Source organism: Aquarana catesbeiana, linkage group LG05 (assembly GCF_042186555.1).
Source record: "Aquarana catesbeiana isolate 2022-GZ linkage group LG05, ASM4218655v1, whole genome shotgun sequence".
Classification (NCBI taxonomy): Eukaryota; Metazoa; Chordata; class Amphibia; order Anura; family Ranidae; genus Aquarana; species Aquarana catesbeiana.
The window spans coordinates 588,521,679-588,810,036 of NC_133328.1; the positions used below are offsets into that span (position 1 = coordinate 588,521,679).

General features: G+C 43.0%; 1 protein-coding gene and 1 pseudogene across 1 annotated transcript; one reads left to right on the forward strand and one right to left on the reverse strand.

The window, feature by feature from the left end:
• Positions 1 to 24,471: 24,471 nt before the first annotated feature.
• On the reverse strand, positions 24,472 to 218,743 carry RSPO2 (R-spondin 2). Its single transcript, XM_073632151.1, has 6 exons — positions 217,966 to 218,743; positions 213,547 to 213,803; positions 99,565 to 99,753; positions 88,788 to 88,931; positions 88,454 to 88,642; positions 24,472 to 25,751 (listed from the first exon to the last, which is right to left on the reverse strand). The coding sequence occupies exons 2-6, from the start codon at positions 213,638 to 213,640 to the stop codon at positions 25,642 to 25,644; spliced, it is 726 nt and encodes a 241-aa protein (XP_073488252.1). The 5' UTR covers positions 213,641 to 213,803; positions 217,966 to 218,743; the 3' UTR covers positions 24,472 to 25,641.
• Positions 218,744 to 233,127: 14,384 nt separating this feature from the next.
• On the forward strand, positions 233,128 to 233,260 carry LOC141146436 (U2 spliceosomal RNA; annotated as a pseudogene).
• Positions 233,261 to 288,358: the final 55,098 nt, after the last annotated feature.

Below are 288,358 nucleotides of genomic sequence, written 5' to 3' on the forward strand. Positions count from 1 at the left end.
ACGCTTTCAACAACCAATTAGATCTGGAGAAAAAAGCAGAAACTTTGAAGCGCGTCATCACGCCCATACGTCACTTCCGGTTTACGGACTTCTCCGAGTGTGTTTCACGCTGGTGCGCACGCCTACAAGAAGGAACCAAGCTGGTCCTGTCCATTGCCCTGCCAAGCCATCTGCTGCAGCCCCCTGGGACGCCTCTCTGGATACAGCTCCGGACCCCATAGTGACCTCATAGAGACCACGGACACCTGTACTACATATGCTTGTTTCTCACCGATGTTGTGTGAGTAACCATTTAGCTTTGTTTTGAATAAATCGGTTCCAATATACTGCACTTAGTCTGGCGCACCTTGTTTTCCTTTTTACCCTGCCTTCCAGAGTTTGCTTCTACTCCCAAGGGAGGTGCCGCTGGTGCTTATTGTCAATCCTCATCATCATTTACTGGGACTTGTTGCTCACCTATTACTTTTTTATATTATAATAATTGTTATAATGTTTCTTCACCCATCTTATTTGTAATTATTTAGGCTGTGCATGTTTCGATTCTTGTGCCATCTTTCCTTTTCCTAATCTGCAAAAACAGTTGCAACTGACTTCAGTTTTCTTTCTTTGTTTCTTTTTTCAACTGTTTCTTGAAGCCAAAAGGTTGGAATGTTAAATGAAAAGAGTCTCGAGGCATGTCTGTAAGTAGTTTTTTTCTACACAATTAAACATTTGAATAAACATTTTTCAAGAGTGGTGATTCTATACTTTTTGCCAGGCGTTGTAGCTCGTTAACCACTTCAGTCCCGGAAGGATTTACCCCCTTCCTGACCAGAGCACTTTTTACAATTTGGCACTGCGTCGCTTTAACTGCTAATTGCGCGGTCATGCAATGCTGTACCCAAACGAAATTTGCGTCCTTTTCTTCCCACAAATAGAGCTTTCTTTTGATGGTATTTGATCACCTCTGCCATTTTTATTTTTTGCGCTATACACGGAAAAAGACCGAAAATTTTGAAAAAAAATGATATTTTCTACTTTTTGTTCTAAAAAAAATCTAATAAACTCAATTTTAGTCATACATTTAGGCCAAAATGTATTCGGCCACATGTCTTTGGTAAAAAAAATGTCAATAAGTGTATATTTATTGGTTTGCGCAAAAGTTATAGCGCCTACAAACTAGGGTACGTTGTCTGGAATTTACACAGCCTTTAATTTATGACTGCCTATGTCGTTTCTTGAGGTGCTAAAATGGCAGGGCAGTACAAAACCCCCACAAATGACCCCATTTTGGAAAGTAGACACCCCAAGGAAATTGCTGAGAGGCATGTTGAGCCCATTGAATATTCATTTTTTTTCTCCCAAGTGATTGAATAATGACAAAAAAAAATAAATTTACAAAACGTTGTCACTAAATGATATATTGCTCACACAGGCCATGGGCATATGTGGAATTGCACCCCAAATACATTTATCTGCTTCTCCTGAGTATGGGGATACCACATGTGTGGGACTCTTTGGGAGCCTAGCCGCGTACGGGGCCCCGAAAACCAATCACTGCCTTCAGGATTTCTAAGGGCGTACATTTTTGATTTTACTCCTCACTACCTATCACAGTTTTGAAGGCCATAAAATGCCCAGATGGCACAAACCCCCCCCAAATGACCCCATTTTGGAAAGTAGACACCCCAAGCTATTTGCTGAGAGGCATGGTGAGTATTTTGCAGCTCTCATTTGTTTTTTGCACAAAGTTGTCACTAAATGATATATTGCTCACACGGGCCATGGGCATATGTGGAATTGCACCCCAAAATACATTCTGCTGCTTCTCCTGAGTATGGGGATACCACATGTGTGAGACTTTTTAGGAGCCTAGCCGCGTACGGGGCCCCGAAAACCAATCACCGCCTTCAGGATTTCTAAGGGTGTACATTTTTTATTTCACTCTTCACTGCCTATCACAGTTTCGGAGGTCATGGAATGCCCAGGTGGCACAAACCCCCCCCCCAAATGACCCCATTTTGGAAAGTAGACACCCCAAGCTATTTGCTGAGAGGCATGGTGAGTATTTTGCAGCTCTCATTTGTTTTTGAAAATGAAGAAAGACAAGAAAAAAAATGTTTTTTTTCTTTTTTTAATTTTCAAAACTTTGTGACAAAAAGTGAGGTCTGCAAAATACTCACTATACCTCTCAGCAAATAGCTTTGGGTGTCTACTTTCCAAAATGGGGTCATTTGGGGGGGTTTTGTGCCACCTGGGCATTCCATGGCCTCCGAGACTGTGATAGGCAGTGAAGAGTGAAATCAAATATTTACGCCCTTAGAAAGCCTGAAGGCGGTGCTTGGTTTTCGGGGTCCCGTACGCGGCTAGGCTCCCAAAAAGTCTCACACATGTGGTATCCCCGTACTCAGGAGAAGCAACAGAATGTATTTTGGGGTGTAATTTCACATATTCCCATGGCATGTTTGAGCAATATATCATTTAGTGACAACTTTGTGCAAAAAAAAAAAAAAAAATTTGTCTCTTTCCCGCAACTTGTGTCACAATATAAAATATTCCATGGACTCGACATGCCTCTCAGCAAATAGCTTGGGGTGTCTACTTTCCAAAATGGGGTCATTTGGGGGGGTTTTGAACTGTCCTGGCATTTTATGCACAACATTTAGAAGCTTATGTCACACATCACCCACTCTTCTAACCACTTGAAGACAAAGCCCTTTCTGACACTTTTTGATTACATGAAAAAATTATTTTTTTTTGCAAGAAAATTACTTTGAACCCCCAAACATTATATATTTTTTTAAAGCAAATGCCCTACAGATTAAAATGGTGGGTGTTTCATTTTTTTTTTCACACAGTATTTGCGCAGCGATTTTTCAAACGCATTTTTTGGGGAAAAAACACACTTTTTTACATTTTAATGCACTAAAACACACTATATTGCCCAAATGTTTGATGAAATAAAAAAGATGATCTTAGGCCGAGTACATGGATACCAAACATGACATGCTTCACAATTGCGCACAAACGTGCAGTGGCAACAAAATAAATACATTTTTAAAAGCCTTTACAGGTTACCACTTTAGATTTACAGAGGAGGTCTACTGCTAAAATTACTGCCCTCGATCTGGCCGTCGCGGTGATACCTCACATGCATGGTGCAATTGCTGTTTACATTTGACGCCAGACTGACGCTTGCGTTCGCCTTAGCGCAAGAGCAGGGGGGACAGGGGTGCTTTTTTTTTTTTTTTTTTTTTTTCTTTATTATTTTTTTGCTTTTTTATCGTATTTTTAAACTGTTCCTTTCATTTTTTTTTTTTTTTTTTTTTTTTTTTAATCATTTTTATTGTTATCTCAGGGAATGTAAATATCCCCTATGATAGCAATAGGTAGTGACAGGTACTCTTTTTTTGAAAAAATTGGGGTCTATTAGACCCTAGATTTCTCCTCTGCCCTCAAAGCATCTGACCACACCAAGATCGGTGTGATAAAATGCTTCCCCAATTTCCCAATGGCGCTATTTACATCCGGCGAAATCTAAGTCATAAAATGCTTGTAGCTTCCGGTTTCTTAGGCCATAGAGATGTTTGGAGCCACTCTGGTCTCTGATCAGCTCTATGGTCAGCTGGCTGAATCACCGTCTGCATTCTCAGGTTCCCTGTTGAGACAGGAGAGCCAGAGAAAAACACGGAAGACGGTGGGGGGGGCATTCTCTCCCACTGCTTGTAAAAGCAGTCTAGAGGCTAATTAGCCGCTAGGATTGCTTTTACATGAAAGCCGACCGCTGGCTGAAAAGAATGATACCAAGATGATACCTAAACCTGCAAGCATCATTCTGGTATAACCACTCAAAGTCAAGAATGGCGTACCTGAAGACAAAAAAATGGTTAATAAAGCACAGTAAACGGTAAAGTATGAAAAATTGCATACCTGAAAAGCAAACATGATAAAACATAATAACAATAAAACATTGCAGAATAGAATACAGTAAAAAAGAGCAGAACAATAGAGAGAATAGAGAGAGAGAGAACAATAAAACGACAACTATTATTTTTTATTTTATATTTTTGTTTGTGTTTTTTTTTTTTTTTTTTACACTTTTTTTGTAACTGTAACTTTTATAACTGTAACCGGTTCCAGGTTCGGGTCTCTCAAAATGCGATGGCATCTTGGGAGACCCTGTGAAAGTGTGCCTAGTCTGTGCAATGCTGTACCCTACGCTAATACTCAACTAGTGAATGGTAGAGTTCAAAACATTCACCAATGCAAAGACCAGGATTGACAGGAGGGACAATAATAGCGGGTGTCACGCCTATATCCGTGCTTGCTGCAGACACAACATCTTTTTTGGGGGGGTTAGTTGGGTAGGGGTACTCGGGAGGACATAAAAATGCCTCTCATGCAGCCGACTGCATTTGGTTGGGGATGTGAATGGGGGAAGTACGGGCGCTGCAGAAGTGGTGGGTTCCCAATTAGGATTGGCGAATGCAGCAGGAAGGGCACTATGGGCACAACGGGCCTGTGTTTGTCTTTTTGGTGGCAGCGGGACACTACTTGTGCTTGCCACCTCACCAGCTTGAACTGCACTTATGGGACTCGCCACGTCACCAAGTGTTACTGCAGTGCTGGTTTGACTACGACCGGGGTGTACTAGGCCGCTGGCGCTTGCCAGTTCACCAAAACGCTACCAAAAAAACTGTTAGCGATCGCAGGGATCAGGCCTGACTCTGCGAACGCTGCAGTTATGCGTTAAGTGTTTTGTAAGTGACAGTGATCGATCGATACTGCACTTGGGTGGGCTGGGCTGGGCCGGGTGGAGGGGCAAAACGCAGGTGCTAGCAGGTATCTGGGCTGATCCCGCTAACACTGCGTTTTTGGGAACCCTAAACTGCTGAGGACGCCAGTATAGATCTGATCGGATCAGATATTGATCCGCTCAGATACTATACCACTAAGGGAGGCGTATGCTGCGTGTGTGGGTGTTAGCGGTACTGGCACTAACTTGACGCTGCCTGGGGCTGGTGCTTGCCAGTTCACCAAAGCGCTACCAAAAAAACTGTTATGCCGCGTACACACGGTCGGACTTTTCATCTACAAAAGTCCAACGGACGCCGACGGACTAAAGCTGGCTGGTAATCCGATCGTGTGTGGGCTTCTCCGGACTTTCAGCAGACTTTTTCAGCCTCAAATTCGACGGACTTTAGATTTGAAACATGCTTCAAATCTTTACGTCGTAACTACGACGGACCCCGAAATCTGCTCGTCTGTGTGCTAGTCCAACGGACAAAAACCCATGCTAGGGCAGCTATTGGCTACTGGCTATGAACTTCCTTATTTTAGTCCGGTGTACGTCATCACGTACGAATCCGTCGGACTTTTGTGTGGTCGTGTGTAGGCAAGTCCGTTCGTTAGAACGTCTGCTGCAAGTCCGCCGAAAGTCCGCCGGAAGTCTGTCGGACAGGCTGTCGGACTTTTGTAGACGAAAAGTCCGACCGTGTGTACGCGGCATTAGCGATCGCAGGGATCAGGCCTGACTCTGCGAACGCTGCAGTTATGCGTTTAGTGTTTTGTAAGTGACAGTGATCGATCGATACTGCACTTGGGTGGGCTGGACTGGGCCGGGCGGAGGGGCAAAACGCAGGTGCTAGCAGCTATCTGGGCTGATCCCGCTAACACTGCGTTTTTGGGAACCCTAAACTGCTGGGGACGCTAGTATAGATCTGATCGGATCAGATATTGATCCGTTCAGATACTATACCACTAAGGGAGGCGTATGCTGCATGCGTGGGTGTTAGCGGTACTGGCGCTAATCTGATGCTGCCTGGGGCGACGCATATCACCGCCAGGCGATCAGGGGGCTAAACCTTTATTCAGTAATAAACGGCGGGTGCCCTGACACTATAAAAAATAAACAAACTAACCAGCGTCACCCGTAACGGTTATACGGTGATCAGTGGTGAAAGGGTTAACTAGGGGGCAATCAAGGGGTTAAAACATTTATTAGGTAGTATATGGGGGTCCCTGTCGCTATAAAACGCTGACGGCGAACCTAAATATTTACGTCCCTAACTAGCGTCACCAGCGACACTAATACAGCGATCAGAAAAATGATCGCTTAGTGACACTGGTGACGGGGGGGTGATCAAGGGGTTAAAACTTTATTAGGGGGGGTTAGGGGGGTATCCTAGACCTAAAGGGGGCGAACAGTAACTGTCCTAACACTGTAACTGTCACAAACTGACACCAATGCAGTAATCAGGAAAAAAAAAAAAAAAAAAAAAACCTGCTTGGTGTCAGTTTGTGATGGGGGGGGGGTGATTGGGGGAGGATCGGGGGGCGATCGGGGGGGGATCGGGGTGTTTTGTGTGCCTGGCATGTTCTACTGTGTGTGTGTGTGTTGGTGCACTCTCATTACAGTCTTCTCTCCTCGGCCCGGAACGGAAAATACCGAGCCGAGGAGAGATGACATCATTTCCTCTGCCTCTGTGTACAATACAGAGGCAGGGAAATGATCCCATTGGCTGGGAGCGATCGCGAGGGGGGGGCCACGAATGGATGGCCTCCCCCTCACCACCAATCGCCGGGGGAGATTTGCCGACCGCCGCCCCCCACCCGCGGGCAGGCAAGGACGTACAGGTAAGCCCTTTTGCCTGCCCGTGCCGCTCTGTCGACGTACATCGTCGTGCGGCGGTCGGCAACTGGTTAAGGAGCGGACGGCCGCTGTGTCATTAACTATGACTCATCTGCGGTCAGCGGGCTTCCCTGCTGAAAGCAGCATGTAAAGAAGAGAAGTCGACATTAGAAAATTTTAAAAAATGGGTATTTTAAGGGGAATTCCATGCCCAAAAAATGGCGTGGGGTCCACCCCAAGATCCACACCGAACCCTTATCCGAGCATGCAGCCCGGCAGGTCAGGAAAGGGGAGTGGGGATGAGCTCGCTCCATCCGAATCATACCAGGCCACATGCCCTCCCCCCATACTCATGAGGACAAGGGCCCTTTACCAAAACCCTGACCCAGTGGTTGTGGAGGTCTGTGTGCAAGGGGCTTATCGGAAACTGGCCCCCAGATCCTGCTCCCCCACCCATATGAATCACCTATTCATTCACCAAAAAAATGTCAAAAGTAAATAAAAACCCAGAGACAGTTTAAAAAAAAAAAAAAAGCCCCCAAAGTCGATTCAACATCAATCACAATGAACGCCGACACTCACGAAAAAAATAACAAAAAATCTGCCACCTGCTGAATACGACATATCCCATGGAGAGACACTCGTTGAATGACAAGTAAACAGAGGTGGGGTCTTCCTGTGACTTTTTTTTTACTATGAACCCCACACTCAATCACATAGGGTCCTTTCACGCGGGGGCGTTGTCGGCGGTAAAGCGCCGCTATTGTAAGCGGCGCTTTACCGTCGGTATGCGGCCGCTAGCGGGGCGGTTTTACCCCCCTGCTAGCTGCCGAGAAAGGGTTAAAACCACCGCAAAGCGCCTCTACAGAGGCGCTTTGCTGGCGGTATAGCCACGCCATCCCATTGATTTCAATGGGCAGGAGTGGTAAAGGAGCTCCTTCACCGCTCCGAAGATGCTGCTGGCAGGACTTTTTTTACCGTCCTGCCAGCGCATCGCTCCAGTGTGAAAGCCCCAGGGGCTTTCACACTGGAATTAAAGCAGCGGCTGTTTCGGGTCGGTTTGCAGGCGCTATTATTAGCGCAATAGCGCCTGCAAACCGCCCCAGTGTGAAAGGACCCATAGGGGAGCTGTGACCTGGGGTCCCCCCTTGTTAAAAGGGGCTTCCAGGATCCGATAATCCCCCCCACCCACAGACCCCCACAATCACCACAGGAAATAGTTTGTTTGGGGCAGCTTGGCCAACAAGCTATTTAAAGTAACATAAAAACTGGAGTTAGGATTTAAAGTAGACGTTCAGCCTAAAACTAAGTTCTTCAAATCTACTGCAGCCACAATCTAATGCCGCGTACACACGAGTGGATTTCTCGTCGGAAAAAGATATGACGGCTTTTCCGACAGGACTCCGCTCAAGTTCGCCTTGCATACACACGGTCACGCAAAAGTTCACTGAAATTACGACTGTCTAGAACGTGGTGACGTACAACACTACGACGAGCCGAGAAAATGAAGTTCAATGCGTCCAAGCATGCGTCGAATTGTTTCCGAGCATGCATAGGGATTTTGCGCGTCGGAATTGCCACAGACGATCGCATTTTCGGATAGGAACTTTTCCCGACCGAAAAATTGAGAGCATGCTCTCAATCTTTTGCTGGCTGGAATTCCGCCAGCAAAAGACCGATGGAGCGTACACACGGTCGTATTTTCCGATGAAAAACTCTCAGCTGTCTTTTGCGGGCTCACAACACACACTATATAAGGCTGCTTACAGAGCAGCCGTGTGTAGTGTTGTTGGAGTGGACAGAGAGATAGCTTGAGTTAGATTAAGCAGGCAGGTTATTCAGTTAGTGGCAGTGTATTTGATTTCATATATATATATATATATATATATATATATATATATATATATATATATATATATACTATTAGACTGTATGTGTATATATATATATATATATATATATATATATATATATATATATATATATATATATATATATATATATATATATATATATATATACTAGATAGATTTTATATATATATATATATATATACTATATTATACATATACTAATATATACTATATTAATACACCGTCTGACGTCTATTAGAAACTGTACACACTGTATTAGATACTGTGTACACCGCCTGAAGTGGATTATAAACAGTACACCATGGAATGCACTGTAGATATAGGCTACACTGGATGCAGAGTGTATATATATATATATATATATATATATATATATATATATATCTATTATATATATCTATATCTATTATATATATCTATAATTATCTATTATGGCTACATAATATGGCTACATATACAGAGATATATATATATATATATATATATATATATATACACACATTTATTAATACACTGCCTGCACTGACTGAATATAGAGTAAACACTGAATATATAGCCTATGCTAAATATATATATATATGCTCTGCATTCAGTGTAGCCTATATATACAGTGCATTTGTGGTGTATACTTTCTAATACACTTCAGGCGGTGTACACAGTATCTAATACAGTCTGTACAGTTTCTACTATACTTCTGGTGGTGTACAGAGTATACAATACAGTGCAGCTGTTGTACACTTTCTAATACAGTGCAGGCGGTGTACACAGTATCTAATACAGTGTGTACATTTTCTACTACACTTCTGGTGGTGCACACAGTAAACAATACAGCGCAGCCGCTGTACAGTTGCTAATACAGTGCAGGCGGTGTACACAGTATCTAATACAGTGTGTACAGTTTCTACTACACTTCTGGTGGTGTACACAGTATACAATACAGTGCAACCGTTGTACACTTTCTAATACACTTCAAGCGGTGTACACGGTATCTAATACAGTGTAGTGTGGTGTTGTAAAACAAAAAATACATCATGTCCGGCAGGCCAACAAGGAGAGGCAGATGCTCACAGGCACTAAAAGAGGGATAGGCAGCCTCTGTGCCTACAGTCAAAAGTGGTGGTCGTGGACATGGTGCATCCTCTGCAGGTGGTGGGGCACGCTTGTCCTTTTTTGCTGCTGCTGGCCATGTTATTGAGCCACAACATGCAGAAGAGTTTGTGGAGTGTATAACGAAGCCGTCCTTATCCTCCTCATCCTCTGTCTCCCAGGCTCAGAGTAGTTTGCCTTCCAATGCAGCTGGCAAAGCGGCTCCTTGTCCACAGTCACTCCTTCTGTAGCCCCACCATCATGCACGGAGGAGTCCCCAGAATTATTCCACAGTGTCGGCTTTATGCTGTTGGAGGATGTGCAGCAATTTGAAGGCTCCGATGTTGGGTCACAGGTTAAAGAAGGGAGTAACAGGAACCTAGAGAGAGGGGGTGCCACAGAAGGACAAGAAATTGGCAGTCATGTTCCCCCAGGTGCAGCATACTGCCAAGTTTGTTCCAGTGACGGGGAGGGAGGGGATGATGAGGTCATTGACTGTACTTGGGTGCCTGAGAGAAGAGAGGAGGAAAGTGAGGAGGAGGAAAGTGAGGAGGAGGAGGAGGGGGAGGAGGCACAACTCCAAGGAGGCAGGATGTCCTCTACGGGGCAGCTTAAGGGCAGCCACCCTATTGCATCGCACCGCAGAGCTCTGCAGGTGCAGTGCGCTGCTGACTCCCTGCTGACTTTTAAAAGTTCCTTGCTGTGGGCCTTTTTCCACACATGTGCAACAGATCGCACCGTTGCTGTTTGCAACCTATGTCAGAAGCGGATCAAGCCTGGCCAGAACAGCAGCTGCTTGGGCACCACATGCTTGACCAGACATATGACGACCTGCCATTCAGTCCGTTGGCAACAGCACTTGAAAGAGCCACATCAAGGAAAAAGATGGACTTCTCCTTGCTCCTCATCTGGGATCTCCAACCCTACTATACCTCCAGTCCTCTCAAAAACCTGCACTGACAGGAATGAAGGTATAGCAAGGTGTCCCAAGTCCTTGCAGCCAATCTGCTAGCAGGACACCACCATCTGATTTTAGCAGGCAAATTTCCCTACCCCAGTTGCTGAACTGTAAAAGAAATTCGGTCCCAGCCATCCACATGCGCAGCGTCTAAATGCTAGATTGGCCAAATTGCTAGCACTGCAACTGCTGCCTTTTCAGCTGGTAGACTCTGCCCCCTTTCCGTGAATTTGTGGAATGTGCTGTACCTCAGTGGCAGATTCCAAAATGCCATTTCTTTTCACGAAAGGCCATTCCTGCTCTCCACCGGCATGTGGAAGGCAATGTTTTGGCCTCGTTATACAGGGCAGTCAGCAGTAAGGTTCATATTACCGCTGACTCTTGGTCCAGCAGGCATGGGCAAGGACATTACCTTTCCTTCACGGCGCACTGGATAACTCTGCTGGCAGCTGGGAAGGATGCAGGACAGGATTCGGTGTTGTTGGAGCTTGTTCTGCCACCACACCTCCAAAATGCTAGTGGTGATTCTGCCACAGCTCTCTCCTCCACTCCCTTCTCTTCTTCTTCCTCTATGGCCTCTTGTGCAAGATTTGTCCTCTAAACCAGCGATGCTCCGTAAGCGTTCAAGGGGCTACACAAGCAGTCAGGCTAAAAGATGCCATGCAGTGCTTGCGTTGGTCTGCCTAGGGGACAGGAGCCACACTGGGGCAGAGATTCTGTGAGCTCTACAGGGGCAGGCTCAGAGGTGGTTGACACCACGCCAGCTTCAGCCAGGGATGGTTGTATGCTACAATGGCACCAACATTCTCTCTGCTCTCCGACATGGACACTTGACCCTTGTTCCATGTTTGGCACACGTCCTGAATTTGGTGGTACAGTGGTTCTTGAGCAGGTACCCAGGCTTACAAGATCTCCTGAGGCAGGCCAGAAAAGTCTGTGATCATTACCGCCGGTCATACAATGCCAGTACTCGGCTGGCTGACATTCAAGGGGAAAGCAACCTGCCCACCAACCACCTCATTTGTGACATGCCCACCAGGTGGAACTCCAAGCTGGCAATGCTGCAGGGGCTGCAAACACAACAGAGGGTCATCAATGAGTACCTGTGAAAGTATGGCACCAGGACAGGGTCAAGTGAGCTTGGCTTCTTTTCGCTACTGATCAAGGATGCATGCACTGTTCTGTCACCATTTGAGGAGGCCACAAGGATGGTGAGCAGTGACACTACATGCATCAGTGACACTGTCCCTCTAGTCTTCCTGCTGGAGCACGCGGTTCGTGGAATCACAGACAGGGCACCTGAGGCAGAACAGCGGGAGGAAGAGAAGGACTTCCTTTCCTCTCAATGGCCCCTTTATCCATGGCCCGCCAAACACACAGGAAGAAGAGGAAGAGGAGGATTGTGTTAGCATGGATGTAGAGGATAACACTCAGCAGCAGTCTTCAAGGGATGGTTTCAGTCCCCAGAAACCCAAGGAGTTGTACGTGGCTGAGAGTAGGTAGTTACAGATCATGTGATCCTTAGTGACCCAGAGGACTCAGAATCTAATGTTTCTGCAAACTTCCGTTGCATGGCCTCCCTGATTCTGCAAAGCCTGCGAAAGAACCCTAGGATTCATGGTATCAAAGTGAGGGATCATTACTGGCTGACAACCCTTCTTGATCCACGTTACAAGGGTAAGGTTGCAGAACTCATCCTGCCTTCGCAGAGGGAGTAGAGGATGAAAAATCTTCAGGAGGTCTTGAAGAAAGGTTTGTGCAATGCATTTCCAGACCCTGGGAGGTTACCATTTCCTGGTGCTGGACAACGTGTTGCTGAGGCTTCATTCAGTCAGAGGAAGAGCGGTGGAGAAGGTGGCCGGTTCACCGATGCCTTTAACCACTTGCTGCCCGCCCACCGTCATATGATGGCGGGACGGTGCAGCTGTTATCCTGGGCTGCCGTCATATGACGTGACGGCCTTCCAGGCCTCCCCAGGGGGTGCGCACGCAGAGTATATAGGACAGGCCGTATAGTATATATACTGCTGTTCAGAGCATATAGTGCCTGGGGGCCCCCCACGCCATTTTTTTAAATAAAATTGGTGCGGGGTTCCCCTTAATATCCATACCAGACCTGAAGGATCTGGTATGGATTTTGGGGAGGACATCCACTGCATTTTTTTTTTGTGGTATTTTTATCTATTGCCAGGATCCAACAATACATTACAGCTGCGAGCAGTTTTAAATGACATTTTTTTTTGTTTCGTTTTAAGCATTATTAAAATCACTGCTCCCAAAAAAAAGTTTTTTTTGCATTGATATATGTCCCCTGGAGCGGGACTCGGGTCCTAAAACACTTTTTATGGCAATAACTTGCATATAAGCCTTTACCCACTTAAGCCCTGGACCATTTGGCTGGCCAAAGACCAGAGCACTTTTTGCGATTCGGCACTGCATCGCTTTAACTGACAATTGCGCGGTCGTGCGATGTGGCTCCCAAACAAAATTGACACACTTTTTTTCCCACAAATAGAGCTTTCTTTTGGTGGTATTTGATCCCCTCTGTGGTTTTTATTTTTTGTGCTATAAACAAAAAAATAGCGACAATTTTGAAAAAAAACGCATTATTTTTTACTTTTTGCTATAATATATAGTTCCAAAAAATATTCTAAAAAAAAAAATTTTTTTTTCCTCAGTTTAGGCCAATACGTATTCTTCTACATTAGGGATGCACCGAATTGGTTTTTTGGTGCTGAAACCGATACCGAAAATAAATCTTCCTTGATCCCGAAAACCGAAACCGATACCGAAACAACACTGATACCGAAAGTGACTGTTTTTAAAAATATTTTTATACAGGAGATGGTCAGCGACTGGGGACATGGTACAGGAGATGATCAGAGACTGCAGAGATGGTACAGGAGATGATCAGAGACTGCAGAGATGGTACAGGAGATGGTCAGAGACTGAGGAAATGGTACAGGAGATGGTCAGGGACTGAGGACATGGTACAGGAAATGATCGGAGACTGCAGACATGGTACAGGAGATGGTCAGTGACTGGGGACATGGTACAGAAGATGGTCAGAGACTGCAGACACAGTACAGGAGATGGTCATAGACTGGGGACAATGTACAGGAGATGGTCAGAGACTGGGGACATGGTACAGGAGATGGTCAGAGACTGCAGACATGGTACAAGAGATGGTCAGAGACTGCAGACATGGTACAGGAGATGGTCAGAGACTGCGGACATGGTACAGGAGATGGTCAGAGACTGAGGACATGGTACAGGAGATGGTCAGAGACTGGGGATATGGTCAGAGAGTCAGAGACTGCGGACATGGTACAGGAGATGGTCAGAGACTGGGGACATGGTCGGAGAGTCAGAGACTGCGAACATGATACAAGAGATCAATGCAGCCTCACCAGTGCCCGTCAGATGCAGCCAGCCTGTGTCCCCAGTAGTGCAGCCTGTGTCCCCAGTAGTGCAGCCCGTGTCCCCAGTAGTGCAGCCCGTGTCCCCAGTAGTGCAGCCCGTGTCCCCAGTAGTGCAGCCCGTGTCCCCAGTAGTGCAGCCCGTGTCCCCAGTAGTGCAGCCCGTGTCCCCATTGCAGCCAGTGAAGGGAGAAGAGAGCTGCCTGTTTGATTACAGCGCCGGGAACATCACAGCTTTCATTTCAATAGCAGTTTGTTCCCTGTTGCGCGCCGTCACATACAGACCCCCCCCTTGTCCGGGCACTTTGATAGACAGGTCACCTGTCCCAGGATTGGACGGGTGATCTGTCTATCAAAGTGCCGGACAAGGGGGAGGGGCTGTATGTGACGGCGCGCAGCAGGGAACACACAGCTATTTAAATGAATGCTGTGATGTTCCTGATGCTGTAATCAAACAGGCGGCGGCTCTCCTGTCTTCTACGATATAGGAAGCCCCCCTGATAAGCGGCACCAGGGACGGGAGCAGAGCCCCGCCCCATTTTCGGCGCCAGTATTGGCAAGAATTCTCTTTTGGCTTTTTGCCAAAAGGGCCATTTTCGGCTGATATGTTTCGGTGGCTGAAATTTCGGTGCATCCCTATTCTACATACTTTTGGTTAAAAAAAGAACGCAATAAGCGTTTATTGATTGGTTTGCGCAAAAGTTATATCGTTTACAAAGTAGGGGATATTTTTATGCCATTTTTATCAAAATTTTTTTTTACTAATAATGGCGGCAATCAGCGATTTTTATCATGACTGCGACATTATGGCAGACAGATCAGACACTTTTGGCGCGATTTTGGGACCATTCACATTGATACAGCGATCAGTGCAATTAAAAATGCATTGATTACTGTGTAAATGTGACTGGCAGTGAAGGAGTTAACCACTAGGTGGCGCTGTAGGGGTTAAGTGTGTCCTAGGGAGTGATAACTGTGGGGGGGAGGGGCTGTGTGTGACACAACACTGATCACCGCTCCCGCTACAGGTAGCTGTGATCAGTGACAGTGTCATTAGGCATAATGGGGGAAATGCTTGTTTGCACTAGCATTTCCCCATTCTTCCTCTCTGTGAGACGATCGCGGGTATCCCCGCGTACATCAAGTCCATGGGACTCGCGATCACGCGCACGGAGCTACCGGCGGCGTGCGCCTGCAAGCCTCCTCTTAAAGGGCAATGTACAGGTATGCGATTCTGCCTGTACGTGCCCTTCTGCTGCAGTATATGTGCGTGAGGCGGTCGGGAAGCGGTTAAAATTAGTACTTTTTCGCATTTGCGTCCCGTAGACTTTAACGGTGTTCATGTTTTCGCACAAATTTTTTGCCTGTTCAGCTGCAAATCGAACCAAGGGGTGTTCGGCTCATCCCTAGTATCTATTTCTGTAAAGTAAAAATCACTATACATACCTTTTCTGAAGCCGTTCCAGTCTGGTCCCATGCTGAGCTGTCAGTGGCAATTTCTCTGTGGAGGTAGGTGCTAAAGAGGCAGCCGACAAAAGAAGTCCCATAGTAACTATAGATTATGTCTCTTTCTTGGCATTTCCCAACCGTTGTTGGGAAATGCCAAGAAAGTGACATAATCTATAGTTACTATGGGACTATAGCACCTTGTCCTCATGTTGATGAGGACAAGGGCTTCTTCCCGACAACCCTGGCCGTTGGGTGTCGGGGTCTGCGGGCGGGGGGGTTTATCGGAATCCGGGAGCTCCCAAAGCACCCAACCCCCATGTTGAGGGCATGCGGCCTGGTACGGTTCGGGGGGGGGCGCTCGCTCGTCCCCACCCCCTTTCCTGACCGGCCGGGCTGCGTGCTCGGATAGGGGTCAGGTATGGATTTTGGGGGGACCCCATGCCGTTTTTTCGGCGTAGGGGGTTCCCCTTAAAATCCATACCAGACCTAAGGGCTCGCAAAGTGTCAATCTCGCCGATAAAAGCTGCGAGATTGACTTCCTTTTCTAGTCCCGTCGTATCCGAGTCACGTTCAAAATGAACGGACTTGTTCATGTGTGGGCAAGTCCGTTCATTCGGAAAGTCCGTCGGGAAGACCGGCGGACATAGTCTGCCGGAAAGTCCGGTCGTGTGTAGGCAAGTCCGTCTGTAGTCCGGTCGTGTGTAGGCAAGTTCGTTCGTAAAAAAAGTCAGTTGGAAGTCTGTCAAAAGTCTGTCGGACCAGTCCGGTCGGAAAGTCCGCCCGTGTGTACTCCCCATTAGAGATTTTAGTTTTAGGCTGAATTTCCACTTTAAGCAACACAACTAGGTCACCTCTCTGATCCCAGCCTGTGATTGGACAGGTTCAGCAGCAGACTCATGCAGGACTCCTGATTGGCCCCTAATGTTGCCCCTTCCTACATCAGCCACAGTCCTGCTGGAAATAAGAGACTAAAGTCAAATTCAAACATTTGTTATAGCTGCATTTTAAAAATGTAAGCATTGAGCATTTCTGGAGTTTTTCTTTAAAACTACACTGCATCTGAGCACAACAAACCAAACACTTTTTATTTAATCTCTAATGATCAAAAAAAACCTCCCCCATCCATCCATGTCTCCATGCTTTATTTTTTCTGAGAATTCACTTTGAAAAACACCCCCCCCCCCCCACCCAGCATTTATGACTGTGGCCATCTTGAGTAAGGGCAGATGATTCATGTAGCATTTAACTTCCTGGAATCCATCTGCCTCTAGTTCATGTATGCAGGCAGGAGGGTGTGCTTATCAGAGAAAGCCCCTCCGCCCAGGGTGCCCGGGACTGTCCCGCAATTGACATGTCTGTCCTGGGTCTCGGGCACCTTCATTCTGGGACAATACAGTGTCCCGGAATGAAATAGAGGACACAGCCCCCAAACTAACTACATTGCCAGAACTGATTGCTAAGGCCGCCCCCGCCTGGTGTCTAGTAATCAGCGATATCAAAGACTCTCAGAATGAGGCCGGGAGTGAGGCCCGCGACTAGTGCTGCACCTAGTCTCCACCCATCTCCTCCTTCTCCAGCGCATGGCGTGATGCAGACAGAGGGAGTGACTTGCACTTGCGGCAGGGACAGGTGTAATTGTATTCACTCTCGTCTCCACCCACCTCCTCCTTCTCTGACAGCTGCCGTCATGCAGAGGGAGTAACTTGGAGCAGTGACTGGTGTGATCGTGTGCTACTGCTGGCTCAGATCGATTCTACGGCCGCCCTACTTCTTCTCCTCCCGCCCGCGGCCTGACTGGGGGACCTCACGCACCAGAGGGGATAGAAGGTGAGGGAATGATAATGAAGAAGGTGACACAAGTGGGGGACAGTAATGAAGGTGACAAGTGAGGGGATATGAAGGGAACTGAGGGAATAGTAATGAAGAAGGTGACACAAGTGTGGGACATTATTGAAGGTGACAAGTGAGGGGATATGAAGGTGACACAGGGGAACAACTGAGGGAATAGTAATGAAGGTGACACAGAAAGTGGGGGGACAGTAATGAAGGTGACACAGAGAAGTGAGGGAATAGTAATGAAGGTGACACAGGGAATTGAGGGCTACACTAATAAAGGTGACACACAGGGAACTGAGGAGACATGAATGAAGTTGACACACAGGGAACTGAGGGGACAGTAATGAAGGTGTCCTTGAATGGCAGTTTGGAAATGTGGCCACCCTACCACCTCCCCTCTTGAAGACTCCTGGGATGTACATAGTTGCCAACATTGCAAAAAAAAAAAAAAAAAAAAAAATTGGGGGCACTTCTTGCATGTAGGCGGAGCCTTGCTATAATTAGGGGGCGTGGCATTCTTGTGTAGGTGGGGCATACTGTAACAGAAAAATGTGACGCGCAAAAAATGGGCGTGGTTTGAGCAGAATAGTGTGCGTGTCTTAAATGGTCGTTGCTCAGAAGGGGTGTGGTATGAGATGAATGAGAGATAGAGGGAGAAAGAAAGAAAGAAAGAAAAAGAAAGAGAAAGAAAAAAGAGAAAGAAAAAGAGAAAGAAAGAGGGATGGAGGGACAGCAGGCCCAGATCCTACACAACAGTAGAAATATGTGTATTCCAGATAGTTTAACAATCAGCAGATAAAGATACTCCAAATACCTGGTGTTAGCGTTTCAATCATCCCGGCACCAAGGTTGTTATGGTGTCAGGATGATTGAAGTGCATTATTTCTATTATTACATTGTAATATAGAATGAAATTATTTAACTCACCATAATGCAGAATCAGTGGGAACCCTGAGTGTGTCACCTGCCACCAGATGCCATAAGGTGTCCCCAGCGGAGTCCTCCCTTACATCAGGCATTTCCAGCTGACTCCTACCTTACATCAGACATTGCCAGCCGAGTCCCCCCTTACATCAGACATTGCAGCCGAGTCCCCCCTTACATCAGACATTGCCAGTGGAGTCCCCCCTTACATCAGACATTGCCAGTGGAGTCCCCCCTTACATCAGACATTGCCAGTGGAGTCCCCCCTTACATCAGACATTGCCAGTGGAGTCCCCCCTTACATCAGACATTGCCAGTGGAATCCCCCCTTACATCAGACATTGCCAGTGGAGTCCCCCCTTACATCAGACATTGCCAGTGGAGTCCCCCCTTACATCAGGCATTGCAGTGGAGTCCCCCCTTACATCAGGCATTGCAGTGGAGTCCCCCCTTACATCAGGCATTGTAGCGGAGTCCCCCCTTACATCAGGCATTGCAGCGGAGTCCCCCCCTTAAAGCAGTGGAGTCAAATAGCCGGGTGACTGCCAATAGCAATTGAGCTGCGGCGCCGCCCACCCCCGCCCCTTCCCACATCAGGTCACAGACAGACGGCAGCAGGGTGGAAAGTGGGCGATGCCACAGCTCAAATTCTATTGGCAGTCACCTGGCCATTAATAAATAGTAATTTGGCCTCCAGGAAAATGGCGGCCGGTGGAGACATTGTCTCCGTCGGCCACAGACCTCTAGCGGCGGCGAAAAAAAAAAAAAAAAAAATATCGGTAAAATAAGAATTTCCCGGGACATTTCCCGTGAATGGCTACATCCGGGAAAGGGGGCTAATTCCCGGGAATGTCCCGGGAAATTCGTGACAGTTGGCAAGTATGGATGTATGACAGCATTTGCATAGAGCTGGAAACCAGGAAGTAACTAAAGGAAATGTAAAAAAATATAAAACCACACACACGTAAATATTATATACTTTCCTATCTATTTACAAATAATAGCATCATAAGGATTACAATTATTAATGTTGATCAGAAGAGTGAAGTTACACTTTAGGCCCCTTTCACGCGATAAGCCAGCTCGGATCCACCTATCCATTTTTCTGAGGCGGATCCAAGCGGGCCACCCATTGACTCCTATGGGCAGGCGGATGTCGGCGGAGATGTGTCACCCGTCTGCTATCCGACCCGCTCAAAACAGACGTATGGCAATACGTGGATCGCATGGGATCTGATAAAAACAGACATGCTGTCGATTTTTGTTTGATCTCCCCATAGAAATCAGCGGGGCTCTGACGGGTCCCTCCCTGTTCAGTGAGCAGAGACGAACCTGTTACCCGCCAGCTCAGCGGAGATCAACGCAGCGATCTCCCGCTGAGTGGATCTGCCCCGTGTGAAAGGGGCCTTAATCTCTCTTTTTCAGCTTTAAAATACAACACTTTGTTTTTGTTTACAAAATTCACCCATTGGTGTCCACTCCTAAATAAGGCCTACAGAGCCAATTCCTCACCCAACTGTCTCTAGTAACGCTCAAGCTGCCTGCATCTGGCCTTTCCGAATAGTAAAGATTTTGGGGAAGGTTTGCTGCTTTCAATGAGAATTATGACCAAAATAAAATCTGTTCCATTGTGATTTCAGAGGCGGTCTTTCCCATAAAATGTTGATCTGTATGCCTTGGGTCATTTAAGCACGTCTGTTGCTCTGAAGGTATTATGTGCCTTTAAGGAGAACCATGAATAACATCTAAATAGAAACCACATCTATATTAAATAGGACCATAAACAAGGTTGCATAAAAAGGCTTTGAAATAGTCAAGAAAATGAAGATATCATTTCAATTTCAAGAAAGGGAAACTCATTGTGGCATTATGCGATATCAAATGTCACCTAAAAAGTCATTGATTAACAATATTATTAATCAAAAAAAGCAGCTAGTAAGAGCAGCTGATAGTAATCGTTAGCAGTGCAGTTGTGGGCATAAAAGGGGATTTCGGAAAACAATATGCGCAACATACAGTTTTATATTAGTAACAGATGCAGAAATGTGTGCGCACTACCATAGTGTGTGCATGAAGAATGCCTTCTCTCATCGTTTACTTGTGCCATATAATGATTCCCATACAGTGTGTCCTCATAAGGCATGGCCAAGTCCATGTAAATTAATCTGACCGTTAGAATCAGATTCCACAAGATTGGACAGCATTTTCAATGGGCGCCAGGGCTAAATAATACTGCAGAGAGCCCTTTACCTTTTCAAGATGTTCAAATAATTGTTCATAAATTCAAAGACATACCCAAACTATAAGGTCCTGTTCACACGATTACATTGTAGAAATGTGTGCGTTCTCCTGCATGCTACCACAACCACCATCACTGCACGCTACTTACAAGTGTAGCACCATTTAGCTAGTGTATATAGTTGGCTGATCATGTAGGTAAATTGGTTTGGCTGGGAGCCAGGCCTGGGTTGTATCTGGGTCAGGGTTGAGTGACTTAGGGAGGCTTGATGACTCAGCAAGCAGCATCTCTGGTGCCTCTGCCGGTTTTCTGGAACCGTGGAGAAGCTTCCAGATGTAGTGGGAGGAGCTGCTTGACATATTTATGAGGGCCCCAGCCAATTCCCATCAAATGGGCTGACAGGGCGGCAGGCCTCCTCATAAATAGGCGTAAGTCATGCCAGCAGGGGCAGTCAGCTGGCAGAGGGAATGAGGAGGCAGCTGTCGGAAGGTGCCCCCTGTCTGGAGGGACCCTCTACAACACATGGAGGAATCCTTTCCTGGAGGCAGAGGAGCAAGTGAGGATGACAGAGGGAGCAGATCAGCACATCCAGGAGATCTCCTGAGCAGTCAGCCGGGTGGGCTGGTGAGTATTAATGAATGCAGCCACCACATTTACAGTGGTTGTAAACCTCAGTCATGAAATCTGAGCAAAACACATATCTGTAGTGCTTACTTTTCTCTCTCCAAAGCGCTAAGTGTCTTTTCTCTCTGAGGCTTCATTCTTCTGTTATCAGCATGAGTCACTTCTGAGTAGTTTTCCCGACACAACATAAAAATTTGGGTCGGGGAGGGAGCTCAGCACACAGCCTGTCTATTTCCAACACAGTTCTTCTGCTGTGTGGAGGGGGTGTGTTCTTTTCTTCCAATTGGCTCTCACACACTAACTGCAGCCTCTCCAACCCCTTCCTCTGTGCTCCTGACAGATGAAGGATTTTACCATGATCCTGCCCTTTTCAAGGGGTGTAAAGAAGACTGCAGATAAACAGATAAAACCTATGTCTGAGGATATGTTTCATCTCTGTGCATCATCTGAGGCTGTTTACTTCACTGGGTATCTGTGAGGGTTTAGAACCACTTTAGGGATCATTAAGATGCAATTTTAAAAAGCCACGAAGACTGATGTACAGTATCTCACAAGAGTGAGTACACCCCTCACATTTTTGTAAATATTTTATCTTTTCATGTAACACTCAAGAAATTACACTCTGCTACAATGTAAAGTAGTGAGTGTACAGCTTGTATAACAGTGTAAATTTGCTGCCCCCTCAAAATAACTCAACACACAACCATTAATGTCTAAACCGCTGGCAACCAAAGTGAGAACACCCCTAAGAGAAAATGTCCAATTGGGCCCAAAGTGTCAATATTTTGTGTGGCCACCATTGTTTTCCAGCACTGCCTTAACCCTCTTGTGCATGGAGTTCATCAGAGCTTCACAGGTTGCCACTGGAGTCCTCTTCCACTCCTCCATGACGACTTTACGGAGCTGGTGGAGGTTAGAGACCTTGAATTCCTCGACTTTCCATTTGAGGATGCTCAATAGGGTTTAGGTCTGGAGACATGCTTGGCCAGTCCATCACCTTTACCCCTCAGCTTCTTTAGCAAGGTAGTGGTCGCCTTGGAGGTGTGTTTGGGGTCGTTATGTTGGAATACTGCCCTGCAGCCCAGTCTCTGAAGGGAGGGGATCATGCTCTGCTTCAGTATGTCACAGTATATGTTGGTATTCATGGTTCCCTCAATGAACTGTAGCTCCCCAGTGCCGGAAGCACTCATGCAGCCCCAGACCATGACACTCCCACCACCATGCTTGACTGTAGGCAAGACACACTTGTCTTTGTACTCCTCACCTGATTGCCACCACACACACACACGTGACACTATCTGAACCAAATAAGTTTATCTTGGTCTCAACAAACCACAGGACATGGTTCCAGTAATCCAGTCATGTCTTTAGTTTGCCTGTCTTCAGCAAACTGTTTGAGGGCTTTCCTGTGCATCATCTTTAGAAGAGGCTTCCTTCTGGGATGACAGCCATGCAGACCAATTTGATGCAGTGTGTGGCGTATGGTCTGAGCACTGACAGGCTGACCCCCATCCCATCAACCTCTGCAGCAATGCTGGTATCACTCATACGCCTATTTCCCAAAGACAACCTCTGGATATGACACTGAGCAAGTGCACTCAACTTCTTTGTTGGACCATGGCGAGGCCTGTTCTGAGTAGAACCTGTCCTGTTAAACCGCTGTATGGTCTTGGCAACCATGCTGCAGCTCAGTTTTAGGGTCTTGGCAATCTTCTTGTAGCCTAGGCCATATTTATGTAGAGCAACAATTATTTTTTTTCAGATTCTCACAGAGTTCTTGGCCAAGAGGTGCCATGTTTAACTTCCAATGACCAGTATGAGAGAGTAAGAGCGACAATACCACATTTAACACACCTGCTTCCCATTCACACCTGAGACCTTGTAACACTAAAGAGTCACATGACACCGGGGAGGGAAAATGGCTAACTGGGCCCAATTTGGACATTTTCACTTAGGGGTGTACCCACTTTTGTTGCCAGCGGTTTAGACATTAATGGGCATGTTGTATCATTTTGAGGGGACAGCAACTTTACACTGTTATACAAGCTGTACACTCACTATTTTACATTGTAGCAAAGTGTAATTTCTTCAGTGTTGTCACATGAAAAGATATAATAAAATATTTACAAAAATGTGAGGGGTGTACAAAAATGTGAGGGGTGTACTCACAGTTTGAACTATCCACAGCAACTGCCATCTGAAAGATTTTTGACTGATCAAGGAGGTGATCCACCTAAAACTGAACAACCATCTCTAACCAGGGGTGAGAGGCTGCGACACTATCCGTCACCCACATATCAAATACCATCATAACATCTCAACCCCAGCAATTCGACAATTTATACCTTCAGCCATAGAACTCGAGTGATTACACCTGTCTCAGAATTCAATGGCACAAGATGATGTATTGGATGTAATTAGAACATGGTGTCTTCACAAAATGTTTTGACCTCCCTGTGATGGGAGTCACTTTGGGCGGGGGGGCCCTTGGAACTCAGAGGTTGGAAAACCCTTGCTTCAGCTCCCCATGCACCTCCAAAAGTGTCCTGCCTTGTTCCTGGTTGTAATATGCGGCTAATGTCTAATATCTATATTCAGACTGGAGGAAGCGGCATATGACGGAAGCATTCACTCGGATTGTGGGAAGTGATTCCGTGACACTCCCATCTTGTTCTTGGACAATCCTCATCTGCCTTGACATGGGTGTTGGGAATAAAGTGTAATTATGGGTAACATTCAAAAGTACATATGATGCAGTTTGTCACTAGCACTAAAGTAAATTTAAACCCAAAAGCAAAATTGATTTAGATTGCAGCTTACTAATCCCTGAACATTGCTGCTCCATTAGTCATTTAGGCTTTTTTAGCTGGTGATCTGGATAGTAAATCTGATTTTTAAGCTTTTAACAGACCAAAGTAGTCCAGGAAAAGTGTTGCAGACAAACCATTTAACATTGATAGGGGTGCTTATGATCGTCAACTTTTGTTAATTTACAGTATGTAAAACCTTTATCCCAAAAGCAAAAAAAAAAATGGCTGTTGTAACTGCTAAAAGTGGCAGGAGTTTGCCTTTAATTTGTTAAAATTAGGTAAATGCACATACAGTATAATCTTATGGGAACATTTTTGTTGAAATTAATGGTCTGGCAACGGAGCCTGTTTAAAGTTGGATTCCAGGATTGGATGCTTTTGCACAGATACACTGGTCCAGCTTGGACAAATGTAATTATGCATAAGCCATACCTGTGGGACCCCCGTGGAAGCTTGAAATCACTGTCTGTAGTAACTGCCAGTCCTACAGTTATAGCTGCTTACTTCTGCTGGGTCCCATGTTGAAAGGCTGCTCTGCTGTATAGTGATCGGGGGGGGGGGGGGGGGGGGGTTGCCCAGTTGGTAAGGGCACCCGTTACAGAATGCCTTGCATTTTTCCCAATGAATTCAAGGCATCCTCTAATTGGAAGAGGTGGCAGATTATGATGTCACCGCCCTGCCTCTCTACCTCATCCAATAAGAGAATTCAGTTAGAGAAATACAAGACATTCTGTGACTGGAGCCAATGCAGAGTGGGCAACCCCCTATGGTCACTCTGCAGTAGGGCAGCTGTTTCTGGGACATAGGAGACAGAGGCCATCGCTGCGGGGCCTACAGCGATTTCCAGTTTTTGCAGGGATCCCCCAGGAATGAAATATGCATACTTAAATTCTCCCATGCTGGACCATTGTAACTATGCAATAAAATCCATATGTGAAAGTCAGCTTTATAGAACAAGCCCAGTTGAAGGGACTACATCCTGCTATACCAATGACCTGGATGAATGAAAACCTTTACAGATAGACTGAACAAATGGTTTCCCAACATATAACCTACCAGTACCTTTACTTCCAATTAACATAAGACGGTACTATATACACAGTAAATACGTTTATTACATGTAGCATCTCAGCGCTATGTACAAAGTATAACCGCTGCTGTATCCATAAGCAGTTACTGCCATGTTACTGTGTTATTAGCATCAACAGTTTTCTTACACAACTGTTTTTTTTCCCCATTAGAATAGGCACTCCGAGAACAAATATCAGCTAAACAAACATTTGAAATACTGTTTAAAATGTACAGTATGGAAACCATAAAAACGTAAAAAACCCAAATATGATTAAAAAAAAAAAAAAAAATCTACTTCCAATTTTTTTGTTTCGGCTCTTTTACACAGATATACACAAGTCCATTTTTTTTTCGTTTGCCAATGGCTGAGAATACAGGCAACAGTCCCATTCCTACACACTGGCAGTTTCCATCATAGGCACTGAATTAAAAAAAAAAATACAAAAGATAATAAAAAAACAAAATAAAAAAAAAAAAAGTCTTTGACACATCTTATGTCACTGATTTAACTCAGTATTTCCAACCTCCGGGATCCCCAAATCAGAGGAACAAAAGAAAAAAAAAAAAAAGTATAAATAACACAAATAGGTTTGTGATAATTTCACAAGATATTTGTAACCAATACTGTTAAAGCAGCCATTCTGCAGTTCATGTGTGTGCAAGAGCATGTAGCAGCCTTTGTGCACTTAGCAAATAGAAAAAAAAGGAGGGGGGGGGGGGGGCGGGGTGATGAACTGTCTCTTTATTGGCTGGTCCGATCCGTGGAGAGAAAAACGCTGTGTTGTTCCTGGGCCCTTTCAAGTAACTTCTTTTTCTTTTTGTTCTTTTTGTCCTTCTTCGTTGTTCTCTTCCCTAAAAAAAAGAAACCGGACAAATGTAAAATATATCATGCATAATATTTGGTATTTTTAAAGTTTTGGATTTTTAGAACACTAAGAAAAATATTTTAAGACAACCTATACAAAAATCTACGAAAAAATTAAAAATTCTTAAAGCTGAACTCCAAGCAGCCAAATATACACATCCAATACATATATAGAATCTGTTCCATCTGCTAAAGTATTTGTATCTCTAACCATCCACTCCTGAAATTTATACTGCTCTGCCACACAGCCCAGGCCTGTCTGGCATGGCCTGCTTGTTCTTTGCTGCAATTAGTTAATATTTGTAGGTCTTGCCCCTTGCCCGGCCTTTGACTGGATTGTGAAAAGAGGAGCAGTACACGGACAAGCTCCTTTGCTACTCTGATCTCTCCTCATAGCAGTGTGCCCCTTGTTAGCACAGAAGCATTTTATTGCAACTGATGGGCTTCTTGTGCTTCTGCTGCCTCTCTAGTCTGCATAGTGTATTGCAAGATGCTGATACCAAGTCAAATTCAGGTACTCACAGGACTTGCAATAAAGGAAAATGCATTTAATTTTTTTAAAGTTTAGAAAATTCCTCCTTGCAAATGGGCTGCTCCTGCCCTGCAGAGATTTACTGCTGGCTTCGGTCTAGAGGGAAGAGTAAAACAATTTTGCTTTTCCAATCCTACCCTCCAGCAGTGGACCGTTCCTTGGCTTCATCACACCCAAAGTAGCTCTATGAACCCTGCTTTTGTCTGGACGACTGCTGGAGCATCGGGGAGAAGAGGTTTTGGTGACTAGTCTAGAAGCGTACCCCCTTTTTTTCCCCATGACATAAATAAACAGTTAACACTTGTAATGTCAGCATAGCTCCAATGAGAGGAGGAGTTATCAATGTTCTTGAAGTTGGGCTTTCGTGATTATAGAGCTACAATTGTCTTTGACATCTGCCTAGAGTTCAACTTATAGTGGTTGTAAACCCCATTCATGGAATGTGAGCAAAGCACATATCTGTAGTGTTTCCTTATCTCTCTCCAAAGCTCTAAGTGCCGTTTCTCTCTGGTGCTTCATTCCTATGTTATCAGCCTGAGTCACTTTTGAGAAGTTCTCCGACACGCGAGATAACATGAGCAGAAAATTTGTCAGGGAGGGTGCTTAGAGAGGTAAATAAGCAGGGAGTTTGTCTATTCAGACTACAGCTCTGCATGTTCCTTCATTCCTCAGCCAATGTGGAGGGGGATGTGTCCCTTTCCTCCAATCAGCTCTCACACAGTGCAAACTCCCCACCCACCCCTATGTACTGCTGAAAGATGAAGAAAGATTTTTAACATGATCTGCCCTTTTCAAAGGGTGTAGAAAGGGGAAGACAGCAGATATACAAGTAAAACCTATGTAGGGAGATTTGTTTCATCTCTATGTATCATCTGAGGCTGTTCACTTCACTGGGTATACGTGAGGGTTTACATCCACTTTAACTGGTTCCCGATCAGCTCATGCAGATTTACTGTGGCACAATGGCTCTCCTGGGCGAAATCCTGTATATATGCCCTTTAAGAGCCACCAGAGGATGCGCGCGCCCGCTGCACGGCGGGGGAACCGATGCACGTGGCAGGCGGGCACGATCGCCGCCGGCCACGTGCGATTGCGTGCACGAGTGCCAGCATGGGGATTTGTGTGTGTAAACACACAAATCCCTGTGCTGTCAGGGCAGAGGAGACATATGGTTTGTTCCTACTAAGTGGGAATAACGATATGTCTCCTCGCCTTGTAAGTTAGAACACACATTTAACCCCTTGATCGCCTCCCAGTGTTAACCCCTTCCCTGCTAGTGACATTTACACTGTAATCAGTGCATATTTATAGCAAAAGCGTCTGATCTGTCCGCCGCAATACTGCTAAAAATCGCAGATCACCGCCATTACTAGTAAAAAAAAATAAAGATAAAACTGCCATAAATCTTTCCCATAGATTGTAGACGCTATAACTTTTGCGCAAACCAATCAATATACGCTTATTGCAATTGTTTTTACCAAAAATATGTAGAGGAATATATATCAGCCTAAGCTGATGAAGAAATTTGGGTTTAAAAAAAAAAAAATTGGGGGGGGGGATATTTATTATAGCAAAAAGTAAAAAATTTTTTTTCAAAATTGTTGCTCTTTTTTTGTTTATAGCTCAAAAAATAAAAAACGCACCTCCTGCACATCGACGTCATACATTGACGCCGCGTCTGAGGCGTCACTGACGTCTTTGACAGTCTCTTCCATCTTTGGCTGCGGACGAGGTGGGCGAGGACACACTGCTGATGGCTTAGCCGTGCGCAGGTGGGTACCTTCTCCTCGCTCCCCTCGTGTTGCTTGGCCAATTGAGCATGATGTGGACGGGGCCCCTCCCTGGACGGGAAGTATAAAGCGAGCTGGGATGGCTGGTGGTTCATTTGCTTGATTCAGTCACATGGAAGCACATGCAGAGCCGGCTGACACACATTATTCACAGACCAACATTGGGGCTAGTTCATTCCTCTATTCACATTCACTGGGAGTCTTGTCATCACTTTTTGGTATGTTTTTATCTGGGTTTAATTAAACATTCACTTTCTCATGTAGTCCCCTTGCGGGAACACTTAGAGATATCCTCGCATTTCCTTATCCTCACTAACCCATTTAATATTTATTACATATTTTCCATAGGACACTATGCACGTTATGTGCACATTTATCACACTGGATCATGCTATGACCACCTTGTCGTCTCATGGGTGCTCTCCTCGGTCTTTGGGGGGCCTCCCCGTCTCAACCCCGGGGGAGATATCATGCCCGGTATCCCCACTCTCCTGTGCAGACATCAGGCCCAGCTTTGAAGCCGTGCAGTAAGTTATCTAATTTTTCCCCATCTTGTTCAAAATATATATATTTCTTTGTTCCCCCTTCTTTAGTGGCCATCTTCAACAACCAATATTTATTTCCCTTTCTAGTACATTACATCATTACACTCCTGATGAATGGCTGAAATGCCAAGAAATGCGTTGAGTGCCACTAGATGTCAAAAGATACCTGGTTTCATTATGTATTCTTATCCTCTTAAGTATATTTTTTTCATATTGTATTGCATGCTATGAGCAGCATATTTTAGTGTAAGTCATGTGACTACCTATATATTTGATACATTTTTTTTTTTTTACGAATCTGGTATGAATTTTTGTAACAATAAACCATGTACTGTAATTTTATCTATTGATATTGTCTCCATTTTTGACATGGCGGGCCTCACTCAAAGTCCCAATTACCTCTTTTTTCTATAAACCAACATAGGGATGGAGGCACGCCATGTGTGTCAGGTCACATCCAATTCACTGAAAAAACACAGAGGTGATCAAATACCACCAAAAGAAAGCTCTATTTGTGGGAAAAAAAAAAAAGACACAAATTTTGTTTGGGTACAGCATTGCATGACTGCGCAGTTGTCAGTTATAGCAACGCAGTGCCAAATTGTAAAAAGTGCTCTGGCCAGGAAGGGGGTAAAATCTTCCGGGGCTGAAGTGGTTAAAGTAGAACTATAGCAAAAAAATCCCCCCCCCCCCATTTTTGATAGATTAAGGGAGAGTTAAAACCCCTGTTTATTTAAACAACTCACTAGTGTAACCAAAATGTAACCGCCTGCATTCAGGTGTGGTGCTCAGAATTGGAAAGAACTCTCCTCTTGGCTATTCCTGTGGGTGTAGCGCACAACTACCCTCTCAGGACTGTAGGTATCCTTAAGAGATTGTTTAACCCCGCTATAAATCCCCCCCATCTATATCCCATTGGGGAGACTTACCTCCACTTCCTGTCCCATAGCCAAAATAAGAAGGGAGAGGAAATCCCTTCTAAATTAAGGGAATCCCTTTGGGCCCCCCGGGTAACCAGAACTAGTGTTCCTATTGGAAGATTTCTGCTCTATTACTTTTCTAGGGACAACACAAAATTTTCTTTTACTTGCATTTTCAATATTAATGGTAAAACAGGACTATTAAAAAGAGGGGGAATCTCCCCAATGGGGGCACAGACAGCAATAAAAACCCAATAGGTGTTCTAATCTATCTACAATCTGTGCTTAAAAAAAAAAAAAAAAGTTTTGGCTTTAGTTCTACTTTAAGCAGTCGCTTTACCTTGCTGACCAACCTGGTCATAAAGTAGGACAATTAAATGGATCTTTGAAATCATCTAAATTAGTTTTCTTAAGTGAAACTCAAGGGTGTTTGTTTTTTGATACAATGGGTAAAGAATCAAACCTTGCTTAGGTTTTGTTTTATAAAAAATTGGTATATAACTTACCTTCCTTACTCAATTTCCAAAAGACCTCTAAATTAGTCACACCATATACCAAAAACTATAATATAAAAGGAGGTACCGAAGGAGACCTTCTTAAAATTAGAATCCTAAAATATCACTTTTAATAAATCCACTAAAATTTTTCAGTGACACGCAACTTAATCACTAAAAAATATCCTGGGGGCTCCAGCAATATTTACAATATTCTTCACACAGTAAAAGTGTCAATTCTCATATCCAGGAGACTTAATTATTATATTAACATTTGCATTGCACGCTGAGATTTTCCCTCATATAGAAACATGAACTCTTTGAAAGTAGATGTATATGGTGGTGAATTTAGCAGTTCTTAATAACCCCTGTTGTGTAATTCTGCCAGGTCAATGCAAATATAATGGATGTCAGATGCTGACAGCATGGTGTAGATATGAGAATTGACACTTTTACTGTATGAAGTATTCTGAAAATTTTAGATATTGCTTTTAGTAATTCAGCTGAATGTCACCAGATCTGATCTTCTTTGGTACATACATATATTTTTTTTTACTATCCGGCCCCCAAAATGTTACAAGTTGTCCCGAAAGCAGGTAAAGTAGTATTTTTCCAATGGTGACACCTGCCAAATATGGGATTTACTCTGACTTTGGGGAAATTTACTCTCGCTTCCAGCTAGGACTCTGGAATAGGTGGAATGGCAACAAGTGAAGTACAGTCAGTGCTAAGCGGCATTGTGCCTAAGCAATACCCTGAAAAATGTTGCATTGTGTCTGAGATTTCTCCTGAAAAACAGCAGTGCTCTTCTGGATATGCGAGGATGCCTAGGAACTCTTTGTGTTTACAGTCTAACTGTATATTGGCGGTGTGAGATCTAAGGCACTGCTGTATCTGATTCACCTCTCAGTAAATCTGCAGAGCGATTTGGTGATGCCACCCCTGTGCTGATCACCGTTTTGGTTGGAGGCTGTGACTTGAGGAATCAAAGTCCTGCCACTACCAAGATGGCCACCTGCCACAAGGCATGGTAAGTCAGTAATGTAGAATAGAACAGCTGCAGAGAGACCACAGACTATTTTTTTTTTTTTTTGGGGGGGGGGGGGACAGTTTTCACAGTTCAATTTCTCTTTAAAGCGGAGTTCCACACAAAAATGGAACTTCCGCTTTTCGGAACCCTCCCCCCCTCCGGTGTCACATTTGGCACCTTTCAGGGGGGAGGGGGGTGCAGATACCTGTCAAAGACAGGTATTTGCACCCACTTCCGGCATAGACTCCCATGGGAGTCTACGCCTCTTCCCGTCCCGACTGCGCTGTCTGCTGGGAACACACAGCTCCCAGCAGAGAGCGGGGACCACTAGGGACGCGCAGCGCGACTCGCGCATGCGCAGTAGGGAACCGGGAAGTGAAGCCGCAACGCTTCACTTCCTGATTCCCTCACCTAGGATGGCGGCGGCAGCTGCCGAGAACCGAGCGGTTTCTCGGCGTCCCCTGCCGACATCGCTGGACCCCGGGACAGGTAAGTGGCAATGTATTAAAAGTCAGCAGCTGCAGTATTTGTAGCTGCTGGCTTTTAATATTTTTTTTTTTTTGGCGGTGTGGGTGAACCCCCGCTTTAAGTGTACTTTTAAAAGAGAGGAATGGGAATATTTTTTATTTAATCATACTTACCTAGGTGGATGCAGCATTGGTCCGCTGTCTTCCGCCGGGTTTAACACTTAGAACCGAGAGATCAAACACTGCCAATCTCTCAGGTTTTCACAGCTTCCTGAGCACTTACTGGGCTGTGGAGGGGGCGGGAGCAGACAGTTCAGGCTCTAAGCGGCTCGCTGAAAGGCTGAACCAGGTGGACCAGCTCTGTGACGTCAGCCGACAGCGGGCTTCAACCTGCTGTCTTCTGAAAACAGATCACAAGAGTGCAGAACAAACTGTAGTTAACCTTATTCCTCATCCCATAGAGTTACGGGGGGCCTAAAACCCCTTACAGTGTGACCCTCTTGCTTCCCTCTCTTTGCATTTCTCAGAGCTGGGCTTTAAAGATGACCTAAAGGCAAACCCCTAAATACACAGTTGAATTCCATTCCATACATGTGAACTATCAGAACTGTCAAAGGATTTGTTATTCAATTTTGTCATTCCTATGGTGCCTCCAACATTGCACAGCGAAGAAGGTAACATTGCTATTTCTGATTTCAGCTTTTTAGCATCCTGTGTCACATCATTAGGAATTAATCTGATCTTCTGTTCAATGAGCAAGCAGGTGAGAAAGGAAGTGGTAAAACTGAAAACAGGTATGTGCGGTGTCACTTCTCTGGAGTGGCAAGAATGCATCAGTAAAAAGGATAGCTATACACAAGAACAGGGTCAATCTAACTGCAGTTCTACTAAATAGAAGAAATGTATTTCCCAAACCAGACCTTACTGCTTAAGAAGATTGCAGTTGATTCGTAGTGACTTTGTATATAATTATCCTGCTACAGAACAGTAGTTTACTACACTCAAATCTCTTAATATTCTGATCGCGGTCATGAAACACAAGCACTAATCATGGCTTTAACTGGAACATGTTACTATTGTGATCCCCAGTGGTTTGTAGTGCCGGCCAAAAATCTGGATGCACTTAATATCTTAATGAAGCCATGTTTTATTACATAATCTACTAAAACACAAACAATAGGCTGCAGCCCCAACCAGAAACACATGAAAGCGATTTGTTGTCAGTCAGATTCAGATTGATAGTCTACTCTTATCAGAATCTAAAAGTATAAAATAAAAATGGCTATTTGTTGATGGTTGCTGGCACTTAAATTGCAAAGGCTTTATGATGTCAGTTCGGTGGTCATTAGTGAAGTCACATCTGCAAAAAAAAAAAAAAAAAAAAATTTCTACGTAGATAAAGCTGCTACCATATAGGGCAGGAAGGTATCTGAGATACTTGGCTCAGCTGCTTCCAGGAAAACTAAGGTGCTGAATCGTGACAACTGAAAAACATTGGAGAGGTTGCCCAGCCAATCAGGACCTTTCGTTTTTGGTAGATGGTACAGAGTGAAACATCTTGACAGTCATATATACTATATGGCTAAACGATTATGGACATTTAATGAACACAAATGCATGCAGTTGTCAGACATAATTCAAAAATCTTAGGCATTAATATGGAATTACCCGTCCTCCCTCCTTTGGAGTTTTACAGCCTCCACGCTTCTGGGAATATTTTCTTACAAGATTTTGGAGGGTATTTGTGCCCATTTAGCCAAAAGAGCCTTTTATAGGTTCAGATGCTAATGATGCATGAAATGACCTGCCGTTCCAAATCATCCCAAAGGTGTTCAGTACGTTTAAAGTCAGGGCAATCTTTAGGCTATTTGAATTCCTCCACGCCAAACTCCTCATATGTTTATGGACCTGGCTTTGTGCACAGAAGTGGCACAGACGTGCTAGATCATAAAAGAGCCTTCGAAAGAAATTTTGGATAATGGACTTTGTAGGCATAACACAAAAGTTTAAAAAATTACAGTATTTATTACAAAAATAAAACTAGAGAACACATACATAGACTTACATACATTCACAGATAATACCTACGAGCATATTAATTACACCATCTACATGATCAAATTAGAGAATGAAAATATCCAATAACCGAGCAATTCACTCTTGTAAATAATATCAAATTCCGAAGAGACAGAATCATATGACTCGACTCAGCTTGCTCTACATGTTATGCGTTCAATAACGCTTCATCAGGAGATTTGGCATATTCTATGAACAAGAAAATATGCATAAGTTCATAACATTCTACATATATGACATACATTAATACATAACACTGTTGCGCCCGTGACCTTGGCAGTTAGGACCCAAGCCCCTGGCCGAAGCCTTAACCCCTACTACCATAGTTGCACAAACAGAAAACAGAGAAGGGCAGATTAGAAAACAAAAACAAAAAACAGAGAACAACAAATCAAAAAAGCATTGGTATGGAATGTGGGGGAAACTATGAGAACAGGTGTAGCATTCCAGATGTTTGAATGTTCATAGAATATGCCAAAGCTCCTGATGAAGCGTTATTGAACGCGTAACATGTAGAGTGAGCTGAGTCGAGTCATATATGATACACTGTCTCTTCGGAATTTGATATCATTTACAAGAGTGAATTGCTCGGTTATTGGATATTTTCATTATCTAATTTGATCATGTAGATGGTGTAATATGCTTATAGGTATTATCTGTGAAATGTATGTAAGTCTATGTATGTGTTCTCTAGTTTTATTTTTGTAATACTGTAATTTTTTGTAAACTTTTTTGTGTTATGCCTACAAAGTCGATTATCCAAAATGTATTTCAATGGCCTCAACTATCGGGACGTGGCATTATTTATTAGTGTGTCGTATCCACAGTACCACTCTGTGGTGATATGAAATTGCTTTAAATAAAAGAGCCTTCCCCAAACTGTTGCCACAATATTGGCAAGTGTAGAACATTTTACAAATATATCTGTGGTGTATGCTCTAGCTTAATCTTTCGCAAGAGCCCAAAAACTCAGTAATTTGATTGCTCAAAATACATTTGGTCTTAGAGCATCTCTCAGGAACTCTATTTGTGAAATCTCTGCAATTAAATTCTTAAAATTTGCACACCTGTTGTGACCATTATGAGGGGTTCCCAAACTGTCCGCTCCATTTTTTTAATTAATTGCTTAAGGTTTGGAAGATGAAAAGTGGAGAAAAACTCCGAAACACTTAAGCAGGCAAAAACAGAGTCAAGGATTTAGGCTGGAAAATCCTGCTTTTGGAGTATCCAAGACCAAACATCTATAAGAAGAAAGTGCTAACTACTAGGTCTAACCATTGATAAAATATAATTTTTATGTAGGATGGCCCTTTAATTTATTTTGTCTATGTCTTAAAGGGTTTACATTTTGCACAAATGGTTTTCCAGTTTTACTGATCAGCAGCTAAGTGTACTTAGTTTCTCTGAGTTATTTAGAAAATCAGCTGCGTCTCCTAATCCAAAGGCATATGCTCTATGATTAATCAGCTCCATTGGGTTAACTGAAATTTGTTTTTCTGCTATAGAAAGATCTGTAAAATATAATTGCGATTAGCAAATTAAAAAAAACACACCACTAAATCAGATTGTAACAGCTACTAGTTCTTTCCATTTGAAACAGGAAGATAGGGTGTTGGGCAGGAAAGAACTACTGTTAAGAATTTGAATTTAGGATGAGTTAATTTAAAGTGCTGTAGACAGTATGGCCAGCAGGCTAAAATACATAACACATTTTCTCTAGATTACTTTTAAAAAGTTTAAATTAAACAAATTGTAAAAACTGAAACTCCTGACTAAAGCATATTGGCTAACAATGATGGGGGGGGGGGGATGTTCTAAGGTTTAAAATTAGCAGTACAGAAACTGGAATATCTACTTCCCACAGTTAAAGAAATTATTTTCCTACAAGAAACATGGATCTGTATTTCTAGACTTCCTCTGGAACCATTAGTTGCCTGGCTGTCAAACTAGCCCTTCGATATAGTTACTGAGTGACTGACCTGGAACAGGTTTACAGATCCGAAAGGTCAGAGTACAATTAGAAGTACTTAACCACAGTCCTCAAGGCACCTCAAGGCGCCCCAACAGGTCATGTTTAAGGATTTCCCTCAAATGAAATGGCTGTGGTAATTACAAAGGCAGTGAAACTGATCAAATCACCTATGTAAAATAATGGCAAGCCTGAAAACATGACCTGTTGGGGAGCCTTGAAAACTGGAGTTGAGAAACACTGACGTATAACGGGCCAGTACACTCAAAGCATTCAAGGTAGAGGGTAAGCATGACAGCGATGACGGCCTCCATGTTTTTCGTAGTGATTATTTCCTTAAAATTCAGCCAAAGTCAGTACAAAGGCTTTAAAATTCAACGGAAGAGCCCAACAACTCTGGTAAGGTGTACGCCCAACAGAAGTTACACACACTTGAAATCTATGCACATCCTAGAAGACGACAATTATGGATTTTCCACTAGTATTCTATTTGTTCCAAAAGGAGAGGCATGGGTAAAGCTTTTTTGATCTCTAGGTCACAGTGGTACACTTACTTTTTCTCTCCTTCAATATTGTAGGGATCTACCCAGCTGCCTGACTGACAGCTGGCTCTGCCTCTCAGTGCCTGGTTGAGACCCAGAGCCAGCTGTGCCTGCCCACTCCCCAGCCCGATCCTCAAGTGAGCACTGGAGGGGCAGAGCGAAGACCAGTGACTAACAGTCACCACTTTCCATAACCCAAGAACTGAGCGGTCATTTGATTGCTCAGTTTCTGTTCTTAGAGCTGACGGGAGGTAGCTGCAGCATCACACTGATGCTGCAGTATAGAGGTATGCGTTTTAATATTTTTCTTTTAGAACTTCAAACCTATCTTTTAAGCTACCTACAAACAGTTAATGGAATGGGAAATTCATATTTATGTCTTCCTCAACCTTCGGCTGAGCCTTTTCAGGCAGGAAGTCAATTGTCAGGATGGTGTTCACCTGGCTGATTATTAGTGTTCCGTTTCACCAAAATAGACCGGTTCTATTAACCGAGCGCTACCCATCCACTCTCTATTGAAATGTACATGTTCACCCTATTCCAATATGCATGAATGTACATTGCTTACTGCACCACCAACTACCCAACCTCTGCATAATGTACTGTGGCCATTCTGTTGATGCCTGTAGGTACCATTAGAGTAAATGCATTGTCTTAAATTCCAGCTCCACCTCTCTGGATAATGCACTATAAGTCCGTAAATTTCTCAGCCTTGTAAATAGTATTTATCCATTTCTCTGCTTCCTTATGCTTGAGCAGGCTTTAAAAACACATTATCTACTAAGTTCTGGCTAAAATAACCACATAAATGCTTGTTTGGTTGGAACTATACTCATGAAATGCTTGGTATGTGTGCTGCATCAGATGGAGGGATATGCCTTTGGTTATGGCAAGAAGCACAGTTTAAACATTTCTCATTGGGCACCGTACATAATATCAGCCCGTAAAAACGCAAGGGATCAACAGTGGCAAAGTGCCCAAGTCCAGTGTGCCACATTTGCCTGCCTTTAGGTGGGAACTTAGATTCTCCCTATGCAATAGAAAACCAATGCAATGAAGAACAATAGTTCAAGTGAGGGCATGCTAAACCAAAACATGTTTTACTTTAAAATGTGCAATAAGGGCAATGTAAACATCTCAATGTTAAAATTACAATATTACGAACGTTTAACCCCATTTTGTAGCTTAACAATCCACAAGGGGGGCAGTGTATTGTCTTATTTAAATAAATGTAATTTTATATTCCTGGTTTTGTAATACAACTAATTTTAAATGCTATAAAAAGGAGGAATGTGCACAATATAACATAACATGTGTAAATGTATGCAACAATATAGCTTCTGAAAAAACATTAAAAAGGATAAGTCATGTGTCAAATGTATAGCAACATGAAATAATACCCATTATAACCATCTGTGTCGACTGTAGTAAGCAATATTTATGCTGGCCACAGAATATGCAATTTTTTTCCCCTTCAACCCTAGGTTGAAGGAATGCAAATCGCTGGATTCCCCCATCAACACAGTCCGTGTTGATGGGGGGAATACCTCCCACTGCACTATTGTATTCTGACAGCAGGAGGTTCTCCAGTCTTCAAAATGCAACGATCGCTGCTGGCAGCTATAGCCACAGGCAGTAATCGTATGTAAAAAAAAACAAAAAAAAAAAAACAAACAAACAGGCTGGTTGTATTGAAGTTGACCAATAGCATCAAAAGCATCACAGCTTGACTGTTCCTCAAGTTCCAGTACTGCAGAAATATTCAGTCTGGAATGCTGAAAGCCTTTTTTTAAACTCTTAAGCCGCGTACACACGAGCGGAATGTCCGACAGAAAAAGTCAGACGGAAGCTTTTCATCGTCTATTCCGATCGTGTTTAGGCCTCATCTGACTTTTTTTCAAAAATTCTGACAGACCTAGAAATGGAACATGTTCTAAATATCACAGGCGGAACCAATTCCGATCGGGAAAACCGCTCGTCTGTATGCTGTTCCGACTGACCAAAAACGACGCATGCTGTGAAGCAAGTACTAGACAGAAGCTATTGGCTACTGGTTATCGAACTTCCATTTTCTAGTCCCCGTACATGTTGAACGTCACCACGTTCTGGACGTTCGAACTTTGGTGTGATCATGTGTAAGCAAGACCGCTTGAATGGAATTCCGTCGGAGTTCCGTCAGAGAAACCTTTGGAGTTTATTCAGATGGCAAAACCGGTCGTGTATGTGGCATATTGCCCTGTACACACTATAGGATTTTCCGATAGAAAATGTGTGATAGGACCTTGTTGTCAGAAATTCCGACCGTGTGTAGGCTCCATCACACATTTTCTATAGGAATTTCCGACACACAAAGTTTGAGAGCTTGCTATAAAATTTTCCGACAACAAAATCCATTGTTGGAAATTCCGATCGTGTGTACACAAATTCGACACACAAAGTGCCACGCATGCTCAGAATAAATTAAGAGATGAAAGCTATTGGCTACTGCCCCGTTTATAGTCCTGACGTACGTGTTTTACATCACCACGTTCAGGACGATCGGATTTTCCGACAACTTTGTGTGACCGTGTGTATGCAAGACAAGTTTGAGCCAACATCTGTCGGAAAAAATCCATGGATTTTGTTGTCGGAATGTCCGATCAATGTCCGATCGTGTGTATGGGGCATAAGAGTACCTCAAATTACTGCTTAACCTTAACAAATTACTACTGATTACATGACAATAAGGGGGTCATTCTACTAAGCGTGCTTAAACAACTTGAGCTCCAAATCTTACACCCACAAAGCCTGATACATATGGACAAAACGTCTGCCCCTAATCTAGGAGTACAATGTTCTCAATGTTAGGATTTATGGACCTAAATTGTTAGAAATGTTATATACTGAAATAAATGTCAATTAATGGAGCAATAAAAGCTGACATTGAGCAGTTTGTTAACCAGGGTTTCTCCAGTGGTTAAAAGGGGTTCCTTGCACAGGGGCAGATTGATCGATATCCTGCCTGCACTTACCGTCAATGTAAATGGGCAATTTTCAACTGACAACATAAGAGGGGTATTTCTCAGCTAAGCACCAAGTGCAAGTGAACACCACAATGACCAACGTAGGGGGCAATCCTATACTATCCACTAACGTAAGAGGACACTACACCAACCGCCAATCTAAGAAGAAGAGCATTTTTACATTATCTAGTGATGTAAAAAAGGTCACAAGAGTGTTGAGTTTCTCCTAAAAGTTTCCTGTCTGGCCATTAATAGTATTGGTTTCATTTCAAAATTATTGCTGAAGATAATTTGTACAGTGGGGGATGTCCTTTGGTTGATGTGGTTATAACAAGGCCATGGCTGCAGCTGCAGTCATAACCTCAGTATCTTTTTTTTTCAGTCGGCGATGCTGAATAAAGTAAAATCGTTTAGAGGGGTTAAATAGCCGCTGGATCACCTTTAAATGTGGCCGAAAGGGTTCCCCCTCCCCCCCACTGCCTTCCACGGCTCCCCCACCCCCCCGGGAAGCCCAGGACTGAAGCCGGTGGAACTGTCTCACTGTCATCTCTATGGTCCAAGACAGCGTTTCTCAACTTCAGTCTTCAAGGCGCCCCAACAGGTCATGTTTTCAGGATTTCCCTCAGATGAAACAGCTGTGGCAATTACTAAGGCAGTGAAATCAAATCACCCATGCAAAATAATGGACAGCCTGAAAACCTGACCTGTTAGGGTGCCTTGAGGACAGGAGTTGAGAAACACTGGTCTAAGAAACCAGGAACGATGAGTATTTTGTCACTTTCGGTTTAACGTAAAGCATTTGATCAAACTGATCTTGGTTTGATTATGATGCTTTTAAGGGCAGAGGATAGATTAGAGACCCCTAACAGACCCCAGATGTTTCAGTAAAGAGAACCTATTACTGCCCATCCAGGGATGTTGTTCATTGCTTGTGATAGCAATAAAAAAGTGATAAAAAAAAAGTGTGAAAAAAACAATTATTAAATGCCCCCCTATCCCCCTGTACACACGCACAAAGGCAAACGTTTTTTCTTGAATAGGCATAGATGGGATTTTTAACTCAGAAGAGACATACTTTCGTTTTGCCATTTTAGTTTTCACTTTAAAGTGTTTATTCTGTTGCGATGTTCTAAAACCTCTACAGGAAGGTACATTAATTTGTAGAGGACCACTGTCCGAGATACGCATCCATAAAGGAAGAGAAGAAACTATTTCATGCTAATGTTCATTTGGGCTTGCCAATGAAACTTATTTGAGAGAGAGAGAGAGAGAGAGAGAGAGAGAGAGAGAGAGAGAGAGAGAGAGAGAGAGAGAGAGAGAGAGAGAGAGAGAGAGAGAGAGAGAGAGAGAGAGAGAGAGAGAGAGAGAGAGAGAGAGAGAGAGAGAGAGAGAGAGAGAGAGAGAGAGAGAGAGAGAGAGAGAGAGAGAGAGAGAGAGAGAGAGGGGGGGGGGGGGAGACACAGTCTTTAAAGAACCACCAATAGATTTAGAATACATTTCAAAAAGTAAAAAAACATGCCCTGAAGGCAAATTCTCAATGTTCCTATGAAAGTTATCACAATATCATTTACATTGCAGTTTTCCCCCCTGCTTATGAAAAATGCTTTTATGCATGGCCTAGTACCTGCGTTCGATATCCAATTTAACACTGAAATATATCCAAGAACATGTAGAAATCTCCCACATTGTTTCCTGGTTGTTTTGAAAAGACCACAGAAGTAAAGAAAAAAATAAAAATAAAGGCTTTCTTTCGTGACCCAACAGAAAAATAGAGTGTACACACAGATTCTGGCGCCAAGCAGATTTGATTTCAGTGTAAGAAATTAGATTATCTTCCATTAAGTCCGTGCATGCATTTAAGAGGTTGTAGCTAAGCTTATTTGTAACTTACTCTGCGAATCCTTCAATTGAATACATAGAAATTCCCTCAAATTCAGCATATGCCTAAAGTGGTTTCACCGATAAAGGTACTTCATCTTCCACTCAACGAGGATTGTTTACATAGCTGCAAAATTATAGAGGTTGTAGCTTGAATGGGGCCAAAGGAGGAAATGGGGGCATAGAGACGTGGGAGTGTTATTTGCACTGACCAATTACAGGACAGGCTTGATTTTCTGGAGATTACAAAATGAATGGCATTAACCAATTGGTTGGTAATGACATCAATCACCTTACTGGCTTATAAACCGATATAGTTCCAGGAATTATAAATTAATAATGGGTGTGCATTTAGTCGGTCCTTTGGGTTTTTTTAATGGTTGCTATGGGTTTTGGTTATTGACTGCATTCCCTCGTGGTATTTGGAAACTCACCAGTACTGACACAGATGGAGAAATACCAACTCAGTATCTTTTTTTTTATTCTCTCCACATATTATTGGAATATCTACTCTGCATGCTGCATTGTTTAAGTGAACTTCGCTAGATCTAAAATGTTATTAAGGTGTGGGCACCTTGAGACGTCTGCAAGCATCTGTATTAGGGCCTTGGGCTTGCAGTGATTGGTAAATGAAGGTTGCTTTCAGGTGCATTCAGCTTACATTTCCCATTAGTTTAAGATGCTTCTGACATCACAGGTCATTGGCAGGTGCATTTGACTTGCAGTTGACCTTCTTCTGCCCCAGAGTTTAACTTCTAAGCTGCATCAAGCCCTTGTAAACTTTTTTCAATCTCGTTGACTTGTATAGGAAAAGAAGTTGTTCTTGTGAACAAAAGTTCACCACCTCTGGCTGCCATAGTCTTCCAATTAATCCCTATGATCCTGTGGAACCACATGGATCCTAGATCTAGTCTTCAAATGAAGCTCAACTAATGCCCAAATCAAGATTAAGGTATGTGTAAAATTGGCAAAATATTTATGGTCTGCAGTGTTTAAAGTGGAACTAAAAAAAAAAGGCAAAAAAAATGTTGATTTTGGCTTGCGTAAGGAAGGTGATATCCCCTGTCAGTTTTTTCCCCCCACGATCTTTGTCCCATTGCAGAGATTTCCCATGACTTCCTGTCCCATAGCGAAACAGGAAGTGAGAGGAAATCCCTGAAAATGAAGGTGATTCCTTAGGAACCCCCAGGTCTTCATTGGAAGATTTTTCTTCATTTACTTTTCTGGGGACAACACAAAATTAGGGATTTTCGTTTACTTTTCACTTTCAATGAGAACTGTCACCAGGACAAATGGAGAGAGTGAATCTCCATAACTGGGGCACAGAGAGAAAAAAAAAAAAAACTGTCTCGTGTTGTAATCCTTCTGAACTCTATGCAAAAACTTAAAAAAAAAAAAAAGTTATATTTTAAGCAAAAAAAGTAATAGAGCTAGGAGTTAACATCTGCTTTAAACAATGACAGTTGGCCCCACCTCCTGTGATTCAACCGTTAATATCAGAGCTTCAGTGGACTGTAGATTCTCTGTCAGTGGACACTTGAACAATTGGAGGGATACATTTAAGTTGTGTAAAAGTTAAAAGCCTATGAAAAGCAATGGTCCAAGCCAGGATTTAAACACTCGGTCACAAGTGTAGTCACAAATAAAAAAAATAAAATAAAAAATAGCACAAGGGACATTAGTCAGTGGAATGGGTCCCCTGTGCTGCTGTCTTCTCTTAGCTGAAATCCCCCTGGATCAGTCCCCTACACACCTGTCCCTGTAATCTACAAATGGAGGCGGTGGAACGATCAATCATCCACCTGTCCCCCCATTCATAGTTCCGGGGTCATTCACAGAAGCTATAGTAAAGCTTCTATGAACGGAGGAGATAGACGGAAGGGGTGGGCATAGTCAAGCACATTTCATGAGTCCCTCTCACAGCTCCTTCCTCTCTATTAAACCCCTTCACACTGGAAGATTACAGCAGTAGCATTTCAGTTAAAACCGGAGACAGCAGCACAAGGGACATATCTTACTGACCGAGTCATATCTCTTGTGCTTCTTTCCCCCCCCATTTGTGACTAAACATGAGCTTTAAAAAATGGGGGCTCCATAGGTACACAAGTACCATTTGATCTTCAGAATGATCCCCAAGTTTGATTGTCATCTATAAATGTCAGATCCACTTTAAAGCGCAACTCCACTTTTGTTGAGAAAACCACACTCCCCTCTGGGCAATGTACATTACAAGGATTTAACAAACTTTGTTGCAGATTCCTACCTTTTGTTGTTCTGAAGAAATCACTGTGTTTGTCTGTGTCCATGTGCAAAAGTGAGTCTAATGGGAATGGGTAAGTCATGAAATTTAAAAAAAAAAAAAAAAAAGTTTCCAGAAGTGGAAAAAAAAAAGCAGACAATGCACTTACAACCTCTGTGGCTTCAGCATAGGATTAAATAACTGTAGGAAATTGGGGAGCCATCCAAAATAGAAGTTATGGAGTACAAATGCTGGAATAGGACGTGAGTGCTGGTATAAGAGAAGCATTAACATAATGGTCATTTGGCACTCAGCACAATATATTTATACGGTGGAGATACTTCAACGCACAACAAGAGTTTTCTTGTGTAACCACAATCCACCAATTTTAATTCTGGATTTACAGACAAGTTCATAATATAGACGTCCAACCTAAAACACACACACGCGCACGCACGCACACACAAATGCAGCCAATAATGATGAACTCTGAGCACATATAAAAAGACAGAAATTAATGCAGCTCAGTATTCATTAAGAAATCAATAAAAACGTAATTTTATGCAAGGTACATACTTCAATTGGACCGGGTATCAACCTTTTGCAACTCCATGTACAGCAGTCTTCTGGACTCTGCTATATGAAAGGGTCTCGCGGGAAACATCCCAACAGGTGAAGAAAGCATAGTAAACAATATTGATGACTTGGATACTATAGCCCACATATGATTCAATTTTATTTCCCTCTAGCATGGGTTGAAGGAAAGAAGATTGCTTGATTCCCCCATCCAGTCAGTATTGATTGGGGAATATTGTGTTCACAGGGCGGGGGGGGGGGGGGGGGGTGGGGGAGCATTCTTGGAGGGCAGAACACAATGATTACAGCTTGAGGCTACAGCCGTTCACAGTAATCGCATGCCAAAAATCATACAGGCTAAGGATGAGCTCCGGCGTGTTCGCATGCTGCACGTGCAGAGCCCGCTAGGAAGTCGGTGCGCTGCGCTAATCACAGGCAGTGAGACATTTTCCGATCTCTGCAGCCGCACATCGGGAAATGTCTCACTGCTTGCGATTAGTGCTGTGCAGTGCCGAGTTCCTGGCGGAATCTTTACGTGCAGCATGCGAACACGCCGGAGCGCATCCTCACTACAGGCTAGTTGTACCCAAGTCGAACGATAGCTCGACTTGGGTACAATCAGCCTGCCCATACATGGATCAAATCTTGGCTGGTCCCTGCTGAACCGGCTGAATTGCAAACCATATATGGCTGTATTTAGTTATTTAGCCAATTCTTCATTGTTGGGTGCCAATCAGGGGTGCTGCATTCAAATATGCGGATAAGGATCATGCTGATTGGAGGCGAGAGCAGAGCAACAACATCATCTGTCTCTTACTTCTCCTTCACTGTTCTATCAGCGAGCTGAAGTTGTAGGAGGTAATAAATATAGTATTCCTTATAGTCTATAGCATGGGTGCTCCACCTGTGGCCCCCCAGCTGTTGCTGAACTACATGTCCCATCATGCCTCAGCCTTTGGGAGTCATGCTTGTAACTGTCAGCCTTGCAATGCATCATGGGACTTTAAGTCCTGCAACAGCTGGAGGGCCACAGGCTGAGCACCCATGGTCTATAGTTTTTTTTTTGTTGCAAGCAGTAGGTAGATGAATCTGAATTGGTACTAGCCTCTTTACAACTATGTACAGACTAGTGAGGGAGAAGCTGCACAAGTACACAATCAATTGCACGGCCATGTAAGGAGCATGCTGACAGGAGAGGAAAGCGGAGTGGCCTAGATGAGCTCATCAGTCTGCTACTTCTACTTTCATGGTTTAATCAGAGTGGGGGAAGAGAAGGAGACTTGTGGCAGGTAAAACGTCTACCATATTTGCATTTCATGTGTGTCACAGTTTTCCTGGACTTTAAAAAGACCGGTGAGATATCATGCTAGGAATGTAGGTTTAGTTCATTGCAACCAATCAGCTGCTTCCCTTTACATTTCTGCAGAAAACTGGAAGAATGGAAGGGACATTCTAACTGGGTTCAGCTCGCATCAAGATAACCCTCACATTAGACATTCTCATTATGCAGCCATCCAGATCTTCACACCTACTGATGGACTATAAATCCCAGCATGGTCTGCTGCTGATGGAAGGCACCTGTGAAAACACTTGCCTCACTGCCAGAGCAAGAAAGGAGTATGACCTTAACGAGTATGAAAGGAATCTCTAGCGTGGTATGAAATCTGTCCATTATTAAGCATTTTATCATTTCAGCTAAATTCCACCTTTTCCAGTACGTAATGACTTTTACTTTTGTTATGTTAGCCAAGAGTTTAAATCATAGAGACTCGATGCCTTATAAAATTAGGTTGTCTTCCAAAAACAACTTTCTCTCAAAGAAAAGAAGGTCATAGCACTTGGTTATATTAGGGCTGTTCTTACACACAATACATGCATGCAGTTATGAGGACCACTCACCCAACACTGTGTGGGAGCTGGGTGGTCTTGCAGATCACATCACCATTATTTCCTGCATGCCACTGCCAGAACATAGCAATACATGAGGATAGTGTGCTGTCCATCGTACATAGCGGAGTCAGCAGGAGAGAGTCTTAAAGGATAAGTACACATTTAAACCAAATATGCTTATTTTTGATTTTCCCTCGCTATACTAATCCCATTTTCCACAGAGGCATACTTACCACACAATTCTGCCTTCTGCTGGCATCCGGTGTTCATATACATCACCCCCCCCCCCCCCAAAGAAATTTCCTCAGTGCGCAGAACGTGCCTGAGCAGTACTTTCCTGTAGGCATCCATGCTTCCATGCAGAGCAAAACGAGTGCATCCTCCCCTGATAAAAGAGGCTCATACCATGTCATTTGCTTGTATTTAAATTAAATACATTTAGATATACTGCAGAATAGGCATTGTGATGGGTTCCAGACTCTGAAAAGACCCTTTTGAATCCTAGCTGAACAAAAACCCACTGGGATATAGGCCAAACCAATGTAGAATGTTTCAATGTATCTTCAAGCATGAGACCCCCACACTAATCGCTCAGACAATATTTCACTTTTAAGTCTCATATTATGTTTTTTGAGAAGCTTACCGTGCAACAATATGATACTTTAGGTCACCAAACTGTGGCCCTTTGGCCAAATACAGCACTTTGCTTGCCTGGATGCAGCCCTTGGGCACTGTTCCTCACATTGATACCAACGATGGGGCACTGATCCTCCCACCGACACCAAAGATGGTCAAGGTTGGGAGCCATACATAAAATAACGGTTATAAATACCAAGCCATAGACACAGATTTAAAAAAGGACCTGTGAAGGTGAAATAAAAAAAAAAGCTTGACTTGTTGGGGGTACTTGAGAGCTGAGCTTAGCTTAAGATAAAATCAATGCAATCTAGAACCCCAGAATAGACCATTTCTTCCCCCCCCCCCATCTTCCACAGGGACCAGCTAATTTTTCTGTATGCCAAGCTGGGTATCACTACCCCCCCCATCTCCCTCCCTTTTACCTAGTATTTCTTCCCACTTCCAGGCTCTGCAACAATCCCAAGGGCTGATTCTCATCATCCTCTCCTCCATGTCCTTCTGTTAGTTCCTGAATTGACACCAGCTTATTCCCTCAGCTCCTCATATAGAGGCAACAGCCCCTCTTTGGAAAAGATTAATGCTGGCCATACACTATACGAAAAATCGGCCGAAAAATCGTTCGTATGGACACTTCGTTCGTTTTTCGGCAAGTTAGTGGGTACAAATCGATAATCGTTTGTGACGTTTTTGTGGAAAAAAAAACGAACGGCATGTTTGGAAAATTTCTGCCGAACGTACGATAAATTGCAAGGTTAATGTGTTTCCCGTCCGAACTGCCTGCACTAGGTATATGTAAAAAAACGAACACAAAATTATTTATTCATGTCCACTGAACAGATTATCGGACATTATATGATGGCACGATCGTTTGCGGTCACGGTCGAACGTTCGTTTTTCGAAAATGGGTTCGGCCGATTTTCTGTATAGTGTATGGCCAGCATAACTGTTTGGCTCATTGGATCTGCAACATTAGGGTATCCTATTGGACACCTAGGAGGAGGGTGGAGATGCACGGCGGGAGCTGCCGTGATGCAGAAGAGGAGGGAAGGACACAGGAGCCGTTGCCCGTGGGACACTGCAACCTAGATGGAGTAAGTACCGGGCTTGATGACCGACCAGCCGCCACTGCTTATAGCTCTGAAATCGGCAAAGCTCATGTTCCCTGTTTATTGCAGAGCTATATAGGTCTAAGGCTCCATTAACATTTTGGCCATCAAAGTCGCATGACAAGTCATACCCCATATTTTCCAATGATAACTATTCATATATGTATGACTTAAAGTCGAAGCGACTTCAAAAGTAGTTCATGCACTACTTTGGTTCGACTTTTGTGCAACTTGAGGGCCCTAGACTTCAATGCTAATCCTCAAAACTTGCATGAAAGTCATACCTGAATGTTACAGTGCAGCAGCTGTCCATTATCAGTTGTCCAAAAGGCCTGGTATGGACTGGGGGGGACCCCACGCCAATACATTACAGCTGCAACCACGTTTCAATTTTTTTTTTTCCTTTAGAAAGTTCAACATTGCTGTGACACCGTTCTACACAGCACACAGATATGCCACTTTACAGGCAGACTAAGGGGACCCCCAGTCACAATATTTAAAGGAATATTTCACTTTAAACATTAAAATCACTGCTCCTTTAAAAATTATAGTTTTAAAATCTTTTTTTGCATGGATACATGTCCCCCAGGGCAGTTCCCAGGTCTCCATAATATTTTTATTGCAATAACTTGTATAAGCCTTTAAAACTAGGACTTTTGATTTTTCATGTTCGTGTCCTATTAATAGGGTTCGCATGTTCGCTAGAACTTTTTGCCTGTTTAAGATGTTCTGGTGCAAACTGAACTGGGGTTTTTCAGCCTATCCCTAGTCAGGATCTTCTCCTCACTATACGGCTGCTTTCTAAAATAAATGAACTCTTATGCCCCGTACACACGAGCGGAAATTCCTCCAGCAAAAGTCAGAGGAGAGCTTTTGGTCCAAAAATGCGACCGTGTGTATGCTCAATCGGACTTTTGCTGGCGGATTTCCCACCAGTAAAAGATTGGGAGCAAGTTCTCAATTTTTCAGTCAGAAAAATTTCCGATCGTCTGTACCAATTCCAACACGCAAAATTCCTATGCATTGAACTTAATTTTCTCGGCTCGTCGTAGTGTTGTACATCACCACGTTCTTGACGGTCAAAAGTTCAGTGAACTTGTGTGACCGTGTGTATGCAAGCAAAGCTTGAGCTGAATTCCATCGGAAAAACCATACAAGATTTTTCCAACGGAAATTCCGCTAGTGTGTACGCGGCATAAGATTTGCACAGATTGGGTTTATTGCACCTGTAATGTAAGTAACGGACTTAAACTTAAAGTGGAATTGGGCTTTGGGTTTATTTCATTTCATTGGTGTTTTTTACAACCAACATTTTAAAAAGTACCCTCCCAATAAATTCCATCATTACAGTGAACATTTCTATTTTATAATAAATGTCCATTAAACCATAGGCAGTTATATTTTGGCAAAAGCCCTTTTTTTCCAACTCTTTAAAAAACAGCCCTTCTAATCGAGTTTCCATTAGACTGCCCACAGAGGAGAGCATCTGTAGGAACATACAGATCCGCCACCCTTATAAACTGCTTGATTTTAAAAGGTTGCTGACACATTTTGGACAGGTAACAAGTCGTAAGTGCTCTGCTTAGGAAGCATTTGCAGAGTAAAGATACAAATAGCCAGGTCATCAAAAAAAAAAAAAAAAAAAAAATCAGGTAGGATGCCAACAAGAATCTAAAAAAAAAAAAGATTCTCCATCACTTACAGGCAGTTTGACAATATATTACTCAAAGAATCAGGCCAAAAGAAACTGATATAATGAAGTAGAGTCAAAGGCCAAAAGGGAAAATGTACAAATATTTCAGGTTTTAGAACATGACAGCCACGCAGTAAAAATGCAATGAAGGGCCTGTGTTTTAACAGACTTCGAGTAGGTTACACAAGTCTATGAGAATAAAGAAACCTGATCAGAAAAAGGTGGACTGCAGGCCAGATTTACCTGTCAATGAATTTTGAACGATCTGAAGCATGTCAATCTGCTGTCATTGACACCAACCCAAAGCCCACCATCACAGGCCCTAAATCAGTTCATTAAAATTCCGTATTGCTCAAACATTGAGGACATATACACAAATGGTTTTAAAGGGTCAGTCCATCCAAAACTGATATTTCAATATTTGCTTACGTTTATTATGTTTTACCTACTGTGGTCATTACAAAAAAATCCCATTCATTTTATACAATAGTAAACTAAGCAGGATGAGTTGGAACAAACAATGGTGGGCAGGAACACCCCAGCCCTAGATCCAGCATGCTTAACCTGTGGCCCACGGGCCAAATGTGGCTAGTAGCCTCAAACCTATAGCATCTTACATATCCTCCTTCAGGTGCACGACGCTCTAATGAATGATTGCCAGTCCTCCAATATCATAGAGGCTGTCATTCATAAGTTGTATTGAGGCTGGCTACCCACTCTTTCTTTCCTGACACACAGACACAGGGAGAGGAACCTTTAGCCGAGTAGATTACATCTAGTGGCATCTATACAAGGGTTCTAAACAGTGGCGGCCTGTGCATTAAGGGCGCACAGGCGCCGCCCCCTCTCTCCAGCCACCCCCCTCTATGTATAATATATAGATTCATGCATAGCATGAATTTTCCATGGCCACCGCTGTCACCCCCTATTCGGGCATCTGACAACTTTTTCGACACCAGGTGTCTGAATTACAGAAGCGGGGGTGTTTTTTTTGAAGCACCTGATTAGAGCCATAGGCTCTAATAGGCTTCAAAAAAGGTGGACATGGAGCACAGAGCATTGCGTTCGCAGTCCACCCAGATGCGTTAGAAAAGCAAAATGAATATTTGCTTTTCTAACACTGAATCGCCTCTCTGCCAATCAGGAAGTGCGAGTATGTTACACAGTTCCCGATTGGCTGAAAGCTTAGGCAATCCTATTGGATGGCTAGGAGAAGCTGTCGTGGTCTCAGAGGAAGACGCCATCTTGCTGCAGCCTTTCTCCCCCTGCCCAATGATCCCCGCCAATCGGGTAAGTGCCGGTGGACCAGCAAACAGTGGGGGGTGAGGTGCCGCGGGGGTTGTTCGCCGCCCCCTCCTGGGGGGGGGGTTGTTTGGCGCCCCCCCAAACAAAAAAACATCAGCTGCCACTGGTTCTGAAGGCGAATTCTCACACTTGTGTGATGAGCTTGGTGTCATTCCGAGAACATGCGAGTGCATTATGTGTCATTTGTCATGCCCCTCTATTAGAAGCTGGCATAGCACACTATGTCAGTAGTTTTCAAAAACAAGCGCTCTAAATACCCAATTTGAGCTGTCTTCAGGCCGGTCACATTACTTGCGACCGTTTTACAGCTCCGATGGATTGCTTTTGTGGGAGGGGCCGTGATCTCCCTCTGTCAGCCGGTGGCCACTCGTCTCCTCTGCAGAAGCTCTGTATCGTAGCTGTAAAGCAGCCGCGAGTCACGTGACCGGTCTGAAGACAGCTCAAATTTGGTATTTAGAATGCTTGTTTTTGAAAACTACTGACAGTGTGCTATGTTAGCCTCTAATAGATATTCCATCGGAAAAACCATCCAAGATTTTTCCTACGGAAATTCCGCTATTTGTACGCGGCATAAGATTTGCACAGATTGGGTTTATTGCACCTGTAATGTATGTAACGGACTTAAACTTAAAGTGGAATCGGGCTTTAGGCTTATTTCATTAATAAAAAAATGAATAAAAGATGGATAAAAAAAAATTATTTTTTGTGATTGTGATTTAAAAAGTGGGTAAACATCCAATGGAGATTGGCCCCACTGAAAATGATGATTGTGGTTTAGAATCTTCATTACGTTATTCAAAATAAAAAATTCTGAACCATTTCATTGTGGCCCATGGCCGGTTACCAAATCACTTAAGTGGCCTGCACTCTTCTAAAGGCTGAGCACCTCTGTTCTAGGTGGAATTAAAAATTATGGCAGGGAGAGTTCACTTTCAGCATTTTGCAGAAATTTACATTCTCAGGGGCTGGCTTGGGCATTGCTGTTCCAACTATACCAAAAACACATTAACACACCTTTGTCAACTGAGATTTACTGCACTGCCATGCTCTGGAAAAAAAATAGTACAGATGTGTTTTTTGATGCATTAAAGGAGAAGTACAGCTTAAGCTTGTTTGGCTGGACTTCCCCTGCGGATCACAGTAGTGCAGTTAGTTATTCACTCCAGTGACCTGTTTTCAGCAGACAGTGGGCTGAAGCCCGCTTTCGGCTGATGTCCCAAGAGCCGGTCCATGGTGGGACAAAATCGTGACAATGAAGTCAGGATCCACCTACATGCTTGGACTGGCACTGGGCTAAGCCTCTTAGCAAGCCACTGGGAGCCTGGGCCGGCCTCTCCCGCCCACTCCACAGCCCAGCGCTCCAGTGATCGTACTGATGCTGCATCCACCTAGGCTAAGGTGGATACCCAAATATGATTCTGCAATAACAAAAAAAAAAAAAAAACACCTCTTTTTCAACCCCATAGACTTCAATGGCAGCCCACAAACAATGCATATACCATGCATTTTCATTAGTTTTATCACAGGACAAGCTTCGACCATCTAGCAACCTAAGCTCGGACTTTCAAAAGTCAAACAAAAGAAAAAAAAGTGTGCATTAAAATCCATGAAAAAACTATTACATGCAGCAAAAATGATGCATTACTGTGCACCTAGACTTAAAAAAAGTGGATACTCAACTTTTGTTGAGAGAAAAAAAAAAAAAAAAAAAACACAACATTCCCCTCTGGGTGATCTATATACATTGCAAGGATTTTAACAAACCTTGTTGCAGGTTCCTACCTCTTGTTATGCTGAAGAAATCCCTGTGTGTTCCTCTGGGTCCATGTGTTAAGTGAATCTAATGGTCGTGGTTTCATAATTATCAGTCAGCTGTGCACCTGCAAAGCTCTAACGAGGAAAGCTACTGGGCCTGCATCCCTTTAGCCGTGATTTCCTATTGGGAGTATCGCACCAAAAATGACCTTTTTGTTGCTGGGACGCCTGAAATTTGACTTGTATCTTAGTGCAGACTTCTGGGAAAATCAGTGAGTCAATCACACAAGCAGGAAATTATGTTTCTGGGGGGGCGATCTGTACACATTCTGTGTACAGAACACCCCCAGGTAGTCATGTTGCATTGAATTTTCAGAAATTACAGCGGCTGCAGATTGAAAAGGAACAGTAGTTTAACATTTAATTACAATACGACTTAAAGCGGAGTTCCATCCAAACATGGAACTTCCACTTTAAGGGAGGTGACCCCCTGACATGCCACATTTGGCATGTCATTTTTTGGGGGGGCAGCCACTACCCTCTTTTCAGAGGGTCCCAGCTCCCACTTCCTCCCGGCGCACCGCGGCACCGGAAGGGAGATCACCTCTCCCCACTCCCTCTCGGCAATCATCTGGGACACGTCACAGGTCCCAGATGATTGTCTGGCCAGTCACGACGCGGCTTGCACATGCGCAGTAGATGCCTGGCTGTGAAGCCACAGCCGGGCGCCCACAGTTGCAACCCCGGCGCCGCAGAGAGGAGGGGGAGACTAGCGAGGCTTTGTACGCCCGCATCGCTGGACCTTGGGACAGGTAAGTGTCCGATTATTAAAAGTCAGCAGCTGCAGTATTTGTAGCTGCTGACTTTTAATTTTTCTTTTTTTTTTTTTAAAGCAGAACTCCGCTTTAAGTCGCAATTGTATACACTATATTATTTATTTGCTTTTTTCCCCACAAAAGTGGAGTTCTCCTTTAATGCAAACACTCTGAAATTGCAAGTAAAAACAGCATATGCATATCTACTTGGAAAACAATGCGTCTTGTGGCTATTGCTATCTCAATAGAGAATGCCAGGTCATGCACAGCAGCTGGAAACCTATGACTTCTTAGTTTGATCTCTGCACGCTGCACAGTTCAAAGGTCATAGGATTTCCTAACCTCCCTCTATGTATGTCATTATGCTCCTTCATTTTGCATAGGGGGTTGAGCTCATCACTGCACATACTGAAGCTCCTCCCAATCCTGCCTGTCTTCTCTCTTCTTATTTGATTGACAGACACATTTAGTAAAAGCTCATCCCTAATAAAAGGGCAAGGGAGAGGGAATATTATGGTGGGGATAGATACTTCCTGTTACATGCACAGTTCCTTACAAATAATGACCCTAAGTTCACATTTGTCCTTATGTGTTTTCATGCATTTTTTCATGCACTCCCATTGAAGTCTAGGAGTACAAAAATGCTCATAGCTGCACTAGAAAAGCACTGTACATTTCCCAGGATGCACGGAAGAGAAACACGGGTGTGAATAAGCCACATAGAAAATCATGGTAATGCTCTTATTCTGCACAGTTGTGCATCGGTCAACGCACAGCAAAACGCACAGCTGTAAACAGGGACTGAAAGTAGTTTGAACAGAGAACTTTCTATGGAGGCAATGACTACACCATTTTCCTAAAATGATAGCGCAACGTTCGTCACTTCCCACTAATGTGGAGGAATGAAATGGAACAAGATGGTGGAGGGATAATAATATAACACTAACAAAGATGTGCAGTTTCAAAGTGTTTGCTTTAGAAATAGATACTTTAATTTCATTATGAATGTTCAGTTATTATAGATCTGAAATAGTGATGTGGTTTAGTTCAGACGTCACTGGTCTGGATAAAAAAAAAAGCAGCCATCTTTGACAAGTCTGGAGACTATAATGTGCTTTTTTGACCTAACTATACCTCCAAATCTGTGAGCCATTATAGAGGCTTTTCATCCTGATGTGTGATCAAGACATTTGATATAGATTAATTAAACCTTTCCCGGAAGCTGTCATTGTTGATTTGTCATTCTGCAGGCGTTGGTTTCCTAGCTGTCATGCTGACTCCCCGAACTAGTATGTGGCTAAAGGGTTCTGACTTTTCTGATCTGCATATGTATTTTCAGGGCTTTTTTTCAGTGGGAACGCGGGGAAACGCAGTTCCGGCACCTCCAGCACTGAATGTATGTAATAGCATGGGGCATGGGGTGTGCTGGAGGGTCTATTGATGTTGTCTGCTGGGGGATCTATTGTCACTAGTGGGGATCTGATTTTGTTTGAGGGTCTATTGTTGCTGCTGGGGAATCTATTGTTGCTGGGGGGGGTCTTATGGTGCTGGCTGCTGGGAGATCTGTTGTTGCTGCTGGGTGGGGGGGGGTCTAATGTTGCTCAGGTGGATTTTGTTACTGGGTGTGATATTTTGTTGTGGGTGGTTCACTGTTGCTGCAGGGAATCTGTTGTTGGGGTGGAGTCCATTGTTGCTGGGGGAGTCTATTGTTGTGTGGGGATCTATTGCTGGGATTCCCCACATTGTTGCTGGCTGCAGGGGATCTATTTTACTGCTTTTCTTTTTATCATTACCATGTTCCATACAAATGATTTAGCACCACAAAATTATACTTGGTTCTGTATTCTCTAAAAGGGGCAGTACTGGTAGGTGGGTAGGGGGTGGAATCAGGGGACGGTGGTCAGAGGTGGGTAGGGGGCAGAGACAAGGGGTGACTCAGATGGGGGAATTGTGGGGCACAGCAGGGGGGGATTGGTGCATCCCCGTTTACTGTTTCAGGTCCATATTTTTGTCTAAAATTGGACCTGAAATGGATTTAAAGATGCACAGGAACCTTCTGCAGTGTGCTCTGCGGCCGCCCCGAAGGTGTGTAGACCGACTTCATTGACAGCCGGTCAGTCTGTCATGCGATTTGGATGCTGGGAAACCCGCATCCAATTCGCATAAGTGTGAACCCAGCCTAAAGGTTTTTCATAATAGCCAGGCAATCAACATTTTCAGAGTTGGATCAATGGCAGCCCCTGGGCCTTTCTCAAAATTGACTTTAATGCAGAGACCAGTGAGTGTTGCCAACTTAATTTCTAGTATTTATCAAAGTTGCCAATTAAAACATTTGTGGCACGTGCATATTTCCCTCTGAAAATCTATCCAAGGCATTCAAAAGGCAATCTTGCTGCCTTCCAAAAAATATTTTTTTTCTATTTAATCCTAAAGGGGATTTTGTATTAAAATACTGCACCTCAACCATGAGCCAAGCGTTTGCGACACATAAGTCAAGACACATTAATTTCAATAGGTGCCGTCCATCTTAATGTAAAATTGGGCTGCATCAATCTGAATAGAACAACGCAGGCTCAACACTAGGGCTCCAAATGCGGCAAAAAGTCAGTTGCTCAGTGACGGATACAAATCGCTTAGAATTTCTGTGACACAGACCTTTCATTGACTGCAATTAAAAAAAAAACCCCAGGACAGAGGCGTAACTAAGGCCTCCAGGCCTAGATCCTTCAGGGCCCTGGTGCAAGAAACCAAAAAGCCCCTCCTTGACCGCCTGGGCCCTTTCCCCCTATTGCGGAGCCCTTTATAAGCCCCAGTTCACACTGCTGTGACTTATGCGACTTTCGATACACAAGTCAAAACACATTCATTTCGATGGGTGCTGTGCATCTTATTCAATCAATATGACTCAATGCTAAGACATAAGTTGCAAGGAAATTGCAAGCAAGTCGCCCGTCTTTGGGGGTTGAGCCTTACGGTCCTGCAGTAGGACCCTTTTTACATGTTCTGCAGTGGGGCCCCTTTTTGCAGTCTTGGGTTTCACCCACAGTGACAGAACACCAGGGCCTGGTTGCAAGCACGATCTTTGTGACCCTGGTAGTTCAGACACTTTGCTAAGGAGAGTAATTCTGTCGTTGGACCAAAGCACTGCTACAAAATCACCAGGGTGACATTGACCGCAGAATTCCGAGTGTGGGCTCTTGTATTTTCTAGGCTCAGAAAACAAGATTTACACAGTCCTGCCACACAGTACATCTGTCAGTGACTTTACTTTTTCCTCTAAAGGCTCCTCTTATGCACGAGCGAACGGAGTGGCGTAAATACTGACTGAGTTGTGGTTTTATCACTCCCCAGCTGCCCACCTATTTTCTAACATTACAATCACACATGGCTGTACACAACTGCAACAAACTCAATCTGCAGACTTGACAGGTTGCACCGCTTGTCATTTTTGCCCTTGGAAGTCAATTGAGAGCATTGCAACCACAAGCCAAACGCTTGCCTCACGGTTAAGGTGCAGTATTTTATTACAAAATCCCCTTTAGGTTTAAATAAAAAAAAAAAAAAAAAGTTTTCTAGGAGGCAGCAAGATTGCCTCTTCAATGCCTCAGATAGCTTTTCAGAGGGTAGTATGCATTGCCGCCCATGTTAAGCAGCCCTACTGCAGTTAATTATTACAGTTTGTTTACTATCCTGTCTCTTAACTGCATTAATCCCTTCCCAATCACAATCTGTATTCTATAGCACGAGGCTCCATGCAGGGAATAAGCTTCTTTCCTTTCAGAGCCACCAGCTGACACATTGTGCAGGTGGTGGCTCCTAGTCCTAATCCTGGCTGTCGCTGACCTCTCAGGTCTCCACTGACAATCGGAAACCAATCAGCTCGGTTCCTGCTCAAATGTGATCCCTTTGACAGCTATCAGAATGATAGGTAGATGCTGGACATAAATCTTTGGACGGTCACAGTGGTCAGTCTTCGTGTTTGGTTACTTGGGTTAGGAAGCTCCACATGAATCCAGGGGGGGTCCCTATAAAAACCAGGGTTGCCCAGACTGGGAGATCCAAGTGTATTTGAACCAATGAGAGAGTGTCGAACCAATGAGAGAGTGTCAAACCAATGTCCTAAGAGTCCAATGTTTTTAATAATTTAGCCAAAGCACAAAGACAAAAAGGCAGCCAATGCATTTCAGGGCCAAAAGGATACCCCCTATACTGGAGCGTTTGATGGACTCTAGAATGCTCCTGGGTGTACAAAATAAACCAGTCATCACTTCTGTTAACAGAATAGTAAAGTCTTTAATGGTTTGAATACACTATGTAAGCTAAGACATAGTGATCACATATACAAAGCTCTATGCTTCATTGCGAAAAATAACAGTCTCCGGCTTGCAGATGAACACAGGTGGCTGTGTTTATCTGCAGTGCTATATGTTTACAGCAGAATTCTAGGAATCCATTTTATTGCATATTTACACTGGTCCAGTTTGAACCAATGTAAGTGTGCATAGCTCATACCCAAGTGATCCCTGTTAAAGCTGCAAAATTACTGCAGTTGCCGCTACAACAGTGATAGCAGCAGTCAATTGGGTCTTGTGCTAAGGGACTACCCTTCTGCATAGTAGCCATAGGAGGTTGCCAGCTTGGCACAGACACCTTTCACAGAACGCCTTGCCTTTTTCTCAATTAACACAAGGTGTTCTTTGATTAGACAAAGGAGGGCAGCGATGTCACGATCTGAGCAAACTCCTGTAGTTACCATTCAAAATTGCAGATCCTTGGCCCTGGACTGCTTTATTGCTGTAATTAGATTACAGTATCAAAGATAAAATAGAAGTAACTTTTTTTTTACATTTGTCAGTCTAACAAAAAAAAAAAAAAAAATGGTTTTGTTAAAACAGAGTACCAAACAAATGCTTTATGTGTGCTTGAAAAGCATTATTTAGGTATACAAATTAGGCCCTATTCATATCTGAAGTACACAAGCTTCTCATCAGGCAGATTGGAGCATTTGTGGCCCCCCAGACTTCAAAGGGAGTGCCTACAAAATTGCGGCATGGCGTTTTACAAGCATTTTGTCACGCATTTTCTTGCCAAACAGCAGCTTTCTATCCCTAATCTTGTCCCCCTAGTGCTTCTGATTGGCTAAAACAAAAATACGTGACGCTTGCATACACATGTAAAAGGCTTGTAATATGCTTCTAAAACGCTTGTATACACTTGCAAAACTGTCAAATAAGAAAAGCCTGAAAATTGCTCTGCTCATGTGTAAATGCAACCTTGGTCAGAGAATTAGTGTAAGGTTAACCGATATGGATGATGCTAAATTTGACCTGGGCATCTAGGTATTTTTTATTTATTTTTTTGTCAAAAGGTCCAAACAGGAAATCCCAACTTCTGCCTACTAGTGTTTGCTTACAGCCCAATGAGGACCACATTGCTTTTTTTCTCCTTTCTTAATCCTAGGATATTTTAGGTTTACTGGCACAGTTGAAGGCATTATCAAATACAAGCTCATTCACACTAGATTCAATTAATGATGCATATATGGATTTGCAAGTAATTTAACATGCACTACCCTGCATTTTTACCTGTGTCGCAGTACAATTTGTAATTTCAAAAAGCTCTGGTCTTGAGGTCAGTGAGAACTTGCAAGCCAGCATTTCGAAAACTGCAGCATGCAATAGATTCTGAAGACACATTGCTTCGATGGGCAATGCTAAATCCCCTCTAAATTAATTATAAAAGGCGCTATGTAATTGGCTTGACTCCAAAAACACAGTAAACTGTCAGAAAAACATCTAGGTTGACAGAACGTCAACTTCCACATCTGGGTTGACTGAACCTCAACTTCCAAAATCAAGTCAACAAATAATGTTCTCACCACCAAAACACTTTTGTAAATTAGAACCTCTGTGTTTGTCGAAAAATGTGAGACTGAACTGGAGCCAAAAGTTTACTACTTAGGAGCTTGGAAGGTCAAACCTTTAACATGCTATCAGTTACTATTTAGCACAGACAAAATGTTATGACACTAAAGAGCAAGATCACTTTGCCACATGTCTAGGCTCTCGAAACATAAAAAAGGTCCCACAAGGTCACGACCTTTTCTTGAACTTCTCTAGCCAAGCCCTCAATTTCGTTGACACGGAATCAACCATTGGTCACATTACATTTCAACCTCAGCAGACTTGCTACAGGATATGTTCCTGTCTAGATGACATCCAACAGAGACCAGGTTCATGGGAGTCTGGAAAACTACCAGTCTTGTATTTCCAACAGCCGAGAAGTCTGTCAAAGGATCATGTAAGAGAAAACATCTGCAATGCTACACTGAAGGAACATAATGCTGACAAATTAACCTTTTTGAACCGGCTAGTCAGAGCAAGTTAGCAACAACAAACCGCTACATTAACAATGGGGTCATTTATCCAACTTTCAATTGTTTAAAAAGAGAAAAAAAACTAAAATTTTGTTAAGTCACGCCGCTAGTCTCATGCAAAATGCTTTATTCCTGGGAATTCAGTCAAATTTTGCTAATGTAAAGTGCAAGTCCCCATTTCAAAAAGTTCACAATTCAGCAAATATATCCAACTTAGAATATTTGCATAGGAATACTTATTACAAAAATGTTTACTATGAAAATAAAGGGAAGCGATTGCTCACATGATCAGACTACAATAAATTATAGCAATAAACCAAGAAAGAGTGCTGTCCATTTATTCTCCTAAAAGAGTGATTTATAGATCATAAAGGTTTTCTATATCATTAGGTGGACCTTCAATCCCAAACAGGGAGTTTGTTTCCTTTTGGCCTCCCCTCTTCTCACCCCCACAATCAGAACCCAATATTATAGGAAAGGAGTAAACATGGGGGAGTGAAGTTTCTCAATTTTTTTTCTTTTTTGTTAGGTAAAAATGGTATACTGCATATTAATGGTTTGTATATTAATTGTCAGCCAGCAGGTAGAGCTCTAGACATCCGTCACATGTTTTTAGCCTTTTTAGAGCGCTCAATCTCAAATTTGCACACAGTATTGAATGAGTAGGAGCAGTAACTTTTTCCACTCCCTCCTGTTGCATGCAAAATTTCAGTACCAAGCTAGATTTGCATCTGTGCGCGCGTTCCCAGCCCCCAATAAAGCGCAAGGGTGCCATTAAATCTTAATGAAACCGCCACACATCTGAAACCATGGCGAGTTTTCAGGTGTGCTAAACTGCAAGAAGCTACAGCACCATGTGACTCAGTGCATTGAGATTTAAAATAAAAGTCAGCGCCCTTTTTCCACAGGTTTCTGCGGGCAGGGCAGCCTACATATAAATGAAAGGGCTGCCTACATGCAGAACCACACAGATGTGAAGGGAGGAAGGGAGCCCAACAGGGTCTGAAACAGCTACTTCTCTGCAGTACATTTGCAAAAACAAATGTTAAATCAGTAAAAAATTTTTTTTAAAAATAAACGCATATTAAAAATGTAAAGTTGACCCAAACCACTCTATTTCTAGATTGTAAGCTCTAACGAGCAGGGCCCTCTGGTCCCTCCTGTATTGATTTGTATTGTAACTGTACTGTCTGCCCTCATTTTGTAAAGCTCTGTGCAAACTGTTGGCGCTATATAAATCATTATTATTATTATTATTATTATTATTATTCCCCCCCCCCCCCCCAAACCCTATCCTTACCCTGGAAGAGAACAGAGGGAATATGCAGAAGCCGAGTAGGGCTAAATAACCTTTATTTCCCCACATGAGGGGAGTGTCTTTTTTTGTGGTTTTTAAATACAGATATTGGATTTTATTTTTTTTCTTAAAAATGTTCTTAGCACCTTTAAAGAAGAAATACAGCTTTAATATCATTCAGGAGAAGCTTTGTATTTTTATTAATGAATACAAGGCTTTTCTAATTGGCCGAGGTGGAAGGCAGACATTACAATTTCACCTCAGCCAATCAGATGAAGCTTTGATTTCATCACAGTGGCTAAGTGTGCACTAGGGTTGCCAGTTTGAATCCCAACCATAGCACTACCCTGCCTCAAGTTGGCATGTTCTCCCTGTGCCTGTGTGGGTTTCCTCCGGGTACTCTAGTTTCCTCCCACACTCCAAAGACATGCTGGTAGGTTAATTGGATCCTAGTATGCGTATGTATGAATGTGAGTTTAGGGACCTTAGATTATAAGCTCTTTGAGGGCAGGGACTGACGTGAATGTACAATATTACAGCACACATTGCAGTCACATTCTGTAATGATTTTTTTTTTTTATTTAATTTGGGCCAGCTATTAGATGTGATCTAATCTATAGAGGCAAATCAAGCACATTTGCAGATGTAACCTTTCAGATTTTCATTTAGTCCTTTAGTACTTTGAACAGTCTATTGAAATCCTCAACCATACTTCCAACTGAAATGTTCTGTTTGATGACTGATAATTGTGATAAAACAATACATGTTGTAGATATTTTCAAACACATCATAATTTATAAAAAAAATTTTTTTTTAAAGTGTGCATCCCTGGACTCCCTCTATACATTAAAGAGGAGCTCTAAGCGCCTTCATAAAAAAAAAATTAAAAAGACAGCAACTACAAATACTGTAGCGGCTGAGTTTTAATATTATGACACTTGCCTGTCCACGAATCCAGCTGTGTCTTCACCCGAGCCGATTTTTCAATCGGCTCTCAGGTGCTGCCGCTGCCATCTCGGCTAAGGGAAACCACCAGTGAAGCCTGGTGGCTTCACACCTGGTTCCCTACTGAGCATGGCTTTGTGAATGGGCCGGCAGCGGGAGAGGACCTTGCATCTAAGTTCGCCATGGCAAGCTCAGCTGGAAGTTGGAGCGGGTACCTGTCAAAACCAGGTACTCGCTCCCCACCGAAAAGGTGCCAAATGTGGCAGCGGAGGGGGCAGGGAGGAGGGAAAGCGGAGCTTTCCCTTTTGGGTGGAGCTCTGCTTTATTATTCACAGCTCCTAATCTCCTGCAGGAATGAACAAAGAAAGAAAATCTGGAAGGATGCTGGGGATGCCCTTTATCAAAATAGAACTTTTCAGCATTTTCAGGTTTTTGGAATGCCCCATACACACGATCGGACATTCCAACAACAAAATCCATGGATTTTTTCCCGACGGATGTTGGCTCAAACTTGTCTTGCATACACACGGTCACACAACTCTTGTTGGAAATTCCGAATGTCAAGAACGCAGTGACGTACAACACGTACGACGAGCCGAGAAAATTGAAGTTCAATAGCCAGTGCGGCTCTTCTGCTTGATTCCGAGCATGCGTCAAGCTTTGTGCGGCGGAATTGTGTACACACGATCGGAATTTACGACAACGGATTTTGTTGTCGGAAAATTTGAGATCCAGATCTCAAATTTTGTGTGACAGAAATTCCATTGGAAAATGTCCGATGTAGCCTACACACGGTCGGAATTTCCAACAACAAGCTCACATCGAACATTTTCCGTCGGAAAATCCGACCATGTGTACGGGGCAGAACAGTTGCCTTTTAAAGAGGTAGGGCCAGCTTTTTTTGGCCCTACTTCTCTTGGGAATCACAGAAGTTCACTTCGATCTGCACTGCTGTGACCCGTACTCAGTCAACAGTGGGCTAAAGTCCGCTATTTGCTGATGTCAATCAGCCGGTCCCGACTTTAATGTTGTATCCACCCAGATGCCTGACCAGCAGCTGGCTCAGCCTCTTGGTGAGCCACTGAGAGCCTGAGTCATCTGCTCCAGCCCTTCCCCATCCTGGTGCTCCAGTGAGTGCTGGAGGAGCAGAGAAAAGAGCCGGTGACTAAAAGTCATTGGCTCTCTGCTCACCAAAGACCGAGAACTGAGTGATCAGCAGTCTTTGATCACTCAGTTCTCAGTCTTAACGACATCACCTAGGTGAGTATAAAAGTTTATTTTCTTAAACTCCTGAACGTCTTATTTGCCATTTACAGGAAAACAAAAAAATGATGATTTTATCATTGCAAAGTTCTCTAAAGGTTGTAACTGCATATTAGATGTAACCTAAATGTTAATTTTATTTTTCATCATGAAAGTTGCATTTATTCTTAGAACTTGCTCTATCGCTTATTGGGCAGTGGTAAATATTCAAACTTTGCTCATTGGAATACAGGCTATATTTAAATATTCAGCAGGGCACTGTAGATACAGGGAATACAGGAGTATATTTAAATATTCAATAGGGAACTGTAAATAACAGATTCTACAGCTCTTTCTTGGCAATAAGTACAATTAAGATACAGCCGATTGGAGGCAAGATTTGAAAATCTCATCAAAATAGGCAGGATAAGCAAAAAATATTTTTACAATGTGACTTTTTTCAGTTTTCTCCTGTTATGGTGGGCATTAAGGGTCTTTGGTTTCTAGCTACCTCTCTTACCCTGAACAGAGTGCCAGATTCATGGGTAGTGTGTCAAAAAGTCTTTACATCACTTACACTAAAAAGGCTTCCCGTAAAAGGTATACAACATAATACCAAAGGGTGCTTTAAGTGCCATGCGGGATGCCTATCATGGTGGTTTGTCACTTTGATAAAAAGGGTCCTGTGAAGCCAATGAAGTGTTCTGTCATGCAAGTAAAGTTCTATCTGCTGGCTACTTTGCCGGAAGCCAAGTCAGACCTTGTGCTCTCCAATCAGCAGGAAGTATCTTTGCCGATTTCACAGGTGGCATACCAGACCTTTGCAGAGAGACCACTGCTTTCCCATACAGATCAATGGTCCTTCTCTAATGCATGCTGGCAGGGGACAGGTTTTCTACTCAGGCTGCGGTTGCTTTCTAAAGAAAGCGAATTGCAAGACTTTGCACACCTTTTACATTAAATCAGTTAAATACACTCACCAGACACTTTATTAGGTACACCTTGCTAGTACTGGCTGGACCCCCCTTTGCCTTCAGAAATGCCTTAATTCTTTGTGGCATAGATTCAACAAGGTTTTGGTCTATATTGACATGGTAGCATCACGCAGTTGCTGCTGATTTGTCGGCTGCATATCCATGATACAAATCTCCCGTTCCACAACATCCCAAAGGTGCTCTATTGGATTGAGATCTGGTGGACAGCGGAGGCCATTTGAGTACAGTGACCTCATTGTCATGTTCAAGAAACCAGTGGTGAGATGATGTAAGCTTTGTGACATGGTGCATTATCCTGCTGGAAGTTGCCATCAGATGGGTACACTGTAGTCATAAAAAGGATGGACATGGTCAGCAACAATACTCAGTTAGGCTGATGCTCAATTGGTTCTAAAAAGCCCAAAGTGAGCCAAGAAAAATATGCCCCACACCATTACACCACCACCAGTCTGAACTGTTGATACAAGGCAGGATGGATCCATGCTTTCATGTTTACCCCAAATTCTGACCCTACTATCTGAACGTTGCAGTTGAAATTGAGACTCATCAGACCAGGCAACGTTTTTCCAATGTTCTATTGTCCAATTTTGGCGAGCCTGTGCGAATTCTAGCCTCGGTTTCCTGTTCTTAGCCAACAGGATTGGTACCCGGTGTGGTCTTGTGCTGCTGTAGCCCAACTGCTTCAAAGTTTGAAGTGTTCGGCGTTCAGAGATGGAATTCTGCATACCTTGGTTGTAGCGAGTGGTTGAGTTACTGTAGCCTTTCTATCATCTCAAACCAGTCTGCCTATTCTCCTCTGACATCCACAAGGCATTTTCATCTACACAACTGTCGCTCACTGGATATTTTCTCTTTTTTGGACCATTCTCTGTAAATCCCAGTAGATATAGTTTTAGAAATACTCAGACCAGCCCATCTGGCACCAACAACGATGCCACATTCAAACGCACTTAAATCCCCTTTCTTCCCCATTCTGAGGCTTCGTTTCAGCTTCAGCAAGTCATCTTCACGTCTAGATGCTTAAATGTGATTGGCTGATTAGCAATTAGTGTTACCAAGAAATTGAACGGGTGTACCTAATAAAATGGCCAGTGAGTGTGTATTCCAGGTGCCTCGAACTAAACGTTCATTTGGGCTTTAAAGCAAGGCGCAGACAGACATCAAATTATTCTGGGTGTCCATATTTGGGAAATCGGCTAGTTTGCACATCACCAGCCCCTTTCTCCAGAAGCTGTAACAGACAAATTATCAGTAGACATTTACAAAGCCCAGCCCTCGGAAACTATAGAAAAGTTTGTTTGGAAAAGTTTCTTGAAAGGATCAGGAAAAGTATTAAAAAAAAAAAAAAAAAAATAATAATGAACTGTCTCATCTTAAAACTAGACAAGGACTAACATCTCTATTGTGCAGTGCCTTTCAAGGATCATTTTCTCTTTTTCTAACCTAGCAGTGACCTTAAGTTTTTCTATAGATATTTCTAAGAATAGCACATCTGTTCTTCTTTACCGCTGTAACATGATATTTTATACCCAATATAAATGTGTAGGCCCCCTGCAGGTCCATGGACCTTTGCCAAATTCTTCAAAAAAGACTGTTTCAACAATGGTGGAGTCTACTCTACACCGGTCCTGGAGAGATCACACACACATTGAGGTATATATGTAATCTCTTAACCTGTAATCATTCCTTACCTTCTGCACATACTTTAAGAAGGCTATAGCCATTATATCACAAAAGAGCTCACTGGTCCAAATCAAAGAACTTTTTTTTTCTAAAATAATATTTTTGGCAATATAATGCTTTATCACCTTTAGTTTAAATATTTAAAGCATGTGCCAAGAGTAAAAAATAAAAATAAATCTGGAGAATCAAACTGCACATTTGTATTAAGAATAAAAATATATACCCAAAGTGGAGATTTCTCCAATTTGCTGAAAACGGCCCAATTCATCTGTGCGTCACAAATTAAATGATTTATGATGCTACATAAATATAAAACAAGTCAGTACTTCTTGTTTATTGAATTTAGAAATCAATACCCTCATCACCTCTAAACAGCAAATAAAATCAGTTAAATTTAAGGTTTTATATAGACCTCACCCCCACCCCATTGCAGCCAATTCAGTAAACTTTTTACAGTGCTACTGAATAGGACTGAAGCCTTTTGTCCTGCAATCCTGCAACTTACATTCCCCATCAAGCTAAAGTCAAATAAACATTTCTTTGCTCCTAAAGAACTACAACTAAGCCCAGTGTTATTAAAGTAAAGAAAAAAGCAAAACAAAAATAAAAAACTGAATGCTAGGTTTTTTCTGACAGAAGAGACTATTGGTCTCAACTTCCATAACTGCTTCTCTCTGCCTGTCAGTGTTATGCCCCGTACACACGGTCAGACTTTGTTCGGACATCCCGACAACAAAATCCTAGGATTTTTTCCGACGGATGTTGGCTCAAACTTGTCTTGCATACACACGGTCACACAAAGTTGTCGGAAAATCCGATCGTTCTGAACGCGGTGACGTAAAAACACGTACGTCGGGACTATAAACGGGGCATTGGCCAATAGCTTTCATCTCTTTATTTATTCTGAGCATGCGTGGCTCTTTGTCCGTCGGATTTGTGTACACACGATCGGAATTTCGGATTTTGTTGTCGGAAAATTTTATATCCTGCTCTCAAACTTTGTGTGTCGGAAAATCCGATGGAAAATGTGTGATGGAGCCTACACACGGTCGGAATTTCCGACAACAAGGTCCTATCACACATTTTCCGTCGGAAAATCCGACCGTGTGTACGGGGCATTAGTGTACATTGAGGCATGCATGACTCCCGTGTGCATGCAATTATTGCAGACCAGCCAGCCAAGCAGTCAAAAAGTCTGAAGCAGGAAGGAAGACTGGAAGATGAAGTGCCATGACAGCCAAGAGTGCCAATGAAGCACGGAAGCAGTGGTGTATTTTGGTTTTGTGCTGCCTTAGGCAAGACTAAAATCGTGCGCCCCATCTAAATTTTCCCCACCTCTTCCTGCTTAAGATCCACTCCATCTGTAAACTCCACCCCTCCCTCTTTAGGCTCCACCTCTTCCTATTAGAGTTCCACTTTAAGAGATGGTCAGAGACTGCAGACATGATCAGAGGCTGCGGACATGATACAGGAGGCGGTCAGACTACAAAAATGACTCCCCATGGTCATCATAGGGAATCAAAAGATCAAAAGTCTTCAGCCATTCATTCACTGTAATCCTCTTCTATGCTCCTTTTTCTATTCTATCTTTTCCCTGGCTGATATGAAGGAGGGGGAAGAAACATAGTAGGAGGCTGTGTTGGCCAGCGCCGCTCACTAGTACAGCAGTGCATGTGAGGAGGAGAGGGAGGGGAGAGGGAGAGGGAGGGGAGAGGGAGAGGGAGGGGAGAGGGAGAGGGAGGGGAGAAAGAAGTGCCCGCAGCTGCAATGGCGTCACTAGGGTTGGTGTCACCAGGTGTGGTATAACATGGTATCCCCCCCTTCCAACAACTTTAGTCGACCCTCAGTACAGACCCCCCTCCACTAAGTATAGACCCCCCTTTGTCAGTGCAGACCCCCCACTAAGTATAAACCCCTCCCTCAGTACAGACCCCCCTTCATCAGTAAAGACCCCCCAAGACAAATTACCCCCCCCCTCCATTAGTACAGACCCCCACCAGGACAAATCCCCCTCCATTAGTACAGATCCCCCAGGACAAAACCCCCCTCCGTTAGTACAGATCCCCCCAGGACAAACCCCCCTTAATTAGTACAGACCCCCCTAGGACAAATCCCCCCTCCATGACAAACCCCCTCCATGACAAACCCCCCTCCATTAGTACAGATCCCCCACCAGGACAACCCCCCTCCATTAGTACAGACCCCCAGGACAACCCCCTCCATTAGTACAGACCCCCCAGGACAACCCCCCTCTATTAGTACAGACCCCCAGGACAACCCTCCGCCATTAGTACAGACCCCCCAGGACAACCCCCCTCCATTAGTACAGACCCCCCCCCAGGACAAACCTCCCCTCCATTAGTACAGACCCCCCCAGGACAAACCCCCCTCCATTAGTACAGACCCCCACCAGGACAAACCCCCCCTCCATTAGTAGAGACCCCCCCAGGACAAACCCCCCTCTATTAGTAGAGACCCCCCCAGGACAAACCCCCGCTATTAGTAGAGACCCCCCCAGGACAAACCCCCCTCCATTAGTACAGACCCCCCCAGGACAAACCCCACCCCTCCATTAGTACAACCCCCCCAGGACAAATCCCCCTCCATTAGTACAGACCCCACAGGACAAACCCCCCCTCTATTAGTACAGACCCCCTCAGGACAAACCCCCCCTCTATTAGTACAGACCCCCCCAGGACAAACCCCCCTCTATTAGTAGAGACCCCCCTCCATTAGGGTACATAAAAACACCCGGGCGGCAGCTAGAGAGGAGAGGACAGTGTGCAGCCGTGCCGCCCGGGTGGAGAGCAGATCGAGACAGGCTTGGGCAGGAGTGAGAGACAGAGGAGGAGAACATGCGTCAGGCTGCAGGCACGGACCGCCCTCCCCCCCAGCGAAATCACTGCACGGCTGGTCTCTCTCCACACAGAGACCTGCCATTCCAATCTCCGGCGGCTGCTCTCCTCTGACAGGAGGAGGGAGGGGGACGGGCTCTAGCAGCGAAAAACACAGCGGCGGAGAGAGCCACCTCTGGACACAGAGAGGAGGAGGAGGAGGAGGAGGGAGGGGAGCACTCTGGCGCCCCCTCCTCTCTGGCGCCCAGTTGCACTGCACCCGCCTGGGATCGGCCCCGAGTTAGTGTGCTATATTGCTTCAATTGTCAGTGTAGAATATTAGTTTAGAGTCAGTCTAGGGATAGTGTGAGTGTAGTGAGGAGGACCATCATTCAGCTTTGCATAGTGTGCAGCTAGAGTAGGGACAGCTCAGATGGTCTCACTACACTACAGTGAAACTGTCAGTAATCTTTACATTAGTGTATAGTTAGAGTAGGGACAGCTCAGATAGCATCAGTGTAGTGACGGTTGAACACAGTCTATTTAATTGCGTTACTGCCAGTTTAACGCCATTTACTTCTGTGCATTACTGCCAGTTTAACGCCATATAGTTCTGTGCGTCACTGTATGTTTGCCGCATTATATTGCAGTATATTATAGTGTATACGTGGAGTGTGTCTGTGTAGTGCGAGTACTCAAATTAAAGTGCACCACACACACCTCTTCACATTGAATAAAGTGCATCTACATACAGATTTCAACTTCTTCTTTATATTTGCTTATAAGCACCGCACCCTCCCTCCCAATAATGTCTGGGAGGACAACAAGGAGAGGCAGACGTTCCCTTGGCACTGTAAGGGGGCCAGCAACAAATGTGTCCACAGGCAAATGTGGACGTGGTGGTCAGTCCTCAGGCAGGGCATAATTTCCTCTGTTTAGTGAGTTTGCCCGTGCTATCCAGCCACAGCATGCAGAGGAGGTGGTGGACTGGCTTACTAAACCTTCCTCATCCTCCTCATCCTCTGTCACGCAAGTAGACACAAGTGTGCAGTCCCCTGAAGTTGCCAGAGTGGATAAACCTGCCTCCTTGTCCACATCTATTCCTGCCATAGCCCCAACATCAGCCATTGAGGAGTCAGCTGAGTTATTTGACCACAGCGTCAGCCACTTGCTCCTTGATGCCCAGCCATTACTGGATTCAGATGTTGGTTCTGAGGTTGAGGATGACAGGAACATGAGCCTAGAGAGAGGAACACTGGTAGACAAATTGGCATTCATGTTCCTCAAGCCGCAGCGTATTAACAAGTTGTCTCCAGTGGTAATGATGAAGATGAAGAAGATGGAGGTCACTGATGTGACTTGGGTGCCAGATAGAGCAGAGGAGGAAACTGAAAGGTGAGGCGGCACAACCCCAAGGAGGCCGATATCAAGAAAGAGTAGAGAGCAGCCCCCCTATTCCATCACATTGTGCAGCTGTTATCTCCTGGCCCACTCCCCAAAGCTCAACTGTCTGGGCCTTTCAGCAGTTCTGCAGCAGATCGCACTGTTGCCATCTGCAAACTGTCTCAGGCACATCTAACATGGCAAAAACACCAACCATTTGGGTACCACATGTTTAACAAGGCATTTAACGTCCAACCACTCAGCCCATTCGCAAGAGCACCTAAAAGCCACACAAAAAGGGGCACAAATCTGTCCCTCCTTCTCCTCCTTACCCACTTCAGTCTGCCCCTGCGATACCGAGTCATTACCTCTCAGCAACCTCCACTGACAGGGATGAGGGTATAGTACAGGGTGTCCCAGGTCCTAGCGATACATCTGCCAGTAGCACACCACCAGCTGTAGACTGTAGCTGGCAAATTTCTCTGCCTCATCTGCTGCAGTGGAAAAAAAAAAATATACAGTCGCTGCCACCCACATTCCCAGCGTCTGAATGCAAGCTTGTCAAAGCTGTTGGCTCTCCAGCTGCACAAGGAGATAACAGCTGCACAATGTGATGGAATAGGGTGGCTGCTCTCTACTCTTTCTTGATATCGGCCTCCTTGGGGTTGTGCCGCCTCACCTTTCAGTTTCCTCCTCTGCTCTGGCACCCAAGTCGCACCAGTGACCTCCATCTTCTTCATCATTACCACTGGAGACAACTTGGCAACACGCTGCGGCTTGGGGAACATGCCTGGCACATGTCCTCAATTTGGTGGTGCAGCGTTTCTAAGTACATACCCAGGGTTGCAAGATGTACTAAAGCAGGCCAGAAGAGTCTGTAGCCATTTCAGGCGGTCATACACAGCCAGTGCTCGGTTGGCTGAAATTCAGCGGGAATTCCACCTGCCCGTAAACCGCCTGATTTGTGACATGCCCACCGGGTGGAACTCAACATTGGGAATGCTGCAGCTGCTATACATGCAGCAGAGGCTGTCAACGAGTACCTGTGCCAGTACGGCATGAGGATAAGCTTAAGCCACCTCAGCTTTTTTTTCCCCCACACCAATGGCTGATCATTAAGGATGCATGCACTCTATTGTCACCATTTGAGGCCACAAGGACATGCATTAGTGACACAATCCCTGCTGTGTTCCTGCTGGAGCAGACTCTGCATGGCATTATGGCCAGGGCACTGAAGGCAGAGCAACAGGAGGAAGAGGAGGACTTCCTTTCCTCTCAAGGCCCACTTTATCCAGACACCATCATTCCTATGTCACAGAATACACAGGAGGAGAGAGGGGAGGAGGAGGAGGATTCTGGCACTTTCATAGGCTTCGAAGAAGAGGAAGACATGCGTCAATCTGTAAGTGATGGTTTTCCAAACCCAGGACGCTTGGGAGTAGTACATGGCTGGGAGGAGGAAGTTCCAGATGCCGTCATCCTGAGTGACCCTGAGGAGTCTGCTTTTCAAGCCTCGGCAAATTTTAGGTGCATGGGCAACCTCATGCTTCAAAGCCTGCAAAAGGACCCAAGAATACATGGCATAAAGGAGAAGGATGATTACTGGTTGGCAACTCTCCATGACCACCGTTATAAGGGGAAGGTCTCAGAACTCATCCCGTCCCCATAGAGAGTGCAGAAGATAAAATCTCTTGAGGACATGTTAAAGAGGATTTTATTTTACTTTTTCCTGATTCCATTAGGTAACAGTGTCGTGGAAAACTTAGTTTTGAGTCTTCTGTTGGTCAAGAGAGGAGCATTGGAGAAGGCGTCCACTTAAGTGAGGCATTTTGGAATTTTTTTAGTCCTCGCCACCCAGGGCTGTCAGCTTCCACATCCCATTGGCAGTGTTTGCATCACATGGTGGACGATTACCTCTGGGCAAAACAGAGATGGAGAGCTTTCCAGCGGACAATCCACTGACTTACTGGTTCACGAGAATAGACCACTGGCCAGAACTTGCCCAGAATGGGCATTCAGTACTGCAGGAGGTTTTGTTACTGATCATCATAGAATGTGTCTGTCCACGGACTCCGTGGACCGTTTGACTTTTATAAAAATGAATCCGTCCTGGATTAACAGCTATGAAGGCCCTGATGCCAATGTCACTGATTAAGTCTTTTTGGGATGTGGAATCTCTGCAGGACTTCAAGGCTGCCTAGCTTTGAGGGTGTTCAATTATTTAATCTGTTTTGGTATAGGTTTCATGGGCACAATTAACACCCGAAGACCAATTTTTCTGCACCTGTTTGACAGGTGCATATCATTGCAATTTTTTTACAGCAAGGCCAATTCTTCCTTTCATCAAGTGTACCTCTATAGTGTTACGGTGGGAAGGCGCCACCGACACCCAGAAGACCAATTATTCTGCACCTGTTTGAAAGGTGCATATCATTGCAATTTTTTACAGCAAGGCCAATTCTTGCTTTAATCAAGATTACCTCTATAGGGTGGGAAGGCGCCGACGACACCCAAAGACCAATTTTTACGCACCTGTTACTTCTATACAAAGTCAAAGTGACACCAGAATGTATCCAAAAAATCTCTAATCTTGTTCCCAGTGCACTACATTGTGCACTCATCATACACACTGGCTCCCCAGCTGTTGCTGAGGAAAATAAAGGCAGCTTGCAGGGAAAATGTTATTTTCTTTGGCTTTATAAATGTAATTGTTGCTGCAGCAGATTCTAGACATGGTACAGATCTGCCACTTTACAGGCTGACTAAGGGGACCCCCCAGGCACTATATTGGAAGACATTTTTTATTTTTATGCTTTCACTTTAAAGAAATAAAAAAAAAAATACTGCTCATTTAAGAATTACGTTTTTCACAAACTTTTTTTTTATTGATACATGTCCCCCAGGGCAGGAACTGGATCCCTATAACCATTGTATGCCCAATTACTTGCATGAGCCTTCAAAATGGGCACTTTTGATTTTTGACGTTCGGATCCTATTGACTTTAATGGGGTTTGTTATTCGGGTCCGAACTTTCGCTGTGTTTGAAAGTGCTGGTGCGAACCAAACAGGGGTCCGTTCGGCCCATCCCTATACACCACTAGGCCCAGCACTGCTAGGTATTTCTCAGCTTACACCAACATACTAAACATAGTCTCTTGAGTTGACTTGTCAGCCAAATGCTGTGGCCATTGTTCTTGTTAAATTGCATTCTCACTATAAAAAGAAAATAAAAAAAGAAAAAATTGCAAGATGTTTTAGAATCACTATATATTATAGAAGTCACATCAATTTTTATGGCAACACAAAAATAAGTGGTTATCTGTATGTTGTGATTAGAATTTTCCATGTAGCGGGAAGCTTGGCTTTCAAATGGCAGATAATTAGACAACCTGTGAAGTATAATACAGAGCCAACCTTTTCAACACAAGATACCAAATCACAGCAAGTCTTGCATATAAAAACTAAGGAAACAGAAATGTTGCCCTCAGTAGCCAATCAAATTTGGAGGTTCCAAAAAGAATACCTTTTGATGAAGTCACATGATCAGTGATGCAACGTGTCAGGGAGGAGCCGGGTGACGTCACTTCTGGTCACAGCCGGGACCTGAAGTCCTTTTGTTTGTGACGCTGAACTAACGGAGTTACTTTTTAATAAATTTATTTGAATACTACACCATGGAGCCCTCTTTTATTGCATGTGAACTGCATATGATGGGAAAGAAGAGCCTGTAAAGGAATTTATAAACCGTTGTTATCCATCTGGCTGGGTGTCCCTGGAAAAAGGATTCAATCAACGTGGGAACCAGGGGTTTCATTTATACAGAGGCTTGACTCGACCGATAGGGGTCTCTGTTTAAGGTGAGAGGCTCGGGCAAACCACTGGCGCACATCAGATGGTGGAAGCATTCGGACATATTGGATCTTCCAGCCGTATTGCACAAGCACATTTATATGAACTTTATAATTAGGCACGTTCACATTGGTTCACTGTACTGTCACTTCGGAATTATTGCACTTTATTATCGAAGGAAAACTGTATCATATTTTATTATTGCTACTTGTACCGTAATGAAGGAAAAGTTTATCATTTTATCATTGTTATTTGCACCGTATTGTCTCTTAAGTATTGTTTTTGGATTATTGCACAGTATTGCGTAAGAAGGATTATTGATATTTTGTGTATTTGCTTACCTTTAGTATCTTAGGTGATACTATTTGTAGATTTATCACATTTTTTTTTGAGTAAGCGCCACATTATTCATTTTACTATTGGCAAATTTGAGGTGTGTCACTTTAGTGAAGGCCAGACAATTCCATCCTCTAATTTTCTATCAGGTGATCTCTGTATATATGTACAAAAGAGAAATGCTTCTGCTGCCATTTTATTGAAGGCATCAATCAACCTGGTCTCATTTTTTTCTTGCTCTGGACAGACTAAAAATGTCACAAAATGGAGTGGCCAGACAATATAGTCATTACATTAAAATTGGCCAAACAAATCTCAATGCGTGTGGCCTTCTATACATGAATGTCTTCCTGTGCAGGACTTAAAGCCAAATGACTTTAGACAATTCATTAAATCAAATCATGTGCCATTTCTCTCTCATGATCTACAGGCTACACTTTTCTTGTGGGAATAAATCATTCAAGAGAGTTTTCTGCATTCCATTAATATTTCCAATTCAAAAAAGGTAGATTGTGTAATAGTTCCTAACATTTCACTCTTATTAACATACACAGATAAGGCAAGTTATGTAAAAATAATAAAAGAAGTAAAATAAAAAACCCAAACTCCTTACACTTCATTGAAACCCTAAAGCATCATAAAACAATCTCCTTCCATGCATTGTTAGCATTTTCTGCACTCCTTTTAGAACTACCATTTAGTTATGTACTTTCATTTTGAATGAGAAAATTTAACAATCCTCGTTACACTCAAATGTTTGTAAAGAAAAAAAAAACCCTTTCCTACAAGGGTTAATAAGTTCATTTTGTAGATAGGAAAAATCAGTATTAATGACCTTATTTCTCGTTCCTTCAAGTTTTCTTACTGACCAAAGGATTGGTACCCCCTTCACCACTTGGCTTTCCAACATCACTACATACAATGCAGGACCAGCAGTCACAACTAGGGGGCATCAGAGCACAGCTCCAGATCATGTGAGCAAGGAATAACCTACCACTACCCTTAACTAAATGAAAATTTGATCCTAGCAGTGCACAGGGGGGCCCTGCAGGAGAATTTTTTTTTTTTTTTTTTTTACTAGTATTAAGATGGTTTTATAAAGTGGGCAATAAACTTTAGATGACTCTCCAAGGGGTACAGAATTTCCTTTTAAACGTCCTGTAACTTTTCTTGTGCTTAAAAGGCCCATAGTAGATTTGTGGGGCACACAAATATAAAGAGCACTAAATATATACTCCTAGATTGTAAGCTCTAACGAGCAGGGCCCTCTGATTCCTCCTGTATTGAATTGTATTGTACTTGTACTGTCTGCCCTAATGTTGTAAAGCGCTGCGTAAACTGTTGGCGCTATATAAATCCTGTATAATAATAATTATGTAAGCTAAACTACTCAAAATATACTAAAGAAAAAAAAAAAGAAACCCTATAAAGAAAGAAAGAAAAAAAAAAAATAAAGATTGTTTATGCCAATTTCCCTAAGCAGCTCAATGGGTAGAATTGAGTTTCCATTTCAGTGAAATGCGAACAATGGCAAAAATCAATAACCGTGCAGTAAAATCTATTTCTGCAAATTCACTCGTCATCCCTATTCGCATTTCAGTCTTATTTACATACACAATAAAACAAAGTAATTTTATATAAAAGTAAATAAAACTAATAAAGTATTACAAAACAAGGCTACAAACTAAAAAATTAGAACTCCTAAAGTTTTTTGGTAAAACAATTTACGGTCACAAAATATGACTCATTTTCGAAAGGCCGTTTTTCCTTCAAACAAAATTTTGTCATCCGTTTTCTTTTTTGCATTAAGGAATGCAGCTAGAACGCATTTCATGAGAAACAGTTGAAGTGGACACGAGTAAAAGTGATTGTATGTGAAATATGCAACATGCAAGGAGAAGGGGGATTAGCACAATTTGTAAGTTGACTGACTCCGAGAAAAAATCACCATGACGGCATTAGGCAAGTCTGGTTTGCATCTAGTTTTCCAAGCAAAGGGCTCTATTTTATTATGACACATTGGGTTATTTATCAAGAATATGTTTTTAAGTGGAAAAAAGGACTCCAGTATGTCCTCACTGTTATATGGGAAGGAATCTGGATTAAGGAAAACATATACATTTGCATGGCTATGCTATAAATTAAAAAAAAAAAAAAAAAAAAAAAAAAAAAACTGTCCCTATTAAAAGTTCTAAATGTGCAAAGGACTTTCCCTTTTAAATCTTTAAATCTTTTTTACCATAATAACAGTTGAGGGTGCATGAGTCTTGGAGCTTCTTCCAGGAGTGGTTTTGGCACTCCTAGCATCCTTGTTAGTCTTACAATACTTGGCATAAGAAGCATGTAAAAATATGAAATCCAACCCATGTACACCATTTTATGATCTAAGGAAACATATCAAGTCCTGGAGGTTTCAGCTTTTCAGCTATGTCTCCATTTAGTAAGAAAAAAATTTCCCTTGCATGTGATTGGGTATTCTTCGCAAAGTGAAGATTTACTTCATTTGCTAATCTCTGGAGCAACTTCAATTGCATAGTGCACAGTCTATTTGCCTTTAGTAAACCAACCCTATAGTACCTTTATGGACATTCATTCATCCCAATTTGTTAGATGCGCATGGTTGGTTGTGCGGCCCTGAATACAGACAAGTTTGTGTTGGGGGCCGCCAATCCTCCCCTGCATCCTCAAATTATTCCTACTTGGCCTGTGTTCTACTTGGCATTTAGGACTGTACCAATAAAATTAGAATGTCTTGAATATACTGCTTTTTTTTGGGTTACACATACATAACAATTCCACGCAAAAGAGTGGACCTTCCCACATCCACAACTGGAAATCTGGACTCACTAGTGGACCAGTCCTTGGCATAAGCGCCTCTTCCATTTACCATTCCAAATACAAAATTCCATTTCCATATAACTTGAGACTGTGCACTTGAAGGGACTTTATTAATCTGTATTAGAATATTTCATTGGCACTCTTTACCCGATTTGTCTGATGCATTTATCTATCTATATCTCCATTTCAAAAAAAGCCCACTCAGATCATTGTAATGAGAGTTTTACGTTATTTATGCATTTTCAAGACATGTTATGACTGAAGCCTAAAAATAGAAGTAATAAGCAGAATTATAACTGGAGGATATGAAGTGTCTGGGCTTCATTCCATGCTGTGGTTTCTTCCACTGACTCCCACGTCATCCCTACAGAACACAGCAGTGCCGAGAGGGCAAAAGATGGAACCACAGTGCACAGCAGGGGATGCATGCACCCAACATTCCCCGAACTATCACAGTCTGAAGGAAGCTGCAGAGCTGGAATGTAGGGGTGATAGGAGATACAGGCAGCCCAGAGAATGGAGTATATTACCCCTTATTACAGGGATAGGCTGTTAAGATTGTTTTTAGGGAAGAAAAAGTCCCTAACAACTGCAAGAAGGTCCAAGAATCAACTACACCATTTGGTAAGGGTGGCCAGACCACAAGACTGGCTGAACTGAATTAGAAACCCCCTCAGCAGATATATATTATTTATTTTTATTTTTTTAATGGAGTTTTTTTCCCCCCATTTGACTGGAGTATGGTTTTAAAGTGTTAGTTCACCTTTTCAGAAGAAAGTGAAAAAGTGAACCATCACTGTAGACCCTCAACCCCTTTGGTCCATCATGTACTTTCCTCCATGAGTGCTGAGCTGTAAGTGCCCATGCAACCTGTGTAAAGGATTTTAAATTCCCGCTCTCTTCTCTCTGCAGTGGTTCTGGGACAGATCAGAGCTATGCTTTGTGGTGACACTGACCAATCAGAATCACTTTGATCCATCCCTGAAGCACTGCACAGAGAATAGAGAGAGCCTCTACATGCTGTGTGGGCAATGACAGTTCAGCACCCATAGAGGCAAGTACAGCAGAGACTGGGAGTGGGGAGGGTGTACAGTTGTAGTTCATTTCATTTTCCTCTGTAAAGGTGAACTCACTCTTTAAAGCAGGGGTCTCCAAACCACCGGACCGCTGGTGTTTTTTCTCCGGCCCGCGGCTTACCCAGAATCTGCCAACATAGCATTGCTGATCTGCTGCCTTTTAAAAGCAGCAGATTGGCAGTATGACTGGTAGGTCCCACAAACAAAGCCACCCCCCCCCCCACACACACACACACACACCCTCCCATGCTGCCACGCTGTGAGGATTGGCTGCTGGGAGCGCTGATGTCCTAGCACCCAGTGACATCATCAGCGTGGCACCTCCTGACTTCCCGCCCTCTGTTTGTATTAGAGATCCGTATGTGTAGCGGTGGGCGTCGGGAGCTGCAGGAGAGCTGAAGTCTGCTCAAGGCAAGAAGCAAATGTACTAAAGATGTATGTACAGGACACTCTGCTGGGGACACCGATGACGGGGACACTGATCATGGGGAGACTGCTGGGGAAATACTGATCATGTGAACACTGATGATGGGGAGACACAGAGGTGCAAAAAGGCTCCAGTGGGGACACAGATGTGTGGAAGGGTCTGATGGGGACACAGATGTGTGGCTGATAGGCTCTGCTGAGATTATGTACATTTTAAATTTATAAATAATTTTTTTCGGCCCGTGAATATTTGTAAATTCTACAATGTGGCCCTTGGGCTAAAAAGTTTGGAGACCCCTGCTTTAGAGCAAAACAAAGATGAAAACACAGAAGAGAGTCTTCTACCTTGCTATGTTATAAAGGAATTCTGTACAGCTGCCTCTGCCAAAGCACCCATCCCAGCTCTGACCTTGCCTTGTTAACTGATCTGGGCTTCTTAGCAGTACCTGCCGCTGGTAAGCACATTATCTTATAATCTGTTGGGAAGTCTATGGAGCAGCCAGCATGTTTTCCTCAATGAAATTATATATATATATATATATATATATATATATATATATATATATATATATATATATATATATATATATATATATATATATATCTCTCAAATAAAATTACATGAAAATTTTGCAAACAGAAAAATATAGACATGGCAGTGGGAATAGAGAAATATGCTTAACTGTAAATGATGCTTATGATCTCATCATATAAGAAAACAAAATCTCTTCTGGTTTTGTACCCTAATGAAAGAATAATGAAACTGGATCTTAAAACTAGAAAGTGTTACTCCCCTTACTTATTCCGGTGACCATTGTCATTACGACAGAAAGTAAGGATAGCTCCAAAAATATACATTTGTTGCAGGAAATAAGAAGAAATCTTCGCTGTGGGTAAATCCCTTTGCAAGTGGCCATACATCAACCATTTTTTCGTTCAACTAGTGGGTTGAAAAAAAAATTAAAGTTACTTACCGGTAACGTCTTTTCCTGTAGTCTTTCAGAACAGCCACAATAGAGAGATAGTCTCCTCCCCTTCCTCTGGAAACACTGCGCCAGCCCATAAATTCTCTCCTCCCCTGCCGGACCTCAGTTCTTTCAAGAGTACCTCCGGCCAGCTGGGGAGACACAAGAACACATTAATAACATACCAATCAATATCAATACCATATTGCGTTCTGGTCTTTAATAAGACCCCCCCCAAGCTTAGGGTGGGTAACTAGGGCTGTCCTGAAAGACTACAGGAAAAGACGTTACCGGTACGTAACTTTAATTTTCCCTTTTCGTCATTTCAGGACAGCCACAATAGAGAGGATAATCGAGCACTTACCAATTAGGGTGGGACTACAGCTTGCAGAACTTTTCGCCCAAAAGCCTGCTCACCTGCCGCCACCAAGTCCACTCTGTAATGTCTAACGAAAGTGGAGTAGCTGGACCAGGTTGCTGCCTTGCATATTTGCTCTGGCGTTGCTCCAGCCTTCTCTGCCTGGGAAGTTGCCACTGCTCTGGTGGAGTGTGCCTTTATGCCTCTAGGGATCTCCTTCCCTGCTAAAGAATATGCCTGCCCAATAGCTAATCTAAGCCACCTGGCAATCGTGCGTCGGGACGCTCTGAGACCCTTTCTGGCCCCAGAAAACAAAATAAATAGAGAATCAGACTTCCTTATTGTTTTAGTCATCTCTAGGTATTGTAGGATACACCTCCTTACATCTAAAAAATGAAATTTTAGTTCCCTTTCACCTGAAGGATTGGGACAAAACGAGGGTAGGACTATTTCCTGGCTTCTGTGAAAGCCTGACGCCACTTTAGGCAAAAAAGCTGGATCAGTCTTAAGGACTATCCTGTCTGGCAAAATAACACAAAAAGGAGGTCTAATTGATAACGCCTCAATTTCGCTGACCCTCCTGGCAGTTGTCACTGCTACTAAAAATACTGTTTTTAGGGTAAGCTCCCTTAACAGGCACTTGTCCAATGGCTCAAAGGGATTTCCCATAAGGCTCTGTAAAACCAGAGATAGGTCCCACCCGGGAAAGGGAGGACCCCTGGTAGGCCTCTGTCTTGACAGTGCCTTAAAGAATCTGACCACCCATGGATTGGTAGCCAGAGACTTCTCCAGATAAGCACTGAGTGCTGAAACCTGACTTTTAAGGGTACCTACAGATAAACCCTTGTCCGCTCCACACTGCAGAAACTCCAACACAGCTACGGGACTCTGCACCCACCATTTGTTGAAAAGGAGCCAGACCTTTTTGTAGATCCTACGTGTCTCCTTTTTCCTACTGTTGAGGAGGGTAGAGATTAATCTCTCCGAAAACCCCTTGGATCTTAATATACCCTCCTCAGTAGCCAGGCCGCTAATTTCCACTGCTGCACCTGTGGGCAGAGGACTGGACCCTGCGACAGAAGATCCTTTCGAGGTGGAAGGAAAAGGGGCGGCTCCGCTGCTAACTGACTGAGGATTGAAAACCATGCCCTTTTCGGCCAATGTGGAGCTACTAGAATGAGAGAGGTGCTCTCTAGTTGAAACTTCCTCAGAACCGCCGGTAACAGCACCGGAGGAGGGAAGGCGTAGCATGTCCTGAAATGCCAATTCTGAGACAATGCGTCCACCCCCAGTGCTCCTTCCCCTGCATTTAGGGAGAAAAACCAGGGGGTTTTCGCGTTGTCTTTTGAAGCGAAAAGATCCACTTCCGGGGGTCCCCATTTCTTGGATATGAGATTGAAGACCTCCTGGTTGAGGGCCCAATCTCCTTCCTTTAGACTGCTCCGGCTGAGGAAATCTGCGATTATATTCCTCTCCCCTCTCAAAAAAACCGCTGAGAGTGAGAGGGTGTTGGACTCGGCCCAGCTTAGAATATCTTTTGCTAGGGCCAACAGACTTCCGCTCCTGGTGCCTCCCTGCTTGTTTATATAGGCCACGGTGGATGAGTTGTCCGACCGTACCTGTACATGGTGGCCCTGGAGTTCCTTTTTGAAAAATCTGAGGGCTAGGCCTACTGCCCTCAGCTCTTTCCAGTTGGAAGACCTTTGCAGTTCGTCGCCCTTCCATGTGCCCTGCGCTAGAAGGGATCCCAAATGTGCCCCCCAGCCTTTGCCACTTGCGTCCGTGGTTACGATCTGCGGGACTGGGATAAGCCACAGACGTCCCTGTGACAAGTTCACTTCCTTCCTCCACCACCAAAGAGATCTTTTTATTTGATGGGGAACCTGTACTAAGGTGTCTAGATCCCTCTGACTGTGGTCCCATACTCTTAGTACATATGACTGCAGGGGACGAAAATGTAATCCTGCCCACTGCACCGCTGGAAGAGTAGACGTTAGAAGGCCTAACGTTGACATTATGGACCTTTTTGACACCAGATGGTTGCACTGGAGGGAGAAAACTGCTCTGTCCAGCTTTAGAATCTTTTCCCTTGGAAGGAAAACTCTCAAAAGCGTAGTGTCCAGCAGGTATCCCAGGTACACAATGCGCTGTGAGGGAATGAGACTGGACTTTTCTAAGTTCAGCAGCCACCCCAACCCTGTTAGTACCCGCTTTGTAAGATTGAGGTCCTTGATCAACTGTTCTGGGGATACTGCAAATAGGAGCAGGTCGTCCAGATAGGCTATGACTGACACCCCCTGGAGTCGCAGGAAGGCCAACGCCTCTGCCAGTACCTTTGTGAATATGCGGGGCGAGGAGGATAGCCCGAAAGGCAGTGCTTGAAACTGTAGATGCAGTATTGTACCTTTCAGGTCTATTGCTTACCGGAGAAACTTTTGGGAGGTTTCTGCGATAGGGACGTGTAAATATGCGTCTGAGGTCCAGAGACACCATGTAACCGTTGTGTGGCAGCAGGGCCCTGACCGTAAAAATTGACTCCATGCGGAATCTTTTGTAGCAAATTGACCTGTTTAAGGGTTTTAAATTCAGAATCAACCTGAATTTCCCTGAGGGTTTTTTCACCACAAATACGTGGGAATAGAACCCCTCTCCTTCCTGCCCCTTTGGTACTCTGTGAACTACGTTCTGAATCTCCAGTTCCTTCAGGGCGTCTACCAAAGCTTCGGCCCTTGCTGTGCAGGTGGAAAGCTGCGTAACAAGGAACCTTTGCGGGGGGGGGCTTTGAGAATTCCAAGAGATACCCCCTTCTTATGACCCCCAGGATAAATCGATTGGGTGAGAGGGTCTCCCACTGTGGAAGGAAGGCCCCCAATCTTCCTCCCACCGTGCCTAGAGAGTCATTGATCTTTGCGGGCTTTCTCAGGAGGGCGAAAAATCGCCCCTCCTCTGCCCTTGCCTCTTTGGCCCCAAGTTTTCTTCCCTCGTTTGGGAGATTCCTTGCCTTTTTTCGCATGAAACCCCTTCCTTGCCTGAGCTGGGGCTTTCCGTTTAAGCGGAAAGGACTTCTTTTTGTCCGCTGTACGGTCTAAGACCGTCTCTAACCCAGGGCCAAAGAGTAGATCACCTGTCAGGGGTATCCCGCACAATTTGACTTTAGAGGCGGTGTCCCCCGGCCAAGTTTTCAGCCAGAGCGCTCTTCTGGCCGAATTTGCCAGCGCCGCTGATCTGGCCGACATACAAGGAGGAATCTGCAATGTATGCGATTCCTCGCAGAATCGTGGGGAACGAAGCTAGAATAGTTTCCTTGGCTGTGCCAGCTTCAATATGCTCCTGAATCTGGAAAAGCCAATGTTCTAAATTGCGGGCTACCACAGTAACAGCCATTTCTGGCTTTAAATTACCCACAGTTGAATCCCACGTCTTTTTTAGAAGTGAGTCTATCCTCTTGTCCATGACATCCGACAAGGCCCCCATATCCTCGAATGCCAGGTCTGTGTGTCTAGAGACCTGAGAGAAGGCAGCGTCCAATTTGGGATTTTTATTCCAAATGGATCCTGGATCCTCTGAAAATGGGAACCTTCTTTTAAGGGAGCTAGAAAAAAAAAGGGTTTCCTCTCAGGATCCTGCCACTCCTTTTTAATCGTTTCCACCAGAACTTCATGTACTGGAAAAACTTTTCTTTTTTGATCTCCCAAGCCCTTATACATAAGGTCATGGAGGGATAGGGGTTTCTTATCCTCGTGTATACCGAGGGTTGTATATATTGCCCCTAAGAGGTCTTCCACCTCATCCAGGGACAATTTATACCTGGAGATTTTTCTGGACTCCCCGTCCTGGTCTTCCCCTTCTGACTCCTCATGGGAGTCAGACGTGCCACTGTCCGGTTGCCTCAGCTCCACCCCGGAAGGGCCTGACATTTCCTCTGCCATAACTAAATTAGAAGATCTGGCAGGTGCAGAGCCCTGAGCATGAGGCGGGGTTGTATCCTGCTGAATGGGTTTAGAGGGAAGCTGAAACGTCTCAAAAAACGTTTTAAAGGATGAAAAGGTGGATGACAGCTCCTTCACAGAAGCTGCCAAACCAGACTGCTGTTCAGATTCCCTTTCCTTAACCAGGGAGTCTATGCATTCTTTACACAAAACCTTAGTCCATGCTTCCCCTAAACTGTCTACAAGAGGCACACTTCCTTTTAGAGACATGAGTGGACTTTGTTTTTTCTGTAGATTTCTGAAATTACATACAAAAACCATATATTACATTCAGCATGTTTAAGTGGAAACAACCCTGGGAGTGTACCAGAACCACCTTAAGGGAACTGCGCACCCCCCCCCACCCCCTGACCACCCAGGGGGTCTGCCCCCCCTCTAAGTAAGGAACCATACACGAGGAGGAGCAATCCTTAGATAGAGAGGACCCTTCCCCAGAGAACTCTTACCTTTGGAAGGCTGGAGATAGCGTCCGTATGAGTTGCAGCATCTGCCTCAGACATGACTGCAGGTGGTTGCCTGTGTAGAGTCTCACACTGTCTCCACGTGTAGCGACTCACTCCAGCCTGAGCCCGCCCCCCTATCAGCACCGAGACCCGGAAGCGGAAGTCGCGGGTCAAAGGGAAAGCGTCCGCCCCCCCACCGGAAATGACATCACCCGTCGTCCGGCCCGCTGGTTCCAAATTTTGCGGCCTGTACAGAGTACAGGGAGAGCGGACAGTCTCCATGCTGCGGCCCTGTGGACGCGATAGGGGTCCCCCACGACCTGATGCTCAGCAAGGAAGGGGTGGCTTCAGCTGCGGTAAGCACCGCCACTCTTTATCCTGGAAGCCCCTGCTTCCCTAGGGATGTTTCTTTAAAAAGAAAGGCCACAGTCTCCCTGACTGCACCCGGCCTGGTTCCTCTGCACAGTGTCTCCCCACCGGAGGAAACACTAATAACTGAGGTCCGGCAGGGGAGGAGAGAATTTATGGGCTGGCGCAGTGTTTCCAGAGGAAGGGGAGGAGACTATCTCTCTATTGTGGCTGTCCTGAAATGACGAAAAGGGAAAATTATCCAATTCCCCCATCCACACATTTGAGGTAAATGGGGGAATCCCAACACATTGATCAGTGTTTCCGGCTATAGCCGGCGCACTGATCAGTAGGATAAAACCCGACAGACTGGTTGTACAAAAGTCAACTGGTTCTGCACAACCAGCCTGGCCATACGTGGATTCAAACTTGTCTGGTCCCTGCCTAACTTTGATCCATGTATGGCCATCTTTAGACAGTTACCAGCAAAAACGGGTGTTCCCACTGGATGATTTCTGTAGAGCTTTTGTTTTATCTATGAGCCAGGAAGTAAAGGAAAATCTGCCTAACAGGAGCAGAAGCCGAATTTTAGATACATTAGTTCAGCTTATAGTAGAACATCCCATTGGAAATCCACCAAGCAGGTCTAGATCCATTCATATTTTAGATTCTACATTTTTCAAGTACTAAAGAAACAGATGTGAGAAGGATTTCATAACTGAAATGTGAAGATGACTGCAAAGCATAATAATTAGTCAATATCATTTAAAACCCAACCCTATCCTAGAGTACCTACATTGTCATTTATAAAGATCTAATAATTGGCTAAATTGCTCTGTGTGGTCACTAAAAACCAATATTGGAGAAGAATGACCAATCTTTGCTGGTTATAATGTTAAAATATTGGTAACCTATAAATAGAGGTAGGGAGAGTGATTTTGGCAAAAAAATTATTTTACCGTGAAATTGCAGATCTCTTCATCAGTAGAATTTTGCTGAAACGTAACTCTCAATTTTGCTCTTTGAGCTGCTTAGGCAAAATGTTCTTGGATCAAAAAGGATCTACTCTCTACCAACTCCAGGAAATCTGAAAATTCTCTATCGCAGTGTGGCTACAGGATTAATGGCTCATTTATTCTAGGGGAGTTTAAAAGTACTTTTACTTACTTGATCTTTTGCTTTCCCAGCAGAAGACCTTCCCCTATGCTCCAGAGTTGGGCTGTCTCTCAAGTGTCATCACAGCTAATGCAGGGCTATGAACCCTGATTGATCCTGAGGATGTTAGGACCTTAGACTGCTGGAGAAGGTTCTGCGGTGACTGGGGAAGGATTGAGTACATAAATCTCCTTTTCTCTGTCCCTGGATCTAAAGTGAAGACTTTCAATAAGGGTGCAGGCAAATTCAATGAAGAATCTTCAGGTTTCCTGGAGTTGGGCTTTAGGTTTGACATTTTCCTTGTCTCCAATTCATTTAAAAAAAAAAAAAAAAAAAAAAAAAAAAAAAAAATCACTATTACCTCCTGATTTTAACCAACATATTGGGGGAATACTCATCCTGACTAATGAATAAAAAATTGCTATTAAAATTGCTGTGCTAGATCCCATTCATAAAGGAAGGGGGTTGAGCTTGTAATCAACAACATTTTTCTGTCTTCCATTTTGAACAAACAGGGTCCACCACTCATAATTAAGGGCAGGCTATATGCACACCATGTGCATTTGCTTTCACCATGCATTTTTTTTAACATGCTGCTGTGCCTACCTCATCATTCTTTGGGTCACATACAGTATACGTACTTATTTTAAATGTTAAGTGCTTTAAGTGTAATTTTCTACCCATGTATTATTATCAATAAACTTTGTAATTTTTTGCCTTTTACACCTCTCTTTTTCGTGTATTTCTCCTTTATACCTTTTGACCCTAGCACCGTTATAATCCCCTGTCCATATATCCATTAGTCTTTTGATTATTTTGGGGATGAGGTGCCGCATCCTATGGTACCATCTAGCCACCCTTACGCTGTGCATTAATGTATAATGGCTACATTGAAAGCAATGTCATTTTTATTTTTATTGTGTTGCGCAATGTTGCCCAATAAAACCCAATGCACATGGTGTGAATGAGCCCTCAATAAAGCAGTTTTGCTAATCCAGCTCTGTATCCCTTTGTATCTACCAACATCTTGACAAGATGTGCAGAGGCAGACAAGCAACACTAAGACATAAAACAGGAGAACGCATTAAGGAAACCGCTGTTGCTTGGCTGGTGAGCAGAGAAAAAGCATCTAGTGATGGAGAATGAGTTGATGACAGCAGAGAAAACCCTTCAAAGTGATGGAGCATTTATGAGTACAGTTATGGTTTGAAGAGATTGCTGGCGCGTGTGTCAAAAGATTACGACTTTATAATTGTTGCCTTCTAGAAAGGCATAAATGCAAAATAAATGAACAATCCCACAGGGAGAGAGTTAAACTGCCTTCTTGGTGGCGCAAAAATTTCCTAAAGCTGGCCATAGTGGAGCAAATTCTGGGGGTTTCCTTATGAACTGGCCAAAATTAGCTCAGTGTGTCCCCTGATGGCATCTTCCCACAGGACATCCTTTAAAATTGATAAACAGCAGTCACCAGCACATCGGGCACGCTTCTTTGCTGGTAGGTAATGTCCCTGATACTGGTTAAAAAAAAAAAAAAAAAAAAAAAAAAAAAACTCACTAAAACTCCATTTATTTTAAATTTTTTTTACCAATATATTGTTTTCTGTTATCATCCTTTATTACATCCCCATGCTGCTGATCTCCTACAGCCTCCTGTGGGGTGTTTTTTTAAGGTGACCAACAGTGCACTATGCCTGCCTAATGTGTTTTGAAAGGCCCATGCAGTCTCCATTGAAAGCCTATGTGACAGGATGATAGCACAAGAGCCCACCGGGAGTCAGGGACTGCATGTTCTCATCCTATAGGAAGTACCCGGACAAGAACCTTCATGGCAGGATCACAGTATTTTTTTAATGAAAGCCACAGGTTTAAAAAAAAATAAATTAAAAAAAATACAATTTAAAATGATTTTCAACCTAGTGTTTAGGTTTACACACATTTAGCCATCATTTTACCCTGTACTGACCAACTTTCTACATTGAAGTTGAAGGCATCATACTTATTTTAAGAAGAATGATTTATGAAGTATCGATCATGATGGGTCACGCAATAGAAAACCATATAAAAACATCAAATTAAGACATAACCAAAAGCTTTTAAAAATATGTACATTAAAAGCTACAAAGAAAAATGAGAAGTTGTCTAAAAGGCAGCCATGTACACAATTGAGAGGTTTAAATGACTGCATTAACCCTGAAAAACGTACCGCAAGTCTGCCTATAAAAGATTTTTTATTTAAAAAAGGAAACTTTTAGTGGAGGACATACAGAGGCTGCTATTGACAATTCCCTTGTGAAAATACTTTGAGACACCGACCAGAAACAAGCAAGCAGGTCTGTAAAATCAGTCCAAATTCCCAATCTGTACCTTCACTTCAAGTCAGTCACTTATAAAACACCAAAGACTGGAACACCATGACAGGCAAAGAATTAGTATTGTCAAAAGGAACGGAGGCCAGCAATGGCAGTTTCCTTTAACTCTACCTCTAAAATGAGACACCTAAAAAAAAAAGTTGTCAGTCCAACTATACGGAATACTGAAACAAGCCACGGGTCTCTCTGCAGACGTCCGATATATTCCCTGCCAAGTCAGGCCTAGAACTCTCAAAGAGCACACGACCTGTTGATTGCAGAGATATGGGTCTGGTTCAGCAGGGGGCATGTAAGACCTCTGCAGAAAGAACTCTGCTTCCAGACAGGGAACAAGGGTCCTTCTTTATAGTATGCTTAACGCTGGTGAGGAGCATGCTTTCTATAGAAAAATCAACTTTGCACAGTGTGTTTTGATGCACCTGGAATATATAGAGCCAATTTAAACTCAGCGTTCATTTGGGGTTTAAATCTAGCAAAAGCAACCCATGTATTTGATTAAGCATGAGATTTTGTTCTTACCTCCTGGGCAGTGTCTTTGTGCCATTTTACATCTTCTAGACTCTGCAATGGTTGGGCAAGGAATGGTGTCTTTTGCTGGCTTCTTCACTATCTGCCGTGTCCTTGTCTCCAGGCCCCACTTGAACCCACATGTCTTGTTATTTCTACTACATGTTCCCCATTCACTCCAAGGGCCTACCTCACATCCATCTAGTAAATGGAGAGAAAAACATGGTGTCAGTTAACCATTGAACAAAAAACATGGTGTCAGTGACATTCAATATTCTTCCTAATCTTGCAAAGTAAAATGGACCAAAAAAATGAAACACACACATTGTAAACAGAATCCACTTACCTACACATTCCATAGTCTCATCCAAAGGCGCAAAGCCCTCTGGACATTCCTTAAAACAACGTCCTTTGTGAGAATAATAACCGTCTTTGCACTTTGTGCAAAAATCTCTACTGAAACAAGCATCACAATTCTCGATTCTGCACCCTGTAAAGAGAGGAGGGGGTGTGGGGGGAGAAAACGTATTTAATTAAAAATACTTTCAACTTTTTTTTTTTAATTGGTAAACCAAATACATTAGGAAGGTCCTAACACAGCATTTTTTCAACCAGGGTGCTTTCAGGTTTCTTCAGGTGTGCCTTGGCAAAAGGGCCAAAAAAATTGTATACAAGGCGGCGTGTGGATGAAGCCTGCCTTTTAGTTACACAAAGCCACAGGTTTTCACTGTGCACCATTACAACCTTCTAGCTGCTGGCATCCTAATGACCAATGGCATCAGTTGATAAGGAGGATGTCAGTCCCCTGCATAGCATCCTTGTTTGACCCTCCCCTGTCCCTCTCCATCAGCGTTGGGGTCACATTAGCTGAATGATGGTGAAAAACTGAGGGAGAAGAGAAACATTGGAATACTAGTCAGTACCAGTTTGCAAAAGTGTATTCGCTTTGGAAGAATAAATCACCTCTAACGTTGGGTGTCCTACGTGTGTGAATGTTGCTGCATTATATAAAAACTATTAGAATAGTTTCTACATTTTAGAATGGGGTGCCTCGAGACTGTCCATAATTTTTAAAGACTGCCTTAAATGAAAAAAGGTTACATATAGTTACATAGTTAGTCAGGTTGAAAAAAAAAAAGACACAAGTCCATCTAGTGCAACTAAAAAAAAAAATTTATATATATATATATATATATATATATATATATATATATATATATATATATATATATATATATATATATATATATATATATATATATATATATATAAAATATCATACAATCTAATATACACAATCCTTCACCCACAGTTTATCCAGAGGAAGGTGAAAAACCCTAGCAAAGCATATTACAATTTGCTGCCGCAATGGAAAAAAATCCTTCCTTATCCCCCGAGAGGGGATTTTCCCCGGATCAACTTTACCTATAAAATGTTAGTACCCAGTTATATTATGTACATTTAGGAAAGAATCCAGGCCTTTTTTTTTAAACTATCTACTGAGCTGGCCAATACCAGTTGAGAAACACTATCAACACTATAACACTAGAAACACTATGTTGCCCACAGACCCAAATAATAGTAAAGGGCAAGCCTCGCAGGCATATGAAGTAATTCCGCTGGTTCCTTAGTCCAGCTGGTTACTCCCAACCGTGCCTTCATTAACAGAGCTAAAAAGTTCAACTCTTGCTTCATAGATTCTCAAGTAAGTTAAAACTCTAAAGTCCTTTGTCAAAAGAACACCACCCCAACCCTGCCGTGTCCTAGCCCTGTAATTGGGAGCAAGGAATTGCTGGCTGTATCCAGGAGGGAACAAGAGCTTAATGTTTGGAACCAAAAAAAATACAGTATAAAGGAACGACAAGGATCAAATGCCAGATGAGAAAGTTGGCCTAGAAGTCAGAATTGTGTAAGAAATCCACAATAGCAATGGCATACTGAAACTGGAGAAACAGACAACTAGGAGTCATATCAACATGGTACAGAAGGCCAACAGCATGGCAAATCTATGATTTTAGTAAAACTAGAAAGTAAAACTCCCCCCCCCCCCCCCCCCCGTTTTGGGCAAATGAAGAGCTCTAACCTCTGTAGTTTTTTTTTTTTTGCCATCTGCGTCCCACAGCAGAGATTTCCCTTAACTTCCTGTCCCATAGCCAAAATAGGAAGCAAAAGGAAATCACTCCAAAGTGAGGGAATCCCTGGTTGTCACCAGAACTAGTGTCCCCATTTTTTTATGAATACATAACTATTTATTGACTTTAATAACTGTCTGGCGTTCTGCTTCAAGTTCATTAGGTGGCAGCAGGAGCCATGCTAGGCCTCCTAACACCATCATTGACTGCTCCTCTCGTTTGTCGTATTTGTCAAACACAGATCTTAAGTTTTGACTAGTCCCACTGTTTATGACATGCAGTGAACATAAACAGGTTTCCCCCCCCCCCCTCCCAAAAAAAAAAAAAAAAAAAAGGTTGTATTTCCAATACTGGTCTGTTATATGACCAGTTAAGTTATAAATAGGGCTTAGCCAAGTTCTTCCTTCAATAAAATATAGCCATATTATCCTCTTTTAGTAGACTGGAAATAGGTCAGGAAAAATAGAAAAGCTTTCTGCCACAACACATACTCTACCTGGAGGAACAATGGGCGCACACATTATAAATCAGGTACATTATGGGGAATTTGTGGCTCATTTCTGTAACACTATATTCAGCATCAATGCAAACTATCAGCAGACATATGGAGTTACAGCCGTGTGCATTTGGAACTCATTTCATACAGCGCAATCCTCGCACTTTTGGTCTATTGCATAAATCATTCTGGTCTCATTGTGTCTAAGAAATATAGAACTTCTGAAATAACCATTTGCAAACTCCCCAAGGCTTTTTCCAATTTTAGAGGATTTTTCTTCATACATACACATAAAATTATATTATATATATATATATATATATATATATATATATATATATATATATATATATATATATACACACACATACATATACATATACACACACACACACACATACATATACACACTTTTGAGCAGCAAAGAAGGCTTTGTTTAAAAATGTATTTATTTAGTACATCACATCAAGTCACTGGACAGAATGTGATACCAATGTTTTGTTCACACACACTGAAACCATGGTTCTTATGCATCAACATAGTATTACTCTGAATTGGAGATGATTCTCATCCGCTAATCAGCTTCAGACACAGCCTTAAACCTTGAATTTGGCTGGTGCCTGCGAAGAATCATTTAATGTCTTAGAACCTGTTGATGGTTAAGGCCCCAAAGCTGGCAATTTGACTGAACAATTGAAATTTGCAATTTCAACAAAAAAAAAAAAAAAAAAAAAAAGGCAAAGCAATGAAATCCATAAAATGGTGGTTTTGATCAGCTGGACCAAGAGGCAGGTCCTTTAAAGCTGTACATTCTTCCCTATGAGACAGCTTTTGTTGCACCTTCCCTTATATTAAAAAAAGCTTATCAAGTACTTGAGGTAGTATAATAGGGTAATGTAACCTCTTCAGATCTGCCTTGTATGGTTGTGAAGTTTACTGGTGACAACAAAAATAAAATAACTATTTTTTCAGCCTTATCCATGCTTTGTGGTCCTAACAATTTCCTTGGACTTTGACCAGTAGTCATCATCCTGTGAGGCTTTAGCTGTGCCCTCTGATATTACGAAAGCTCTGCACAGAATATTCAGTACATGTAATGATACAGAGGACTACCAGAGGCTGCAGACATGTATAGTAGACTGCCAGATTATACGCATGCTGCAGGTATGGCTGGAGACATGTTCCAGAAAAGAGACTGCTTGAGTGCACTACAGATATAGTTTCTTTACATAGCAATACTCCTACTACTGACTATAGGGGTCTTCGAAACAAATACCCCTTGGGCTGCAGGTTGGACCTCAGGGCTCTAGACAATTGTGTAGAAGTGGCATTGGGTGTCCAGCTCTGCATACAGTATTCCTTTGTAACATTTAGGGGAACAAAAATGTATAAAAACACGAATATACTTAAAAAGTTTAGAAACTCAAATGAAAATATCTAAAGCCAGAAGAAGGAACCCTGTGTGTTCTGAAGGCTTGCACCTTTAACAATTTAATTAGCCAATAAAGATTATCAACTAAACTTTCCACATTAAAATCGATGGCTAATGCAGTAGAAGATGCTACTAAATCCAGAGACCGCAGAATGTGGGATAGGTAAATGGTAATTAAAATATTCAATTTGGCGAGCCACTTTGCATTGCAGTTCTTTTTTTTTTTTTATTGCCCTTCTCATTTTTCAGCTCCACTGCAGCAAACCGAAAGACCGATGATTACGATTCAAGTTTGAATTTACAAACTTTGACACAAATAATCAGCAACAGTTTGTTCAAAGGTCAGACCAAATGATAACCTGAATTAAAATGCCTAAAAAATACAGACACTTTACAAGAAAATTACATAAATGATGTGCTGCGGCGCAATGCTCAACAAAGGCAGGATTAGTGAACTATGTCAGACTTGCAGTCACATCAAAGAGGATCGGTTAAGATGATTGAAGCAAAGTGACATAAAGACATTTTCTTATTACACTGTCTGGGAAATTTGGCAAAAGTCGACTAACACTTTTTAAAACCGTTTTAGAGTAGAACCGTATTTAGAGCATCAATGCTAAACTCTGGTCCTTAAGGGCCACCTTTACCCGATCTAAACTGAAGAAGTGCAACTGCACACATTAAAGTGACCCAATGCCTACCCTGCAAAATAAACCTGTAAATACTTACCTTCCCTGTTGCCTGTGCCGCTCTACACCCCTCTATTCTAGAGGACTAGTCCCCCAGGTCTTCTGGGAAACCAACACTTTTGGGAGTGATGATCTGAGTATTCAGTGGTTCCTTCTTCTGCCCTCTATATTGATAGAGTGACCTGTAAAGACATGTAGATGAACAGGTGGAACCGGTAAGGGCTGTGGAGGGGAACACAGAAGATTGACACTCTCAGAAATGTCAGCTTCCCAGTGAATTTTGAGGGACAATACTCTAGAACAGAGCAGTGATAAATAGGTAAGCATTGAATGGTAAATTTACAGGCTTTTTGCAAGGCATGCATTTGGGCAGCTGAAAAATCTGTTTCCAACCTCAATACTTTATCAAGAACTATTCAAGGGCCAATAAAGAGACCCTGTCAGCAAACCATTTATTTTATAAAATGATGCATGTTATTTACCTATAAAAACCTAATTTGTGTACACACCAGAAAGGTCTAAAATGGCTACTGGGTGCAGCCCCAGCAGATTTAGTGGTGTCACTCAAGAGACACCCTATAACAGGGGCCAGCAAATCAATCATTGCGATCTACCCATCAATCACAGCCACGTGACAAAGATTGCAACTCTGCCAGGCCACCCCTCTTTCACTGTATATTACAGATGGTTTAACGTAGCGAGGAAGGAGAGAACACTGCATCTAAAGTCTACTTTTATCCTGACCTTCTCCACCCCACCGCACCCCACCCCCTGCCATTTGCTGTAAACCAGGCCTGGTGCCACAGCAGTCCCAGCAGTAGAAAGAATATTCTCCAGCTCCAGATGTAAATTGTGGCCTTCTAATATAAAAAGGGGCTTCTAATGTGACTTAGGGACTTGATTTGAAGGAAGGGCTACTGGTGTATGGGGGGCTACTGGTGTGAAGAGAATTAATGGTGTAAAAGAGGTGACTTTGTTGTGAAGAAGAGGCTTTTGAGGTAAGGTCTCCTAGTGTAAAGGGAGATTCTCTGATGCAAGGGGGACCTTCTGATATAAAGGGGGGGGCTATGAAAAAGGGCTTTTGATATGAAGACTCTGATGTATAGTGGGGGCCTTTTGGGGTAAAGGAGGAAACTGAGTTGAAGGGTTGACTACTACAGTAACTGAAAGAAGGAACTATGCTTACCTCTTTCTTCCTCTACCTCCCCCTGTTGCTGTCCCTCCTTTCTTTTCCACCTCTACAGGGTTCTCTACTTGTGCTCTATAGTTCTAGGAAGGTGAGAATAGGGGTAGTGGAGCTTGGCCAGCACAGAGATTATATAGACTCTCCCAGAAGAGGAGAGGGCTAAAACATGCAAGGATAAAGAGGGCTACTGATGAATTACATTTTCTAGCAAGGTCAAAAGGCACATTGCAGTCAATAAATTTATGGACAGGAAAACCCTGCAAGTAAGCATTTAAAATACATGCTTTAAGGGTCTCTTTAATCAACATTGTACTCCGGAATGAGTAGCACGTTTCCACTCATAGCTGCCCAGGCAGACCAGAGATCAGAAGTTGATCAATTGTTCTTGATCATGTGATCACCAGCTAGGATATGAAAATCACATGGCTGTTTGTAAACAGTTGTTCCTGAGAGTCACAGCTGTCAGAGTATTTTTATTTTGTGTGCTCACCTTGCACTCAAGAAAAACAAAAACACTTTTCTTAAAAAAAAAAAAAAAAAAGTAAACTAAGCGTCTCCTTCACTTACCTGCCCATACACCAGATTTTTAAATCATAATGACAACAAACTACCCCAATGACCTTGATCAAAAGTTTATATACCCTGGTGATTTTGGCATGATAACATGCACACAAGTTGTTTGAATGGCTATTGAAAAGGTAACCATCCTCACCTGTGATCTGTTTGCTTGTAATTAGTGTGTGTATATAAAAGTTTCTGGACACCTGACAGACCCTTGCATCTTTCATCCAGTGCTGCACTGACGTTTCTGGATTCTGAGTCATGAGGAAAGCAAAAGAATTGTCAAAGGATCTGCGGGAAAAGATAGTTGAACTGTATAAAACATGAAAGGGATATAAAAAGATATCCAAGGAATTGAGAATGCCAATCAGCAGTGTTCAAACGCTAATCAAGAAGTGGAAAATGAGGGGTTCTGTTGAAACCAAATCACGGTCAGGTAGACCAACTAAAATTTCAGCCACAACTGCCAGGAAAATTGTTTGGGATGCAAAGAAAAACCCACAAATAACTTCAGGTGAAATACAGGACTCTCTGAAAACATGTGGTGTGGCTGTTTCAAGATGCACAATAAGGAGGCACTTGAAGAAAGATGGGCTGCATGGTTGAGTCGCCAGAAGAAAGCCATTACTACGCAAATGCCACAAAATATCCCACTTAAAATATGCCAAACAGAACAGAGACAAGGCGCAAACCTTCTGGCACAAAGTCATTTGGAGTGATGAGACCAAAATGTAGCTTTTTGGCCACAACCATAAATGCTACATTTGGAGAGGAGTCAACAAGGCCTATGATGAAAGGTACACCATTCCTACTGTGAAACACAGAGGTGGATCGCTGATGTTTTGGGGATGTGTGAGCTACAAAGGCACAGGAAATTTGGTCAAAATTGTTGGCAAGATGAATGCAGTATGTTATCAAACATACTGGAGGAACCTTTGCATTCATAAGCCAGGAAGCTGTGCATGGGACGTACTTGGACATTCCAACATAATGATCCAAAATACAAGGCCAAGTCGACCTGTCATTGGCTACAGCAGAATAAAGTGAAGGTTCTGGAGTGGCCATCTCTATTGAGGTCAGGTCTCCTGACCTCAATATAATTGAGCCACTCTGGGGAGATCTCAAATGGGCAGGTCATGCAAGACAGCCCAAAAATTTACAGGAACTGGAGGCTTTTTGCCAAGAGGAATGGGCAGCTATACCATCTGAGAAGATAAAGAGCCTCATCCACAAATACCACAAAATACTTCAAGCTGTCATTGCTGTTAAAAGGTGTCAATACACTGTATTAAGAACTGGGATATGTAAACTTTTGATCAGGGTCATTTGGATAGTTTCTGTTGCCATTATGATTAAAAAAAAAAAAAAAAAAAAAAAGAAGAGTAAACAGTTGATTGATAATAAATGGCTTCAGCCAAACACTAACCATGAGTAAAAGAAAAGTTTGTGTTATCATATTCTCTGATAAATGGCCAAGAAATCATAAATTCTGCCAGGGTATGTAAACTTATGAGCACAGATTATATTATATATATCTCTTTTTTTTTTTTTTAGTCCATTGTCAAATTATCGACACATTCTGATGCTGCTAAAATTGGTCTAGATATTTATGACAAATGGTCACAGAAGAATTAAGAAACGAAGGACATGAATAATCCAACAAACAAGGGAATTTTTAAAAGTGACATTCCAATGTGTTGGAATATAGATTTGAATAATGTGTCTGATTTATGTGGTAAAATTAGAGCTTTCCACAAAACATCACCCTGAAGTACCCCTTGTAATCATGCCATGTACTGTAAAACTGAGGGGTGGGGAGCCTTTTAAGAGCGGTAACATATATTAAAGAATAATAAAAGTTTTGTTAAAGCATCATAGAGAGAGGACTTTAGATTATCATAAAAGGAAAAATATTGTCTGTTAGGCTACCCATTGTATAGTCCCTAGTCTGTGTACCAATTGTTGATCATGTGACAAGTATCATCCTATGATGGTGGGAAAAATCCCAAAGATCATATAGTCTTTTATGTTATATAATCTATGAATAAGAAGGGGAATGATTAATGCGCTACCCAAAAAAACAAAAAACAGCTGCTACAAACCATGCGACAAAAAGGTAACAAATATAAAATGAAATAAATTGTAGCGCTAAAACACACATAAAGTTCAAAGTGCATGTAGACGTAATGTCCCAAGTAAAAAGGGGGGGAATGTGTGACCAAAAAAGGGGAATGTATAATCCAAATAGGACAACAGTCCGCAGTGAGGTTGAATAATCTGTGTATTGATCCTGTCTGCTTCCCAACCGTCCAATGGTATATCATCAACTTTAGCAAATAGATGGAATACGCTTACCAGAGAGGTTGGATTCTACTGCCATGAGCATAGAATCAATGGAGCTTGATGCCACCCTGGGCAAAGTGGTAGAGTGTTGGAGGCAAGGGTAGAGCCTCTACAGGGCCGGGACGTCCCCTCTGTGTCCACCAAAGCAGGGCCAAACTGGATTCCAAAAGGCAAAGTGGTTTCACAGTTCTCCAGGATACTTGGGACATTACGTCTACATGCACTTTGAACTTTATGTGTGTTTTAGCGCTACAATTTATTTCATTTTATATAATCTATGGAAACATATCCTCTCTATAGAAGCCCTTAAGCAGTAGGAGTGAATTTATCTTAGAATTTGATTGCATATCAAGGAACAAGGCCATGAGTCAACATGCACTGACTTTATTCTACATATTGTATGCTAGCTAGCAATGAATTTGGTGCATAAAATGTTCAAAGAGGCCCTGTCCATCTCTTTAAAAATCATAATGCAAATCTCTTGCGACAGAAATTTCAAAATTATAGGTACAAAATAAATTGTAGCAAGGGATATCCTTGTAATAACCAAATGCATTTTATGGGGAAGTTTCAATAATCGTAGCGGTTCCCAACCTTTGTGAGAATAGGACCTGGACCTTCAGGACCTTCAAAAAGCTTCCATTCCCAACAGTAAAAATATGATTTATACGCATTAATTCTAGGATTATGATAGAATATGATTATACAGAGCATACAGTGAAGGGCTATGTAATGTACAATATACTGCATACTGTGCAACAGTCAGAATGCATTGGTGAAAATTAAGTGCCCCCTGTGTTGGTGGTCAGTGTGCACTCAGCATGCCTTCTTATACAGATAGTAAATGCACAGTATGCCCCCTTACACTGGCAATCAGCATTCCCCCCATTCACCCATGGTCAATGTGTACTCCAATGGTGGTCAGTGCTCCACTTACATTGCGGGTCACTGTGTGCCCTTACACTGGTGACCATGTACCCCCCCCTTACATTGGTGGTCAGTGTGTTCCCCTACATGGTAGTCTGTGCGTTTCTTACATTGGTGGTGACTGTGTCCCCTTACATCCTTGCATGGTGGTCAGTGTGCCCACTTACACTCGGTGTCCTAAGTCACACCAAGCATCAGATGTGGAGCATGGAGGGTGCAGTACTTTGCGCCTCTTACCTCCCCCATGGGCAGCGTATCTCTCTTGTCCAAGCACTAACTGCTCCCCCACCATGGCTTGACAGCTACAGCTCAAGGTTTCTGCACCACCATGCTTTTTTCAAAAACTCGGTATAGCAAACTGTGAGGGAGGCACCCCCTTAAAAGTTGGGCACAGAGTTTGTAATCAAACAGCACAGCACTGCAGAGAATGTAACAGCTGTAGCTGTCAAGCCGACACAGAACTGGCACACTTAAAAAATATCAAGTTGAGACCCAGCAGGAGGAAGTTTGAAGCTTGGCAGCAGTCCATGGCAGGGCTATTGAGAAACATTGGTTTATAGCATTTGTGATAAAGTGTTTAGCACGCTCATTAATAAAGAAGTTATCTGCGTTACCAAGAGGAATGACCAGAGTGATTTAGCAAATTTTTTTCACTGAGAAATGACTGACTTCTTTTTTGGCAATATTTTATTTTGCAAAATTGGAAACTCAATGACTGATTTGCCTAGGTGAAATATGTTTGGGGAAAAAAAAAAAAAAAAAAGGAAAGGAAAGAAAAAAAAAATTGCTTGGATTCCCCCCCATCAACACATTCAGTGCTCTTAGGCAGAATGCCTCCCGCAGCGCCTTCTTGGCCGGCAGAACACAATGACTATAGCTGCTGGCAGTCATGGAATGCAAACAAAAATGGACAGGCTGGTATACCCAAGTACTCAAGATTCGGTACAAATCAGCTTGCCCATAGAGAGTTTGAATCTAGGCCAGTCCCTGCTGAACCAGCCGAAATTCAGTCCATCTATGGCCGACTTAAGTCAACAGGAACAGATTTGCCAGCAAAATCCTCCACAACAATTTTACAAGCCCTGAGATATGGTCAATGGGAGGTAATAAAAAGTCAATTGTGCGCTACAGTAGGTAAAATAAATAAAAACAATGCTTGGACATGCTTGAGGGATGGAATGGTTTTGGGGTAAATTTGGACATACACATTAAAGCTCAATCCATTCGACATCACAAGACTCTACCGCAGGACAAAATACCGCACACAGTAAACCTAAGGGTTTTGGACATCGGCATTCCAGTACGATTACATTTTAGGGTCAGATAGAATAGAATCATATATAATAGAGTGACTTACTGGAACATCTGTTCATGTCAGGTGCTCTTAGTCCGTAGTATCCGGGAGGACAGGAATGTAAACACTCTCCGTACTGTCTCATCCCTTCTCTTCGCAGAAAGAAAAACAGTTTGGGTTGGCAGCGGATGCAGCCATTGTCTCTTGAACATGACAGACAACCTTTGCAGATTGGATTTGTTCCATAGCTGGCTGTAAAATAAGATATCCACAAATCAGTTTACAAAGCCACACAAGAAGTTTACATTTCACAAACTAGAAAAATAAACCTCACACACTTCATTCTGTAAACATTTTACTACACCTAGTAAAAAAAAAAAAAAAAAAAAAAAAAAGAAGAATTTGCAAAGTTGTTAATAAAATTTACTTGCCAATTTTCCACCTTTTGGTACAATAATGGGATAAAGAGATTCTAAAGTTCCAAGATCCAGCCCCTAGCCACTGATTGGACACTGAATTAGCAACAGCACACTAAATCGGTCCCTCAGCTAGTGTAAAGGAAAAACAAAACAAAAAAAAACAAACAAAAAACAAACAATTGGCTCGTAGTCTTTGCACCCATTCTCCCAGTAAGAGAACTGTTGCGCAGGGGATTATAAGACGCTCAATAAAAGACAAATTTGTGTGTGCTAGTTTGATTAAGAAAAAACACATAAATAAATAACTAGATTCAATGGGATTTTCCTTTTATCCTGGGATTTCAGCTTTTATAAGGACCCTTTTTTTTTAAGCGGTCATTACACACTCCATGCAACACTATTGTTAATTATAAAGGTGCTGACACCTGGTACATTGTTTCTTGGACTCATGCACAGGGGCGCTTTTGGGCATACAACATAAATTGCAAGCATATTTCTGCATCCAGGTTACACAGCCTTCCACAAGTTGCTGTCCCTATTAATAGCTGTACACATTACAAGTTAGGCCCTTCCATGTAAGTGTCTCTCTGAAAGTAGCTCCGCTTTGTTCCTATGGGGCCCGATATCCTCGGCCACACGGATAAGACTCATCACCTGTTTTTTCACTGTCCAATGCATAGATGCCAACTGTCCTGGATTTGCCAATACGATCTCATATCTTGGCTCTCTGTGCCACCAATGCTGGGTCCCAGGATCACAGCATAAACCCTATTTGAGTTAATGCACATGTATGGTGTCCATGAAATTTTTGCTAAAATGTTAGCAACTATGACCTTGCAACCCACTCATATTCAATAGGGGACGGAGAATGCATTTTCTGATTAACAAATGTAATGAGACATCTTGTGGTGTCTGCTGTTAACACATGAGAGCAGTACCCCTTAGGCCATATGCACACTGGGCATTTAGCCCTGGTTCATGAGGCTCTGGTGTATAGGTACTACAGGTGGAAGGCACAGATACACCGTCCAACCCACTGCCGGCAGCCTGTTAAACTCAGGCCAGGAAAAGGGGGGGGGGGGTGGAGCGAGTGCTCGAGCATGCAGCATGCTTGGGTCTGGTATGGATTGGGGGGGGGGGGGGGACTCCATTTTTTATACATTTTGGCATGGGCCTCCCCCTCAAGATCCATACCAGACCAGAGGAGCTTGGTATGAATTGGGGGGGGGGGGGGGGGGGGACCTCACACTGTCTTTTATAAAATTTGGCTTGAGGTTTTATCCATACCAGAACCAAAGAAATTTTTTTGATTGGTCAAAGTCTCACTCATCTCAAGCTCGGATCCTATTAATTAAAGTCGCATGGAAGTCAGATTGAAAGTCACGTGACTTTCGTGTCGATTCAGTGTTAACAGGGCCCAAGAGTTTTACAGGCTTCTGACAGTGGGGTGGATGGTGCACCTATGCCTTCCGCCTGCACCTAAACACCGGAGGCTCATGCATCAAGGCTAAAATGTTAGGCATATAAAAGTATAGGAGGCAATACCACCTAGGGCAGTAATGGCGAACCTTGGCAACCCAGATGTTTTGGAACTACATTTCCCCATGATGCTCCTGCAGGGTAGTTGAGCATCATGGGAAATGTAGTTCCAAAACATCGGGGTGCCAAGGTTTGCCATCACTGACCTAGGACATGAGGCACATGGCAGCAATCACCTTCAAGCATATGACGAATGGGAACAATACCCCCTCAGTCATCCTTATTTAATGCATTGTCTAAAAGTCTTATTTACCTTCGCTGAAAGTTTTAAAATACTTAGCGACTATCACAAACATCTGAAAACTTGAAGTAAGATCTTTGGACATAAGGAATTCTTTAAATAACACAAAAGGCTGCAGCATAAGAGTAATAGAAGTTCCCGTATCAGATGAAAAACGTTCCGTCATCCAGGCCGTGTCCTGTGTTTATGTTCATGCTCCCTGTCGGGATTACACACTGCTGCACAGTGTCAACTGCCCTTTCATGTCAAGTGCTACTAGTTTGGTCTCAACCCATTGAGAAATGACAGCAACGTGGGACAATTATACCAAACTCCACATAAGAATGAAAATAAATTAAATGGCAATCATCCTTTAAATTTGAAGACGTCCGCTAAAAGGCTCATTATTCCTGCAGTGGTTGGTTTACATTTGCCTGTTATGTTTCCAAATACACTTAACACTCGGTAAGAGCGCACTTCACCGGAAAGAAAAGGCTTCTACTTATAAGAGGAACAGCTCACAAGGGGAGCTGTGTTCTTGTATATAAGGAACATTTGCTGTTCAGTCAAAAGTCAGTATTGGCAGTAAAAGCACAGACAAGAGTCAAAGGGTATACATGGAAATAAAAACATATTACTTTGAATTTAACAACGTTGAACTCTATAATCCTTGGATTTGTTTTTCTGTTTTTCTTGGCATTAACTTTTGCAGTATTTAATTACTCGGGCCTGAATTTACCATAATTTGGTATACTACAGAACTGGTTCATGTGAAGAAATACTAAGAGCCCATTTCTTAGTTTTATCAAAGACCACAGATACAGAATGGGTTGTTGAAGTGTTGCCCATATTTTTAGGCCCAACTCACATTCCTAAATGGTCTATGGTGCAGCAAAGTGTACTGTGGATACCAGCAGGCAAGATCCCAGGTGTTAGTATCAGCGGTAGTGCCTCTGCTTGTACAACTGAATGACAGGCTGAAAGGAGCCAGGGCTGTCTGCAGCTGTAAGGACACATTTACACCTGTGACCAAGTCCGGTGCAAATTGTAGCGGCAAGCATCTTGATTTCTGCTGTGGTTCTCAGCGGTTAAGTTCAGCCTTGGCCATGTTCACTGTAATAACAGGTCACTGGCAGCCACAGTTCTCTGCACAGCCAGCGATTACCTGTGGTGATTGCTGCTGGGCAAACACAACCTGCTTCAAGCAGTGATCATTGTTGCACTTAGCTGCTGTGTAAGTGACCCTACAATTTGCACTGACCTTAATCACCGGTGGGAATGTAGCCTAGGCATGCATCCTCACATCTAGTGACTCCACCGCCTGAAACTCCTCCTCTCAGCAGATCTGTAGTGTGGGGGTAGCAGGGATCTTCAAAGTAAATTTACAATCTTCAAGATTATTCAAATTAATAGGAGTAGGCTAGAAAAAATTGAAATATAATGTGGAACTGAACATATGGATTTTAACCTTTTGCTGACCATGTAATGCATATATATGTGGTGGCACAAATGGTGGGCTTTAAACACCCAGCCACCACAGACATGCATTCACAGCAGCAGGACGTTGTGTGCCAAGAGTGCTCTCATTGTGTGGTCCCAGCACATGGACCATAAAAGGAAAACTTGTGGTGCTGCGACTCCTAAATTTAATGCGCACTGGGACAGGCACAATAGTCTATACCAGGCTATACGCTGTACATACCAAAAGACAAACATCAGAGCGTTAGAAAATCTGGCAAAGACTTGAGTGATAAAATGGTTCAAGCTTTATTAAAATATCCATGAAGACAAAGTATCCATCATATAAAAGAATTGACGCGTTTCTGCTCCAACCTTAGAGCCTTAGTCGTAATGATATTGACCATGAGATCCATCAGGGCTCAGGAAATGACATGAATCTCCTATGTACTGCATAATTTGCTATATAAATAAATACAGAAAACAAAATGCCCAAGTATTGGAATACATAGAACCTTATTTATTAATGTGTCTCAAGGAAGAATATATTCAAATAGTGTGCTGCCCTTCATCACCATTTTCTTCCTTTACATCTTTTATGTTAACCAACCTCTCTCTCCCTTTCTCTCTTCCTTGGCAACTAGACTTTCCCTCTGCATCAGCAACCAGGCTCTCCCATGGCAACCGGGCTCATCCGTTCCATCTCCCCATGCCAGATTCCTAACCATGACACTGTGGGATACAGCTTAATGGTGTGATGCCCTTCACCACCACCATTATTCTTTCTATAGATCTTGCATGTTAACCAAGCTCTCCCTTTTCCTCTCGCACAGCAACCAGGCTCTCCCTTGTCCCATGGCAACCAGGCTCATCCTTTCCATCTCCCCATGCCAGATTTCTCACCATAGCACTATGGGAAGCAGATGTATGGGCTACATTCAGCTGTGCAAGTCCCAGTGGGGCTGCATTTTCCACACTATTGGTCAAGGACTTTTTTTCTCTTAGCCATCTGTCTGAATGGTGTAGAATAGATTGAACACACAGGAAGTTCAAACAGTACAGTTTGATTTGGTGGTACAATCTCAATAATGTCCAAAGCGCAGTAATGCAGAGAAACAAAATAATCTTTACGTAACTGCCGTCAGTGGAAAAACGACTGGATTAGTTAGCACTTTCTAATTTGCACATCTGTTTAATTAAGCTAAGGGATCAAGATTACCATTAATTGGAGCAGTGCTGGGGGTGTGTGTCAGCCCACTGGACAGTCAGACCGCTGCTTTGTCAGTGAGAGCAGCGGTCTGACTCTCCTTCTTGCCAGAGCAGGGTATTCAAATCCTTGCTGCAGCACTTGGTGCAAAAAGTGGAATAGCTCATATCATTGCATATGTGTGTGGGGTAACTTTTGCATGGAGAGCACTTATTAATGCCCGGGACCAGGCAGTGACTGCAGTCATGTGAAAAATCTAACATTAAGGCAATTCCCAGACTTAGAGATGAGACTTCACTGTGTGCAGTGAAAGTGCAGAATTCCTCTGAAAAGTGTCTTGCCCATGCCACTACACACTAACCTATATGTTGCATTAGGAGGCACATGCCGAGTCTGCACCCACTCCACCAGTCAAGCGTATCTCTGTTACCTCACAGAATGGAGTCCCACCATGCACCTAGCATGGACCTCATGCATGCTCTTAACTCCTTTTTTTCTGTATCTTGTGACAAGGCCATAGATCTCTAACGTGAGTTTGTATCCGGTTATTAGATGGAGACAGGGATGGATGGATGCCTGCTAGGGATAGAGACAGACAACGACCCCCTCTCTACCGGAGGACCCATCATCTTACCAGGTACCACGCCTAATGACTGGTTGCTTTGGGTCTTGAACTTGTACTTGGTTATGCTAAGCAACTACACTCCTCTTCCTTGTCTTGTAAGTTAACCATTTTGTAGTGGGGTTACTTCATACCCCGAAGTGCTTTACAGATTCAGGTTCCTTTGATACGCCAGAACCAACATGCACCCCTTTGAAGAACTTCAGAACAGCCTTAAAACAGTTAATGTAATCTTACTGAACAAATGTGGCATAACTGTTCAATATGAACAACGTCTTTCTCTCTAAACTAACTACTGTAGTGTGGCTGCCCAGGCATACCTCAATGAGGCAAGAGCCCATCTTAGCATTCTCCATGGCATGGATGTCTCTGAAAGTCCCAGTGCCTTTAGTGGACTGCAAGGCACAGGAGTCCCAATACCTCCAACCACGAGCAGGAACTGAACTAACCAAAATTTGCTACCAAGGGCACCTGGATCTTAGCCTTCTCCCTTTTTATAGCACAATTGGGCTAGCTAGGACTAAAAAAGCCCAGAAACAGATTACAATGGTTAACCCTTTCTACCAGCCCAGGTCAGCTGCTAACTAGCTAAAGCTAACATATTTCAACCTGCATACGTATATGCGAAATAATCACATTACAGCAATACATAGCAAGGGTTCAACAGAGCTCCAAGTAATCCAGTTTATGCAGGCTGAAGAAGATGCAAAAACACTTATGTTCCAGATGACATCAGACTAGCAATTCAAAGATATCCTGCAAACAGGGCAAATAGCAACAGTATTTAGTCACGTCCTCTTCACCCCTACTACTGTGGGACATACGAGTTCCCTTTTAAATCAGAGATTACATAACTGAGTAAGAGGCTGTAATGTAAAGCGCTTTAAATGAAGAGCCTAGAACCGTTCATCTTATATATTAAGTTTCATATCGCAATACATATGCAAACGCTCTCTAGCTGTCATCTATGGTGTCACATGATTATCCACAATACCCAGTTGTGCATATACATTTCCATGTTCAGAATTTCCAATAGGCATTGGTCACATAGGCAGCAAGCCCCTGGCGTTATTTGCTCTAAATGTATTTAAACCTATTATGATGACATCATGTATATACAAAGAAGAAATCCATTCTAGAAGATAGTTTCTCTGAATCTCCATACCAATAAAGATATTGATTTTTACTCCTATTCTACCTTCTGTGCTGCTGCAGAGACTAAAGAGATTACATTATAAGTATGTCCCTATATGTTTTTATTACCTACTCCTAATCGCACAAATTTAGGGCTTCAGTGCTGCATTCTTGAGTGAAGTTCAATAAATGTAAAATGCATGAAGAGCATTTTATTTAAAATTGCTTTACTCTACTCAATTACAGGCCAATTAGCTTTTTTTAATGTTAAACTGACCCACACGAGTTAAAATATACCAGAAATGTGCTTTAAAAAAAGGTGGTCCCCCTGTGTTTCAGATATGGATAAGCAAAATTGAGAACTCCTGCCCCAAGTTTCAGCAAAAAAAACGAGAGATTTTAGTGAAATGTCATCATTTTGCCAAAATGTTTTGGAGTCAATAGAGAAGGGGGAAGTCCAGAAGTCTTTGGTGGTTTTCAAGGCTGCATGGTCTTTAAATAGCCACTGAGGCACTTTAGGCTTTGTAGAATACTTTGCTCCCCTGCCAGCCACTGTGGTTCCCCCAACCTGCCTGTGCATCAGTACAGGACACATGAGTCAGTGGGAGGAACCAAAGAATCCGGCAGGGGAGCAAATATGCAATGCATCCAATAGTCAAATACAAACAAATTCAACTTGAGAACTTCCTGATGCAAGTAAGTTGGGACAGGCACATTTTTTTAAGTGTAGCTTCAGCCAAAAAAATATTTTTTACATTTTTTGGATAGCATAGAGAAGGGTTAACACCCCTGTATCATTTGTTTTGCCGTCTGTGCCCCCGCTCAGAAGATTTAACCTCACTTTCTGTCCCTATGACAATTGGATTTCGAAAGATTTGGGTTGTTGTGGAAACAAGGATTGGTGATATAACTTCAGTGGGGACACCTTTTTCCCCATGATAACTCTTACAGGATTGAATTTCCCTTATTAGGGTAGATTTCATCCCACTTCCTGTTGTCTCCCTCCGTTTGTAAGTAGGAGTTATTTGTAAGTTGGACATTTGTAACCCGGGGTCCGCCTGCACATGAACTAATAAAAAAAGATAAGTATACAGTGGCGGGCAGTGGTATTTTTTTTTGGGGGGGCGACTCTGGAGTACTTACCCCATCTATGGTGGGTAGCGCTTCTCCCGGGCTTCACCGGCAGCTTCCCCTACTCTCCACGGGCATCACGGCGGCGGCGGCTTCCGTTTCTTCCCTCCTCCTCGGCTGCCAATTGGGACTCTTCTCTTTTTTGGCCAATCGGAAAATGGGTCTCAGACCTGCTACTGATTGGCCGGATTGAGGATCAGCGGTTCAAGAGCGAATATTCATTCGCTGTTGTAACACCTGGGTGGGCTCGTAGCGCAATGCTCTGTGCCCGGAGCCCATCCTATTTTGAGCCTCTGTCTCTAATCAGGTGCTTCAAAAAAAAAAAAAAAACCCAGCTGCTGTAATTCATGCGCCTGGCGTCCTGAAAGCGGTCCAGCGCATGAATAGGGGGTGGCGGTCGTGGATAGAGGGGGCAGTGCCCCTAAGTGTATTCATGATTATTTTACAGGCGACCTATTGGGCAAAAAAAAAAAAAAAAAAGTATATTCACACTTCAGTCAACTTATTTGGTAACTGTATAAGTTGAGATACACCGAAACGTTGGTGGGCGAAACATAGCGGCCAAAAACGGTGTTATTGGCATTTTGCCGATAAGAGAAAAAAGGTGCCGATAACAGCGCTGAAAATGCACACGATTTTACTATGCTTGTGGTGTGTTTTTCATAGGTCATGGGACTCAAAAACCACTTTACAAACTTAAAACAGATAGGTTATTCATGCGTTCTCAATGCATTTTAAAATGGTTGTAAACCCACATGTAAAAAAAAAAAAAAAGAAAACCTGCAAGACAAAGGCATAATGAGTTAGTATTATGTAATACTCACCTGAGATCAAAGCCCCCGCTGTGGTGCCCGTACACAGCACCGGCCGGCGACATTTCTCCCCAGAGTTACTTCCGGGTATCATGGCTCCGGCGCTGTGATTGGCCGGAGCCGCGATGTCACTCCTGCGCGGGAGCCGCCGGTAACGGCATACTCACTGTAGCAAACGGCACGTACGTACTGTTTGCTTCAATGTGCATGTGCCGATGACGTCGGCACATGCAGATACAGGGGACATCTCCTAAACCATGCAAGTTTAGGAGATATCCGGGGTAGCTACAGGTAAGCCTTATTATAGGCTTACCTGTAGCAAAAAGTGGATTGTAAGGGTTTACAACCACTTTAACAAGGTGTGTTTTTGGTGCGTTTTTTTTAACTGACCAAAAATTCAGCAAGCAGGATTTTTAACACCACAACGGAACCTCAACGGACCAGTGTACAGAGATAGGGATACATTTTTCTTGAACTTTTCTTGCACTAAAAAACGCACCAATAATGGCTGACAAATTCATATTCATTCAAATTCATGATATTAGATAGTCAAATACAATACAATTCTATAGAAATATATATTAAAAAAAAAAAAAAAAGTCACTTTTGGTTATTGGACAAGAAGTGCATCCTGCATTCTCGGTACCAAAATTCCATTCGGTGCACCTCTAGTATAATTCATGCTTCTTATACAGATAGCCTATTGGCTAAAAATAACTGCATAGTGACAGTCACTTTAAAAGTAGAAGTAAACCTTGATTGACCTTTAGTTTGCTCCTCCATAGATACAGTGCAATCAGTGAGCATTTGCACCCTAGGACAGGAAGTGTGTTATTGGAAGGATCAGAGAGAAAATGAAGAAACAAAAAAAGCCTGGGGATAAAAGGAGTACAGCCAACACATCTTATGATTGGTACACTATAATAAACAAAAATCCAAAAAGGGGGAGAGCAGCCTACCAGATATAACCGAACAATTACTATGGGACGGGAGCAGAAAGCCAAAAAATGCAGAAACAAAAAAAAAAAAAAAAAAAAAAAAGTGGGGAAGGTTGACTTTGGCTCAACCTTCCCCACCGATCTCATTAATAATAAAATAAGGATTATAATTGACACATGTCCAAAAAAATGATTGAACCAATCCCTGACTCATATAAAAGATGGGTTCCCCTAAGCGGACTTTAACGGAACTTTTAAAAGGTTATAAGTAGTGAAAAAGTATAACAAAATTTTAAAAGTAGCAAATTTTTATTTGAAGACAAAATATATTAGAACATTGTATACATAGAATTCAACGAAACATTAGCATATTAGAAAAAATCATTATTGTCACCATACGGTGAGTTTATGCAGAAGCTCTTTTCACACCCAACGCGTTTCGGGATATAAAGTATTTTAGTCCTTCAGGGGTGTAGAAGAAAAGAGAGATTCATCTAGGGTAATTAAAATGTAGAATGATAAGTAAATTACCACAACATGTAGATATATACAGTAATCCACTTGAAGTTAAATAATCGACAGATCACTTACATAGTATTGGAAGATGGAGTACATTATTAGTATGTTTCGTTAAGTTGCTTTAAAAACTTGAAGTTGAGATAGCATTGGACATTAATGCTGGTAGGGTTGCTGTCCCTTTAACACCATAATTATCGTAGGATAATGTCACTTAATAGTAACCTTATTCAGGGGGTGTGTCTCCCCCCCCCCCCGGGAGCCTCTAATTGATATAGCAAAAATTGGAAATAAAAATAAAAATTATAAATATATAGTATGAAGCGTAAAATAAAATGAAAAATGTTATGTAAATACCGTATATCAAATGTAGATTGGGACGAGTATAGTAGAAGGTGATTACCAATCAGGTTGATAACTAAAAACAAAACAATATATAGGGTTGTATGGTGTTGTATTGCCAAGAATCATTTCTTTAGACTCATTTCAATTTTTTCTTTACTCGTAGGGATTCCTTTTTTTGCCTCAGTATACTACTCTGGCCGATACGCATCCGTGGAAAACGGGGGGGGGGGGGGGGGGGAGACACACCCCCCCTGAATAAGGTTACCATTAAGTGACATTATCCTACGATAATTATGGTGTTAAAGGGACAGCAACCCTACCAGCATTAATGTCCAATGCTATCTCAACTTCAAGTTTTTAAAGCAACTTAACGAAACATACAATAATGTACTCCACCTTCCAATACTATGTAAGTGATCTGTCGATTATTTAACTTCAAGTGGATTACTGTATATATCTACATGTTGTGGTAATTTACTTATCATTCTACATTTTAATTACCCTAGATGAATCTCTCTTTTCTTCTACATCCCTGAAGGACTAAAATACTTTATATCCCGAAACGCGTTGGGTGTGAAAAGAGCTTCTGCATAAACTCACCGTATGGTGACAATAATGAATTTTTCTAATATGCTAATGTTTCATTGAATTCTATGTATACAATGTTTTAATATATTTTGTCTTCAAATAAAAATTTGCTATTTTTAATATTTTGTTATACTTTTTCACTACTTATAACCTTTTAAAAGTGCTGTTAAAGTCCGCTTAGGGGAACCCTTCTTTATATGTATCTGTATATTGGATGTGGCACTGCCCTTTTAAACCTAGGGGGGCTGATCACCCCTTATTTTGTAACCAATCCCTGACTGGTATCTTTATTCATACTTATTATAAGCACATAACCAACAAATAACACAATTTAAAAAACTCCACCCGTCATATTCCCAATAATTCATCATACTATCAGAGTCAAAATATATTTATATAATGTAAACTTTATATATATCCAGAGCACAGAAAACCCATAAGGGTATACTATCAAACAGGGACTAATTAGGCTGCTATGGGAGCAGGTGTATTTCCATGTGGATGTCCCACTGTCAAGATACTCTCTCATTGCAATAATTAAAAATGGTACAAACCAATGAATGTAGTTTGTACCATTAAATGGAGCGCATTCGGCGCAGTACAAATCCCATATCAAATCAAAATCAAATACAATGATATTCCACTGTGGCAGTGATGTGGTCCAGAGGGGGAGTGTGGGCTGATTGACCTACACAGTCGATGATGCTTGTGCAAGACTCCACTCAAACTCCCTCACACTTGCCACTTGGAGAAGAGCCTCAAATACAGGGGGATTCCTTTATAATGCAGTGTAATGATCTATAGGCAATTTGAGAGTCCAATATTATAACATCTAGGCATCCAATCCCTGTGTTCTATAGACAATTCGAGAATCAATGTTCGAGCATATAGACATCCAGTTTGTGGTTCAAAGGAGGAGATATGGCCAATACAAGTATTCCACATTCTAGCAAGTCTACGGATAACTGCCATACAGTCCACTTAAGGCCTTAAGCATCCTCCCTTACACAGGTAGCAATGCATTTTCAAAAGACATACATAGGGCTACAAATCCTGTACGTATAGCAGTCCAAGGACACCTACTCAGGCAGAATATTCCATACATCCATAAATAGCCAGAACATAATCGGTATGTTCATAATATTAATATACTTATCAGTTCCCCATATCGGTGGTCTGGAATTCAGGGTGCATCACGGGCTTGCTATGCCTCATATATGCCTGTAATATATTACAGTTTGGTTCTGGTTTTAGGTTTAGATATATCAGAAAAGACTGTGCAGTTACAGCAGGTTGATTGCAACAGCATATAAAGCGTATCTACTTTTGGCTATCCTTTCATATACCTGTGGTTAGAAGCACGCATTAGACCAAAAGCAAATGCGGCAGACCTTTTTTTTTTTTTTTTTTTTTTTACAAATTTATTAACAAGGTGGCATACAACACTTCCAGGTAATATAAAAGTAGAAATACCCCATGGTACAGAGTGCGACCATAGACAACCAATAAGGAGGCTTACAGTACAACATAGTAACATGAAATCCAAAACATATGCAGGTTTGGTGGACCGATTATAAAAGAACAGAACTAAATGAAAGCCAGGATATGGATCCCATTGAATAAAGGTAATATAAAACATAACAGCAAAAAAAAAAAAGGAGCATATGTAAAACAAGGGAGCACCACCCAGGTTTTAGAATGTTAATAGAAAAAGAAGGGAAAGTAGAAAAAAATTGAAAGGAGTAGATATAGAAAAAGGAAAATGGGGGGATACCATTTTATACAAAGTTTTAGTAATATTGCAATCATTACAAATGCTATTCATCAAACAATTATTAAAATAAAGAAGTGTGATGCAACTATTCAGGGCTTTTTTCCCTCAAACAATAGGTGCTGGAACTCAACCACGACCTCCCAAAACCCCTCCCCTCACACACACCCTCCAAATCACATCAAATAGTGGGTGTTTTCACAAACAGTGGGAGGGTCTTAAAGGGGCATTAAATACCAGGATTGCATTACAGAGTGCAGAGTTCAGGGGGGTTACACACAGAGTGCAGAGCTGTCTGTAAACACAGAAACCAGACTTCTGTGTTTACAAGTGATTGTAGTGAGCAGGCACCAAAGGGTCTGAGCCAGAGGTGGTGAAACTGAGTTCCACCAAGTTCCCCCTGAAAAAAAGCCCTGCAAGTATTTATCCGCTCAGTTTCCTTGCACGGTTATCATTAATTCTGGTCTGTGATGGTAAATGTTTTGCAGCTCAATATCTGCATGGGGCTCGGTCCCGTTACTGACCCTGTGGGGTTCTCAGAACTGTTGTGGGTACGTAACCTCACGTGGAAAGAGTTGTGGGCAAAATTATTATAATGCCAGCCTGTGGCTAGGCATCATGGGAAATTTAGTCACAGAAAGAAAGAGGAAATTATGTAATGCTGCAGCCAAGTCCCTCCTCCAGGTATTCAAGTATACATTTGATTTTCTATTTCTCAGGCTGGTAAAATACTAAATTGAAATGCAATGGATGGGCAGGAGTACAATAGTGATTGTTAGGTCAGTAATCCCAGGGTCTAAACCAGGACCATTTTTAAAGCAGGGCAAAAGGGGCAGATGCCCTGGGCCCCATACCTGCCAACTATTCCAGTTTAAATTCCCTTATCCCTTGAAGTTTTAGTCCCGTGCTGTGTCCCAATATCTCAGTGTAAAGTTCTGTTGCTGCTGCCCAGCTCTGCCCTATTTCCATGTACAGATGACTCACCTACAGACCCTGTGTTTACATGTAAAATAACCTGTATTGATATGTAAATTGCAATAGTAATATGTAAATAGAGGCAGCATTCAAATGTATATCATGTTCCCCTAAAGTCATATCTACCATCACTTCTGCTGAATGCTGCCCACTGGGGAGGTAGAGGAGCATGCTTGAAAGTCCTGCCTACAACTGTAGTCATTAAGCCTAACATCAGCCTGTTCTGCAATGGTAAATTGGAGGTGGAACCCTTTTTCAAAAGAACATGGTACCACAGCACCCTGAATTTTGGTGCATGTGAATACGCACATCTCAGCTGATGCATGAGGGTGTAATGAACAATTAATGGCACTTCTGTGTATCCGCTAGGCAGCATGTTTCAGTGGTGTCAGGAAAGCGATTTTGCATGCGTTCCCAACACACACAAATGTGAACGCAGGCTAAATGTCTCAGTGTAAATCTTCTCATTACATTGGGGCTTGGTGTACAATCCTTTCATTCAAACTAGTGGCCAGTGTGAGGGTCCCCCTTACATTGGTTGTCAGTGTAAATCCCTCTTTAGATTGGTGGTTACTGTGAATGCTCCTATTACATTAGTGGTCAGTGTAAATCCCCATTATATTGGGGGCCAGTGTAGAAAATCTTTTATATTGGTAATCGTTAAAAAAAATCCAAACTTGTGTTTGTGGTCAGTTTTGAATCCTCCCTTACATTGGTGGTCCATGTAGAAGCCCCCTTTAAATTGGTGGTGAGTGTAAATCCCCCTTACATTGGTGGCCAGTGTAGAAATCCCCTTTTATTGGCTGATGATGTAAAATCCTCCATTAAATTGGCTGTCAGTGTAAATTCTTCATAACATTGGTTATCAGTGTACATTTCCCTTTACATTGGAGGCAAGTGCAGAATTGACCTTACACTGGTGGTCAGTGTAAATCTCCCCTAACATTGGTGATCAGTGTAGAGGTGTCACCTTACATTGGTGGCCAGTACAAATCTCCTCGACAATAGTTGTCAGTGTAAATTCCCCCTTACATGGAGGTCATTGTATATTCCCCCCTTACACTGATGGTTGGTGTAAATGCTCTTTGACACATTAGTGTCAGTGTAGAAATTCCCCTTCTATTGGTGGTTGGCATAAAATCCTGTTACATGGTGGTCAGTGCAAATTCCCCTTTACATTGATGGCCAGTGTAAATCCCCCCTCACATTGATGGTCATTGTAAAATTCCCCATTACATGCCAAAGATTTCCAGCTTTGCTCTACACGATTCTGAATTTGTCAAGTGTACTGCCTCCCAACTAATCCCGTCCCCCTACCATTGCCACTGATCCCATCAACCCCCCAGCATTGCCACTGATCCCAGGAGTTCTTGGATTCCTAGGAGTTTTCTGTCTATTGATGGGTCCCCTCACCTCCCCAGTCCATGGTGTGCAGGCAGTGAGGTGATTATCTGCTGTAACCTTTAGCAACCAGTGAGCAGTAATGCTGTGCACTAACCTCTTGCAACCAATCATTTAGCGGTAAGGATATGCAGTAACCTCTAGGAACCAATCAGTGAGTGGTATAGATGTACAGTAACCTCTAGCAATCAGTGAGCAGTATTGATGTACAGTATTCTCTAGCAACCAATCAACAAGCCGAAGTCATGTGCTGTAACCTCTAGAAAATAAACAGTGAGCCATAATATGTGCTGTAACCTCTAGCAGCCAGTCAGTGAGCGGTAATGATACACTGTAACCTCCGGTAACCAATCGCAATCGCTGCCTAAACTGATTCAGTAAACTGATTTTGAGTCTAGCTGCTATTTATTGTATGTCTCAAAGCATGTGGAGAGCAAAACTGCATGGAAAAGGGGCCCAAGAAAATGTTTGCCCAGGGTCCAGTCAATATTAAAGAAAGCCCTGGTCTAAACTAAGGCTAAAATTTACACCCACCTCCATTCTAAGACCATTCTATCTACCATGTAAAAGAAAAGATATCTATACATTAATGTGAAGCTGCTCCAGTCATGTGACCAGCTTCCAACTCCAGTGTAGAGAAGGCACAGCCAACAGGTGCCCCACAGTAAGCCTATGAGTGACGGAATCAACCAGGCTCTTTAGCCATTGTTGCTGCCTCTCCTCTACTCTAAATCCAGAGCTGGGAACCGATTATGTGACTGGACTGGAACAGCTTCAGAATAGGCAATTATAAGCATCTTTTCTTTTACTGGGTAGATAGAACAGTCTTAAAATGGAAGTGGTAGTAGGTTTTGCCTTAGTTAGAATGTGGCTGGAATTCCACTTTAAAAACCATCAGCCATTTATGTAGCAGATGTTACTGTAAACAGGACAACAGCTCATTTATCAAATGCCGACTTCTAGTGCCCACTTCAAAAACTCTCTTCTACCCCATGGAGGTGGCAAGAAAAACACAGCTATGTAAGAGAAAAGAAAAGCCAGTCCCACTGTATATCAAAGGGGCTTCAGAGCACAGTTGGAATCAAAAGGTAGATGGGAAAAAAATCCCAACCATGTGGCAATGGAAGTTAACAGGGCTAAGGTTTCTACAGGGAAAAAATGTAATTACATTGGCTGAACTTTATTGACCAAGGCCTGTTTTTGAACTTTGACAACAGCTTCTGTTACAGACTGTGAAAAAAAAAAAAAAATTACAGTAGTGTAACAGCAAATTGAACAAAGACAACATCAATATGCTTCCTGCCATTCCATCATCCATTAAAAATGCCTTTACTGGTCATTCTGCATTTATAAATGTATAGACACAAGTGATAAAAGTAATTTATCAGCGAAGGGAAGTCAAGAAGGTTTTCTGGTGATTTTTAGAAATTAGTAGGCACTTTGTGGCATTTCTTACTTTTAAATGCCTCACACATACATGTTTTTTTTTCTCCCCTGATCACCATGCTCCAGGGGAGGAAAAGCAGTGTTAAACGCGGCTTTAGGCAGGTTGTGTAATGCCGCGTACACAGGGGCGGACTTTGACGGACTAGGTCTGGCGGACTGACGGACTTTCCGAATGAACGGACTTGCCTACACACGATCAAAGTCCGACGGATTCGTACGTGATAACGTACGACCAGACTAAAACAAGGAAGTTGATAGCCAGTAGCCAATAGCTGCCCTAGCGTCAGTTTTTGTCTGTCGGACTAGCATACAGACGAGCGGACTTTTCGACCGGACTCGAGTCCGTTGGAAAGATTTGAAACATGTTTCATTTCTAGGTCCGTCAAACTTTTGGGGAAAAAAAAAGTCCGCTGGAGCCCACACACGATCGAATTATCCGACGGACTCCGGTCCTCCGGACCAAGTCTGCCGTAAAGTCCGCAGCATTAGGCACATCATGCGCTTGGGCAGTCATTCATTCCATTGGCCAGATTCTGGCTATTGGAATGCATGCATACTCAAGCACACAAAGGCCTGGTTCACACCAATTCATTTTTTAGTGAGTTTTCAGTTTTTCAGAAACAGACTACAATTCATTTAACATGGTTTCCTATGGATGTATTTCACATCTGTGCATTTTATGGAAAGGGCCAGGGACTTTTTGCTGGTTTTTGGTTCCATAGACGTCAATGGATCAAAAGCGTGTATTGAAAAAAAAAAAAAAAAAAAACACACGCAAAATGCACATGCAATATGCAAACTGCAACCTGCATAAGTGTGAATCAGGCCTAACCGCACCTAGCACTTCAGCACATTTAGATGTGCTTCGGTGTCTCAAGATGCGCTTGTGGTGAAATGCTACTTTCCTAAACAAGCTGGCCCTGGGCTTTATTTCTGCTTCTAGATACCCCTGTGAATGAACATATAGGCTAACAGAGGGGCATTTAGGCCTGGTTTAAAACTATGCATTTTTTAGTGTGTTTCCAGTTTTTCAGAAACACACTACAGTCCATTTAACATGGCTTCCTATGGGTCATGTTCACATCTGTGCATTTTATGGAAAGGGCTAGGGACTTTTCTGGTTTTTGGTTCTATAGACTTCAATGGATTAAAAAAGCAAAATGCACCTGGAATATGCAAACTGCAACCTGCATAGGCGTGAACCAGGCCCAAGAGGCAGAAAAAAAAAAAAAAAAAAAAACAACTCAAACACCCTTAAAAGTGGCATTTTTGATGCCCTTTCTGCATGAGGCATAGTATTTTAAAAATGGAGTAGAAGTTCACTTTAAATGAACCGGTCATCGAAAAGCCTACAGAGACAGTAATACACTCAAACATTAAAGAACCAACTGAAAACACAAGTAATGTTCCTGGTGCTTTCCCTTTGTTCTCCATGGCCCATCACTGGTCTTTTTCTGGCTTGAATGATACCCAGCAATATTCAACCCACTGCCTCTGAGCCCAGGGTGTCAGGGACCCATTCCCTGGGGGCAGCTCATCAAACTGTTCAGAGCTTACAGAAGAATGCCTATGCCATTACATTGACAGAATAGGAGTAGTAAGAGGACCCTGTGTGTCAGGTGGTTGGACTGAAGAGAAAGGAAAAAATAAAATATTATATATAAACAAAAAAGTTAAAAAAATATATATACAGAGGAGGGAGATAAAGAAAATTGGCTTTAGATGTTGGTATAGGTAGACGTCCAGGATCATAGTGCAAAATGTGTATAGGGGCCCCTTACATCTCATGCAAACCTTTCAAAAAGTCCTACAGTATGTAAACCTTTAATAAAAACTAGACATAAAAGCAATCCCATTAACCAAGTGCTGACAGCTTGAACCGGCATTAGCCAAAATACAGGAGTTACTGGATCTCATTATCGCGTGGCAAGAACCACTAGTCCAGCCAAGGTGCACCCACATACCGGTGCTCACAATATGCTAGCAGTCTGACTGAAGAAAACAGTTTCTTTTAGGAAAATATGAAAGGTGTTAAAAAGAAGGTATTCATATTTCTCTAAAAACTGAATAAATGTAAAAGATTAATGAGAGCTTTCACATTTGTCATGTGCTTTGCATTTGCATTAGTAAACCTGCTAGGTGCCCTTTTGGTAGCTAGAACATCTCAAAAAGGGGGGGGGGGGGGGATACAAACAACTTTTTAAACTTTCTCAAATACCAACATATTCATTTACAGAAAGTTATAGCAGAAAAAATTAGGTTACATTGGTGGGGTCTACTTTCCAAAAAAAAGTGGGGCATTCCTACCGTTCTGGCATTTTTATTTTATAGGTTTTATAATAGAAAAAGAAATTAAAGGGATACTAAAACACACTGTTTAATTTACATTGCCCCTTCTATTTCTTTATGTGGATTATGGCTCTAATTATTTTAATAAAACACACACTACTTTTTTCCTAATTGATATACAGCTGTCACATGACCTAGCTCTTTCCCAGCCTGTCTGCAGGGGAACATAAGCAAGAGGAGCTTCTAGTCCTCCGCTGCTGGTCACAGGTTCTTTAACCACTTCAATACCGGGCACTCTCCCCCCTTTCTGCCCAGGTCAATTTTCAGCATTCACTTTTTAAATGACTATTGAGCAGGCATGCAACACTGTACCCAAACAATTTTTATCATTTTGTTCCCACAAATAGAGCTTTTTGGTGGTATTTGTTCACCACTGGAGATTTTATTTTTTGCTAAATAAAAGACCAAAAACTTTGAAAAATAAAAGTTTATTGGTTTGTTATAAAATTTTGGAACTAGTGAAGGAGAAAAACGTGCTTGATGGGCACCGATGAGGCTGCACTGATAGGTGGCACTGATGGGGAGGCACTGGCAGGCATTACTGATGGGCACTGATTGGCATCAATTATGGGCACTGATTGGCATCTCTGGTGGTCATCATTGGTGGTCCTGGGTGGGCATCTTCTGGGGGCTGCACTGTGTAATCAGTGCAGACCCCCCCCATCAGGAGAGCAGCCGATCAGCTCTCCTCTACTCGCGTCGATCACGTGGTAAAGATCCTCTTTACCTAGATCAGAGCTGCGGTGTGTCAGACGTGGGCGCACGCTGGCTCTTTATCCTACTGGACGTCATGACGCCCAGTCAGCATAACTGAACCACTTCCCGGCCGTCATTCTGCTATAGGCCGGGCGGGAAGTGATTAAAAAAAAAAAAAATCTATAAATTAATCTACGTAATATCACACCCCATTGTGTTTATCTGGCCAGTGGGCATGGATGAGGGAGGGATGGAGTGGGCTGTAATTTACCACTGTGTATACGCCCACAGATAAAAGTGATAAAAGTGGTCTCTGTGGCGGATTCACAGCAAGATCACTTTTATCAGCGGCGGGAGAGGGCTCCCGGTGCCCTCCGCCACTTACCGGAGCTGTCGGTCATGGCGGAGGCGATCGGGTCCTCTCCCTGGCCTGGTATGGAGACGAGTGAGGGGAAGATGGCCCCACCTGTCTCCATACCATTGCAGGGCGGAAGCGACGTCAAAACGTTACTTCCCCCCATAGCTCTTAAAGCAACATCTTTTTTTTTATTGCATTTTTGCATAAATATGAGATCTGAGATCCCAGATCTCATATTTAAGAGGTCCTGTCATGCTTTTTTCTATTACAAGGGATGTTTCCTTGTAATAGGAATAAACGTGAATTTTTTTTTTTAGAACAGTGTAAAAAGAAAAAAAGAAAAAAAAAAAAAAAAAAATGTTCATTCACAAGGTAAAAAAGAAAAAAAAACATTTTTTAAACGTGCCCTGTCCCGCCGAGCTCACGTGCAGAAGCGAACACATACATGAGTAGCGCCCGCATATGAAAACAGTGTTCAAACCACACATGTGAGGTACCACCGTGATCGGTAGAGCGAGAGCAATAATTCTAGCACTAGACCTCCTCTGTAACTCAAAACATGCAACCTGTAGAATTTTTTATCCATTGCCTATGGAGATTAAGGGTAAAAGTTTGTTGCCATTCCACGAGCAGGCGCAATTTTGAAGCGTGACATGTTGGGTACCAATTTCCTCAGCATAACATTATCTTTCACAATATATAAAAAAATTGGGCCAACTTTACTGTTGTCTTATTTTTTTAATTCAAAAAAGCGTATTTTTTCCCAAAACAATGCGCTTGTAAGACATCCACGCAAATACAGTGTGGCAGAAAGTATTGCAAGAACCGCCATTTAATTTTATTCTCTAGGGTGTTAGAAAAAATATATATATGTTTGGGGGGTTCCAAGTAATTTTCTAGCAAAAAAAAATAACCCCCAAAAAACACTGTTTTTAATTTGTAAACACCAAATCTCAGAAAGAGGCTCTGTCCTTAAGTGGTTAAGATATACTGTAGATACTTGATTTTTGGTGTACATTGTGAAAGATCTTAAAGAGGTTTTATGGTGGACTGGAGGATTGGGATATAAACACCAGATCATTGAATAACCTACTGAGGATGCGATTCGTTGAGCGCATGACCTTTTGCAAAGAAAAAAAATGTCAATTAGGTCTTGTGAGTGATCCAATTCACTAAAAAGCATGACAGGTGCCAGAATAGGATGCTATGTCAGTGGAGAAGATTACAGTTTATACTCACATGTGATCTGTGGGATTTGATTTAGTCTAAGGCACCGTTATTCTCTTTTATGTTATACAAGTTTTTGTAAAAAATTATTCTTGTGTAAAATTCTATATGGGTTAGTGCCCCCAATTTTTTTCCCCTTTATATGGTGGGTCATCATAATTTTGATCGATGGCTTTAAACATAGCTTAGCCTAATTGTAATGCGGCCTGGGTTGATGCAGATATCCCTGAGACTTTATATTCACCTCTAGGTCTATACTGCTGTTGGCCAAAAGATATAATTAATCCAGACCGTGTGACCACATCCATTTCATGTGTGGGATTTAACACCGGTGGCAGCTGGACCAACAGCCTTGTACATAGCAGGAGGTAACTAGTAGCATTTCAAATTATACTAAGCTTAAATAAATATGTAAAAAAAAAAAAAAAAAACTTAAAGTTGTACTTAAGTTTAGAAAGAAAAAAAATTGCCTTTGAATAGTTTTTTCTCTTGTAGGAGACATTTTCTTGGCTTTTTATAAATGTTTTTTTTTTTTTCAACAAAGATGAGCACAGCGGCTGTCAGAATAAAAATAAAAAAAGTTGTTGCATCTGATCGAATGCAGTCACTGTTCAGCCAATAATTTTCTTGTTCCTTCAGAGGAAAAAAAATTTAAGCCGATATAGCAGGTATTGGCTGAAATTCAAATCGTCAATAGCAACCTTAAGAGGTAAGTTGGCAAGTTATAACAAGTGCTCCTACACCCCCTTGCAGTTAATTAGTTCTGCTTTAAAGCAGAACTAAAGTAAAAGCATCAAAAACAAATAAATCCTCTCTCTAACAATTGCTATAAACAATGCAGACTTCACACCAGACCATCCCCTGTTGCAGCTTCTAGCAGCCCAATGTGACACATTTAAAAAGAGACATATGGCCAAAGCGGTTTTGGTCATACTTCTTCTCATGTGGGTCACAGGAGTGTACTTCGTTGTGCTCTCTTGTGACCTAGAGACAGAGCCGTCACAGTGCCACTCCAGACTCTGGAGGGATCCAGACAATAATGTCAGGATCCACTTAGATACCTTACAGGCAGCTGGCTCGCCGCTGACAGACTGAACCAGCCACTCCTGACAGCTGATGGAAACATCAGCTGCAGTGCCGACATCGTGGGACTCCAGGTCAGGAAAGTGTCCTATTGTTAAAAGCCAGCAGCTGCAGTATGTGTAGCTGCTGGCTTTTAATTTTAAATTTTTTGCCGGAACACCGCTTTAAAGTGATTGTAATGCCGCGTACACATGAGTGGACTTTCCGGCAAACTTTTCCGGTGTACCGGAGTCCATCGGACAATTCGATCGTGTGTGGCCTCCAGCAGACTTTTTTTTTCTCAAAAGTTTGCCGGACTTAGATTTGAAACTGTTTCAAATCTATCCGACAGACTTGAGTCCGGTCGAAAAGTCCGCTCGTCTGTATGCTAGTCCGATGGACAAAAAGCCACGCTAGGGCAGCTATTGGCTACTGGCTATCAACTTCCTTGTTTTAGTCCGGTCGTACGTCATCACGTACGAATCCGTCGGACTTTGGTTGATTGTGTGTAGGCAAGTCCGTTCATGCAGAAAGTCCGTCGTAAAGTCCGCCGGGCAAAGTCTGCCGTAAAGTGCGCTCGTGTGTACGCAGCATTAGGGTTCATTTTTTTCTTTTTATATATAAACATACATATAATACTTACCTCAACTGTGCAGCTTATTTTGCACAGAGTGGCCCAGAACCTGCTCTTCTGGGGTCCCCCAATGGCTCTCGTGGCTCCTCCCCACATCAGATAACTAACCCCCTAGGAGAAGCGCTCTCCAGAGGGGGTTACACTCCTGAGTCCAGCATTCAGCGTCCATAGCCGCCGAATGTATGACTTGGCCCTGCCCCCCGGCGCCCGCGTCATTGGATTTGATTGACAGTAGCGGGAACCAATGGCTGCGCTGCTATCAATCTATCCAATCAAGAGCCGGGAACCCCCTGCAGAGAGACAGCGCGTCCCCGCTGGGTCAAGTTCCAGGGCTCAGGCAAGTAAAACGGGGGGGGGGCTGGTCACTGCCAGGTGTTTTTTCACTTTTATGCATAGGATGCATTAAGTGAAAAAACCCGAAGGTTTACAACCCCTTTAATATAAAGAAGGACACTTACCTGACCAGGGATCCTGCGATGTCGGGCCCCCGAGCCGATTTGTGAATCTGTTTCTGGTGCAGGCGTCGGCATCTTCACTAAGGGACACTGGCAGTGAAGCCTTCAGGCTTCACAGCTGGTTTCCTACTGCACATGCACGAGTCGCATTGCGCTTTCTGAATGGTCCCGCCGTGTTCTGGAACCTGTGTGTGTCCCAGAAGGCAGTGGTGGTGGTGGTGGGGGGGGGGGGTTGGGCTGGAAATACTCTAGGATCACCGTGGTGATATTTGGATATGGGGGCGGGTACCTGTCAAAAAACCAGACACCCCCCCAAAAGAAAAAAAGTGCCAAATGTGGCAGTGGAGAGGGTGCGAACAAGCAAAGATCCTCCTTTTTGGGTGGAGCACCACTTTAAAAAATAGTGGTATTTGCCACAAAACAAACCCCTTCATTTGCTTTCCTCTTCAGAAAGATGGAGTTCAGGCATCATTCAGGGTAAGTAACTGCATCTTGGACCAGAATGCTGGTTCAGGGATGACAGTCATGTAAATACTGGTGTCTATACAGTTCTTGGCTGTGTACCCAAATGTCTGACAAGTCAGCCCTGCTGCATCGACTCATCTTTTGGCTTGTTGCAGTCTGATCTGCCAAGTGTGAAGAGGATGAAGAAATGCTTCTTCCTGCCTGCAGAAGAATGATGATGTATCAATTTAGGCAACGTCTCCATACGGGACTGAAACGAAAGCATTGCTTTTTATTGATGAAAGGCAAAGCTCTGATTTTTAAACACAATAAAAGTTTTTTTTAGTTAGATTTGCTACAGCCCATTTAACATAGTTTCCTATGGAACACGTTCTGTAGCGCAAATCTGCAAAATGCAAAAAGCACTAAAAATGCATAGGTGTGAATCAAGCCTTAAGAAGGCACCTGTGCACTCCCAAGCTGGGCTGTGTGCGCCCTTCGACACACCTACCGCTAGTAAGCCCTGCCCCCACTCCCTCCTCCCAGAAGTCTGACAGTAGCAAGAGTGTATGGCACACAGTGGGGGAGATTTACTAAAACCGGGGGGGGGGGGGGGGGGGGAGGGGCAGTAATCGAGTCTTTTGAACATGTCATTTTTTTCTACAAGTTTTTAGAAAATGTGGAAAGAAAATGAACTTTTTTACACAAAGTTGTCCACTTATACAGTATTTCTAACACATAACATGTACATACCAAAAATTACACCCCAAAATAGATTCTCCTACTCCTGAGTACGGCGATACCACATGTGTGAGACTTTTACACAGCCTGGTCACATACAGAGGCCCAACATGCAGGGAGCACCATCAGGTGTTCTAGGGGCATACATATCAAATCTAAATTTGACTACCTATTACACTTTGAGGCACTGTAGTAGCATGGATGCGAACTGATGTATCATGGATAAGCCATGGATGGGGATGGCTAAGCATGGTTGAGCCATGAATGTGGATGGCTGGGTATGGATGGGATGGCTGGGTATGGCTGAGTTGGGTATGGCTGAGTATGGATGGATGAGTGTGGCTAAGTATAGGTGGCTGAGGATGGATGGATGAGTATTGTCGAGGATGGATGAGTATTGCTGAGTATGGATGGATGGGTGAGTATTGCTAAGCATGGATGAGTATTGCTGAGTTTGGATGGATGGATGAGTATTGCTGAGTATGGATGGATGGATGGATGAGTATTGCTGAGCATGGATGGATGAGTACTGCTGAGTATGGATGGATGCATAGGTGGATGAGTATTGCCGCGCATGGATGAGTATTGCTGAGTATGGATGGATACATGGATGGAGGACTATTGCTGAGTATGGATGGCTGAGCATGGATTGATGGATGAGTATTGCTGAGTATGGATGGATGAGTATTGCTGAGCATGGATGGATGGATGAATATTTCTGAGCATGGATGAGTATGGAATGGATGGATGGATGAGTTTTTCTGAGCGTGGATGGGATGGATGGATGGCTGGAATGGGCACTTGTAAATAAACCGGCGTCATGTCCGCTTCCTCTCTCCCCTCCTAGTACCTACTGGTACAGTGAGAGGGGAGAGATCAGTGCCCACAGCGCTGCTGCATCTGATCTCTCCCCTCACACTGTACCAATAGGTACAGGGAGGGGAGAGAGGAACCGGACGCGACGCCGGTTTATTTACAAGTAATCGCTCAGTCATTTGACGGAGCGATCTAGTGGTAAACGGCCGCTTACAGCGGCCATTTACCGTGATCCTCTGAACCTAGGGGTCACGAATATTCCCGGGTGCGTGCAGCAAGAATAAGCCGACCGCACTGTAGCTGTCTTTCGGCTATGGCCCGGTCGGTGTGTGGTTAAAAACTGACCCCACTAGGCATGAGAGGACAGCTTACTCAGTTTTCTGGCTATGCTGGGAACTCAGCCTACTCTCCTCCAATGCCCCCTTCACTGCACAGCCATTCACTGGTAAGTTTAGTGTGCTGCAGTTTCTCCTCCCTGAGCTCCTTATGCAGCTGAGCACAAAAAGGGAATCATTTTTATTAAAGGGGGAAAAAAAAGGTATGTTTATATATTTTTTTAGATCTATACACAAATGTTTTTGCCTTTCATGTCTATTTTAAACTTAAGAGGGTTCAAATATACTTTAACGGGATTCTTAAAATCCACAGTGCAATCAATACACATGGAAATGCAGATTTTGTATCCCTGCAGGTCTGTCCACACACGTGGGGGATGCACCACTAGGATGTGATCGGGTACTTTTGGAAATAAGAACCTTCTCTGGTCAATGAGTTTGCTGTATTTTTTTTTTTTGGGGGGGGAGCACCTCTATTGTTTATTAGATGATGGGGGACTCCTATAAAACAGAGTCTTTATTACACAATAGCAATTATACTACAATGGAAGAACACCAAGGATTGCATTTTTATTAGAAAGCATAGGAAGAAAACCTATTATTATTTGCACATATAAACACTTCACAGCCATAAAATATGGAATGCGTGAGCAGAAAGTAAAATGTGTAAAGAGCAAAGGAAAATGTAAACATGACATTTTATGCAAAGGTTTTGCTCCAGAAAATTGTTTTATATAAAAAAATAGTTAAAAAGTAAAAGCAAACAGACTATTTTATGTGACCGACCTAAAGGGGAACTGTGGTCTTTCTAATGATGTTTATACGTACGCATAAAGATCAATTTAATGTAAATAATCTTTTCAATGTGTGTTAAATGTAGTTTTTAATTCGAGTATGAAACCGCTTTAGGTTTCTTTTTGCTGTCTGGGTCTATTTGTCATAGAAACAAAACAGAAAAACTAAAAAAATTATAAGATTATAGATCAATGTGGATCCAATAATGTCTAAAGCATGTTTGTCCTGAAGGCCATTGTCACAGGGACAGAAAAGGCTGGGAGATCCAAAATTTGACTTGTCATCAGAATAGAAATAGATGGGGAATAGTTTAATGAGAAAACCAAATGGGACATTAAAAGCAAACAAAAAAAAAAACAAAAAAAGTTACAGGCGTTTTAACTCTTCCCTACTGTATCTGGATGAAATGCTTGGGTATGCATATAAAGTCAGGCATTATCTGCGTTTCATATACACTAGATTACCAAAACTATTGGGATGCTTGCCTTTATACACGCATATGAACTTTAATGGCATCCCAGTCTTAGTCCGTAGGGTTTAATATTAAGTTGGCCCACCCTTTGTAGCTATAACAGCTTCAACTATTCTGGGAAGGCAGTCCACAGGGCTTAGGAGTGTGTCTATGGGAAGGTTTGACTGTTCTTCCAGAAGCGCATTTGGGAGGTCAGGCACTGATGTGGGATGAGAAGGCCCCACTCGGAGTCTCCGCTCATCTCATCCTAAAGGTGTTCTATCAGGTTGCGGTCAGGCCAGTCAAGTTCCTCCACCCCAAGCTCGCTCATCCATGTCTTTATGCACCTTGCTTCTAGGGAACCCTTAAGGTGTCAGCATACCAAGACATTTTGGACAATTTCATGCTCCCAACTTTGAAGGAACAGTTTGGGGATGGTCCCTTCCTGTTCCAACATGACTGCGCACCAGTGCGCAAAGCAAGGTCCATAAAAGACATGGATGAGCAAGGTTGGGGTGGAGGAATTTGACTGGTCTGCACAGAGTTCTGACCTCAACCCAATAGAACACCTTTGGGATGAATTCAAGCCACATCAGTGCCTGACCGCACAAATGTGCTTCTAGAAGAATGGTCAAACATTCCCATAGACACACTCCTAAACCTTGTGGACAGCCTTCCCAGAAGGGTTGAAGCTGTTATAGCTGCAAAGGGTGGGCCAACTCAATATTAAACCCTACGGACTAAGAGTGAGATGCCATTAAAGTTCATGTGTGTTTAAAGGCAAGTGTCACAATACTTTTGGTATTATAGCATACGCATGCTCAGCTGCCTGCCTAGTAGCTCTGCCAATGGTTGTGCCCGATTAAAGTATAACTGAAAGCTAGCACTGTAGGGTGAATGAGTCCCAACAGCTGCCCGCACCCTGAAAACCAGTGGGAAAAGCATTTCTGCCATTTTATAAAAATAAATCTGAGGCAATAAAATACAAAAAAAAAAAAAAAATGTAAAACTATTGGAATACTCAGCAAATGCCTCTGGTGGGATTCAAACCGAAGAACCAATTAAAATGTACTTGATAATTAATGCGAGACTTGCCTCCCTAAATTAAAGTTGGTTAACATTTAACAATCCCTTCCCAAGCAAAATTGATGGAAAAAAAAAAAAAAAACACTTTTTTTTTTTTCGGCCCCACCATTCCAGTCAAGGCCAGAATGACGTGTACCTGGCCCTGACCAGAAGAGGCACCCAGCTGAAGAGGATCAAGATGGTGGTTTGGGACTGCTATATGGTATGCTTTGGTATTTTTGTGGTTTGAGTTGAGTTAAACATTAACACCAAATTGTTATCATAATTGCCCAACTAGGGTCCCATACACAAATAGGATCTGGTACGCGTTATATGCCAAAAGCAGTTTCACCCTGGCAATGAGTTTCAGTATTTAGAATAGTATTATGGCAAGATTGTTAAGTGAGATTCAAAAATATATTCTACAGTTTGGGGGTGCTAGTAGAGAAAAAACAAACAAAAAACACACCCTCATCCTAGGGAACAAAATTCTTGGCTATATCTCTGATCCAGGATGCTTTAATTTGAAAAATTGAAGAACAAACCCTACAGTCTCATTACATCACAAACCCTACTTTTCATATCATTACAAACTTAGATATGCTTTGAACTTTGACAGTTGTGTTCAGAGTTGGATGATAATAAATCTTAGCAAATTAGAGCCTGTGAGTGTAATATAGTCAAGTTAAACTAGACAGCCTTTAAAAAGGCCACTTAAGTGAGTTTCAATTGTGCTGGAAGCTCTCATTAGCTACAGTAGAGTGCTGCTGGCCCTGAAGCTTCACACTTCAAATAATAATCAGCCTTCCTTCCATTGAAATGACTTGTTAAAACTTAAGACATTTTTTGGCTCTCTTTGGATGTGTGTCAATTTCTGGCAATAAAACGTTAGACAAGAATGCAAATAATTTTAGTGTTTAGAGCTAAACTAGAGCCTTAAGGTTCAATAAGGGTACAAACCGTGCGGCTTTGATGTGCGGCCCTGATCCTAAAACAGACCATAAAACTAAAAACAGCAAAGTTTATTAAACAACGTTTTTGCTGATGTTTATTTAAAAAAGGTCAAAACCACTCAAAAGATTGTCTTGTTTAAGAGAGTAAAATTTTAAAACCCAATCAAGGTAGTTTCATTCAAATCCAAACTGCATTTTCCATAAAACAAAAGAATATAGTCAGAGTGGGCTCAGGAGATGTCAACACTAGAAGCCCTGAGGTATGTATGAACTGCTGAATAATTCAACTTACCAACATCCATTCACAACTGAAATATCAGCCGTAATATGAACCTAAGCTGTATCTAAACTTAAAAGCAAATTATATTATATATATAATATTTTTTTTTTTTTTAATATATATATTTATTACTAGTTGTTTTGTTTTTAACAGATATGCCAAACACTTTTCATGGTAGACCAAAATTGATAAAAATAGAAGTTCATTCTCAGGGTTTACTGAAACTCATCTCAAAAGATACATTTTATTGAGAGAAATTCAAAATTGCATTCCAAAGCAGACAGTATGCAATGCAAAATATGCAAATAGTCTGTATAATTAAACACTTATAATAGAAATGCATAGCACTGCTCATCAGGCATGTAGGTACATTCAGATACAGTATCAAAATATGAATGTTATGGTTCATCATACATTAATCTAAGTCCAAGGTATACACAACCTCATAATAGAATTCTGTCAATTAAATCAATAGGGCCGAGGCCTGGGGTATCCAACCACGAATCCCATAGTTTTAAAAATTTGTCTGGGTACCCCCTGTGCTAACGAATACATCGCTTCAGTGTGAGGGTCACTCCCATCTGCTTCACCCATTTGGAATGTGTGGGTGAGTCAGTTGACTTCCAGTAGGATATTATAAGCCTAAATGCTTGAAAAAGGACCCTTGTAATGGCTTTACATACTGTAGTCTGTGACTCCTAAATATTAGCTATTATACAAAACTCATCACAGGAGCAGTTATTGATCCAAATTAACTGAGAAAGGTGCCAACTATGACCATTTCATGTGCAGGCCTAATTCAATGGCTTGAGAAAATGTGTGGCTTGCATAATGGTTGCAAGCGACGTATTGAGTGTTTTTTTTTTTTGTTTTTTTTACACTTTGGATTGCCTAGGATTTTGGGTCAATAAATAGTGGATTTGAATTCTGAGATGTTAACATTTAATCAAGTTACAGGTGTGCGCTGAGACCCGAACCTGGGAGCAGGCTGAAACAGTTGGGATCTTCAACACCTAGGTTCTGCTGAAGACCTTTCTCAACTTATAACTAATATTGTAGATATACATATAAAATGTTTGAAGAAGTACTCTGGCAATTTAATCAAACCAAGGACCTGCTAAGGCCAAATAGGAAGCATTTGAATTGCTAAAAATTGGGTCTTTAAAAAAATAAAAATCTAAAAAACACACAAGGAATGGACACTTGAAAGAATCTGAATTCCCCTCAGAACAGATGTGTGATTCACGTTCTTACAAACGGAAGCCTGGAACAGCTGTCACCGACACAGGAAAGATTTCTCTACCTCCTGTAACAGTAATGCCCTGTACACACGGTCGGACATTGATCGGAAACTCCGACAACAAAATCCATGGATTTTTTCCGACGGATGTTGGCTCAAACTTGTCTTGCATACACACGGTCACACAAAGTTGTTGGAAAATCCGATCGTTCTGAACGCGGTGACGTAAAACACGTACGTCGGGACTATAAACGGGGCAGTAGCCAATAGCTTTCATCTCTTCATTTATTCTGAGCATGCATGGCACTTTGTGCGTCGGATTTGTGTACACACAATCGGAATTTCCGACAACGGATTTTGTTGTCGGAAAATTTTATAGCAAGCTCTCAAACTTTGTGTGTCGGAAATTCCGATGGAAAATGTGTGATGGAGCCTACACACGGTCGGAATTTCCCACAACAAGGTCCTATCACACATTTTCCATCGGAAAATCCAACCGTGTGTACAGGGCATATTACCATAAAGCTTAAATTGTGTTCCTGTGGCAATGGTCGTCAGGACAAAATAGTGAGGGTGAATCTCACCAGACTGCAAAAAAAACCTATATAGACAAACCCATCCAGCACCCAACCTTCAATTCCACGGTTGGCAAGTACATAGCTACCCGTGACACTATTATAGCTCATAAAAAAATTTTTAAAAAGCCAGCATCCTATGATTGGCGTTTGTTTATTCTGGGCTCAACAAAACATGGACTCAAGTCCCGAAACCATGTTCCTCCATTCATGTTTTGAGGCCTCACAGGACCCCTTTCTCAAAGTGACAGACAAAAATGCAAACATATCGAAGAACAAATACCAGGACAATAAGAACACCTCACAAATAAACCTCTTTTTGGAAAGCAATTTTATGCCACAATCCCACAATTAACAATGATCAGTGTCACTTAGAACCACCTACTCCAAAAACAATCCCACAATCATTGGTGGTCCACTGCATTTTAAAGAGCAGGTCCAAAGTGGATCTGTGCCTTTAGCCATTGCAGCAGGATGGGTACATCCACTTATCCTAGAAAGGCTTTTAATCATTTTTAATTTTAATTTAATTAATATGGCAGGTCGAAAAGCGAGTATGATCTACTCCCTGGCTGGTAGCAAAAAGACCAGACTGAATTGCTGAACTGTAGAGGAGAAAATGTAAGTCACCAGTCTGGCTCGGTTGTCTAGGAGAGCAGTGTGTATCTTAGGACTGAACAGTCAGGAACACAAAATGCTTTGGCAGGTAGAACCACTTCTTCCATTTAAAAAGCACTTCAGCTGTTCAGTGGTTTGCCTAGAACTCTGCTTTAACTTTGACTAGAGTCTTCAAGTCCCTGCAAGTTCATTAATAAGGCAGTCTGTACTGCGAGTCTATAAAATCCTCACCAGAACAGCTCACAGTCGCTTTGCCTCGGCTAACTATTTTGTGCAATGGCAACTTTAATTTCCCTGTTTCCCTAAACCAAGTTTGAGAGATTCCAGCTGGAATTGGTTAGCTGCTCTTTTCTTGTGGTAAAATTTTGAATGACCCCATTATACGACATAATGGAAGCTGCAATTTATTCCATTATAGGGATAAAAAGCCTGCATTGTGTTCCCAATGATAAGGTGCAGAGTCTGCTATGTCGGTGCACGCAACAGATGTGTTACTTTGATTGTAACAAGGCTGAACAAGATAATGTGACCAATACAGACTATTTAAATGGTTAAACATTTTTGTAGTTAAAGCCTTCTGCATTACATCAGTGAATTGCTATAAAATGCTCATTTACTTGCTTTATGGAGACTTTTAGGACTGTTCTGTAAACAATAGTAGAAGTACAAAGGGTCAACCAAGCTGTTGCCTTTATGTTCTAAACTGGACTAGAAAAATGGTAGATGAAATCTGTATATGTATAGAGAAGGACATAAAAAAGAGGTCCTTTCACATGGACTTTATGATCAGGTATGCCTGTCCATTTTTCAGGAGGACCTGATCAGAAGCTTCATGTTGGTCTATGAGCAGGCTGATGTAAAAAAAAATTGTGACAGATTAGAGGCAGCTTGATGCACCCATAGAGCAGTCATGGGCCCACCCTTGTCCGCTGTGTAAATGTGGACACAAGCTGAATGGGTACCGATGTAAAAAAATAAAAAAAAATAAAAAGAGAAAAAAAAAAAACACTACGACAATTTAGCAGGGAATCTAATCTGCTCATGAACCACGTGGAGTGGTGAAAGGGCCCTAAGGCTTTAACTTGTGATCATGTCGGAGCGATCATAGCGATTACCCAAAAAAAGTTCACCTTTTCTGGTACAATAGTTATTACGTAAAAGCAAAAATTAAGTTACAGGCTTGAGCAAAAAAAAAAAAAAAAAAAAATTAAAAAAAAGCAAAGGGTTCCATGCAGGGGAGTAAAACTGTAAAGCACATGTAAATAAAAAAGAAACACATTTTCAAGGGTTTCAGAGCAAAAAGTAGAAGCATTCGGCATCTAGTGTCAGAAGTTACAATGAGTAACTGGGCACGGAGGCCCAAGACATAGAAAGGCAAAAGAGGGGTGGGATTGTGGTCCTATAGTGGAAAGGAATGAAAAAAAAAAAAAAAAAAAAAAAAGGAAGGGCACAGTCAAGAAAAGGAAGAAAAGAGGTTTGGGCGTAAGCAAGAAGAGAGGGTGGAACCTGTGGGTTAGATGGGGTCCCAGGACCGTCTGGAACACCCAAGCTGGCCAGGAGCAGAGTGGGGAGAGTATAAGACCACCATGGGTACCACACTTTGAGGAACTTAGCACGAGAGTCATTAAGTACAATGCCAGGATCATGCAGACTCAGTACAACTGTCTGCCTGTACAGCCCATATATGAGCAGGCATGAGCACTCACCAGCGCCCCCTTGCAATTCGTTGAGAACTACAAGCCATCTGCTGCAATGGAGGACGGTACTTGTAGTCGATTCATTCACAGAAAACTGAATGAATGGCACGGCCATGTGGGTGGAGCTCCGCACAGCTGCGCTGTATTTGAAGTGTGACAGCAGGTGTAGTGAGAGGATTGGAGTGCAGGCAGGTGCTTTAGTAACATATTACACCCTGAATATGGGTGTAACATGTTATTAAAAAGATTATCCTTTTACAAGCTGCAGGTGCCTAGTGGGCATGTAATAAAGATTATAAAATGTATTTGCAAAGACAACAGATAAATAGGTCTTCTACACAGCAACATTCAACTTGAAAGAATGAGAAGCAGCACTTCAGGCCTGATTCACACCTATACAGGTTGCAGTTTGCATATTGCATGTGCATTTTGCATTTTTCAATACACGCTTTTGATCCATTGAAGTCTATGGAAGTCTATGGAACCAGAAAAAAATCCCTGGCCCTTTCCATAAAATGCACTCATGTGAACTACATCCATAGGAAACCAAGTTAATGGACTGTAGTGTGTTTCTGCAAAACTGAAAACTAAAAAATGCATAGCTGTTAACCAGGCCTTAGAGTCAATCAGGGTTCTACTGCTTCGGACTGTGTTGTTAATCTAACAAATATAAAACAGGAGGGAGCATGGAGGATGACCCTATCAATGCACTGGTACTCCTTCACTGTTTACTCATCAATACTTTGCCAAGTTTTGTTGCTATATTGTAGTAGAGAAAAATAGGGTCACGATCTGGCTTTGCTGTAGGACAAGGGTATCACAACTCTGTCTGGACAGATTTACAGATCCTTTGCACATGCAGTTGTGCTCAAATGTTTGCATATCCTTGGATAAATATATACAGTATGTACCATTTTTAAAGAAAACATGAGTGAGCGGGCAAAACCGTTTTTTTTTTTTTTTTTTTATTTCTTATGGGATTCATGCAAAGTCTTTGGTTGTCTTGCTTGAACACCACATTTGAGATATCCCCAGAGTGGCTTGATTGTATGAAGGTCAGGAAACTCCAGAAGGTTCACTTATTCTGCTGTAACCACTGGAGGGTCAACTTGGCCTTGTGCTTGGTGTCATGCTCGAAAGTCCAAGAGCACCCCATGCACAACTTTCATGGAGAAGAATGAAAATTGTCTGCCAGTAATTTTATGATGACATTCTGCATTCATCTTGACATCAATTTTCATAAGACTGTTCAAGTATGGTCGAATTGTGCTCCTTAAAACTACTACACACACACACTTTTTCCAGACAGCTTGTATTTCTAATGAGGTTACCTGTGAGTTTTTCTTTGTATCCCGAACAATTCTTCTGGCATTTATGGCTGCAATCTTTCTTGGCCTACCTGACCTTGTCTTGGCAGCAAGAGATTACAGCATTTTACACTTAACAAGCGACTGAACAGTACTGACTGGCATAGTCAAGGGTTTGGATCCATCTTTAGAACAGTCCATTACCTTGTTATGGAGGTCCTTTGACAGTTATTTTCTGCTCTCCGTGGCTCAGTATCTAGCCTGCTCAGTGCATCTACGTGAGAGCTAAGAAATTCCTTGACTATTTACAGTGCCTTGCAAGAGTATTCACCCCCTTGGCTTTTTACCCATTTTGTTACATTACAGCCTTAAGTTTTTGTTTTTTTAATCTGAATTATATGTAATGAATCAAAACACAATAGTCTAAGTTGGTGAAGTAAAATTAGAAAAATGTATACATAAAACTATTTTTCAGAAATAAAAAAAACTGATAAGTTGGCATGTGCGTATGTATTCACCCCCTTTGTTATGAAGCCCATAAAAAGCTCTGGTGCAGCCAACCAATTACCTTCAGAAGTCACATAATTAGTGAAATGATGTCCACCTGTGTGCAATCTAAGTGTCACATGATTGGTCATTACATATACACACCTTTCTGAAAGGCCCCAGAGGCTGCAACACCTAAACAAGAGGCACCACTAACCAAACACTGCCATGAAGACCAAGGAACTCTCCAAACAAGTAAGGGACAATGTTGTTGAGAAGTACAAGTCAGGGTTAGGGTATAAAAAAAAAAATCCAAATCTTTGATGATCCCTAGGAGCACCATCAAATCTATCATAACCAAATTGAAAGAACATGGCACATAAGCAAACCTGCCAAGAGACGGCTGCACACCAAAACTCACGGACTGGGCAAGGAGGACATTAATCAGAGAGGCAGCACAGAGACCTAAGGTAACCCTGGAGGAGCTGCAGAGTTCCACAGCAGAGACAGGAGTATCTGTACATAGGACAACAATAAGCCGTACACTCCATAGAGTTGGGCTTTATGGCAGAGTGGCCAGAAGAAAGCCATTACCTTCAGCAAAAAACAAAATGGCACATTGAGTTTGCGAAAGGCATGTGTGAGACTCCCAAAATGTATGGAGGAAGGTGCTCTGGTCTGATGAGACTAAAATTTAACTTTTTGGCCATCAAAGAAAAACGCAATGTCTGTCGCAAACCCAACACATCACATCACCCAAAGAACACCATCCCCACTGTAAAACATGGTGGTGGCAGCATCATGCTGTAGGGATGTTTTTCAGCAGTCGGGACTGGGAATCTGGTCAGAGTTGAGGGAAAGATGGATGGTGCTAAATACAGGGATATTCTTGAGCAAAACCTGTACCACTCTGTGTGATTTGAGGCTAGGACGGATGTTCACCTCTCAGCAGGACAACGACCCCAAACACACTGCTAAAGCAACACTTGAGTGGTTTAAGGGGAAACATGTAAATGTGTTGGAATGGCTTAGTCAAAGCCCAGACCTCAATCAAATAGAAAATTTGTGGTCAGGCCTAAAGATTGCTGTTCACAAGCACAAACCGTCCAACTTGAGTTGGAGTAGTTTTGCAAGGCGGAATGGGAAAAAATCCCAGTGGTAACATGTGGCAAGCTCATAGAGACTTATCCAAAGTGACTTGGAGCTGTGATAGCCGCAAAAGGTAGCTCTACAAAGTATTGACTTTAGAGGGGTGAATAGTTATGCACATTAACTTTCTGTATTTTTTAGCATTTGTTGTTTGCTTCACAACACAAAAAAAAAAACACACCACACATCTTCAAAGTTGTGGGCATGTTCTGTAAATTAAATAATGCAAATCCTCAATCCATGTAAATTCCAGGTTGTGAAGCAACAAAACACGAACAATGCCAAGGGGGGTGAATACTTTTGCAAGGCACTGTATACACAGACACAAATTGCAATTGAAGAGGCCAACTCTGCAAGACCAGAAATCCATAAAAATAGTATAAATAATAAGTAAACTACAGTAAAAAGATGGAGTCACGTCCTTTGATTTTCTTGGTAAACAAACCGGACAGAAATACTGGCTGCTGCTCAAGTGTAACAATCCAGAACATCCAACAACATGGAGAAACATGAACATAAATGTAGTAACAAAGAGTTCTATAAGCTTTAACACACTTTTCCAATTAAATACTTAATTATTTCAAGATGCAGAGATGGAAAACAAATACTATACGGGTAAAATGTACCTGTCTCTTACACACATACTAGGATCAGCAATCTTATGTTGTAAAGCAATACTCATCCTATAAATTTGCCAAGAATGAGTGGCTGGTACGTGCTATGACTTGTCTAGCTCCTAATCAATCAATTGCAAGTACTTTAAAGTAACATAAAAAATATGTATGGATGGAACGAGAATAGTTTTTTTTTTTTTTTTTTACACACACACACACACGTGGAGTTATCTACCAGGGCTATCTACATGCAATAAAAAAGTAAAAAAAGAAGGGAAATATAGCGGTAGACAGTAGATCCTGCCGTGTGATAATAAATTAGGGTAACTGTGGCATAATCCTGCCTTCAAGTTCAAGGATTGGACTGTTCAGGGGTTATTCTTTTTAAGAGGATAGAATGGGCACGCGTGGTGTTGGGAATGCTCATTTTTGCACATAGAGAACGTGCAAAAAATTAAAAAAAGTTAAAAAAAATTAAAAAAAAACAAAGATGTTGTTAACAAATCATTAATGCCATTGTATCAGTGATAACTTAGTGCAATGCCAAAAAAAAAAAAAAAAAAAATGGTCTGGGCACTCTGACATGTAAGCACATATGTTTGGAGAACTTTAATAAACTGAGTTGCACGATCACCAGGTATATCTTCTTTTTGGGTAATTGGTGTAAATCCTGCTGAGGGGAAGGAGTGTCTGAGCTGGAAGGAAGAAATCTTGGAACCCCATGCTGGGAGATTGTAATAAAATCATTACACATGCTTTGTGGTCCAGTGGGCCTTTGGGCTCTGGTGAGTGAGCATTTGCATTATTGGTGGTGGAGCACGTTTTTTTCTTGGAATCATAAAGATGCACGGTGGATTGGAATCATTTAATTAAAGTGCAAGGATTTGGAAATGGTCACAGTTGAATAAGGACTTCAACCTGCATATTTTTAGAGCACTTTTCATCTTTGATATGTATATGAGCTAAGCTATCACTGATAGAACACAGGTAATAATATTTTGGAATTTCACAGCATCTTTGTGGAATTTTTTGTGTGATTTATTTTGTGAATTTTTTTTCTTTTGCGTTTTTTTGTTTTTGACAATGCACAATAGTGATCACATTATTTTGAATGTATATGCAGGTTATCACTGATAGTACACTGGCATTAACAAAAGGTTTTGTTCACAGCATCTTTGTGGGAATTTTTTAAGCAAATTTTTTTGTGCATTTTTTTGTTGTTTTTGGTATTGCACAACAGTGATTATTATAGTGGGTGTAATCTTTATTACCCAGCACATCATAATTTTAGGATGTATGTAGTCAATTAGCGCCTACTTTATATTTTTTGTTTGATCAAAAGGATCACAGTTCTTTTTTCTGGCCCTATTTAGAGATAAGAGAAGTACTGAACTCAAGTGTGCATCTTCGGCCCATCAGTTGAATCACACAATTAGTGGCCATCAGCTGCAGACATGTACAGATGTCTCCACTCTCATTGTTCTTGTGGAGACTTAAGCCGGGTACACACGATCAGATTATCGGACAAATTTTTGACAGTTTTTTGTTGTATGCTAGTCTCATATCAAAAGTGAAGAGGTTACTTAACCTACAAAAATTCTCGTACAACCGAATTCAACTTCAGAAGCGATGTAATGTGTTAAATTGTTTTGTATGTGTTCTTTCAATTGAGCATGCGTAGTCTTACTCTTATGGTTTTTCAGGGGGAAAACTTTACTAATGAAAACAAAAATAAGACATTGTGTTCACATACCACAAATTTTATAGCCTGCACATCCAGTTTGTCGCCCGAAAATTCAGAATCGGCTGTCAAAAAAGCACCGTACTAACAATCCGAAAATTGGCTGATTGTTCATCGGCCAAAATTTTACTTCCAACTTTCCGATTGTGGCCTTTAGGTCTTCTCTTGGCTGGCCTCAATTGAGCTCTGCACTTCCCTTTTATTTCTGCATTCATTGAAGGTGGTCCAATTAGTTATGATTTTATATTTCACATGGTTTACAATAAGGAAAGATTACAACTTTATAATAAAATGTTTTTTTCTTAGCAATATAGGTTGTATATATTTATGTGAGCTACACTTAAAGCAGACCTTCACTCGAAAACTAGTCAGCATCGCTCTCTCTGCAATCATTTTTGGCGTTCTTCATGCTCATTTTCTTGGTCCTTTCCTAACAAAAATGACTTACCCTCAACTTGAATCCCCCCCTAGCTTCCTGGAATACCTGTCACACATCCCTGGATGGTTGCAGGACCAGTCGTTCTGCCCTCTGACCTCATACATGTGCATGGGGCTGGCTGCGAGTAATCAGGAAGTGACAGCCAACTTCCGAAAGCAAGATGGTGGCATGAAAGATCAGAAGCCCTGCAAAGAATCAGATGCATTGAAGACCATGCTTAAAGTGGAAATTCTAACCTTTGAGAAACAAAAAAAAAAAAAAAAAAAAAAGTAGAAATCCAGCTTTCAGTTTACTTTAAATAGTCTTTTTGGGCCAAGCAGGCTCAGGAAAACTATTTTCATTACACATTGATGTTGTTGTATTAGCATCATACAGTATATCCCCATCTGCTGCTGGAACTAGAGTTGACCTGGGTGCTTCTATTTTTATCAACCAGGCTTCCTCTGATTGGCAGAGGTGGAAATTGTGACATCTGTCTACCTCTTCACCTCCGCCAATCAGAGACAGCCTGGTTGATAAAAGTAGAAGACTTTTCCTGAATGGCTGAGAAGTACTCAGGCCAACTCTAGTTCCAGCAGCAGATGGGAAGCCACTCTTACTGCTGCCGCAATGAAAATAGTTTGGGCCAACATGGTGCAAGCTATTTAAAAGTGAATTGAACGTGGAAATACACTTTAAAGTAGAGCAATAGGGAAAACTATTTTTTTTGATTTTGGATAGATTAGGGGAAGGTTATTACCCCTGTAAGGTTTATTTTTGCCCTCTGTTCCATTGGGGAAATTTACCTCCACTTCCTGTCCCATAGACAAAACAGGAAGTGAGCGGTAATCCCTACAAATTAGGAGAATCTCTTGGGGACCCCAGGTCACCAGAACTATTGTCCCTGGAAGATCTCCCCTCTAATACTTTTCTGGGGACAAAATTTGGGATTTTCTTTTACTTTAAAATGATAATTGGAAGCAGGGCAAAATAGAGAGGATGAATTCCCTTAACGGGAACACAGACGGCAATAAAATCTGACAGGTGCTGTAATACCTCTCCACTCTATCAAAAAAAAAAAAAGAAAAAAAAAAAAAAGTTGTGTTTAGTTTTGCTTTAAACTTTACTGGCTGGTAAGTATGTGATTCTTAAAAGTCAGCAGATACAAGCAGCTGCTGACTTAGCTTTCCCATTGCCAGGTAAATTCCGCTTTACATTTTCTACATGTGGGGGGCGGGGGGGGGGGAGCATAACACACAGTACACAATACACCCCCCCCCCATTGCCTGTGCCGGTTTGACCCTAGTGCCCCAAAGAAAATTCATACTTACAACTGGAAGGTTTCAAATCTACACAGCGATTTTCATCATTGCAAGACTATGCTAATGTTGGATTGGATGTGAACCATTAGTTACATGGCTTAAGATTTTTCTTTGAATAAAATGAAATGATTTGTGAAATGTTATGGATTTTTTTTTTTTTTATATATACATACAATTCCAAAACCTGAATTTTACGTTACTGAAAAGTTTGCCCAAAGTGAAGCCCAAACATCTGTCAGCTATTAGAGTGCTGTCGTACATTTCTGTCTATAATGGAAATTAAGATAAACTTAAAATATATGTAATACACTCGGGGTCTTTATTTTCTTTGCTCCTTCACTCCGTCAGACTGGAAACCTTTCAGATTTTAGAATTAAAAAAACTTTGCCAAAAGTATTACAGTGTACATTTCTATAAGAAACGTACAGCATATATAGAAGTTTTAAATTAAAGGAAATCTTAGTTAAATTGTAACTTCCACTGAGTACACATACTGAGTGTTCCCTGAAAAGATGCTTCAACTGTGTTAAGCCTAATTACCTGGAATTGTTTGTTATTTTAAAGTTGAACTCCAGACAAAAAGCTAAATACACAGTTGAAATACACACATGTGAACCGTCTCATCTGCTGAAGGATTTGCAACTGTGGCCAGGAACCATACATCTGCCAGAGAGCTCAGCCAGGAGGGTGACACCACTTTCTGTTAGAGGAAAGGAATACAGTGGTGTCACCTCTCTGCTTGGAGGCTGCTCAATGGGCAGTGAAGTAGCAGCACAGATGAAGCAAATCCCTATAGATGGGGCTGTGCCTCAGAATGCACAAATGGAGGCTCTCTTAGTTAAAACCTATCCGCTACTTTTGGTTGTAATTTACATCAGAACAGCTCTAGGTCCACGGCATCTGTGTGCCATCCATCCAAATTCTCTACAAACTGCTTACGCCGCCCATGCATGTGTGTAAAGATACAGTCACCGCTCCGCCAACAATTTTCCACCCAGTTCTTTGATTTTTTAAATGTCAAAATTCAGGAGGAATTAGTTGAAAACTGAGCCATTTATCGCCAACTTAAGGGTCCATGTACATACTGGGTATTTAAAAAAAAAAAAAAAAAAACACGCTTCTATAAAGCATTTTTTTTAACAAGCGTTTAGGAGCATTTAGTGCTTTTTTCCTGCCAGAAAACTCCTCAAAAACACAAACCAGGAGTTTTTTTTTTCTACCTCTAAACGCTGAGCAAAATTAAAAGTAATTTATATCTATCTATATTATACACATACATACATACATACATACATACATACATACATATATATATATATACATACATATACACACACACACATACACACACGCACGTGGGTGGGTGGTGCTGCCTGTCACGAGAACCTCATATGCAAAAAGTATATATGAAGTGTATACTAAACAAAAAAAAAAAAAAAACAAACCCATATATTAGAGTAATTCTCTGTGTAGGATATCCTAGATCTCTACACGTGTATCCAGAAATGCATCTTGAATAAATAGATGTGTAAACAAAACTATTGTACAAGTTCATCAGATGAAATAAAGTCTCATGTGCAAAATAATCAATAATATAAAAGTCCAGTCCGCTAATTTATAAGTGAAACAAGATGCATTTCTGGATATACATGTAGAGATCTAGGATATCCTACACAGAGGATTACTCTAATATATGGGGTTTTTATTGGTTTAGTATACACTTTTTGCAGATGAGGTTCTCTCTAGATGTTTGGATTTTTTTTTTTTTTTTTTTTTATATATAACCACTCCTCTGGATTTTCATATAGGGATCCTCTAAACCTTTTCACACAGGTTAGCCAGTTCACACCCTGTGTGACAGCTTAGCAGGATGACCTTAATAATCTATTAATTAAACAATATACTTGCCTTTAACCAGTAATTTCACGTGGTTAGTGGATCGTCACTACTGGAGGTCACTCTCCAGTTGATAGGCAGTGCCACCTACCTGTGCGCATATATATATATATTGGTGCACATACACCGTGGTTCAAATAGCACTTGCATGTTTACATGGTTAGTTAACACAGAGGGTCACTCTCCAAGTGATAGGCAGCACCACCAACAATATATTATATATTTTTGTTATTTTGTTTTTGTTTGGTGCTTCACTAGTGGAGTCCCTAGGGGTGGCAGCAGCCTAGCCTTACCTAAGCGCAGTACCTATTAATTATACAATGTGGTTCTCTTTGTTTTTTTTTTTTAATAATACTTACTGTACTTAGGTGGATGCAGCACCTGTCCAATGCAGCAGCTGTCTCCCGCCGGCTCTAAGGCTGCATTCACGCTTGACCTATGTCCAATGGATATTGAATAGGGATGAGCCGAACACCCCCCGGTTCGGTTCGCACCAGAACCCGCGAACGGACCGAAAGTTCGCACGAACGTTAGAACCCCATTGACGTCTATGGGACTCGAACGTTCGAAATCAAAAGTGCTCATTTTAAAGGCTAATTTGCATGGTATTGTCCTAAAAAGGGTTTGGGGACCCGGGTCCTACCCCAGGGGACATGTATCAATGCAAAAAAAACTTTTAAAAACGGCCGTTTTTTCGGGAGCAGTGATTTTAATGATGCTTAAAGTAAAAAAAAAAAAAAAGTGAAATATTCCTTTAAATATCGTACCTGGGGGGTGTCTATAGTATGCCTGTAAAGTGACGCGTGTTTCCCATGTTTAGAACAGTCCCTGCACCAAATGTCATTTTTAAAGGAAAAAATCTCATTTAAAACTGCTTGCGGGTTTAATGTCATGTCGGGTCATGGCAATATGGATGAAAATCAGTGAGACAAACGGCATGGGTACCCCCCAGTCCATTACCAGGCCCTTTGGGTCTTGTATGGATATTAAGGGGAACCCCGCACCCAAATTAAAATAAGGAAAGGTGTGGGGCCACCAGGCCCTATATACTCTGAACAGCAGTATACAGGCGGTGCAAACAAGACAGGGACTGTAGGTTTGTTGTTAAGTAGAATCTGTTTGTAATTTTGAACATTTTTAACGTGTTTAGCTCCAGCCAAAAAATCTTTTCTAAGCTTTTTGGAAAACATAGGGAAGGGTTATCACCCCTGTGACATTTGTTTTGCTGTCTTTCCTCCTCTTCAGAAGATTTCACCTCACTTTTTTGTCCCAATGAAAAATGTTTTTTGAAAATTTGGGTTTTTTTGTGGAACAAGGATTGGAAAGCATCAGTGGAAAGGAGAAATTGTTTTCCCATATTAACTCTTACAGGAGAGAATTTCCCTTCCTAGGGGTAGATTTCATCTCACTTCCTGTTGTCTCCTTCCGTTTGCAAGTAGGAGTCGTTTGTAAGTTAGATGTTTGAAAGTAGGGTCCTGCCCTATATACTCAGCAGAAATTTGGGCCTTAGGTGTTGCTGTGGCCACAACACTGTAAGCCCTCACAGGGCCCTGCTGTGAAATATTAGATCAAGAATTGTAATTACATGCCCCTGTTGAACAGGAGCTGAAAAATTAGGCCTTAGGCACTGGTGCTGGTGCCACAACACTGCAACCCCTCACAGACACTCTAGTTGGAACGCAGGAACGAGCCCTGCTGCAAATTATTGCTTCAAAAATTGTAATTACACGCCCCTGTTAGACAGGGGCAGAAAAATTGGGCCTTAGGCACTGGTGCTGGTGCCACAACACTGCAACCCCTCACAGACACTCTAGTTGGAACGCAGGAACGAGCCCTGCTGCAAAGTATTGCATCAAAAATTGTAATTACACGCCCCTGTTAGACAGGGGCAGAAAAATTGGGCCTTAGGCACTGGTGCTGGTGCCACAACACTGCAACCCCTCACAGACACTCTAGTTGGAACGCAGGAACGAGCCCTGCTGCAAAGTATTGCATCAAAAATTGTAATTACACGCCCCTGTTAGACAGGGGCAGAAAAATTGGGCCCTAGGCACTGGTGCTGGTGCCACAACACTGCAACCCCTCACAGACACTCTAGTTGGAATGCAGGAACGAGCCCTGCTGCAAAGTATTACATCAAAAATTGTAATTACACGCCCCTGTTAAACAGGGGCTGAAAAATTGTGCCTTAGGCACTGGTGGTGGCGCCCAGAACCAAAAATGTTCTTACAAGCTATCAGCGTGATGATTGAGGAGGAAGAGGATAATTACTCAGGGATAGTCACTCAGCATCAGCATAGGCAGTCTTTGAAGGGATCTGAGATTTCAAAAAAAATTATTCGGTTACATCAGCATCAGGTGCTTGGTAGCTGGTGGTGATCCAAGACTCATTCATTTTTATGAAGGTCAGCCGATCGACCGAGTCGGTGGACAGACGCACCCTGTGATCGGTTACCACGCCTCCAGCAGCACTGAATGTGCGTTCCGAAAGAACGCTGGATGCAGGACAGGCCAGTAGCTCAATTGCATACTGTGCAAGCTCTGGCCAGTGATCCATCCTCAAGACCCAGTAACCCAGAGGATTTTCGGTGGGAAAGGTGTCCAAGTCTGATCTTGCCCCTAGGTATTCCTGCACCATGTAAAACAGACGCTGGCGATGGTTGCTGGAACCGATCATACCTTGGGGCTGCGGACCAAAAAATTGTCTGAACGCATCGGTCAGACGGCCACCTTCTCCACCGCTCCTTCTTTGACTGACCGAAGCCTCAGCAACACGTTGTCCAGAAACAGGAGTTTGTAACCTCCCAGTCTCTGGGAACGCGTTGCACAGACCTTTCTGCAAGGCCTCCCGAAGATGTTTCATCCTCTGCTCCCTCTGCGATGGCAAGATAAGGTCCGCAACCTTACCCTTGTAACGTGGATCAAGGAGGGTTGCCAGCCAGTATTGGTCCTTCTCCTTGATACCACGAATACGAGGATCCTTACGCAGGCTTTGCAGGATCAGGGAGGCCATGCAGCGTAGGTTTGCTGAGGCATTCGGTCCGGAGTCCTCTGGGTCACTAAGAACGACATGGTCCGCAGCCACCTCCTCCCAGCCACGTACAAGTCCATGTGTTTCTTGGGACTGATCCCTTAAAGACTGCTGCTGATGCTGAGTGCCAGGCTCCACCTCCATACTGACACAATCTTCCTCCTCCTCCTCCTCTTCCTCCTCGTCCTCTTCCTGTGTGATCGGCGGGCACGCAGGAACACTGTCTGGATAAAGGGGGCCTTGAGAGCTAAGGAAGTCCTCCTCTTCCTGCCTCTGTTCTGCCTCAAGTGCCCTGTCCATTATTCCACGCAGCGTGTGCTCCAACAGGTGGACAAGGGGGACAGTGTCACTGATGCATGCACTGTCACTGCTCACCATCCTCGTGGCCTCCTCGAATGGTGACAGGACAGTGCATGCATCCCTGATCATGGCCCACTGGCGTGGGGAAAAAAAACCAAGCTCCCCTGACCCTGTCCTGGTGCCATAGTCGCACAGGTACTCATTGATGGCCCTCTGCTGCGTGTGCAGCCGCTGCAGCATGGCCAACGTTGAGTTACACCTGGTGGGCATGTCACAGATTAGGCGGTTCTTGGGCAGGTTAAACTCCTTTTGGAGGTCCGTCAGCCGAGCACTGGCATTATATGACCGGCGGAAATGCACACAGACTTTCCTGGCCTGCCTCAGGACATCCTGTAAGCCCGGGTACCTGCCCAAGAACCGCTGCACCACCAAGTTAAGGACGTGAGCCAAACAGGGCACATGGGTCATTTGTCCCTGTCGGAGGGCAGAGAGGAGGTTGGTGCCATTGTCGCAAACCACCATTCCTGCCTTAAGTTGGCGTGGCGTCAACCACCTCTGAACCTGCCCCTGCAGAGCTGACAGAACCTCTGCCCCAGTGTGGCTCCTGTCCCCCAAGCACACCAGCTCAAGCACCGCATGGCATCTTTTGGCCTGCGTACTTGCGTAGCCCCTTGAACGCCTACGGAGCACCGCTGGTTCCGAGGAAGAGGCCATGGAGGAAGAAGAAGAGGAGGGGGTGGAGGAGAGAGGTGTGTCACAATCAGCATTTTGGAGGCGTGGTGGCGGAACAACCTCCAACACTACTGCACCTTGTCCTGCATCCTTCCCAGCTGCCAGCAGAGTCACCCAATGCGCCGTGAAACTTAGGTAACGTCCCTGTCCATGCCTGCTGGACCATGAGTCAGCGGTAATATGCACCTTACCGCTGACCGCCCTGTCCAGCGAGGCATGGACATTGCCTTCCACATGCCGGTAGAGAGCCGGAATCGCCTTCCGTGAGAAAAAGTGGCGTTTGGGTACCTGCCACTGAGGAACCGCACATTCCACAAACTCACGGAAGGGGGCAGAGTCTACCAACTGAAAAGGCAGCAGTTGAAGTGCTAGCAATTTTGCCAAGCTAGCATTCAACCGCTGGGCATGTGGATGGCTGGGAGCAAACTTCTTTCGGCGGTGCAGCAGCTGGGGCAGGGAAATTTGCCTGGTACAATCTTACGTCGGTGTACCAAAAGCAGATTGCCCACAAGTACTTGGCTGTGACACACCTAATTCTACACCTTCATTCCTCTCACTGAAGGTCTAGTGGGGTTGGAAATCTCAGCTGATGAGGAGCAAGGAGAGATCCTCTTTGTTCTTTGGTGTGGGTCTTTTAGATACGCTTGCCAACGAACTGCATGGCAGGTCAACATATGTCTGGTCAAGCATGTGGTACCCAAGCGGGAGATGTTTTGGCCACGCGAGATACGCTTGAGACATATGTTGCAAATAGCAGCGGTGCGATCTGATGCACTCGTCTCAAAAAAGGCCCACACCAAAGAACTTTTTGAATAACGCGCAGAGACTGCAGCGCCCTGCACATGTGGAGCTTTGGGGTGTGATGCAGTCAATGTGCTGCCCTTAGGCTGGCCCCTGGAGGGCATCCTGCCTCGTTGGTGATGTGCTGCCGCCTCCTCCTCCTCCTCCTCCTCCTCTCTCCTATCAGGCACCCACGTTGAGTCAGTGACCTCATCATCCCCTCCCTCCTCATCACTGGAGCAAACCTGGCAGTATGCTGCAGCAGGGGGAGCATGACTGCCAGATTGCTGTCCTTCTTGGGCACCCCCTCTGTCCGCGCTCATGTTACTGCCTTCATCGAGCTCAGTATCGTCATCAGAGCCTTCCAAACGCTGGGCATCCTCCTGGAGCATGTACCCAACACTGTGGTCAAACAGTTCGAGGGAATCCTCATGAGGACATGGTGGAGCTAGGGAAGGAGTCACTGATGACATTGAGCTGAGGGAAGAGGCCGCTGCTTTGCCAGACAAAGCACCCTGGGCATGGGTGAGAGAGGATGAGGAGGATGAGGACGGCTTGGTCATCCACTCGACCAAGTCTTCCGCATGTTGCGGCTCAACACGGCCAGCTGCCGAAAAAAAGGCCAAGCGTGTCCCATGGCCACGTGCTGATGAGGATGCACCGTCTCCACGACCAGCACTAGACACAGAGCCTGCTTGCCCTCTCTTATTGGCTTGTGACTGTCTGCCTCTCCTTCTTGGCCTTCCAGACATACTAATGGCCTGTAGCTGCACTAAGCTGGGATAGAACACCTGTAATTTTCTTCAAGTAGCTTTATATACTGTAACCAGACAAGCCTGCCTGTCAGTAGGAAGATAACAGGAATGGATCTAGCTGTACACTGTGAGCAGGACGCACTGTACTAAATGTAAATAGTCTAGCTGCCTGACCGTGGTACTAATAGGATCAAATAGAACACCTGTAATTTTCTTCAGGTAGCTTTATATACTGTAACCAGACAAGCCTGCCTGTCAGTAGGAAGATAACAGGAACGGATCTAGCTGAACACTGTGAGCAGGACGCACTGTACTAAATGTAAATAGTCTAGCTGCCTGACCGTGGTACTAATAGGATCAAATAGAACACCTGTAATTTTCTTCAGGTAGCTTTATATACTGTAACCAGACAAGCCTGCCTGTCAGTAGGAATTTAACAGGAACGGATCTAGCTGAACACTGTGAGCAGGACGCACTGCACTAAATGTAAATAGTCTAGAAGATAACAGGAACGGATCTAGCTGAACACTGTGAGCAGGACGCACTGCACTAAATGTAAATAGTCTAGAAGATAACAGGAACGGATCTAGCTGAACACTGTGAGCAGGACGCACTGCACTAAATGTAAATAGTCTAGAAGATAACAGGAACGGATCTAGCTGAACACTGTGAGCAGGACGCACTGCACTAAATGTAAATAGCAGGAACGGATCTAGCTGAACACTGTGAGCAGGACGCACTGCACTAAATGTAAATAATCTAGAAGATAACAGGAACGGATCTAGCTGAACACTGTGAGCAGGACGCACTGCACTAAATGTAAATAGCAGGAACGGCTCTAGCTGAACACTGTGCGCAGGACGCACTGCACTAAATGTAAATAGCAGGAACGGATCTAGCTGAACACTGTGAGCAGGACGCACTGCACTAAATGTAAATAGCAGGAACGGATCTAGCTGAACACTGTGAGCAGGACGCACTGCACTAAATGTAAATAGCAGGAACGGATCTAGCTGAACACTGTGAGCAGGACGCACTGCACTAAATGTAAATAGCAGGAACGGATCTAGCTGAACACTGAGCAGGACGCACTGCACTAAATGTAAATAGCAGGAACGGATCTAGCTGAACACTGTGAGCAGGACGCACTGCACTAAATGTAAATAGCAGGAATGGATCTAGCTGAACACTGTGAGCAGGACGCACTGCACTAAATGTAAATAGCAGGAACGGATCTAGCTGAACACTGTGAGCAGGACGCACTGCACTAAATGTAAATTGCAGGAACGGATCTAGCTGAACACTGTGAGCAGGACGCACTGCACTAAATGTAAATAGTCTAGAAGATAACAGGAACGGATCTAGCTGAACACTGTGAGCAGGACGCACTGCACTAAATGTAAATAGTCTAGATAGAAGATAACAGGAACGGATCTAGCTAAACTGAATACAGTGTATATATATATATATGCAACACCTGGGATGCATATATATACACAATACACTGTAAGTGCAGCTAACTGACTGACTGTTCTGCCTAATCTATCTAACTCAAATCAAATGACACTGTCTCTCTCTCTCTCTCTCTCTCTCTCTCTCTCTCTCTCTCTCTCTCTATCTCTCAGCACACCGGAACACACACTACACAGGGCCGCCGTGCAGGCGGCCTTATATAGTGTGGGGTGTGTACTAAATCCCCTGAGCCATAATTGGCCAAAGCCACCCTGGCTTTGGCCAATTACAGCTCTCTCTACTGACGGCGCTGTGATTGGCCAAGCATGCGGGTCATAGTGCATGCTTGGCCAATCATCAGCCAGCAATGCACTGCGATGCCGCAGTGAATTATGGGCCGTGACGCGCCACACGAATTTAGCGCGAACGGCCCATAACGTTCGCAATTCGGCGAACGATCGAACAGCCGATGTTCGAGTCGAACATGGGTTCGACTCGAACACGAAGCTCATCCCTAATATTGAACACAGGTGTTTATGTTTTACTCATTTCTAGACTGTTTCTGAAGGATAAATAACAGTTGCAGCTTATGCAGTCGATTTACTAAAGTCAAACAAGCTGTTCACCTTGCAAGTAAAAGTTTCCCTTAGTTAGGCCTAGGCATTCCTTATATACACTATAGGGGTTATTTACAAAAGGCAAATCCACTTTGCACTACAAGTGCAAACTACAAGTGCAAAGTGCACTTGAAATTGCACTTGGAAGTGCAGTCGCTGTAGATCGGAGGGGGACATCCAAGAAAAAAAAAAAAAAAACAAAAAAAAAAAAAAGAAAACAACAGCATTTTAGCTTGCACATGATTGGATGATAAAATCAGCAGAGCTTCCACTCATTTTATATCTACCCCTCAGATTTACAGCGACTGCATTTCCAAGTGCACTTTCAGTGCAATTTCAAGTGCACTGTGCACTTGTAGTGCAAAGTGGATTTGCCTTTCTTAAATAACCCCCCATATTACCAAAAGTATGGAGACGCTTGGCTTTACCCCCACATGAACCTTAATGGCTTCCCAGTCTTAGTCCGTAGGGTTCAATATTGAGTTGGCCCACCATTTGTAGCTATAACAGCTTCAACTCTTCTGGGAAGACTGTCCACAAGGTTTGGGAGTGTGTCTATGGGAATGTTTGACCATTCTTCCAGAAGCGCATTTGTGAGGTCAGGCACTGATGGAGAGAAGGCCTGGCTCGCAGTCTCCACTCTAATTCATCCCAAAGGTGTTCTATCAGGTTGAAGTCAGGATTCTGTGCAGGCCAGTCAAGTCCCCCCCCCCCCCCAAACTCACTCATCCATGTCTTTATGGACCTTGTTAGTGCACTGGTGCTCAGTCATGTTGGAACAGGAAGGGGCCATCCCCAAACTGTTCCCAAAAGTTGGGAGCATGAAATTGTCCAAAATGTCTTGGTATGCTGACGTCTTAAGAGTTCCCTTCACTGGAACTAAGGGGCCAAGCCCAATCCTGAAAAACAACCCCACACCATAATCCCCCCTCCACCAAATGATTTTGATCAGTGCACAAAGCAAGGTCCATAAACACATGGATGAGTGAGCTTGGGGTGGAGGAACTTGACTGGCCTGCACGGAGTCCTGGCCTCAACCCAATAGAACACCTTTTGGATGAATTAGAGCACAGACTGCGAGCCAGGCCTTCTTGTCCAACATCAGTACCTAACCTCATGAATGTGCTTCTGGAAGAATGGTCAAATATTCCCATTAGACACTCCCCAGAAGAGTTGAAGCAGTTATTGCTACAAAGCATGGGTCAACTTAATACTGAACCCTACGGACTAAGACTGAGATGCCATTAAAGTTCATGTGTGTGTAACGGCAGGTGTCCCAATACTTTTGGTAATATAGTGTATGGGTGGTTGTGAATTGGGGAATGCCCTGGCTGCAGGGGATAGGCCCAGTCCAGGTGACAGCTTCCTAGCAGGCTTACTCACGTGGGTTCAGACTAAAATCCAAAGATGCCTGTGCTCATCTGGAGTTGCTAGGGGTTCCTTGAACTGTGGCTGATTGGCCTCCCATTTGATGGTGCCTGGATAGTTCCAGTGTCAATGCCACTTGGCAGAGTCAGCTGTATGACAATGAGCATTTTAGCTACTTATGAGGGCAGCATTTTGACCACCACCATAAGGTTTGCATACTTCCACCAATGTCAGAGGTACTTCGCCCATTGTCATCAATACATTTTTTTCTGGGGCTCACGGAATCCTAAAAATAGTTTTAGGGGTTCTTCTGGGGTAAAATAAACCAAAAAACTGATAAAGGCTGCCCTATGGAAAACAAATATATTCTTTGTATTTTAAACAATCATTGTAAAAAAAAAAAAAAAAAAAAAAAATCTCCACTATATTAGGAAATCTAAGGATTCTGTAGAAATCTATAAGACTATTGTGATAAGGATGTAAATTTTCCTCCACTCCAGCATTCAACTGTAACATCTGTTTTAAGTTTTATGTTCAACATCTAAGCTTGATGCATAGCCCCATCAAAATCCAAAAAAAAAAAAAAAAAAACACACACACACATTCAAAAATGGCCATAAAACAACTGTAGTATTTCAAAAGTGAAATTTCCTTGTCTGGAAGTTGCAGGCGTGGATTTATCGAACGGCACAGAACAAATCTATTCTACGTGTTCAGAGCAATTGTCAAGTTGCCATGTACTAACGCGTTTCACATCATGTGTCACACACATTAGAAGCCAGGCATTATGCCTCAAAACATATGGAGTCTGACATCCAGGAGATAAAGCTTTTCTTCCAGTTACTGAGCAGACATGATGCTGCTGCAGTTTATCTAAACCTCACCTTCATGGATGCAAGTAAAACCATAATGCCCCGTACACACGGTCGGACTTTGTTCGGACATTCCGACAACAAAATACTAGGATTTTTTCCGACGGATGTTGGTGCAAACTTGTCTTGCATACACACGGTCACACAAAGTTGTCGGAAAATCCGATCGTTCTAAACCTGGTGACGTAAAACACGTACGTCGGGACTATAAACGGGGCAGTGGCCAATAGCTTTCATCTCTTTATTTATTCTGAGCATGCGTGGCACTTTGTCCGTCGGATTTGTGTACACACGATCAGAATTTCCGACAACGGATTTTGTTGTCGGAAAATTTTATCTCCTGCTCTCCAACTTTGTGTGTCGGAAAATCCGATGGAAAATGTCCGATGGAGCCCACACACGGTCGGAATTTCCGACAACACGCTCCGATCGGACATTTTCCATCGGAAAATCCGACCGTGTGTACGGGGCATTAGAGTTACATCAGAACTCCTGATCCGCAGATTTGTTCCAGGTCCATGATTAAAGTGGAGTTCCATCCAAAAGTGGAACTTCTGCTTTAAGCACTCCACATTTGGCATGTCATTTTTTTTTTTGGGGGGGGGGGGGGGGGGGGATGTGTACTCTCTTTAGTGGAACTTCCTGTCCCACTTCCTCCTTCCGGTTCTTGACCGCCTAGGTGACTCCTCTCGCCCTAGGCTGCCCCTCCCTGCCAGCGATCTTCTGGGACACAGCACAGGTCCCAGAAGATTGGCTGGCCAATAGCAGAGCGCAGCGCGACTCGCGCATGCACAGTGCGTGCCCAGCCGTGAAGCCGTAAGCCGTCATGGCCGGGTGCCCACAGTATCAACAGAGGCGCCAAGGAGAGGAGGGGGAGAGGAGGGAGTCTCCGCTTCGCTGGACCGTGGGACAGGTAAGTGTTGGTTTATTAACCGCTTGCCGCCTGCCGGCTGTCATGACGGCGAGGCGGCGCGGCTCTCGTTCTGGGAGGGCGTCATATGACCTCCTCGCCTTCCCTACCCACCAGGGGGCACGCCGCCGACGGCAATCGCGCGCCCGCCGTGTCACTGGGCACCCGATGCGCGTGCCCGGCGGCCACGATGGCCGCCGGGCACGCGCGATTGCCCAGTAACACATCAGGACGTGGATCTGTGTATGTAAACACACAGATCCACGTCCTATCAGAGAGGAGAGGAGACCGATCTGTGTTCTCAGTATAGAGCAACACAGATCGGTCTCCTCCCCTTGTGAGTCCCCTCCCCCTTCAGTTAGAAACATTCCCTAGGAACACAGTTAACCCCTCGATCACCCCCTAGTGTTAACCCCTTCCCTGCCAGTCACATTTATGCAGTAATCAGTGCATTTTTATAGCAAGGATCGCTGTATAAATGTGAATGGTCCCAAAAATGTGTCAAAAGTGTCCGATGTGTACGCCACAATATCGCAGTCACAATAGAAATCGCAGATCGCCGCCATGACTGGTGAAAAAAAAAAATTTTTTAAAAATAAAAATGCTATAAATCTATCCCCTATTTTGTAGACGCTATAACTTTTGCGCAAACCAATCAATATACGCTTATTGCGATTTTTTTTTACCATATTTATGTAGAAGAATATATATCGGCCTAAACTGAGGAAAAAATTGGTTTAAAAAAAACTTGTCCCTCTTCTTTTGTTTATAGCGCAAAAAATAAAAACCGCAGATGTGATCAAATACCACCAAAATAATGCTCTATTTGTGGGGAAAAAAATAATAAAAATTTAATTTGGGTACAATGTTGTATGACCGCGCAATTGTCAAAGTGTGACAGCGCTGAAAGCTGAAAAATGGCCTGGGCAGTAAGGGGGTTAAAATGTCCGGTATTGAGGTGGTTAAAAGTCCGCAGCTATGCATTTTGTAGCTGCTGAATTTTAATAAACTAAAAAAAAAAAAAAACGTGTGGAACTCTTATGGGAGTGCGAAGGCCAAAAGGATCAGCAGGACATCCAGGCAACCATCATAGTCAGAAGGTGGACAGCAAAGGTAACCAATTTATTAATTAAATGACTGGTCCTTGTTTATTAGTCTTCGACCCAAAAAATGCTATTAAGATTGTGAATTCAAACTCCCTACAAAGTCTGTGTACAGCTAGAGGATCACACAGGTAAGTTTGCTGAAACAGGTAAAGGCTTACCATGAAAGACCACATCCTGTGGGGGGTTGAGGAATTAAAAGGAGGAGGAGGAGGAGAAGTTCACCAAAAGTGAACTTGTCCTTTAAAGTGGTCCTAAAGGCAGAAGTTTTTTTTTTTTTTTTTTTTTTTGAAATCTTAAAAGATTCAACGAATTAAGATAAAAAAAAAAAAAAACCTGTGTGCAGCAGCCCCCTTCAGCCCCCCCCCAGCAACGAGTGCTATTAGCTCCCGCTGCTGTCAGTCAGTGAGCCAATGAGGAGAGAGAGGGGGCGGGGCTGAGCCGCGAGTCCATGTCTGAATGGACACACAGAACAGCAGCTCATCACAAGCGGCTTGCTGTGGGAGCATTCGGCAGGAGGGAGGAGCCAGGAGAGACGGCGGGGAACCTGAGAAGAGAAGGATTGGGGCTGCTCTGTGCAAAACCAATGCACAGAGCAGGTAAGTATAACTTTTTTATGGTTTAAAAAAAAACAACAAAAGAAGACAATCACTTTAAAAGCTACTTAAGTTTTCATTTTTTGTTTTCTGCTAGGGTTGTCATATTTATCCCTGGCATTTGAAAGAAATTTTACTGCCACACAAAACCACCTTAGTAACAGCAACATCCCCCCCCCCCCCCCCCATTTTGAATAGAGTAAATGGAGGGTTAGAACGCCTGTCAGTTTTTCACTATCTGTGTCCCACTGGAAAGATTTCCCCTCACTTCCTGTCCCATAGCCAAAAACCAGGAAGGGAAACCCCTCCAAAGTGAGGCAATTCCAGGTTGTCACCAGAACTGGTGTCCCCATTGGAAGATTTCTCCTCTATTACTGTTCTGATGTCAACCCAAAATTTGGGATTTTCTTTAACTTTAGACGCAGGGATCTCAAACTGGTGGCCCTCCAGCTGTTGCGAAACTACAAGTCCCATCATGCCCTTGCCTGTGGGAGTCATGCTTGTAACTGTCAGCCTTGCAATGCCTTGTGGGACTTTCACAACAGCTGGAGGGCCGCCAGGTTGAGACCCCTGGAGGTTAATGGTATATACAGGACAAAATCAGGAGGGTGAATCTTCCTAATGAGGGCACAGACAGCAATAAAGACTGACAAGTGTTAGAATTCATCTTCTCTATGCAAAAACTAAAAGTTTTACCGTTAGTTATACTTAAAGTGATACTAAAGGATCGTTTTAGGCGGCAGGGGGCGTGGTCATGTCATATGACCACGCCCCCTTATGACCTCACAGTCCCAGCATGCCCCGGGACTGTGATGTCATAGGGGGCGGGGTCACCGCCTATATAAGTCCGTTGCGGAGCGCACAGAGACCATTCCGGCTGGAGAGAGCATCGTGTCAACATCTCTGGAAGAGAAGAGGGAAGAAGACGATCCAGAAGTCCGGACTACCGCTGGCAAAAGAGCGCCAGAAGATAGCGGTGGAGGCGGCAGAAGATGCTGACACCGGGAGAAGACGCCGGAGAGACCCCCGAAGTCGGAAGAGGACCCCGGAGCTGCCTAATAAATTACTTTAAAAACCTGTTTACTGTGTTTTTTTATTGACACTTTTTTCCCTAGGTGAATGGGTAGGGGTACGATGTACCCCATACTCATTCACATAGGGTGGGGGGCCGGGATCGGGTTCCGATAAGCGCCCCGCCCGCAGACCCCGACAACCAACGGCCAGGGTTGTCGGGAAGAGGCCCTTGTCCTCATCAACATGGGGACAAGGTGCTTTGGGGTGGGGGGCCCGCAGGGCGCCCCCTTCCCCCAAAGCACCCACCCCCAATGTTGAGGGCATGCGGCCTGGTACGGCTCAGGAGGGGGGGGGGGCTCGCTCGTCCCCACCCCCTTTCCTGACCTGCCGGGCTGTGTGCTAGGATAAGGGTCTGGTATGGACTTGGGGGGGACCCCCACGCCGTTTTTTCGGCGTAGGGGGTTCCTCTTAATATCCATACCAGACCTAAGGGCCTGGTATGCCCCTGGAGGGGAACCCATGCCAGTTTTTTATTTAAAATTTGGCGTGGAGTTCCCCCTCAAGATTTATAGTAAACAGTGCCTGGCATTGGCGGGTATCCAAGTCGGATCCCCGCACCAGTGTCACCCCGGCTCGCAAGGTGTCAATCTCGCCAAAAAAAAAAGTGGCGAGATTGACACAATATCAGACAACAATACACAAGTTGACCAAAGGGTGGTGGTAAAGAGCTGAAAAGCCACGTGATATGGTGAAAGTTGGCTGGAAAAGTCCTGTCGTCTGTATGCAAGACAAACTTTTGGGCAACGCCCTTTGTACAAAAATCCAAGGGAAAGTTTGTACAAAGTCCTATCGTGTGTATGGGGCTTAAAGCGGGGGTCCACCTATCTATCGTTTTTTTTTTTTTGGAGTTCATTCACAAACTTTTCTTCTCATGATTATCTACTCACATGTTCTGTGTAATAAGTCTGCCTGTGTCCGATTTCGTTGTAAAGAATAACTTATAAAATTCACTGAAGGCGGTTTCCATCTTCATTGTGGGCATTTGAAGCCCACAAGCATGTATTTCCTGGATGCGGTGAATGCTGTGCTCCCAGCATTCACTGAGATGTTGTGATGACGCTGTTGCACAATGCATGCTGGGAAGCCTGAGACTAGCTCCCAGGGGACTGTGGGAGGTCTGGGAGAGGCTAGAAACACGCCTACTCCCATGGGAGGAAAACCAGGAAATGCTAAGAAGATTAGAAAAAAAAGGTAATTACGGCGATTTAAATTTTTTTACACAGCATGTCAGCATCTAGGCAAGGAAGAGAATGCATAGAGATAATGTTCAAAATTTGGGTGGAACCCCGCTTTAAGACCCCTTTCACACGTGTGCGACTTGTCATGCAACTTTGGACATCACCTGCTCACCACAATCACTTGTAAACACAGAAGTCCAGTTTCTGTGTTTACAAGTGACAGCTCTGCACTCTGTGTGTAACCCCCCTGAACTCTGCACTCTTCTGCAATATTCTGCAGAAATCTCCCTCCACCAAGTCTGGCTGCAGCCATTTTAACTGTGGGCAGCTGAAGCTGCTGCCCGTTCACTTACTGGATTTACACAGACACACCTCCAGCTCTGCAGCTCTCATTGGCCCTCTTATGACACAATAGAGAAGATAAAGATGTCATAAGCCTAGGCTTTTTACCAGGCAAGAAACAGGAAGTGGGCTGTATTAAAAAGGTATTTACTGGCAGAAAACTTTTTTTTTTTTTTACTATCCAAAGTTAAAACAAAGGCAGAAGATTTAATAGATGAAAAGTTGAAAACAATGACTAAAGGTCTGCTTTAAAGCACAACTTCACCCTCTAGGCCTTGTTTCCTCCCATCCACCCCAAAAAGTGTTTTTTTTTTTGTTTTTTGTTTTTTTTGTTTTTTTTACACAAAGGACCTGGCCCACCCCTTTTGCATCTCATTTGTCTGGGATAGGTTTGTCTCATATACCAGTAGGCATAGTCCTTCATTGGGAAAGGAGGGGGAGGGGTCAGTCGGTGCATCATTGGTGAAGCAGTTGGCTTAACTCAGAAGATATGGAAGAAGCAGACCTCAGCAGGACAACACTGGATCTGCTGGGGGGCAAGTACCTAAATATACAGGACCTGTAACCAGGTCAGTTGAGGGTGGGGGGTGGGGGGGTTTAGGGGGCATAAAGTTCTGCTTTAAAGTGTTACTAAACCCATAACCATAAAAGCATTCTGTAAATGCAGTAAAGAATGCTTGTTATACTCACTGTGGAACCTAAGGGGTTAATAAAGGCTGTTTGATCCCGTCTGCTTCCTCCCCTTCTTCCATAGTCCCCAAACCATCTCCTGATAGAACAGAGCCTTGGAGACAGGCTGCACAGGCTCAGTTTGGTGTGTATTGCTAGAGAGTTTTTTTTTTTTTTGGGAGTGCGCATGTGATCAGCACAGGGCCAATCGGCACTGTCCAGACAGAGGTTCAGGGTCATAGAACAATCAGGGGAGAATGAAAACTCCTCCTATAAGCTTTAACCAGTGCTTGGCTGGACACTGATAGAAGTCCCAAAAATGCTCTAACTGCTGATAAGGTATTTAGCAGTTTATATTTACTAAAATAATTGCATGTCCATGTTCTGTGTACTGTGGGAGACCAGATATAGTGAATGCAGGCTCCTGGGTTTAGTAACACTTGAAGATATACTTCAACTGGCACAGTTATAGCAAACCTCAATAACAAATCTTAAGATTGGTGTAGAACAGGGATATGCAATTAGCGGACCTCCAGCTGTTGCAAAACTACAAGTCCCATCATGCCTCTGCCTCTGTGTGTCATGCTTATGGCTGTCAAAGTCTTGCAATGCCTCATGGGACTTGTAGTTCTGCAACAGCTGGGAGGTCCGCTAACTGCATATCCCTGGTGTAGAACATTCAATATATGGATGCCAGGAATTGGGACAGAAGTATGCACTTTGTTTTCTCCTTCACTTATTCCACTAGAGTTCTAATAGACCCATCCAGCCAAAAGTGAGATTTCCATTTTAGGAAAAAATCTAAAGTTATAGGTTGGGTCTTCTGGCTTCTTAAAGCTTTTTAAAACGTCAGATCTCTACATAGTCCGACTCCTGCTCTGAGGGTGACCAGGGGGCTCAGGAGGTCCTGCTGCTCTGAGGGTGACCAGGGGGTTCAGACGACTCCTGCTCCGACGGTGACCAGGGGGTTCAGAGGTCCTCCTGCTCCGACGGTGACCAGGGGGCTCAGGAGGTCCTCCTGCTCCGACGGTGACCAGGGGGCTCAGGAGGTCCTCCTGCTCCGACGGTGACCAGGGGGCTCAGGAGGTCCTCCTGCTCCGACGGTGACCAGGGGGCTCAGGAGGTCCTCCTGCTCCGACGGTGACCAGGGGGCTCAGGAGGTCCTCCTGCTCCGACGGTGACCAGGGGGCTCAGACTCCTCCTGCTCCGACGGTGACCAGGGGGCTCAGACTCCTCCTGCTCCGACGGTGACCAGGGGGCTCAGACTCCTCCTGCTCCGACGGTGACCAGGGGGCTCAGACTCCTCCTGCTCCGACGGTGACCAGGGGGCTCAGACTCCTCCTGCTCCGAGGGTGACCAAGGGGTTCAGACTCCTCCTGCTCCGAGGGTGACCAAGGGGTTCAGACTCCTCCTGCTCCGAGGGTGACCAAGGGGTTCAGACTCCTCCTGCTCCGAGGGTGACCAAGGGGTTCAGACTCCTCCTGCTCCGAGGGTGACCAAGGGGTTCAGACTCCTCCTGCTCCGAGGGTGACCAAGGGGTTCAGACTCCTCCTGCTCCGAGGGTGACCAAGGGGTTCAGACTCCTCCTGCTCCGAGGGTGACCAAGGGGTTCAGACTCCTCCTGCTCCGAGGGTGACCAAGGGGTTCAGACTCCTCCTGCTCCGAGGGTGACCAAGGGGTTCAGACTCCTCCTGCTCCGAGGGTGACCAAGGGGTTCAGACTCCTCCTGCTCCGAGGGTGACCAAGGGGTTCAGACTCCTCCTGCTCCGAGGGTGACCAAGGGGTTCAGACTCCTCCTGCTCCGAGGGTGACCAAGGGGTTCAGACTCCTCCTGCTCCGAGGGTGACCAAGGGGTTCAGACTCCTCCTGCTCCGAGGGTGACCAAGGGGTTCAGACTCCTCCTGCTCCGAGGGTGACCAAGGGGTTCAGACTCCTCCTGCTCCGAGGGTGACCAAGGGGTTCAGACTCCTCCTGCTCATTGCAGATCAGCTGTCAAAAACTCCAGACTTTTTGCATCAACAGTGATGCAAAAGGTTACACCACTACACATTTTTCCACTGCTAATGGTCTGTCATTGAGACTGTAAAAGGTAAAAAAAAAACACATCTCCGTTGTTTCAATCTACTCGCCAACATGTGACAGATTTGCTTTAATAGCTCTTTAAATAAAGCAACATGTCATTTGGTTGAACTGTTCATTTCCACATATCAGCTCGAGAACATTTCACCAACATGAGTCAGTAGTATGCCCAGACAATCTGAACAAGGACAAACATTGACTAAAAATAAAAGGCGCATTTAACAAACTTAATTTACTCTTCAGAGCAACCAAGATGGAACTACATTTGAGTCTCTTAAGCCGACAAGAGATCAGCTGCCTGTGGGGGGAACAGAGCCGCAACTGATCTGGTCACAGTGCAAACTCTAGACAGACAATCTAGCTGGGGTCAAGCCTTAGCGCGCTCTAATCCCTCTCAGGTGACGTTGCTTGTATTCTATCACATACAGCTGATCTCCTCAAATATTTTCCTTCCTCCTGTCTTTAAGCCTTCCAGATTTAAGCAACACAAACTAATTCATTTCATCTGCTGGGCATCCAGTTAAACTGCTACAGATTCATTTTAAAGTGTACCTGTCAGCCAGTTCACAATTGGGTGGTCCTCCTAATGGAGAACCTTTTTGCACTTGCCCAATTGTATGTAAAAAATAAAAAATGTCCATTGTCTGTGATCTGATCAACTTCAATAAAATAAGTGAAAAATAAAAAAACTCAGGTCACATTTGCGTGTTGCTACAGTGCATACCAACACACCTGCTTTATGTGCGGTGCCATCCATTATGGCATGCCAATGCACTGTATAGTAGAGTGCAACATGTGATGTACCTAGGGTTGCCACCTCATCACTTTAAAACCGAACACATATTAAATTACACAGGTTCTGTGGCTGATTCAGGTGGTAATTAAACTCACTTGGTGCCTTATCTGCATTCAATTAGCCTCAGAACTTGCGTAATTCCTATGTGTTCAGGTTTAAAGGGATGAGGTGGCCACCCTAGATGTACCACAACAACCATCCCATGAATTGTGGCACACTGCATTTTGAAAAAATGTCATGCAGGTTCTTTCATCCGTTGTCAGTGGTAGCCAACTCATAATGCAACACATTGACGTGGGCAAAATATATGCATTCGAATATTAAAAGGCAGATTTTTTGTCATATTCACCTGCTCTGTACAGTGGTTTTGCACAGAGCAGCCCAGATCCTCCTCTTCTCGTGTCCCCCCGCTTGTGCTCCTGGCCCCTCCCTCCTGCCAAGTGCCCCCATAGCTAGCAGCTTGCTATGGGGGCACCAGAGCTGCTGTTCTGTGTCCATTCACACACACTGAGCGCAGCTCGGCCCCGTCCCTACTCTCCTCATTGGCTTGTGGGCTGTGATTGACAGTGGGAGCCAATGGCTCCTGCTGCTGTCTCAGCCAATGTGGAGGAAGAGACCCCAGGGAGCCTCTGCTCTCATACACATCACTGGATCCAGAAGGGGCTCAGGTAAGTATTTGGGGAGCTGCTGCACACAGGTTTTTTTTACCTTCATGCATAAAAAAGGTAAAAAAACCTTCAACCTTTACAACCACTTTAGAAGAGCATTGGTTAACACATTGTAAAGGGTCGTTTAATGTGAATGGGTGCACTAACCCGCAGATAACACATGAATATACTGTATATGTGGGGAGTGGAATAATACTACGCAAATGTCAACTAAATGTGACAGCTGCTACAAAAAAAAAGTGACAAAATTATTTAAACGAACAAATGTAAAAAATGTAGAGCTAACATAATATGTGCTTTATAATGCAGTGCAAAGAAAAAAGGGGGCGATAAACACCAAAACATGGGAAATAAACCCAAAAATGAGACAGTCAATCCCCAAGTGGAAAGTCCAAAATGAAGCGAATAAAATCAACAGAGTCCAAAGGAAGAGCGTGGCAATGAAGTGTCAATCTTCCATCGTGCAAACGACCTTAAAGGACTGGAACTGTGGTGAATCCAAAAGATGAAAAAGATGAGGTACTCTTACCGGATAGGGTGGACCCAAATGTCAGTGACATTGGGTCAAGGAGGCTTAGATGATCGAATCAGTGCCTCCCTCTGATGGCGATGGAAGTCCGGGGTCTCCACGGATGTCATCAAACGACCTCATGAAACTCTGCAGGACTGGAGGTACAATGTGTCCAAGGAAACACGCCACAGCAACTCAGCGGAGTTGCTGTGGTGTGTTTATTGCATTTTAGTGTAAATATGAGATCTGAGGTCTTTTTGACCCCAGATCTCATATTTAAGAGGTCCTGTCATGTATTTTTCTATTACTAGGGATGTTTACATCCCTTGTAATAGGAATAAAAAAGTGACACAATTTTTTTTTTTTTTTTAACCTTGTAAAAATAAAATCATGTAAAATAAATTTAAAAAAAATAGTATTTTTAAAATTTTTTTATGAAAACTGTGGTCAAACCACACATGTGAGGTATTGCCGCGACCGGTAGAGCGAGAGCATTAATTCTAGCCATAGACCTCCTCTGTAACGCAAAACATGCAACCTGTAGAATTTTTTAAGCGTTGCCTATGGAGATTTGAGGGTAAAAGTTTGACGCCATTCCACGAGCGGGCGCAATTTTGAAGCCCGACATGTTGGGTATCAATTTACTTGGCGTAACATTATATTTCACAATATAAAAAAAAAAATTGGGCTAACTTTACTGTTGTCTTATTTTTTTTTATTCAAAAAAGTGAATTTTTTCCAAAAAAAAGTGCGCTTATAAGACCGCTGCGCAAATACGGTGCAAAAAAAAAGTATTGCATTGACTGCCATTTTATTCTCTAGGGTGTTAGAAAAACACACAAAAAAAAAAAAAAAAAAAAACAATATATAATGTTTGGGGGTTCTAAGTAATTTTCTAGCAAAAAAACCTGTTTTAAACATGTAAACACCTAAAATCCAAAATGAGGCTGGTCCTTAAGTGGTTAATGGGATAATAATGAAGCTGCTTTGCTGGTGATACTGATGGAGTTATTGCAAACACATTTTCAAAGGCTTTTTTTTCTAGGGATATCAATATTATGGGGTTTTTTTTTGGTTTTTTTTATTTGGGCAAGTTACCACAACACCATTATCCCGTAGTTTTTAAGATCAAAGATACAACTATGTTGGTGTCCCTTGTCAATTTTACATTGTATTTTTTAAAATGTAACTGCCTACTCCCAAACTGTCATTTGAAGTAAAACACATAGCCAAGTATTATTCTACACAATTTTTTTTATTGTGCATTAAAAAAATTAAATTAATTAGACATGCTATCTGCCAATTGAACTTAACCAAAAAGTGCATTCTATGCATCCAAAAATATAGAATATACCAAATCATTATTCAAACCAAAAAATAATGTCAAAGCAATAACTCCAAGGCCAATAATAAACACGTTATCTCCTCCGATTCCGCAACATGTCTGGTTGACGAACGACTGTTCAGAAACAAACTGAAACGCACAAAATGAAAAGCGCGAACTGGAAAACGCAAAAAGAAAAGCGCAAATCAACACTCAAACTTCTACTAACACGAAGGAGCCCAAAGGGTGGCGCTAAAGAGCTGAAAAACCACGTAGTACGTCTTGTACGTCACTACATTCGTAATTGTTGGTCAACATTTGTGTGACCGTGTCTATGCAAGACAAGTTTGAGCCAACGCCCTTCGGACAAAATTCCATGGTTTTGTTGGCGGAAAGTCCGATCGTGTGTACGGGGCATTATACTACAGTCCTGCTGTAAAGGGGCCGATACCAGGTCAAATGTAGATACAAACAATGCTTGAATTTAAAAAAATAGATTTACTAATGGATTCGAGATTACACAGCTGCATTCATTTGTGTCTTTTAGCCTGGTACATATGTGATAAAAGAAGACTAGAGCGCCAACAGCTGCCTGGGAATCTTAAATATTCCTATGCAATATTGCATCTTTAAAATTGCATATTTCATTTTTTTTTTCTTCTTATAGTAAATAAAAAAAAAAAAAAACTAAGAAGAGGGGGAAGGAAAGAAAAAAAGATACTCTATACCTCCTTCTTTGGTTGCTCCATGGGTCATGATAGACCTGTGTGACGCAGGTCTGAGATCCGGTGCAGCCAAAAGGGAACTAGAGGTGAACCCACCATAGAAGGAGGGTCTGATCTTTATTAAGGGCAAAATCACCAAATCAATTCACTTTATTTCACCCCCTCCCTATAAATGGTTTTCTCCTTTAAGGAAAAATGACAATTCTGAGAGTAATAGTTTTGAGAAGGGATATGAACATTTCTTTCGAAGTGCTCTCATTTGTTTGGTTGCTGAATCCAGCGTTTCTGGGAACAATTAATTGCCAGAAATAACAACTGATGGAAAGAGAGATTTCTTCTGCTTTTATAGATACCTTACAAGAGCTCTGTGTACAAACTCAAACTACAAGCCCGGTAGAGTAAATAAATGAAACTTATCTGTGGATCATGATAAGACCCATCTGGTTTAAAACAATTAGAAAAAGGACAGGCTGGGGAACATAAACAGGAACAGAAGAAAGGTGGAATTACAGAAATAACCAAGTTTAATCCACTGGTCACTATGGAAGTTACAGGTTTCCAGATGTGCCTGGGATGGCCTTCTAGCCTGATCTGGCCAGTAACACAGTGGTCATCAACCCTGTCCTCAGGGCCCACTTAGGCCCCTTTCACACTGGGGCGGTGGGGGCGTCGGCGGTACAACAGTGCTATTTTTAGCGCTGCTGTACCGTCGTTCTTGCAGCGGTATTCGGCCGCTAGCGGTGCGGTTTTACCCCCCGCTGGCGGCCGAAAAAGGGTTAAAATCCCTCATACAGCGCGGCTATAGCCGCGGTATAGCCGCGCTGTCCCATTGATTTCAATGGGCAGGAGCGGGGAAGGAGCAGTGAATACACCGCTCCTTCCCCGCTCCAAAAAAGCGGTTTGCAGGACTTTTTTCACCGCCCTGCCTGCGCACCGCTTCAGTGTGAAAGCCCTCGGGCTTTCACACTGAACAAACAGCGGAGGCTGTTTAGGGGCGGTTTTCAGGGGGTATTTTTAGCGCAATACCGCCTGAAAACCGCTCCAGTGTGAAAGGGGTCTAACAGGCCAGGTTTGCAAGATAACTGAAATACATCACAGGTGATATCATTTGCTGCTCAGTGATTGCAGTATTCTAGTCTGCCTCTCCCCAAGGTAATGCATAAAACCTGGCCTGTTAGTGGGCCCTGAGGACAGGGTTGATGACCACTGCAGTAACACACCTCCTGTATTAGAGTGCCCCCTCTCTGGATGAAGGAGCACAGGGGGTGCCTTTAGACAGCAACATTGCCAGTTTGGGGGGGGGGGGAGCAGGGTGTTAAGATGTACTAGCAGATTTAGATACACCAACAAATTGAAGTCAAACTCCAGCTCACACATTATAATCAGTTACGGCAACATTTTTTTTTTTTTAATAACAAAAGGAAAAAAAAGTTTTACATAAACAAAAGCTGATCATTGTAAGCACCCCTGGCAATGTTAAATGGTTGGTCTCATCCATGTGAACTAATACATTCTTCTGGAGAGCTTGTGCTATTGAAAAAACAGACTTACTGGCTGGATCGCCAAATGAGAATAGAGGAAATCCTAAAAAAGGGAAAAAAAAAAATGAATGCAGCAGTCACATCTAAGAAGTGGAAAGCTGCAATTTAATAAAAGGTTTGCTTTTGGGTTTAATACTGCTTCAAAGTGTTACTAAAACCAGGACCCTGCATTCACTATATCTGGTCTCCCACAGTACACAGAACATGGAAATGCAATTATTTTAGTAAATATAAACCGCTAAATACCTTTTATCATCATCAATCTTGTGACTTCTATCAGTGTCTGGTTAAAGCTTGTAGGAGTTTTCATTCTCCTCTGACCATCCTATGAGACTGCATGACCCCTCTCTGGACAGTGCTGAGAAGAAAAAAGAAGGAAGAAGGAAGAAAGGAAGAAGGAAGAAGGAAGAAGGAAGAAAGAAGAAGGGATATCCCCGGAGGAGCCACTTAAGTATATTTGGTTCCGTACTCTGCATCTCAACCCCAAGAACAGTCCCAGACCCTCTGGCACACCTAATATGCAGTATTAGGTGTAAAACACAGCAGTAGAAAAGAAACACCAACTGTAATAAACCAGAAGGTATGTTTACCGATATGATAAAGGCATTCAAAAAGGTGGGCAACAAGAACTGACACTTTATGAAAATACCTTAGATGAAACACCCCTGATGGTAAAAGCAGCAACAGCAGTAAACAATATCAGATGGTAATAAAGAACAATCAAGTATTAGTAATCCTTGTTTTACTTGAGTAGCCTATGTGGACAGGCAGAAGAAGGGCAGAGGAATGGCTTTTAGATATGTCAGACTACGTCCTTCTGTCCTTCAACTCACAGGCGCAGACAATAAACGAAATAGCATAACGTTTAGCAAACTGTTATAACTTGTGGAATTTAGCCTGCTACTTTAAGAATAGGGTCCAGGCAAGTCCAGTCTCTAAGGGTGCGGTAAAATAAATCCCTTATGGATAAGGGAGGGGAGGTTAGGTATAGTTCCTTGTTAGAGATGAAATCCTTTGGTCTTTAGCTAGCACTCAGAACTGTAGTAGGAGAAATCCTGAAGGAGCAGAGCAATTCAAATGGCACAGATCAAGCAAAGAATGAAGGATCTTCCTGTGTTTGAGTGCAGAGTGATCAACGTGGTACTTTGCTCAAAGGTATTGTGGTACTACAAGTAACAGCAAGGTGAATGAAAATAATGGTGTCTGTATACATTGTCTATGTAGCTGGCTGGACTTATCCTGTAGCACTACAGGCAACAGCAAGGTGAATGGAGACAATGGTGTCTGTATACAGTGTCCATGTAGATGGATGGGCAGGTGCCCGCTAGGGTTGGCACATCATCCCTTTAATCCAGGACACATTAATTACACAGGTTCTGAGGCTGATTTAATGCAGATAAGGCACCAAGTGGAGTTTAATTACCACCTTAATCAACCACAGAACCTGTATAATTAATGTGTGTCTTGGATTAAAAGGGATGATGTGGCAACCGTAGTGCCCGCTCACCGATACTGCAATGGATGATGGCTTACAGGATCTCCCTCAGGGTCCTGGCTCGAGGGATGGTGTCCGACCTCCGTTGCATTCGTGCCGCGGCCTACCTAGATCAGCTATAGCAGTAGTGTAGATGGAGCAGAAAACGGCCTCCAGACTGCCGCTGGACAGTAAGGCAGGACTGTCCGCAGATGCTCCAAGGATACACGTGTGAGGACCCCTCTTGAACAGGCCGCAACTCGGCTACAGCACTTTCAGACACAGAGTCCCAGATTGCAGATCCAGGCCGGGAGGGGTCCCAAGAGAATGATCCAGGCCTAGCACAGCCTTTTTATAAGCTCTCCCAGAAGTCTGTTCATCTGACAGCCGGCTGGTAGTTGTTGTTCCCAGAATTTCAACTAGAATGTGAAACTTGAGCCCTGGGGACTACAATTCCCTGTATGCTTTGCTCCCTGGTGGTAACCACCCTGCTGTCAGGATGTGATGACAGTCTTAGCTGGCACTAGAGGGAAATAGTTTCACTGCAGCAATGTTGCAGAGTGTCTTCTGATACTACAGGTAAGGTAGCCAGCTCCTCACTACACAAACAAAAAAAACTCTCTAGCAATACACTCACCAAACTGAGCATGTGCAGAGTGCCTCCTAGGGCTCCGTTCTATCAGCAGATGGATTGGGGACAGTAAAATAAAAAGGGAGGATCAGAGAAGACAGGATCAAACAGCCATTTTAGACAATGCGGAGGATTAACCCCCTTAGGTTCCACAGTAAGTATAACAAGCATGCTTTAAGGCCTATACAGACTGCTTTTACTGTTATGGGTTTAGTAAAAAAAAAAAAAAAAAAATTTAAGCTTACAAAAATGAAAATAATGTTTTAAAAGCTAAACGAGACACTATGAAATGCAAAGTGGGGTTTGGCCACCCCACGTCTGGTCTAGGCCAACCAGTTACGAATCTGCATCCCTGGAAACAATATAGGAAGCGATACAAATACTAAATATTCATTGCAAAGCTCTCACACAATATTCTGTCATTGTTTACAAAGTCTGTAATGTTGCTGCGTCAGGGGACATTAAAGCCATCATGTTTTTCATCTGTTTAGAGAAAGTCTGCCTGGCCATGAGTGCGTTCCCATCCCCGTGACACCTAGTACCAGACTAAACAATAATTACAACACAGCAATTGGAAGCGACTAATAGAGATACAAGCAATTCAGATTCATATCTCTGTCATGTGGATTCTAGTACAAGTACCTGACTCATTTCCTGTCACTGCCAGCCCCACATTGGCTAATTGAATTGCATTTCCCTGGTGTAATAAACGCTCATTTGACATTTGTTTACTACCGCCTGTCAAAGACAGACACTATGGGGGTCATTTACTAACGGCAAAGCCACTTTGCACTACAAGTGCACTTGGAAATGCAGTCGCTGTAGATCTGAGGGGGACATCCAAGCGAAATTAAAAAAAACAAAACAAAACAGCATTTTAGCTTGCACATGATTGGATGATAAAATCAGCAGAGCTTCCCCTCATTTCAGATCTTTCCCTCAGATCTACAGCGACTGAACTTCCAAGTGTACTTGTAGTGCAAAGTGGCTTTGCCTTTACTAAATAACCCCCTATGATTGTACAGCACTGCTAGGCTCACTTCTTATGGCTGGTATGAAACCGATTCCAACTGACCCCCAAGAAATAAAGGGTTTAGCCTTTTATAGAACATCTACACCTCTCTTGGGTAGAAGGCCCGATTTACACCTATGAATTTTTTTTGTGCATTTTCAGTTTTGCAGAAACACACTACAGTCCATTTAACATGGTTTCCATACCTCCCAACTTTTTGAGATGGGAATGAGGGACACCTATCAGCAAAAGTATGCAGGCATAGGACACACCCCTTGCCACGCCCCTTAAAAGAGAATTGTACAAAAAAAAAAAAAAAAAAAAAAAACAAGATTGGTTGAACCCACAAGTGCTTTTTATACCACTACTATTCCTTTATATTGGCTTTTGGAATTTACAAATGCAGCAATTTAGAAAGCAGATGAAAGGTTTAGCGCTGGAAAACACTTTTTGACAGATAAAAAGTGCATTTTATATACATTTATATAGATCAGACCAAAATGAGGGACAAATGAGGAGGAATGAGGGACAGAGGGACATTGCTCCAAATCAGGGACAGTTGGGAGCTATGGGTTTCCTATGGGTCACGTTCACTGTGCATTTTATGGAAAGGACCATGAACGTTTGTTTTTTGGTTCCATAGACTTCAAGTGGGTCAAAAATGTGTATTGTGTAAAAAAAAAAAAAAAAAAAAAAAAAAAACACAAAATGCACCTGGAATATGCAAACTGCATCCTACATAAGTGCCAATCAGGCCTAATGGTACATAGAATAACCCATATTTATTACAGGTACTTCTATAGTGCTGTCAATTTATGCAGCACTTTACATACAGTATATATTATACATTTACATCAGTCCCTGCCCTCAAGGAGCTTACAATCTAAAGGTCCTTAACTCACATTCATACATACACATACTAGGGCCAATTTAGACAGAAGCAAATTAACCTTCCAGCATGTCTTTTTGGGGGGGGTCAAAGGAAACCCACGCAGCCACAGGCAGAACATGCAAACTCCAGGCAGGTAGTGCCGTGGATGGGATTCAAACCAACACCCCTAGTGTTGCTAGGCAGAAGTGCTAACCACTTGGCCACTTTGCTGCTCAATATATCCATATACTTCACGTCCTCCTGCCGGTCTAATGCATATATGTGACTGCATATCAGTAGGCTTTAATGCCATGCTGCCACATACACTATATTATCTAAAGTATTGAAACGTCTGCCTTTACACACACGCACAAACTTTAAAGGGGTTGTAAAGATGTTTTTTTTTTTTTTTTTAAATAACAAACATGTTATACTTACCTTCACTGTGCAGCTCGTTCTGCACAGAGTGGCCCCGAACCTGGTCTTCTGGGGTCCCTCGGCGGCTGTTTCAGCTCCTCCCCGCAAGCATTTACCACCTTCATGCGAGCTCCCTCGCACGGTGGTGAGTGCTTGCGGGCGCGCTCCCGTGATACAGCCGGCGGCTATAGCCGCTCGCTGTATCACTCGGCCCCGCCCCCCGGCGCGCCGCGTCATCGGATGTGATTGACAGCAGCGCGAGCCAATGGCTGCGCTGCTTTCAATCCATCCACTGCAGCCAATCAGCGACCAGGCTGAGCTGCAATGAAGCTGACGAGGACGAGAAGCGAAGATTCGAGGCGTCAGGTAAGTAAAACGGTGGGGCTGGGGGCGGCGGTACTGTCAAAAGTTTTTTCACCTTAATGCATAGAATGCATTAAGGTGAAAAAATTTTTACCTTTACAACCCCTTTAATGGCATCCCAGTCTTAGTCCGTAGGGTTCAATATTGAGTTGGCCCACCCTTTTCAGCTATAACAGCTTCAACTCTTCTGGGAAGGCTGTCCACAAGGTTTAGGAGTGTATCTATGGGAATGTTTGACCATTCTTCCAGAAGTGCATTTGTGAGGTCAGGCACTGATGTGGATGAGAAGCCCTTACTCGCAGTCTCTGCTCTAATTCATTCCAAGGTGTTCTATCAGGTTGAGGTCAGGACTCTGTGCAGGCCAGTCAAGTTCCCCCATCCCAAACTTGCTCAGCCAGGTCTTTATGGACCTTGATTTGTGCACTGGTGCGCAGTCATGTTGGAACAGGAAGGGGCCATCCCCAAACTGTTCCCACAAAGTTGGGAGCATGAAGTTGTCCAAGATGTCCTGGTATTCTGACGTCTTAAGAGTTCCTTTCACTGGAACCAAGAGGCCAAGCCCAACCCCTGAAAAACAACCCCATACCATAATCCCCCCTCCACTAAATGATTTGGACCAGTGCACAAAGCAAGGTCCATAAAGACATGGATGAGCGAGTTTGGGGGGGAGGAACTTGAATGGCCTGCAGAGTCCTGACCTCAACCCGAATATCTTTGGGATAAATTAGAGTGGAGACTTATGCTGGCCATACACTATACAGAAAATCGGCCGAAAAATCGTTCGTATGGACACTTTGTTCGTTTTTCGGCAAGTTAGTGGGTACAAATCGATAATCGTTTGTGACGTTTTTGTGGAAAAAAAACGAACGGCATGTTTGGAAAATTTCTGCCGAACGTACGATAAATTGCAAGGTTAATGTGTTTCCCGTCCGAACTGCCTGCACTAGGTATATGTAAAAAAACGAACACAAAATTATTTATTCATGTCCACTGAACAGATTATCGGTCATTATATGATGGCACGATCGTTTGCGGTCACGGTCGAACGTTCGTTTTTCGAAAATGGGTTCGGCCGATTTTCTGTATAGTGTATGGCCAGCATTAGCCAGGCATTCTCATACACATCAGTGCCTGACCTCACAAATATGCTTATGGAAGACTGGTCAAACATTCCCATAGACACACCCAAACCTTGTGGATAGCCTTCCCAGAAGAGTTTAGGCTGTTATAGCTGCAAAAGGGTCGGCAAACCCAAAAACAAAATTGGATGCCAATGAGGGGGCCCAGGAAGCCGGCTGCCATGTCCTTAGCAACCAATGAGTCATCAGCTGTCAGCGGGGTTCTCCTCCCGGTCTCTTCCCGCCTTAAAAATAAATAAAAAAAGCTGCTCTTGTTCTGTTGAGGACTTCATCTGTTTTGTTGTCGCCTGCTCAGTCGACTCTTATATAGCCATGGGGCGTGGCCACCTGATGACATCACCCAGAGAGCCTGCCCCTTACCCCCCTTGTCACAAGAGGCAGACTCTCCAAGTGATGTCATCGGGTGGCCACGCCCCATGGCTATATAAGAGGCGGCAGAGAACGGGTGACAAAACAGATTAAGACATCAACAGAACAAGAGCGGCTTTTTAAATGTATTTTAGCGGGTAAACGGCAAGGAAGACAGCAGTGGGAAGAGATGGTGGCGGCGGGCAGAGATGGCGGCAGGAGAAGATGGTGGGAAGAGACGGCGGAAAGAGAAGACAGCTATTAATAATAGGAATTGTCAAAAACCGGCCCTTGTATTTTTTTACATTTCACGGCTTTTTTGGTGAATGGGTAGGGGTACCCATTCACATGGGGGGGGGGGGGGATGGGGGGGATCTTCTTCTTAAAGGGGCTTCCAGATTCCGATAAGCCCCCCGCAAACCCTGTCAACCACGTGGGTGGGCCCAGAAGCCTGTCTGGGGCCTACCACAGCAGCCGAGGAATGGTCCTGAGCTGTCTATCCAGAGTGAAGAAGCTGGACAGCCGAGGAGATCCCAGGGGAGGACCCGTCATGGAAGGATCATGCAGAGTGCTGGTCTGGAGAGGGGCCTGGTGACTCAGTTGGAGGACGTATCCTAAAGTAATCCTACAGCATAGTACTGCCGGGTTGGCTTAGAGGTCCAAGTACTGTGTCTGACATTCATCGCGAACCTATACATCCTGTGGCAGAGGATCGTACGAGTTTATTTCAAGCAAGTCTGTGGCAGAGACTTTTGTTCGTGCTACGTACTGGCTGCTAGGCAAGTGAGAGAGGCCTATCCAGGCGAGCAAAGATCGTGTCCCACAAAAGGGGGATTACATTCAATTACAGTATTCAACTTTAAAGGATGTTCTAAAGAAACCTAAAGAAAGGTATTTGAGCTTCCCTGCAGTTTTCCTCCTGCCTCTTTCCTGCTACTTCCTTTGTTATTTGGTTCAATAAAGCATTGAAAACATACTCAAGTGTTGGTGCTTATATCATCCAGAGGTAAACTCAACGGAACCCTAGACCCGGTGGTGGTGAAACAGAGGTATCGAGAGTGAAGGTAACAGCCCGCTTAAACCAGCAGCTCCACCGAGAGTTAGTGCTACATCTGCAAACTGCAAACCGCACAGGTGTGAACGTAGGGTTAGCCAACTCTTCAATCTTCTTTATACTCACTTTTTATTTCTGCTCCATTGCTCCTTCTGTGGCCTAAATTAAACTACCAAGTGCATCCAGGTATAGGGGGGTATGTGACCTCCTCTCGATGCAATATCGGTCTCTAGACCTGAGAACTTTGACATGATAGAGGGGTGTGAGGTTCTCCCTCACTCAAAGTTTTGAGCCTGGATCCCACCAGGTTTTTTTGGTGGCAGCTCTGATGGAGGAAGGAGCATTAGGGGAATGCTGGAGAGTAGATAATAAAACCGGTGGAGGTTGGGCTTGACACAGACTTTTCCCTGAATGGGCAAGGTGAGAGTGGGGTAGACTTACTAAAACTGATTCACTCAGAATATAGTGCAGCTGTGCATGGTAGCCAATCAGCTTCTAACTTCAGCTTGTTCAGTTAAGCTTTGGCAATAAAGCCTGGAAGCCAACTGGTTTCTATGCAGAGCTGCACCACATTTTGCACTCTCCAGTTTTAGTAAATAAACTCCACCACCTCTTTAAATATCGCCTTTCCAGTTCTAAACCCTATACAACTCCATTTTGCAGTGAAATCATGGTGCGCCTTGCTCCCGTGATGAGTTTATTCTGGCCATTTAAGATCTTCAGAAATGTGCTATATTGTGACCACAATTAAAGACCATGGCCTACCATTTATACCCATCAAGCACAATTTTCATTTCTGCTTCCTGACATTTCTTGACCCCGTCTCAGATTCACTTGATATGTCCTTGCAGATGTCACTGGCTGGGTCAGCTTCCCTTACAGTAACCATGATCAAAGTGTACTCTACCTACAAGTGACACTTCTTTCAGGTCCCGGTCATAGTCATGTACCCCCCTAGGCTTAACAAACCTTTCAACTTTCTTGGCTGGGGAAAAAAAAAAAAAAAAAGGACCCTTTAGTGTCATCATTTTTAAAGGCCACCATAGTCTGGCCTTCATCATTTTAGATGAAACAGAAATAAAACAGGCCATCAATAACTCATGTACTAAATGCAATACCAGTCTGAAAAAAAAAAAAAAAAAAAAAAAAAAAAAAAGAAGAAGAAGGATTTACTGGTTGACATTTGGTGTTTACTTAAGGTAACCTCTGCTCTCATATTTTCCATCTTACACTCTATTCTAAATTCTCAGGTGGATGACAGGTTTGGCATATCCCAATGCTGTAGCACAGGCAATAACCTTTGTTCACCAAGCTTAACAACCCCCCTTTTAGCTTTCCAACTCTGCAGCCTATGAGAGATGACCTGGCAGCTGCAAGCGTTGCCTAAACGAACAGGTGGTGTCTACATGTAGGCAGTAATGTGGACACCGTAGTAAGTCCCCAGGAAGTAGACAGGAGAGATGGATCCTCATGTGACCATGGCTTTAGGCAAGTAAAATGGACATTTGGATACATTTTTTCTATACCAGCAGTTAGAAGGGGGTGGGGTTTGCCAATATCCTGAAGTTGGTCTTTAGGTGTCCTTCAAGTGGGTGTTGGGTATCATTTATTTTTTTTACTTTGGTCTTGGGCAGGTAGTTTAAAACTTACGGTTCGCGGTTTCCTTGCAAAACAATGTCAATAAAGGAAGTAAGGTGACCACTGCTTTGATGTTGACACTAAGCCCAAATCCAGAAAAAGGACTAGTATATCCTCAGCTATGGATTCCATGCACCATCTGGGGGGGAGGCCTAGGCCTGATTGGACACAGGGATTTAGTGAGGTTTTAGGTAGGTACTACAGAGGACCTTGTCCCATCATTTGAGAATGGGCTAAGCATAGGTAGGTTCCGAGTATTGGGAAAAACAAGGATTGTTGCACCTTAGTGTCCTGTTGTGGTCTCCCATCTTGAAAAACTAAGGTCTGGGAAATAGTATGAGGGAATACGATACAGAGTTTACGGAAGTTAAGAGTAACAGGAACTTGGAGCTTAAAGTGTTACTAAACTCAGGACCCTGCATTTACTATATCTGGTCTCCCACAGAACATGGAAAAATCAAGTTAGACTTACCGGTAACTTGTTTTCCAGGAGTCTTTCAGGACAGCACCTTGAGAGCGTGGCTCCACCCACTTGACAGGAAACACACCTCCACCAAACTTTAAAAGGAGGCTCCTTCCCACTTATCATCAGTAGTAGTAGAGAACCTCCGGCCCAAGCTGGAACACATAATCAGAATATGGTTAGTCACAGCATAGTAATTTAATACAATAAGGGCGGGTTGCTGCTGTCCTGAAAGACTCCTGGAAAACAAGTTACCGGTAAGTCTAACTTGATTTTTCCCTTAACGTCTTTCAGGACAGCACCTTGAGAGGATAACAGAGACTTACCCACTTAGGGAGGGACCACAGCCTGCAAGACCTTTCTGCCAAAGGCCTGTTCACTGGCTGACAGAAGATCCAGCCTGTAATGACGGACAAACGTAAGGTAACTTGACCACGTAGCCGCCCTACAAATCTGATCTGGGGTGGCACCAGCCATTTCTGCCCATGTAGTGGCCTGAGCCCTGGTAGAATGCGCTTTAATTCCCAGCGGGGGAGAGAGCCCCGACTGAGAGTATGCTGCTAGAATAGCTGATCTAAGCCATCTAGCTATAGACCCCTTAGAAGCTTGTTGGCCCTTCTTTTTACCCGAAAAAAGTATAAATAGAGAATCCGAGGATCTAAAGTTACTTGTTACCTCCAGATACTGTAATAAAGTCCTTCTTACATCCAAATTGTGGAATTTGCCTTCTTTTTCCCCCGAAGGGTTAGAGCAAAAGGTTGGCAGGATGATCTCCTGCGACCTATTGTGTGCTGACGCTACCTTTGGCAAAAAACCCGGATCGGTTTTAAGTACAATCCTATCTGTGTAGATAGTTAAAAAGGGTCTCTTAACAGATAGGGCGTGCAGCTCACCAATTCTCCTTGCTGACGTTATTGCAACTAAGAACAAGGTCTTAAGAGTAAGATTCCTTAGAGAGATTCTTTGTAGTGGTTCAAAAGGTTCCTTTGTAAGGGCTTGCAGGACCACTGATAGATCCCAATTGGGAAAGTGCTTAGCCGGAGCTGGCCTAGATCTGGTAAGTGCCTTGAAAAATCTTATAACCAAGGGCTCAGAAGAGATTGGTCTTTCTAGAAATACTCCCAAAGCAGCTACTTGAACTTTAAGGGTGCTGACTGACAATCCCTTGTCTGCCCCCTCTTGAAGAAATTCCAAAATGGACACTAAATTTTTTACTTTTCTCTTAGTCAAATGACAAAAAGAGTTGAAGACCTTCCAATATTTAGCATAGATTTTTCTGGTCACTATTTTCCTACTGGAAAGTAAGGTAGTTACCAAGGGTTGTGACAGACCTTTGTTTCTTAACGACTGCTCCTCAGAAACCAGGCCGTGAGGCTTAGACTGGCCACTCCCGGATGCTGTATTGGACCCTGTAGGAGCAGGTCCTGCCGGAGAGGCAGCCGCCAAAATGGTTTGACTGCCATCTGTAGAATGGTGGAAAACCATGCCCTCTTTGGCCAAAATGGAGTAATTAGGATTACTGCCACCTTCTCCCTCTGTATCTTCCTTAACACCAACGGGATAAGTTGGAAAGGAGGAAATGCGTAACCCAGATGGAAGTTCCAGGGCTGGATTAATGCATCTGTCCCCTGGGCCTTGTCGTTTCTGTGAATAGAGAAAAATACTGGGAGTTGTGTATTTTCTTGTGACGCAAATAGGTCTATTTGCGGTTGACCCCAGGCCCTGGTAATCATTGCAAAGATTTCCGGATTCAGGCTCCATTCTGACTCCTGAATCCGCCTTCTGCTTAGATAATCTGCCACTACATTTAAGGTGCCTTTGAGGTGGACTGCTGATAAGGACCGAACATGCTTTTCTGCCCAAACCAGGATTTTTTGAAGCTAGCAACCGAAGTGTTTTGCTTCTTGTACCCCCCTGTTTGTTTAGGTAGGCTATGGTAGTGGCATTGTCTGAGAGGACCCGGACATGAGAACCTTGAAGGATAGGAGAGAAGGCATCTAAAGCTAAGGCGACTGCCTTTAGTTCCCTCCAATTTGAGGACCTCTTTGCCTCTGTCCGAGACCACATTCCTTGCGCGAAGTCTTGGTCTAAGTGAGCTCCCCAACCCCATACACTGGCATCTGTCGTTACCACTTTTTCTATTGGAAATGACCAGAGCAGGCCTTCTGACAGATTCTCCTGTCTTCTCCACCACCAAAGTGATCTCTTGACTTTGGTGGGTATCTTTATCTTTGCTTCCAGAGATTCTGACCTGTGATTCCATATTCTCAGGAGAAAGCTCTGGAGAGGCCTGAAATGTAACCTTGCCCATTGAATGGCTGGTATGGTTGCGGTTAGGGTTCCTAGGCATGACATCACTTGTCGGACTGATAATTGCTGGCTTGCCTGCAAGGACGCTACCACCTTCAGGACTTTCCCCTTCTTCTCTTCTGGGAGAAAAATCTTTTGTTCCCTTGAACAGATCTGATACCCCAGGAATAGTATTTTCTGGGCTGGAACGAAATTTGACTTCTGCATATTTATGATCCAACCCAGGGTTTCTAGATGACCTCGGGTCTTTCCGAGGTTGTCTAGCAGTCTTTCCCTGGAGGGGGCAAAAAGGAGTAGGTCGTCCAAGTACGGAATTACCGCAATCCCCTGCATGCGAAGAGGTGCAAGCGCTTCTGCCATTATTTTTGTGAATATTCGTGGGGCAGAAGACAGGCCAAAGGGGAGGGCCCTGAATTGCAAGTGCAGAACCTCTTTTCCCAAATTTATCGCCAACCTTAGGAATCTTTGGGACTGCGGGGCTATAGGGATATGCAGATAGGCATCTCGAAGGTCTATTGATGCCATAAAGCATTCCCTCGTCAATAGATTCTTGACCGTGAAGATGGAGTCCATACGAAACCTTTTGTATTGGACTGATCTGTTCAGCGGTTTCAGGTTTAGGATTAACCGAAAATCTCCGGATGGTTTCTTTATCAGGAATATACGGGAATAAAACCCCCGATAAAGCTCCCCCTGTGGGACGTAAGTCATAACCCCCTGATCTATCAGATCCTTTAATAGGCTCTTCATTGCCAGGGATTTTGCTACATCTTTTGGAAGATTTGTCACCAAGTACCTTTCTAGGGGGAGATCTGAAAATTCTATATTGTAACCCTGGGCTAGCATATTCAGAATGTACTGGTTTTCTGTTATGCTTGCCCAATAGGGGAGAAAGTCTTGTAGTCTTCCCCCTACCTGTAACCGACTGTCATTGCGTCTTGCTGGCTGACGCAGGAGGATGGAAGAGGACATTTCCTCTGCCCTTACCCCTCTGCCCTGACCAGCTTTTCTTTTTCTCTTGAGACTTGTTCTGTTCCCGAGCCCTTTGAGGACGAAAAAAACGTTTGACTGGTTGTTTCTTCTTTTTGACAGGAAAAGATTTCTTTTTATCTGCAGTCCTGTCCAGAACTGAATCCAAATCAGGGCCGAACAGTAAGTCTCCTAGAAAAGGGACCCCGCATAATTTGTTTTTAGATGCTGTGTCCCCTTGCCAAGTCTTTAGCCATAAAGCCCGTCTAACCGAATTAGCAAGGGCTGCCGCCTTAGCTGTCATCCTGATAGGCTACGGCTGCTGAGAGGGTAGAAAAGGAGTCAAGGATTTCTTGCTTAGGGGAATCTGCTATTATATGAGCTTTAAGCTGATTTACCCAATACTCCAAGTTCCTGGAGATGCAAGTAGTTGCCATTGCTGGCTTAAGGTTGCCCATAATGGATTGCCAAGTCCGCTTGAGCTGTTGATCCATTTTTTTATCCATGGGGTCTTTTAAGATCCCCATGTCCTCAAATGCTAGATCAGTAGATCTTGACACTTGAGAAAAGGCTGCATCAAGTTTTGGAACCTTATTCCAAAGAGCTGCTGGGTCTTCATCAAAAGGGAACCTTCTCTTATGAGCCCTAGAGAAAAATGGTTTCCTATCAGGGTCAGCCCATTCTTTTCTGATTGTTTCAGAAATCACTGCATGGACTGGAAAGGTACGGGACTTAGACTCACTAAGCCCTGCATACATCTTGTCATGTAAAGACATCTCCTTATGCTCTTCCTCAAGGCCTAGAGTAGCATAAATAGCCTTTAAAAGGCCATCCACCTGATCCAAAAGACAATTTATACTTGGAAGACATATTTTCCAGCTCATCACTATCCTCATTCGATTCATTAGAATGGGATGGGGAAAGCCCTTCCCGGTTCAGAGGACCCATTTCCGCCTCTACTGCCGGGACTAACAGTGAGCCTTGAGAGGACTGTGAGGTAGTGGGCTGACTTGCAGATGGATAGGTGAGTGAGGATCTGAAGGATTGAATGGTAGCATCCAATTCCTTTTTGGCAGATACGATTAGATCACTGCATGCGGAAGTGGTTTCTTCCCTCACCAAGGAGTCAATACATGCTTGACATAAAGCCTTTTTCCAGCCTTCATTTAACTTAATTTTGCATGAAGGACATTTCTTTCTAATCCCAGGGTCAGAGCTCTTGGCCTGCCATGATAAGGGAAAAAAAGAGAGAGAAAAAAGACAAACCATCTTTTAGAGTCAGCCTGATTACTCAAGGTTGCTCACCACAGGTGCACAGTGAGAAAAGCTATCAGACTCATGTGCCCTGACAGGCCCCTCCACCACCAGGGGGAAAAAATACCCTCAAACTTCACTAACATTTAGAGAGAAGAGGGCTAGAGAGAGACCCCACAGTAAAGCTGAGCAGAAACTACAGTCTGCTCCTTACCTGGGCCTTGCTGGTGCCTGTGCCTGTTCCACTCGCTGCGGTTCCTGAATCCATGCTGAGGCAGCAGCGTGATGCCTGTGGCGAAAACGCCGGTTCCGGACTCCAATAGCACCTGTGCGCCGGACCGGAACCAGCAATAAATAAGCACCAGACCTATTCCTCCCTCCTCCCCCTGCGCTTCCGGCGGAAATGACGCCTGGCGCCTGCTCCATGGATGCCGCCCCACTTCCGGATACCTCACATCCGGCGGATGCAGTCCTCTGACTGCCCTTCCCAAGATGGCGGCGGCGTCAGGGAAAAAACATGTGCAGGCAAGAAAAAAACAAACAGAAATGCCTGACATGCCTGACGCCTCTGCCTGGGAGCAGCAATACCCGGAGCAGTCCTGGCTCTCCCCGAGCACTGACGAGGGAGAAGGAGCCCATCCACCCGGCACCCGTAAGCCTGTGGAAAATGGGAGGAATCGGCTCTCCTGAGGTAGGTAAAAATAGTGGAGTAGGGAGCCTGTTCTCTCAGGACAGAACCTTGAGAGCTCCAAACTCCCCCATGTGTTCCCGCCGGAGGAAACACATAAACTGATGATAAGTGGGAAGGAGCCTCCTTTTAAAGTTTGGTGGAGGTGTGTTTCCTGTCAAGTGGGTGGAGCCACGCTCTCAAGGTGCTGTCCTGAAAGACGTTAAGGGAAATGCAATTTTAGTAAATATAAACTGCTAAATACCTTTACTCATCAGCAGTATATAGCAGTCTTGTGACTTTGAGTATCTGGTTAAAGCTTGTAGGAGGAGTTTTCATTCTCCCCTGCTTGTCCTATGAGGCTGCAGGACCCCTGACCCTCTGTCTGGACAGTGCTGATTGACCCTGTACTGATCACATGCACTCTTCCTCCAAGTTAAAAAAAAAAAAAGGAAACTCTCAATACACACCAAACTAAGCATGTGCAGCCTGTCCCCTGGCTCTGTAAATATCAGGATTTTTATTGGAGACAGTGGAAGAAGGGGAGTATCAGAAGACAGGATCAAACAGCCTTTTTACACCATCCAGAGGATTAACCCCTTAGGTTCCACAGTGAATATAACAAGCATGCTTTACTGCATATACACACACTGATTTTACTGTTGTGGGTTTAGTAACACTTTAAAGTGGTATTAAACCCAAGATGGCTGCATTAGTTTTCTTTTATAGTTTATTTTTTTACCTGGTGATCCAGCCAGCATGTCTGCTTTTCAAAAGAACAAACTGTTCTGCTGATGTAGCGGTTATACGGTTGAGGAAAATAATTTATTACTGACAGGGGTGCTCAGATTGATCAGCTTTTATTTCTGCAAAACCTTTATCCCAAAAAAAAAAAAAAACAAACAAAAAAAAACACCCTGTTAGCTGTAACTGTTAAAAGGTTTAGTTGGAGTTCAGCTCCAAATTGTTAGTGTAACTAAATCTGCTAGTACATCTAAAACACTCCCCTCCTCCTAGATGCTGCTGTCCAAAAGGTGATTGGTAAACTGCGACATATTTCATTTTTGGTTTTGGGTTTAATACCGCTTTGGAGGAAAGCATTCTCGGTTTATCCCCATGAAAAGGCTTTGTGTCAAGAAATAGTGAGTTGTGTTTCTCCTCTTGCAACACCCCGAAGCGTTTACTGGTTACATGCAAGTTTAGCATGCCCTAAAGCATCCTAAAGTAATTTAGCATCAAAAGCATCCTGCATAATAAAAAAATAATCTGGTAAGCAATGATGTAGCGGCTAACAGGAAGAGCCATAGCTGTCAGTGCGGGTCCAACATACCTGGAGGTGTCAGATATCAGTGGCGCCCAGCGCTCTTCAAGAAAGCAAAGATCTGACTCACCACTCATGGGAAGTTACATCTTACACTTTTTTTTTTTTTTTTTTTTACAGGGTGCTTGTGATTTAGTTTATTAAATCTAGCAGCATGGTCCCTTATGTGATAGTTATCATGCCTTAAAGCACTATTAAGCCCAGAGTTAAACAAAATTCCTGTTTTCCCCTTTAGTAACATGAAACTAGCTGGATAACAAATTGCGCACCGCGCTGGCAAGATCTCTGGGCTGTGTCCTTTACCAAACGTCAAGTTCCAGTTTATAAGCAAGTCGGATCCTAGATGTTGAGACTACACATCCTGGTGTGCTGAACATTGTAACCATGCATACCCTAAGGAAATCTCAAAACACCTGTTTCCCCACAGCCCAAGAACAAAGCATACATGCGTGTCCTAAGGAAGTCTCCTTGCAGCCCCAATCTTCCCACAGCCCGAGAACATAGTGGACTTGTGTAACCTAAGGAGGTCTCTTCGCAGGCCCAGTCTAGCTGCAGCCCAGAAACAGTGCAAATGGCTGCCACAACGATACCTTCTCGTAGCCCCAGTCTCCCTTCAGCCAGGAACGTAGTGTGCATGCGTGCCCCAAGGACGTTTCCTCACAACCCTAGTCTCCCCACAGCTCGAGCCTGCCCCAGAATTCCTGGAGCGGCCCATAACAGTCCCAGCTGGGAGCGTGCGCATCAGAGCGGCTCTAGGCAGCCCTTGCAAGGTAACGTATCACACCCCCGAATGGGCCACTGGCTCTAAATGTCCCATTCCCTCCAGTTTCAGTGCACACACAGTCAGGCTCACAGCATCTCCACTGGCTCAAAACAGTCCAGGGGTGTCTTTTGTACTTGTAATGCTGGATTAAACTTAGATGGCTGCGGAGAAGGCATGGGATAGCCAGAAAGAATTTAATGAGGACACTTCTGTTCTGATATTCTAGCATAGAGCTTCTGCAAAGTTCACTATTGGCTGGGAAGATACCCAGAACTTGCTTTTGTAGAACTGAGAACTGCACACAGTCACTAGGGCACAGACTGTAAATCAGTACACAATGCCACAGGATCATCAGTTGCCTCCTTCTGATATCCACCAGGCATTCTTCAGTGAGGGCAACACTGACTCACATTACCACAGGACAGCTGGACACCCTTTCCCTCCCCAACTTTCACCAGGTATCGTTCAGCGAGCTCCCCAGACCAAGTAGAATCCAAGGCTTAGGAAAAATTGCCCCCCCCAGCTTTAACTATAGCTGGGACCTTGATGACCTTTATGCAACTTCTCCAGCAGATTGCCCTGAGGGGCCTCTGGCAGGACTAGACCCAGGATATACACATTCAGCCCCAAGCCCAAGACTGTTTATGGGCTCTCCAGCCACCTACTGTACATGCCTTCCCAGGGATTGGCTGGGTCTCTATAAATATTCAAGTTGCCTTTCCATTCTTCCTCCCACTGTGATTCTGGAATCCTCTAGAAGGCAGGGTGAAGTAATCAGACCAGCAGTCTGAAATGTTGAGCAGACAAAAACGAATCAACCCCTGCTCCACTGATTACAGAGGAGCTAAACTAAAATTTGCCTAACATCCTATACTAATTGGCAGGGTGCTACAGCAACATAGTCACCCACTTGGGGAATCTTCTCTGGCTTATGCTGCAAAGAAAGCCTGCACATAAAAGAAATAGGAAGGCAGCAATGACATAATATATGTTGCTACATTCAGTTTTGCCTATGGAGGGTTTATTAACACGCAATTGCAGCTTTATGTATCAGGGCCAATATGCCTGTCTGCCCCTGAAGTCTGGAAATCCCAAAGCTCCTTGAGGAACAGAAAAAGCATCTTCTCTAGTGTACAACCAATGACCAGAGTGTCCATACCACAATAAACACGTACTGTCCATCACCACGCACGTACAGAGATGTGCATACACCAACAGTATGGGGAAATACATTGCTCTCCTAGATGATCTGAGCAGGGATTCATCAGTCACATTTTCATGACATCACACTGGCACATAAATACATACAAGCCTGCTCCAGATCCCAGTGGGATACACATTCTTCTAATAAAAAAAACTTTGTAGCGGAGCTCAAGCATACATCTGGAAGCAAATAAAAGCAGCACTATCTGCCGCAGCAGTACAGTCTTATTGTTATTACACTGTAAAGATCAAGATTTTATGTCTGGAGTATAGTCCTCCTGATCAGTGGGATATGTGCCATAGAACAATAGCAGGAAAATATAAAGCAATTAAAGAGCATTAAAAAAAAAAAAAAAAAAAAAAAAAAAAGAAGAAGAAAAAGAAAAAAAAACAAACACACACCACACCTTTTGAATATATAGTGTAGAAGGTTAGAACCCCTGTCAGGTTGAACTTTCCCAGCTTGGTCATGGACAATCTGTTTGCTTCGGTGACCTCGGTCTCCAGTACACAAAGTGATAGAAAATCATGATGACGTTGTCCTTGAAACAGAAAAGTGTGGGGAGATCTTCCAAAATCAGGACACTTATTCTGTTGAGAACTGTCTAAAATCTTTTACTTTGGAAAGTTCCCGCATATGTTGTCCTCTCATTAAAATATTGCTTATTGTTTCCGTTATCAACCTGATTTGAGCCCCTCCTCAACTTACTATAATAGCGAAGTTACATAATAATCACTATGAATATCAGACCATTGAGTTAAATTGGGAAATGTATATGTGCCTTAATAATTTAGTCTCCCTGTTTGAGATCTCTTCTTTTTAAGTTTAAGTTTATTACTCTTGAATGGCTATGTTGGCCTGCAAGGGGATACTTTATATGGATTGTTAAAAGTCATGATTTTAATATTTTTATTGAAGTTTTGTAGCACAAAGAAAATATCGCTTATTGGTTGCGCTTGTCCAAAATAACGTGCAACATAAAAAAAATTATATTATAATATATCTATCTATCTATCTATATATACACACACATATACACACACACACACACACACACACACACACACACAGTGTAACATCATCTTTCTCATTAAACAAAAAAAAAAATGGGCTAACTGTTTTTTTGTTTTTTGTTTTGGGGGGGGGGGGGGGAGGGAGACCGTGTGACATAAACAGTTGCAACAGCCGCCATTTTACTGGATTGCATTATTCCTAAAGCCATTTAGGGATTCAAGAAAACCCCTGCCCATTGGCTGAGATACCCCATATACCCATAATCTGACCCTTCATTGCCCTTCTCTTATCTACCCGTAGTACCACCAGGTACCCGGTCACCTAGTGGTAGAGAAAAGTGCAACAAGGCCAAACTTAGGGAGAAAATCAATTGATCTCTAACAATTAACCAGGATAACTACTCCTGGCAAGTAAATTTTGAGGAGCAACCCTGCCTAAACTCCAGGGTGCTACATGCGTTTAGGAGACACCTCAAGTGATTGGCCATTGATTTCATTGGCCTGAATATTGAAAAAACACTTATGTAGGCATGTTTACACTTGTTTTGGTATTTTTTTTCTGCTCCTCTAACGCACAAGTGTTTTTGTTGTCCGCTTTTAAATGTCTGTTAATGTCCATGTGTGGAAAAAAATAAATAAAAATAAAGCAAGTGCCTTCAAAAACAGGCAAAAACCTAAAGCTGGGTATACACACAGATTTTCTTACAGCCTGTGGGCTGAATGAAAATAAGCAAATCTCCCCATCCATGCTATACAGCGCAGGATGGACTCTCCCGCTGTGGCCATCGTATTCCGACAGCCACAGCTGACACCTGTCAGAATACCGGCACAGTGGCTGTATCAGATTGGATGCAACAGCTGTTCAGCCCACAATTTTCTGCTTAACTCCTTCAATTTTTCAGTCAAAGCATATCGGGTGAGAGATGGCCAACAGGGCCAACTTTGTGGCGAAATTCAGATGGTTACTCAGGATCTGGCCAAAATGCGTATAGGGTGTACGCAGCTTAAAGTGGTTGTAAACCCTTATATATACCCAGTGAAGTAACTGGCCTCAGGTAGTACACAGACAAAACAAATCCTCCTACATAAGCACGAGTTATACTCTGCAGAGCTCAGTGAGGAGAGCTCTGAGAGCGGATTGGAGGGAAGGGACACATCCCCCTTCACATAGCTCACAGGAACAGAGCTGAGGCTGACAATCAGCTGGAGATCCCTCCCCTGTCACCATTTTTCTCTTGGTGTCAGGAAAACTTGTTAAAAGTGAATCATGCTGATAGCAGAAGAATGAGGCAGCAGACAGAACTAACACTTAGTGCTCCTAATTGAGGCAAGTACACCACTATAGAGGGATAGGTTTTCTTCATAATTTCATGTCTGAGGTTACAACCTTTAGTTTTATATACACTTAAAGAAGAGTTACAGCCTGGGTAAAAAAAAAAAAAAAAAAAAAAAAAAAAAAAAAAATTAAGTCAGGAGCTACAAATACTCAGCTCCCGAAGCCGACCCATCCATCAGCTCCGGGTGCAAGCAACGGCATCCTTACTGAGGGAAACAAAGTGAAGCCTTGTGGCTTCAACACCTGTTTCCTATGGCACATTTTGAATGGTCCTGTCGTCTTCAGTTGGGGGAAATCGGAGAAAGGAGGGCACAATAAAACTATGGAAGGGACAAACCTCGCCACAGCGGCATAGGACGAAGTCCTGAAGAAAACAGAAAAAAAAAAAATTTAAATACAAAATTACATTTTAAATTTTTTTTTTTGGTATGTTTTCTTCAGGACTTCCGTCCCATGTCGCTGCGGCGAGGTTTGTCCCTTCCATGGTTTTATTGCGTCCTCCTCATTAATATAAAATATATATCATAATAAAAAAAAAAAAAAAAACACATACACCACACAACAAACAAAAAACAAAAAAAAACACACAAGGGGTGTGGGGTGTGCTTTTGTTTCAATCTCAATTTTTGCCTGGGACTCCACTTTAAGGCAACTTTCACACCCTCCATAGACAGACCCTGCAAAGTCCTTTTGGAATAGAAGAGGCGACATCCGTGTTTCTTCACATTTAGTTTTTTTTCCCCCCTTCATCTTTTTATGGAAGAAAACCAACCCATGTAATCACTGCAGGTGGCCAATTGTAAACAGATGTGCAGCAATTTACATCAGTTTCTCTGCACAGCACTACAAAAATCTCACCTTCTTCCTGTGCGTGGAAGAGTTTCCTCCATGTATTTTGGTTTCCTTCTACACTCCAAAAGACATACTGGTAGATTGTCAGATTGTAAGCTCCTTGAGGGCAGGGACTGATATGACTGTCCATAATACAATGCAACAATGAAAGTCCAAATAACTACACCTCTTTCAGTTGCAAAGGCAAACCAGGTCTGCAAAACACCATCGGCGTAGTATCACTACTGTGAGAACAATGGCTGCAGGACGATATAATTTAGCAGTTTGGAAGTTCTTTCCCCCCCAATGCCCAAGACCTTCAGTAGCCAGTTTATAGCCTCCTTGGCCAGAGTTCACAATCATTTAGTAGAGAAAAATTATATTTAGGTGCCAACCCATAATTGGTTTTCTCAGCAGTCATTAAGCTGCTGACTTCACTGTACACATTAAAAAAAGAGAAGCACAAAAAGGAGGGATTACCAACCTGTAAATGAAATGCCATAATAAAAATAGGACAAGTAAAAAAAAAAAAAAAAAATTACACCAAAATGGTGTAGACCACAACGAAAGAATAACCAAAATATGTACTTGTTCCATGTTTCTGCATGTCCTCATTGGCCCCAATGACAAATAACTCACATAAAACCACAGAAGACAGGACTTAAAATTCTGCATTACAGACTTCTCCTGGTCTTCTAAAAACCTACCCATTACCTTGTACTGTACCTCCAAAAAGAGGCCAACTTTTGAAGTGCCATTAACATGTCTAGTGTATAGATTTCCCCCTGTCACACTATACAAGGACTCAAATGAAAGGCCCCGGAGCCAAATGGTCTTTTCAGAAACACTTTAGCATGAAGTAAGACGTGAAACATAAATCTGGGCCGAGGGGAAGAAAATCTATATAAATTGATGTATGCATGACTATACATAGCAAGAACAGGGCTTAGCTTACAGTCCATGGAAGTAAAGATCTCAGCGATCCTCTGCTGCGGCTTCTGAAAGCGAGCAAACATTCTGGCTGGGGGAGCCACAGTCACGCTGCACTAAATCAAGCCAGGGGCCCAGGCAAACAGACATCCTGGTGGGTTAGAGCTGCTGGAACACACTAATGCTTTCAAGGCTTTGTTGGAGATGCTCAAAAACAGTCAGTCATTCGCAGGACTGATCTACTTTATTTCAAGAAGCAAGGTCTTTATTGTAAAAATTACCAGCGTTACTACACGTATGACAACTTTAACTACGGATAATACTACAGCCTCAAAATGATCTCTACCAACCCTAATCACACCAACTTCACCTAACAAAAGCATTTGCTAAGACATCTACTACGCCTCATAGTAAATACTACAAGCAATACAGTGCTCATGGTACCCCAGCACAATAGTGCCTAATGAAACCTCCTATACATAGTCTACTATACGCCCTGCACAACAACCAATGCATAAGCTACTATAGACCCGACAAAACCAATGCATAAGCTACTATACACTTTGCACTACAGCTGATGCAGAGGCTAATATACAACCTGCACTATAGCCAATGCATACGCTACTATACATCCTGAGTTACATCCGATGCATACGCTTCTATACATCCCGCGCTACAACCAATGCATACATCCTGTGCTACACCCAATGCATAAGCTACTATAGACCCTGCACAACAACTGATGCAAACTACTATTCATCCTGCACTACAACGTATTCATTACCTACTTTACACCCTGCACTACAACTGATAGAGGCTCCTATACACCCTGTTTTATGACCAATGCAGAGGCTACTACTGTATACATCCTGTGCTACAACCAATGTAGAGCCTACTGCCCACTACAACCTACACCTACTACTATACATAAAAGGTCAAATCAATTTCTAATTAATACATTTTTTTTAATATATATATTAAAAAAAAAATGAATTAATTAGAAAATGATTTGACCTTTTATGTGCAAGTTAACAACTGGGTACACAGAAAAATAGAGATTAGAGGAAAACACTGAAATTGAACAAATAAAATGACCGTTTCCGATCTTTGATGGGCTATAGTAGCCAGCACCTCACCTGGGTTATCCATTTATGATAAGTGGAGCGAGTCTTGTGCACGGCTAAGGATTTGGGTATGTTCTTGTTAACCCCATACCAGGAATACTATTTTTGCTGTTTTTAATGCAATGCAATAGTAACAGGTAATGAAACTGTTTTGGGGAACTGTGTCCATGCCAGTGACAGACTGCAACATAAAGGTCTTTTATTTTGCCCATAGTCACCATTTGAGGCCACTGACTTGCACTTGTCTGTAGCCGAACAAAAGCAGTTAATTTGTTATAACACTAATGCCCTGTACACACGATAGGATTTGCCGATGGAAAATGTGTGATAGGACCTTGTTGTCGGAAATTCCGACCCTTTGTAGGCTCCATCACACATTTTCCATCGGAATTTCCGACACACAAAGTTTGAGAGCAGGATATAAAATTTTCCGGCAACAAAATCCGTTGTCGGAAATTCATGCGTACACAAATCCGACGCACAAAGTGCCACGCATGCTCAGAATAAATTAAGAGGCAAAAGTTTTTGGCTATTGCCCCGTTTATAGTCCCGACGTACGTGTTTTATGTCACCGTGTTCAGAATCGGATTTTCCGACAACTTTGTGTGACCGTGTGTATGCAAGACAAGTTTGAGCCGTGTGTACAGGGCATTAGTGGGTGGCATCATTCATGTACAGACCAAATTCGGTTCAGTTGTGGATTTTAGGGAGAAAAAAAATAAATAAATAAATCTGTTAATGTCAGCTATTGACTGCATCATATGTCATTTTTTATTTTGCCCATAGTTGTACTTTAATAGACCAAAGTCAATGTGCAAAGTGTCGTAACTCACAGCCACCCTCCAGAGTTCTTTCAAAGATTTGACTAGAATACACAGATCTAGCGGCTATTTATTTACGCACGCCACACGTCCCCAACTCCACCTTACCCAAATGTCTTCCTTTCCAGTGAAAAATTTTGCGCAGCCTTCAACAGGATTGAATAATAATTTAAGGCTAGGCAAAAATCTAATTGACCTTGACTCTATCATGTGCTTTAATGACTTAATAAAACAGCTCACCTCGTCTCACGCAATGAGGCTCATTAATAAGACGTTTCAGCGGCATGGAGGGAATTAAAAAAAAATAAAATACAAAACACACACCGGGCTGAAAGCCATTTATGAATCTTGTTAAATTGGTTTTAAAGTAAAACATTAAATGAAGTGAAATGATCGATCTGATTTCCATTTCGGCCTGGATACAATTGATTTCTACAGAGTTAAAGACAGGGCTTGCGCCAAGATTTTTATTTCATTAAGAAAATTCTATTATGCCGCATCTGAGATCATGTAATAGAGAGCCTTAAATGCCAGAGACTTTTTGCGGCCGATGCCCCACAGTGATTATTTAACCATTAGCAGATGTTTAAAGCCAAGTTGCAGGATTCTAGGAATGTTTTTTTTTTTTTTTTCTTCGTCTTGCTGAACAATTGTCAGGTTAGGGCTCTTCCAGTTTTCAAAGCACAGTCGTATGCCTTATTAAACTGTACTTACAAGAAAAGCAGCACTGGATACCAGTAAAGGCCATTTTACTATGTAAAATGTCAGCTGCACGTTATGGGTAATTGCATTCATCTACCGAACAGAAATTCCTCTTATGAAATTATTAACAGCTTGTCATATAGAGGAGTTCTGTAATGGCAGGTGCTGGAACCATAAAGGAGTCAGGCAGCTTGCTAAAGGCTTAAAGTAAAGTAAAGTAAAAAGGCAAAACATTTTTTTGGATAGAGTGGAGAGCAGTGGTGGCCCGTCCATACGGGGCTTCGCCTCCCTAATCCATGCGCCCGGGCCACTAATCTACATGCAGGGCACCAGACGCATGGATTCCAGTGTGGTTTTTTTAAATTTTTTTTTTTTTTTGAGAAGCACATGATTAGAGCCAGAAGCTCCAATTGGCTTAATTAAAAAAAAAAAAGGGGGGGGGGGGGTGTGGGGAGTCAGGACGCGGAGCCCTGAGTCTCCACCCAATTGTGTGACAATAGTGAACATTAGCCATGGTCTTCCTGATTCTCCTCCTGGCCAATCAGGAAGCCGGTCCCGAGACCCAATTGGCCAGGGAATCTTAGGGCCAAATTGGGTCTCAATCAGGACATATTTCTGCAAGGAGATACAACAGCCCGGCTCTTCCTTCCCCCTGCCTGCTAGGGTCAGTCCATCTAACGCCGGGTGTGGGTGCTTCTGTTTGCCGCTGACCCCCCCCCCCCCCCCCAAAAAAAAAAAAAAAAAAAAATATTTATTTAGCACCAGCCGCCACTGGTGGAGAGGGATTGGACAGCCTGTGTCCCCGTTAGGGGGATTCATCCTCTCTTTGTCCCATTTACCATGATCATTGAAAATCCCAAATTTTTGGTTGTTCCCAGAAAAGTAATTAAATCTTCAGGTGGGGACGCTAGTTCTGGTGACCTGGAAGTCCAAGGAATTCCTTTCATTTGCAGGGATTTCCTCTATGGGCTATGGGACAGGAAGTGAAGGTAAATCTCCCCAATGGGAAACAGATGGCAAAAGCAAATCTGACAGGTGTTATAACCCTCCCTTGTTCTATCAAAAATGAAGAAAAGAAGTTTTGCCTATAGTTCTGCTTAAAAGCTGAACTCTGGACTAGAGAAAGACCAACTCTTGCAGTTGGACCCTATCTGCACTGCAAGGGTTAAATGCTTTTTTTTTTTTGTCTAGGAGGGAAGGGAATAAGGTATAATACTAACCTAACTCCTTCCTTTTTGCAAGCTAGGCCCTTTAAAGCCACTCCTCTTCATTGCATAACCAGTCACATTTGTCCGATGACATCAGGCACAATGGTCCTGCATTGTATGCGAGGACGCCAATGGTTGACCCTCATCCTGGAGTGGAGTATCAGACAGTGAAGGAGATTACCGGCTTCTGGGGTGGCCACTCTGTGCACTCCCAGCACAAAGAATAAGCTGCCAAAAATGGGTCTTGGTCTTGGGAAGACAATCAGTAGCCAGCGGCACCTACCTATGATCATGTGACCACGGTGACAGCCAGCCAATCAGTGGTCACATGATCACCGATCCTTCCCGCCCCCTGGGCGTTAAACTTTTAAAGGGGAAAGAAAAAGAAAAAAGTATAGGCACTTGTTTTTAATGTTTTACATAGCTATAACTGCAGAAGGGGTCAGCATGAAGTGATCTACATAGTAGGGAAGGTTGAATAAAGACAATAGTCCATCAAGTTCAACCTGTGTAGGTGTACGTGTGTCAGTGTCTATAAATTATTTCCCATATCCCTGTATGTTGTGTTTTTTAAGATGCAAGTTCAAGAGTCTTTTAAAGATGGTGGGCGTGGCCGACCGGAGCTGATGATGGACGCCTGATCTCTCAGCTCGTCACACAGGGGATACCATTGTGCTACTCAGGCCGCACAACTACCCTAATCCGGAGCCATCCTCGTTCCTGCAGCATCAGAGAACATGGCCAGTGGGTCTAGGAAGAGAAATCCGGAATACAAACCTAAGGAACTCACCGAATTCTCCGGAGCAGGTCAGTGAGTTTCAAGATGGCGCCGGCTCGGCCGCGCCGCGGGATTCCTACACTGATCTACCAGATGAAATCCTGGTAGATACTACTCCATCTGACCCCCCCAGCATTACCCCCTCACCCTCCGGAGGGTGATTATCTTCTTAACAGCCCTGCAAAGGCTAAAATGAGGCTTGATGCGCCGCCGCAGCGGCCGCCCACAGCACAAATTGAGGCCCAGGCTTTCAACCCCCTTCTCAGGGACCAGGCCCTACATTCATCCATGGCATCCTTTCCTACCTCAGGACAGCCTGTGATGGACACTACATTAAAAGACATGCTGTTGTCACTACAGACCTCCCTCATGACAGATCTCTCTCACCATTTACTAAAATTTCCTCAGACATCCACTCACTTGATGATAGAGTGTCATGCATTGAAAGAAATATGAGTGAATGCACCTCCACAGTTAATGAGGTCATTGATGTGCGTGAAGATGTGAGAGAAGAGCAAACATGGATTTGCGCCAAGCTGGCTTAGAGGACAGATCTCGCAGGAACAATATTAAGCTGCGCGCAGTCCCTGAATCCATAATGCCTGCAGATCTGCCACGATTCACGAAAGAAATGATGCACGTCATTATCCCAGAAGCATCACCCAGGGACTTAATAGTGGACAGAATTCACAGAATTGCTAAGCCATCTAACCTTGCTGCCTCCATTCCCAGAGACGTATTAATGAGAGTCCACTTCTTTCATATCAAAGAGAAACTCTTGCTGGGGGTCAAAAATAAATCACCACTGCCTGCTCCTTACACGAGGATCCAATTTTTCCCAGATCTCTCCAAGTATACACTCCAACTAAGAAGAAATCTAAACCCGATAACCAAAGGTTTTCAAAACCATAAAATACCGTACAAATGGCGTTATCCAGCGACTATCCTAGTCACAAGAAATGGCCAATCCCACGTCATAAACTTCTTCACAACTGGGGTATAAATCTTAAACCTCCCAAGACCAACTCACTGCGCAACGGTCCACTTCTAGCCCGCAGCCATACAGATCACCAACGCAGATGAGGGGCCCTGAAAGATCCTATAGTAGTAGGCCTAACTACTTCTTGTAATATCCCCTGGGACATGACAAATTGTTTCCTTAAGCTCTCAGCTCCCTTCGTTATTAACTGTTTATACCCCCTTTTAGAGGTTGAAGCGGTGTGTTACACCACCTCTACGTACCCTTCTACAACTCAGCAAAGTTACCTTACCTGCAGTTTGCTCATTGATTTTTCAATTTCAAGTGTGATTAACATTTTGCTCTATCTGCAGCTCTATTATCCAAACTATCGTCAAGTCCACGGACTAAAGCCCACTCACCATCTGACCCACAGCCCAGGATCCTCCACACCTTAGACTGATACGACTGACCGTAAGTGATATCTCAACTACTCCCTTTTATATATATCTACACAATGCCACTCAACATACTATCGCTTAATGTCAATAGCCTGAATCATCCAGCTAAACGCCATTCACTATGGAGAACCGCCAAAGCTCTCCAGAGTGACATTCTCTGCATTCAAGAGACTCACCTGATACTGTCAGATTCCTCTCTGTGCACCAACCGCCAGTTTCCAACTATCTTCCAAGCCTGCCACCCTACCAAAACTAAAGGCGTCATGATAGCAATCAAAGACACAGTGGACTTCCATCTATCCAAGGTACTAATAGACCCTGAGGGTCGATACTTGATAGTAGTGGGTACCATCGACAAAGTATCTTATACGATTAGTAATATATACGCCCCGAATACCCACTAAATGAAATTCCTGCATAGAGTCCTACGTTTAGCCAAACCAATAAGGAAAGGTCACTTAATTCTTTGTGGGGACTTTAATATTGCCCCTGACAACACCATGGATACCACATCACCTGCGAAGAGGCGAATATCGCCATTGAAGAATTTTCTATCCTCACAGGACTTGTTTGACGTATGGCGCTGCCATCATGGCTCAGAAAAGGACTTTACCTACTATTCTCCTATGCACAATTCATACTCAAGGATTGATTTATTTGCAACAGATAAATGGCTTCTACAGAACGTATGTCAAGCTGTGATCCACGCCACGACATGGTCAGACCACGCTCCAATATCAATTTCGATTACAGACCCTAGTCCACAACGCAACACGTTTCTCTGGCGTGCAAATAATTATATACTCCAAAACGAAAACTACACAACAGAGATCTCCAATCACCTCACAGAATTTTTCTCGATCAACAAAGGATCGGTGTCTGACCATGGAGTGGTGTGGAGTGCCCATAAGGCCTATATAAGAGGTATGTTAATAAAACTAAGCTCCTTTCACAAAAAGAAGAGGACGCAGCGTATAGATGAACTAACCTCCCAAATTACCTCCCTAGAACAACAACATAAAGCCAATCCCCAAACTTCCCCAGTTACTGTCCCTTAGGCAAGAACTGAAAACCTTTACTCTTATATTCGTTCGAATTTCTCCAGCGTAAACTAAAAGCTACTTCATATGCCACCTCCAACAGAGCAGGGAAGACTTTAGCAATGAAACTTAGAGGTAGAAGAACTAAAACCAAAATTTCTCAGATACTCTATCCCCACACGAATACCCCCCAGTCCAACCCTCAAGAAATAGCCAACGCATTCAGCGACTACTATAGTGACCTTTATAATCTAACACATGACCCTACCACCCCACAACCATCCCCAGACGAGATTGACAGTTTTCTCCAATCCATACAACTACCAACCCTGACTGGGAATCAACTAGAATCTCTTAACAAACCGTTTACAGAACAGGAAGTCAGAGCATCAATTGACTCCCTACCTAATGAGAAAGCCCCAGGACCTGACGGCCTTACACCCGAATATTATTAACAATTCTCTTCACAACTTGTCCCCCATATCACCGAACTATATAACAACGCTGCATCCTCTTCTAAACTTCCATTTGATTATTTGAATGCATTAATAGTTACGATACCGAAGCCAGGGAAGGAACCTAACACCCCCAAAAATTTCAGACCAATATCCCTTCTCAATCTTGACTTAAAAATTTATGCCAAGACCATTGCTACACGTTTACTAGACATCATACCCACCCTTATACATAGGGACCAGACTGGTTTCACCAAGGGTAGACAAGCACCAGATGCCACCAGAAGAATGATCAATTTGATACACCATGCGGAGACCACCGGAACGCCTTCTCTGCTCCTATCTTTGGATGCAGAGAAGGCGTTCGACAGGGTCCACTGGCTCTACCTTAAAAAGGTCCTCCAGAAATTTGGATTTAAAGACCACATCCTTAGAGCCATCTTGGCAATGTACACCACTCCTTCAGCCCAAGTATTCACAGAAGGTATGCTCTCAAAACCATTCCCTATTACAAACGGCACGCGTCAAGGCTGTCCGTTGTCCCCACTTATCTTTAATTTACTAATGGAACCTCTGGCACAACACATCTGTTCCAATAAGACAATATCTGGGTTACAGATAGGCAACGCCTGCCACAAAATAAGCCTCTTCGCGGATGACGTTATACTGGTACTCACAAATCCCACATCCTCCCTGGCTGAAGTACAAACTACATTAAATTGGTTCAGTAATGTCTCATATTATAAGCTAAACACGACCAAATCATCTGTTCTTGACATAAATCTAGATGCCACAACAAAAAATTTGCTTCAACTACAGTACCCCTTCGCATGGGCAGACAAAGAAAACACATACCTGGGAATCCAACTCACAAAATCAGACATCTTTACTCTTCTAACTTCCTCCCACTCCTTCACAAAATTAAAACTGACACACAACAAATAATAAAGCACGAGCTCTCCTGGTCGGGAAGACTGGCAGCCTTCAAAATGACATGTCTCCCTCAAATACTGTAGTTCTTCCGCACATTTCCCATTCCAATACCCTGCTCATTTTTCAGGTCCCTTCAATCAATATTCAACAAATTTCTTTGGAAGGGGAAAAAACCCAGATGTGCCCATGCAAAACTAATTAAACATAGACTGGCGGGAGGCGCAGGATCCATAGACTTTAGGGACTACTATTTAGCGGCCATACTTGCTCAACTTCCTGAATGGTTTCAACCTAGTACTCAATCTCTATGGGCCCAGATAGAAAAATCTTCACTTATATGTTCCAATCTTAAACACTGGTTACTGAGCACTCCTCTGGGCTCCTGTGTCTCATCCTCCATCTCCCCGACCATGAAGGCTTCAGTTTACGCCTGGAAAAAGATGGTCATTCTTTCTGACTACATCCCCTCTACAGCACTATTTAATGTACCCTTAGGAACTCTTCACCATCTGTCACCTGATCTTAGACTCTCCCAATGGACCCTCAAAAGGTATACATTCACTACATCTCCTAATACAAGGAAACAAAATTAAATCTTTCTCCCAATTACAAAAGGAATATGATCTACCCACCACTGAACACTTCACATTCCTCCGCATCCACCACTGTCTAGGTAAAACACCTCTCCCCCACTACAACATCCCCCCAAAGACCTGGAATTTCCTCACGAATCCCACTCCAAGAACCAAAAGGCATATCTTACTTTTATACCCTCCTTCAAGGGAAAAGATCCTTCACTAAGATGTCCCCACATCATCAATGGGAAGCAGACCTTTCCAGTACTTTCTCTGAAGCACAATGGCAACTTGCTCTCAAGTCTGCGTACAAAGTAACCCGATGTTCGACATTATGGGAACTCACCCAGAAAATCTCGCTCCGGTGGTACTTGACCCCAGCTAAAATGGCTTTCTTCAGTCTCCATACCCCCAACACATGTTGGAGGTGTAAATCCCACAAATGAGACATCTTCCATATTTTCTGGTCATGTTCCGCCATTCAGAAATACTGGATAGATACATTTAACCTTCTTACCAACATAACAAAAATCTTTATCCCACCGACACCCACACTGGCGCTTCTAAACCTAAACATAGAAAACATACCTGGCCCCCTAAGACACACAACAACCCATGTCCTCTTGGCTTCCAGACTCAATTTAACTAGGCATTGGAAGTCGGACACTTCCCCAACCATAACACAAACAATAGACCTGGTTTCACTACACTTCAGTTACGAAACAATGATGGCCGCCAGCAATGGTCGGGCCACAAAAACCACTCAACAATGGCTTCCCTTGACAAATTGGTCCAATGCTGCATTCCTTACTCAGACTCTCAAAATCACCCACACACCTTCTTGACCAAGCAATTTGTTCATCATATGATATATCCGTTTGTTGCACTATGACTATAGTAGAGGAATAACTCCTCAAATTAAGAATAAGTGACTGTACTTTAAGGTTACCCATTGGGTCCTTTCTGCCTTTGCGGCACAAAGAGCTCCCACTAGGGGTGCTGCGATGGGAAAAAGGTCCCTATATGTATGTTTAACTAACCAAAGTTCTATCTATTCCTATACCTATGCTACTTTATCTGAATCTTTTCCAATGACATACTGCTGGATGTTACGTATAGTTTCTGTTTGAAAAACGTATGTTTTAAATGTAAACATAACGTTGTTGCATGACGTACAATACGTAAATTGTACCTTGTATTTCCTTGTGAAAATTCAATAAAATACTTTGAAAGAGAAAAGAAAAAAAAAGAGAGTCTTTTAAAAATATCAATACTCCCCGCTGACACCACCAATTGTGGAAGAGATTTCCACATCCTCATCGCCTTGATAGTGAAAAACCCCCTGCGCAGCTTAAGGTTAAACCGCTTCTTCTTCAATCTCATTGTGTGGCCAGCGGTCCCTGAGTTAATTTGCCTGAAGGGAAGAGGATCGGTATTAATCTCTGTGGAGTGGATCGATCTGTGTAGGTGGATCGTTGGTGTCACTGCCTAATATACTTATTGTGTGTACCCTACACACTGATGGTAAGAGTCAGTAGTACTGGGTGCTGGTGGTGGCTATTCTATCCATTCTTATCCGGAGTTATCTAGTTGTGGACTTTGTCTTAGTTTTTTTCCTATGCTGGGATCACCATTAAGGTAATGTAAATCGCTATCATGTCCCCTTTCGAGAGTCTTCTCCAGCGAGAAATAAAAAAAAAAAAAAAAAAAAAAAAAAAAAAGAGGGTAGTCGTTCCGCATAATTGAGGTCCCCCAATCCTCTAATTCAGTTGCCCTTCTTTGGGCTCTCTCCAGCACATCCCCTCTGAGGATTGGTGACCAGAACTGGACAGAATACTTCAAATGTGGCCTAACCAGAGTTTTATAAAGTGGCAGGAATAGAGTTTTATCCCTTGAGTATATCCCCTTTATGCATGCTAATATTCTGCCAGATTTGGAAGCTGCAGCTTGACATTGCATGCTATTGCTCAGTCTGTCTTCTACTAGAACACCCAGATCTTTCTCCATCTTTGATTTCCCCCAGAGATTCTCCCCTAGTGATTAGTTTGTTTTTATACCCCAAGTGCATTACTTTACATTTTTCCACATTAAACCTCATTTGCCATGTAGTTGCCCACTCCATTCATTTTGTTCAGGTCTTTCTGTAAAATTTCTATATCCTGATGTGAAGTTATTGCCCTGCTTAATTTTGTGTTGTCCGCAAAAATTGAGATTGAGCCATGTATCCCATCCTCTATCTCATTTATGAATAAATTAAACAGAATTGGCCCCAAGACAGAGTCTTGGGGCACGCCACCTACCACTTGAGACCATCTAGCAGGACTTAATTTTCTGACTAAAGTTTCACTTTAAGTGGCATATACAGAAGATTCCTGTCTTATTGCCAGGGAGATAATTACCTGTGTGTGGCCACCTTTGCAGTTTACAGCTTGTCTAATAGATCTAAAGCAAACCTGTCACTAAGCTGTGCATTTCAAACCAAGCTTAAGCAAATATATAAGCCAAGAGGTCCTTCATTAACAAAGCCACAGCAAAATGATCAGGAGATTGAGATATACAGGCACCTGAACTTGAATGCAATTCATCGTTGGCTCAACCTTGTTCTGCCTCTTAAATCAGGGAGGTCATCACAATAAATGACCAATAGCAGGGCTCATAAAAACGGTCGAAGAAGGCAAAGCCAGGCTTCGTTTTTAGCTTCCATTCGGTGCTACCACTAGGCTAAGTAGGCAGCCGCCTGGGGTGCACTACCACCTAGGGCACAGCCATGGCCTCTCTCCCAGTGCAGTGAAGCTCCAGGTATGTGTGAGCTCTCCTCTCCTGATCGCTCGCCCCCGTTCAGTTCCGGATGTCCCAAGAACACATCCACTGCAGGTGCCGTGCCGCCAATCCCATAATGTGTTCCGCCAAGCACCCCGCTGTCACATCTCCTCACTGCCACCCCTGGACTCCTTTGCTCCAGCCCGTCCCTCTGGTGCAGCCTGTGTGAGTACAGTGGATGTGGCGGGGCAGGGCTCAGTGGAGATCATGAGAGCATTGAGTGAGAGGTGCAGAGGCTGTTAGTTGAGCTGACCTCCCGGCTGGCAGGGGACACCATGGAGCGGCTGGATGGCACTGGCAGGGACTCCTAAGCAATACTGCCTGCCCAGTGCCAGGGAGAGCACTCAGGAGAGATATGATGGACAATGAGGCCATGGAGAGGTAAGGAGGAGGATGAATCCTCCGATCTACATCGAGCTGTGTGTGAGTAGTGCAGGAAGTAGGAGTCAGGTAGGTCAGATGTGTTACAAGGGAAGGGCAAAGTGGGTAGAGTCATGGGCGGCAAAATGGCACCAGCCCTGCTTCTATTGACATGGTTTAATGCACATCTCTTCATGCATTGTATATACGTTTTGGAGGGCATTCAAAGCATTTAGAATAGACCCACAATGCATGTCAACATAGTAAACTACAGACCTGACTCCTTAATGCACCATAGGCAAAGATGTGAATAAGCATATTAATGTCCATGGAACAGTGGGAGAAGTTCCTTAATGGGATAGCAGATATCCACGGATCATTTTGAGATGTGGTTTTGATTGAAGGTCAGTTCTGCTCCTTATTTTTTCCACCCTATGCTTAGTTCATCTTGCTTGTTAATACGCTTTATATTAGGCTGGAACCCAAATATTTCCTTCAAAATTAAACTGCCTGCTGTTGGGTTTAGCAATGAAGTCAATACTTTTGTTCCACCAAGTTCCTTTCAAGAAACATCCTTCACATAAAACTCATAGGAAAAAAAAAAAAAAAAAAAAAAAAAAAGGGAAAACCAATTGGGGGGGGGGGGCTCGATTTGCACAAAATGAGGACAGAACTGTTGACAGTGTACATCGAGCATTGAATGTGTCCACCAAAAATATTGAGGTTTTTCTTCTGTTGTTGCTGGTCAACCAATGTTCCCCCCATTGAACGGAATCAGCTCATGCTCCTGTGGTTAATCCACTTGTTCAGTGTGGAAGGAGATCAATTAAAACCGGCTTAGGTGATTGTAAAATGGGACAATTCACACAAGTCGAGTTAAATCTCTATTCATGTCTCCTACTCACAATACAAATACTTAAGCTGCGCAGCAAAGCAAGGATCGCTCTTACCAGTCCCAACAGTGCTTTGAGTAGTTCCACATTTAATTAAAGACACAGTATAGGCTTTGTTGGCACAGACTGTCCGGTCACTTTTAAGCACTGCAATCAAAAATCAGGCTCAAGGAACGAAAAAAAAAAAAAAAAAAAAAAAAAGTTTAGTATTCTATGAAACATCTGTTGGAACAAACTGCAGAATGGTACCCACGTTATAATCTAGTGCCTCAGTCACTCTGAAATTTACAAGACCTTAAATGCTTGAACCATTTTGGTGTTCTGTTTTATAGGAGTTTGAGATTTTTAAGCAGGACAAGGTTTACAATGCCCCAGAAAATAACAGCTAAAAATTATATTATATATATATATATATATATATATATATATATATATATATATATATATATATTAAAATTTTCTTAAAATAAAGATATTTAAAATTAACCAAAAATTATCGAAAAATTATTGTTTTTCAAAAGGATTATCTGCATCTTCTAGATCACAGGTGTCCAACATTTTGACCTTCCCAGACCACATTGGGAGAAGAGGAATAGTCTTGGACCACACATAAAATCCACAAACAATAAAGCCTAGTACACACATGCCAAATATAGGCCGGTTCAAAAGAACTTGGCTGACATTTGGCCTGTGTGTACGTCAGCCGGCCCAGCAGAAGACGGCCAATCGGGGGCCATGACCAAAAAAGGTCTGCCGATCAGCCAATGGCTGACCAGTGTCTTCTGGCGGGGAAGGTGGTCATCCCCCTGTCAGAACACAATAGCTCAGCAGGAGATCACTGTACCATCATCTGACTCCTCCTGAGCTCTTCAGGTCCCCCCCCCCCCCCCCCCCGCTCTCCGGGTCGCATATATAAAAAAAAAAACAAAAAAACAAAAAACCCCACACACCATACACACACTCTCTCTCTCTAAAATAGTGTCTTTCAGTCAAGGTACCGTTTAATACTCTGTAAAATCTCGAGGAACCCCATTCTAAAATGCAAAAACTAAACTAAATCGTTTTACATAAAACGCAGCAACTCCACGGACGCAGGACACCCAACATTAGAAGTGATTTATTCTTCCAAAGCAAACACACCTTTGCACACTGATACTGACTAGTGTGCCAATGTTTCTCTTCTCCCTTAATACCACTCCCTCACTTAGCTAATGAGACCCCAGTGCTGAAGGAAAGGGGCAGGGGAGGTACAAAGATGCCGTGCATGCGCCCAACATAACCCTTATCAACTGAGATCATTGGTTGTTAGAACGTCAGCGGCTAGATCAGGGTCTCTCTACCAGGGTTCACGTAGAACTTTAGGGTTCCTCCAGAGATTGCTAGGGGTTCCTTGAGCAATCAGCAATTTCTTCCTCTCAGATAAGTTCCCACTGACGCCATTGATCTTTTTAGCTATCTGTAATTCTTCCCAATGACCACACATGTAAGGAGCATTCTTCCCACTGACCATCACACTAATGGGGGTTGCACGAGTGCCAGCCAGCTCAGCTGTACTTCGTTGCAGCACATGCGGATCACGGCCAATGTTTGACCGCTGACACCCGGGGATTGGCTCTGAGCTTCTCCGAACACGGCTCTGTGACTAAGTAACACAGAGCTATGTTCAGTGACAGAGGATCCTGTTGTGTGTTCATTCCCTGCTAAGGGAATGAAAAAAAAAAAAAAAAAAAACACCCCACTAGATCCCCAGTAAAAGCAGCACACACAAACACATGTTAGTCACACATTTAACCCCCTTGACTGCCCTAGAACAACAGCAATGTGGTACTATCAAAATAATTAAAACCAAAATACGTGTGGCAACTGTTTGGAAGATCCAATTTCACACCCTAAAGGCTGGAAAGCACAGGCAAAACATGCAGTTTGGGAGTCTTTAGGACCGAAGACAAGCACTGTTAGCCAATACCAATGCTACAATGACTCTTTATTAATGCGTCACTAAAATAGTGCATGATGCTTTGTCATAAGTGAGCTTTTCACTTGAAATAATGACACAACGTACTGGAAATCAAACATAGGTCGAGAGTCATTAGTCCAGCCTGTGAACACAAATCAATGCTGAAGACTCTGACATGAGGAGCAGTCCGGGAAATTTGAGACCTTTGGACCTAGGCAAAGCTAAACCATGATATATGTTATGTAGGTTTAAGAGCTAGATTTTTTAGCACAGGCAGAGGACATAGGAGTGTTACAAGAGATTACGCAAGACATACTTACAAACAACCACATAATCAATAAGCAGTTACGTGATCCAAAAGATTCACAAGGCTTTCAAAATGTATTGTTCTACATCATTAGCCAGGAGGGAAATTATGCAAATTATCGCCACAAGAAATAATGCATTCAAAAAAAAAAAGCCTTTGCATATCAAAAAGGTTCAAGGAAGTAGACACATTTTTGTGCAGGTCATAGTGGGCACATGCACATTATTGTGAGCAGTGCCCAATCACATGAACTGTGCACATGCATACAAGGTGGTCCAGAACACAGACCATAGATCAAAAACTTCTGGAGCTTACACAAGGCTAAGGACTTCTTTTCTTCACCCCCATGTGCATGAGGGCCTGGCAATTGGTCATTCAGGCACAGCATTGCCTAATGGGAAATAGGTGAGAGATTCATCATAGCTCCCCTATGTCCATTAATGCTGGTATTTAACATTATTCTTATGGGTGAACAGAGCAGCAGTATGGAAAGGCGTGGGAGGGGGAGGCACAATAATGTACACTGGCTACTTTGACTGGCATGGGCAAGCACAGATTTTAGGGTGCTCTCCCTAGCAGCTTTAACCAGTCCTGGGAGCGGTTCAGCCCCTGGGGGTCAGTTAATTTATGTAGTGTGGGTGCTCCAAGCCACACCTGGAACTGGTTAATCAAACCACACCCAGGACCACTTGGAACAGCTGGTCCTAGTTGCGGTTCACTTGCGATCCAGTACAGTTTGCTGCAGTGCCAGAGCACAGTTCTTTCCATAGAGAATTGTGTTGTAAGACAGAAATCGCTGGTCTGGTTAGCATGGGCGTGTGCCCAGGAACACTTCCTTACAAACCAGTGTGAGTGCAAACCAGTGGGGAAATGGGGAGGTTAGAACTCAGGTATGGTTTTCTTAAACTGGCCCAAGTGAGTACACCCTTAAAATCCACTCCAGTGTTGCCAAGTTTGAATGTCTCTATCCACTGTGCAGCGAAGGCTGGGCTTGGCAGTAGGGGTGTATTAGCGCCTCCAACCAATACAATAGCACATGTAGGGTTCATAGCCAGAGTGGAAATATTCCCCCATTCCAGCATGGGTTCTCTTTTCAGCTCTGAGATGCCATGTGATCGAAAGCCAAGGGCCACAAGGGAAGTTGATGATGGAAGACTTACCTCAACTGTGATCCAGGTTTGCACAAGAGACAGCTACCTATATAATAATGTTTGTCATTGACTGCAGGTCCTGCTCAGATTGGTGGTCCATATGGGGAGTGGGTGGGGGATTTTAGTATTCACATCTAAAAATCACAATACAAAATTGCTGACCCTCCCCACCATCCAGCTCCATTGGCTCCTCTTGCTGTCTCCTCTACCCCTCTCCTTCACAACCCAGTCTTGCGGTTTCTTTGTCTTCTACAATGTGATCTCACAGCCCCCTATTTTTTATATTGATGACCCCCTCTTCAAGAGGACACCTACCTTTCACTATGCCCAGCAATCACTGCAGCACACTGTGCAAAGCACTTCCTTTAGCCCACAAGAAACTGTCCCCCATAAAAAAAAAAAAAAAAAAAAAAAAAAAAAAAAGGAAGGACAATCAACTGAGCTTTATTCAGTAGGCCAAAAGTTCCAAGTCCTCCCCTGCCTGCATCCAACAGGGATTAAAAGCAGGATCAAATCACCCATATTCCCATGACTGGGGAGACTCATACTTTGGATTTCCACCCTCTAAAATAAAACCACAACAGGGCTGCTGCTGAAATAGGGAAGCTCCACACTACTCTTTGGCTCTTTAACAGCCTTGAAATTTGCGTTGAGCTTCTGAGAGACTTGGAAAACCCTTGTCACGTGTGCATAAAAACTCAAAATTAGTCCCGTAGTTTCATAGGAGACATCCAACATGTCTCCTTAATTTGCCTCTGCAGTTTCCCATTAATTTTATGCAAATGCAGACTTTGTGAAAGTCAGCTTCCTTTCCTCACCCCAGTGCCCAGGCTTAGCTATAGGTCTCTCTAGCACTGCATTGGGACGTCCTCATCACTTTGAGCAACAAGGAATATCTTCCCTACTAACCATCTTCTGTAAACGAAGATGCAGTTAGTGGGCCTTAAGGACTAGAGCCAAGCACCACTAGCCAATACTACAATGCATCAGTAAAAAAGTTCTTGATGCCCTGTCCCCCATGTAATGAAACTGAAGTGATATTGACATGTTTGTAGACCACATCAGGGATACAACCATAGCGCTTTTCATAGATAGTGAAGTAGCCACCCAGGAATAAGATGTGTGTCAATACCAGGATCAGTATATGAAAAAGCAGAAGAAACTTGGGAAAAAAAATAATAATAATTCTATGTAACTAGCAGCGCAAGGATTAGTAAGTTGCAACACATTACATTTTTGGATTTATGTTTAGATAAACTTTAAAAGGCAAAAAGGGGCCAGTTTACTGTCCTTCATACTTTGGGGGGGGGGGGGGGGGGGTACAGCCCAGTTTTGTGCCTCATACATTATACATTCTTCCCAATGACTTATCAATTAGCTGTCTAGAGCTGGACTGACATCTATGTCTCCATTTGCCTTTTAGACTACAGAAAATAGCCAAAGTCTACAATGGGAGCCTGTTAAATAGCTTTCCCATTTTGCATACAATGCTGAATAGTCAGGGCAGCCTAAAAATAGTATGACATGACAAATAGATCCCGAAAGAACGGCTGATTATTTATGCGATTACAGATCAGAAGATAAGACCATCTTCCAGTGCACCATTATTAATATTGCAGATCTTTGCAAGCTGTGGTTGAAAGCCAGCAGACCAGATGCATTAAACTTCAAACTAAGAGGTTACAGGGGATATTCTATACAGGTCTAAAAAGAGAACCTGTGAGAATTGATGTATAGCCATTGCTTATTTGGTTTTTTAAAGGGTGCAGGTCCTGGTGGGGGGGGGGGGGGGCAGCATCCTGGCTATACCACCTAATAAGGTGATCTAGAATAAGCATTAGGGGAGTCCAGATGTTTCAGGACTTCACTGGCTGCATGCCTGGCAACCTGGACAAGGTCAGGGGCTTACAAGGTAGCAAATCAAAGAATCTGTCTCGCGTGTGTCAATTCGCATCAGTGCAATGTTTCAATGTGCCTGGGTGGTTTTCTGAGCCTCAACATGTGTTATAGGGCCTATTGAGGGCTATGCCCCCACTAAAAACGCACAACTGTTGGTGCACAACACATTAGGTTTTTGTTAGCCTTATAGCATTTTCTTGAACATTTACACATTTCTAAACTGATGCGTCACCCATGTGCGGTTTAATCATAGAGGCCAACTTTCATCATCTTTTACAATTTTAGCTTTACAATCTGCTGATCCCTGTGTGCGGTCAGGCACCATTTTTCTGTAGTCCAAGCTAAGCCTGACTGGTCTTATACCAGCACCAGAATACAGTGTTACCAGCCACAGGATTCACTTTCTGGAGCATCAGAGCAGTGGCGTTTTTCAATTTAGTACACATTAGGAACTACGGTTAGCAGTAAGAAGGGTCGCTGGTTCGAATCCCAACCACGGCACTACCTGCCTGGAGTTTGCATGTTCTCCCTGTGTCTGCGTGGGTTTCCTCCGGGTACTCCGGTTTCCTCCCACACTCCAAAGACATGCTGGTAGATTAATTGGATCCTGTCTAAATTGTCCCTAGTACTGTATGTATGAATGTGAGTTAGGGACCTTAGATTGTAAGCTCCTTGAGGGTAGGGACTGATGTGATTGTACAATGTATATGTAAAGCGCTGCGTAAATTGACGGCGCTATATAAGTACCTGAAATAAATAAATAAGTTTAAAAAAAAAAAAAAAAAAAAATCAAAAAAGAGTCAACAGCTATGCATTTGTAATTGCTGACTTTTAATAAACAGGCACTCAGTAGTCCAGGTTTCCAGCGCCGTCTTCACCCAGGCCGGTTCTTCACCAGTCTATTCTGCAGCTCCGCCATCTTGACTGTGGGAGCCGGCTGTGACTGTCCCTTCTGTATTGAACTGTACTGTAATTGTGTAATTTTTTTTTTTTTAATACAAACACCCAAAAAAGGTCTTTGGTTTAATGCAAAAGCAGGATATGGCATGACAATGCAGTGTTGAATCACTTATGACCAGAACATTCTTTAATACCCCGTACCCTTGCAAGAGAATATAGGCTTCTCTATGCAGTTCAGTTTCTAATATCTGGAACAATTTGTTTAAAGGGCCAACCCCTCCAGTCATCCTGACGAGCAGGATAGCACACCTACTAGGGGAAGTGACGATTACATTGCAGAAAGATCCCCCCCTTTCAGGCACACCATCACAAGGTGGCAATGAGGGTAAACACACAGGTTTTTTTTCTCAGTTCTTCCCCAGGGTGACACTACATTGGTGTTATAAAATGAACCTGTAAGCAACTCTAATGCCCTGTACACATGATCGGACTTTCCGACGGAAAATGTGCAATCGGAGCTTGTTGTCAGAAATTCCGACTGTGTGTGGGCTCCATCGGACTTTTTCCATCAGAATTTCCGACACACAAAGTTTGAGAGCTGGCTCTAAATTTTCCGACAACAAAATCCGTTTGCGTAAATTCCGATCGTGTGCAGACAATTCCGACACACAAAGTGCCACGCATGCTTGGAATCAAGCAGAAGAGCAGCACTGGCTATTGAACTTCATTTCTCTGTTATCTTGTTGTACGTGTTGTACGTTACCGCGTTCTTGACATTTGTAATTTCCGACCAACTTTGTGTGACCGTGTGTATGCAAAGACAAGTTTCAGCCAACATCCGTCAGAAAAAAAAACCGAAGGATTTTGTTATCGGAATGTCCGATTGTGTGTACAGGGCATAAGAGTGGCACATAGAATTTAATCCACTCCAATAAATTATAAGGTATTACCAGCTACAAAAAGTTTGCAAAAGACCATAAAATGATCACAATGGGTTGTCCTGTTGCAGTTGGAAATTTTTTTTTTGCTTCCCCCCCCAACCTAACAAATGCCATTGTATGCATCCAGTGACTGCACAAGTCCACACCTGGCACACTTACTAGGAAGTTAGAATTCTTCTTGTATTGTAATATTTGCAAGCAAAGCAATATGAGGCTCCCAGGTGCCTCGGCGCTGGTCATGTGACCTGGAAATTACTTCTGGGATCTTTAATACAGGTGGGACCCTAAGAGCGGTGTTCATCTTTTATGGTTCTAATAAAGCAGCAATGATAATATATACTGAGTGCAATAACCTATATATAGTTTCTTGACTCCATTTGTCAAATAGTCACAGCAAGAACGAGGATGAAGATGACTGTTTATAGGTTGCTTTAGATAACATTGCGTGTAGCGGTTTGCTTTTTTAATAAGTCAATATGACAGTAACTTCCCGGACAGAATTAGTTACACTGTGGTGCATTAACAAAACCTTACAATTTATGTAGAAATACAATTAGTGATAATATTTAGTAGGCATAATCAATCAATGTCTCGTAAATGGCTTTTCTCAGTGTGTGTGTGTGTGTGTGTGTGTGTGTGTGTGTGTGTGTGTGTGTCTCTGAGATGGTCAATTCCTCGCATTCTATTTTCAGGACAGACAATGGTTTATTATACTAGAAAAGAAACCGTATAGAACACATACCTTGCTTTGTTCGGGAATTCTTCAATTTGTTTCCCCCTTTGTGACTTCACAGCGATGACTTTATGGTTATTGGCTGTGAAATCTGGGAGGCAGGGCTCAGGAATATTAACTCTCCTGGCACTGAAAAGCCCTCTCACTTCCATTTTATTGTAATGTACAGTCAACCAACAAAAAAAACACAACTAATTTATAAAATAAAAATAAAAACATCCCACGCTAAAAACCAAGGATAGACGTAATCGTAAAATGGAGCATGTTCACGTCAGCAGCTATGAAAAAAAAAATTGGGAGCGCATGTCAATATTTAAACTAGCTTTCTATGTACTGTGCACCAAAGCAAAAAATGTACATTTATAAATTGGAGCCAAAAACCAGTATGATTAAAAAGGACTAAAGTGGACTTGCATAAAGAGGTCTCATATTAACCAGTCGGTGCCTTTTGTAGAGTAGAGGTAATGTATAGGTGCAACGCAGGACTGTATGAAGTAAACAGTTGAGGGGGGGGGGGGGGGGGGGGATAAGAATAAATTTTCATAATAAATTTAAATATATAATTTTTATTTAAGTAACTATAATAAAGAAAGGAGATAGAAAAAAAGAATACAAAAAAAATAAACCAAAACATGTACACCTCCGAAATCTAAGTTGCACAATACAAAAACAGGTTTATCCTTATTCCCCCCCCCCCCCCCCCCCCAACTGTTTACTTCATACAGTCCTGTGTTGCACCTATACATTACCTCTACTCTACAAAAGGCACCGACTGGTTAATATGAGACCTCTTTCTGCAAGTTCAGTTTAGTCCTCTAATCATACTGGTTTTCGTCTCCATAGGCGGACATGAACCTCAGGTATTCGTTGATATAGTAGGAAGAGATGCAGAGTAGTTTTTATGCAGTGAAAACCTACACCGTGGCTATATGGATTCCTTGCGAGAACCTTCACTAATGGATGATAAATCTGAGATTAGATTTGCTGTCAGCAGCCCAGCGTATACAAGATAATTGGCCAAAAACATTCAGTGCCAAGGTGTGCCACTCTCTCTGCTGATGTTTGCATCAGCCAAAGTTTTATCAGCAGAGAAAACTCATCTATATGAAGAGCATTGCTTTATGGCGGGGGAAGTACAGGAAATGTATCTACAGCTATTGAGGAACTAGAAGTTGTAGCATGCCTTGCAAAGGAGGGTTGGCCAACTGTCTACTATACTTGAATGATGGAACCCAAAAACTTATTTCTATTTATTTTATTTGACAGGGGCTGGAAGGACATACTCTACTCAACCACTGGGTACTCTTACCACTCAGGACTTCCGTTATGAAACCCACCAGCCACAGCAACTGGCTGCACCACCATCTTGTGGAGTCTCACTGTTACCCCAGCATAGGGACACGGATAAACAAACCATTCTATGAATGTTACCAGTCACCTCTCAAAAAAGAGAGTCTACCAAAAACTGCCACCATATAGGACTGACCCTTTAAGAAAGTTCATGCACTTAGCAGGCTAAAAATCTACACAGCTTAAAACTATCCAATATCCCGCAATAAATGCTGTAACAAATGTCAACCAGTATCTGCCAAGGTCCAAATTGGTAACAGATTTCTAAACAGAAGAAAAAAAAAACAAAACCTTGGAAATAGCAGCGTCTATGGAATGCCAGCTAAATTATTCTTTGCCCTCATTATGATGTGTCTGGAGTCAGAAGCCCTCAGAGGAGATCTTGTTCTATTACTAAGCCAGCCGTCATCTTCACTGGGAGCGAGGTCTGTGTACCCACTCATTGTAAAGTTCCTGCTAAGAACTTCAACTATGTAATCATTAAGACCATAGACCAAGGCTGGCCACCAACTTCTCCTTTAGTATTAACACGGCCAGCCGTTCTAGTCAAACGCTGCATTCTTCATTTAAAAACGCAACGCTGCTTATGACCTGCTCAGCCTACAGCACCTTATTAAAACATGCTGCAACCACAGAAATAACGGAACGCAGGTTAAAACACAGCTTCTGAACTGCCCTGCCCTAAAGGTAATGAGATTTGGCTGACCTGCATTTCCAAATGTGCTTCAAAAACGCAGGAAAATAACACCCATCGACATGATCCTCTACAGCCAAGCTGACAGTCTACAGTAACTTAAGAAAAAGCTTGGTCATTTCCAGTATGGTACAATGCCAACTTCTTATTTATTTTTTTTGAAGGAGTATTGTACAAGCAGAATGAAAAAAAAATAAGATGAGTATAAAAATTATATATATATATATATATATATATATATATATATATATATATATATATATATATATATATATATATATATATATATATACACACACACACACTCATAGAAAGACCCTTTTTATGAGACTCATAATGAATAATCTATACGCAGATTATGAATACTAGCACCATTCTGACCTCGACACACAGTGGGGAATCAATCAAAATTTTCCTAGCCAGCTGAGCATTGCACGTGGTAACTAGTCAGAACTGACTAATCTAGCACAAATTTGATAGTTAAACTCATTCATCTAAAAATTAGATGTCCTGTACATGCACTGCATCAGTAAGCAACTCCCACTGGCCAACCTGCCCCCCCAAATCTTGCATTGACATGCGCAGTATGCTCAACATACACAGGAATTTAGCCATTCAAATGCACAAGTGGGAACCTAAAAATGACAGTTTGTCTACTGCAAGATCTGCTTCACAACTCCAGTCCTCGGGGACTAGAGATAATACTATCTCTACTCTTTACAAAGAATAATAATAATAATAATAAATATACTGTATATAAACTTTTGCAAGATTTTTTAAACAATATACCCATTGAAGAGATCAGCAAAATATTGGCATCAGACACACACAAAGGAGTTTCCCAGGTTATCCTTTTTCCCCCTCAGACTTTTAGCACCCTTCTACATGCCATCCTAGGATGTCCCCAACTAGTCCCATTGGCCATCAGATGGTCAGGTTTGAGGTTTGATCTCCTCTTTGCACTCACATACATAATCAGAGCCAGTAAGCCAGTTTGCACCATGATCACCTACATGTACTCACTTATGTGTACTGTATGTCCAGACAAAACTTTTGTTTGTTTTGGAAAGTATTAGAACCCCTGTCAGGTTTTTACTGCCACCAGGGGCTCATTAGAGAGATTTGCCCTCCCTTACAGTTCTAGTGACAATAGTTTCACGAGACACCAAGCAAAGGAAATCCCCAACTGCTACACTGACAGAAATCCATTTTACAGTCTCTAACCTTGTGTCTATACCGGTTGGTTCTCAGCCGGCAGTCACTGCAGCACCCACCTACTACTAAGCCATTTCCAGGAATGTGTGCAATGGGAATATTGTACTCATCGTTTTATGGTGGACCATGACCCATGCGTTTTAGTATGGTGGACACATATGATAAAATGCAACAGTGTAAATGGACCTCAAATCACCCTAACAGAGCCCAGACAGCAGTAGAGACCTAAAAATGTTCTAATTCTTCCCCATTTGACCAAAAATCAGGAAGGCAAATGGGTTCATTTTACGGGGCCATGACTCCACAGCATAGGCTTCCTTAGAAGTACAGAAAGGTTTGAATGGTTTCCTGTTGCCGGGGAGCCACATATGGAGTGTAAAGCCGGCCATAGAGGTGATTGGCATTACCTTCTTGTACTTTATACCACTGACACTTTTTTGCACTGGCGGTTACCCACACGTGTGTGTGTAGCGTATTCCCCAATCACATTGGGGGTAATACGTCATGTGCATTCACAGGTAGTCACCATTCCCCAATCACACTGGGTGTAATACGTCATGTGCATGCACAGGTAGTCACCACCTTGGCTCCCTGGCCATGGAAAGCTGCCAGGATTTTCATGCCAGACCCTACATGTGCCTCTCACCCTCTTTGTACATGAGGCCTTACATCAGGGGTAAGCAACCTCAGCCCTCCAGCTGTTTTGAAACTACAAGTCCCATGAGACATTGCAAGACCCTGACATTCACAGGCATGACTCCTAGAGGCATGATGGGATTTGTAGTTTCACCACAGCTGGAGGGCCGAGGTTGCCTACTCCGTCCTTACATGATGGTACTTGGCAGGATTATCTCCAGAATTGTCCAGAATTGTCCCAAGCAGCCTTTCTCAACCAATGTGGCTCCAGAGGCGGGCAACTGCCGCTTTCCAGCTGTTGCAAAACTACAAGTCCCATTGTTCCTTTGAGAGTCATGTTTGTATCTGTGAGTTCTGCAGTGAGTGCCTCATGGGACATGTAGTTCCACAAAGGATGGAGGGCTACAGTTGCCCTAGCTGCGAGTCCAAGGGCTACTAGGAGTTCCTTGAACAATGAGCAATTTCTGCCTCTTAGACAAGTAACCCCTGACACCAATTTTTTTTTTTTTAGTTCTTTGCAAAGCGGTCCATACACTATACAATCTGATTGCCTGATCTCCTTTAGATCTACCAACCACCATGTAATATAGGGGGGCCTGTATGACCCGATCTACAATCCAATCAATTTCTAGGTTTGTCCTCATATTACACAATTTTGGCAAAAGCGAGAGATTGTACAGAGTGTGATGTGCATGGCCACTGGTCACATTTCACGATTTGGGATCACTGGCAGAACCGCCACGATTCTGCCCTCCATCCCATATCACAGCAGAATGCGCAATGCGCTTTTGGGTGCTCTTATTCTTTAATGGACCCCCAAATGTGATGCGATTCTGCTGCGATCATGTGGTGATTGCAGCAAAACGTGAGTTTTAAAAAACGCTCTACGTTTGTCGCCAAAGAAGGGGCCGGATCTTGTTTTCAGGTGACAAACACGCATAGGGTAGCCCATGAAGTGAATGAGCTGCTCTATGTGCAACATAAGAAATCACGTGCAAATCGCTCTATCAAATTCGCAGGTGGGAATGCTTGTTCCTGCTTTGTGAAAGTGACCTCAAATAAAAAGGAACATTCTACTGGCTGATCATTACACTAATGTACCATGAGCTGTAGATAAAAGTGGTTATTTAAAAAAAAGGGACATTTAAAGGGTTATTTCAAGTTGCAAGGGCTGAGAAAGGCTGGTCTATCCTTTCGATATATTCTGCTAGTAGCTCTGGCCATATGCTGCGAGTCTTGTTCTATAGTAGGACACCACCTATTGTTCTAGTAAGAAAATGCAGTTTGTAGAGCGTGCGTCTCAGGACCCAGACACGGGGCTCTACGACACCAGCACCGTCTCCCAGTAACACCCTATGGATCAGATAACATATGGATGTTTGTAGAAGACACGTGTGCTCCGTAGATGCTCTCCAGCTCTCCATCCCTCCCGCCATCAGTCCCCGGCCAGCACTGACCTCTCTTGCTCCGTCTCCAGCGGTTGGCTTGGCATTGGCTGTAATCCACACAGTTCAGGATGATGAGGGCGAAGGGGAACAGTTTGAATTGCATTGGTGCAGGTGTGAACCGCGGGCTTAAAACAATAAATAAGTAGTAGGACGGCGTGGACGTCTTCTCCGCTCCGAGACGTTGGCTGCCCTCAGCAGTCAGGACAAGAGCTCTGGCTCACAAGCCGCTCGCTCCACACTGCCATGTCCAGGCGATCTCCGTAGACCTGGAGAAAAAAGGGAATGCAATGCGTTTAATCGTTAAGTGGCGACTTTCGGGAACGGTTACATTACAAGCAGGGTCGTAGATTGGATCAGGCAACGTAAGGGTTAGCAGTAGATGGATGATGGGCAGATATCAGCAGAGAAATTCTACAAGCTGCTGGAAAATCTTTGCAGGTTTATTCCACACTTTTCTACGGAGGGTATGGTGGCTTAGGTATGGAAAGGTAACAGTGGGCACTACGGCCACCATACAGGGGCATCTCAAATCAGTCAATCAAATTCATATTTCTATAGCGCTTCTCCCCCTGGGGACCCATTGTGCTGTTGGCAGCCATTTGGGCATTCTCAGAATATTATACTAGGAGCATTTTAGACAGGAGCCAATTATCCTACCAGCAGGTCTTTGGAAGGTAGGAAGATACCGGAGCACCCAGAGGTAACCCATGCAAGACACAAGGAGAACATGCAAACTCCTTGCCCTGAGGACAGATGTCCTGCCCTGGGACTTGAACTGAGAACTCCAGTGCTACAAGGCAGAAGTGCTAACCACTAAGCAAGTGGTCCACATCCAGTATTTATATAGCAGTGACAATGTACACAGCAGTCTACATTCACATCAGTCCCTGTCCTCAAGAAGCTTACAATCGAAGGTCCCCAATTCACATACTAAGGCAAATTTGGAAAGAAGCCAATTAACCTGCCAGCAGGTCTTTGGAGTGCAAAGGAAAATTGAAGAGCCTGGAGGAAAAACGCACACAAGCACAGGGAGAACATGCAAACTCCATGCAGATAGTTCCCCCGGCTGGGATTCAAACTGAGGACCCCAGTGCTGCAAGGCAGAAGTGCCAACTACGTTGTTTTATTCCCCAATACAAGTTAAAGTAAAGGGAATCATTGAACACCCATATACACTGGATTTAATACCGGGGATATCACATCTCAGCATGTGCTTAGTAAGAAAGTGGAAAAGGAACCAGCAATGGGAAACGTACATGTTGTATCAATTACTTTACAGTTTCAGTTTTGGAAATGAAACTTCAAAAAGATAAAATGTTATTGGCTCTATATATGTAGAAGTCTATATATCCTCTTAATGTGTATAAATCTCTAAACTCTATACCTATTGGCTCCATGTGGATTATTGCACTTCCCCCATTTCATCTCCTCTTACTGAATAAGTCCCAATACTAGGTATGGGCAAACTGCTTCACTAAGGCAACTGGAGGGCTACAACAACAAAGCCTGCTGGGACCAGTAGTCCTCCCATTTCTGGGATGAGGCAGCCTGCCTGAGCTTACATCGCTCTACTAATTCAATTGACACCTCTCCGTGAGCAGATAAATCAGTCAATTAGCATCTCTATCAGGTACTGTCTTGCTGCATCCTGGAGTGCTCAGCTGACTCCAATCTACTCTGACAGTCCCCGTTCTTAAGCTGGCTACACATTATACAATTTTCCTTTAGATTTACCAACACCATATAATATGAGGTCAAATCTAAACACTTTAAAAAACAAAATTGTATGCAATCAGGCAGGCCCTTACACTACATTGTTGAAGGCAAATCTAAAGAAAATGTAATAATGTGTAGCCAGCTTAACCCTGGAAAGGTTCCTGTTTTTGGAGCCTGACACCAGAGAGGTCCCTGATCTTGGAGCCTAACCCTGGAGAGGTCCCCTTTCTTTGATCCTAACCTTGGAGAGGTTCTCGTTCCTAGAGCCCAACCCCATACAGGTCCCTGTCCTTGGAGGCTAACCCTAGAGAGGTTCCCTTTTCGTGAAGCCTAACCCTGGAGAGGTCCCCCTTTTCGTGAAGCCTAACCCTGGAGAGGTCCCCCTTTTCGTGAAGCCTAACCCTAGAGAGGTCCCCCTTTTCGTGAAGCCTAACCCTAGAGAGGTCCCCCTTTTCGTGAAGCCTAACCCTAGAGAGGTCCCCCTTTTCGTGAAGCCTAACCCTAGAGAGGTCCCCCTTTTCGTGAAGCCTAACCTTAGAGAGGTCCCCCTTTTCGTGAAGCCTAACCCTAGAGAGGTCCCCTTTTTGTGAAGCCTAACCCTAGAGAGATCCCCTTTTCGTGAAGCCTAACCCTAGAGAGGTCCCCCTTTTCGTGAAGCCTAACCCTAGTGAGGTCCCCCTTTTCGTGAAGCCTAACCCTAGAGAGGTCCCCTTTTCGTGAAGCCTAACCCTAGAGAGGTCCCCTTTTTGTGAAGCCTAACCCTAGAGAGAGGTCCTCGTTTCTAGAGCCCAATCTCATACATGTCCCTGTTCCTATTTGATCCTAACCCTAGAGGAGAGGTCCCCTTTTCGTGAAGCCTAACCCTAGAGAGGTCCCCTTTTCGTGAAGCCTAACCCTAGAGAGAGGTCCTCGTTTCTAGAGCCCAATCTCATACATGTCCCTGTTCCTATTGGATCCTAACCCTAGAGGAGAGGTCCCCTTTCTTGGATCCTAACCCCATACAGGTCCCTGTCCTTGGAGTCTAACCCTAGAGTGGTCCCTGTTCCAAGAGCCTAATCCTAGAGAGGTCCCAGTTCTAGGAGAGTAATCCTGGAGAGGTCCCTGCCTGGAACATTGATCAGCTATGTAGAAGGTCCTTCCTATCCATATTACTAGGTTTTAAAACCAGTATAAAGATAAAAAAATAAATAAATAAATAAATAAATAAATAAATAAATAAATATAGCTCTATAATCCATTCTGATACATTTACCGGGATGGGATCCAGACAATAAATAGTCCCATTGCAGTAAATGGAACCTGTGACCTACAACTTCAAGTTCCAGCAAGACCTGTGGCAGTTTGGTTATCAGGACTGGTCATTCCCCACCAGTAGGTGTTATGGTGGTCATACATATTGACTAGGACTGTACTACATACGAGCGATCGCAAGGAGCCATTCATTATTGATTAATACATTGAACACAGAGCATTGATTTAAAATGTGATCAGAAACGATCTGTTAAAGATGATAATTTTATTGATCTATTTTATGATTGGATCTCAAAAAACACACAACCCTGATCATACATGTAATGTTTTAATTGTATGATAATACAAAGATTTGATCAATGTGATTGCTTGGCAGTCGAACGCTCCTAACTCCTGTAAACAGGTTGTCCACGTTGAAATAAAAATCAGCGCATAATATCCAGAATTAATAATTCTGATTATATTGATCGATCTCCCTCCTTCAATACGTGTTTAGTGGATCAAGGGTTAATTTTGTTGCCAGATAGAGCTTCTCAAATTGAAAATGTGACCACTGAAAAGACTCGGTCTGTGTATGCCCACCAACACACACACAGATATCGGTTTAATTATTTGGAAGCAAATGATAAAAATTCCATCACAGCCAAATCGATCAAATAATTGGTCTGTATATTTATGATTCTTATCCTAGGAGATCATTTTAGTTGCATGGAATATTGAATTGTATGATCACATCGATAGGTGTGTGGCCAGCTTTAGGCTGATCACACACTATACAATCTGATTGTATAACTTTAGATCTACAACCAACTGATAGTACAAGGACCTGCCTGTTGTAATACTAAATGGACGGATTGTTCAGTTCTCATATAACATAGTAAAATGAGATTGTACAATCAGATTGTATAGTGTGTGGTCAGCTTGGGGACAGTAATGATACACGATTGATTGAAATAATCAATCAATTGATAAGACACAGAGGGGATTGGATTTCGATCAATAGCTGGAAGATGCAATGGCAAGTGATCGATCACGTTTTTGATTTTGGTTGATAGTTGGAAAAAATAAAATCATAAGTGATCGATCACATCTGTTTCCACCATACAATCCCATAATTTGATCGATTAAAATACAAGAACAAAGTATCTCAGTGCTGCCAATCAATACACAATGATCGATAATCAATGACTGACTCTGTTTGATTGAATCCAATGTAAATTGATTGGTAGGGAAGGTATATCTAGTAGACTGTCGATTCGATCATTCTGATTAAATCAAACATGGATTGGACGATTAAAAAGTAGCGTGTATGACCACCATACATCTCATCCCAATCACACCCAAATAGGGGACCACAAAGCCCAGCAGATCACTTTAAATGCCCCGATCTCCCTGATGATGATCAATAGAAGATCCACCTGTTCTACATCCCCCCCCACACTCAGGACAATCTCCACTCACCCAATCCCTGTCCGACCAGCGATCACACTCCAATAATCCCTATAAAGCCCAGCAGAGCGATGAGAGATCCAGCACAGGTCCAGCAGAAGTTGTGTGTCCGGACACTTTCCATGCAGAGATCGGGGATGATGATCGGACGATGTATGGGATGTCAGCGCTCCTCTCCGCTCCGATCGCACTGTGAGATGTGGGCAGCTTTGATGGTCGGGTTATGTAGGTGGTGCTCTCCTCTCCTCTCCGCTCCTCTCTCTCTCTGGTCCATCAGCTGCAGCTTCCCCCGGGGTCCTAAATAAAGCGGAGTGCCCTCCGATCATCTCCTCCTCCTCCTCTTCCCTCCTTCCTCCTCCTCCTCCTATTACACCTCTCCTCCTCACCCACACACACCGATCACCTCTGTGCGATCACAGCCAAGTGCCCAAAGACTACAAGACCGTTCAACTCGGAGTTTTATCAATTCTAGGAACTTGTTTTGTTTTTTTGGGTGATAGGAAAGGGTTAAACCTTGATTTATTATTTATTTTTTATGACAGGAAAGGGTTAACCCCCCCCCCCCCTTTTTTATTATTTTTTTATTTATTTTTTTTTAATGAGGAAATTGCCAAACACTAACATTGAGTTTTGTTTATTGGGTGATAGGAAAGGGTTAATTGTTTGGTTTTAAGACAGGAAAGGGTTAAACCCCTCTTTTTTCTGTAATAATTGGAAATGGTTGAACACAGATTTTTTCATTATTATATTTTTTTTTTTGGGAGGGGGTTATAATAGGAAAGAGTTAGTCTCTGATATATATATATATAATTTTTTTTTTTTGAAGGGTTGGGGTTAGAAAAAGGTTGGACCCTCATAATTTTTTTTTTTTTTTTTTTTTTTGAAGGGTTGGTGTTAGACCCTCATTTTTTTTTTTGGGGGGGGGGTGTTAGGAAAGAGTTAAACCCTGATTTTTTTTTATTTTTTTTTTATTATTGGGGGGGGGGTTGAGATAGGAAAGGGTTAGACCCTGATATATATTTTTTTTATGATACAAAAGGGTTAAACCCGATAATTTTTTTTATAGGACAAGGTTGCACGGTGGAAACTGAGACACGATCGATGACTTATGATTGTTTCTTCCAACTATCATCTGAAATCCTCTGCCCTGTGTGTGGCAGATCAGCAAATGTGTTGTGTACACTTGATCAATTATTCCTATCAGAAGAGATCGATCACTTATTGAGGGGTGTGTGGCCACCATTAGTGGGTTGCGACTTGCGGTTTAATTTTGCCCACATCATGTGTGCAGCCCTGAGCGGCTGCTTGCCCTTTATTTAGGTGGGTGGCCGGGGGCGGTAAAATGGCGGCTTTTACTGCCCTTCTGATTTAGCTCTGGGGCGGCATTCACACATCTCTGGTTATTTTACAGGGTTTTTTTTTTTGTTTGTTTTAGGTTTTTTTTAAGCATTTAAACAAGCGTTCTTGAGCATTTTTTCAGGTTTCTGAGGCTTGAGCATTTCTTTTGCGTGTAAAATCATGTTGTGTCTTTGCATGTTTTTCAATCACACACATGGCGCAGCCCTTTGGTTTCAATACATAAGGTGAAAAATGTGCCAAAGTAGCTCATGTAGCTTTTTAAGCATTGAGCATTTTTTTTATACTGCGCATTTTGACAGATTTGTGAAGCATTTAATTGCTTCCCACCCGGCATATAGCCAAATGACAGTCGAGCGGGAGCTTTCTCATTTTGACCCCTAGGGGCCGCACTGCGGCTTTGTCACCAGCTATGAGGACACATGGGATAACCGTTGATGGTACTGGGCCTGCCCGGGACCATGTGATTGCTGTAACCAATCATGGCAATCACATACCAGCTGTAAACAACGAATGGCTTCCATATACAGTGGAACCTCTGATTACATGCATTGACTTCAATGGGATGCAATACCGCATGCGGCCAGAGTCGGGGGGGGGGCGCCGGAGAGACTCTGAAATGGCCAAAAAGGCTCGAGGACACTTCGGCGGACCTCGGCAAACCTCTACCCGAGATTTGCTGAAGTGTCCTCGGGCCTTTACGTGCATTTCCGAACGGCGCCGATCGGCTGCGTTCAGCGACGTTCGGCTCTGCTCGTCTCCAGCACACCCCCACCTCAGGCCAAAAGCGGTACTGCACACCGCTTTGGCCTGAATCGTGCTCGTTTTGTGAGACAACACTCGCAAACCGAGTTACCATTTTTAAAAATACAGTGCTGGTATTGCCAAACGCTCGTTAACCGCGTTACTCGCAATCCAAGGTTCCACTGTACAGCTATTCATTGTGTACTATTGTGCTGATCTCTGTGATTGGTCACAGTAATCACATGGTACACACAGGGCCAATCACGGTGCATCTCTACCATGTGATAGCTGTGACCAATCGCAGCTATCACAATACTACACACTGAAAGTAGAACTATAGGCAAATCTTATTAATTTTTTTCATTTTGGATAGAGCAAGGGAGGGTTATAACCCCTGTAAGGTTTATTTTTGCCATCTGTGCCCCATTGCAAATATTTCCCTTCACTTCCTGTCCCATAGCCAAACAGGAAGTGAGAGGAAATTCCTTCAAATTATGGGGATTTCTTGGGGACCCCCAGGTCACCAGAACTATGGTTCCCATTGGAAGATTCCCCCTCTACTAATTTTCTGGGGACAACCCAAAATATGGGATTTTCTTTTACTTTCACTTTCAATGAAAATGGTGAACAGGACAAATAAACAGACTGAATCTCCTTAACAGGGGCACAGACAGCAATAAAAATTGACAGGGGGACTAATCCTTCTCCTCTCTATCCAAAACGGAAAAAAAAGTTTTGCCTTGCCCTAGTTTAACTTTAACAGCTTGCCGACCAGCCGCAGTTGTGCTGCGGCAACATGGCACGGCTGCGCAAATCGCCGTCATGTTATGTTGCTTCTTTGTGTGGCCACTAGGGGCGCGCACTGCTCGCCCCCGGAGCCGATGCAAGTGCCCGCGTTCGCGATGACCGCTGGGCTCCCGCTCGTGACACGCTCCCGTGATCACTCGTGAGGGGAGAAGAGACTGATCGTGTGTTCATACAAAGTATAAACACCGATCTATCTCTTCCCCTGGCAAGTCCCATCCCCTCTACAGTTAGAACACACAGTCAGGGAACACAATTAACCCCTTGATCCCCCCCTAGTGTTAACCCCTTCCCTGCCAGTGGCATTTTTATAGTAATAAATGCATTTTTATAGCACTGATCGCTGTATAAATGCCAATGGTCCCAAAAATGTGTCAAAATTGTCCGATGTGTCCGCCATAATGTCGCAGTCCCGATAAAAAATCTCAGATCGCCGCCATTACTAGTAAAAAATAAATAAATAAAAATGCCATAAATCTATCCCCTATTTTGTAGACGCTATAACTTTTGCGCAAACCAATCAATATACGCTTATTGCGATTTTTATTACCAAAAATATGTAGAAGAATACATATTGGCCTAAACTGAGGAAAAAAATATTTAAAAAAAAAATAAATGGGGATATTTATTATAGCAAAAAGTACACAATATTGTGTTTTATTCAAAATTGTCGCTCCTTTTTTATTTATAGCGCAAAGAATAAAAACCGCAGAGATGATCAAATACCACCAAAAGAAAGCTCTATTTGTGGAAAAAAAGGACATCAATTTTGTTTGGGTACAGTGTCGCACGACCGCACAATTTTCAGTTGAAACAACGCAGTGCCGAATCGCAAGAAATGGCCCGGTCTTTCAGCAGCCAAATCTTCCGGGGCTGAAGTGGTTAATGAATAGATGCCATTCATAATAATAATTGCTTATAATAGTGATTATCACTGTTATAAGAAATCATAATGTAAAACCACAGACTATGGCACTGCTCTGGTCACAGTGTGTAAACAAAAAAAATTAAAAAATGGTAAAAAAAAAAAAACTGTTAAAAAATTGAGAAATTATTTTTTATATTTTTCTTTTGTTTTACATACTGTCACCAGTTGGTGTAATTGATCACCGCCACACCAGTCATATGATAACAATGCCCTGCTCTGGTGACAGTATGTAAAAAAGAAAAAAAAAATTTTTTTTTATTCATTCATTTTCCAAAAAATTGTGACAAAAAAATTACAAAAAAACTTGCCATGCCTCCTACTATACACCAGGTCCGCTCCCCCCACTCCCCTGGGCCATGGACCTGTTGATGACCGGACCGCACAGCAGGAGATAAGCGGTGACCGTGGTCCGCACAGGGCCATCACAGACCGCGGTCCGCACAGGGCTTTCACAGACCCCGAACCGCACAGGGCTATCACAGACCGCAGTCCGCACGGGGCCATCACAGACCGCGGTCCACACAGGACCATCACAGACCGCGGTCCACACAGGACTATCACAGACCACGGTCCACACGGGCCATCACAGACCGCGGTCCACACAGGACCATCACAGACCGCAGTCCGCACAGAGCCATCACAGACTGCGGTCCGCACAGAGCCATCACAGACTGCGGTCCACACAGGGCCATCACAGACCACGGTCCGCACAGAGCCATCACAGACTGCAGTCCACACAGGGCCATCACAGACCGCGGTCCGCACAGGGCCATCACAGACCACGGTCCGCACAGAGCCATCACAGACCGCGGTCCGCACAGGGCCATCACAGACCACGGTCCGCACGGGGCCATCACAGACCATCTTCTGCATGGGGTTACACAGACCACGGTCCGCACAGAGCCATCACAGACCGTGGTCCGCACAGAGCCATCACAGACTGCGTTCCGCACAGAGCCATCACAGACTGCGGTCCGCACAGAGCCATCACAGACCGCGGTCCGCACAGGGCCATCACAGACCGCGGTCCGCACAGGGCCATCACAGACTGCAGTCCGCACAGGGCCATCACAGACCGCGGTCCGCACAGAGCCATCACAGACCGCGGTCCGCACAGAGCCATCACAGACCGCGGTCCGCACAGAGCCATCACAGACCGCGGTCCGCACAGAGCCATCACAGACCGCGGTCCGCACAGAGCCATCACAGACCGCGGTCCGCACAGGGCCATCACAGACCGCGGTCCGCACAGGGCCATCACAGACTGCGGTCCACACAGGGCCATCACAGACTGCGGTCCACACAGGGCCATCACAGACCACGGTCCGCACAGAGCCATCACAGACTGCAGTCCACACAGGGCCATCACAGACCGCGGTCCGCACAGGGCCATCACAGACCACGGTCTGCACGGGGCCATCACAGACTGTGGTCTGCATGGGGTTACACAGACCACGGTCCGCACAGAGCCATCACAGACCGCGGTCCGCACAGAGCCATCACAGACCGCGGTCCGCACAGAGCCTACACAGACCGCGGTCCGCACAGAGCCATCACAGACTGCGGTCCGCACAGAGCCATCACAGACTGCGGTCCGCACAGAGCCATCACAGACTGCGGTCCGCACAGAGCCATCACAGACCGCGGTCCGCACAGGGCCATCACAGACCGCGGTCCGCACAGAGCCATCACAGACTGCGGTCCGCACAGAGCCATCACAGACCGCGGTCCGCACAGGGCCATCACAGACCGCGGTCCGCACAGGGCCATTACAGACCGCGGTCCGCACAGGTCCATCACAGACCGCGGTCTGCACAGGGCCATCACAGACCGCGGTCCGCACAGGGCCATCACAGGCCATGGTCCTCACGCGGGCCATCACAGACCGCAGTCCGCACAGGGCTATCACAGACCGCGGTCCGCACAGGGCTATCACAGACCGCGGTTGGCGCTCACCTCCTGCTGGGAGGCCATGCCCGTATGTCCTCTCCCGGCTCCTCCACCCGCCCGGCCCACAGCAGGGCAGCAGGTGGGCGGGAGGAGCTGCAGATCGGAATGGAGAGATCCTCCTGCCCCCTGCCCTGCTGATAGGATGACTTTGTTGGGTGGGCGGGGGAGCCGGGAGAGGACACACAGACTGACCACAGCCTCTGCCCTGCCAAAGATAGGAGTCATAAGCAGGGGAGGCAGAGATTAGATTGGGGAGAGAGCAAAGGGGGCAGACTGCAGGGGCACTGCGATGGAGGAGGCTGTGATTGCTAGGGGCACTGTAATATAAAGGGGACTGCACTGTAAAGTGGGCACTGTAATATAAAGGGGACTGCACTGTAAAGTGGGCACTGTAATATAAAGGGGACTGCACTGTAAAGTGGGCACTGTAATATAAAGGGGACTGCACTGTAAAGTGGGCACTGTAATATAAAGGGGACTGCACTGTAATACAAAGGGGACTGAATTGTAAAGTGGGCAATGTAATATAAAGGGGATTGCACTGTAATATAAAGGGGACTCCTCTGTAATATAAAGGGGACTGCACTGTAATATAAAGGGGCACTGTAATATAAAGGGGACGGCACTGTAATACAAAGGGGACTGAACTGTAAAGTGGGCACTGTAATATAAAGGGGACTCCACTGTAATATAAAGGGTACTGCACTGTAATATAAAGGGGACTGCACTGTAATATAAAGGGTACTGCACTGTAATATAAAGGGGCACTGTAATATAAAGGGGACTGCACTGTAATATAAAGGGGACTGCACTGTAAAGTGGGCGCTGTAATTTAAAGGTGACGGCACTGTAATACAAAGGGGACTGAACTGTAAAGTGGGCAATGTAATATAAAGGGGACTCCTCTGTAATATAAAGGGGACTGCACTGTAATATAAAGGGGCACTGTAATATAAAGGGGACGGCACTGTAATACAAAGGGGACTGAACTGTAAAGTGGGCACTGTAATATAAAGGGGATTGCACTGTAATATAAAGGGGACTCCACTGTAATATAAAGGGGACTCCACTGTAATATAAAGGGTACTGCACTGTAATATAAAGGGGACTGCACTGTAATATAAAGGGTACTGCACTGTAATATAAAGGGGCACTGTAATATAAAGGGGACTGCACTGTAATATAAAGGGGCACTGTAATATTAAGGGGGCTGCACTGTAATATAAAGGGGACTGCACTGTAATATAAAGGGGACTGCACTGTAAAGTGGGCACTGTAATATAAAGGGGACTGCACTGTAATATAAAGGGGACTGAACTGTAAAGTGGGCAATGTAATATAAAGGGGATTGCACTGTAATATAAAGGGGACTCCTCTGTAATATAAAGGGGACTGCACTGTAATATAAAGGGGCACTGTAATATAAAGGGGACTCCACTGTAATATAAAGGGGACTCCACTGTAATATAAAGGGTACTACACTGTAATATAAAGGGGACTGCACTGTAATATAAAGGGTACTGCACTGTAATATAAAGGGGCACTGTAATATAAAGGGGACTGCACTGTAATATAAAGGGGCACTGTAATCATTACAGTGCCCGTTTACAGTTCAATCCTCTTTATATCACAGTGCCTCCTTTTAGGCCCCTTTCACATCAGTGGACTGATCGGGTTCGCCTGTCCATTTTTTAGGCTAACCTGATTGAATCACCAATTGTTTTCTATGAGGCGGTCGATGTCAGCAGACATGTGTCCATTGACGCCCAGCGGCATCCAATCCGATACAGTCCACTAAAAACAGACGGAAGGGAATATACGTTCGCCATCAGTCTGGCGGAACGGATAAAAAAATCATATGGAAACGGACATGCAGTCAGTTTCCACACAACCGCCCCATAGAGGAGTAGACATGTGCAATTTGTTTGGTTCCAAATTCGTTTTTTAACTAATTTCGACAAATTAGTTTATTTGGAAATACCTGAATTAACGAAAACCCGTTTAACGAATTTATTCGAATATTCATAAATTAGAAATCCGGAAATTCGAAAACCCAAAAATAAGAAGGAAAAAGAACAAAAGTTTGAAAATAAGAACGATAATTCAAAAACCCGAAAATTAAAAAATCTGAAATAATAACTAACTAATAATAACTTAACTATTCAATTATAGGTATTAAAATTTCCTTTCAAATTTGGCTGTTAGTGAACGTAACGAATATGAATTTATCCAAAGTTATGAATTATCCAATATAACAAATGCTGTATCTAAACGAATAGAATGTAACAAATTAATAATAAATAACAATAATAATAAAAACTTTTTATTATTATTATTTATTAATTTGTTCCGTTACATTTGTTTAGATGCAGCATTCGTTATTTTGGATAAATTTGAATTTGTTACGTTCACTAACAGCCAAATTTGAAAGAAAATTCCAATACTTATAATTTAATAGTTAGTTATTGTTAGTTAGTTAGTTATTATTTCGAATTTTCGTTCTTAGTTTTGGATTTTCCAATTTCTGGATTTTCGAATCTTCGAATTTACAAATTTATGAATTTATAAATTTCAATCATAACGAATGACCCGAAAAATTAAAAAACCTTAAAACGAATGAAACGAAAAACGAACACATTTTTCGGCAGTGCACATGTCTATAGAGGAGAGCAGGCTGTGTCAGAGTCTGCACTGCATAGCAGAACAGACACGGACCTGTCATCTGCCTGCTCAGCGGGGATTAGAGCCTTCCAGTACAGTCCCCTTTACATTACAGTGTCCCCTTTACACAGCAGTCCCTGTTACATTCATGTAAAAGGGCACTGTGATGTAAAGGGGGGCTGTGATGTGAAGGGGAACTGAGGACACTGATATAAAGGGGGGACTTTGGGCTGAGGATAGACTCCCTGAATATCCCCTCCCCCAATGCCATAACCGCCCCCCCGGTCCCTGGGAAAATCAGCTGCTGTGAATCCGGTCCCTGGTGGCAAAAAGGTTGAGGACCGCTGCCTTGGACTGTCTGCTTTCCAAAAAGGGGTCATTTGGGGGACATTTGTACTGTCCTGGTGTTTTAGGGTTTTAAGAAACGAGATTACAACAGGATTGATCAATTTTCATATATAAATTAATATATATATTAAATATTCACTTTTCTAACATTGAACCGCCTCTCAGCCAATCAGGAGGTGCGGGTCTAATACCCGTCACCTGATTGGCTGAAGGCACAGGCACTCCGATTGGTCGCCCAGCAGGAAGGAAGAAGAGGCAAATGGAGGACGCAGGAGGCGTCGCCTGACCCGCTGCTTATCCAACCATCCCACAGCTCGCCGCCGTCACCCGCTGCCTGATCCCGTAACAAGATGGGATAAGTGCCGGGCAGTCAGTGAGCGGGGAGGGTGGGGGTCACAATGGCTGCATTTGATGGGCACGAGTAGCTGCATTTGATGGGGCACAAGTGGCTGCATTTGATGGGGCATAAGTGGCTGCCTTTGATGGGGCACAAGTGGCTGCATTTGACGGGCACAAGTGGCTGAATTTCACAGGCACAAGTGGCTGCATTTGATGAGGCACAAGTGGCTGCATTTGACGGGCACAAGTGGCTGTATTTGATGGGGCACAAGTGGCTGCATTTGGGGCACAAGTGGCTGTATTTGATGGGCACAAGTGGCTACATTTGATGGGGTACAAGTGGCTGCATTTGATGGGGCACAAGTGGCTGAATTTGATGGGGTACAAGTGGCTGCATTTGATGGGGCACAAGTGGCTGAATTTGATGGGGCACAAGTGGCTGCATTTGATGGGGCACAAGTGGCTGCATTTGATGGGGCACAAGTGGCTGCATTTGATGGGGCATAAGTGGCTGCATTTGATGGGGCACAAATGACTGCATTTGATGGGGCGAAAATGGTTGCATTTGATGGGGCACAAATGGTTGCATTTGATGGGGCACAAGTGGCTGCATTTGATGGGGCACAAGTGGCTGAATTTGATGGGCCACAAGTGGCTGCATTTGATGGGGCACAAGTGGCTGCATTTGAAGGGCACAAGTGGCTGCATTTGATGGGGCACAAATGGCTGCATTTGATGGGGCACAAATGGCTGCATTTGATGGGGCACAAGTGGCTGCATTTGATGGGGCAAAAGTGGCTGCATTTGATGGGGCACAAGTGGCTGCATTTGATGGGGCACAAGTGGCTGTATTTGATGGGGCACAAGTGGCTGCATTTGGGGCACAAGTGGCTGTATTTGATGGGCACAAGTGGCTACATTTGATGGGGTACAAGTGGCTGCATTTGATGGGGCACAAGTGGCTGCATTTGATGGGGCACAAGTGGCTGCATTTGATGGGGCACAAGTGGCTGAATTTGATGGGGCACAAGTGGCTGCATTTGATGGGGCACAAGTGGCTGCATTTGATGGGGCATAAGTGGCTGCATTTGATGGGGCACAAATGACTGCATTTGATGGGGCACAAATGGTTGCATTTGATGGGGTACAAGTGGCTGCATTTGATGGGGCACAAATGACTGCATTTGATGGGGCACGAATGGTTGCATTTGATGGGGCACAAGTGGCTGCATTTGATGGGGCACAAGTGGCTGAATTTGATGGGCCACAAGTGGCTGCATTTGATGGGGCACAAGTAGCTGCATTTGATGGGCACAAGTGGCTGCATTTGATGGGGCACAAATGGCTGCATTTGATGGGGCACAAGTGGCTGCATTTGATGGGGCACAAGTGGCTGAATTTGATGGGGCACAAGTGGCTGAATTTGATGGGCACAAGTGGCTGAATTTGATGGGGCACAAGTGTCTGCATTTGATGGGGCACAAGTGGCTGAATTTGATGGGCACAAGTGGCTGCATTTGATGGGGCACAAGTGGCTGCATTTGATGGGGCACAAGTGGCTGCATTTGATGGGGCACAAGTGGCTGCATTTGATGGGCACAAGTGGCTGCATTTGATGGGGCACAAGTGGCTGCATTTGATGGGGCACAAGTGGCTGCATTTGATGGGGCACAAGTGGCTGAATTTGATGGGCACAAGTGGCTGCATTTGATGGGGCACAAGTGGCTGCATTTGATGGGGCACAAGTGGCTGCATTTGATGGGCACAAGTGGCTGCATTTGATGGGGCACAAGTGGCTGCATTTGATGGGGCACAAGTGGCTGCATTTGATGGGGCACAAGTGGCTGCATTTGATGGGGCACAAGTGGCTGCATTTGATGGGCACAAGTGGCTGCATTTGATGGGGCACAAGTGGCTGCATTTGATGGGGCACAAGTGGCTGCATTTGATGGGGCACAAGTGGCTGCATTTGATGGGGCACAAATGGCTGCATTTGACAAGGTACAAGTGGCTGCATTTGATGGAGCACAAGTGGCTGCATTTGATGGGGCACAAGTGTCTGCATTTGACGGGCACAGTGGCAGCATTTGATGGTTGTTTTCAGTATTTTTCAGAATTTTTTTTAGTTTGTTTGCGCCCCCCAAAAATTATGAGCACTAGCCGCCACTGGATTACCACACCTCTAAAAAGTGATGCCCTGCAGCTGACAGATGGCTGGAGGTAAAATGTCGTCTCATGACACTTTTATTTTTAACCCTTGAAGCACGGCACTGTACCATGCGCATTACAAACAGGGTCGCAGGGTGGTTGCAGTGGAGCCCCATTCACTTGAATAAGTAGTTTTTTGATGGCAGTGTTGCCCCCTGAATTTGACATGGGATATCATTTTCTCCACGACCAGCATGTTAGTTGGGTGATCAGGAGGCAGCAAAACCGTGATTCATCTACCTCTGGCTGCAAGTGTAAAGTAGACCTTAGGCTCGATTCACTAGCCTGTTGCTTTTGAGCATTTCTGCAGTGCTTTTTGCGGCGCTTGCTGCGTTTTTGAACATGCGTTTTTGCTGCGGTTTTGCATTTTGCTGTTTTTATTCTTTTACACTGTGGTTGCTTAGCAACCAGCTATATACAGTGTAAAAAAAAAAAGTAAAAAACGCAAGTCGTGGCAAAAATGCGGCAAAGCACGCTAAAAACGCGGTAAAAACGCGGTACTTGCGTTTTGGATGCGGGTCCATTGAGTTCTATTACATGCAAAACACTGCATTTTGCATAAAAAAAGTCCCCAACCCTTTACAAAAGAGCATAGGCACAAAAATGCATTGATGTGAACATGTTCCATAGGAACCCATGTTAAAAAATGTACCTGCATTTCTGCAAAATGCATCAAAAAACGCATTAGTGTGAATCGAGCCTAAGACAATTGTCATCAAAACAAGTGTCCCCATTGAAAAATTTCCCCTATATTCCTGTTCTGGTGACAACTTTAAATCTGAATTCCCCAATTAGGCCACTGTCAGCAATAAAAACCTGATGAGGGTTCTAATACTTCTCTTTATCCAGAATAAAATTGGCTTTATAGATAAAATTTAACCCTCTAATGACCTGCCCTGTGATTTTCTCCTACCTGAAGACTAGATGTTTTTGATGGTAGGAAAGGGTTAAACCTTCAAAAGTGTATCCTTTGCCCTCAATGCCCCTTTTGGGGAGATTTCCCTAAACGCCCCTCCTAGAGATCCACTAGAAAGAAGAACCTCCCAGGGGGCTCATTCTCATTGCTCAGACCTTGCCACCCCTCTGAGAAGTAATCCACGGTGGAACTGTTTTCAGAGGGGGTTTGACAATCGGTCAGGAGATTATTTGTCATGTTTTACCGTCTGTCTTAACCCTAAGGGTTAGTTCACACTTGTGGTGCTCTGTGAAGAGCGATCTGCATTCAGATCACTCTTCAGTAATCATTAGACAAGACAGTGTTGTATCGCCTCCTCACTACCTGCTTTAACGCTATAATCCCCACACTAGCGCACTGCAACTGTGTGCATTGTTCAAGGTCATAGGGAGGTTACAGTGCGACCCCATTCCCTTAACTAACAGGTAAGGTGGTAAAATCCCTAGTGCAGTTGGGGCAGTGTTGGGCTGGTGCTCAAAAATTTGGGGGCGATCGATCAAACAATCAGGAAGGCGGCAATCCATGGCCTTACCTTGTGCGGGGAGGAGGTTGCTGAGGGAAGAGCCGGGGCCATTGCTTCTCCTCCCAGCCAAACAGGAAGTGGGTCCTGAGACCCGATTGGCCGGGAGTCCTAAGACTTCCTGGCCAATCAGGTCTTAGAACCCGCTTCCCGATTGAACGGGAGGAGAAGCAGGAAGACATTAGCGAATATTAATATGCTAATGTCGCACAAGCGGGTAAGCCCACCCTTTTTGAAGCCAATTAGAGCTTCCGGCTCTAATCACGTGCTTCTAAAAAAAAATTGCACAACTGCAGGGTTTTACTGCATCTTTGCTCCCCTCCCTCCAACCACTTGTGTGAATGAGTCCTAACCCTTCACTTGAATGGACACGGGTGGGGTTTCCCACACACGCACAAAGCCTGCTAACAGGGGAGTCTGAAACCTTCCCTATGAATATGCATGTGGCAATGTGCTCTTCCAGGACCCAGCAGCCGGGCAGGGCCCACTGGCACAATTGGGCATGTGCCATAATGGTGGATGCCAAGGGGGGCGCGAAGCCACCAAGGGAGGCAGACTTAAGTTCCAATTTAAATACCCCAGGGGATCTACTGCACATAGTATTTGTTTCCATTAAAATCTGTGTTTTGGTTTGGAAATAAGATGTAATTTTTATTTCTGTCATGGCTGGCTGTAGCTCCACCCCAGGCAGGAGCCCAATTTATGCATGTCCCCCCTATGACAGAATTCTAGGCAGTACTGAAGACCAAACCCTCTCTCTGCTGCCCTCCTTGCTGTCTATTCCTGTTTCTTCTCTTCTCGCTTCTTTGTACTGTGAAAAAACACAACCTCCCACTGCTGCCAGTTGGCTCGGAGGGGTTGACTACAGTAGTAGCTGGGGGCATGTGTTGTAAATTTATGTGATGGAGAGAAATGCTGTCTATCACAAAAAAACATGCCAACAACAACACAGGCTGGCAACTACTACTGTAGTCCCTCTTGGACAAATGTTGTAGCTGCCAGCTTGTGTTTTTGTAAATGACAGCACTGCTCTCCAGCCGCCATCATTCACAACACAAACCACTAGATATTACTGTAGTCATCACACAGGCTGGTAGATACTACATTTGTCCAGGAGAGACTACGGTAGTAGCTGCCAGCTTTAAAGTGGTTGTATACCCTTTTTTTTTTTTTTTTACTTACAGGTAAGCCTATAATAAGGCTTACCTGTAGGTAAAATGAATATCTCCTAAAACTGTGCTGTGCATACTAGTTCATTATGCCTTTTGCCTTACAGGTTTTAAAAAAAAAATTAATGATTAATGATGTCGACCTGTGTTTTTGGGAATGACAGTGCTACCCTCCAGCCATCGTCGTTCACAACACCAGCTGCTACTGTAGTCATAACTGGCAGCAGCCGCAGATTGGGGTTTACAAAGTGCAAAGGGAGCAGAGAAAGGTCATGTCTACATGTGGCAAGGAGGGCTGAAGATGTTCAGAGAAGGACAGGGTGGGGCTGTGCGGACTCTGTGTCTGTACTCAGAAGTCCGTTTCCTTGCACCGGCGTTGTCAGATAGTGGTGGAAGGGTGGAGGTTGAGCTATCTGACCATTCAGCTCAGCAGTCCCTGCCCAAATATTATTAGGGACAGTTACTATGTGCATTGGGCCCCCTGGGTGAGGTTTAACAACTTCTGATGAGACTTCTTCCTTAAATGCCTAGCTACAAACAGAAATTAGCACATGAAATCAAAATGAATTTACTGAAAACACCCCAACTTCACAGTGGTGCTGTGATCAAATTCCAACTATCAATAAACAAAAAAAAGTGCATACACATCACATTAAAAAAAAGTCCTCAAATAGTCCATAAATTTGTGCAGCAAAGCGCTGCATTTTCTCCCAAGCTTTCCGCCACACATCATTTGTGCACATAAAGGCCCTCTCCCTTCAGGAAGAAGCTCACCGGAGCTCTACGCCACCTATTTGTATGACTGGCATAACTTGCTTTATGTAAAACCTGTGACAAAGGCAGAAGCGATGAAACGCGTCGGTGAGTGGCTACGCGGCAACCAGAAGTGATATTTTTGAGATTAACCCCTTCATGTCTACATAACACTTATATGCGGCCTCACTGGACTGGGCTTATTGCCGTGGGACCACATATATTTGTATCTGTCTTTGTGCTGTCAGCATGCTCCCAGCACAGAGACCGGGGTCTCACCGAGAGCCCTGGGTCCCGTACTAACGATTGGTACCCCGAACTCCAGATTCCGGGTCACCTGATCACTGTGGTAGCCTCTGATTGGCTACCACAGTGATCAGCCACTGTGTGCGCTTTGCGCAGTGGCAGTATCATAGCCAATGAGGCGTGATTATTGCTAATTGCTTCTCGGCCTTTTGGCTAAGATCGAGTGTAGTATCTGTTCTTATCAGTTTCCAGGAGGTGGCGCTTGCTTCCGTCCCTGATCTATGGCGAGATAGAGATGGGATTGCGGTTGCTATGCAAAACCTGCTGGAGTGAAGGTAACCCGGAGCGGTTTGCAGCCAAAAGGGAAGCCTTCTGATGGTGACGGAGAACCATTCGGTCTTGGCGGAGGGTGTCGGGACCCTGGCCTTCTGGCCTAGATTGGGGCAGCTCTAGCTCCGGACAGTTATTCGGGAGAGAACGCTGGCTCCCCTTTCTCCCACCGGGGGAGCGGCCAGTATTTCCCGAATGTAATTAGGTAGGAGGGACGGAACAACGGTGAAGCCTGATGGCAAGGGCTCTCACCAAGCTTCCAGAACTCCATGTCTTCCTGCCTGGGGTGGGGGCTGCTGTGGTCTGGGCTGTGGGTCAGGGTTGCTTTGAAAAGCCAGTGATGAATGTGCCCCTGAAGTGGCAGTTCAGGGGTGCCATACAGTCACTGTGTTTAGGCACCATGGTCACTTCACCACTACACATGTTTTTCACACCTGCCTCTTGGGCCGAGCCTTTTGGCTGGGACCAGGGGAAATTTTTAATCCTGGCCGGAGGGCCGGCCATTGTATTACACAATGGTCACTTTTCACTCTCCCACCTTCCTATTCCCCCACTCTTTTTATTTAATCCCCTGTTTGTCACTTTTTTGTATTTTTTTGTTTGATATGTGTACAGGTTTTGTCACTGTGGCGAGTAGGGTGTGGGTCCTCGGGCCTACTCTGAAAGTCTTGGGAAGGGGTGGACATAGGCCTTTTGGCTTGGTTCGCCCTCTCCTTTGGGGGTCTCCCTTCAGGGGAGCCCTACCTGTACTTGGGATGGTCTGTTTCGGCAGACTTTCCAGTAAACGGGGGTCCTCCTGGTTTCGGCCAGATGGACCCATTGTATAAGTACCTCAGTCCCTGTCTGGAGCCTAACGCCCCGGGGGGATCAGGATAAGGTCTTTCCCTAGCGGAGGACTGTGAACACCTGTTGCATGTTTTTGTGTTTCACTCTTTATGTGTGTGCACTTTTTTTGGCACTGGGTGGAAGTTTTTGAGGTGTGTTTCACGCCACTGGCTTTTCAACAAAGAAAAAGTGATCAGCCACTGTGAAGCCCGCCCCCGTGTTTCCTTCTCTGTGAATGGAGAGGAAAGATATATTGTACAGTTTTACTAACACACGTCAAAGTTGCACAATTGTGCTTAGGCATTAAGAATTGTTTTACCCTTAGGGGACTCTCACTCATGGATGGTCTCTATTTATGTAGTGGGATTTTACCACCTCTGTCAATTTCAGTTTCTTTGTACTATTGTTGACATCTATACAAATGTGATTGGTTCCGTTGAAACTATGGTTTTATAATCTATGTGTATTAATAAATCTATATATTTTATTGAAATGTTCTCATATATTTTTTCAAAATTGCCCTTAAAATCCCATTTTTCGAGGTCTTTCTTTCTTCAAAACCTTAGGCGTGAAGGGGTTAATAATAAGGTGGCAGCAGTGATTTGGTATGATTGGAGTTTGAAGGTGGTTGAATTGCACTTTGTGTTAATATTATTTTTTTTTTACTAATATATATGTGTGTATATATATATATATATATATATATATATATATATATATATATATATATATGTATATATATAATTAAATGCACAGTTTATTACACTCTGTATCACAGGGTTTTTTTTCTTTTGTATATTTTGATTATCCTACAAACAGATATTGGTCGGCATTAACGGTTTGTAGCAGCAAATAATTGCTGATACAAAATTGACCAACTGCCATGGCCCTGAGTATTAGACTGGAGAAGGGTTAGAACTTCACTCAGATGATCTCATACATGTTCAAACACAAGACGGAACCTACCTGAGCTATCCTGCCAGGAGGTTGTCAGCTGTGGACTGCAAATCAAAGACAGCAAAGACATTCTCTGCTCTGAAGCCACATGTATATACTCCGCTTGTAAACATGCAGCTGTGTAGAATGCTTCCCCTGCCTATAATTGGCTGTCCGCTTTCTAGCGGGAGAACTCAGGCTAGTTCCGAACACGCGTGAGCTCATCCCTACTGTACAATTCCAAGTGCCCATGCACACGAGCCCTTAAGCTGGCCATACATTATACAATTTTCTTGTTCAATTTTCTTTGGATTTAGGTTTACCTTCAAGTATGTCGTACAAGGCCTAAAAAAAAGGGGGAAAATTGGGGGACAAGGGGGGTAGGGGGAACCAGAACAGTCGTCCCACCCCTAAAGGAGTTGTTAAGGAGGACCACGGTATGTGTAATAGGTGATATAAACTTTATTATGCAAAAAGGTGTAGTCCAAAATAGATTAAGGCACAGTGCCCCCCCCCCCCTCCAAACACCATTAAAAATTGGTCAAAAAAGGGACAACACTGTCACTTGAACAATACACACAGGACGTCGCTCACTCGTGCAGTCATACTGCATGCAACCTAAGTAAAGAATTTCCAGATATCATGGCCTGGAGGTCTAGGTATAGAGTAGTCGGGTACCAAGCACTACCTTTCCCAATCGGGGCTAAATGTATGCTATTGGCACCGTGCGTCCCTCTAATACCATAGACACTACCATATTCTCACGGTTCTCAGGCATTAAGATATATTTTGGAAGTAAGCCACAGAGTGTAACAAAAATGACGTATGGGTAGCAGCTAGATAGATGGCCCAAATGGCTGTAGGGCGTATCTGGACAGTCCAAAGGTATATCCTCTCAGAAATTGAACTGAGTGGAATAGTTTGAGTGATCATGAGTCCAATATTGGGTGTGGATCCATATCAGGGCTAAAATGGAACAACTGTCGTACAAGAGCCTTGCTGATTGCATACAAATTGAAAGTGTTTAGGATTGTCCTCATATTAGAAGGTTTTGGTAAATCTAAAGGATTGTTGTTGAGAAAAGAAAATTGTATGATGGCCAGCCTTACAGATCAATATTGCAGCAAAAGCTAAATTAAATCTCTCCACCAAGAACAGATAGCGCCTCCCCCAAACCAGCTCATACCCCCAACCCCCCCACCCTTCGGCAAAAACATATAGCTTTTTTTTTTGTGAAAAGCTGAACTTGCACTTTAAGCAAACTAATCTTTCATTTAAAAATATGGAGAACAAATGGTTAGCTCATTTTCAGACACAAAATGAGTTACTGTCACTCTTCAGTATTTCCTAATGGACTAAAATTGATGTGGATTAAGAGCCTTCAGCCAGGCTCAACTTCATCCCATATACCAAGGCTATAAAATATGTGAGCAGTACTAGAGGGAGCCCAGGGTAACATTTTCTCCAGGAATGGTAAGTTTCCTAGCCCTTCTAGAACTTTTTATCCATCCCGGCAAAAGATTTATTTGGTTTTATGTCTACATATGTCCTAAAGTGTGAAATTCCAACCATAGTTCTAGCTCAGTTGATTATTTAAAAAAATAGCTGAATGCATTCCTAAATGCACAAAACATAACAAGCTATGAACAGTTACAAGTAGTAACACCAGATATTGTTGATCCAGGGAATATCCCATTACCTTAGAGCAGTGATGGGGAACCTTGGCACCCCAGATGTTTGGAACTACATATACCATGGTGCTCAACTACACTGCAAAGTGCATTAGCATCATGGGAAATGTACTTCCAAAACATCTGAGATGCCAAGGTTTGCCATCACTGCCTTAGGGTGATCAGGAAGGAATTTATTCTCCTTTGTTATTGCCTTCATCCAAATCATTTGGTGGGAATAGGGTCCTGTGTAGGTATAGGGGTCTGTATCCAGAGGTTTTCAATTGATTTATTTACTTATTCATTTTTTTTCAGTTGGTTGAACAAGATGGACATGTGCCTTCTTGCAACATATATAGAAGTGTAAGACCTTTCTTGGTATTTTTTTTGGAGCCACTTTTGCTGGGCTCAAATTACTTGGACACACAGCAAAGGGAAATTTCTCCAATATAACCATAATAATAAAATGCCTTTTCAACCTAGGGAAGGATTAGAACTAGTGGTGCACTGAAATGAAAACTCCAGTACCGAAACGGAAAATTTAGGATGCACTTGGCCGAAAAGGACAGTTGTTTTTCAAATGTAGTCAGTTAAAGTCAACGGGACGCGATTTTGCATTGATGTCAATGGGACGCTATTTTGCTTTCCAGTTAATGGGTGGCGCTTTTGCCTTGAAGTCAATGGGACGCAGCATGCCATTATCGGCACCTATTTTCAGCCGATACTTTTCGGTGGCTGATATATCTACACATCCCTAGTTAACACCTTTAATCAGATGTTGTTGTCTGTGTCCCCAACAGTGGGAAATCTCCCCAGTGGGGACTTGACCGTGATAAAAAAAAAAATGGATAGAGGTTCTCAGTCTTCCTCACTCATTAACAAAAACATTTTGTCTGGCGTTACACTTGAAGTCTCATTTAACTTAAAATATCTGAGTTACCCTCTGCCATATAAGTGTTTTATCAGCATGAGTTCATACATAAAGTACATGCACAATGACCCTCTGTTTCCGTATCTCATTATGCTGCTTTGTATTTCATGCAGATATATTTCTCCTTTCAATTGATTATTTTGACAGTCAACACATGTTCTCCATATTAAAGTTATTTTTCATTTATGTACCCCCTCTCTCTTTTTTTTTTTTTTTCTTTACTATGCAAAAAATGTCATGTTACAGCCAAAAATGTAAATGTATTTTAGTGGGATTTTATGTGATAGACCAACACAAAGTGGCACATAATTGTGAAGTGGAAGGAAAATGACAAATGGGTTTCAACATATTTTACAAATAAATATGTGAAAAGTGTGACGTGCATTTGTATTCAGCCCCTCTGAGTCAATACTTTGTAGAACCACCTTTCACTACAATTACAACTGCAAGTCTTTTTGGGGATGACCCTACCAGTTTTGCACTGCTAGAGAGTGACATTCTTGCCCATTCTTCTGCTCAATTTTGCTCATTCTTCTGGGTCGTTGTCCTGCTGGAAGGTGAACCTCCACCCCAGTCTCAAGTCTTTTGCAGACTCTAACAGGTTATCTTCTAAGATTGCTCTGCATTTGACTTCATCCATCTTCCCATCAACTCTGGCCAACTAATCCATCCCATTCAGGGTTATGTGGAGTGTTAGTTTTCACACATAGGGTTTTGCTTTTAGGCCAAAAAGTTCAATTTTGCTCTCATCTGACCAGAGCACCTTCTTCCACATGTTTGCTGTGTCCCCCACACTAAGGTTCTCTAACAAACCTCCAGAGGGCTTCACAGAACAGCTGTATTTATACTGAGATTAAATTACACACAGGTGGACTCTATTTACTAATTAGGTGACTTCTGAAGGCAATTTGTTCCACTAGATTTTATTTAGGGGTATCAGAGAAAAGGGGGCTGAATACAAATGCCCCCCACACTTTTCACATTTTTATTTGTAATAAATTTGGAAAACCATTTATCATTTTCCTTTCACTTCATAATTATGTGCCACTTTGTGTTGGTCTATCAAATAAAATCCCAATAAAATACATTTACGTTTTGGATAGTAACATGACAACATTTGGAAAATGTAATAGTTACATAGTAGGTGAGGTTAAAAAGACACAAGTCCATCAAGTTCAACCTATGTGTGTGGTTATATGTCAGTATTACATTGTATATCCCTGTATGTTGTGGTCATGCAGGTGTTTATCTAATAGTTTTTTGAAACAATCGATGCTCCCCGCTGAGACCACCGCCTGTGGAAGGGAAGTCCACATCCTTGCCGTTCTTACAGTAAAGAACCCTCTACGTAGTTTAAGGTTAAACCTCTTTTCTTCTAATTTTAATGAGTGGCCACGAGTCTTGTTAAACTCCCTTCTGCAAAAAAGTTTTATCCCTATTGTGGGATCACCAGTACAGTATTTGTAAAATTAAATCATATCCCCTCTCAAGCGTCTCTTCTCCAGAGAGAATAAGTTCAGTGCTCGCAACCTTTCTTCATAACTAATATCCTCCAGACCCTTTATTAGCTTAGTTGCCCTTCTTTGTACTCGCTCCATTTCCAGTACATCCTTCTTGAGGACTGGTGCCCAGAACTGGACAGCATACTCCAGGTGCGGCCGGACCAGAGTCTTGTAGAGCAGGAGAATTATCGTTTTATCTCTGGAGTTGATCCCCTTTTTGTTGCAATTTCAAACGGTATGAATACTTTTTCAAGGCACTGTACATGCTTGCTCTTTTTTTAAATGCCAAAGTTTTAGCAGAGGATATTTTTTAGCAGGTTTAACTTTGCAGTCCTTAAAATGTTGCCAGATTAAATTGATATCAGGTACACCACTAAAGCAGAACTTTACCCCCCCCCCCCCCAAAAAAAAAAAAAAAGTGATAGGATTTAGTTTGTTGGCAGAGGAGACTTTGCATGTGTCTTCTAATCTGCACTGCCAGCAGTTCATATGTAGTACAGTGTACAATCCCTCCTTCTGTAGGATGCTGAGACTAGCTGGGTGCTGGAATGCGATAACTCCAACACACATGTGCAGGAGTTGCATCATCTAAGGGAAACCCCATGGCTATTGAGGAGAGGCACCAAACCCAGAAGAAGTGTGGAAGAACGTGGTGGAACAGTAAGGAACTGCTCTAAACTGTAAATGCTGAAGGAGGGCGCATGCAGAGTTGAGTCTGCTATAACAGTATGCACATCATGACAAGAGCTTGGGTATGCTACATTTCCACACTAAATGATAATGGTTATTTTGTGTTCATTCCGTTAATATAAGATGATCAAACGTATTCACAGGAAAGAGTACCCGTAGAATGGAAAATAGCTGCAAAATTCCATTTTCATTGGGCAAATTCTTTCTGTTGTGAGGAACACTTAACAAAACATCCCATGATTCTTTTTGGGCTGACTATGAAAGGACCTATTCTGGATGTTTCCGATCTCTGAGTGCCCCTAGTAGTCAGTGGCACACATTGGGATTGATTTACTAAAGGCAAGGGGAAGATCTGAAATGAGGGGAAGCTCTGCTGATTCTATCATCCAATCATGTTCAAGCAAAAATGCTGTTTTTTATTTTCCTTGCATGTCCCCCTCAGATCTACAGCGACTGCACTTCCAAGTGCACTTGCAGTGCAAAGGGGATTTGCCTTTAGTAAATAAACCCCATTATCATATAGGGAAAGTCTCCAACTTGTGGGGAAATATTTCTGGAAGTGGGCTTGAATCTTCACTCTACTATGAAGAGTAGTGTATGAGGAACATGGCACTTACCTCTGTCCCAAAAGCAAGGTGACAAGCTTACCCAAACTGCTGCGATGAGTTATATAAAACCTGTAGGTGAATGAACTGATTTTTAATTGCACAAATCTTAAGATTGGTGGCGTCTCCAGCTTTCATATTTAAGGGGGACACATGGGGGGACAGGGACAAAAGTAGGGGGGCAACTATAAAATGCAATTTTATATATATATATATATATATATATATATATATATATATATATATATATATATATATATATATATATATATAATCTCCTGGGGCCCTTTACTACGATCCCACAACGGCCCTTTCACATGTTCTGCAGTGACCTTCCTTCCTACTGTATTGGGGCCCCCCCCAGAGTGGCAGAAAACAAGAGATATGTCACCAGCATACCAAGAAAATATAAGGGTCCAAAGCAGTGGGAGAACTATCAGGGTTGCAAAGGTTGTCTTGGCTCCGGGCCCTGGTGTTCTGCCACTGTGGGGTTCCCCAGCCTCCTCTTGCTGTCCTGCCCCTGCTATTGACAGCGCTGGTCTGGCATCTCTTGGAATTTACAGGCTGGTTCTCCTGTCCTAAAGATGGGAGAAATCAGTCTGTTTTTTCAGTAACTGAGAGTCCTGGTGGAGTTCTTCCTGCAACTCGCTCTTCTCCCTGCCAATGAGGATGCAGGGGAAGGAGCAAATCGGGCGGCCGTGGTTGTGTGAGCGCTCGCATTATGCAGTGTCAGCAAGCAGAGGGAGGGGGGAGGAATCACCCGCAGGAGCTGACTGGGGACGCTCTCCCTCTTAGACATTGCCTTTTAGTAAAAAAAAAAAAAAAAAAAATTTTTAATTGGGGGGCACATGGTGGGGTACGGCATAATGTTGGGGGGGGGGTAAGGGCCCTCTGCCCCCCCCCCCCTAGTGACGCCATTGCGTGCCTATGGTTGGCCTAAAGATAGCTATCAAGGGATAGTTTGCTACTCCAGGAGTTCTCACTAACATCCATTATAAAAGATGTCATCTTTGACATCCCAGAGCACATGCACGCAGTGGGACAGTGCATTGGAGGCCAGTGACAAGCCTCCACTGCTGTTTAGCAACCTAAACCAACTTTTATGCCACAATCGGCTTCCCAGACCTGTGCAGTTTTTTTCTATTCAAGCTAGACATGTGCGATTAGTTTCGTACGAATCGGAAATTCATACGAATTTCCGAAAATTCATACATTCATACGGATCCAAAATGCGAATTTTTATGCATAAGAATTTTGTACAAAATACTAAATCGTTTACGAACTTCGGATACATTTATCATAACGAACTTTCATTATTGTTACGAAAAGTTAACGAAACTAAAAGTTAAAAACCCAGGAAGTCAGCACAGCACAGAGATGGTGGGATAAATGATAAATTTATCATACCGAACTTTCGTTATTGTTACAAAAAGTTTACGAACCTAACAAAAATTCGTATTTCGTACGAATCCGAGTTGAATTTCGGTCAAAGAATTACGAATTCATTTTAATACGGAACGAAACAAATTTATTAACGGTGCACATGTCTAATTCAAGCACCTCTCCTTTCACACAATATACCTTCATTTTGTAACAGGTATTAGACATGTGCACAACAAAAAAATTTGTTTTGTTTCGTTTATTTAGGTTTCCGTTGATTCGTAACGATTCGTAATTCAGTAAGACGCGAGGTTTCATATTCGGACTCATTCGTATTTTCATAACAGTTATATTTTATTTGAATCGAAATTCGTAATTTTGTTAGATAATTATTTTCGTTTATTCGGTACACTACCCGTAATTTGGTCATTGTTACTTTTGTGAGATTGCCTTTTTCGTTGATTCGTACTTTCGTAGGAAATAAAGAATAATAATCCTATGCTTGCTTTTCTAATAAGTCCTGTACGTACTCCAGTCCACTGCCTCAGTCCCGAGTCTCCTCCTCAACTGAATCTAAATAGATTCAGGAATGCAGTGTGACTCAGACACAAAAGGGATAAGCTGATTGGCTAAAGATAGTAAGATATATCACCCACTAATACACTGCCCATTCGAAAGAACGATTCGAGAACATGAAATTAAGAACAGACAAAATTACGAAGATACATATTAAGATACACTTACACTGTACATTGAAAAGAACGATTCGAGAATATGAAGAAACAAAATTACAAATAGACGAAGAAAAAAAATTACAAACACACGAATGAAAATACGAACATACAAAATTACGAACAAAGGATTGAAAATACGAAATGTAATTAATTAGTTATAGATGTCATTTTCTTTCTTTCACTGTTTCGGAGTTTCGTATTTTCGGAAGTTTATCCATTCATATTTTCGCGTGTTCGTTATTTTGCTTTTTCGTAATTCAGTAATTTTTGTATTTTGGTTCTTTCAGCTATTCAGATGTTCGAATTGATCCGAATGTACGAATACTAACAAATTTGTACGAAAATCTATTCGTTACGAACCAAATCGCACATGTCTAACTAGTATGTGACCACTTGATGCATCCATAAGGTTAGATGTTGCATGTATTTCCTGATTGCTATTTTGATGTCATTTGACAGAAAGGTTTTTTTTTTTTGTTATATTCTTATTTTAAGGTCCATTTAAATGGTGGGAATTTGATGTCCGGGGGTGGGGCTAAGGCCATTTCTTGCTCACTGATTGGTGGATGGTTCTTTAAATATCTACGTTCTATATCTCACTTTGTCACATGCCTGATTAAGGAGTCCTGCGTGTCTCCGAGACGTTGCCATCTGCTGTAACGATGTGATCGCTGATTTAAAAAAATGTTAGATTCATTCTGGAGATCCTTGGTGTGCTGGTGACCTTTTTTGCTTTGATAAGTTGGGGCCCCCAGTTTGATCCGTGACCCTGTGTAGTGTCCAGATCTAAAGATTGGCCACCTATAATATTCATATCATAGTTGACCACTGTTGCCCAGCAGGTTTGAGATATTAATCCCTGTTCAGAGGAATGATAGATTACAAAACAATACATTGTATTTTGTGATGTGCTCAGCACTTCCTATATATTGACAGGATGCTTCCTTACCTAGGGCCCTGCACTGGCCATCTCTCCACCAGACTCAGAGGCATGTCCTATTTTTTTCAAAGCATTGGTGTGAATTGTAGCCATAGAACAAGGGATAAACTGTCTTGTTTTTTGCGTTTTTGCGTTTTTGCACAATGCAGCCCAATGCTGCTGGTTTGAACCAATCCCGAATCTGCCTTTAGAATGGCAAAAAAAAAAAACCTTTTTGTCAAAATCGATCACTCCCTGCTTTATAAATATATGCCAAACAGAGAGGGAGAGAAATAGTGGGAAATGAGGGTTATGATTAAAATAACAAAAAAGAGAAAGTGAACTTAAATGGAAAAGGGGGTAGGGGGAAAGATAAAGGGGTATCAGAAAACATATGAGGATAATTCATGAAGACTGGAAAGAATAAAATTAGAGCAGAATTGGAGTTGTTGCCTAGACCAATGTTTCTCAACTCCGGTCCTCAAGTACCCCCAACAGGTCATGTTTTCAGCTGTTCCCTCAGATGAATTGGCCCTGGTAATTACTATAGCAGTGAAACTGATCAAATCACCTGTGCAAAATAATTGAAAGTCTGAAAACATGACCTGTTGCAGGTACTTGAGGATTGACGTTGAGAAACATTGGCCTAGAGTAGACCAACCAATCAAACATCACCATTCATTTCATGAAAAAAATGCAACAAGAATTTTGGCTGCAACAACAACCATTATAAACCAGAAATTCTTCAGAGATTAAGGGTTTTTTGGAGCTGTGGCTGATTGACCTCATTTTATTTTTCCAGAGTTAGTACCTCTTGGCAGAATCAGCAACAATTTTCCAATCAATAACTTCTGATAGGAATAAGTGGTCTATAGTCAACAACCCATTCCATAGATAGGCTACACACAGCAAAGTGCATTTCAAGCAATAGTTGCCCCCATGCTGTAAAGCGCTGCGTAAACTGTTGGAAGTATGTAAATCCTGTGTTATTATTATTATTGTTATTATTATTATTATAACAGTAGTTAAGTTACAATAGTAACTTACGATGGTAAATTATCATTTACATGGTGGAAACAGAGATACAATCTCAGAATCTGATCAATCAAAATACAGTCGTATTCATGAACAAAAGTATCTCAGTGCTGCTGATCTATGCAAAACGATTGATAGTTTTCTGCCCTGCCTGATCGACTCAATTCAAATCTGATCTAGATCAAGTCTAAAGCCTCGTACACACGATCGGATTGTTGGCCAACAAAACCGTGGAATTTTGTCCGAAGGGTGTTGGCTCAAACTTGTCTTGCATACACACGACCACACAAATGTTGGCCAACAATTATGAACGTTGTGACGTACTAGACGTACTATGTGGTTTTTTAGCTCTTTAGCACCACCCTTTGGGCTACTTCTGCTAATTTCGTGTTAGTAGAAGTTTGGTGAGTGTTGATTCGCACTTTTCATTTTGCGCTTTTCATTTCGCACTTTTTATTTCACACTTTTCAGTTCGTTTCTGAACGGCCGTTCTTCAACCACACATGTTCCGGAATCGGAGGAGATAACGTGTTATTATTGGCCTTGAAGTTATTGCTTTGACATTATTTTTTTGGTTCAATAGTGATTTGATTTGGTATATTTTTGGATGCATAGAATGCACTTTTTGGTTAAGTTCTATTGGCAGATAGCATGTCTAATTTTTTTATTTTTAATGCACAATAAAAAAATTGTGGAGAATAATACTTGGCTATGTGTTTTACTTCAAATGATAGTTTGGGAGTAGGCAGTTACATTTTAAAAAATACAATGTAAAATTAACAAGGGACACCAACATAGTTGTATCTTTGATCTTAAAAACTACAGGATAATGGTGTTGTGGTAACTTGCACAAATTAAAAAAAACAAAAAAAAAATATAATAATATTATTCTTGATATCACTAGAAAAAAAAAGCCTTTGAAAATTTGTTTGCAATAACTCTATCAGTATCACCAGCAAAGCAGCTTCATTATTATCCCATTAAAGAAGAAGAGAATTGTGCGCTGCATTTGGAGATTTCATAATTTGCCACGTCACGAATGTTAATTCTCCATTACAAAAGCTAGTTTACAAGACCGACCGCTTCTGCTTCCGAGCATGCGTGTTTGTACTTTGGACTTTTGTCCGACGGACTTGTGTACACACGATTGGAAAAACCGACTACATTTGTTGGCGGAAAATTTGAAGACATGCTAGCCAACATTTGTTGGCGGAAAGTCAGACAACAATTGTCCGATAGAGCATACTCACAGTCGGATTTTCTGCCAACAGCCTGACATCCAACATTTCCCGTCGGAAAGTCCGATCGTGTGTACGGGGCTTCAGACTCCATTCACCCTTGCGAGACTCCAAAGTCTCACGATTTCCAGTGCAACTTTGGAGCCCAACTTTGATGTGACTTTGATCCAACTTTACACTTTGGATCAAAGTTGCATCAAAGGTTGCATCAAAGTAGTGCAGGCACCATTTCAGAGTCACTGCAACTTTAAGTTGCATCAATTTGAATGGGTGCCATTGAAAAGAATGGGCTGCAGCTTGTCATGTGTCTTTGATGTCCAAAGTCGCATTGTAAGTCACACAAGTGTGAATGGAGCCTAAATTGACTGAAAATCAAAGCATATATTGCCATCTCACCATAGATCTTCAAGATAATGTCCAATCATTTATTAAGGTAATCACAGTTGTAATGTTCGACGTTTCGAGGCCATGCAGAACCCCTTTGTCAAGTATGTCACGTGCTTGGGACCTGTGTGGCCCCATAACATTGCAGCTTACTGCTGAGATGGGATCACCTTAAACCTTTGGACGTTATCTTGAAGGTCCATGGTGTGCTGGCAAAAAGGATGCTTTGAGTTGAAGTTGCTGATCTCCAGCTTGCAGCCCCCCCCCCCCCGCTTACTTCTCGCCATTGCCAGGAATGTGTGTGATGGGAATACTATACATAAATCAATCAGAAGTGAAGTTATCGCTATTCGATTGTGGATTCGATTCAAAGTGTGTGTGTGGCCACCATTAGGATTGCATTCTTCCTACTGACCTTGATTCCCACATGATTGATTTAGGCAAGGGTTTCCTGAGATCTGAAAATTATATTAAGAGTTTATTTGGGAAAAAAAAGAGAAGAAGGCTGGCCTACGACCAGCTCTGTGCTACATTACTTTTCTCCTGTTTTTTTGGCCCCATTGAGTGTGTTTGTCTGATTTATACCATATAAACTGGCTTATTTTCACGATGAAGATGCTGCATGTGAATTCTAAAATTTAGTTTCAGTAAAACTGGACAGACATACTTTTTTTTTTTCAATTCACACCATGCCCAAAATATATTTTTGAATGTTACTCACCTTTTTACGTAACAAAATTAACAAAAATGCACATTTGTAGCACACAATAACACAAAAAACACCCATAAGAGCAAATACAAGCACCAACACATTTCTGCATGCACACCAATGTTGAAAGTGTCAGTGCAGAAGCCCAAAACATCACAAAGCAAAATTTAATTCCATTTCTTAACCTAAACCAACTTAATTTTGTGCTAGCCATATAATTTGATTAACACAAAGACACAAAGCTCAGTAGAAACAGACCTTCAATGCCAAACAGCAAACACATTAAGTAAACAAGTTAGGAAAAACATTCCAGCCCTAAATAGGTTTGCAATTTAAATAGCATTTTGGGAGTTTTTAAAGAGTGCATGTAAATGAATGAGGTTTATAGGGCATGACAAAGACAGAGTTGTGTAATCACGTTGTTTCCTCAATATTGGGCTACTGAGTGGAAAGTCCGATTTCAAGCTAATGGATTGGTAGAGTTAAAGAGAGAGAGAGAAATGAAGGCTCATTTAAAAGCTAAAGGACTTTGTTCTTGAGTTGTTTCATATATTAGATATATTATAGAACATTAGATTTTGACCGCTTCAGTGATGCAGTCAGCAGTTGTACAGAATTGATTAGGTGATATCACAATTTAAATTTGGAGCTCTTACATCATCCCCCTAGATCACATAAAACAGTTCTTCAAGTTCCCTTTACTTTGTGATATGAAGTGATTGGGCTATATATTAGTTTAATTAACACAGTTTTACGTGCGTATTATAGGTTGGTTCTACGCCGATGTACACAGCCATATCTATCTATCTATCTATCTATCTATCTATCTATCTATCTATCTATCTATCTATCTATCTATCTATCTATCTATCTATCTATCTATCCCTGGTAAGTGTCTGTAAAGATGCTTATCAGAGGGAGTCAACCTGATATGCAGATTGTCACCTGATCAGACCAAGCACGGAAGTGTGGCTAACATCAGCACCATATTGTACAGTGAGGGGAAAAAATTATTTGATCTAAAACATTAAGGTCCTGGAGTGGCCTAGCCAGAACCTAATCCCATAGAAAATATGTGGAGGGAGCTGAAGGTTCGAGTTACCAAACGTCCGCCTCAAAACCTTAATGACTTGGAGAGGATCTGCAAAGAGGAGTGGGACAAAATCCCTCCTGAGATGTGTGCAAACCTGGTGGCCAACTAAAAGAAACGTCTGACCTCTGTGATTGCCACCAATTTCTAAGTCATGTTTTGCAAAGGGGTCAAATACTTATTTCACTCATTAAAATGAAGATCAATTTATAACTTTTTTTGAAATGCGTTTTTCTGGATTTTTTTGTTGTTATTCTGTCTCTCACAACTAAAATAAACCTACCATTAAAATTATAGACTGATAATTTCTTTGTCAGTGGGCAAACGTTCACAATCAGCAGGGGATCAAATACTTTTTTTCCCTCGCTGCATGTTGCAATGGCAACATATTTTGTAAAAACATTAGTTTATCGGGCCCCCTATCTTCTCCGTCTGTTGGGGCCCTTTATCCCAATCTCCTCTCTATCTTCTGTCACTGTCTGTCTGTCTGTCTATCTATCTATCAATCTATCTTGTGTTTGCGTCTATCTAAAAATCCCAAAACAACCAGTTATCGTTGGGGCTTTGGAGGCACCAACAAAACAATGTAAAAACAAAAATATTTTTTCCCCATATAAAAGCTTCTAAGTTTATTACACAAAACATGTAAAATCCATTACATTCAAGAAAAATGGCTGACACATAATATGCTATAACCCTTATTAAAACATCCATATGACCTATTTACTCTATTTGACACATACAATACATTTCCAAACATCTCTCATTATACAAAGTAGATGACTCTAGGTGAGCTGACCCAACGTGTTTCAACATACCATCTTCCTTACGGGTTTGGAGTAGTTGGATATATCAGGAGAGTATACAGTATATTGAATCAGCCATGGATATTAAAGACAAAGGTCCATTCCTCCACATAGAAACCACAGAATCCCATCACTGGCTTGGAAGTGTAAGGCTATGCACAAGGCTTACAGGAGATACCCCTTGTAGTAAACTATCCCAGTCATTGTGGTCACAAATGAAGTACCAAATAGAGATATCTTTGACTTAATATCAACTTCACAGATGGAGGTCCAGAGATGTTGGTGCCCAAGAATATGCAACTATCCTGGTCTGTCTGTTTTTCTCCATATCTTCACTACATTCTGTCTGTTTAATTATGCACCTCCATCACGTTTCTATCGTCTATCTGTCGGTCTATCTATCTTCCTGTCCTCTATATAGTCTATCTGTCTCTCTATATCTGTATTCTATTTATCATTCTGCTTGACTGTCTATGAGTAGCATGGTCTACTAGTTGTAAGGTCCACCAAATTTTGATCACTATTTGGCCCAGATGGGTGACTATCTGGCCACGTAGGGGTTAACTAAAGGTTGATGTCTAACTGAAGGGTAAAGCAGGTCATACATTAAGCAATTTTGGGTTGCAAGAAAGAAAATTGCTCAGTTCCCCCATCAACACTGAATGGAATACCTTCCATGGAGCTTTTGTATTCTGAGAGCAGGAGGTTTCCCAGCCATCAGAATACAATGATCGCTGCCGGCTGCTATAGCTGCCGGCAGGGATCAAATGAAAAAAAACCTGTCAGGCTGGTTGTACTGAAGTCAATCAAGCGATTGACTTCAGTACAACCAGCCTGCATGGATTGAAATTCGGCCAGTTCCTGCTGAAGTCGCTGAATTTTGATCCATCTATGGCCGGCTTAAAGGAAGTTTCCATCAGAATTGCTCCATATCATACACATTTTTTCCAATACTTTCCATCAATAATACTTTTTACCTTTTTAGGCAAACAAAAACATATTATACTAGAAAAGGTACAATTTCTGGGGAAATTGTGAAAGTGTTCTTGCCTCTACAACTGGAGTGGGCGGAGTAACTGGGTGTAGTGGGCGGAGTAACTGTGAAAAGTGTTAAAAAGCTTAATATTTTAAAAAGTATAAATAGTAGTAAAACAGTTGAAGTCCCATCATTAGCTGAAAGAGCTGAACTTTTTTTTCAAAAATGATTTTTTTTTTCAAAAATGATTTTTTTTTAATGATTTTTTTTTCAAAAATTATTTTTTTTTATTTTTTCAAAAATATTTTTTTTTTCAAAAATAATTTTTTTTTCTTTTTTTTTTCAAAAAATTTTTTTTCAAAAATAATTTTTTTTTCTTTTTTTTTTCAAAAAATTTTTTTTCAAAAATAATTTTTTTAAAAAAAAAAATATATTTTTTTTTTCAAAAATAATTTTTTTTTGTTCAAAATTTTTTTTTTTCAAAATTTTTTTTTTTCTTCAAAATAATTTTTTTTTTCAAAAATAATTTTTTCTTTTTTCAAAAATATTTTTTTTTCTCAATAATATTTTTTTTTTTCAAAAATGAATTTTTTTTTTTTTTCAAAAATATTTTTTTTTTCATGGGGCGGTCATAATGTTTTGGCTGATCATGGGGTGGTCATAATGTTTTGGCTAATCAGGGGGTTGTCAGCTTTTGTCACCTTCCACTCTAGTTTTGAACATTTCGCCATTCATTCCTATGGGACCAATTTCGCCGCAAAAACTACGATATTTCGTGAACCATTCGGTGAAACATTCCACAAAGTAATAGCACACCAATCGGGAACAATCCGCTCGTTTCGGTATATTACTTGTCTCTGTAGTGTAAAAACTGTGGGAGGAGTCTACAAGCATTATCAAGTCTAGCAGATGAAGTCACATGCATTTGGGGTGTCTCAGCATCTTGTGTTTACAACCACTGTTTCCTAGCAACGCTCATGCCCTGTTTATGCTTCCTAAATACTACTTCATCAAAACTGCCCCATCAGAATTACCCCATCAAAACTGCCCCATCATATTCCTCTATTATAAATCAGTACATGGTGTGTCTGTCCCCTCCCCCGGGCTCTGTAATCAGCTGAGATGCTCCAGCCACCTCCCCCCTGTGTATAACAGAAGCTTAGGTAACCATGGCAACAAAACAAACACTCCTCTGACCTCTAAACAAATGGCCGTATTTTAAAAACTATACATCCTACAGTGAAGATCTTTATATTGTGAGAATCACAAGACCCAGACCTAGATTTTGATATATAGTATGTCTCTGAAATATTAAAAATGGAGGCACAGTCGCAGTTTAGAAATTGCCCTTCAAATTTGAAGGGGGCTAGAGTGTAGTTTCAATGAATGTCAATGGACAGCGTGAGTTGCAAACAAATGGTCATATTGTGAAAACTATCAGGACTATGGCTTAGCCGTGGACATGTTTAGTGGCAGCAGGGATAGCTGAACGTTTTGATATAAGATTTGTGTAGGTGGGCTTGAAAATGAGGGAGTGGCGGCAGTTTAGAAATCATGTTCTGATTTTCCAGCTTTTGTCATCTCCCACTCTAGTTTCCCCATTCATTCCTATGGGACCAATTTCGCCGCAAAAATGACGATATTTCGTGAACCATTCAGTGAAACGTTCCACAAAGTAATAGCACACCATTCGAGAACAATCCGCACGTTTCGGTATATTACTTGTCTATGTAGTGTAAAAACTGTGGGAGGAGTTAGGGTGGTAAATTTGGCTATAATAATAAGAACTAGAAAAGGTACAATTTCTGGGGAAATTGTGAAAGTGTTCTTGCCTCTACAACTGGAGTGGGCGGAGTAACTGGGTGGGGTGGAGTGGCTTGAGTAACTGTGAAAAGTGTTAAAAAGCTTAATATTTTAAAAAGTATAAATAGTAGTAAAAAAGTTCCATCATTCGCTGAAAGAGCTGAACATTTTTTTCAAAAGTAATTTTTTTTTTCAAAAATTAATTTTTTTTAATCAAAAATTATTTTTTTTTCTTCAAAAATGATTTTTTTTTTCAAAAGTAATTTTTTTTTTCAAAGGTAATTTTTTTTTTCAAAAATGAATTTTTTTTATTTCAAAAATAATTTTTTTTTTCGAAATTATTATTTTTTTTAAAGTAATTTTTTTTTTCAAAAATAATTTTTTTTTTTCAAAAATATTTTTTTTTTTCAAATATATTTTTTTTTCAAAAATAATTTTTTTTTTTAAAAGAAATTTTTTTTTCAAAAATATTTTTTTTTTTCAAAAATAATTTTTTTTTTTTCAAAAATATTTTTTTTTTCAAAAATTATTTTTTTACTTTTTTCAAAATTTTTTTTTTTTTTCAAAAATATTTTTTTTTTTACATGGGGCGGTCATAATGTTTTGGCTGATCATGGGGTGGTCATAATGTTTTGGCTGATCATGGGGTTGTCAGCTTTTGTCACTTCCCACTCTAGTTTTGAACATTTCGCCATTCATTCCTATGGGACCAATTTCGCCGCAAAAACGTCATTTCGTGGACCATTCGGCAAAACATTCCACAAAGTAATAGCACACCAATCGGGAACAATCCGCTCGTTTCGGTATATTATTTGTCTCTGTAGTGTGAAAACTGTGGGAGGAGTCTACAAGCATTATCAAGTCTAGCAGATGAAGTCACATGCATTTGGAGTGTCTCAGCATCTTGTGTTTACAACCACTGTTTCCTAGCAACACTCATGCCCTGTTTATGCTTCCCAAATACTGCTTCATCAAAACTGCCCCATCAGAATTACCCCATCAAAACTGCCCCATCATATTCCTCTATTATAAATCAGTACATGGTGTGTCTGTCCCCTCCCCCGGGCTCTGTAATCAGCTGAGATGCTCCAGCCACCTTCCCCCCTGTGTATAACAGAAGCTTTGGTAACCATGGCAACAAAACAAACACTAACAGTACACTCTGATTAATGGCTAAAATTTCCTGAAATGACCTCTAAACAAATGGCCGTATTTTAAAAACTATACATCCTACAGCGAAGATCTTTATATTGTGAGAATCACAAGACCCAGACCTAGATTTTGATGTATAGTATGTCTCTGAAATATTAAAAATGAAGGCACAGTCGCAGTTTAGAAATTGCCCTTCAAATTTGGAGGGGGCTAGAGTGTAGTTTCAATGAATGTCAATGGACGGCGTGAGTTGCAAACAAATGGTCATATTGTGAAAACTATCAGGACTATGGCTTAGCCGTGGACATGTTTAGTGGCAGCAGGGATAGCTGAACGTTTTGATATAAGATTTGTGTAGGTGGGCTTGAAAATGAGGGAGTGGCGGCAGTTTAGAAATCATGTTCTGATTTTCCAGCTTTTGTCATCTCCCACTCTAGTTTCCCCATTCATTCCTATGGGACCAATTTCGCCGCAAAAACGACGATATTTCGTGAACCATTCGGCGAAACGTTCCACAAAGTAATAGCACACCATTCGGGAACAATCCGCACGTTTCGGTATATTACTTGTCTATGTAGTGTAAAAACTGTGGGAGGAGTTAGGGTGGTAAATTTGGCTATAATAATAAGAATAATATATATGTGAGATAACAGTAAGTGGTCTTGCTATGCAAGAACACTTAATAATATATATGTGAGATAACAGTAAGTGGTCTTGCTATGCAAGAACACTTAATTATAGTTCCATTTTTAGATATTACAGTGCTATGGATAAAGGCAGCTGTGGGTAAAAGTGTTCCCTTAAGTAAACCCTGCAGCGTACACATAATGCCAAAAAATAAGCTAAGGGATCACCAGCTTTGCCTCACGATACTTTAAGAATTTAGGAAAAACTTCACATCACAGTTCAGTTCCATACATCTCACACAGCTTTTTTTCTGAGTTTATCATATACACGTGCTAACAGTTAATATGACGTGCCCAATGACCATGTTGAAAGCATAACTCGAGGATCTGTACTAACTAGAACTCAGCCTTGAACATCATTTAGTCAACCACTAGAGGGTCTAGTATCAAAGCAATGGTATAGCCGGCTGCTTCTGGTGGGAGGTAATCTGCCCTGTATTGTGTTCCTATACCCCCTTTGTCTACTATAGGGAAGTAAGTTACATGATATAATTTCTTACAAGGGTCCTGTTCTCATACATTTTTTCCCTGTCTTTGCCAAACATAACATTTGCTTTAGCTCCAGCTCTATGAAACGGGTCGTACTTTACCGGCGCCGAATAACTTGCACAGTTTTAAAATACATCCACATGGCCAGGAATTTGCTTGCAACCAATAAAGGCAGATTTTAGGTTTCACCTAACTGTAATAAACTGGATGTGTCACTTTGAATTAACACATTCTCAAGTTTAATGGGACATCAGAAAGTAAGTTTAAAATGTGTTAGCAGTTCATAGGAGAGAAAGAACGCTTGGAGCATTTATTTCTTTTCATTTTTTCTAATGTCAGAGACGTTTGGGGTTTTCCAGTAGTTTAAAAATGAAAATGTTTACTGCTGAGGTTGGGGGAGGGAGAACAACATATACCATACACACATATATGTTGGGCTGTATATATATATATATATATATATATATATATATATATATATATATATATATATATATATATACTGCATAAAGAATCTAGGTATTTAACTAGCTTTTTAACCACTAGAGAGATACAAGTCTTGTAAATTTGGGCAGAGAAAAAGAAAATAGCTTGAGGACCACCCATAATATGTCGTTGGGTAGGTGTATAGTTCTGTTCAAAGCAGATTAATCAATACTTAAAGTGGTTGTAAACTCTGGAAAAACAACCTGCAAGACAAAGGCATAATGAGCTAGTATGCATCGCATACTAGCTCATTATGAAATACTTACCTTAGAACGAAGCTGTTGCAGCGGTCACAGAATGTTACTTCCAGGTTCGCGGGCGCCGGCGCTGTGATTGGCCGGAGCCGCGATGACGTCACTCCCGCCGGTCACGGCACAGCAGCTGAAGAAACGGCACGAACGATCCGCTTCTTCAGTGCGCATGTGCCGATGACATTGGATACAGTAAATATCTCCTAAACTGTGCAAGTTAAAGAGAAATTCACGGTACCTACAGGTAAGCCTTAATATAGGATTACCTGTAGGCAAAAGTGGTTATAAAGGGTTTACAACCACTTTAAAGTAGAGTAAAGTAAAGTAAAGGCAAAACTTTTTTGTTTTTTTTGTTTTTTTTTTTAGTTTTGGATAGAGTGGAGGAGGGATTAGAACACTTGTCAGTTTTTACTGCTGTGTGTACCCCATTAAGGAGATTTCCCCTCTCTATATGTCCTGTTTACTATTATCATTGAAAGTGAAAGTAAAAGAAAATCCCAAATTTTAGGTTGTCCCCAGAAAATTAATAGAGGGTAAATCTTCCAATGAGGTTACAAGTTCCTAGGAGATTCCCTTAATTTTCAGGGATTTCCTCTCAATTCCTGTTTGGCTATGGGACAGGAAGTGAAATGAAATCTCCCCAATGGGACTAAGATGGCAAAAATAAACCTTACGGGGTTATAACCCTCCCTTACTCTATCCAAAATGAAAAAAAAAAGTTGTGCCCCATAGTTCTAATTTAAGGGGAATCTTTAGTCTTTTCAGTTTTTTTTACAAGCAGTACATAAAAATGATCAATACATGAAAAACCCTGTTCTACCAGCAACTCTACCCCCCGGAGGGACTGCTGGTCAGATGGGTCCTTCTGTTCTTCCCAGTCATGAGCTGGCTTTGCTGAACCCATCGCACTGACACACCTGAGGCTGAAAATGGGCTTATATGAGAACCCAGATAATATCTTTTACTGCAGCCGAATCAGTAATTTTCAGTGCCTGAATCTTGGTCCAGGTAATTTTTTAAACAGAACTAGGAGCTTTTGGTGATGACTTCTGCAAAGGGAAGTGTAACATTTTCAGCACATGAAAAGTAAGTGACGGGGGGCAGGAGGCGGAGCCTAGCAGAGCAGACATGCATTGTTAGAGCTCCACACCGCTGAGGAGAGAAGAGAAGGACAAAGCGGAGCCTGCAGGCTCAAAAGGTATCCATTTGAACCTTTTTGCCCCAGGGAACAAACTGTGAAAGTTTGGGCAGGAAATATGGTACTGGGAGGAAACCGTGGCAGAAATAAAAATCACCTCACAAAGAGCTCACAGGCACTCACTGCAGCTGAAGCAGCTCCAGTCACCTCACAAGATACAGCATCAGGGCGCTCTCACAGACAGAAAATGTCACAGCAAGACTCTCCATTTGAGTCAGATACAGAACAAATCCTCTCACAAACTTCTCCACAAGCCTCCTCAGTATCCCCAGTAATATTATTACAATTTGAAAAGATGCTTCATAAGGCTTTAAAACAAACCTCAGACCAAATAACAAAAAGCCTAACCAAAGAAATAAGAGAGCTGGGAAACCGCACCGCAGCCTTAGAAATAAAAATGGATGAAATTGAAATTACAACCCAAGAAAATATAACAGAATTGGAACAATTAAAAAAAGAGAATTTAATACTTCAAACTAAGCTCGAAGATTACGAAAATAGAGCCAGACGTTCAAACTTGCGCATAAGGGGAATACCTGAAACTGTGACAGACCTGCAATCTACTATTACTGCTCTATTACAAGAACTAAAGCCAGATATCCCTATTGAACGTTTAGAACTGGACAGAGTACACAGAGCCCTCACAGCCAAAAAGAAAGATGGACCCCCACGTGATATAATCACAAAATTTCATTATTACAGAACGAAAGAACAAATAGTAATTGCTGCAAGAGAAAAAAAGGAACTTAATTTTCAAGGACACAATTATCAAATTTTTGCTGACCTATCCCAACTTACTATTACTAAAAGACGATCCATGAAACCCCAACTAATGGAACTGCAACGCCACAACATTTTGTATCAATGGGGCTTCCCCTTTTCAGTCAGATTTAACTACCAAGGTACAATTTACAGAAGCAGATCAGCAGATGAACTACAACAAACCCTTTTAAAATTAAATCTGACAGAACCCACAAGCAGCAACACTCCCACACGCAGAAGAATGGCGTCATCTTCACCTTCAGGCAGCACCCAGAAAATTTCAGAACAAAATGGGAATCATCATTCTCACAAAAAAGGCCGTTATGCCACATCATCCATGGACCAAGAAGATTCAATGGACTGACATCCTAATTCCTGATATCTCTTCATTTATTATACTAAGAGATGGTTCTCTGTAAAAAACCTATATTTATAACTGAATGTAACTGCATTCTGATAGTCACACACTGTGTGGGATCATGTTACATTCCAGTTATATTTCTTATTACTTCTGATTCATATAGCCTTAGAATATATAAGTGAAATAAGGAAATTCTTGTTCAGTTATATATTATCAGGTAATAACAATAGATTTATTACTTTTTAGGACAAATATGTTCAATAATCCAGAAGTAATGGAAGCTTTTTCTTTCTTTTCTTAAAACAAATATATTATTACCTAACTAGTTCCTAGAATTATGTTTTTGTTTATTCTAATCTGAAGCAATACAACCTCAATTTTATGAGTTAACATATCTAAACAGTTACATATGAATAAAATATGTAATTGTTTACTCTAAAAGGGTTAAAATCCCAAAATAATTCAAACTATCTTCATCAATACCAAAGTTATTAACAGTACCTTTCTAACTGAATTATTTAGCCTAGGGCAAGACTAACCATATACAACCACCCTGGAATAAATAATTTCAACAAAAATGATATTCTGCACTCCAATTAATGAAACATCATTTTGATGTCTTTTGACATAGCACTTCTCTCCTGTAAGTGGAAGATCCGTGTACCCCCATTAGCCCTCCTCATTCTCCCAACCATATTATGTGGGAGTGTGATGAAGGCACTTATTCCCCTGAGAGAGATATTTATTCTCTTTCACGGGTAAATTGTGATTACTTGCAAAAAATAATTTATACAATGCATCATCTAATCTCATATGTTTTTTGTTTACTCTTTACTCTAGAATTCACTGGTTTCTTTTCTATCTATTCATCTCTTCAGTCCACACAGGTTGATCTGCGCAGTCAGCTCTGCATAACAAAAAGTAAGTCAAAACTATTTGATCTATTGCCATGGCACCACTGAATATACTTTCCCTGAATGTTCAGGGAATAAATGTCCCTCAAAAAAGGACCAAAGCTATCCGTACTTTCCATAACAAGAAGGCTCACATAGTATGCCTCCAAGAAACACACTTCACCAAAGATTCTACTCCAAAATATATTTCTCCTTTTTATCAACAAATTTACACGGCTTCTGCCTGTACCAAGCAAAGGGGAACTCTAATTGCATTTCACCGATCCACACCATTCACCTTATCATCAGAAATTAAAGACCCAGAAGGTAGATACCTGATACTCATGGGTTATATAATGGATACAGCAATCACAGTGATTTCCTACTACGCTCCTAACAAACAACCTACACCATTCCTCTCACATATATTACAAGTGATTAATACACACAAAATAGGAACAGTGATAATGTGTGGGGATTCGAACCAGGTCCTCCTCCCATTTCTAGATAAATCACCTTTTACACCATCCAAAATAACCTCTAGATTACCTTTTTCTCAACTTCTTTCCAAATACAATCTGGTAGATTCATGGAGAGAAAGTAACCCAATGAAAAAGAAATTCACTTATTTCTCGCACCCTCATCAAACTTTCACCAGAATAGATCATATTTTTCTAACAATAGGAATGATACCAGAAATTATTACATCAGATATAATTCCGATTCTGTGGTCTGACCATAATGCAGTATACACTACTATAGCCTCAGCCATACCAAAAGCGCATGACCCAACGTGGTACTTACCGGACATAATGCTCAAACACCCACTACATCAGATGGCCATTGAACAAGCTTTAAAGGAATACATATCAATTAATAATACAACAGACATCTTCCCAATAACACTGTGGGAAGCTCATAAGCCTGTCTTGCGTGGTACAATACAAAGACAAATGGCACTATTCAAACGGGAACGCAAAAATCTAGCAAAAAAACTAGAACTCAATTTTAATGCAGCCTACATATCATTTCAAGATAATCCATCTCAGAGTACAAAATCTCATCTGGAAAAATCTAGATTGCAATACGATCTATTTCTCACTGAGTCAGTTGATAAATCCCTCAAACGCTCCAAACACAATTTCTACATGAATACAAACAAACCAGGTACATATTTGGCTCGGGCATTAAATTCAACTAACAAATCTTTCAAACCAATACATTTGAAATTATCAAAAAATGTTTACACTTGTAATCCAGTTAAAATAGTCCATAAATTTCACTCACATCTCGCAACTTTATACAAGACAAACAATGAATTTAATCCTACAGAAGCTGAATCCTTCTTCTCAAAAATAACCTTACCTGAGTTATCTCAGAATCAAAAAAGCAGTTTGGATGAGCCTATAACTATAGATGAAGTTGCTAACGCCATAAAAGACCTAAAACTTAACAAAAGACCAGGCCCAGACGGCTACTCGGCTTTATACTATAAAACATTCTCAGAAATACTCTCTCCCATTCTCACTGAAACTTTTAACAAACTTCTAGTTGGACATTCTTTTCGGCAAGAAACACTAATGGCAATTGTTTGTATGATCCCAAAACCCCTTTCTGATGATACTTCCTGTGTGAATTATCGGCCTATCTCTCTGTTAAACCTCGATATTAAATTATTAGCAAAAATAATAGCAAAACGCCTCAATAGCATTATAGGAAAATTAATACATAGAGATCAAGTAGGCTTCATGGCAAATAGACAGGCAGGCGATAATGTACGCAGGGCAGTGTTATTGGCACATATTGCTAAAAAACGGAAAATCCCTTTATGTTTTCTATCTCTCGATATTAAGAGGGCATTTGACACAGTATCCTGGCAATATATGCAATATTCATTACAAAAATGGGGTTTTGGACCCCACTTTTTAACATGGATCAAAGCATTATATCATAAACCCAAAGCCTATATAAAATATGCTGGATACAAATCAAATCTGAAGCCTTTAATATCGAAAGAGGTACCCGACACGGTTGCCCATTATCTCCCTTATTATTTGCCCTTATACTCGAACCCATGGCCCAATACATCAGAACAAACCAAACTATAACTGGCATTGAAGTAGAAGGTATTACACACAAATTATGTATATTTGCAGACGATATATTACTTTTTCTATCATCACCACAGGTCTCTGGTCCTAACTTAATACCAGCTCTTGATGGATTTGCAGCCCTATCCGGCCTTATGATTAATCCTAAGAAATGCCTAGTGCTTAATATTTCACTCACAAACATGGAATTGATCCCGGCTAGGGCTGCACTCCCATTCACATGGGCAGAAAAATCAATCCCATATCTTGGAATTCATTTAACAGCATCTCATTCTGACTTATTCTCAACCAATTATCCTCCTGTATTAAGACAGATCACAAATCTAATAAAACAATGGTCGCAACTTCCTTTATCCTGGATAGGGAAGATTAATGCAATCAAAATGACTATTCTACCCAAATTGCTTTATCTATTCAGAGTCCTCCCTATTCCAATTCCTTCCTATTTTTTGAGAATAGTACAAAAAAGAGCAACTTCGTTTATATGGGGCTCTTCTAAACCACGTATACCTATACACACACTACATCTTCCCAAAAATAAAGGAGGCCTGGGATACCCTAATTTTACTAACTACTACAGAGCAGCACATTTGGCCAGTCTGTCCAAATACCATGCAAAACAGGAAATCCCATTATGGGTATTTATAGAGGCTTCAGAAAATGACCCTCTATTAATATCAAATTTATTATGGCTTGATCCTAAAGACCGCTTTAAAATTCATAATCCCATAACTAAACACTTCTTATCTCTCTGGGATAAACTAAAAACCAAATATCAGTTACAATCTCCACACAATCCTCTCCTTTCTTTTATCAGAAATCCGGCCTTTTATCCGGCATGGATCTACCCAAATTCTTTTAAAGCTTGGACAACATCAGGCATTCAGACACTAAATGACTTCATAGCATCTAAATCATTCCTTTCATTCCCATCGCTTAGAGAAAAATATGATCTACCAAACTCTGAGATATTTAGATATCTCCAAATCAAAAATTTCTATACACCATTCCTAAAGGGGGATACACCATTATCCCAATTATCCATTTTTGAATCAATCTGTACAAAAGATCCATTTGCTAAAGGTACAATTTCATCACTTTATAATCAATTATATGGAGTAGCAAATCTTAATAGACCCTCTTACGTTCAGAGGTGGGAGGAGGACCTGGGACGAACTTTAGAAGACACGGACTGGTCTAATATATGGCTCACATCTAAGTCATCTTCACCCAACATCTTGGCACTGGAGACAAATTATAAAGTCCTAACTCGCTGGTACCTTGTACCCGCTAGAGTGGCAAAATATTCACCTAATACCTCAACTCTTTGTTTTCGAGGATGCCCAGAAATAGGCACATATTTACACATATGGTGGACGTGCCCAGTAATCCAAACCTTCTGGAAGGAAGTCTTCGTGATTGCATCTAAAATATTTAAAAAAATAATACAACCAGATCCATATTTAACTTTACTTAATCTAAAACCGGAATGGTTAACACTCTCTCAATTCAAACTTATGATCCAACTAATAACGGCTGCAAAACAAACAGTGGCCAAGGCATGGAAATCTCCTACATTGGTACTAGCAGAAACAATTCACAGAATGAATAATACAATGTCCCATGCTAAGATGGTAGCCATCGATCAAAATCAAATTCCAAAATTTGAAAAACTTTGGCATCCTTGGATAAAACAACAGTTCCTGTCAAATTTCAATGACTCTGTCCTGTTGCCATGGTAACAGATTAAATGACTTACAGAGACACCCATTCTAAGGCTTCAAAGAGAACTAAAAAGAATAATAAACTGACGAGCGGGACAACCTTGTGGACCATACCTCTACCTTTCAACCCTTTTTCTTCTTTCTCTTTCCTTTTCTCCACCTTACGATTAAAGCTCATTATCAGAATTTATTTGACCTATATACACTCTACTTGTAAACAATATGTATAGTAGGTATAAATCATTTAAATACCTACAAAAGTAATTAAGGAAATGATATATATCTTTAATTTAGGTTTACGTGAACCCAATGTTTAATATTTGAAATTTCATGACATTTACCTATATAAAACCCTACTGTAAAACAATGAGCTTACTTTATAGATCCTTGTAAACTTACTTTATGTATCTTTATGTATTTTTATAACATTGTATACTCAATAAACTTCTTTTGACAAGGAAAAGTAAGTGACTATCTCCTAAGCACTGGAGATTAGGTTTAAAGTACCTTGTAAATCATGCAGGGTTACATTTATTTTAGACTTCCTCAAAAGCTTATACTTACCTTACATATGCCAACCCACTTCTCTGCTTGGTTAATGGATTAGTTTAGGGTTATGTTAAAGGCTAAGTCCACCTTTTGAAAAATATAAATAAATGCACCCACATTTTGTAGAAAAAAAAGTGTGCATTTATAATTTTTCCTGCAAATGAGCCTGCAAAACATTGGAATAGCAACCAGTGTGCAATGCACAGGCTCTTGGAGACTCTTTTTCAAGCTCCTTGACTATACCGAAGTATAGATTTTCAATTAGAGGCTGGTAAAGCCATGCACAACTGTGCAAAATTCAAAACCGACAGCTGCCGCCCAGGAGAAGAATCTCTACACGCTATTGGGGGGGGGGGGAGTTGTCTACTTGGCATCGTGCTACATGTTACACCCTTCCTAAATATGGGTGCAATATGTGGGATGATCTAAAGCAGCCTTTCTCATCCAGGGTTCCCTAGAACCATAGGGTTCTTCCAGAGGTTTCTAGGAGCTCCTTGATCAAAGAGCAATTTCTTCCTCTCAGATAAGTTATTACTGACACCAATGATTTTTTTCTCTGTAAGGGGGAATGAATGCTTCCTACTGAACCAAATAGAAGGAGTATTCTTCCCAGTGACCATCACACTAATGTACCAAGAGAGCCCTAGATATAGTAATCATTAGCAGGGGGTTGAGAAAAAAGGTTGAAAAAAGCTGCTCTAAAAGGTGGTTAGCCTAAAAGGGACACGTGTTAGCACGAGAGTTGATTTTACTGTATAGGTGGGTAAAGTTTATCTAACCCAAAAATGTATTATATTAAAGTTTACTAGTCTTAACCTTTGTGACTTCATTCATTTCCTTTTTAGGCTTTTTTTTTTACCTTTCTTCTGGTGATCCCTTACCAGTAACACACTTCCTATCCTAGGGTGACAACACTCACTTACTGCACTGTATCTATAGGCTGGTCTCCTGATTTGAACCACAGATAGCTCCCCTTCTAGTTCACAGACTAAAGCTAAAAAAAGTTCATAACCTTGTTATCCACAGGAATTTGCACAAGAAGGATGTTGGATTTCTGCCAGGATCAACGGGTATCTTTTTTGCAGAAAATATACTTAGCCTTAAAAAGAAAAGTAATGCAGCCACCACATCTAAAGAGTTGTAAGCTGCAATATATTTGACTTTTGTTTTTTAGTATAGATATACTGATAAAGAATAAATTGTTTTTTTTTTCCTTTCCCCGCATAGTTTTTTTGCCCACTTTCCCCACGCCATGAACTATGGTCCTATACTTTAATTAATGGCAGGAGTGGTGTTGCCAATGTATCTGTAAGAGGTGCTTGTTTCTTCTAGGCAGCAGAAACGTCAACTTTGTGTATGATTCTCTTATGTTATGGGGTATCAATGATGGGAAAATAATCCTCTGCACTATATGCCACAATAATTTATATGATGTTGTTGTTGCACCCATGTTCCTTGTCAAGTAATGTTGTCAATTGGTAAATAAAGAACTTCCAAAAACAATACATATCTTGTCTTTCAGGGGATATTCTAATATGGGGATTAAATTAGTTCATGATTCTGCAGTCTTCCTCCCTGCCATTTCCAGTTGTGATGATTTCTCTTTTGAAGGCACTCTTCTTGCTGGTCTTCAACCAGTTTTGTCTACACTCCTTTATCCAATGTCATCACGATCCACACATCCTGGTGCTGGAAAGCGGAGGAAAGGACGACTGGCTGCTGTGGGACTGTGGAGTAAGGTAAGTATCTGTCTGTATTAGATCATCCCCTAGAAAAAGAACATTATATTTTTCACAAGCTTACAGAGGAGGGGTTCTGGGGTCAATGTTAATTTTTGAATTTATGCCCAGAGTCCAGCATTGAAAGGTGACAGCAGAAAAAAAATCGAGTGGACCATCGAGTCTGTCTCATTTTTTTTATTACTTTTTTTTGTCTGTGAATGGATCTACATTTCAAATTATTTAAATGTTATGAGCACTTCTGTTACTTGTCTACCATTTGAAAATAAGGAGATATAAGATAATTGCAATTTGCTAAATTGTACTATGCAGTGTAAACAATATATAAAATAAAAAAACTCAATTTTTCCTTTGGGAGAAACGGAGGTCAAAATAGAGGTGTTTTTGCAACTAAGCTGTCAGGTGCCAGGGGCGTTATGCCAAAGTTTATGGGTCAATATTTTAGACGACCTCCATTGAAATAAATGGCAGATAGAATGTGTGCTAAAGCTCTGCAGCGAATAGCCTATGCAAGTGCTCTGGCAGCACCAACATGCCAGGAGTATGTTGATCTTTTTTATGTTGATCCTTCACTCTGGAAATGTTTTCCTATTCGTTTATAACAGATCAAGAACCATACTTTGTTGTAGTCGCTGAGATTTTGTACCTGTATTTTTCATGAGCTTGAGTAATCAGTATTTAATCTGATTAAAAATTGTCTCCAGTGACACATTCCACTATCCAAAACAACACTCTCAAAGAGGAGCTGGGAACTTTTAGACATGCAAGTGTAGTCAAATACGCTCAATAGCTTTGACAAGGCAGATTCCACAGCAAGGCTTCCCTCGATGGGTACCCAATAACAGCTCAAACCATAGAAATACAGACGGGAGAGCCAGACTAAAACCAGATAAGAGTCCAAGATCATTTTAATTGTTGGTAAAAACAAATTAATATAAAAACAGCCAATGCGTTTCAGGGCAACACCACTTCACCTTCATCAAGGCTGAAAAAGGATAAAACTGGGATAGACTCAGAGGACATACTAACTTCACAAATCCATATTAGAACCAGTATTGAACTCTCCACATGGACGAACAACTTGACAGCAGTTGCTGAGTAACAAGGGCACAGCTACTGTATTCAACTTCCACAAATCCATACATAGTGATTTGTCCATACGCCTTCATTCCCACTGCAGATCACAGAGTGCAACAGATAAAGAACCACTCAAAATACATGATATCAAAGAGTAATGGCATGATTTAGTAGTGGATTCCAATTTTTACCAAAAAATTTGAAAAAAAATCTACTCACAAATAAACATGATAATTTCACATGACATTATATAAAGTCTCTTGGCAGAGACCTCAGCCTTGAAGAAAATGTTTAAGAAGTCCTCCATCCATTCTCAATTTACAAGGCCAACGTGTTAGTTAAGAGATCTGATACACTTTGGTCTCCTGATCTGAAAGTGCATGGAGGAAAAGAACTCTTAAGTCTGAGGTCACTGGCAGGAGATCATGTATATTATGATCTGAAATAATAGATTTGCGAGTAGATTTTATGAAGTGTATCAATATATGGACTCCACTACTATTCCATGCTACACCATGCTAGTTTATTTAGATACTATGTATTTTACCATAGTACATATCAACTTATGGTTTTGATGTTAACTAAAAAAATGCAAAAGAACTGTCAACCCCTTTTTGCTTTTGCACTATACTGAAATTATATGCATCACAAAAAAACAACAAAAGAAAACACAAAAACAAAACAAAAAAAAAAAAAAATATATATATATATATATATATATATATATATATATATATATATATATATATATATATATATATATATAGGTTTTTTCTTAATAATGTATAGAAAATGGAGTTAAACCCTTTGGTTTTGTTTGTTATCTGTGTTGGAGTGCTCACCCTTCACCTCCAGTCCAGAAGATACAACAGAGTACCCTGCTCTAAAGTGAAGAGTGCATGTCCACATTGCAAAATTCCTCTATTTTTGTTCTGATGTAAAATGTTGGATTTCTCATCAATTTTCATACCAATGACATGGCCTGGACTGGGACAAAAAAATAAGCGTGGGCATGTTAGACTGAGCAGCCCATTTTTTTTTTTAAACCAAAACCTTACTGTAAGAGGAGCACCAGAGAAGAAGAATAAAGGCAGTATCTGGCTACGCCCATATTGTATCCTAAGCATGTTGCATATCCTACGCGATGTACGTAGCCTGACACATCTTTATTAATCCTCCAACGGGTTGCTTAGGCTACCAGCCTACTGTCTCTCCCTGAACATCGTGTGAACCAGCCTTGTGTCCTGGAGCCCAGTGCCAGAACTTGGCTCCACTAACTTGCCTAGAAGTGGGGGCACTAGCTTGGGCACCTGGGGCAATTGTCCCACATTGCTTGCAGTGTGCCTGGGGTTGTCCCCTCTGTGGCAGCCAGCATCTCTTTGATTTGGGGGGGTGTCAGGTCCTCAGCTCTGAGGGGTTCATGCTGGGGACTTTTAGTCCTTTTCTTTTGGGGGGTCATATCCCCAAAAGTGAAGGACTACAAGTCCCAGCATGAACCCCTGAGATTTAAGGATGTGACCTCACCCTCCCCTTTCTTTCCCTCCAAGGGTGTCATCTGTTGTCCAGCACCAGCTCAGCTGCCATCTTCTCTGTCCCTGCATCTCTGCCTGGCTCCCTCATGACAGGTTCCATCCCCAGCCTCACCTCATACTCTCAAATCCTCTTCCCTTCTTTTTCTGAGTAGGAGCCGCGACCACAGAGGCTGGGGGGGTGGGTGGAGCTGAGCACTAGGAGGAGGAGAAAGTTACATGCTCCTCCGCTCTGAATGCTGGGGCCTCTTTTTGCATTACGTGACGTCACTGGTTGCTAGACGCCAGGCAGTCTTAACAACCATACAGTGGCAGCCAGCGGTGGAGCCAGCGGAACTGGGTCTTGGCCGGGACTAGTACTGTGAGTGAGGTGGTGGCCTTTTTATGGAGCATCAGAGCGGCCCGGGGGGGCAATTGCCACCCTGCCCCCAGGCAAGTCCAGGCCTGCCAATGGCAATTATCACCAGGCCAAATAGAGAGGGTAAATCTCCTCAGCAGGGACTTAGACAGCAATAAATACCCACAAACAAATACATTCAGAACCAGACCCTGGTGTTGAGAGGTTAGGAGGTCCTCAGCTCTGAGGGGTTCATGCTGGGGACTTTTAGTCCTTTTCTTTTGGGGGGTCATATCCCCAAAAGTGAAGGACTACAAGTCCCAGCATGAACCCCTGAGATTTAAGGATGTGACCTCACCCTCCCCTTTCTTTCCCTCCAAGGGTGTCATCTGTTGTCCAGCACCAGCTCAGCTGCCATCTTCTCTGTCCCTGCATCTCTGCCTGGCTCCCTCATGACAGGTTCCATCCCCAGCCTCACCTCATACTCTCAAATCCTCTTCCCTTCTTTTTCTGAGTAGGAGCCGCGACCACAGAGGCTGGGGGGGTGGGTGGAGCTGAGCACTAGGAGGAGGAGAAAGTTACATGCTCCTCCGCTCTGAATGCTGGGGCCTCTTTTTGCATTACGTGACGTCACTGGTTGCTAGACGCCAGGCAGTCTTAACAACCATACAGTGGCAGCCAGCGGTGGAGCCAGCGGAACTGGGTCTTGGCCGGGACTAGTACTGTGAGTGAGGTGGTGGCCTTTTTATGGAGCATCAGAGCGGCCCGGGGGGGCAATTGCCACCCTGCCCCCAGGCAAGTCCAGGCCTGCCAATGGCAATTATCACCAGGCCAAATAGAGAGGGTAAATCTCCTCAGCAGGGACTTAGACAGCAATAAATACCCACAAACAAATACATTCAGAACCAGACCCTGGTGTTGAGAGGTTAGGAGTGTACAGGTATTGGTGATACTGTATTATAGCTCAAAATGTAGAAAAAACAGCAATCCATGTTACATTGAGATTATATAAAAAGCATAGTGAATTACCATATTCCACCAACTTGGTGGAGATGGAATATGGCATTTTTACTTACTTTGCTGTAACCTCAAGTAATCAAAGAGGTTTTCGCGTGGAGTACTGTGTTTTTCTACATTTTGAGCAATGTCAGAATTTCCAATCCTTCCCTATTTCATATATACCTTAATCACTGGTGCTTTGAGCTCAGTTTCAACTCTGAACACTGTCTACAAGAAGGTTGCATGTTCTCACCATGACTATTTGCTCACACTATAAACATACTGGTTACATTTGAACTAGGCCTTCTACATGTGTGCATCTGTATTACTGTGGGACATTAGATTGTGATCTGTTTCAGAAGCTTTGACTAATGTGAATAAATCTAAGTACTTATTAAAGCTGTAATGTATATTTTCCCTTAAACTGTTGGGAAGCATTGTCAGGGAAATGGCCGTGGAAGTGTTGGCAATCTTGCCAGTAGAAGAAATGGGTGCCATAGGCTCATCATGTGACAGATGAACCCCCCTGCTGGCCTATAAAATACTGCCTCTGTCTGACCCAAGTTGCTGGATTGTCCTCAGCTTCCTGTACCCCTGTGTTATTCCCTGGATCTCCTGTTCTTGACCCGAATCGTTCCAGACCTGTTGACCTCCTCTCCTGGCTCATCCCCTCGCTTGCTCCTTGAACTTCCTTCTGCTGATTATCCATGCATGACCCCGGCTTGCTATATGGACTTTGCTTCTGCCTGATTACCCGTGCATGACCCCGGCTTGCTATATGGACTTTGCTTCTGCCTGATTACCTGCGCATGATTCTGGCTTGCTATATGGACTTTGCTCCTGCTTGATTACCAGTTTATGACCTCAGCTTACTTCACGGATTTGCTCTTGCTTCTTGCCATCCTGTGTTTGACCCTCAGCCAGGTGTCCACTGGCCAGCCTGTGTTTGACCCTCAGCTGGGTGTCCACTGCTGTCCTCTGAAGCACGGTTTATTCCAAGCAGTTCCTGAGTTCCTGACCGCCTGTGCACCACCACGCCCTGGCAGTCCTCACAAGGTATTGCTCTTCTGGACCCATCCAGATCCTGTTGGCAACCTGTGCTTCTTTGGGCCGTATACCTTCTGTGGCACTTTCAGAGGTGTACCACACCTAGCTGCAAGGGGAGCCCCTCTCTGCATATTGGCTTCGGAGCAGGTACGCAACAAGCATTCTTTGAAATCTACTGTTAGGCCACAGGTTTGACTGTACCCAATACCCCTCAAGTAGCCTTCTTGTCTATTCTTCATGGACCTTACTCCCTTATCTCCAAAAATAGCTCCATTTCTTTACTTACACAAAGCAAACAGCATACTTATAGGACAAGGAGAACCAGTTTATTGTTTTATGGGGCCCATGGACCCCGCCCCCTCCATATTCTTAAAAAAAAAAAAAAAAAAATATATATATATATATATATATATATATATATATATATATACAGTTATACTGTATACCGTCTATATTGCCAGAAGTCTTATAATCTAGTCACATGACCTTGCAACTGGATTGTTTTTAAAAATTGGCATTTGTTCTTGTTTTTTCTTAGGCTGATTAGATTAAAACACAAATTTCCTTCAGTACTATAAGAACCAGGTCCAGCCTCTCATCCAGTATGGCCATCTGCCATTCCAGATAACTCTGTGAGCATGAGATGTTCCAAGCAGCCCATTATCTGTTGTAGCGGGAGCTAACATCTCATGGACTGCTTCCATTAACTTTTCACTGTTCATAATCGCATCATCTGGATTGCCTACTCCACACAAATCTGCTCCGGATTTTGTATTTATATAAACAACATGTCTTCTCCAACTAGAACTCTGACACTTCATCACTTCCATCTTAGCAGATAAGCCACCGGTACACAAAAGTATTTATAATGGTCTTGACCTTTTTGAGAATGGCAAGCAGACTGGTAGAGATCAGACTTGACTTAGATGTTTACAAACTGTGAGGTTTGGCTACTGTTGGAAAGGTTGGATGTTGTCCATTGAAAAGCCTGGAGGCGTATTGTGGAGGCAATCTCAAAAAGTTGCATAGTCCATATGTTTGCTGACATTTCATTTTCAAAATTGTTTAATCTAAATCTTTTATCTCTAATATTAACTTGGTGGTTATTTAATTAAAGGATATTTTCTGATTTCATTAATACTTGGATCCCTGCTTCCCACATCCTTTTTCTAGTGTACACATTCATCATGTTAATAACAGCAGACCTTTTTGAACCTTCACAAAAAAAAAAAAAAAAACAGAGCATATATTTTTCTAAGGTGTAAACTATAGCCATAATAGTGTGACTCCTAGGGGCCCATAACTGTCTGGCTGCATAGAGATTTTCCCTGGCAGAAATATCAGAGTTTTGTAACATGTTAGGCTAGCCATAGCCATGATACAATGTTTGAAAGAGCTTACCTTTCTTATAAAATCTTTCTATAAAATGCACAAAAATGATACTAAGACCAATTTCAATTGCCTGAATCCAAAGTCAACAATACTAAGACCAAATTCACTTTCTTGAATCCACCGTCATGTGACCATCCACGGTTCCTCTTCCTGTATTGGAAATCAGTAATCTGTCACTGCAGTCCAGGACTGGGTTTTATTGAAACTTACATTGTGACAATGTTATATCACCTAATGTCTTCACTTCAGGACTTTGTGAGGACCCCTCCTAAAGCCCCTTCTTACAGCCAATGGGATCATCCACGTCATCAGGGAGCAATGTAGCTCTGAACCATTAACCCTACACACCAGAAGAAAAAAGACTCGTCATATGAAAGCAGATTTATGTAAAAAATAAAGTAATTTATTGTGTAAAATCAGTTAATTAAAATGTGTAGAGGGTTGTGGAGTAGAAGAGTTTTTTTGCTCCTGCTGGAGATCAGCTTAAATCACCTGTCCTGATCTAGTCATCTCATGCCTATGGATTGTCTCATTGAAAGACAGTAGAAAGAAAATGTACAATTGAGCAATACAGTACATTTTATTTTTGAATGCAGAACTAAACCCTCCTATCCTATACAGCCAAGAAAGCCGCCATCTTAGCCTCTGTTTGACCTGCAACTGCCATGGTGCTGTACATGTGATCAGTCATGACACCAACTCAGTATGAGTTTGGTTGATAACGCAAGCAAATGTGACAGTTAACATTCCCGGCATGCTGGGAATGTAACTGTTTTTTGAAACTGTTAAATTGATGGGTTTAGTTCCGCTTTAACTGTGTAGATTAAACTACAAAAGAAACTGTAAAGCCTGGTACACACAATGAGATTATCAGATGAATGATCGTCCGTTTTTGCATGCTAGTTTCCATATCGAAAAGTAATAGTTTACTAAAGTACGAAAATTCTCATACGACAGAGCAATAACAGTATCTTCTGTGGCGAGGGGAGGGAGGTGAAAAAAGGCTCCTCCGGCCCACTTTTTTTTGTGGGGGGCTGCGATTGATACCGGTTTTCCAACTTACCTCATTATTCGATCCCTTTGATAGTAGCTTCTTGGGGGCCACCAACAGACATGAGATAGCCAACTCCTGCCTGTGCGTACTATTAGAGACCGGTCATGACTGTTCAAGTATGGTGAGATGCCTGGCAAACAGACCAAAACTTTTATGAAATCTTGCATTTTTAGTCCAGTTACGCAATAAAAGGTTCTTCTTTATGTTTCCTGGCAGGAATAGCATTTGGCAGACAGCTGAAGATAATATTAATGTATATAGTTCAAGCAGCTCTATTAGATTGTCTTTATATCAGCCACTGTGTTGCAATGTTATTTTTAATGACAGGGGACTCATTTGTGGGATTGCCTTTAAAATGGAGACTGTAAAAGCCAGAGATTCCTTAAATGACTTTGTAATGGAATCCTCTAACCATGTACTGTGTATTTTAGTATACAAATCTAAAGCCGGACCGTTTATGTACCAAATATTCATCAAGACTCGTTTTTATGTAAAACCCTCTCAAAGCTGGTGGAGTTTGTGGAAAGTAAATTGATCCTCGGAGGTGATTTGAATGTTCCTCTTGATACTTGTAGAGATACCTCCTCTGGTACTTCCTCTGTTTCCCTCGGCTCCAGGAAACATATCTAACAAAAACTTCATGATCTGCAGTTAATGGATGCTTGGCGCATTTTACACCCTGGAGAACGAGATTACTCTTTCTTCTCTACACCTTACCAGTTGTATTCTCGGATCGACCTCTTTCTGGTCCCACACCAACTACTATTTCTCATCCAAGATGTTTTTATTAGACAGGTAACCTGGTCTGATCACGCACCGGTCATGCTGCATCTCCCTGTCTAACTCTACCGCCGCCCTGGATTGGCAATGGCGCTTGAATGAGAGCCTGTTGCAGATCCCGGAGGTTTTGACTGACGTGATCCAAGAACTCACTGCTTACTTTAAAACAAATGCCACCCCTTAGAGTGACCCCGGTGTGGTGTGGGAAGCCCATAAGGCGGTCATATGGGGAATTTTGATCAAAACGGATCCTGTGTTAAAAAGGCGAGAGAGGCACAACTGACTAAATTGTTGGCCGATATCCAGGTCCTTTAGCTGCAACATAAAAGGTCATCAGTCCCTGCTGTGGGGGGCCAAACTTGCTCATCTTTGTCGGCAGGTCTCTGACCTCCTTCGTTACAGAGCTAAAGCAACACTCCAATCTTGCAAGAAGCTAGTGTATAAATCTGGTGACAAGTGTGGCAAATGGGTAGCCCGAGCCCTCAGAGACCAACGTAGGGTTTCCTATACCCCATTTATTAAGGGAACGGATGGACGAAAACTCTCCTTACCCACAAATCTAAAGCCGGTCATTGATCAAGCGATTTTCTTTCTAGCAACCATGGGTTGCAGGAAAGAAAATCGTTCAATTCCTCCATCAATACAGTCAGGGGTAATCGCAGAGCCATTGTGTTCTCCCGGCAGGAGGGGGGAGCGTCCCCACAGGGAGAACACAGTGATTAGAGCTAGCATTAAGAAGCAGCACAGGCAGCCAATCAGTTTGTGCTGATTAAGAAAAGAAAGCAGAGTGACAGAGAGGTGAGTTTATCACTTTACTACTTTTACTGTCCAGTAACAGGCTAGAGGGTTCAGGTTGATTGGGACTCAGAGGAAGCAGGTTGAATAATGCTGGTCATCAGATTGAGGTCATCTAGTGGCAGAAAAAGTACTAAAGGGAAAATGTGGTTATTTATTGTTATCTTGGCTGGAGTTCCACTTTAAAGCCTGACTTATACAAGTTTTCTATTGATAAGTATAGGGAACAGTTTGTTCTCTTTTAGCATGTATAGCCAATGGTCAGAAAACTAGTGTAGTGCTGTTGTATAAGATACAAGTGTAGATAGGCAGGTTGGTTTGATAATTATCCGGGCTGCTCGGGAAGGAAGAGTTTAAGCCTTTCTTGCACTTTCCTGGGCATTTTCTGGGCTCTGCCCTCCTCCCTGTCTTGTAAATAAAAAAAGGGGGTGGTTCTGCTCAGAGGGCTTTTTGCTGGCAGCCTGCATGGGAAGAATCGGAAGGCCAAGTGTGAAGATGTAGACGCCAGCAACACCTGGACTGCACTAAAGAAAAAGGATTTTTATAACAGCTTACCTGTAAAACCCTTTTCTTGGAGTACATCACGGGACACAGAGCCACAGTAATTACTGTATGGGTTATATAGGCACCTTTAGGTGATGGACACTGGCACACCCTAGACAGGAAGTTTAGCTCCCTATATAACTCCCCCCCCCCATTACTGGGGGTACCTCAGTTTTGTAGCAAAGCAATAGACGTGTAATCAGAAAGAGGGGGGGAACCTCTGTGTCCTGTGATGTACTTCAAGAAAAGGATTTTACAGGTAAGCTGTTATAAAAATCCTGTTTTCTTTATCGTACATCACGGGACACAGAGCCACAGTAATTACTGTATGGGATGTCCCAGAGCAATGCTATCTGAGGAGGGGAGCCACAAACAAAAATAGGGTGCAATCAGACCTGAGGACCTATACTGCTGCCTGCAGCACACTGAGCCCAAAGGAAATAGCCTCATGTCTTCTTTTATCCACCTGATAGAATCTGGTGAATGTATGGACTGAAGACCAAGCTGCGGCCTTGCAGATTTGAGCCATGGAGGCTTGGTGATGCACTTCCCACAAAGCACTAACAGCCCTGGTGGAGTGCGCTTTGGTTTGAAAAAGTGGAACTTTCCTCTTCAAACCATAAGCTTGAATAATTACTTGCCAAATCCACTAAGCAATCGTAGATTTCGATGCTGTCTGTCCTTTTCTAGGACCTTCAGGCAACACAAACAAAGCATCCGTTTTCCGAATCTGAGCAGTCGCCTCCAAATAGATTTTGACTGCTCTCACTACAGCCAGAGAATATAGTGACTTTTCTTCCGTAGAACAGGGTTCTGGAAAAAATGAAGGTAGAACAATACCCTGGTTTAGATGAAAACATGAATCCACCTTCGGCAAAAAACTAGGATGAGGACACAATACTACCCTATCCTTGTGAATAATTAAATATGGCTCTTTACAAGAAAGAGCAGTCAACTCTGATACCCTTCTTGCAGAAGATATAGCCTCCAGAAAAATTAGCTTCCTTGTCAAAAGGACCAAGGGAATATGTCGTATCGGCTCAAAAGGCTGCTTCTGTAATGCTGACAGAACTAAATTCAAGTCCCAAGGGTTCAGGGGTGACCTGACCGGTGGATTAAGCCGCGTTACACCCTGTATAAAGCTACGGACCAAAGAATGCGAAGCAAGTGGTCACTGAAACAATACTGATAAGGCCGAGACCTGGCCTTTGATAGTACTCAAGGCCAGCTTCATCTCTAACCCCATTTGCAGAAAGGCAAGGATTTTACCAATAACATACTTTCTAGGATGCCAACCCCTGGATTCACACCAGGAAACATATGCCTTCCAGACTCTATAATAAATGACCCTGGAAGCTGGCTTCCTTGCATTAACCAATGTAGATATCACTGAGCCTGAATGCCCACGATTCCTCAGAATATGGGTTTCAATAGCCAAACCATTAAATTTAGCGTTTGTAAGGTAGGATGGAACACTGGTCCCTGCGATAGCAGGTCTGGATGTGGTGGTAGGGTCCATGGGGCCCCTACTGACATTTTTATGATTTCTGCATACCAAGATCTTCGGGGCCACGCTGGGGCCACAAGAACTACCGACTTCCTTTCCTGCTTGATCCTGTAAAGAAGTCAGGGTAGCAGCAGAATAGGAGGGGATGCATAAATCAGTGAGAACTGATCCCATGGGGTCACCAACGCATCTGTTCTGTATGTGGGTGGATCCCTTGCTCTTGACACAAAGTTGTTGACTTTGTTGTTGAACCTGGACGCAAACAGATCTACGTCCCGGATCCCCCATCTTTGGCATATAGCCAGGAAGATGTCGGGGTGAAGAGACCATTTCCCCGGAAACAACTGCTGGCGGCTTAAGTAGTCCGCCTGTCATCCTCTACCCCTGGAATGAAGATTGCCGATATGCACGGCACATGTTTTCTGCCCAGGTTAGGATATGGTTTTCCTCTCCCTGGGCTGCATGACTTCTGGTGCCCCTTGGTGATTGATATAAGCCACTGCTGTGGCATTGTCGGATTGAATCCTGACAGGACAATTCCGCAACCTGGATGTCCAGGCCTTTTGGGGCTAGGTACACTGCCCGAATCTCTAGAATGTTGATGGGCAAGGTCCTTTCGATTCTGGACCATTTCCCTTGGACAGTCGCCTCTTCCAGAACTGCTCCCCAACCCAAAAGGCTGGCATCTGTTGTTACCACCTTCCAGGTAACTGGTAAGAAGGATTTCTAGTGCCTGGACCTTCTTGTTCCAGGCAGACAGGATACTGTTTTGCAGCAGTCTCGAATGAAACTGAGCATAGGGAACCGCTTCGAATGAAGCCATCTTTCCCAACAACCTCAAGCAAAGGCGAATAGAAGAACCACCATCTTCGCCCTGACCACCTGAACCAGCTCCTTTATGGCACTGATCTTTGCCTGGGGTAAAAACACCCCCTTCTGGGCTGTATCTATAACCAGATCCAAGTACTCTAGGCTTCTTACTGGCTTTAAATAAGATTTCTCTAGGTTGAGGACCCAACCTAGGTATTCCAGGTAGTTGACTGTGGTGACCATGCTTTGGTCTAAGCGGGCTACTGACTGGTCCATCAAGAGCAGGTCGTCTAGGTATGCTATAATTGTTATACCTTGAGTCCTTAATCTGGCCAGAGGAAGGGCCAGAAGTTTGTAAACACCCGAGGTGCAGTAGCTAGACCGAAAGGCAGAGCTACAAACTGAAAATGAAGTTTTTCCACTTCGAAACTCAGATATTTCTGATGAGCGGAGAAAATAGGTACATGAAGGTATGCATCCTTGATGTCGATTGATGCCAGACGTTCTCCTCCTTGTAGGATGGAGACTACTGATTGGATTGATTTCATGTGAAAAGTGTGAATTTTCAGGAACCGGTTTAGATCTTTGAGATCTAGAATGGGTCTGACATCTCCATTTGGTTTTGGCACCATGAAAAGTTTTGAATAAAACCCCAACCCCTGCTCTTCCATGGGGACCACCATGATCACTTTTTGCGACAAAAGTCGGTCTAACGCTTTAAGGAGAGACTTCTTTTTCTATGGATTTTTGGGAACATTTGACCTGAGGAAACGAGGAGACGGGAATTCACGGAACTCTAGTTTGTAACCTAGAGATATTGTGGAGACCCATCTGTCTTGAAAATCCTCCTGCCAGACCTTTGAGAACTGTAGCAGTCTTCCCCCCACTCGAGCGAGCGTGGGCAAATCCACTAAGCAATCGTAGATTTCGATGCTGTCTGTCCTTTTCTAGGACCTTCAGGCAACACAAACAAAGCATCCGTTTTCCGAATCTGAGCAGTCGCCTCCAAATAGATTTTGACTGCTCTCACTACAGCCAGAGAATATAGTGACTTTTCTTCCGTAGAACCTTTGAGAACTGTAGCAGTCTTCCCCCCACTCGAGCGAGCGTGGGCGCCCCTTCATAAAGAGGCTTTAGCGTTCTGTCTTGTAGGTTTTCTCCCCCAGGACTTCTTTTGTCCCTGAGGTTGACCCTGAGGTTTACCTCTTGAACCTGACGGTGGAGGCCGTCGCGACTGCCTTGAGGCTGATGTCCCCGGCACTGGAGAAAGAGCCCATTTAAATGAGGGATGTTTACACCTTTTCTTAACTGGCAAAAGGGTACTTTTCCCACTTGATATTTTTTGGATATATTTGTCCAAATCATCCCCAAACAGCCTTTCACCGTGGAAAGGAGACCCAGCCAGGAGCTTTTTGCATGGCACTTCGGCTGGCCAATTTTTCAATCAGAAGATTCTAAGCATATGCACCAACCCAAGAGTAAGGCGAGAGGTCTGAAGAATAGAATCTCTGCGTCAATTGCAAAACACAAAGCCCCTGGCAGCTCGGCTAAATCCTGGGCCTGCTGTTCAGGGAAAACCTTGAGCACCTGTTTCAAGTGGTCTCTCAAGGATTGACATACCCCAGTTGCCACCACTGCAGGTTGAGCTAATAAACGTGCCAAAGAAAAAATGTTTTTTAACAGAAATTCCAATTTTCTATCGGTTGGATCCCTAAGCATTTGAGCATTGTCAACGGGACAAGTTAAACTTTTATTTACAGAGGATATAGCAGCGTCAATTGCTGGTATACCCCACATCGTTGTAAATTTTTCCTCCATAGGATAAAGTGCTGAAAACTTTTTAGGAGGGAAAAAATGCTTATCTGGGTGATCCCACTCAGAATACATAAGCTTTTCCAGCAATGATTGGACAGGATAGGCACGCAAAGCTTGAGGAGGCTTCAGTGAACACAAACAAGAAGTGGGCTTTTCAACCGACTCAGTTAACTCAGTTAACTACATAACGACCGGCGCACGCCGAAGTACGTCGGCAGAATGGCACGGACAGGCAAATGGGCGTACCTGTACGTTCCTTTGAATTTGCTGCTGTGCCACGCCCGTTGCAAGCTCTGTGAGTCTGACCTCGGGTCCCGCATACTCGATGTCCGCGGGGATACCCACGATCGTCTCACGGAGAGGAAGAATGGGGAGATGCTAAAGTAAACAAGCATCTCCCCGTTCTGCCTAGTGACACTGTCACTGATCATAGCTCCCTGTGATCGGGAGCTATAATCTGTGATGTGTCACACACAGCCCCTCCCCCACAATTAGAACACATCCCTAGGACACACTTAACCCCTCCCTAGCCCTCTAGTGGTTAACCCCTTCACTGCCAGTGTCATTTTTACAGTAATCAGTGCAATTTTATAGCACTGATTGCTGTAAAAATGACAATGGTCCCAAAAATGTGTCAAAATTGTCCGATGTGTCCGCCATAATGTCGCAGTCATGATAAAAATCGCAGATCGCCGCCATTACTAGTAAAAAAAAAAAAAAATTAATAAAAATGCCATAAAACTATCCCCTATTTTGTAGACGCTATAACTTTTGCGCAAACAAATCAATAAACGCTTATTGTGATTTTTTTTACCAAAAATATGTAGAAGAATACGTATCGGCCTAAACTGAGGAAAAAAAATGTTTTTCTATATATTTTTTGGGGATATTTATTATAGCAAAAAGTAAAAAATAATGCGTCTTATTTCAAAATTGTCGCTCTATTTTTGTTTATAGCGCAAAAAATAAAAAACGCAGAGGTGATCAAATACCACCAAAAGAAAGTTCTATTTGTAGGAAAAAAAAGACGTCAATTTTGTTTGGGAGCAACGCAACGTCACATGACCGTGCAATTGTCAGTTAAAGCGACGCAGTGCCGAATCGCAAAAAGTGCTCTGGTCTTTGGCCAGCAAAATGGTCCGGGGCTTAAGTGGTTAAGGGCAGCTTAAATGTAGAGTGGACCATTTCAGTAAGAGATTGCACAAGCAATTTCTCAGCCTGTAAAGCTGAAGAAGGTCCTTCCCCACTTGATCCCTCGGAAGAGGAATCATCAGTCTCTTCACGGTCCCCTGAGGGGGAATCATCTTCCCTCTCCCACTGTTCCTCTGTTTGAGGGTCCTGGGTGGTAGAAGGGGACCTAATGCGTTTTCTTCCATTCTGTGAAGATGTGATTAAAGCCGCTAATATTTCCTCCAATCCAGTCATGGCTGAGGAGAAAACCTCCTCAGTAATATATACAGGGGCTGAAATGCTGAAATGCAGAAGCAGTTGCAACCCCTGACAACCCCGATGGCTCGCTCTGACCAGCCTCCCTAGGCCTTTCGGGGGGGTGGCGTTGCAGAGGGAGGGTCCTCATAGCCTGAGGGAGATCCCTTTGAGCCCCTGTTTTTTGGGGTATTTGTACCTCCCCTTCTGCCCATAGTGCTAAGCACAAATGCAGAGGTACTACCAGAAAATGCACCCACTGCTGAGCAAATAGTCTAGCAACTGCCGCTGCTATCAAGGCTCACCTGATGCTTAAGTAAACGTGCCCTGGGAATACCTGTGTCACCAACACTCACATGCCCCCATCTGCTCTGTGTCCCTCCGTCAGTTGAATGCACCTCCAAAAGGTGTACTTATGCCTACACAGCCCCTGCGTTGTGAACGTTGAAGCACGTCAACGCTGCGCTAAGCCCTGCCCCCCTCCCTCCGACTTGCCACCGCACCCCCCTCACTTTTTTCAAAAAAGACTGCCTTCCCGCGTTTGGCATGTAGGGGGGGCTGGGGTGGAGGAGAGCTGCTGGAAGAAAACCACCGTACTATGGCGGTGGGAGCGGCGTGGCATAACGCCGACTGGTCTGCGCTCCCTGGCCTCCTGGAGTGAAAGAAAAACTACAGTCCAGGTGGGGGATGTCTAAAAGAAAAGCCCCCCTTCCAACATCTTACCTGAGGCTTGGGGCTGGAGGAAGCGTGCAGCTTGTAATGACACAGAGCGAGACTGACAAGCATGGAACAGGTACGTGCTCTTACCAGCCCCCAGTGGCGACTTTAGGCATGACAACATTTTACTTAAAGGAGAAAACCCATAAGAATTAGAAAATTCCTTAGGAATCTCCACTTACCTTATCCAGAAGCAGGGTTCTGTGGTAAACCAGACAGACCCAATCTTCACCACTCATGGTGGGCTCCGTTTAAAAAACCTTCAAGGACCGGGGCCCCTTTTTATCGGGGGTTCCACACCCCTGGACCCGTAAAGCACCCCGCTAGGAAATATGACTGAAAAAACCAAGCACTGGATCCCGGGGTCTAGCTCTCTAAAAAGAGAAGCGTTACAGGCAAAACTTCGTTTCTTTCTAAACAAGGCCCGGGTACCATTCAATTCGGCCTAAAAAGACACTTTGAACGGATCCAGTTGCATAGCTTGCCCCAGCAAAGGAATATTCCAGTGGAGCTAAGCTAATCACATCTTTACTCTTGACCAACACCTAAGACACTGGCGAAAAAACTGAGGTACTCCCAGTAAGGGGAGGGATTATATAGGGAGATCCATCACCTAAAGGTGAATATATAACCCATACAGTAATTACTATGGTTCTGTGCCCCATGATGTACGATAAAGAAAGAAACCTTACTGAACAAGGACTTTGTCTTTTATGGGCTCTTACGCCTGGAAAGGTACTCACTGGATAGTCTGGGTTTAGTTAGACAGGATTGAACTGCATTGCATTGTTGGACTGTATTTTATGAGGTGTCCAGTTAAGCCTCTTCAACTGTTTCATGCCTGGTTTGAAGTAATTCAAAGGGGTGCATGGAGGTACATGGTGTATCTAGTAGAACAGGGCCTGTAAAGCACGTATGGGGGAAAGAGGAAGGAACAAAAGGTCACCACAAAGGGTTAACTCAGTGAAGGAGTTGGCGGGAGGAATACATTCACTACGGGTAACCATGAACTGGTGGGAATGTAATAGCAGCCAGAGAGTGAGGAGTTGTACCAGACATGGGTGACGGATCCTCTGGTAGTTGGGGGGTGGCTGCTCTGGCTCCCTCCCTTCATGGTCGGTCCCCAAGTAAATGGGACTGAACCCACAGTATGGAGACCCTATGAACCTAGCTGCATGGTACAGGAGAGCTGAAAGAGGTAATTAGGTGTACGCATAAGGTCCGTGATTAGTGCATGGCGGGACCCCATTCTGTCATTGGGAGTGAGGTGGCAGAGGAAAGCTGTACTGGTGGACAAGGGCTCTGCGGTGGCCCCCTCTAAATGCAACACTCAGGTGTGCAGAGTTAGGGGGCAGAGTATGTTATAGAAGGAATCTGTATGTTACTTCAAAGCTACACAAAGCGTAAGTCTCACTTCTAATCCGAGGTTCTGCCTCAATGTTGAATTCACATAACCGCAGCCCCTTCTGGTCCCAGGCATTATTGAGCTAGTACACGAAAAAAGTACACTGAGTACCCCACCCACAAACATGATACACCCAGCTTGATGGCAGATATAGAAGACAGAGGCAGTTCTTTACTGATCCCGTGACAACATGAAGTCAATAATCTAGTGACAGATATACATGATAGAGACAAAACATCTGAGAACCTTGGGGTGCCTTCGGGTTTCTTCAGGGGTGCCTTGGCAAAATACCTAGTAATTGCCCAAAAATTATGTGCAAGCCAGCGAGTGAATCAAGCCTGCCCAATGAAACCACGGGTTTTCATTGGGGATTATTATAACCTTCTAGCTACCGGCATCCTAACAACCAATGATGTCATTAGTTGATAAGAAAGACACTGGACACCTGCACAGCATCTTTGTTTGGCCCTCCCCTGCCCCTCTCCATCAGCACTGGGGCCATATTAGCTAAATGAGGGAAAGAAACTGCGGGAGAAGAGAAACACGGGAATACTAGTCAGTACCAGTGTACAAAGGTGTATTTGCTTTGGAAGAATAAATCACCTCTAATGTTGGGTGTCCTACGTCTTTGGATGTTGCTGTGTTTACGATTACTTTAATTTTTTACATTTTAGATTGGGGTGCCTCAAGATTGTACATCATTTTAAAGGGTGTCTTGAAAAAAGGTTTAGAAACACTGGTTTAGAGTATGTAACCACTTTAGCCCCGGAAGATTTGGCTGCTCAATGACCAGAGCATTTTTTGCGACACGGCACTGCGTCACTTTAACTGACAATTGCGCGTTCGTGCGAAGCTGTACCCAAACAAAATTAACGTCCTTTTTTTCACACAAATAGAGCTTTCTTTTGCTGGTATTTGATCATCTCTGCGGTTTTTATTTTTTGCTCTATAAACAAAAAAAGAGCGTCAATTTTGAAAAAAAAAACAATATTTTGTACTGATTGCTATAATAAATATCCCCAATTTTTTTTTTAAAAAAAGCGAATTTTTTTCTCAGTTTAGGTCTATATGTGTTCTTCTACATATTTTTGGTAAAAAAAAATCGCAATAAGCGTATATTGATTGGTTTGCGCAAAAGTTATAGTGTCTACAAATAGGGGATAGATTTATGGCATTATTTATTTATTATTATTATTTTTTTTTTTTTTACTAGTAATGGTGGCGATCTGCAATTTTTATCGTGACTGCGACATTATGGTGGACACATCGGACACTTTTGACACATTTTTGGGACGATTGACAATTATACAGCGATCAGTGCTATAAAAATGCACTGATTACTGTATAAATGTCACTGGCAGGGAAGGGGTTAAGACTAGGGGGGCGATCAAGGGGGTTAACTGTGTTCCCTGACTGTGTGTTCCAACTGTAGGGGGAGGGGACTGACTAGAGGGGATGACAGATTGTGGTTCCTAGCTATTAGGAACTCACAAACTATCTCTCGGCACCCCCGCAGTGCAGCGGGCGCCTACACGCGCCTGCTATCCCGCTTAAAGGAGCCGATGTATAGTTACGATGGCTCGTGCCGACCTGCCACTGTATAATGACGGCAGCTGGTCAGCAAGCGGTTAGCGAAATTCATTTTAATATATTTAGTGCTCTTTATATTAGTGTTTTTTTTTCTTTTTTTTGTGTTTGTGCATTTGTTGTTTGTGCTGTCTGTTTTATTCTTTTTGTAAAAAGTATCATAATGAGGCTAATGAAGGGCTTTTTTTTTTTTTTTTTTTTGGTACTAGACATTTGAAAGAAGCTTTGCCAACCATCAGAACTCTTTTAAAGTCTATTACACCATAAAACCCACCTTAACATAGAGTGCCTTGAAAAAGTATTCATACCCCTTGAAATTTTCTACATTTTGCCAAGTTACAACCAAAAACATAAAAGTATTTTATTGGGATTGTATGTGATAGACCAACACAAAGTGGCACATAATTGTGAAGTAGAAGGAAAATTATAAATAGTTTTTACATTTTTTTACAAATATGTGAAAAGTGCGGCGTACACTTGTATTCAGCAATAACAGCTGCAAGTCTTTTTGGGGATGTCTCTACCAGCTTTGCACATCTAGAGAGTGATATTTTTGCCCATTCTTCTTTGCAAAATAGCTCAAGCTCTGTCAGATTAGATGGAGAGCGTCTGTGAACAGCAATTTTCAAATCTTGCCACAGATTCTCAATTGAATGTAGGTCTGGACTATGGATAGGCTATACACCCCCTGGTTCGGTTCGCACCAGAACATGCAAACAGGCAAAAAATTGTGCGAACATGAAACTCTATTAAAGTCTATGGGACACGAACATGAGAAATCAAAAGTGCTAATTTTAAAGGCTTATATGCAAGTTATCGCCATAAAAAGTATATGGGGACCCGGGTACTGCCCAGGGGACATGTATCCATGCAAAAAAAAGTTTTTAAAATGACCGTTTTTTCAGGAGCAGTGATTTTAACCCCTTCCCGCCGACCGTACGCAGATATGCGTACTCGGCTTTCTGGGGTTATACTGGGATGATGCCCGCAGCTGCAGGCATCATCCCGGTACCGTTGTTTACAGCGGGCGATCGGCTACCCGTGTATAACAACCGATGCGGCTAAAAGCCGCTCGGCTGTTATACCGGAGGAGCGGGAGGGGACATCCCCCCCCTCCCGCCGCCTCCCGCTGCTGTTACCGGGCCTCCCGTGCGATCAGGAGGCCCGGTGTCCGCTCGGCTGCCTTTGGCGGCTGGGGGCGGGCTGGAACGAAGCTGCGAGCGGCTTCGTTCCAGCCTTCTTGTTGTAAACGCGGAAGCGACGTCATGACGTCACTTCCCGTTTACTCGGCTGCCAATGACGCCGAATTAAAAAAAGTACACAGTATTCAGAATCGCCGTTTTCGGCGATCTGAATACTTTGAAGTGTAAAGGAGGGATGGGGGGTCTTTTAGACCCCCCATCCCTCCATAAAGAGTACCTGTAACCACCTATTACTGTCACAAGGGATGTTTACATTGCTTGTGACAGCAATAAAAGTAAAAAAAAAAAAAAAAAATTTTAAACACAATTTATAAAGTACAAAAATAAATAAATTAAATTAAAAAAAAAAAAAATTTTTAAAGTGCCCCTGTCCCCGCGAGCTCGCGCAGCGAAGAAAACGCATACGGAAGTCGCGCCCCGCATATGTAAACGGTGTTCAAACCACACATGTGAGGTATCACCGCGATCGTCAGAGCGAGAGCAATAATTCTATCCCTAGACCTCCTCTGTAGCTCAAACCTGGTAACCGTAAAAAATTTTTAAAGCGTCGCCTATGGAAATTCAAAGGTACCGTAGTCGCCATTCCACGAGTGCGTGCAATTATAAAGGGTGACATGTTTGGTATCTATTTACTCGGCGTAACATCATCTTTCACATTATACAAAAAAATTGGCGTAACTTTACTGTTTGGATTTTTTAAAATTCATGAAAGTGTCACTTTTCCAAAAATTTGCGTTTAAAACACCGCTGCACAAATACCATGTGATAAAAAATATTGCAACAATCGCCATTTTATCCTCTAGATTCTCTGCTAAAAAAATATATATAATGTTTGGGGGTTCTAAGTAATTTTCTAGCAAAAAATACGGATTTTAACTTGTAAACACCAAATTTCAAAAATAGGCTTAGTCATGAAAGGGTTAATAATGCTTAAAGTGAAACAATAAAAAAAAAATAGAAATATTCCTTTAAATATCGTACCTGGGGGGTCCCCTTAATCTGCCTGTAAAGTGGCGTGTCTGATGTGTTTTACAGTGCCGCAGCAAAATGACATTTCTAAAAAGAAAAAATTTCACTTAAAATTGCTTGCGGCTGTAATGTATTGCCGGCTCCCGACAATCTAGATAAAAAATCAAGGAAAAAACGTGGGTTTTTCCCTCCAGTCCATACCAGGCCCTTCAGGTCTGGTATGGATTTTAAAGGGAACTCCACGCCAAAATTTACAGTGTGGGGTCCCCCCCAAAATCCATACCAGGCCCTTCGGGTCTGGTATGGATTTTAAGGGGAACTCCACGCCAAAATAAAAAAAAATTGTCGTGGGACCCCCCCAAATTGCATACCAGACCCTTATCTGAGCAAGCAGCCTGGAGGACAGGATAGGGGGGAACGAGCGACCGCCCCCCCATCCTGAACCATACCAGGCCACTTGCCCTCAACATGGGGAGGGTGCTTTGGGGTCCCCCCCAAAGCACCTTGTCCCTATGTCGATGGGGACAAGGGCCTTGTTCCCACAACTCTGGCCATTGGTTGTGGGGGTCTGCAGGCGGGGGGCTTATCGAAATCTGAAAGCCCCCTTTAACAAGGGGGCCCCCAGATCCCGCCCCCCCCATGTGAATGGGTATCAGGTACATTGTACCCATTCACCAAAAAAGTGTCAAAAATAAAAAACCACAAAAGACGTTTTTTAACAATTCCTTTATTACAAAAAAAAGTGTCCCGCGATGTACATCCATTTTTAAAGGGGGGCTTCTAGATTCCAAGAAGCCCCCCACCCACAAACCCCCACAACCAATGGCCAGGGTTGTGGGAACGAGGCCCTTGTCCCCATCGACATAGGGACAAGGTGCTTTGGGGGGCCCCAAAGCACCCTCCCCATGTTGAGGGCAAGCGGCCTGGTATGGTTCAGGTGGGGGGGGGCGCTCGCTCGTCCCCCCCATCCTGTCCTCCAGGCTGCTTGCTTGGATAAGGGTCTGGTATGCAATTTGGGGGGCCCCACGCCAATTTTTTTGTTATTTGGGCATGGAGTTCCCCTTAAAATCCATACCAGACCCAAAGGACCTGGTATGGATTTTGGGGGGACCCCACGTTGTTTTTTGGGTCAGGTGCATGCTTTGGCCAATCATCAGACATCAATGCACTGCGATCATGCAGTGCATTATGGGGCGTTCCAATTTGCCGCGAATGCCACATAAAGTTCGGTATTCGGCGAACGGCCGAACACCCGATTTTCGACTCGAACATCGGGCCCATCCCTAGTCTGGACTTTGGGCCATTTTAACACATGAATATGCTTTGATCTAAACCATTCCATTGTAGCTCTGGCTGTATGTTTAGGGTCCTTGTCCTGCTGGAAGGTGAACCTCTGCCCCAGTCTCAAGTCTTTTGCAGACTCTAACAGGTTTTCTTCTAATGCCGCGTACACACGAGCGGACTTTCTATCCTACTTGGTCCGGCACACTTTCCGACGGACTTTGTCCGCCAGGTGCGCCGGACTTTAAAACGAACGGACTTGCCCACACACGCCGGGATTTTCCGGCGGGCTAAGTCCGCCCGTCTTTCCGACGGACTTTCGCCGGAGTTCCGGCGGACTTTCAGAATGAACGGACTTGCCCACACACGGACAAGTCCGTTCATTTTGAACGTGACTCAGGTGCGACGGGACTAGAAAAGGATGTCAATCTTGCCGCTTTTATCGGCTAGATTGACACCTTGCGAGCCCCGTCGCGGGGCATACCAAGCCCTTAGGTCTGGTATGGATTATAAAGGGGAACCCCGCTACGCCGAAAAAACGGCGTGGGGTCCCCCTAAAATCCATACCAGACCCCGATCCGAGCATGCAGCCTGGCCGGTCAGGAAAGGGGGTGGGGACGAGCGAGCGCCCCCCCCCCCTCCTGAACCGTACCAGGCCGCATGCCCTCAACATGGGGGGTGGGTGCTTTGGGGGAGGGGGGCGCCCTGCGCCCCCCCCCCCCAAAGCACCTTGTCCCCATGTTGATGAGGACAAGGGCCTCTTCCCGACAACCCTGGCCGTTGGTTGTCGGGGTCTGCGGGCGGGGGCTTATCGGAATCTGGGAGCCCCCTTTAATAAGGGGGCCCCCAGATCCCGGCCCCCCACCCTATGTAAATGAGTATGGGGTACATGGTACCCCTACCCATTTACTTAGGAAAAAAGTGTAAGTAATAAAACACACTACACAGGTTTTTAAAATATTTTATTAAACAGCTCCGGGGGGGGGATCTTCCTCCGGCTTCGGGGGTCTTCTTCCGGCTTCGGGGGTCCCTCCGCTTCATCTTCTCCCGGCGTCCGGTTGGTTCTTCTCCGCTCTCCGGCCTCTTCTCCCGGTGTCGCAGGTCTTCGGCCGGCCCCTCCGCTCTCTTCATGTAGCTCTATTGCGAGCGGAGGTCCGGACTTCTGGGCTTCTGGGCTTCTTGGCTTCTCTTCTCTTCCCCCAGATGTTGACACGACGCTCTCTCCGGCTGGACTGGTCTCTGAGGGCTGCGTTGTGACTTATATAGGCGGAGACCCCGCCCCCATATGATGTCACAGTCCCTGGGCATGCTGGGACTGTGACGTTTTAGGGGGCGTGGTCGACCACGCCCCCTAAAACGTCACAGTCCCAGCATGCCCAGGGACTGTGACATCATATGGGGGCGGGGTCTCCGCCTATATAAGTCACAACGCAGCCCTCAGAGACCAGTCCAGCCGGAAGAGAGCGTCGTGTCAACATCTGGGGGAAGAGAAGAGAAGCCAAGAAGCCCAGAAGCCCAGAAGTCCGGACCTCCGCTCGCAATAGAGCTACATGAAGAGAGCGGAGGGGCCGGCCGAAGACCTGCGACACCGGGAGAAGAGGCCGGAGAGCGGAGAAGAACCAACCGGACGCCGGGAGAAGATGAAGCGGAGGGACCCCCGAAGCCGGAAGAAGACCCCCGAAGCCGGAGGAAGATCCCCCCCCCGGAGCTGTTTAATAAAATATTTTAAAAACCTGTGTAGTGTGTTTTATTACTTACACTTTTTTCCTAGGTAAATGGGTAGGGGTACCATGTACCCCATACTCATTTACATAGGGTGGGGGGCCGGGATCTGGGGGCCCCCTTATTAAAGGGGGCTCCCAGATTCCGATAAGCCCCCGCCCGCAGACCCCGACAACCAACGGCCAGGGTTGTCGGGAAGAGGCCCTTGTCCTCATCAACATGGGGACAAGGTGCTTTGGGGGGGGGGGGCGCAGGGCGCCCCCCTCCCCCAAAGCACCCACCCCCCATGTTGAGGGCATGCGGCCTGGTACGGTTCAGGAGGGGGGGGGGCGCTCGCTCGTCCCCACCCCCTTTCCTGACCGGCCAGGCTGCGTGCTCGGATCGGGGTCTGGTATGGATTTTAGGGGGACCCCACGCCGTTTTTTCGGCGTAGCGGGGTTCCCCTTTATAATCCATACCAGACCTAA

What these genes read in the sequence shown, in the direction of transcription:
- RSPO2 (XM_073632151.1), bottom strand. Translation starts at nt 213,640, where the DNA reads ATGCAATTCAAACTGTTCCCCTTCGCCCTCATCATCCTGAACTGTGTG. An exon ending in CTGGAGACGGAGCAAGAGAG is followed by an intron (nt 99,754 to 213,546) that starts GTCAGTGCTGGC and finishes CTTATTTTACAG; the next exon opens with CCAGCTATGGAACAAATCCA. An exon ending in TGACATGAACAGATGTTCCA is followed by an intron (nt 88,932 to 99,564) that starts GTAAGTCACTCT and finishes CTCTCTTTACAG; the next exon opens with GGTGCAGAATCGAGAATTGT.